Consider the following 288358-nt stretch of genomic DNA (forward strand, 5'->3'; position numbering starts at 1 on the left):
TAGAAGCGATATGATATAAAAGGCTTTTGCACACGTGTCTCGGGGTCCAGACTGCTCTGCACCCGTTTTGCAAAACGTTCAATAAAATAGTGTTGGATCCACTGCTGCCTGCCTGGCATTCTTTTCTTCTAAACCGAAAGCAAGGACTTTTTATCTAACACTAAGATTCTCTGAACTCTATTTCGAAGCTGGGTTCTCCTTGCTCCCATTGTCATTTGCAACATGTTTTTCTCTTTGTTCAAATGGGGAAAAGTGTGTATTGCCATGCACATTTTTCAAACGTGTGAACTACCATGTGCATTTCTCAAAAGTGTGCACTTTGAGCCCATTGAGTAAATGTGAAAATGTGTATTATTTGAAAAATACACATTTTAAAGTGTGCATTTTTCAAAAAGTATGCAGTTTTTTTTAATGCGATTGCAAGTGCTTTTTCTTTTCTTTCTTTTCTTTTTTAAGAGTGTTCCTGTTTGCATTTGAGGTTTTGAACAGGAAAGTTCTGATGATCTGGAAACTGAAACGAAATTTCTGCATATCCCTATTGTTTTCCCTGTACAGTTTTTTAATAATGAAGTAACTTTCAATAGAATGTTTTACCAAGACACACACACAGATTTTGAAGTAATCCATTTCCTCAAAGTTCAGGGGTGTCTCGTTGGAATGTACAGTATCCCCAACATCTGATACAAATATTACCACTGTATGTTTAGAAACAAAGCCCAATCATTTTGTTGCAGCAGAATGTGGACACTACCTTTCTCCCCTTGTTGTACCTGCTTAGGGCATGGGGTTCCAACTCTTAAGGAATAGAAGGAATCTGTCTATTTCTGATCCATGTGTAAGGGAAAAAACTGGAGGCTAAAATTTCCCAGTTTATCCAGTTTCTTCAAAAGGAAGAGACAGCTGATAACCTTCCAACTGACAAGACATCTCTTATCAAATATAGATATAGATATAGATATAGATAATCTAGCAAACTTCTAATTGGACAAGCCCACCCCCACCTGGTCTTAGCGGGCCCTGCTGAAGCACTGCCCTTGTTTGAGTGCCCACCAGACCTGCACTCAAGCCCCCACAAGCTCCCCGAGCAACCTGCACTCACCCTGGATCTCATCTATAAATGCCCACCATTTTGCAGATCTTATTTGTACAGAAAAAAATGAGGTAATTAAGAATGCATGTATTTAAATATGTGCAAATTCGGGCTGGAAAAGGCTGATCTACACAATATTAGTGGCATAAATGGTCCATTTACACCTCTAATATTGCATATATAAAACTTTCCCAGCTTGAATTTGCACATATTTAATTATGTGCATTTTAATGACCTCCTTTTCCCCCATAAAAATAAGCTTGGCAAAATGGTGGGCACTTGCGGACGGGTCCAGGTGAGTGTGGGGAATGTCCAAGCAGGGGCAAACAGGGGTGAGCAAGGCCAGAGGCTCGGCAGGCATGGTCTCTCTGTGTGTGTGAGTGTGTGTGTGGGGAGCCCAACGGACTCCTGGACCCAGTCAGGTATTCGTACCACCCCTACTTTTAATACAGTAGATTTTGCTCTCCTACTTGCCCTGTTACCCACTAGCTTTAACCCTACTATAAGCACCATCTCTAACCCCTTAAACTCTAAACCCCCCATACCCCATATTGTACCCAAATGTAAATTGCAAGGCCCAAGAAAATCCTTACACATGTCTATACTCTATGCAGATAAATATACTGCAATTATTACTGGAAAGATACTCTGCTTTCTAGGTGCTTGCCTTGTGAGATGGGATGCCATCTCACTTATTCTTGGGTGGGCCTTGAAAAAATCCCACTGTATTTTAACAGATCTAACTAAGTCTGGCTTAATTTGAAATTAAGCCATCCTATGTCCATTAGGGACATACGAAATTATTTACCTGTTTCATTTTGTGACATCCACGGTGGGGGGGAGGCGCTCCATCCCTCCCCCCGAAATCCTCACCAGACGGCTCCTTTCTGTGGCGACACTGCAGAGCTGCCGGCCAGGGCCGCCTGCAGCAACATCCGGCCGCTGCTGGGCTGCGCAGGGACGCAAATGGCGGCCGCTGTAGCCACCGCCGTTTGCATCCCTTTTTTTCGCCATGATAGGCTACGTAAATATTTACGTAGGCTATAATGGTGAAAAAAAGGGAATGCAAATGGCGGCAGCTACGGCGGCCACCATTTGTGTTCCCTTTTTTTCCCTGTGATAGGCTATGTAAATATTTATGTAGCCTATCACGGCCTCCGCAGGGATGCAAATGGCATCCTTGCGTTAGCCTTGATAGGCTATGTAAGTATTTACGTAGCCTATCATGGCAAAAAATCATGAAGCGAATGGCCGCAGATGCAGCCGACATTCCCAAAGCAGTGTGAACGGCACCAGGTAGGTGCTGCATTTCACGCACCTTTAGCGGGGTGGTGGGGCGGGGGGGCTTCATTCCACCACGGATTTTGGGGGGGCGAATGCACTGGCATTTGGCCTCACTGAGATCCATGGCGGAATTCTCTGCCATCTCTAATTTCCATCCTCTCCCACCACCACCACTTTGACTACTAGAAAAGATAAATTAAGGCCCCATGCCAGACAGGTATTTGATTGACCTTCAGTTGGCTGAGTGACAATTCTATTAAAAAAAGACAATGACATTCTGTAGTTGTGCAAAACATTCTTAATGGGCCATTTCTGATGAACTTAACAGGCACTTGTGGTGGGGAGAACAGGACTGTGCCCATCCCATTCAGTATGATAAACTGTCCCACCTCTGACTCTGAGCCTTCCAGATGCCCTGCAGTAAATCTGGAAAGCAGCTAAGCAGTACAGGTCATACTTGTTGGATCTTCCATGTTTAGATGCCATACAAATGAAACAATGGGGCTGTTGAACAGGACAACTGACCACCACCAGTGATCACTGTAAGAACCAACCCAATAACTTGACCTTGTGTGTGCATTTTGGAGCAGATGATAGTTTTGTCTCAGAAGTCAGTGTTAATGTTTTTGAAACTAATGCCTTTTTAAAAAGGATATTTTGGGGTGGAGGGAACAAAGGTGAATGAGCAACTTTATCTTTCTTTTCATTAAATTTGGAGGTCTTTTGACACACTGGTTGCGCAGGGCAATCCTGCCTTATAGAGCAATCCTGAGTTTCCAGTTGGCATTGAATTACAATGAAAGGGGACCAGGCAGGATAATAATAATAATAAAAAAATGATGTCCATCTGATTTACAGGCTGCAGACATGAATGCTTCTCGGGGCGGGGAGAGGAGGAGGGCTGAACAGATTAAATGGGACTTGGTGAGTGAGACTTCAAGCAGAGAGCTACTTTTGAGTATAAGTGTCCTTGTCAAAGCTCTCCTCTCTGTGCCCTCCTCCTTCATTCACTTGCAAATCACTGTGTGTGCTGGGAACAGCCAAAGCTGCCACCCACCCCACACCAACACTCACATTTCTCTCTCCACACTTTCCCCCCTCATTCCTCAAACCTCCTCACATTGAGCGACTGACTGCAGCTTCATCAGCAGCTGCTGCGATAGCTCTTCATCGGTGAGGGACGCTTGCTTCTTACAAATCAGGGGTTCTGAATGGAAACCAATCAGATAGAGGGTACCTTTTTGCTTTGGCTTCGGTTTCCCAGTTGCCGAAGTCAAAAGTGATGCAGAGGGAGAGAGAAAGAGAGAGCGAGCAGGAGAGGAAGCTCTGAGTACAGGCAGCACTGGAGCGAACTGTAACAGGCAGAGGAGAGGAAGAAGGCTGAAGGCACCACCAGACAGAGCAGCCGTGGACAACAGAGCACTAAGCAAAGCCACAGCAGTCACTTTCCCTGGGGAAGGAGAAGGTGAGTGATTTTCTTCTGTTAGCCTTGGATTCGCAAACAGACTTCAAGGAATTTTAGAGGCTGTATTTCTGGCTATCATGTTTTTTATCCTCATCTCTCTGTTTTCTGCATGGGGTCGGGGAGAGAAATCAAGGTGTAAGGGTGAGAAATGTGAAGTAGACGGAAAACAGACGATTGCAATACATTTCTGAAAAGTTGAACTCAGACTTGAAAGGTGTGTTCCCATCCCCCCTCCCTCCTGAAGAAATATGCATGGGGTCCATTTGCTAATAAGTTAGCAAACAGGAAAGGTGCTGTGTTATTCATCCTTGCTCTAGAGTAGTTTTTCAGCACAGCAGGTTATTTGACTTCACCTTAATTCCCACACTTTATTTCAGCTTAATTCACACACTTTATTTCAATAGTTCTGCATGGAGAACATTTGCTCTCCTCCCCAGGGAACAAGCTTGAAATCCCTGCTCAGTGCAAGCCTGTACTATTTTGATTTTCTAAAAAATAAAATAAAATAAAGATGTTTTGGTCAGGATCTATGTAGAGCTGAAGAAACAGGGTAAACAAGGAGTGGATTGGAATTATTAATGTGTATGGCAGATGGATGCATTTCAAAGGGCAAAAAAGGAAAATCTGTGTTTCATGCACTGTTGGAGCCAAGGGAGAACACTGAAATACAGCTGATCTGGCTTGAAGTGTCTGTTATGTTGGTCTCAGAGAATATAAAAGCCCCCCCACACACACACACACACGTTTTATCAGTGCAGCTTGCATTGCTGGCCATGGTTCAGGCTTTCAAGCAACACAGAGCTCTTCTGCAGGTTTTCTGCTTGTAAGATGAGGATGTCTACATTAAGTACAAAGTCAGCAAATGTGATGGTGGTGGAAGAATACTTACCCATGCGCCAGACCACAATCTCGTCCTAGGTTACCTTGCAATTTCTGAGCAGAAAAACAGTTGAAAAGAGGCAGGGAGGCATGAAGATATCCTAGTCAGAATAGATGCTTTTAAGAGCCTGACGATTCTCCTGTCACCACTCCCCCCCTTCTTTTTTTTCAATTACACATTCAAGAAACTACATGGTGGCAATACTCCAATTTCACAGAACATCCAGGTTTTGGACTAGGAATGATGAATGCGAACTGTAAAGGAAATCAATATCCTCTGCAATTGTATGGGCAGTCTGTGTACTGTAGTCATTCATCCTCTGGCAGGCAGTTTTAAATAACGGCTCAGGACAGAAATGGACAAGGAGCTTGGTTGGAGTAATTCTCATTCACACTAGTTTGAACAATAACCTGACTACTGATAAAGTTGAGGGTTGGGGTGGGGCAGGATCCTGCCCCAAAGCTATTCCACACATAATATCATCATTCCAGTTCTTCATTCCATAGCTTGGGAGAGGGAGGAGCAGCATAATTTATGCTGAATTGTTGAATACCTTTCTTCAACTCTGCACAATTGTTAAGCTATCATGATTTTAATGATATTTGCTCATTATTACTCCTTGGCAAGTGTGGTGAATTTTGGAAGGCATTTCAAGACTGTTAAGTATTCGTGTACATGTAAATCTAGTGTATCCACTCCCCCGGCCAAAACAGGCTTCCACACTTGTACTAAGGACCACCAGTGTAAATTAGATGTGCATCCAAATGCAAATGTTTTAGATACACACTATGTTACTTGTGGGATGCGCATTTGAATGCACATCCCTATCCACATGTAGATGACAATGCACATGAGTGAACATCCCATTGAATATACTAGACTACTTCCTCATTATTATGAGCATCTGATTTATACTGGGGGTTCCTGATGCATGGGCAGTTTCCTGCTTCCATGTGTAGATCACCTTCTCAGGATCAGGGTGATATCCTATTGAGTTACATCAGGGGTGATGGGGGTGGTATGCTCTTACTCCCATAAAGGAGCAATTTTATAATGATTCTGGGAAATAACCACATTCAGATATGCACTAGTACGTGTATGTGACATGGGTACAGTCAACTGACTTGATTCAAGGATGGGACTGAACAAGTTATTGCCAAGAAATATTGTCAAGTTTTATTACCAATATTATGAAATTTTACACAGAAGCAGGCAGGCAGGCATACCCTATAGTCAGTTGAGCATAAAAGCAGCATCAAGTCCATCAAAGGTAGAATAAGCAGTCTTATCTTTACCCAAGGCAGAACACAGTAGTGCGATGCAGCAATGTTGTATAAAAATAGGGTGATGCAGGGCTTATTTCTTTTTCTCCCTTCTTCAGTTACATTTTTTGAAATGAGGTGGCAAATCTGGACTTGCACAGTAGAAGTGTCAGCAGAATAATCTGTAGTGCTGTATTACGTGTGCAAGAGATGCTGGATTGCACAAATTTAAGGAGAATTTGGGTGACAAAATAAAGGCAAAAGAAGTCCTACATAGTTGTGTTTTAGCCTCCCCCCCCCCGCCCAAGGCAGAAAGTTTATTTCTTACCACCTTCATTGATCATTATGAGTAAGCAATGAAATGCCAGTGATTTCAGGATAACATAACAGCTAGTTTTCAGGGGTGTGGACACCCTTGTCAACCTGACGAAGTTTCCAAAAGGAATGTAACAAACTTAATTGGGTACTCAGGGAGGGGAGAAGGCAAACATAAATTAGATCAGAGAGAGAGAGAGAGAGAGAGAGAGAGGAAGGAAGGAAGGAAGGAAGGAAGGAAGGAAGGAAGGAAGGAATTATAGCAAAATCTAGTAGAGATTTTGAGTACTGGTCACTCAACCACCTAGAAGCAGTGACCTGGCAGGTACTCAGTAGGATCATGTCTTCCCATCTCTTGCAAGATCCAATATCCCTTTTAGCCTATTCTAAGCCATATTTGAAAGCATCTTATTTATAAAATGTACTATTATTATGTAAAATATTGTACATTATGTGAGGTAGTGTACTGAAACAGGTAAGAGTGATACCTTGGGTGGCCTATCCAGTTCACATAATGCTAGTTTTATAGCCACAAATGGTAATAGCACCAAAACTGATGCTGAGCATAGGAAAATGAAATTTACAAACATTGTCCAAAGGGATTTTGATCAGATAGTCCTGCCTTTTGATGCTCAGGTTTTACCAGTTAAGAACAGTAATTTGATCATAAATATTGTTTTTTCCCTAACTTTACCAGCATTTTAGTGGTGTATTTATTTGTTGGGCTTCCTCTCCCATGGAATTGTCTGTTGCATCCTCTACTCCTCTGATGAAGTTTAGGTCGTGCTTGATGGTAGAGATAAAAATTGCTTCTTAAATGCTAGTACTGTTGGTCATGTAATAGTGTTTAGTCTGCTCCCCTTCTGAATTATATTTTCTGAAAATAAATTAATATATAGTGCATTAAATCCCTTCGCATAAATTGTAAGTAATTCTTAGATAAGGATGTACTGCAATATTCTATTCCCATGTAGGTGGGAAACTTAGGCTGAGAATAGAGTGGCTTGCCTAAGACAATCTAGTGAGATTATGGCAGAGGTGAGATTTGAACCTGGAATTTGGTGGCCCACATTTCATATTGTTCCTATCATCTACTGCACTACAATAAATCAAACCATGTACTTAATGCCATATCCTCAAATAACCTGACAAATCTTTGAAATGTGAATGGTTCCTCAAGGTTACCAAGCAATGGCATTTTAGCTCCTGAAGCTGTTGGTTATGGATACAACAGTAAATACTACAGTATAAAATTTCCACTGAAGATCAGTTTGTCCAGGATATGAAAGACTGGTGGTGATTAATTAATAGTGCAGTCCTAAACACACTTATAAGGGAGTAAGTGTTACTGAGCACAGATCTACTTATTTCTGCCTAAACGTGAATAGCATTACACTGTTAAATTTTCTTTAAAATGTTGTATCAGCAACCTGGTATGACATGACCCTTGAAAGGTCTTCTACAATATATTGAAAGACATGGCATCTGTTTTCAGAGATGCCTGGCTAGACCATGATCTTTCCCCACCCGTGCCCTCCCCCCAAGTGTTCTTGTGAACTGGCAACATCTCATTGGAAATGAAACTTGGTTAGACGTGCACTAAAAGAAGGGTGTTAGAATTATCTAGAGATGTGCGAAACTCACTTACCTTTTCGCGGAATTTTTCGCGGTGGGGGAAGGCACTCCATCCCTCCCCCCAGAATCCTTGACGGGGGGGGGAGGCGATCCGGTCCTCCCCTCCGGAATCCTGCTCGGCTGGCTCCACTCCGCGGCACCTCCGTGGAGCAGCCAGCCAGGGCCGTCCGCAGCTGGATTTCCAGCCGTGGACAGGCTGCTGTGGACGCAAACGGTGGCCACCGTAGCGGCTGCCATTTGCCTTCACCCAGGCTGTCATGATAGGCTACGTAAGTATTTACGTAGCCTATCACGGCAAGCCAATTAAAAAAAAAAACACAAATGGCCTACGGAAATGGCAGCGGCTATGGCAGCCGCCATTTGCGTTCCCTATTTTTCACCGTTTTAGTCTACGTAAACATTTACGTAGGCTATTACGGCAAAAAAGAAGGGGAACGCAAATAGTGTAGTGGGCACTATTTGCGTTCCTTTTTTTCCTGCCGTAATAGCTTATGTAAATATTTACGTAGGCTGAAATGGCAGGAAAAAAAAGGAACACAAATAGCGCCCACTACGCTATTTGCATTCCCCTTCTTTTTCGCCGTAATAGCCCACGTAAATGTTTATGTAGACTAAAACGGCGAAAAATAGGGAACGCAAATGGCGGCCGCCATAGCCGCCATCATTTGCATACGCCGTTTTTTAAATTATTATTATTATTGGCTTGCCGTGATAGGCTACGTAAATACTTACATAGCCTATCACGGCAAAGATCAGGATGCAAATGGTGGCTGCGGCAGCCGGTCGAAAGACCAGCCACCACCGCTGGAGCCACCGCTGTCCGGAACATCTGCCGCAGGTAAACCTCGTTCCGGGGGGAATCCGCGGGGGGGGGCGGGGGCAGCAGGCCATTCCACCATGGATTTCAGTGGGCCGAATGCCAGTGCATTCACTGAAAACCGTGGCGGAATTCTTCGCCATCCCTAGAATTATCCCAGAGCATGGGGACAGTGCAGGGAATTGGAGCGAACATAAAATCAGGATCTAATAAGTAGGGATGGCAGAGAATTCCACCACGGATCTCGGGGAGGCTGAATGCCAGTGAATTCGGCCCCCCAAAATCTATGGCAGAACGGCCTGCCATCCCCCCGCGGATCCTCCTGGGACGAGACTTACCTGGGGCGGATCTTCCAGGTGGTGGCGGCTGCAGCGGCTGGTCTTCTGACCAGCTGCCGCTGCCACCATTTGCAGGTTTGTTTGGGTTTTTTTACACCCACGATAGGCTACGTAAGTTTTTACGTAGCCTAAAACGTCTGGGTAAAAAAAAAAAAAAAATAGGCATACACAAAGGGCGGCGGCTATGGCCGCCGCCGTTTGCGTACGCCTTTTTTTTTTTTTAACCCAGACGTTTTGGGCTATGTAAAAACTTACGTAGCCTAAAACGACTGGGTAAAAGAAAAAAAGAAAAAAAGAAGGCGTACGCAATTGGCGGTGGCTACGGCCACCGCCATTTGCGTTCCTTATTTTGGGCCATCTTAGTCTACGTAAATAATTATGTAGACTAAGACGGCGAAAATAAGGGGAACGCAAATAGCGTAGCATCTACGCTATTTGCGTTCCCCTTATTTTCGACATCTTAGTCTACATAAATATTTACGTAGATTAAGACGTTAAAAATATAGGGATGGCGGAGAATTTCTCCCCGAAAGTTCGGGGGGCCGAGCGCCAACGTGTTCGGCCCCCCAAACAAGTTTCGGGGAGAAATTCTCCGCCCCCCCGCCCCCCGCACCCCTCCCCCCGGGACGGGACTTACCTTTGCCGAATGTCCCTTCCAGCGGCGGGTCTGGCTGGCGGTTTGGCGGGTGTTTGTGCGGGGAGGGGGCGGCAGCCGGTCTTTTGACCGGCTGCCGCCACCGCCACCGCCATTGCAATAAAAAAAAAAAAAAAAAAACGCCCCCGTGATAGGCTACGTGACGATTAACGTAGCCTATCATGGCTAGATCTGCAAAGTCAGCCATGATAGGCTACGTAAATCGTCACGTAGCCTATCACGGGCGACTTAAAAAAAATAAATGCGCGTACGGATAATGACAGCCCCCATAGAGAGCCGCCATTCCCATTCCTTATTTGGTCACTGTAGTCTACGTAAATGTTTACGTAGACTACGGCGAACAAATAAGGAACGCGGGAAGCCTCCCCCCCGGCCTGAACTTTGCGGGGGGAGCAACGAAGTGCCTCCCCCCCACCGCGAACAAGCTTCGACGACAGGTGACTTTTGTCCACCCCTACAAAAATAAGGAATGCAAATGGCGGCGGCCGTAGCCGCCGCCATTTGCGCACACATTGTTTTTTTTTCCCCAGAGCCCTCCACGGCCGGGAATCCGGCTGTGGACGGCTCTAGCCTGGCTGGGCCTGGCCGGCTCCTCTGCGGAGCCGCCGCGGAGCACAGCTGGCCAAGGAGGATTCCGTGGGGGAGGAACGGAGCGCCTCCCCCCGATCCAGGATTCCGGGGGGAGGGACAGAACGCCTCCCCCCCCCCACCATAAACATAATCCGTGAACAGAGAAGTGATTTTCGTACATCCCTACTAATAAGCAGAAGGGAGATGCAGTAATACCAACCTGACATTTATAAAAATGTGCACAACGGAAGAAACACAGAAAGAAGAACTGTAGTGATGGAGTACAGAAACCCACATAGAGACAATTTATCTACCAATCCAAGAGTTTCTTTTGAAGTTGTGTGACTTACAGCAGGTGCTCTGTGCAAATGTTGTCTAGAGACACACAAATATTTGATCATGAATAATGATATCTGAGTGGAGCCGGAGTACATTTTATGTTCACAAGACAGCTTTATGGAGAAGTCATTTTTAAAAAAGAAACTAAAGCCCAGATTTCTGCAAAAGGGGAATAGAAAAGAAAGCAAAGGGATATGACTCAGAAATCTGTGCATATAGAACTCTGGTATAACCAGTATTTTAGCAACATCTGGGCTTATGTCACCATTTTTTAAACAAATACCAAGTTGTGAGCAAAATTTTGCTGCAGTGTTGGCTGTTTAATGTCCCATTCACCCTGTTCCCCAAGAAGTGGGACGTTCTGGGTAGCACTGGAGACACAGCGCATATCTGCACCACAGATTTAAATAGGCTTCATAGACATTTCCTCTCCCAAGGGAATTGTAGTTCTGTGAATGAGCTAGGGATCTTTAACAGAATGCACTGCTACGTGATCAAACCACATGTCAGTTAATTGGTATAACACCAATATAGGCTTGCCATGTAGATAGGCCCTTAGGGGGAACTCTTATAATAACCAGTGTCTTTACAAATGGACATGTTTAGTAAGTACTGCAGGGTTGCAGAAGCAAGCATACAACATACAACATGCAATATACATAGAACAACCCCCTCCCTCAACCACTCCTCTCCTCTCAGTTTTGCCCTTTCTTGAAACAGCTTACCAGATATTTATTTTTAAAGGAGGCATTAAGGTACAGAGATATACACGTTTGCATGTAATATTTAGTTTGGCCCAAGGAGCAGCCTGTAGAGTACACCTGGCAAATTGGTAACAGTGGATATGCTACCTTTAGGGAGATTTGCCTGCCATTACTGATCTTCTCATTAAGAAACTCTTAATATGCTTCTCATAGATCCCAGAATTAACCTGGAACAGAGTTTGAAAACTGGCATCTTAGAGAAAAGGCTGAAGCCAGGGACCATTCTGATCTGATTCTCTGATTCTAGGAAGAACTGCTAAGGTTTTCCTTCTCCCCCTAGGAAGTCTAGGATTGCAAGTAGATGGTGGTGAACTGGGAATATAAGTACTGTATATGCTTTCCCAAATCCTTCTCCCCACCCCACAGAAAACATGGGCTGGCTACATGGCACCAGCATGGCCTTGCACCCCTTTCCCAAGGAGCTTAAAGTGTACCATGGACAGAACAAAGGCGAAGAGAGTAGGCCTGTCTTTAAAAGGATGCCAAGGTAGTACAGATTAGCAGGTGGCATGGAATAATCAGAGCTGTAGCAAGTGGCATGGAGTAAGTAGAAGAGGCTTTGTAGCTGAAGTGATTTTTAAAAAGAGTTGGACTAATGGATACAAAGAAGCGGGCTGTACTTCCAGGCAGACAAAGCAGCCTGGTGGATGGAACAAAGGGCTGCGTTAAACTTTATGCTTTTCCTACATGGAAATCACTTCAAGTAGAAAGAGATGTGAATAAAACCATAAGAATCTCCACATCAAAGGTTCCTGTCTTCAGTATTTTGTTTCTAAGTTCCAACAGCAGCCAGCCAAATGCTTCTGGCAAGCTCACCGTCAGGGCATGAAGGCAACAGCCCTTTACCAAGCATCTGGTATTCAGTGGTATATGCTGGCTCTGAACATGGAGGTTTGATTGAGCTATCGAGGCTCATGGCTCTTCCTACTCAAAATTACTTCCAATGAATGTGAGAGTGTTTGGCATTGCCAAAAGGAAGAGGAGAAAGAAATCAAAAGAGCAAGTCTTCAAGAAATAGATTCCAAACTGCAACCATTTGCTAAAGAAAGGAAAAAGGCAATACCTGAATCAAGGTATTGATTCATTTACATGCTCAGGTTCACTTACAGGCTCAGAGGATATATCTATGAACTATCTTCTATTGACTCAGATTATTGGTCTGTCAAGCCCAGTAGTACTATCTACTCTGACTAACTGAAACTCTTCAAAGTCTCAGGAAAAGGTCTTCTTCCAGCCCTGCTCCCTGAGTTTTAACTAGACTCTGGAGAGATTCCAGGATTTGAATATATGCTCTACCACTGGGCTGCTGACCCAATGTTTCAGACACTCACAAGAGTTTCATAAATGATGCAAAATGGGTGCATTTTGTAGTGCTGTGCCACAATTGTGGGGTTCAGTTTTAATATGAAACATGCTTTCTTGAAGAGGCCCCATGGAACCAATCTTTCCATCTGTATCGATATCTATATATCCCTGTTTATAGCCATTTCCCCCATGAACTGCTCTTGCTCTAGCAAGTCAAAAATAAATAAATGAAAGTGGCTGTTTACTGTGTGATCCCAACCAATTAGGGATCATGTGGTGAAAAAGATGATATCACAGCATTACATAGGTCACCAGATTTGGTTACCTACATGATGACATCATAGAGGGCAAACTTAGTCCTCCCATTGCCCTCACTTTGAGGGAGGGAGGGAGGGAGGGAGGGAGGGAGGGAGGGAGGGAGGGAGAAGGAATATTTCTCCATTGCCCTGGCTTGCTGCACTGGCAGTTTCATTGCCCAACAGAGCTGCATAGTAAGATTTTTACCCTGATTTAGCTGTAATCATCACACATACTTATACATGCCTAGTTGGGTTAGAATGAGCGCTGTCATCTACATTCTGCCCCAATTAATCAATTACACATGACTGCATTGGATTCTTATTATTCTCATCCCATATTTGAACGAAAGCATTTGCTCTGATAATCAGACTTGTAAATATGAAATCAGTTTTTCTGTTGCATAGACAGTTATATGGATTGCTGACTCAGGGTGTGGAATAGGGGCTTGAGACAGTAATGTGCAAAAGGAGCAATAGCCACCCTAAAAACTTAAAACCCAGCCCATATTACTTCCTTTGGTGTCTGGCATGAGGGGGGGTCTACTGTTAACAGTAGAAGCTGGAAGGATTTCTACAGAATGATATAAAACCAGTGACAAAAGAAAATAAGTGAGACTGGGGGACCAGGCCCTGGGAGAATGACCTGGGAGAGAAGTGTGAGCCAATGGACTCACAGAAAATGAACATCAGTGACCATTGGGTCACACAAGCTGAAGAAGGCAAGAAGCTGGATGGAAATGCTTCCATTACAAAGGGGACTAGGATGCTTACACTCTCTCCCCCAAACCTTCAGCTATTTGTGAGTAAGGAAAGCAGGAGGCAGGGGAGAGAAGTAGACATGACAAAGGAATTACAAATAGAAGGGGAGAGACCAAAATGGAGGCTACTGAAGCTCTCTCCTGAGCTGGAGAGACTGGGAGGAGGATGACAACAAATGGTGTTTGCCAACCCTCTTCCCTCTGTTTGAGACCACAAGAAACTAGAGAGTAAGACATTAACTGCCAGTCCATTTGCTGACTCCTTCCCAGGTCATAATGAAAGCCAACCTACATGATATATTAAACATGTAGCAGTCAGTTTAGCCTTTCGTTATATTTTTACTTACAAGTAAGTGCACAGGAACCAAATCCAGACTGGGACTACCACATGTGAGTAGGAAAGATTTAAACTTTCTCCTCCCGGTCACTTGTGTTTGATACATTTGAAACAAAGAAAAAAAACCACACAGGCTAAAACAAGGAAAAAAAGAAATACAGCTTCAATTTCTTTCGAAGCACAAGAGCAAAATGAACAGGAGCACAATGCAGATAACCTAGGACAAAGGTAGTCTACCCCATGTCCTCTAGGTATTTTTGGACTTCAGCTCCCATAATCCTTGACTATTGGCAATGCTGACGGGCTAATGGAAGTTGCAATACCAAACATCTGGAGGGCACTCAGTTGCCAAACCCTGACTTAGAGCCTTTGCTCTAGATAGTGGAGTAACCCCCTAAGGTCCCTGGAAAGGGAAAGCTGAGCTGACTTAACCCAGAAAGCAGTAAGATACAAAATCAGTCATGTTACAGAAGGCTATCTGGGAAGGGGGAAGAAGGGAAGAGAAGCAGAGCAAAGAAGCTACCAAGAGTCCATAGCAGATGTGCAGGTGTGTCTAGATGAGAGAGAGAGAGAGAGAGAGAAGGCAGGCAGAGGGGAGGGCTAGTGGAGCACAGTGGACTGAAAGATCAGGAATGATGTGAGAGAGGGAAGGGACCATTGCCTATTTTTAGTCTGCTAAAATGAAGAGAGAAAGGGAGACAAAATCCTCAGAATAAAACTGAAAGGAAGGGAGATCAAGCATTTCTCGGCCATGGTAAGGCATCCACAGAGAGGGAACATAGAGGCTCCAGGGAATATAGCATTCCTGAGCCACAATATAGGGATGCTGGAGAAATTTGAGACAGACTAAAATGAGCTCAGATTTCTAAGAATCTGACCGGTGGAATCTGCTGCGGAGCAACCCCCATAGGCTGCATGGAGTCTGTGGACTTTCAGATGAATTTTTACTTTCCCAAAATTTACACCTATAAATTCATAGGTAAATACGTAAGTTTCTGCTGAGGAAACATTGAATGGAATGTGGGACAATACGCTAAACGTTACATACTAAGGTAAATTATGTAATTTACTTATATACTTATAAATACATAATTACATAAAATACTTACGTAATTATTTATGTATTTTTCCACATGACAAAAAAAGAAAAAAATCATATCCGTCTGTTGGTGGAAGATAGAACAAAAGGCACCTGACAATCCGTGAAACACAGACGGAGTGGATTTTACACATTCCGTACATCCCTACCACAATATGGGGTTCTACTGGGCAGAAACATGGCAGTGAGCACAAAGATCTAACTCTTTTCTCCTTAAAGTTTATAATTAATTTTCTACCAAAAGGTCTACCCATTTTGGACAAGCAAGTGATGAAACATTGCCTCCATGACATTGCCTCCAGCAGAACAAGGTCCAGATCCAGGATGAGGAATGGCAAAATCCGTCAGTTTTGCTTTTTCCCATATTCATTTAAAAAACAAACAAACACCTCAGGTTCTTTCCAACCTGTGTATGAAAAAAATGTGAATTTTTTAAATAAAATTTTATATTTTTTTAATAAAATATGAACCAAAACAAAATTCTCATCATCTGCACAAGTCACATTCAATTGGTACAGCATGAAGAGGGCCATGATATAACTGCCTACTATATAGCTGTTAGCCAATAGAGATGAGAGAGCCAGTGATTTTTGAGCTTGCCAAAATTCTCTGTAATCCACGTTGAAGCTCATTCTAGCTTGCTCCTGTTTTTGTTTTCAACCTGTTTTTTGGCTCATTTGAATGGGGAAAGTGCACATTTTGAACAGAAAAGTGTGCACTTCCTCCCCATTGAGTGAAGTGTGAAATTATGCATTTTCCAAACACAATTGCAAATTTGAGTAATTGCAGACATTTCTTTTTTTAAAAAAAGGACACCTGTTTGCATTCAGGGTTACAAATTGAACATGTCTCCATGATTTGTGAACAGAAATGAAATTCTCATACATTCCTACTTTTAAGAGCTAAGCACTCAAAGCCCTCTGCCTGGATGGACAAATCTGTCAGTTTTGGTTTCTCCCACATTCAAATATTTTAAAACTCAAGTTATTTCTACTATGTTCATGAATACATTTGTGGATGTTGGTAAGTTCTTATCCAAATATGAACCAAACAAAATTCTCACCCATCCTTATCCAGGACTCCTTTTCCAAAGCTACCCCTACCTCCTATTACCCAAATCAAGCACAGCCCCCAGATCCCGAGGAGGAGGTAAGGAATATCCCTTCCCCAACACAGGAAATGCATTCTGGTTGAGAAAAGGGAGAAAAGCCCATACTTGACTTTACTTTCTTTTCTTTCCTCTCCTTGTAAACATACCATCTAGTTTGTGGTGGTGAGGAACAACTGCCAGACTGGCTCCATCACCATCCCAACCCTGGAGGAGCTTCAGGACAGGGAAAAACATGCTAACCCTCCATGGGGTCTCAAGTCAAGTCACAGAGGTGGCTGGGCACCACATTGGCCTTAAGCACATTGCAATGAATTAAAACCTTTTGATTATTTGGATGACAGCAAAAGGGGCAGCCATGGACATCACTAAGATAGGAGGTATACCTGCCTTTCCCCCTTGGTCACCTATTCATTTGAATATTCATTGAGAGTCAAGTCTGCTCTTTGATTGTCCCCATCCTGAATTGTATTCCTTGGTCACACTACACTATTGCTGAAACATTGGGAGGGAGAATAAGACATAATAATGTTGGGAGCTATCTATATTTAAATTGTTAAAGATACAGATGTATAGATATATGCATCTGTATAATTAACAGACACACTTGAATGAGAAAGAAATATAAGTAACATATTTATGTTGAAAGGGAAAAGCATTCCTCATTAAGTATGCCACCAGACTTTCTGGCATTTCTATCAGTGATAAACAACAAATATGCATTTCTGTTCGTTTTGAGAATTGAAATCAATTGCACAGGTTAACAAACAGCCAACAAGCTTACATTTCCTACTCATGAATAATGCATCCTGTCATTCTGTGTCAATCAATGAAACGCAAATGTGCCTGATTGCTTTATTAGTGTTCACAAATGAAAATAAAAGTGACATTCATGTTGCCCTGTGCTCTAAAACCCTGGAAGTATGGCTAATTTATTTTATTTGTTCTTGCTTTACTCTCCATGTGGCAAGTGGCATATGATTCAGAAGATGAGGACAGGATAAAAATTAATGTAACAACAATAAATCCTATATACACAGATATGACTATAAACTGCTAATGTGGGTGGATGGATAAAACTTCTTCTTGAACAAAAGGCTGTCATTGAGTGCATTAATTGAAAGAACACTGTAGTGAAAAACATGAACTGATGTTTATGCTTTCTCTAAAGCTTTTGTAGGGTAGTCCTTCACTCTCCCCACCTCACACACATGCACAGAGGTGGAATTGATAGCTAGCCACCCCCAATGTAGTATGCAAGGCTATTTGTCAACGTTTACCTTAGATGCAGTCCACTGCATTTCCCTTCATGTTTTTTCTGTCTCAGAATTGTCTTATCCATGTGCTGTTAACTGACTTTTCTTCCCTTCTATGGCAGGAAGAGGCAAAAACATTCCACAACACAGACAAGGAAATTTCTCTTAATCTGCCTGTCTTTCACTACTTGCACCCCACTGGTCCTAAGAAACAGAACCATGAATGGAGTGCTGGAAATGCAGGGTAAATGTAAACTCTTTCCCTTTATCCAGTGCAGTGAAAAGTGTCCCACCACACATTGCTGCTCTAGACAGCCACCTACTGAGATGGCTCATGGCTGTGTCTGCCAGGCACAGGAAGGGAATAGTTTGACCTCAGTCATATCAATACATAGGCCAATTTGTATGGGGCACCACCACAACTTGCTCATTACATGATTTCTGATAGGTTTACAATCACAAGAAACCTTAAAAATGGAGTGGGAGCAGCAGCATATCAGTGCTGCGAACAGGCATGCTTAATTTTTCTTTTCAGAACCTCTAAAGTAGGAGGTTAGTTTCAAGCATGTGCTCGCACTCCTCAAAATCCTACTTTTTGCATAGAATATCAAACTTCATGAAAATTTGGCACAGCCATCCGTGGCCTAGCAAAATGTGTGCGTTCTTTCTTTCTTTCTTTCTTTCTTTCTTTCTTTCTTTCTTTCTTAGTGTTACATAGCAGTAGTACTTCCTTCATTAGAAGGATAGTATAAGATTGAAGATAGAGCTTATATCTAGGAATGACAAAAGAGAACAAGTAAAGAAAGGGAGTTCAGCGCTTATAAGTAGGGATGTCAGAGAATTGCGCCACGGATCTCAGTGAGGCCAAATGCCAGTGCATTCAGCCCCCCAAAATCCATGGCAGAACCAAGCCCCCTGGTCCCCCCGTGAAAGGTGTGTGAAACGGGACACTTACCCGGTGCCGTTCACGCTGCTTTGTGAATGGCAGCTGCGTCTGTGGCCGCCATTCGCTTCTTCATTATAGCCGTGCTAGGCTACATAAATAATTACGTAGCCTATCATGGCTAATGCAGGGACACCATTTGCATCCCTGCAGAGGCTGTGATAGGCTATGTAAGTATTTATGTAGCCTATCACGGCAAGCTAAAAACAAACAAACAGCGTACGCAAATGGCAGCGGCTACGGCGGCTGCCCCACTTCATGGATCACTGCCTTGTTGTGGCGAAGGGGTTTGCATAACTCAGTGAAGCCATAAGCTATGCCGTGCAGGGCCACCCAAGATGGACAGGTCATGGCAGAGAGTTCTGACAAAATGTGGTCCACTGGAGAAGGAAATGGCAACCCACTCCAGAATTCTCGCGAAGAAAACCCCATGGAACGTATCACAAGGCTAAAAGATATGATGCCGGAAGATGAGCCCCTCAGGTCGGAAGGTGTCCAATATACCACTGGGGAAGAGCAGAGGGTATTGACAAGTAGTGCCAGAAAGAGTGAAGCGGCTGGGCCAAAGCTGAAAGGACACTCAGCTGTGGATGGGTCTGGTGGTGAAAAGAAAATCCGATGCTGTAAAGAACAATATTGTTGAGGAACCTGGAATATCAGATCAATGAATCAAGGTAAGCTGAAGGTGGTCAAACATGAGATGGCAAGATTGAATATCGACATCTTGGGAATCAGCAAACTAAAATGGACAAGCATGGGTAAATTTAATTCAGGTGACCATTATATCTTCTACTGTGGGCAAGAATCCCTTAGAAGAAATGGAGTAGCACTCATAGTCAATGAAAGTGTGGGGAAAGCAGTACTGGCATACAAAAAAACGATAGAATGATCTCAATACGAATCCAAGGCAAACCATTCAACATCACAGTAATTCAAGTCTATGCCCCAACCACTGAGGCCAAAGAAGCTGAGGTTGATCGGTTCTATGAAGACCTACAACACCTTCTAGAACTAACACCAAAAAAAGATGTCCTCTTCATCATAGGGGATTGGAATGCTAAAGTAGGAAGTCCAGAAATCACCGGGATAACAGGCAAGCATGGCCTTGGCGTACAAAATGAAGCAGGACAAAGGCTAATAGAGTTTTGCCAAGAGAACACGCTGATCATAGCAAACACTCTTTTCCAACAGCACAAGAGACGACTCTACACATGGACATCACCAGATGGTCAATATCGAAATCAGATTGATTATGTCCTTTGCAGCCAAAGACGGAGAAGCTATATAGAGTCAGTAAAAACAAGACCTGGAGCTGACTGTATCTCAGATCATGAGCTCCTTGTTGCAAAATTTCAGCTTAAATCGAAGAACATAGGGAAAACCACTAAACATTTCAGGTATGACCTAAATCATATCCCTGATGAATATACAGTGGAGGTGAGGAATAGATTTCAGGGATTAGACCTGATAGACAGAGTGCCTGAGGAACTATGGACGGAGGTCTGTCACATTGTTCAGGAGGCAGCAACTCAATCTATCCCAAAGAAAAAGAAATGCAAGAAAGCAAAGTGGCTGTCTGATGAGGCTTTACAAGTAGCTGAGGAAAGAAGGGAAGTGAAAAGCAAGGGAGAAAGGGGAAGATATATCTAACTGAATGCAGAGTTCCAGAGAACAGCAAGGAGAGACAAGAAGGCCTTTTTAAATGAACAATGAAAAGAAATGGAAGAAAACAACAGAATGGGAAAGACTAGAGATCTCTTCAAGAAAATTGGAGATCTCAAGGGAACGTTTTGTGCAAAGACGAGCATGATAAAGGACAAAGAAGGCAGGGACCTAACAGAAGCAGATGAGATTAAGAAGAGGTGGCAAGAATGCACAGAAGAACTATACAGGAAAGATCTGAATGTCCCTGATAGCCATGATAGTGAGGTCACAGAACTTGAGCTGGACATCCTAGAGAGTGAAGTCAAGTGGGCCTTAGGAAGCATGACTAACAACAAAGCTAGCAGAGATGACAGTATTCCAGCTGAGGTATTTAAAATCCTAAAAGATGATGCTGTTAATGTGCTGCATTCAATATGCCAACAAATTTGGAACCCTCAACAATGGCCGCAAGACTGGAAAAGGTCAGTTTACATTCCAATTCCAAAGAAGGGCAATGCCAAAGAGTGTTCAAACTACTGTACAATTGTGCTCATTTCACATGCCAGCAAGGTTATCCTCAAAATCCTACAAGCTAGGCTTCAGCAGTTGGGATGTCAGAGAATTTCTCCACGAATCTCCAGGAGGCCGAATGCCAACGCATTCGCCCCCCCGAAATTGGTGGGGGAATTCTCCGACACTCCCCCGCCCCCCCGGATGGGACTTACCTCATGCAAATGTCCCTCTCGGCGGCGGGTCCCGGTGGCGGTTCAACGGCATTGCTGTGGCGGCGGCCGGTCTTCCAACCGGCTGCTGCCACTGCCATTACAAAGTAAAAACAAAAACAAAAACGTGATAGGCTACGTACAGATTTACATAGCCTATCATGGCTAGATTTTCAAAGTCAGCCATGATAGACTACGTAAATCTTTACGTAGCCTAGCACGGCTGACTTAAAAAAAAAAGAAGAAGAAGCGCGTACGCAAATGGCGGCGCCCATGGGCGTCGCTATTTGCGCTCCTTATTTGGGCACAGGTAGCTTACGTAAAGATTTACGTAGACTACGGCAAAAATAAGGGCAACGCTATTTGAAAATCTAGCCTTGATAGGCTACGTAAATCTTTACGTAGCTGATCACGTTTTTTGGGGGGTTTTTACTTTAGTTTTTTCTTTCACAGCTGGAGAGGCAGGGTGCTCCCCTCTGGCCAGAATTTCGGCGGGGAAGGATGGGGCGCCTCCCCCCCAGCCAGAATTTCGCTGGGGAGGGATGGGGCGCCTCCCCACCCACCAAGTATTTCGGGGGGAGAAACGGAGCGCCTCCCCCCCACCAAAAAAAGCTGCAGGACCAGGTAAGGGACTTTCGTCCATCCCTATCAGCAGTATGTGAACCAAGAACTACTGGAAGTACAAGCTGGGTTTCGAAGAGGCAGAGGAACTAGCGATCAAATCGCCAACTTTCGCTGGATCATGGAGAAAGCAAGAGAATTCCAGAAAAAGGTCTATTTCTGTTTCATTGACTATGCTAAAGCCTTTGATTTTGTGGATCACAACAAACTGTGGCAAATTGTGAAAGAGATGGGGGTACCAGACCACCTTACCTGTCTTCTGAGAAACCTGTACGAGGGTCAAGAAGCAACAGTAAGAACCAGACATGGAACAACCGATTGGTTCAAAATTGGGAAAGGAGTACGACAAGGCTGCATATTGTCACCCTGCTTATTTAACATATATGCAGAGTACATCATGAGAAACGCCGGGTTGGATGAATCACAGGTTGGAATTAAGATGGCCGGGAGATGAAGATGATAGCACCCTAATGGCAGAAAGTGAAGAGGATCTCAAGAGCCTCTTGTTGAGGGTGAAAGAGGAGAGTGCAAAAGCTGGTTTGAAACTCAACATTAAAAAAACTAAGATCATGGCATCTGGCCCCATCACTTCCTGGCATATGGAAGGGGAAGAAATGGAGGCAGTGACAGATTTTATTTTCTTGGCCTCCAAGATCACCACAGACGGTGACTGTAGCCATGAAATTAAAAGACGCTTGCTCCTTGGGAGGAAAGCTATGGCAAACCTAGACAGCATAGTAAGAAGCAGAGACATCACCTTGCCGACAAAGGTCCACATAATCAAAGCTATGGTTTTCCCAATAGTAACGTATGGCTGTGAGAGCTGGCCTATAAGGAAGGCCGAGCGCAGAAGAATTGTTGCTTTCGAACTGTGGTGCTGGGGAAGACTCTTACGAGTCCCCTGGACTACAAGGAGGTCAAATCAGTCAATCCTGAAGGAAATCAACCCTGAGTGCTCATTGGAAGGACAGATACTGAAGCTGAAGCTCAAATATTTTGGCCACCTAATACGAAGAGAAAACTCTCTGGAAAAGACCCTGATGCTGGGAAAGACTGAAGGCAAAAGGAGAAGGGGACAGCAGAGGATGAGATGGCTAGATAGCATCACTGATGCAATGAATATGGACTTGAGCATGCTCCGGGAGAGAGCACAGGACAGAAAGGCCTGGCGTGCTATGGTCCATGGGGTCACGAAGAGTTGGACATGACTGAACGACTGAACAACAACAACGGCGGCCGCCATTTGCATTCCCTTTTTTTCACTGTTTTAGCCTACGTAATTATTTACGTAAGCTACTAGGGCAAAAAAAGGGGGAACACAAATAGCATAGTGGGCTATTTGCGTTCCTTTTTTTTTGGCCGTAATAGCTTACTTAAATATTTATGTAGGCTAAAATGGCGGAAAAAAAGGAATGCAAATGGTGCCCACTACGCTATTTGCGTTCCCCTTTTTTTTTTTGCCATAATAGCTTACGTAAATATTTACGTAGGCTAAAACAGCGAAAAAAAGGGAACACAAATGGCGGCCGCCATAGCCGCTGCCATTTGCGTACGCTGTTTTTTTTTGCCTGCAGGCTGCCCAGCGGCCGGATGTCCGGCTGCGGGCAGCCCTGGCCGGCGGCTCCGCAGAATGTCCGCAGAGCAGAGCCGGCCAGGTTAGGATTTCGGGGGGAGGTGCAGAGTGCCTCCCCCCCCCCAGCGCAAATCACCCCGTCAAAAAGGTAAGTGACTTTCTTACATCCCTACTTATAAGTAAGCCGCACAACTAAATAATTTGGAGATTGTGTTATGGATTCCCTGCGCAAACATTAAAACCCCCATGATCCATTCTTCCCTTTTCATGTTATGCTCCCATAACTATGTGGGTTGTTTTAATGCCATAAACTCCTCTCCACTATTCACATCCACACAATATCCATGACGACAAATATAAAATTTGCAGTCATAGTATGTATGTACATATGCATGCATGTATGTATGTATGTTATGTATTACATTTCTATACTGCCCAATAGCTAGAGCTCTCTGAGAGGTTCATGAAAATTAACACCACAATTACAGCATAAAAACAATATAAAACATAAAAGCATTAAAACTACAGTATAAAAGTGCATCCAGCATAAAAACTAGCAGCAATGCAGACATTTAAAATACAGTAACACATTTAAAACAGCAGAGCTAAAGGACTAGAATGCTAAAATTTCTGGGAAAATAAAAATATCTTCATCTGGTGCTGGAAAGAGTACAACGTAGGCACCAGGCAAACCTCTCTAGGGAGCTCATTCCACAACCAGGGTGCCACAGCAGAAAAGGCCCACTTCCTGGTAGCCACCCGCTTAACTTCCTTTGGCAGTGGCTCCCAGAAAATGAATTCAATTCCTTTACTGCAAACACACATTCACACAACCAAAAAAGCAATGGCAAGGTAATAGAGAAAAGCCAATATGGCAAACTTGTTAGGACACTTCTGTTCATGCAATACCTGAACAACATCCTGCTGCATTTTCCCCTTGCAGCTATGGCTGTGGAGCCCCTGCGATGGTAGTAGATGTAGTCAAAATCTAATCAAGGTGTGCATAAGAATGATGAGAAGCTTATTCTTTCTAAACTAGAGGTATGTGCAAATGGCCTCTTGAAATTCTCCACCATATTTGTGGGCAGATCAATTGGGGTGACAATGTCACTAAATGTCTCCAGGGGGAGGAGAAATTCTCCACAGTTTCTCACAGGTAGGGTTTCCAATTGGCAGCACAGCTTCTCTCTTTTTTTTCTAAGGATTTGTTTTGTTGTTGTTTTTGGTGTGCTGCCACAGTAAGTGACGACAGCATCAATTGTGTTGGCAGCCTGGCCCCCATTTTGCATTCACCACAATGCAGGTGCGAGGGAGACAGTGTTGACTCTAGCTCCAGGGAAGAGGTGGAGTTAGTGCTCTGCCAAAAACTGTATTCCAGTGTCCAGAAAGTTTTCTTCCCCCATGAAAGAAGTTTCCATTCTTTTACCTCATTTTCAAGGTGTTTCATAATTTATTTTTGTGGTATTTTTTAGCTCACCTAATCATTGTGAAGCAGAGAAGGATGTTGTTTGCATGTGTTTTCTTTCTATTACACATCCCTCCATGGCTCTCTAACGTCCCTGGCTGTCTGCACTTCCTGATCTGAAAAAAAACCCTATGTTTTTTTTTGCTTCATGATGTTTCCCCCTGTGCTTTAATTGAAGTGTGAGAAGCTGAGGATACTACAGGCTGCTGGAGAGATGATTGTACAACTAAAAACAGGATATTCATGCAGACTCTTTGGCCACATCCAAAGAACCCAGAACCCAGTCTATGATAATTTTCCACAATTTTCATATTCTTTGAATTTATTTTCAGAATCTAGTTCTTTTCTCTCAAATTGAATGAGAATGGCTGAAAAAAATATGGGATAAATTTTTAGCACAGCACTAGTCTAAACCCTACCTGTTGGAGAATGTATCACCTTGGGCAATTGGCTGACCTTCTTTTGACATAGAGAGTCCTGCACAAGTCAAATTCAGCTCACCAACTATACCTTGTGGACTCCCCTCTTTAAAAAAATTACAGCTCCAGGAAGACAGCAAAATCAGGAAATTTATTGAGCCCCTGACAGACTTACATACATTGCTGATGGTCTGCATTTGGCATTGTGGGTCAGAGATTGTGCAACTGTCGGACAGAGGCTCTAAAGCTTTACATGGCTCAGCCTTCATGAAAACAGACCCACAGAGACAGACAAGCAAATGAACTGAGAAGAAGCCTGCTTGTGCAGGTGGCTGCTCATGAATAATCAGATATTATTAGAAGAGCAACAGTATGAACTGCGGAACTGAGGAATGTGAAATGCAGTTTCCAGCTGACCATATTTTTATCCTACTACAAAATAACATGCATCAGAAAGAGGTATGACCTCACAGGTGTTCCTTTCTGTTTCAGCAGCTTATGAGTGTCCCCTCTTCTGTAAGAGGCCCATGTAACACAAAAGTGTGCCCAATTTAAAAAAAATGCATTCACTGTGATTCAGCATTAGGGGAAAGTTTAAATCTCTGAAAAACAACCAAGAGAGCTATTTTCTTCAAAGGATTTCACTGCATCATCTGAGAGCTATTGTTCTTCCAGTTATCTGTCATAATAGATGAGCTGACTTGGGCCTGTTTAAGGTTGTCCCATTCTGAACTCCATAATATTCCCAATGTTGTTAATAGGACAAGAGGCCTGGAAGCCTTCGCATTCCAATTTCACTGTCCCGTTTCATTTCCCCAGAACTCAATATAGTGTATACAGGGTGTACATACACACACACACACACACACACACACATACTGTATATGCATGCAGTTACTGGTTTTGGATCTTGTTTTGGTTTTTCTGTAGCATATAACTAAAGAAATAAAATGTGCTATTACTACTAATATTAGATCCACATATCATGGAAGAAATCTAAAAGAAACAGGTAATCCTAATCCCCAGATCCTCTGGCTGGAAGGGGTTAGGATGCCATGGAGGTCTTCCTGTGTCAGCAGAAAGGAGCTCTGCCAGTAAAAGGGGGGGGGGTGTCCATCCATCCCACAGCCCCAGTTACACCTACAGAAAGCTTTGTGGGTGAAAGACTACCACCAGTAGTGTTCTCACCAGTGGTAGCCCGCAGAAGGCCCCAAATGGAATGCTATGAAGGCATGGTGGTGGTAGCTTTGGATCCATTGGATCCAAAGCCCCTCCATTCCCCAGTGTTGCCCCCAAAGTATGCCAGCCTCAGGCCAGTGGAGGTATTTTCCCTCCCATTTTAATCAATGGGAGGCAGGGGAAAACACATGGAGATCAGTCATAAAAAACAACAACACACACACAGCAAGAATCATCCCCCCACCTCCTGCCCTGGCCATTTGTGTTCAGCCAGGGCTTGGGATACAGTGGTGGTTCCACAACAGATATTTCCATTGGGCCTCAGGAACAACCTCAGGATTGTTCTCCATGTGTAAAAATGAGTAAGACTGAATAGATACTTTCTCGGAAGCAAATACCTTGCTGGCTTTGATTAGGATATGTTGCCTTTTAAGATGGTTAGGGCTGTGCATGTTTCCATGCAATCCAGGGAAACTGAGCTAAAAACATCATCATTACATGGAGGAACTTAGCTAAAGGCATCCACAGCTGATAATTTCCCTGAAAATCTTGGAAAAAGGATTAGTCACCATGGTTGCATCCACCCCCTTCCTCTCATCACATGCTGTGGAGGAAAAAGCAGCAGGTGATCCCAAACCCAGCTGTAAGACAAGCAGGCTAATGTAGAGATGTCAGATACCACTGTGGGGGTGGGGGGACATGATGTGGGCTGCAGCAAGTTAGAGTGGAGACCTAGGTTACAGAGGAGTTTGTGAAAGAGTCAGAGTGAATGTAAGAAACAGGAGGAGGGCAGAAGAAAAGAGATGACAAGGGCCAGAGCTGGTGAAAATTGCATCCTATGGTGAATTATCTCCACCACCCTATGGTACTTACCTAATGGGCATTGCCATTGTACTGCGAATCCCCACTCACCCACTGGAAACTTCAAATGGAGGCAGAGAGTCTTACAATATCATGACTGTGTCCATACAGCAAATATCTCTAAAATGATCAAGGGGCTAGACCATCTACCCTATCAGGAAAGGTTATAATAGCTGGGATTGTTTAGCTTGGAAAAAAGGAGGCTAAGGGGAGACATGATAGACGTCTACAAAATTATGCATGGTGTGGAGAACGTGGACAGGGAGACATTTTTTCACCCTCTCAAAATACTAGAACCCATTGGGGTTATCCCATGAAGCTGATTGTTGGGAGAAGATTCAGTACAGATAAAAGGAAGCACTTCTTCCCACAGCACATAGTTACACTATAGAATTCACTAGCTCAAGATGTAGTGATGGCCACTACATTGGATGGCTTTAAAAGCAGGTTAGACAAATTCCTGGAGGAGACAGCTATCAATGACTACTAGTCCTGATGACAACATGCTACCTCCAGTATCAGAGGCATAAATGGCTATGCACACCAGTTGCTGGGAAACATGGATGGGAGGGTTTTGTTGAACTCTTTGGGTTCATTGTGGGTTTCCCATTGACAGCTGGCTTGCTACTGTGTGAACAGAATGCTGGACTAGATGGACCTTTGGTCTGATCCAGCATGGCTCTACTTATGTCCGTGTGTGTGTGTGTGTGTGTGTGTGTGTGTGAGAGAGAGAGAGAGAGAGAGAGAATATGTGTGTATGATCATGCATATAACTCACCAAGGATAAATAACATGTTCAGCAGCATCCCTTTAGTAATTGTAATATATGCTCTGGACCTTAGACAGAAGGACCAAAGCCATTCCAGGGAACAACAACAACATTAATCAAGCTCAAAGCCCCATAATCCATTAATGTATTACACACAAAACAATGGCAAAGCCCCGAAATACTAATATATTGTCCCCCTGCAGATGCTGATAAGAATTCATCTTAAAACAAAGTTCTACAATTAAAATATATAGAAGTCGAATTGGAGATTTTATTTTGACCTTTATGGCCCTTTGAGAAGTCTACTTCAGCATTCATTCCTACTCTGTTCATTTATGTCTCAACACATGCAGTCGATATATGACCTGAAGTCAGCCTGGAGATCCATCAGAGCTTGGTTGACCTTGTATCATTCCCATTAGCATCTTCTCAACTATTTGTCTTCATCGTTATTCTGCTGTACTTTGATTTCCCATCATGCCATCTTTCTAACTTCATTTGTTTTAAAGTCAGTACACTGCATACCTGCCATCGATGAAGCAGTCATCCCTACTGCCTCAAGACTTCTGATGTCAGCTTCATTTAAACATGGTTTTGATAAGAGAATTGTAAAGGGGGAAGGTGTTGCTTAGTTTCTGGTTTCACTAAATGTAGACATTGGTCACCTTAAATAACCTTCAAATCTGAATAGGGATGTACGAGAATTTCATTAATGTTTGCAAGTCATGTGACCATGCTATATCAGAACCCCGAACACAAGCAAGACAGCAAGAGAGTTCTTTGAAATTACCAGAGACGCACATTCACGCTAAAAAAAGTGCATTTTTACACTTTACTCGGCGGGGGGCACTGCACATTTTTTTGTATGCTCTCTTAAAGAAGCACATTTTTCCTGCTTGAAATGCACACTTTCCCCATTCAACCAAAATGAAAAATATACAAAAATGGGAAGCAAGGTGAGATGAGCTTCAAACTGGTTTTCAGAGAATCTTGGCAATTAAATTGCTTGTTTGCCATCCCTAGAGGCAACCCACAATTAGGGTTGTACAGCTTGTGTAAAATTCACTCCATCTATGTTTCATGGATTATCAGGAGCCTTTTGTTCCATCATCTGCTCAAAGACAGATTGGAATGCTTTTTCATTATGAAGAAAAATACGCAAATAATTCCATAAGAGGGTTTGCAGCAATTTACATAACTTACCTTAGTATGTAAAACTTAGCATATTGTCCCCCATTCCATTCAACTTTTTGCCATATATATTTACCTGTCTCAGCAGAAACGTGCATATTTTCCAACGAATACATATGCGTAAATGTCGGGAAACTAAAAGAACAATCTGAAAGTCCACGGACTCTGCCCTGCCTGAGGGGCTCAGTCCACAGAGGATTCCACAGGTCAGATTCTTAGAAATCCAAGCTCATTTTAGTCTATCTTGAATTTCTCCCACATCCCTACTCATGATATATTAACTGAGGTTGCACTCTTATGCACACTTACAAGGCAGTAAGCTCCACTAAACTCGATGGGACACTTCCAAGTAAGTAAAAGTGCACAGGGTTGCATTCTCTGAGTCTCTTTTTGGGTGGAGTCACACATTACTGCTGTGCATAGAATTACTGGCAGGATGTGTAGAAATGTGAATGTTGCTAAATGTTCAGTTTTTAAAAGCAATAATAATTCTGTTAAATTTCTCTGGGTTACAGTTTGTGCACACAATTTACTCTTTTGTGGTTTGATATGTTATAGATGGGCAGAATTCATGCTTCTTTTTTTACTAGACTCTTGATATTCACCTACCAGACCCTGGGGCAAAAGACACATTAAGATTAAAAAAATAAATAAATCTGAGCCCACAAATTTGTTTTGAGCACCTAACTGAATTTATCTCATACTCCTTCCACCCCCAAATCCACTCCTGATTACTCCAAGCTTTCTTCATTTCAGTAGAATAACCTAGGGTGGGGAGGGTGGGTTGTTTTATGGCTTCAATTGTTAAACAAGTGGGAGTCAGAAATCCTTGTTGATTTAATGGAAATCACCCAAAGGTCCACAAGTAGACCCAGATGTGCCTTCTGCCCATCCACAAAGGAAGTGTGGATATCTATCTAATATAGGGGGGTAATCACCCCATGAATAGGAAAGTGAACTATCAGGATATAGGACAGGAGAGTCAACTGAAATAATAACCCCAAAAGATTATAACTAACTGCTCCACAGTGATCTATTAATGGATATTTGATAGTCAAATAGAACCCCCATGTTCAGAAGCAATGCACCTCTGAATATCAGATGCAGGAGACAAGAAACAAGGGAGGATTCTTGCATTCATCCTCTGCTTGTGAGCATCCCAGTGGTATCTAGATTGCTGCTGTTGGAAACAAAATAGTGGGCTAGAGGAACCTTTGCTCTGATCTAGTAGTGCTCATAGGATGTTTGCAGAACCAGTAGAATCAGACATCCAAAGCAGGTGAGCATGTAGCCTCCCACTCGTAAACCCCGTTGCTTTATTGTGATAAACTGCCCTTCGGATGTGCTGGCAGCTTACTCAGGAAACATTGCACTTTTCTCAAAGCTATCACTGAAAGCGCAACAGCTTCATGGCTTTCCTCTCCACAGTCCTTGTGCAATTAGTGCTTAAATTATGCGTTTGTGAAGTATAAAAGCTTCAATACAAAACATATTCTATTTTATTAAGGGACATAATTAGGGAGAGGTTGCTGTAAAAAATGTAACATAAAATGAGACCCATTAATTTTCTGCTCCCCTCACCTCAAGTTGATTAGCACAAATTAATTTTTATGCTAGTCAGCCTGGGCACTTAGCAAGCAATAACAGGAATCCTGAATTTCAGAAGAGATTGCAGTGAAAACTGCAGTGAAAACACTGCACACATGCACACACAAATGTTCAGTGTGACCGCATGAAAACTGTGTACATATTAACAATTACTGATGACATGAGGATGCCTCCCAATCAATACCATGTAATGGGACCTCTGTATGCTTTTTCTCAGTCAGGGTGAGGTGGCATTGAATTATGAGCACAAGTCATCTTCATTTACGTACATTTCTAAGTGCCTGTGAAAGACAACACCACTTAGATTAAGGAGACTACTTGTCTGAAACCATAAAACGGATTAAAATAGGGATGTCTGGATTGTGTAAAATCCATTCTGTCTGTGTTTCACAGAGTGTCAGGCAGCTTTCGTTCTATTGTCCACCCATCAAAGGAATTAGATTTTTTTTCCAAATCTACGCAAATTCACACATGCAAAAATGCACAAGTTCCCCCAAAATGCGCACCCCACCCCCAAATGTGCACATTCATGCTTTAGCCTATGGGGAAAATGTGCAGTTTTGGCTGGGTTTTAATTTTTTTTTCTGTACTTTTCCACGACAAAATTTGCTCAAAATTCTGGAAAGATCGAAAAATGGTCTGCAAGTTTGTAGAATCTGCCCGACAGGGGAAAAGCCAGTCCACTGCAGAACCCATGGGCCAGATTCATAAAAATCTGAACTCATTTGGTTCCATTGTGGATTTCTCCAACAGCCTTAGATTAAAACACACATACATACAGAAACTTCAGGAAGCAATTTGCAGGCGGTTTGACTACAATCTATACCAAAGCCAATGTTTCCTATACGCTTTTGCATAATAAGCAACACACCTAAAAACATGTTCAAAACCTACATATACTATTTGAATTAAAAGTGATGCCCTTCTGTTTCATTAAGCTCTAGATAAGGTAGATTATCATGTGCAAAAATACGTACAGTGTGGAGGTACAGGGAGAACTTTTAAGAATGCTGTGGTTCTGACACACCTGCAGCAAATTGTTTGGATTTTGGAGACCGGTGTGGTGACCTGCACAGTTCCTATGTCCTTTGGACCATAGTGCCTCATCTGTCAATACAGCAAATTGTTACTTTGGATAGCATAGGCTATGTATCATTGGAGAAAAGAGACTGTGTATTCTTGGAGATAAAGTTGTAGCATTGGGCAGATTTATTTATTTGTTTGCACCCTGCCTTTCTGCCAAAAATGGCACTCAAAGTGGCTAAAAATAAAACTCAGATTAAAAACAAAATTTTAGTTAAAGCAACATAAAAACAAATGAATTAAAAACACAATGATAAAAGAAATAAATAGCACCCAACTAATTAAAAGCCCCTTCAGGAAGAGACCATCTTATATACCAAAAGCCTACCTGAGGGGCGGGGGAGCATCTTTGCCTGCTGGTAGAAGGTCAACAGAGAGGAGGCCAATTTAGTCTCCCTCAACAGGGAGTTCCAGTGTCTTTATGTATGGTCTTTTTATATAGAGTCCCATACAAAGGCTCATTTGTGTATGAAGATGTGTTTTGTTTTGTGAGAATGGATGGTGTCCATCACCCCTCCATTGTGTATTCTCTGCTGCCCCAGAGGACAGGGCTAGATTGGCTTAATTCACAGGATGATCAGTTTGGGTTAAAGCTTCTTGACAGTAAGAACAGTTCAGCAATGAAACCAATTATCTGTGAGATGAGTGGGCTCTTCCTCTCTGGAGGTATTAAGGCATAGGCTAGAGAGACATCTCTTTGGGATGTTCTAGCTCTGGATTTCCTGCACTAAGCAGGGGGTGCACTAGATGCCCTACAAGACCTCCAACTCTATGATTCGATGAAGATTTTGCAGCATGCAATAAAGGGCTCTGGAGCAAAGCCTCACCAACAGATTGCAAGGAACTTGGCAAAATTGTGAGGGTAGATCACAAAATATATTTTAAAATCATTACATTTTAAAACAAAATGGTTTGTTTTGATGTAAGTGATAAACAAACAAAACACCGACAAGTTGGAATTTCGGAGTGGCATATTTCATTGATATATGAATGGAAACAACAATTTTGTTGTTGTTCAGTCATTCAGTCATGTCCGACTCTTCGTGACCCCATGGACCATAGCACGCCAGGCCTTCCTGTCTTGCGCTCTCCCCCACCATATTCATTGCATCGGTGATGCTATCTAGCCATCTCATCCTCTGCCATCCCCTTCTCCTTTTGCCTTCAATCTTTCCCAGCATCAGGGTCTTTTTCAGTGACTTTTCTCTTTGCATTAGGTGGCCAAAATATTTGAGCTTCAGCTTCCATATCTGTCCTTCCAATGAGCACTCAGGGTTGATTTCCTTTAGGATGGACTGATTTGACCTCCTTGCAGTCCAGGGGACTCGTAAGAGTCTTCTCCAGCACCACAGTTCAAAAGAATCGATTCTTCGGCGTTCAGCCTTCCTTATAGTCCAGCTCTCACAGCCATACGTTGCTACTGGGAAAACCATAGCTTTGATTATATGAACCTTTGTTGGCAAGGTGATGTCTCTGCTTCTTACTATGCTGTCAAGGTTTGCCATAGCTTTCCTCCCAAGGAGCAAGCGTCTTTTAATTTCATGGCTACAGTCACCGTCTGCGGTGATCTTGGAGGCCAAGAAAATAAAATCTGTCACTGCTTCCATTTCTTCCCCTTCCATATGCCAGGAAGTGATGGGACCAGATGCCATGATCTTCGTTTTTTTAATGTTGAGTTTCAAACCAGCTTTTGCACTCTCCACTTTCACCCTCAACAAGAAGCTCTTGAGATCCTCTTCGCTTTCTGCCGGTAGGGTGGTATCGTCTGCGTCTCTGAGGTTGTTGATAATTCTCCCGGCAATCTTAATTCCAGCCTGTGATTCATCCAACCCGGCGTTTCTCATGATGTACTCTGCATATAAGTTAAATAAGCAGGGTGACAATATGCAGCCTTGTCGTACTCCTTTCCCAATTTTGAACCAATCAGTTGTTCCATGTCCGGTTCTTACTGTTGCTTCTTGACCCTCATACAGGTTTCTCTGGAGACAGGTAAGGTGGTCTCTTTAAGAATTTGCCAGAGTTTGTTGTGATCCACACAATCATAGGCTTTAGCGTAGTCAATGAAGCAGAAATAGACGTTTTTCTGGAATTCTCTTGCTTTTAGGGATGGCGGAGAATTTCTCCCTGAAACTTCGGGGGGCCGAGCGCCAACGTGTTCGGCCCCCCGAACAAGTTTCGGGGAGAAATCCTCCGCACCCCCCCCTGCACCCCGCACCCCCCCCAGGACGGGACTTACCTTCGCCGAATGTCCCTCCCGGCGGCGGGTCCGGCCAGCGGTGCGGCGGGTGTTCGTTGGAATGGAATGGCTGTCGCCGCCATTCCAATAAAAGAAAAAAAACGCCCCCGTGATAGGCTACGTGACGATTAACGTAGCCTATCATGGCTAGATTTGCAAAGTCAGCCATGATAGGCTACGTAAATCGTCACGTAGCCTATCACGGGTGACTTAAAAAAAAAAAAAGCGCGTACGGATAATGGCGGCCCCCATAGGGAGCCGCCATTCCCATTCCTTATTTAGTCGCTGTAGTCTACGTAAAGATTTACGTAGACTACAGAGACCAAATAAGGAACGCGAATGGCGGCTCCCTATGGGGGCCGCCATTAGTGTATGCGCTTTTTTTTTTTTTAAAGTCACCCGTGATAGGCTACGTGACAATTAACGTAGCGTATCACGGCTGACTTTGCAGATCTAGCCGTGATAGGCTACGTTAATCGTCACGTAGCCTATCACGGGGGCGTTAAAAAAAAAAAAAAAAAACTTTCGAGTTCACGGCCGGGTGAGGCGGGAAGCCTCCTCCCCGGCCTGAACTTCGCAGGGGGAGCAGCAAAGCACCTCTCCCCCACCGCGAACAAGCTTCGACGAAAGGTAAGTGACTTTCGTCCACCCCTACTTGCTTTCTCCATGATCTAGTGAATGTTGGCGATTTGATCTCTAGTTCCTCTGCCTCTTCGGAAACCAGCTTGTATTTCCGGTAGTTCTCAGTTTGCATACTGCTGAAGCCTAGCTTGTAGGATTTTGAGCATCACCTTGCTGGCATGTGAAATGAGCACAATTGTATGATAGTTTGAACACTCTTTGGCATTGCCCTTCTTTGGAATTGGAATGTAAACTGACCTTTTCCAATCTTGTGGCCATTGTTGAGTGTTCCAAATTTGTTGGCATATTGAGTGCAGCACTTTCTTTTAGCCTTGTGATACGTTCAATGGGTTTTTCTTGGCAAGAATACTGGAGTGGGTTGCCATTTCCTTCTCCAGTGGACCACATTTTGTCAGAACTCTCCACCATGACCTGTCCATCTTGGGTGGCCCTGCACGGCATAGCTTATGGCTTCACTGAGTTACGCAAGCCCCTTCGCCACAACAAGGCAGTGATCCATGAAGGGAGGAAACAACAATATACTACACATAAGCAAAAAACCATCTGATCTATCTATCTATCTATCTATCTATCTATCTATCTATCTATCTATCTAATCAATGCTCTTTGGGCTTCATTCAGTCCCATCTGCTGTCAGTAGCAGTCTAGCCATTGGTTTGGCACATCAGGTTTTTGCATTTGACGTTTTTCACATGGAAAGCTCAAGTACTACATTGATATTGCCACTAAACATGAGCAGAAGGGGCTGAACAAATTCTTAGATAATCAAGTGAAAACAGTGCCATTAAACTGAAGAGGCGTGTGTGTGTACATCACTGATGCATAAAGCTAATGTAGATTAGATGGAAGACTTCAACACATTGTGTAGCTGGCATAATAGGAGATAATCAGTGTGGTCCAAGCAACAGTGGAATTGGCTGCTATTATCACAAGAAAACAGAGTTAGGGGTGGAACCAATGGGCCATCCCACATAATATGGGCAATGTCCTCATAGATTAGAAGCTCTGAGTAATACTTGTAGCTGTGTAGTTCTATTCAGGGCCAGTCCAAGACATTTTGTTGCCTGTAGCAAAGGACAAAGTGGGTGCACTCTCCCATTCCATGTAAAAAGCTGACTGGGCTGGCCACTGAATTTTTCTTCAATGCTGGTAATGGGACAGTGTCCTCCGCCACACCTGAAGCCCGGGCAGGGCATGTGGCACACTCAACTATTTCGTCCAAAGTTTTGCTGCTGCCTCCCAGCATCTGCTGTCTGAGCAGCAGGGATATATGATAAATTTATTTCAGTTTGTTTTGTATCAGGATTTACCCAGTTTGCACCTCCCAAACTCAAAATAGAGTTGAATGCAATCTGTGGTCAAAGTCCATACATTGTAATGTTGATTTTTTTTGGACTGAAAAAAAAATGTGTTCAATGAAGAAATGTGCAGAAACATGGGAGAAGAATGTGTTCCTTTCAAAGATGTGCACAATTGATACGTATGTTTGGAAAAATACACACACATTTTCAAGAGAAAAGTGTGGGGGGGAACCCAAGGTCAAAAACTGATAAGGGAGCAAGACAGAGAAAGCTTTGAGGTGAATTTTGGAGAACTTTGATGAATTTGTGTTTTGCTGTATGCACATCCCCACACCTGAGGTGACTACCTCACTTTGTCTAATGGCAGGGCTGATCCTGGTACCATCTATAAATAAGCTGGGCTTTATTGAGACAGATTTTGTTGGTCACTGTGGCAAATAGAATGCTGAAGTAGCTGGACCTTCACTTGATCCAGAAAGGCAAAATCATTAGTGTCATCATCATCATCATCACCACCACCACCACACTTATATACTGCCTATTCTCCAAAGATCTCAGGGCAGCATATATGGCATTATCCCGCTTTATCCACGTACACACCAGCCACAACCACCACTCCAAAGGAAATATATATATATATATATATATATATATATATATCAGGGTCTTACTTGATCTGGATAATTGAGGATATATTGGATCAGTGGGTCTGCTTCTTTTCATTACTGGCTTTTTTTCTTCAAGTGACTGCTGCCCAGTTTTTAATTTGTCTTGGTGAGGTTGTGGCTGCAACTGCAAAATTGCATCACCCAGAATCTGTCCGTAAAGCAAAGGGCTGGATGCACCTGATCTTGTCTGATCTCAGAAGTTAAGCAGGGTCAGCCCTGGTTAGTACTTGGATGGGAGACTGCCTGGGAATCAGGCTTCCTGCACTAAGCAGGGGGTTGGACTCGATTGTCTTGTAGGCCCCTTCCAACCCTATGATTCTATTCTAAATCTGGAATATTTGCCACACTTTGGATCCAGAAAAGCTCATGTAGTTATGTTGAAAAGATCAGTGTGTTACAATGAACCAAAGTTAACCAATGCCCCATAAGTGTTCTGCTCCGAGCTTCCATACTGCCTACAGGACTGTACAGTCCTTATGCAGTATATTAGGTCTTAATGGTATCCAGCACAAAATGCTTTTCTTAAGTAAAAAATTAAATATATGCTGAGACGTTAAAATAAGGCAAAGAAGTCATGGGACTGAAAAAATGACAGATTTCTGTTAGGTTCCCTGAACTCAACAGGAGTCTCTCCTGGTGCTCCATGAATGAAAAAGGACAAGTTTTCAAAGGTCTCATGCTTCCAAGCAGGGACATCTAAATAAAAGCATTGCTCCTATTTACCTAGATGATTCAACTCTCCTGAAAATGTGAGCAAAGGTGATTCAATTAAAACTGCTTACTGCTCAGCACTTTCGAGAGTCTGGCTCTCATTCAGATGTTGAGAACTTGACCATTTACTCCGATTATTCTGTATATGGCATGGGTGGGGAACTGGTGTGGCGTGTGTGCATGGGGGCTGGATGTAGCCCATGATGCCTTCAGTAGCAGCTCACAGCCTCCCTTCCTCATCACCTCCCGCCACTTAGAAAAAATCCCCATTGCTGCCTTATTGTAGTACCTGGGGAGTGATTGTGGGGAAGGAGTCACAGTTGGGGAGGAAAGGGTTAACCATATACTATATAGGAAAATACCAGAAATCAATCTATCTATCTATCTATCTATCTATCTATCTATCTATCTATCTATCTGATGGCACAGATAAAGTAGGGATGTCAGAGAATTCCGCCACGGATCTCGGTGAGGCCGAATGCCAGTGCATTTGGCCCCCCGAACTCCATGGCGGAACGGCCTGCCACCCCCCCGCGGATCCCCCCCGGGACGAGACTTACCTGGGGCGGATGTTCCGGACGGCGGCAGCTTCGGTGGCGGCTGGTCTTCTGACCGGCTGCCGCCGCCCCCGCCACCATTTGCAGTCTGTTCCCCCCCCCCATTCATGATAGGCTACAGAAAGACTTACATAGCCTATCACGTCTGGGTTAAAAAAAAAAAAAAATCGCGTACACAAATGGTGGTGGCCACGGCCGCTGCCATTTGCGTTCCTTATTTTTGGCCATCTTAGTCTATGTAAATATTTACATAGATTAAGACGGTGAAAATAAGGGGGAACACAAATAGCATCTGCTACGCTATTTGCGTTCCCCTTTCTTGTCTTCGACTTAGTCTATGTAAATATTTACACAGAGTAAGATGGCCAAAAATAAGGAATGCAAATGGCGGCGGTTGTAGCCGCTGCCATGTGCGTACACGTTTTGTTTTTGTTTTTTTAACCAGACGTGGTAGGCTACATAAGTCTTTACGTAGCCTATCATGGCTGAATTCAGGGACACAACGGCGGCAGCTACGGCCGCCGCCATTTGCGTCCCTTCTAGCCAGCGGCCAGATGTCTGGCTGCTGGCAGAGCCGGATGGCGGCTCTGCGGAATCCCCGCGGAGTGGAGCCGGCCAGCCAGGATTCCGGGGGGAGGCACGGAGCGCCTCCCCCCCCCAGCAGAACCCGGCAGAGCCAGGTAAGCGGGGTTTTGTACATCCTTAAGATAAAGAGGAAAAAGCCCACAGTAAACCACAGAAAGCCCAAGTCAAGCTCTGAAAGAGCTGTGAGGGCTCATTTAGACATTGCTCAGCCACATACAGACTGCAGGGAAGTCCTCACTTATGGCAATGTTATATTGCTTGGATGGAGAGTAACATTTTAAAGATCCTTAGTGCATACACAGCCCCTGTGTATCATGGTTGCATGTCAAGTCTGTTGCTTTGATGGACCTGCAGTGATAGTGGGCAGATGAGAGAAAGCTGGAGGCTGTGTACGTAACCATTTTCTTAATGTTAGTCTCCTTGTATATGTGGGATTTCTTTTTTTAATTATATATCCCACCATTCTTGTCAAGGCAACCCATGGTGGCTTCCACCATCTCCACAAGAAAAGACTTTCCTGTGATCTTCATGTGAGATCAGTAATAGCTACTAAGCTAGCACTAATGTGCTACAGAACAACCTATCCTATTCAGTTGTCAAAATAAATAAATAATGTTTTCCTTGTTTCTTCAAGATTGAGATGGGGAACGTGTGGCCTTCCATAGGGATGTACAGATTTTGTTTAATGTGTTCCATCTGTACTTCACAGATTGTCAGGTGCCTTTTGTTCTGGCATCCTCTCATTGACAGAATCAGATTCTTCTTCTTCTTCTTCTTCTTCTTCTTCTTCTTCTTCTTCTTCTTCTTCTTCTTCTTCAGAAAAGTCTGCAAAAAGTCTGCCACCATTTATGTAAGTTTTGTTGGCATGTAACATTTTGTTTATTTTGTTAGCTTATCGTACAATCAATGAGCAGAGCACACAAACAAAAACTGCTGCACAGCAGAGGCTGAAGAGAGATCATAGTATAAAACAGTGTGTGTGTTTTTAAAAAAATGCCCCCCCCCTTTTTAGCAACTTTCATATTTTCATATGACTAAATTTGGATACAATTCCAGAAAGTTACAAAATGGTTTGCAAGTCCACAGAACCTGTGTGACTTATAAGATGCCAGTCCACTGAGGATCTGCAGGTCAGATTTATAGAAACCCAAAGTAATTTCAGACTGTTTCGTATTTCTCCAACATCCCCAGCCTCCCAGATGTTGCAACTCCCATCATCCTTCACCATTGGCTATGCTGGGTAGGTCTGATGGAACTTGCAGTACAACAACATCTGGAGATCCCCCCCCCCCATGTAAGGGAAGCCTGAAGAAGAGCTACATAATTTGCTTATTGAATTTGTTGCTGGTTAGTTTCTGGGCTGGTAATTACCTTTAAAGGCTTAAATCAGTAGATAAGCTCCAGCCAAATGTGGACCAGCCAAAAGTAAATGTGGGCCTCTAGGCCTCTAAATCCTTACCTCCAAACTCTCCTCAGGCCATGCCCTCTCACTGGCCAATTCTGTGTTATTCATATAATTTACTCCACCTCACTCTGTCACTCAACTACAAAGCTGATGGAAGGAACCTTGCACAAGTTGGGGAAGGAGAATGCCTGGACAAAAAAAAATTATTCATTTCCTTCAATGTTACACCTGTAATTCTGCCCACTTTTTGCTCTGGACATGTCCACTGCTGGAATGTGGGCCCTGATAGGTTTTTACCAAGGTAATGAGTCCCTCAACAGGCAAAACTTATCCACACCTGTCCTGCATAACTTAGGTAACACCTTCTCCGGTATATTCTCACCCCACCCAAGCAGTTTTCTTTGAAGCAAAATGACTTAAAGAACAGAAAGAAGAAAGAAGAAATAAATAGACTGTTCTCACAATGGATCTGTATTGGGACCAGCGCTTTTTAATTTGTTCATAAATGATCTGGTTTAAGAGTGAGCAGTGACATGGCCAAGCTTCCTGATGACTAAAATATTTAGAGTGGTTAAACAAAAAGGGACAGGGAGGAACTCCAAAAAGATCTCTTCCAAGTGGGGGAAATAGGAATTAAAATGGCAAAGGGAGTTCAATGTAAGCAATTTTACAGTGCATGTTGGGCAAAACATTCTAATTTGACAAATGTGCTGTATTTGTGGCGAATGACCAGGAAAGGGATCTTGGGGTTGAAGGGACCCCAGGGTGTAGCAGATAGCTCAATGAAAACAGAGATCCAGCATGTAGCTGCTTTGAAAAAGGCAAATTCTATGCTGGGGATGTTTAGAAAAGGCAACAAAACTGACAAGATCACAAGGTCCTTATACAAATCTATGGTGCAACCACACATAGAATAGTGTGTACGTTTTTGGTCACCTCACCTAAAAAAGGATACTGTAGAGATGGAAAAAGTGCAGAAAAGGGGAACTAAAATGATCAAGAAACTGGAGCAACTCCCCTGTGAGGAAATGTTACTATGCTTGGAGCTTTTTATCTCACAAAAAAGGCAAGTAATGGAGAACATGATAAAGGTGTATAAAATTAGGCATGGTATGGAGAAAATGGATAGGGAGAAGGGTTTTCCCCCCATCTCTTACTATTAGAACCCAAGGTCATCCTTACTTAAGCTATAGAATACAGTACTACAAGATGTAGTGATGGCTGCCAACATGGACAGCTTTCAAAGGGAATTAGACAGATTCGTAGAGATCAAGTGTATCAATGGCTACTAGTCATGATGGCTAAATGTTGCCTCCACACTCAAAGGCAGAATGGCTTCAATACTAGCTGTTGTGAACAAAAGTATGTGTGTGGGTGTGTGTGTGTGGTGGTGGTGGTATTGCACTTCTGTCCTGCTTTTGGGCTTCCCACAGACATCTGGTTTGCCACTGTGTGAACAGAATACTGGACTAAATAGCCCTTTGCTTTGATCCAGAACAGCTTATTTTATGTTCTTAAGACTGTTGGAATAGGGACTTTTCTGTAGTTGCACCCACTTTCTGGAATTGCCTGCCTACAGAGACTCATCAATCTATTTCCTTGCTTTCTTTTCACCATCAGAAGAAAACATTCCTGTATGTTTTACCTGGTCATTAAATGATCAATGTTGCTGGTGTTTTTAGTTGTTGCAGGTTTCTATCTGTGTTTTAATGGTTTGATAGTATATTTGATAGTATATTTGATCTTTACAATGTAAGTCACTTTGAGAACTTATTTTACTGGGGAAATAACTAATTTCTGATACATTAGTGATTTATCGAATATATTAACATATATTAATAATATGTAATATGTATTGTTACAGAAAACAAGGACTGTAATGAATACTAGCTATATCAAAATGTGGAGCCACAATACATATTCTGCTGATTGCATAAAAACAATTAACATGCACATGTAAATAGCTGTGGGTGGGGAGGGGAGTTAACTCTTTCTTGCCCTTCTGTAGTATCAAAAAAGCTTTTATTAGGCCTGGGGCAAACTAAAGAGATCTTCCCTCCTGATGCAAACAGCAGTTTGGGGGAGGGATTTTTGTCAGGCCTATGGGGAGGAAAAAGGTTAAATATCCTCCTCTCTGCATGCCTGCCACGGTCCCAATCATGCTCAGCTTAGCTCCTTACATTAAAAATGGATGTTTATTGTTTTTTATGCAACTAACATCAAGTCTGTTTTAGCTCTATAACTGGTACATGGCTTGATTGTGCATTGATATCCTCTCCTACCTTTAAAGAGGCTGTAATGCCAAAGTGATAAAATTTCTGTCTCTTTAAGATCTGAGGAAGAGAGAAGCCCAAGGGTGCAGCTTTGTTCATCACAATGTTGCAGCCAGAAGGGGAAAAAAAAGCACTAGATGAAATGTTGCACTGCTTCATAGCCATGGACCTGTTTTTTGAACACACCAGCTACACATGACGTTGGAGCATGACCTTGCCTGGCCCAGCCACTACGACTACACATCCTACCTATAGGTTCACCGACATCCATGAATAGGTGTCTCGTTTGCATAGCACCTACACATGAAAAAAAAAAGCAATGTAAGTAGGCTCAACTTGCATAATTAATATTTCACAGAATAAACTGGAAGGGCCTACTTTCCTTGGATTTTTGTTTGTTTGTTTTAGTGCCTATACAAGAAGCTCGTGGACATCCAGCAGGACATCCAGCAGGTGGGTGAGAGTGGCAGGCAGCCGTGGTTCCATTCCATCTGGCTATTCATGTAGCCAGTGGGTTGCCAGCATGAGCCATATGTTCATTTTGGCATGAGGTCACCCTATTTCTGTATAAGAAAATTATTCAGGCTTGTGTTACATGCTTAGATCCTTCCTTGATACACTTAACCAAGGATCAAAGCCTATGACAGTGCTGTGCCAAAATCTGCCCTCTAATCTCCCAGAAGTTTTCTTGCCTCATGAAAGAAGCTTCTGTTTTTCTACCACATTCTTAGGGTGCTTTAAAGTTTCATTTTGGCAGTCTTTTTCAGCTTCTCTTATTGTTGCAACATCGCCAAGCATGTTCTGCCTTTCCACCCTTTATATTACACACATTCCTCTATTGCTCTTCAGCCTCCCCAGCTGCCCACGCTTCCTGTTCTTAAAATCCCCACGGGAGAAGTTACCTCATGACATCTTTTTCCTTGGTTTTACTTGAAGAGTGGGAAACCAGGGAGGCTGCAGACTGTCAGAGAGGGAATTGTGCAATGAAAGAAAGGACACTCATACACAAGAACCCTGCATCCCTCCTACAAGAATGTTCTTCTCCTTCCACCCCCACCCCCACAAAGCAATTGAATAAGAACAGTTGAAAAAATGTAGATATTTTGGGCAGACCACTATTAAAACTCCAAATGTCCTTTTTCTTTCCTATTCAATGAAGCAAAATTGCTAAAGCTTCATTACCATGAGAACATAAGAATACGTTAGAGCAGAATAAGGTGAATCTAATCTGATCTTCATCTACAGCACTTGCCAGCCAAATGCCCCTGGGAAACTCACAAACAGGGAAACTCACAAACAGGGCATAAAGGTGATGGCCATACACACCTCTCCCCAATTTGTCTCCAGCATCTGGAACTCAGAAGTATACTCTCAGCATCAGGGGTGGGCAAATTGTGTGGCCCTCCAGATGCTCTGGCCTTCAATTGCCATCAGCCCAAACTAGCATAGCCAATGATGAGGTATCATGGGAGTTGTAGGGCAAAACATCTGGAGAGCCACAAGTTACCATGCCTGTTCAACATGGGGGATCATTTCAGTTGTCATGAACAATAGCCATTGACTGAAGTAGTCTTCTTCACCAAAGGTTTTAAAGCAGGATTAGGGAAGCTATGTTCCTTCAGACATTATTGGACTCCCTCCAGGCCCAGCTGGCCCCAGCCAGCCACAACATAACTAATGCTCAGGGATTATGGGAGTTGCAGTCCAACAATTTGGCTTGCAGCGTTTGTAACAGAAGAAAGACTGCAGTTGAAGGGGGTGGCAAAGGCAATAAACAAGACTTGAATTGTTTAATGTAAAAATGTCCTCACTGAATTCAGTGAGACTCAGGCTAGATCTACACATAGAGTAGAATGAGATGCTAAAGGCCTGAGGTAGAAGAATGATCTAGTCTGCAGGTGGGACATATCATATTTTTAATTCATAAAAGAAGGAAGGGTGAGGGGAACTAGCACAGGAAGTAGAGTGACGGGGCTAGTTTCTCTGTCCCTGCTTTGCTAATTTCCTATTGCAGGGTGTTACCTCCAGGAGCATTGAAAATGGCATACCCCACACACCTGTAGTCTAAAGTGGGACAGTCCATTCCATCACCTCAGAAATCTATCATCTCATTCTATTGCATGGATAGGTCTAAGTTATGTCTGCTGTCTGAAGCTGGCTCCAAAGGGTAGCAAGATTGGAGATTTCCCTTTCCCTATGTGTTGTTTCCCCTTGCCTCATGGTGGTGTCTTTTCAGATGACAAACCTGAGAGCAGGGCCTTGTCCTTTTGATGCCATTATTTGCAGCACCTAGTTGTTGAGGTCTGTGACAAAACCCCTCCACTCTTTACCCAGCCTATGGTGCCTCAAGACCGGGGAGGGGGGTCTTCCCCCCATCTTTTCTTCCACATATGCAGATTATTCTCACCCACCTCAGGTTTCAGCCATTTACCACCTTTCTTACTCCCTTTTTTCTCCTAGAGTATAATTATGTGAGATAAGAGTTGTGCCCTTTTTAAACTTCTCTCTAGGTTAAGTATAAGTCATGTGATGAACACTTCAGTACAGATTTTATGTAAAAGAATCAAATAATTTATTTAGGTTATTATACAGATTGAACTATAAAACATTTATCTTAACCTAACCTACACTAAACTAAGGCCTAAAACTACTAACCACCCCTCCCTATCCCCAGGAGATGTTTTATCCAAGAGATCAAATCCCTCTCTCCCTTCTCAACTCCCTTCTGTCATCCAACTGCCTCTTTTTACCCCCTCTAACTCACTCCAGCACCCCCTCCCATCAGCATTCTCACTGAGCTCCAGGCACTCAGCCACTCACACTGTTCCATACATCCACCAAGCAACCACCAACGTATGGAGAAGCTATAAACCCTCAACACTGCATTTAAACAAATAAAACCATGGTGCGGTTCTGCCACAAGATCCTTTATAATATTAGATTGCCAGGGGACCAAAATTGGCAAAGTGTCCACCACCCCAAAATTATCATCATTTTCTCTTTGTCTTGGCACACTAGCATTTCATCTCCTGCTTATGTAGATCCAGCTTTAATTCTTTGTAAGGATGGCAGCTTTAATAACTCAAAAACCCAAGGTCAAAACCATGGCCTCATAAAGCTTGTACATGTCACATTGTCCCAAGTCTATAAATTCAGGGGGAAAAAACCTTGTGGGGTGAGAGAGATACAGCCTTTATTTAAATAGGCTCTGTATTTTTCAAAGGAAGATCAGAGAAAATTTATCATTAAGCTAATAGGAACATATGGATTATAAAATTATTTATCAAAAATAATTCAATACATTCAGTCAAATGTATTGATCAGAGCAGCTTAAAGAACCACTGCCTTTTCAGTGAATGCTACAAAGCCCTGTGGTTTATGTTCTACAAGATTCCATCGGTAAACAATGATTTGTTGCAAATGTTCACATTTGCAACATAGAACATCTAATCAAATGTCTTCAGAATATTGGCTCTTTAGACGAACGTTGACACTTCAGAAATAAATGATTACAAAGAAGAACAGCAAAGCTGTTTGCCTTCTGAATATTAATACTCAAGTGAGAATGTAGCAGACACAGTGGAGAAATATATGAAAGGAAAATCCTCATAAGATCTGATCAAAAAATCAAGGTGCCAAGACATACTAAACAGCCACATCTTTCTTTTATTTTTTAAAGAATTGAGAAATCTCACTTGCCCCCGTCTCCATATTACTAGATTGAAAACTAACAACCTTATATTGCAGGAGATTCTGACTATAATCAATTTGGGTCATATGGACATATGAAGCTACTTAATATTAGACCAAGTCTAAATGGCAGAGGTTCTTCAAGGTCTTAAGCAGAGGTTTATCCAACTTCTGCGAATTGGATATCCCTTGAATTTGAATTGGGAGCTTCTGCATGCAAAAAAATGAGGTACCACTGAACTATGGCAACCAGCAATAACAGCTTTGTGCTGATCTCGTCTGATCTCAGAGACGCTAAGCAGGGTCAGCCCTGGTTAGAACTTGGATAGGAGACCACCTGGGAATCAGGCTTCCTGCACTGAGCAGGGGGTTGGACTCGATGGTCCTGTAGGCCCCTTCCAACCCTATGATTCTATGATTGATCATAGAATTTTTCATTCATTTTTTTTATAAATCCCAAGTTCCTTTTCTTCCAAATATCTTCATGAATTTTGTTAAATTCTCATCAAATGCTAACTGAAAAACAACAACAACAACAACACCTATCTGCACCAGCCAAATTAAATAGCTACACCTATTCCCAGCATGGAAGAAACTACTATATATCTCCCTGCTATTAGAGACTCTGAGGATCTTGTCAGAAAAAAAGAGGTAGCAACCGGAAGTAAACACTAACATGACTGAAAACAAAGGGACTTAAACCCAGACTTTTAAGAGCAAAGCACTCAAAGCCTGGATGGACCTATCTGTCGCTTTGGCATTCTCCACGTTCAATTTTTTAAAGCTTCAGTCTTCTCCCACATTCTTTTTGCTTCACATATGGAGAACTCTATGAATTTTGGTACATTCTTATCAAAACTTAACAGAAATGAATTTTTCACCCATTCCTAAGTTTCCTGTCCAAGGAAAAAGAGCTGGTATATGATGTGTGTTTGGAGTGAGAGGAGGCTTTCAGCTGCCTGGATCTGGACCCTGGCACAATAGAAAGTGTCTGATTGCTGCTATCCTTCTTCCTCAGCCACACCATGGATGGTGAACATACAAAGGTGCAAACGTGGAGGCAAAAATGATGATACACACAACAAACATTATTAACGTTTTAACATCAAAGAGTCTTGTAACACTTTAAAGACAAAGAAATGTATTGTGGCAGGAAATGCTTAGATCACATCAACAGTCAAGCTCCAACATTCTGGTCAGTCAGATGCCCTGGGAGCCCATACACAGGACTTAGCGGGAAAGAGTAATTGTGAGCAGAGATGAGTCAAAGAAGACTCAGACAGCAAAGTTTGTCTTGAAAATTGGGCCACATTTATTGAAAATATCTGCAAAGGGGTACCTAGGACGGGCACCTGACTGTGTCAGCGACTAGCTGGCACTTCTTGGGCGAAAACACACCCAGCCTGAGGGGTGGCGGTGATCTCGCCACCCCTCCGGACTGCCCCTTCTGGGGGGTAGACTTTCCCCTGTCACCCACTCCTGGTTAGGGATGTCAGAGAATTTCGCCACGAATCTCGGGGAGGCCGAATGCCAGCACATTCGGCCCCCCGAAATCGGTGGCGAAACGGTCTGCCCCCCCCGCCCACCAGGGAAGGGACTTACCTTGGGCGAATCTTCGTGGCGGCGGCGGCAGCGGCTCTGGCGGCGGTGCGGCAGTGGCGGTGGCGGCCTGTCTTCCGACCGGCTGCCGCCGCCGCCATTAAAGTAAAAAAAAAAAAAAAAGTGATATCACGGCTGATTTAAAAGAAAAGAAAAAACGTGCGTACGCAAGTGGCGGCGCCCATGCGTTCCTTATTTTGACACGTCTTAGTCTACGTAAACATTTACGTAGACTAAGACGGCGAAAATAAGGGGAATGCAAATAGCGTAGACACTACGCTATTTGCGTTCCCCTCATGTTCGCCGTCTTAGTCAGTGTGAAGTAGGCAAAAAGACTCACAGTAACAGGCCAACTGAACTATGAGCCAAAAAGTCCTACATGGCTCCCAAAAGGGCAACCAGTAATAAACCCACACTGCTTAAGGGAGGGTGGGAGGGAGCCACGTGAGCGAGAGAGCTTTGGTTGGGAGGGGGGTAGAGCTTAAGGCAACTCTGCCTGCCCCTCCCTGCTTGGGGGTGCAACTGGGGGTGCCCCATGGCATGCAGTCATGTCCTCTCTCCCCACCACCCGCAATGGCCTCCCCCTAACGGCCAGACAAACTTGCGCCGGGGTTAGGGCACTTCCTTGTTTTAGATCCCCAGCATTTGATATCAAGTGGTATACTGCCTTTGAACAAGGAGGTTCCATTTAGATTATTTTAATTAATTAATTAATTAATTTCATTTTTATACTACCAAATAGCTGAAGCTCTCTGGGTGGTTCACAAAAATTAAAACCAAAAAGCACGCAGTAAAACAATATAAAATATAAAAACATTTAAAAATAAAAACATTAAAACCACAATATAACAATACAACCAGAATAAAACCTAGCAGCAATAGAGATTTAAAGTACAGATTTAAAACAGCAAAGCTAAAATTCTTGAAAGCGAAAGTGCTAAAATGCCTAGGAAAATAAAAAGGTCTTCACCTGGTGCCAGAAGGAATACAATATAGGTACCAGGCAAACCTCACTAGGGAGCTCATTCCACAGCCAGGGTGCCACTGCAGAAAAGGCCCTCCTCCTAGTAGCCACCCACCTCACTTCCTTTGGCAGGGGCTCATGGAGAATGGCCGCTGAGGATGATCTTAAGGTCTGGGCAGGCACATATGGGAGGAGGCAATCCTTCAGATCTTGATAGATCTATCCTCTATGAACACAGTTGGCTTTAATTCCAGGTATTCATTTCCTCCCACCCTTGCAATATTGTCTGCATTTTCAGAGCTGAAGATAGCCCTCTTCACACATCACTTGCACAAAGGAGCAACACGGATGCAACATGAACCCCCATGAGGATGCATGGCTCCCCTTGGGCTCTCATATGCTGAGGGATAATGTCTGCAGTGCAGAGCTTTGTCTATATATGAAGGCTCCACCACACACAGTTTAGAAACCTGATCTTCCAGCCAGGGTTCTAAATTATGTGGAGAGCAGCCACAGATAGAAAAGGCTCCCTGCTACAGATGTTATCCCTCGAGTCAAAATGTGAGGTGAGAAGTGGCATGACCTCAGGGTAGGGCTAAACATGTGGCCCTGCAGCCCCTTTGTATCTGTGTTGCCCCTTCATTAGTGTGTGAAAAGAACTAATGTTGACCATATGGTCTGTGTAGAAGATCCACTTAGATGGATCCCGTAAAGACCCACGTTTGCAGAAAGTCAAGTCCTCAACCTGGGACCTAATGGGTTGCCAGGCAGGGATTCAGCTTGTGTAGTACCACTGAACTTTGGCCAAAGGAGGGAAATGCCAGCAGGCCAGCAATATCAGCAAGGAAGCTGCTAACAACAGGAGACCAGAGTGTGTCAGGATTTAACCTGTTACCATCACAGAAGCTTTCAGGTTAGGCTGACTGACCTAAGCAGCTAGGCTAGCTTTCTCCAAGCTGGTGCCCTCCAGATGTTTTGGACTAACTCCCATCAGCCCAGCCTGCCTGGCCAATAGTCAGGAATTCTGGGAGTTGTCATCCAAAACATCTGGAGGGAACCAGCTTGGGAAAGACTGAACTAAGTGACGTTTCTCTCTTTATTTCCCATATTTTGTGCGGGCAGAATGTTTTTACCTTTGCATTGCTTCTTTTCTATCTTATCCCAACTTGGCACAAGGCGGTAAATTTTGGGAGCAAATTGTGGCCTGGGGGGCATGGGGGAGAGGAAGCTAAATTATTCCAATGTTTGTGGTGACGGGAGGCTTGCCATCCTGGTGACAGTGGCGGCAGCAGTTTTGGTCCTTTTTTGTTTTATTTTTCTTAATTTCTCATTTAGTTTTAGCTTTGCCACAATACGCAGCAGGGGAAATATTTTCAGCGACCTTTTTTCTTTTTCTTTTTTAGCCAAAGTGACCTGGATGTAGCATCATTCTAGGGCATTCTGGGGGAAAATGCCAGCAAAAAAAATTAAAAACAAAAAAGGGTTGTCACTGCTGTCATTGCCACCATGGAAATCATTTGAATAATTCTGAACCCAACCCATTACAAAAAAATACTCCAGTTTCAGGAAACACTTATTATGACAAACCATTTCATTTCAAACTGAACATCCTGATATGAGAACTCTTGTCTCAGGACCAGCGACATAATATTGGAGCAAAACCCATTTCAAAACAGTGTTTAAATTATACGCTACAACTTTTATTTTCCTTCACAAGCTTCCCGCCTTAATTCTCTAGAATTTTCTGCCACGTTAAAGGGGCACAGAAAGCATAAAGAAATTGCTAAGTAAATATATCATCTCATTATCTATGGATAGCCAAAAATAATGAAGTACTCCAAACTTTAATTTTAAAACAAAATAATTTTGCTTCATCTTGCAACATGACAATATAAAGACATGCACTCAGTTAGAAAAAGGGTGGGGGGATAATGATAATAATAATAGTAATAGTAATAATTTATGTAATCTGAAAGTAACCTAAAATTCAACATCTAGCATGATACTGTGGCTCCCTCTTTTGGATGGCACATACCTTCAATTTAGCAGTATACAAACACACATGCCACACACTGAAAAAGTGACATATCCTTAGCATCACAAAATGAGCTTCTGTTTGTCTAAAGTGAGTGGTAAACAGAGTGAATAAAGCATGTGTTTCCATAACAGTTTCTTGTAAAGTATAATCATTTTGTACATAGAGAAGCTGTATCCTGTATAAAAATAGACATAATTTTGCCACTTAATGGCTGTGACAAGATTTTCCCAGGCAGTCAATGCCTTGGACTAGGGGTGTGTTCCACTAAAATAGCACACAGTATGTGGGAAGAAGGGAGGGGGAAAGAAAGAGATGGCAATGGAATGGATGGTTCCACCTTTTCAGGTAGCTCAGCACCTACTTTTGAAAGCCAAATGAAACTGTATGCACACAGTGCAGAATAAAAGCACTTGAAAGCAAGCTGTTGCTTTTCTCACCTATCCAAAGCAGCACGTTCTGGCACTCCAGGTTTGACCAGAACAACCTCCATTAGAAAAGCAAAAATGGTTAAACAAGTTTCAGAAGAAAGATGGAGTGTTTGTGAAAAGGACTCAGAAGTTTTCAGCGGTCCCATGTTGAAAAGCTATTAATAAATATTCACTGTAGGTACACGGGAAGCTAACTCATTCTAGGTCAATTAATTTATCCATATAGCCCAATATTGTCCACATTGGCTGATGGTGGCTCTCCTGTGTCTCAGTTGGAGAGAGGATTTCCCAAACACCTATTGGATGGTTTTAGCTGGAGATGCCAAGGACTGATCCTCAGAGCTTTGGGCGAAGCCATGGAGGCCTTCAAGACGATGCTGGACAGCCATTTGTCAGGGATGCTCTGACTTGGATTCCTGCATTGAGCAGGGGGTTGGACTCGATGGCCTTGTAGGCCCCTTCCAACCCTACTATTCTATGATTCTATGATTCTATGATTCTATTACCCCTTCCCATAAAGATGCATCCTTTCAGATTTTGGTGGTAGTGGGGAAAGAAGGTCTACAGCAGTGTTCAGTGGTCTGTTCCTTCATATACTCATGCTTAAAGGGCAAAAAGACACAAAGATGCATTTTAACATCATTTGTTTTAGTTACTTTGTATATCTCACTGTTACCATATTCCACCAATAAACAATAAAGTCAAGGTGGGGAACAGCTCTACATGAAATTCAAAAATCTACATTTAAAAGTAATGCAGATGCACCTGAAGAATGAAAGCTCATGCCACAATAAATCTGTTATTTGTTAAGGTGCCATAAGACTCTCTCTCTCTCTCTCCCTCCCTCCCTCCCTCCGTGTGTGTGTGTGTGTAATAGATGTTAGAGAAATAAACTCCAGATAATATCCAATGGGTAAATCTGAAATTTACTCTTTTTTTTTTGTAGGGATGGCGGAGAATTTCTGAGAATTTCTCCATGAATCTCGGTGAGGCCGTATGCCAATGCATTCGGCCCCCTGAAATTGGTGGTGAAATTCTCCGCCCCCCCCCCCGGGATGGGACTTACCTCTTGCGAATGTCCCTCTTGGTGGCGGGTCCCGGCGGCGGTTCGGCGGCAGTTCAGCGGGGGCGGGGGCAGCGGCCAGTCTTCCGATTGGCTGCCGCTGCCGCCGCCATTACAAAATAAAGTAAAAAAAAAACCCAAACCCCATGATAGGCTACGTAATGATTAACGTAGCCTATCATGGCTAGATTTCCAAAGTCAGCCATGATAGGCTACGTTAATCGTCACGTAGCCTATCATGGGTGACTTTGGGGGAAAAAAAAGCGCATACGCCAATGGCAGCGGCCCATGGGCACCGCCATTTGCGTTCCTTATTTTGGCACGTCTAGTCTACGTAAAGATTTACGTAGACTACGGCGAAAATAAGGGAACGCTATTTTTTTTTCACTTTTTGTTTCGGGGCCGGGGAGACGGGGCGCTTCTCCCCGGCCTGAATTTCGGCCGGGCAAGGCAGGACGCCTCCCCCCCCTCGCCTGAACTTCGGGGGGAGAAACAAAGCACCTCCCCCCCACCGCGAAGCCAAGCTGTGAAAAGGTAAGTGACTTTTGTACATCCCTACTGTTAAGTAGGGGTGCACGAAAGTCACTTACCTGGTCTCGCAGCTTGCTTCGCGGTGGGGGGGAGGCGCTTCACTGCTCCCCCCGAAGTTCAGGCTGGGGGGGGAGGCTTCCTGCCTCGCCCAGCCGAAACTCAGGCCGGGGAGAAGCGCCCCGTCTCCCTGGCCGTGAACTTCAAAAGAAAAAAAACAAAACGCCCCTGTGATAGGCTACGTAACGATTAACGTAGCCTATCACGGCTAGATCTGCAAAGTCAGCTGTGATAGGCTACGTTAATTGTCACGTAGCCTATCACGGGTGACTTTGAAAAAAAAAAACGCGTACTCAAATGGCGGCCCCCATAGGGAGCCGCCATTCGCGTTCCTTATTTTGTCCCTGTAGTCTATGTAAAGATTTACGTAGACTACGGCGAAAATAAGGGCAACGCTATTTGCGTTGTCCTTATTTTCGCCATAGTCTACATAAATCTTTACGTAGACTACAGGGACCAAATAAGGAATGCGAATGACGGCTCCCTATGGGGGCCGCCATTAGCCGTACGTGCTTTTTTTTTAAAGTCACCCATGATAGGCTACGTGACGATTAACGTAGCCTATCATGGCTGACTTTGCAAATCTAGCCGTGATAGGCTACGTTAATTGTTACGTAGCCTATCACAGGGGCGTGTTTTTTTTTTTTACTTTGCTTGTAGTGGCGGCGGCAGCAGCTGGTCGAAAGACCGGCTGCCGCCCCCACCCTTGACGAAGACGTGCCGAACCGCCGCTGGGACCTGCCGCCGGTAGGGACATTCGTGAAAGGTAAGTCCCATCCCGGGGGGGGGGGCGGGGGGCGGCGGGGCGGAGAATTTCTCCCCGAACAACCTTCGGAGGACCGAATGCGTTGGCGCTCGGCCCCCCGAAGTTTCGGGGAGAAATTCTCCCCCATCCCTACTTTTAAGCATTTATTCCAGCAGTAGTCTGTTACCATGCAGAGTGGTAGGGGACTGGAGCCAAAGCTATAATTCACTGGCGAACAATGTGCCCACAGAAAATAATAAACATAGCTTTTGCTCAAAAACCAAAAAATCCACCCACAACAGGAAGAAGAGAAGAGTTTGAGATGATTGTCTTCAAATAAATGAGGGTGCATCAGAACTAAAGTTCAAATGTGCTCTGAAAAGTTGATTGAAAATCCACTCCAGTAAACTTATCATACTTCAATAGCTTTTGTGCAGGATTAATTCTTCAAAGGACTATTAGCATACCCCAACATCTTCAAATATAGTTAAAGATCAGCTACGGTGAGTGCTGTAATTGATAGTGCCAGCTTCAAAGTACCAATGATGTCTTAGAACTCTGGAATAATACCAATATGCTATTGTACCCTAGATAAATTAGAGGTCCCTAGATAAATTAGAGGTCCTTTCTGATGTGTTACCATTAGCAGGAACTGGAGCAATGCTGTATTGTGGACACCTTCTAACGTTTGAAGGACATTAGAAGGAGTCCACTGCAGCAGTTTCCACATCACTAGAAGTTATATTGGAAGAGACTCTAAGATGAATTAGGATGGACAGATCTGTTCATTTTGTTCTCACTGAGATTGTTAGATTTTCAAGCTGAAACTCATTCTGTACCATTTCCCCATAGGTTTGGGAGATTGTTTAAAAAGTGTTCATGGAAATTCACACTTTTTGTGCCTATTTTTCCAAATGCACACATTTCTGTGCACATTTCTCAAATATATCCATTTTCCCCAAGTACTTTTCCAATGCTGTAATGCTGTTTTGGGCACACTTTTTTCTATTGTATGTATTTTGCATGCAGTTTTCACTTATATGTGCATTTTTGTGTGCATTTTTTCCCATGACAAACTGCATTGACAAACTAGGGAAAAGTGTGGATTTGGGCATACAACTCTGTTTTGGCTCACTGGTCAGGTCAGAGAGGCAAATTTGGTAAGGTCGCACAGAAATTTCCACAGAACAATTTCCTCACCCATTCCTATGACTGAGGCGATCTATTCCATTCCAATACTTATTTCTGTGAAGTATTATGAGCTTACCAGTAGTTGAAGATGTAAGGAAGTAGAGGAATTATTCACTTCTTTACTGAGAGAAATGAGTTATAATAATGCTGAATTGGATGTAGACCAGAGGTGGGCAACATGCATGCAGTTCCTGGCATTTCCATTGCAGTCCAGTGCCCACTGCGCTGCCAAAAATTGTGGCGGCAACCCCCCCACCAATTTGCCACAAAAAATCAACAACGAACCACTAAAGAACACTACAACTGACAAATTTAGCTCGTTTAAAAGCTAAATGTGTCCATTGTAGCATTCCATAATAGTGTGCTGACAAAATTTGGCAGCAAACTGGTAATTTTTTGGTCACTGCATTCCACAGCATGCTGGAAGCAAAAATGGCACTGGGACCTCCTGATGTTATCCACTCCGCTATTCAGAAGCAAACCTCTACCCAACACTACAATGGCCAAATTTAGCTTCTTCTCAAGCTAAATAAGGCCACTGTAGCATTCCGTAGTGGTTTGCAGATGAAATCAGCAGCAAATGGGTGATTATTTTGTCACACCATTCCGCAGGGTGCTGGTGGTGAAAACGGCCCTGGGACCTCCTGAAGCTGCCCACCCCTACTGTACACACTTACCTGGGAGTAAGCACCATTGAAACTAATGAAGTTTATTTCTGAATAGACATGTATAGGATGGCACTTGCAGTAGTGTCCCTTTCCAGAGCACCTGTGTGAAGAGCTCCTGGCCTAGAGAAGGCCATTTAAGAAGCATCATACTATGATAAAAGCTGTTCTTTGGTTCTTGCTCCTGGGAATTAATCTTAAATTAGAGATAGGTGAGAAAATAGTTTAGCTTGCATTTCAATGTGAACATACCACATTTACACTTCCTGATCCTAAACATGAACCAGAATGCAGTTTGCTGCCAAAATCTGGGCATTTCCGAAGTTTGCAATGCAGTTCATTAAAAAATGCATTCAAAAATGGATACACATTATGCAAGTTGAATAGAGAATGTGCATAAATGCCAGCCATTCTGCATATTGACTGGATACTGCAGGGAATGTGTACAAATGAACAACATAAATAGGGCTTTGGAATATCCTTGTGTTGTTTGGGAAATGTACACAATCTGACAGATGAAAGTATTCGATTCATATGTTGCCAGGCCACCATGTATATCCTGTACCTGGATACCATCCACATTCACTGGGCAATGTGTGAAATACTCTAACAGCATTTGGAAATTATGCATATTGACTAGGCAATATGGAAAATCTTGTTCCACAATACATATTCTCTATTCAGTTTGCATTAACCCCAACTTATATTTATTGTATATTTATGTTTTATATCGGGCAAGGTCCAACCAAACAGAAGTGAGTTCAATGGAAAAGTTAAACACCTGCTTCAATTTCTCCCATTAAAATCAATAGGTCTTGAATATGCTTCAATTTGACTGGATTGTGCCAAAATAACATATGATTTGGCTTGAATGGGGCCTTTCCTTGCCATTCTATTTTAAATAATCTGCCACCCCAATGCTACCTTGCTGTCCTCCCTTTTAAACTTGATCTGTCTCCATCTTTTTCCTTTTTTGCTTTTGCTTCATAATAGTTCAGATATTCAAATTCAGTATGATGTTGCTGCTGCTACTGCAGTTTTTGATACAGAGGCAATCAGCCTGACAGTCTTCAAGAATCTGTGCTTTTGGGGGATTATGCATCCCCGATCATGCTTGCTAACTTTATGAGGACATTTTATTCACTTTGCACAGAATCAGTACATTCTGAAGAGGAAGGTAATCTAGGTGTTGTTTAGATGCATACATAAGAATGTTTTAAATAATATATAGCTATTTGGATTGTGAATAGTGAAGTGCATGAGGTGAAAAAGGTTAGCAGTTTACCTCTGATGGAGGCCTAAAAAGATGCAATGAATATATGGCCAACAGTTGCCAAACTGCCAAGAAATAGCAGAGTTGTTACAGTTACTAAGGAAGTGACAAATATGCCTTAGGAGGTTTACGGTTATGTCCATTGCTTTTATACGGGGCCGTGGAATGAAAAAGGAAGCCAAAGGGCAAGCAGTGATAGGTTAATGAGGGAACATTCGATCTTCTCTCATTGACTCTTAAGTATAGGCCAATGGACTATCAGGTTAAATGTGATTGGCTAGAGAGAAGAGAAGGCCAAGCACCACACTGTGAGAAGCAGTTGGAGTCAGTCTGGACCTGGAGCTAGGCAGGGAAGAGTCCGAGGAAGAAGGTGGCAGCAGAGCGTCGAAGAAGCAGCAGCAGAGCTGAGAGTTGGAAGGTCAGAGTGAACAAGCAGTGGCTGTCCAGAGGAAGAAGGACAACAGGACGGAGCTGAAATCTCTGCTGGGAAAGGATCTCTCCAGGAGCATTGATTGACAGATTGATTGATTTTAAACATTCCTGTAGCACTCTTCATTGCTTGGGATTCCAGGGTGGTGTGCAATATAAATAATAAATTATTTCAAAACATGATACACTACAACAAAACTAAGATCTAAGAGCCATAACAAAAGACAACAACAAAGGTAGACCAAGAAGTTATACAAATGAAGATGATTGAATAATGTGTACTTGGTGCTGAAAAGATTGTTAATTAAGTGCCAGGAATACCTCTTTAGGGAGGGCATTCCAGAGCAGGAATGCCACCATAGAGAAAGCCCTTACCTCTGTTATTACATAGCACATTTCTGATGAGGAAGGCAATTGGACTAAGGCATCAGTGGGAGATCTTACAACACAGGCAGGCTTGTGTGGGAAGAGTAGGGATGGCGGAGAATTCTGCCATGGATTTCAGTGAGGCCAAATGCACTGGCATTCAGCCCCCCAAAACCCATGGCAGAACGGCCACCCACCCCCCGCCACCCTGCAGAATCCCCCAGGGACGAAGCTTACCTGGAGCGGATGCAGCGGCGGCTGGTCTCTCGGCCGGCTGCTGCGGCCGCAAATGGCGGCCGTCGTAGTGACCGCCATTTGCGTCCTGCCAGGCTGTCGTGATAGGCTACATAAGTATTTATGTAGCCTATCACGGTAAAGGCTGCCACACAAATGGCAGCCACTGCGCCGTTTGCGTGGCTGCCTTTACCATGATAGGCTACGTAAATACTTACGTAGCCTATCACGGCAGCCTGGCAGGACACAAATGGTGGCTGCTACGACAGTTGCCATTTGCGGCCACCATTTGTGGCCGTAGCAGCCCTGCCGCAGCTGGAACTCCAGCTGCGGACGGCCCTGGCCGGCGGCTCCGCAGAGTGGAGCTGGCCAGGGAGGATTCCAGGGGGAGGGACGGAGCACCTCCCCCCCACCGCGGATGCCCCTGTGCAGAGCCAGGGAAGGGATTTGTACCTCTCTAGGGAAGAGGCGCTCTTTCAAGTACTTGGGTCCGTAGCCATTTAGAGCTTTAAGGGTGAGTGCCAGGAGTTCTGCCAGTTCTAAAGGAAAACTGAAGATTGTCAGCTGAAGGCAGTTGGTATCCAGACCAGACGCTGTGAGTCTTCAGAGAAAACAACTGAAAGACTTCTATGTGTAGGGATGGAAGAATTGTGTACCTTCTGTGCTGCTTGACTTCCGCAGTTTGCAGCCAGTGCTCCGTTCCGCTGTTCACAAGCCCCCAGAATTCTCCTCTTTTTTTTCCACTCCAAAAATTATGAAGATAAATCCGTACCAACAACCATAATTCTGGTACCCAGCCATCTCCGTGAGTCTGCATAACTTCCGTAAGGATCGCTTTTTTTCGTAAACATTTACGGTGGGTTTTTTTAATTGAAATTCTCCATCTCCGTTTACTTCCTGCCAAAACACTTCCTCTTCCTAGGGGCTTCCCCAAGGAAGGCTTTCTTAGGTGTGCCAGCGTGATAAACTATTTGTTTAAAGCAACACTGTCTTAAAGAAAGAAAAAACCTTTTAAAATGACCATGCTGCTCCAGGACCAGGCATGGTCATTTAAAAAGTTTTTTTCTTTCTTCAAAACATTGAGTAGAGGTGGAGGCAAGAAAGAAGGAAAAGGGAAGTAGAAGTGTTTTTTCTAAGTGTGCAATTTAAGTGTTTTTCCTAATCTTAGGGCACCATCTTATGCATATTTAGACAGAAAAAAATCCTACAACTCCTAGCATGCTGGTTGGGGAATGCTCCGCAGCAAGGCTGTGGAGCCGCTGGCTAGGGCCAGCCACAGTCAGACTTCTGGCCACTGCTGGGCTGCTGCAGCCGCAAACGGCGGCCGTCGTAGCGACCACCATTTTCGTGCCTGCATTAGGTCATGATAGGCTACGTAAGTATTTACGTAGCCTATCATGGCAAAAGGCAGGGGATGCAAATGGCGTAGTGACTGCCATTTGCGTGCCTGCCTTTTGCCATGATAGGCTACGTAAATAATTACATAGCCTATCATGGCCTAATGCAGGCACGCAAATGGCGGCCGCTATGACGGCTGCCATTTGCGGCCGCAGTGGCCGGAAGACGACCTGGAGCTGCCACCATCTGGTAGGTCTGTCCTGGGGGGGATTTTGGGGGGTGGCGGGGGGGGAGTCCATTCTGCCACGGACTCCGGGGGGGTGAATTTTAAAGAATCTGGCCTCACTGGTGTCCATGGCAGATTTCTCCAACATCCCTAGATAAATTACATGCCACGATGCTGCCAGAGGTGACCCTCACCATTCCATGGAGGGACGCTCATAAGATCAGACAATTATGGGAAATTATGACACATACATACATCTCTGGGCCATTCTCTTTAGCATTTGGCAGACAGAAGGTTACAGTGTTTATGAAACACCAAAATGCTTTAAATAATGCTGAGTATCAATATGGGAGTGCAGGCGAGCAGCTTATAAGTGAGAGGGCTTGTCATTTTGAATAAACACAGAATTTCTACAAGGGAAGTAATATTCTGTGACAGGAAAAGTTGCTACCCCTGCCTTTTATGAGCCCATTTGATGCCCCTGCACCCCATCCTCTCTTTGGATATGAGGAATGATATTCCCTTAATACACTGAGCTTGTTGGTTTTGAAAACAGTGGATCAAGAGGTGAAGCTCTCTAATTTTATGATATGGTAAGAGTGAAAATGGTTTCCATAGGACTGGAGCCAAAAGCAAAAGATCAAAGGAGCAAGTTCAGAAGGCTTGACTGCGGAGTTTTTACAAATACTGTTTCTTACTCTCACTCCACTTCTTACCCCACCCTCCTGCCATCCATCTGAAAAAGAAGAAAAGGATGCACTGTAAATAGGGGCAAAGTGCCCTGTCTTTAATGAGATTACACATGGCCTTCCTTGAATTAATAGGGAAGGTTGTCACCTCAGGTCTTCTTCTTAATGACTGGGCTGCAGTCAGATCACAGAACTGCCACAGAATTACTATAGCAAGACCACAACTAGTACCGTCACACTGGTGAACATGTTCTTGCTGCCTGACATGGCATCAGCGCAGGCTGGTGGTTCCTATTTCAATGGGGTGGTGAATTCACCCAGGGTTTCAGTCAGAACTCTAAAGGAGCAATCCAAGGTGCTAAACTCATTTGGGGGATAGGGTTCAGCACTTTATATAGCTCCTTTAGAGTTCTGACTAAAACCCAGAGTGGATTCACTACCCCACCGAAATAGGAGCCACCAGCCTCCACTGCATGGCATCACCACGTTATGAATGTCCTGGTGGCCTCTAGCAGCCCCCACTGATGTGGAGATACTCCCAACGGGATGCTACTGCATCATGTGATACGAGCTTCTACCAGTGTTGCCAGATGTATGAGAATCCATATGCATAGATGAGTAAAGTGCCTCTGTAGGAAGTGCAAACCCTTTGGCATCTTCATATGCAAATATATGAGGATTCAGGATTGTTCACTGTTGCTAACTCAGAAAGCACCGTAGCAGTTCCTAGTATGATCAGCAAGTCTCAAGCAAGAGCATGGGTGGGAAGATGTACCGGACAGCTGGAAAGTGGGCAGCAAAGGAGAACCCTAGTTGTAGATTATCAGCCCCTGTAACAGCAACATGTGTAGCAGTGAATTATAGGGAATATAGGCTGCCTCCTCTCTCTTTTCCTTGGAGTTGTTTGTGTGGGTTTTAGGCTGCTTCCCTCCCCTAGCAGTGCCGCTGGGGAAGCTGAATCAAGTGAAATAAGAATTTTTTAACAGATTAGTAATGGGGAGTGGGGAACAGTCAAAAAGGGAAGCCATCTTCTGGGGCTCTCCATTAACTTAATCTATGCATTTTGTAGTGGTAACATACACCATCAGAGGTGGTGGGAACAGAAGCATAAAGGAGCATAACATTTCTCCTAAGCTTCCCCACCATGCCTCCTTCTGCCTCCTTTTCTCCCTTTGTCCTGCTGCTGGGTGGATGTCAATGCACTGTAGTATCTTTGGGATCGGCTGATGCAGGATTTATAAATTATAAATGATCTTACCAGTGGGTGTAACTTCGGGGTGGGACCACACTGTTTGACAACTAATTGGGCAACCTTATACCAGGAAATGACTGTCCTCAGATGGAATATGGCAAAGCTGGCATTTGGACCACCAAGCAAGATGTCAGATGCACAATAACACGCTTCTGTGTTGGCCGCTGAGTTGCTTGGAAGAAATCCAATACTCATTTTGCTGTCAGAATAAGAGCTTAGCAATAGCAACTGTGGAAGTCTGGATCATTTTAAAATGCAAGGCTAATTAAACCATTTGGGAGTTATTTCTCAGCAATTGGTTTGATCACCATTCCACTGAAGGAATATGTTTCCCATTCGCCAGACATTTGATGTACCAGCAGTTGAACGTATTGTATGTGGGGACAATTTTTATCTTTAAAAGGCCATTGTAAAACCAGTTTTGTCTGAGATGATTTTGGTGCATAGGGCCAATCTGATAGGTAGATGTGTTTTTAATACTTCATCTGTTTTACCCACTTTAATGTATCAGTAGGAGATTACATACTAGTAATATCCATCCCATTTTTAAAGGTTTGATTTTCCTGCAAAAGTTGTGATTTTTCCAATCCTGGTTGTAGCCATTTATCCCCTGATATGCTGCTATGGTGTGTGTCTGTCCAAGCCAACTGAAGCCAACTTTCCTTCCCAGTGGGATCCACATCCTAGTGTGCAGAGTATTAGTGTCAGCCCAAATGCCTCAGCAATGGGGAAATGTCCCCTCTTCCTCCTTATGTTTCCTGTTTGTGAACACTTCCAAATCCTTTCCCAAAGTTAGAACATACCAAAAGGGAGCTTCATTTCACTAGGGAGGCATAAAATGTTCGTGAAATGCACCCCACTCCCTGTTCGTCTCAGCACTATTATGTACTTACTAGATGTCTGAGCCAAAGATTTGCTTTACTTGAATCAGTATAAGAGGACTTCAGTTTATTTCATGTTTACAACTCCTGGACATGTGCACATTTCCTCTCTGCTCATACTCTCTCCCAGCAATCACATCCACTCTCTGACTTCTCCCACTAACCTGCCTCTCTTAGGGTCAAACTACATATTAAGTTAAGTGTGTAGATAGTGATGTCTGTCATTGGGAAATCCGATTCTTTTTTGGCTCAATGGCATGTATGAGACTCGCTTTGCATCTGCAAGCTGAGCCCTGAACTCCAGGATTTTGGGGTGCATTGTTTTAGAAGGTTCTGCAATTTACACAAATTTCTGAGCAAACTACACAAATTACAGCCAAATTTGCATAATTTCCACAAATTGATCAGAAATTTGCATAAATTGCTAAAAATTGTGCAAATTGCAGAACCCCCACCCCCACCCCATGCAAAATTCCTGGAAATCCATGAACTGGCCTGACTCACCACAGTGGGAACTGAAACAAAGTCCATGGGGCCGGGCTTGGGAAAACTTTTTGAACTCCACCCCCATAAAGGATTTCTCCAACATCCCTATGTATAGCTGACCCTGTTCTTTTTCTTTATTCAAGGGAGTAGGGATGTTAGAGAAATCTGCTGCGGATTCAAATGATGCTGGATTCTTTGGAATCTAGCCTCCAGAATCCACAGCGAATTTACCCCACTTACCTCTACTCCAGGAGGATTCCACGCAGAACAGCACTCAGCTGCTTGCTCAACCAGAACCATTCACTTCCGCACAGATCGCCATTTTTTTTTTAAATGGTGATTGGCAGGATGCGCCCATAGACTTATATGCAAAATAGATCCGTGAATCTTGCGTATATGCAAGATTCATGGCTCTATTTTGCGTATAAGGCTATGGGCGCATCCTGCTGATCACCATTGTTTTTTTAAAAGATGGCGATTGGCGCAGAGGCGAACGGGACGGATCCAGGAGGTAAGCAGCCCACAAGCCGGGTGGCTCTGTGGAATCCTCATGGAGCGGAGTCACTCTGGAGGATTCGGGGGGGAGGAACAGATCGCCTCCCCCTGGGCGGATTCCCCACCCTATTCAAGAGTATGTGTGTGTGGCTCTGATTCAGATTGGAACCAGTATGCACCTGTTTGCTTCCCAAAATTCTGCCACCACAGGGATTAAAAGAAGAAAAAAACTATTGATTCCAATGGAGACTTCTTTTTCTTTTGTTTTGTTTTTGAATCCCCCCCCCAGGAAACAAACAGGTGTGGGGATGAGGTTTAATCCTCCCCTTCTTGTGCATGCTGGTCCTAATCCAAAATGAGGCCACACATGCATTTACTCTTGATTAAAAAAAAAAAAACAGGCTCAGCCACACCTATGCAATGTGTAGTTTGACTCTTACACTCTTCCTTCTGTCCCAATGCCTATTCCCAGTCCTCTTTCCTAGCCATACTGCCTGCTTCCCTTGGTCTGATCTTTCTTAGGTCTGCTTAGGCCCTTCTACCTTCCCTACACATCTCTGGAACTTGAGCAAATCAACCAATGGCAAGCAGAAACTCCTATAATGAGAGCTATTTATCTAGTAATGACAGTCCATCCATGGTATCTGTGACAGCCAGACAACTGAGCCAACCACTATCAAATGTTCCCTTGCCATCAAGCTACACACACACACACACACACACACACACACACACACTCTAAGGGGGAAACTGGAGGCTAAAATTTCAAGGTCCTTTGTATTGGATACCTAGGCACACTTACTTTAAACAGCCTCAGCTTGGCCCTGATGTTGTAGGTAAGGTTCCTTCAGGAAATTTCCACATTCACTGAGATTTACTTAAATTTTACAAATGAGGACTAAAGCTAAATGACATAAGCTAAATGTATTTATTGAAGAAAGATAAAGAAAGTTGAACACACATGCAAACCTTCAGCCAAGCAAAGCAAAGATCAGGCATATTCACACATCCTGCAGCTGTATGCCTACTGCTCAAACCTGTACTTTACCAGCAAGGGGTAAAGGGACTTTCTCCTTGTCCAAGCATGACTGGGGAGTCACCTAATAGGCTCAGAGTAACATCTCAGGTATAGGGTGAAAGAAGAAACACCCAGATCCAAGAAATGTTTTAAATAAATAATAATCTCTTCTGTGTACTAAGGGCTGATCTACACTGAGCCCGCCATCGCAATGAATTCGGTGTCCCATCGGGTTAAATGCTCTCGCATTAAAACGTGATTATTCACACTCACTCATTTTTCCTATTGCAGTGCTTCATCAAATGCGCAAGCTCGGTTCACACGCAAGCGCTGTACTGTTTTCCTGTGCACGCTTGTCTGATCTCGGATGCTAAGCCGGGTTGGCCCCGGTCAGTAGTTGGATGGGCTGCGCCCGTGATCGCCTGGGAATCAGGCTTCCTGCATTGAGCAGGGGGGTGTTGTATCCCTTCAAATGAGATTAAGTTTTACCCCCTCCTATCCCCCACTCCGGATGTGTGTGTTTTTAAATTAAGGTGTTATCCTCACAGAATCGGGGCTTCTCCGCAATTTTTTTTTCTAATTGAGGCATGATCTTTGAAGCTTCGAAGTTGTGAAGCTTCACAACTTCAAAGCTTTGAAGATCATGCCTCAATTAGAAAAAAAAAACATTGCGGAGAAGCCCCAATTCTGCGAGGATAATGCCTTAATTGAAAACAACAACAACATCCAGAGCGGGGGATAGGAGGGGGTAAAACTTAATCTCATTTGAAGGGATTCAACACCCCCCTGCTCATTGCAGGAAGCCTGATTCCCAGGCAGTCTCCCATCCAAACACTGACTGGGACCAACCCCGCTTAGCTTCCGAGATCAGACAAGTGCGTGCACATCCAGCCCTTTGCTTGTTGCTGAGGAAACAGGGGCTGCTGAGAAAGCTATGCGATCGGTAGCTGGAAGAAGACATGGGGCCGTCGAGAGCTGTGACTGGACAGAGGGAAATACAAACACCACCACATATGCACAGGTGGGGTAGGTGACTATGACCGGATATGGTAGTGAAGGTGGAAAATCAGAGCACATTTTAAGGGGAAATACCGGGATATTAGGGTATTGAAAGTGGGAGCACGGAAGTGGGAAATTCCGGTTCCAATTCGAGGTGGCTACTGCGCAGTGTGAAAGGCGGGCGGTGAAACCTCATTGGAAGCGAAAAAAGGTGGCAAGTGTAGATCCAGCCTAAGTTAAATACCCTCCCAAATTGGTAAACTCCTTTCTAATACATATTCTAAAATCTTTACATCTATTGGTTCACACAATCTTTTAGGTCATCCTGTTCCCAGAAAGTCCAACCTTTTCCCCAAAAGTTCCTTCCTATACCTGATGTATATTGTTTATTCCTTTCTGAGCTTTAGGTCTCTTCCTATGTGGTCAACAGCTCCTTTTGCTTCCCTTTATTTCCTTGAGGGGAATCTCAAACCACAACATGTTATTTTCTATGACCCCTTACCTATTACCTAGTTCCCTTATAAGGATACAGACAGTTGGAAGGTTATCAAGACACCTGGTATCAGTTTATAGGAGCTAGCAAGCTTCTTATACTGTAGATTTTGCTCCCGTACTTGCCCTGTTACCCCATTAGCATTACCCCCTTCCATAAGCACCATCTAAATTCCCCATATGCCATATTGTACCCAAATGTAAATTACAAGGCCCAAGAAAATCCTTACAACACACACACCACAATATCTTAGTGCAGGACTAGGCATCATGCAGGCCATGCCACTCCCCAGTGCGCCACACCAGCCCTATCTTACACCCCTATTTTATAGAGAAGGAGGAAAAGTCATGATTTGCTGCCAAAATTCTGTGGTAAACTGCTATGGAGGCTAAAAGGGACAAAATCAGCTTGCCCCCCTTTAACCCTGTTTTGCAGTGCGGGGTGGGGAGTGTGGCCTGCAGCAGGCCTGGGGGTGGGAATTGGCCCCCGGACTGCCTGAAGTTGCCCACCTCTGACTTAGCGCGTTATAGACGTTTACTTCCTGCTCAAGATTTAGAGATGAGTAGGCTACTAATGTAAAACAGCCAGGTAACATTAAAAACACACAACAGTACTTAATTTGCTTACATCATCATTTAGACCCTTTTGTTGCTGCCACTGCCAGTAGAAGGTTCGGCTGCCATTTGCAAGGCTTCCCTATTCAATCTGCTTAAGAGTTTAGGTTTTATTTCTAGAAGAGTAACTGCTGCAGCAAAACCCACAGAGAGTCTCTTGTGGCACTGTAAAATTAGTCTTTAAGGCACCACCACACATTGTAAACTTCTTTACGCCTTATATTTCCATACTGGGAATTTTTCCACAGTGGTGCATATTATACTTTCCTCCCTTTTCATTGTAAATAGATGTTGCCTTTTTCAGAATGGCCTGAACAAAATCTGGTTCTTCAAACTAAAGTTCAGCAAGTAGCAGCCATTGAACAAAACCTGGGCCCAAACAGTCCCAACTAGCTCCCAACTAGAGTTGGCAACAGGCCCTGCTGTGTCTTGGCCTTCTCAAAAATGGACAATCAGAAATGAATGCACATCCAGAAAACATTATGGGATGCTCCTTTGCCATTTTTTTTTTTAACCTGACACCAAGAAAACTAGAATGTGAAGGATAAAGGCTGGGCCATCAGAACTCTTCTTTCTGAGAAGTCGTTTTCCCTGTGGATGAATCTTTATTTGTGATGAAGCATTCAACTATGTGAGTCCTCATCTGTAGTCTGAGGTAGTACAGCCCAGACACAGAGCATCTCTACACCAGCCTAAACTCCCGCAATTAAAATGAGGCTTTATGCTTCTGTTTTAAATGCAGGATCACGACTGACTCCCTTTGCACATGCTTCCTTCCCCCCTCCTTCCCCCCCCTCTCTGAGTCTTCAATATGTGTCATTATACAGCACTAGATGGCATTGTGGTCTAGCTCCCCTTCTTGCAGCTTTTCCTTTTTCATGGTGGGAACTCAAGCGGAATTTAAGTGGGGTAATTTGATAGCTCATTTTCTCCAATCTTTAAAAAAAAATGGAATAAAGGTCATTTAGCGTGAGAGATGCCCTGGAGGTTGATGTCATCATCTAAAGGACCTGCAAACTTCTGTGAGTAACTACGGATGTACGAATCCCTTACCTCATTTTGCGTGGGGTCATTCACAGTGGGGGGGCTCTGTTCCTCCCCCCAAAATTCTCCCCAGCCAGCTCCGCTCTGCGGCCACTGGCTGGGGCTGCCTGCAGCCAGACATCCAGCTTCTGGGCTGTGCAGGGATGCAAATGGTGGCCGCCGTAGCCGCTGCCATTTGTGTCCGTGTATTTAGCCATGATAGGCTATGTATATATTTACGTAGCCTATCACGGCAAAAGACAAGTGCGCAAATGGCGGCTGCTACACCATTTGCACGCTTGTGTTTTGCTATGATAGGCTACATAAATATATACATAGCCTATCGCGGCAAAAGACAGGGATGAAAATGGTGGCGGCTATGGCGGCCACCATTTGCATACCTGCCTATTGCCGTGGTAGGCTACTTATATCTTTACGTAGCCTATCACGGCCTCCACAGGGATGCAAATGGCATCCCTGTGTTAGCCATGATAGGCTACGTAAATATATATGTAGCCTATCATGGCCATTCAATGGAATGCGAATGGCGGTCGCAGACGCGGCCACCATTCGCGGAGAACCGGACGGCCGACACAAGGTAGGCTCCATTCCGGGTCCATTTCGTGGGGTGGCAGGGGGGGTTGCTTCGTTCTGCTACAGATTCCAGGGGGGCAAATTCACTGGAATTCAGCCTCCTTGGGATCCGTGGCAGAATTCTCTGACATCCCTATGAGTAACCAGTCTCAATAGCAGAATAAAAACTCCATGTGAAGAAGCCCACAGAGCCCAAGAACACATTATGTTAAATGTTTAGCTTGCAGTGATGTCAAGGTTTGTTTATTTTTTAAATGAATATTAAGTATGTGGGGAGTCATTGGGACTGAAATAAAAGGGGAGGGAAAGATAAGCCTTCCTTTCACCACTGCAATCCCAACAAAAATTGCCCTCTCAGACTGCATATGACAATTGGGGGGGGGGGGATCCATTGGCACCAAAGGATGCCTTTTTTTTCCTATTGCTATTTTTTGTTGTTGGGATCACAGCAGGGGAGGAAAGACTTCAATCTCCTCTCCCCACACACTGCAGTCCTGATATAAAACAGTAAATATATAAATATTTACGTAGGCTAAAACGGTGAATCAAAAAGGGACACAAATAGTGCCCACTACGCTATTTGCGTTCCCCTTTATTTTCGCCATCATAGTCTACGTAAATATTTACGTAGACTAAGACAGCCAAAAATAAGGAACGCAAATGGCGGCAGCCGTAGCCGCCGCCATTTGCAGTACGCAGTGTTTGTTTGTTTGTTTTTACCCAGAGCCCTCTGCGGCCGGAAATCCGGCTGCGGACGGCTCTGGCCTGGGCCTGGTCGGCTGCTCCACAGAGCTGCCACAGAGCACAGCTGGCCGTGGAGGATTCCAGGGGGGAGGAACGGATCGCCTCCCCCCCTGTCAAGGATTCCAGGGGGAAGGATGGAACACCTCTCCCCAACACCATCAACATAATCCGCGGAAAGGTAAGTGACTTTCGTACATCCCTAACCCTTAATGTACCATGTAGTTGATTCCACAGATTTAGTGAGAACTAGGCTTTAAATGGGTTAAGTTTTGGCATACAAGAAAATGGCACAGTGGTTACAAAGCCTGTTGGGTGGCCTTGAATGTCACCATCTCTCAGTCTAAAGTCCTTCACAGGAAGGCCAGTGGCATAAAGTGATATCATGGGATTTTTGTAATCTGCCCTGAGGCCACAGAATGGGATGATGGGAACATCTAAATAAGTGAGTGATTTTGAAGGAATATTGCTGTTCTCTAAAAATGTAAATACTGTTTAGTTTTTGCCACACTCTTTAATCCTCCTGAATTGACAAGGAAATGCATTTCATGGAAAGCAGGAGAACCATTCAGCAGAATATAGTGAAACAGCCCACTATCTTCCCTCAGTGATGAGTTGCTGGGCATGCAAGTATGCTGTGGAATTCTACAGCAGGAAGTAGAATGTGGTTGGTTCTCATAGTCAGCTGACTCCCAGGCTCATAAGGATGAGACCAGAGGTTCCTGCCAGTTGGCCTAAACAGGCTGCAGTTCCATCCTTGGACCAGTTGTTCCTGTTATTTTGAAACCAACATTTGGTTTCCAAGGTCCCTGTGGCCCTCCTGTGGCAATATTGACAATGCTTGCCTCTGCTTTTGGAAACAGATTTTATGTCTTTAAGCACTGTTTTGTATGCTGTGTTTTAAAGTCGCCAGAGATTAGAATAAACTGTGCAGAACTAATTAAAAACATTACCATGGTGATTGCTATAGTAACATTTAAACTGACATAATTGCTAACAAATCCTCACCATTGATCTCAGCGGGGCTCGTTATACCATGGTACCCCTCAAGAATCTAAACAGCACCTTGAATACTCAACACCTTTAAAATATATATCAGGAAAATATATATCAGGAATGTATTGCAGCCATGTCCCTACAAAGGTGATGTTGAACTTGCTCACTGTTAAAGCCCTGTTGTGCTTGTGCTGGCCAGGGTGGAAGGAGAAAGGACTAGATGGAAAGTAAGTACATCCAACTCTAGGGCTAGCATATTTTCCCTCCCTTGTCTGGGGAATTTCTCAAATCCTTTTGTAAAGTCATCTATGCTGGTGGTCATTAGGAATGTATGGATTTTGTAAAATCCATTATGTCTGTGTTTCACAGATTGACAGGTGCCTTTTGTTCCATTGTCTGCTCATTGACAGTGTCAAGGTTCCTCTTATGACCTGGACCCCCTGAGCAACTCATTAAGGATCTCTTGCCTCCTTAAGAGTCCCACCTTCCTTCTTTTACCTTCCCTTTTCCAATAATATGTCATCTAGGCTGCACATGTGGGATGTTTGACATTCTAGACACAGGGTTTAACCACAACAGTTTACTGGTAAATTAAAGCAAGAAAATCCCAACTGTAGCTATTTATACAATACAGCTGACTAATACAAAAGGCATTAAGAGAAAATAAAAGTTGCAAAATGCAATTCTTTTACCTAGCTGTACTTAAATTCCTCTAGGTTGCTTCTTCCTGCTGCCTCTACGGGCCCTGATCTCCTGACTACGCTTTTACTGCTCTCTTGCTCTCTTTAAATACCTTCCTCCCTAAAAAACAAAAATACTGTTTCAAACCTGAAGAAATTAAGCTTAACTGGGGAAATGAAACTGGAACTTGACCAGGGAACTGAAACTACTCCTCTCTGGGATATCCCCCCCAACCCAGGTCTCTAAGCCTGACCTTTTCCCCATTTGCCTCTGTAGGCTTCAAACCTTTACAGATGGAATTGGATTTTTCCCCCGATTTCCTGAATTTGCGCAAATCCACACTTCCAAAAATGCAATTCCCCCCCCAAAAATGTGCAAATCCCCCCAAAATGCAAATTTCCATGCTTTAGTCTATGGGGGAAATGTACATTTTCATCTGGGTTTTTAAACCCGTATGTATTTTTCTACAAGCAAATTTGTGTAAAGTTCTGGAAAGTAAAAAAAAAAAAAGGTCCATATTTCCACAGAATCTGTGCAACTTGGGAAAAATTTGTCTGTTGCAGAATCCATGAGTTGGATTCATAGAAATCTAAACCCATTTGATTCCATTGTGGATTTCTCTGATATCCCTAGTTGTCATCCCTACCCATTGTTGCAGCAAATATCATGTATTGTGTGAAAAAAGTACTTTATTATCTTTCTTCAGTCTCATGCCATTCAATTTCATTGGATCATAGAAGCATAGAAGCGTAGAAGCATAAAATAGTAGGGTTGGAAGGGGCCTACAAGGCCATTGAGTCCAACCCCCCCCTGCTCAATGCAGGAATCCAAGTCAGAGCATCCCTGACAGATGGCTGTCCAGCCTTGTCTTGAACGCCTCCAGTGTGGGAGAGCCCACCACCTCCCTAGGTCATTGGTTCTGTTGTCGTATTGCTCTAACAGTCAGGTAGTTTTTTCCTGATGTTCAGACGGAATCTGGCTTCCTTGAGCCCATTATTCCATGTCCTGCACTCTGGGATGATCGAGAAGAGATCCTGGCCTTCCTCTCTGGGACAACCTTTCAATGACTCTTAGTTCTAAAATTATGAAATAGGGGAAAAAAACTTCTCTAGCCACCTTCTCTAACCATGCATATTGTTATAACCATATCACATTCACCCCATGTCACCTCTCTCTTGCACTCATCTGAATGCAGAAACCCTTCAACTCCCACAAGGAAGAGTAAAGCAGGGAGTAGCTCTAGTTAGCTATGGGAACTAGAGATGGAGTAAGAATATAAATGGGATGAGGGTTTTATAGGGCTGAATACAGGTATGCCACTACCACCACCCCGTAAGTGTTGAGATGAAAGAAGCATTGTCATCCATTGTGTGCTCAGTCATTTCATTGTCTTCTTTGGTAAACAGTTTCTGAAGGGCTGGATAATACTTAGAAAACCTGAATAGTGGGACAAAACCCCATTCCTGCTAATTTGAGTGTCTTCACTGGGAATCAACACATGATGTATGTGTTTGCAAATTGCAGTGGCCCTCATATATGTAGAGGCACTAGGTCATATGAATGGCACGTCCACCAGAACATGGACCAACATTAGCCCACGCCTCATATAATCTCAAGGCCACCAGCAAACATGAACTGGCTCCTTATTGTTATCTCTACAGTGACAAAGAATGGGTGCAGAGATCTATGAAATGGAATGCAGATACATATCACCCACATGCATGCTGACTGGGGAATGCTGGGAGTTGTAGGACATTTTACTATCTAAAAATGCATTGGATTGCACCTTAAACTAGATGAATTTAAGTCTCACTGAGATCAGTAGGAAAAGTTAGTCATGACTTAAGTACCATTAATTTCAGTGGGAATGAAGTGCAATTAATTTAGTTTGGAGCCAGCCCAAGGAGTATTCATTCTTCTTCTTGTAAGTCTTTTCCTCCATCTTCTTCACATCTAAATAAGGCTGAGTGAAATAGTCACAATTTGCTTTTCACCTTGAAATATGAAGCTCTGTTCTCCAGTTACAATAAAAATCACATAAAATCAGTTTATGAGAAGTTTTGTGCCTCTCCACCCCTAAATGTCTTTTCTGCTGCTGTGGTCATAGCTGACATTCTCAGATAAAATCGCATGTATCTACATACCCAATCAGATACACTGCTATCCAAGACAGTGTTTGCCTCTTGTGCAGATTCTCTAGAGAGCTTTTTGAACCACTCAAATGGGTGAGATGTTAAAGAAAGGTAGCTAAAAATCAACAAAGGTGGAAGTATTTTTTAATCTGAGTAATGTTGGCTCAGCCCTGCCAACATCCAAAACATTTCTAGTTTTGAAGCCTACTACAGGAGGCAACAGCCCATATTCTGGAAAAAAAAATAACCACCTCACAGTTCAAGCTGGATAAGAAAACACAATCAGCCTATGTTACACTGTATGGCTTGTGTTACACTGTCCAGTACGGAAACATGACTAAAATTAACCCTCTTCTGTGATCTCTGAGCTTGCTGTCTTTTGCTTTAGCTCTGTGTCTATATCCACGTTTGTGTTTGTTACTGTCACAACCTGAGTTCTGTTAGATTACACTTAACAGGATGCACAGGTTTCTATGTCTCAAATAAACTGGGAAATCCAGTTCTCACATAAACTTATTAAAAGTGTTATTTACCACTCTATAATACACTATGCTTTGATTTGTCAATAGGAAAGCTAACCTAGTACAGTCCTGATGCTAGATAATCAATATGCATATTTATTTTTAAATAGCCCCATAAGGTTGTGGATTCCCTGAGAACACTATCCATTAGACTACACAATCTTCTTTAATAACAAAAGGATTTACAGGTTTAAGCTAACAGCAGAAGCATTCCCTGGTTGAAACAACAACTTGCTGAAGAGAATGGTAGCAGAAAGATGGTTATTGAGAGCTTATTAAATATCAAACCTCTAATAATTTAACCCTATGTTTGCTGCACCATTATTACATTAGGCAAAATTGTGTGGGTGGGGGGACAGGGTTTAAGTTGAAAATGAAATAAAGAATTACAATCACTATATGCATGTATTACAATAAGTATATGCATGTTACTTTCCAAGACAATATTTGACCCAACATTATTAGCCAAATGCTCCTGCTCTAATTTAATTATGTTTAAAATTGTACTAGGTATCAAAAGCTTGTCAAATCTAATACTATTTTTGATGGGCAATTCAGACATTACTTTAAAGACATAGGTAGAAGCTACATTTTTCTTTAATTTTACTCTAGAGTAGGAGCAGGAAGTCTGATCCAGATTGGTACCCTACTGTGGGAGGTAGAGGGTTTAACACACACACACACACACACACACACACACACTGTGGGCCTAACCCAGATTGGGGGCTTAGACCTGCAATTTGTATGGAAAAATAGTGATCCATAAAACAAATGGGATATATATTTTCCCACAGAATTTGCAAGTGTAAGACCCACATTCCAGATTGGGTATATAGTGTGTGTTTGGGGCATGGTGTACTCTAACTCCAAGTTAGAGTCCCAATCTGCATTGGGCTCCCTGCTTCTACTCTAAAGTAAAACTGAAAGAATGACATAGCTGCCAGTTATGTGTCTAAAGTAAAGTCTGTTTTGGCCCTATGTAATTGCATTAAAGAGTGTTACCTATTTGTCATGTACAATAACGCTGATTGTATGTAGATCAGGGGTTGGATCCAGACTTAGTCATGTTTAGAGTAGACAATGAAATCAATGGTACAAGTTAGTTATGACACACCTAAGACCATTGAAATCTACTGTAAACATAACTAAGTTTGGATTGAACCCCAATGGCAGTAAATCAGTTGGTAGTACTCTGATGTATGCTGGGATCCTTTGGATGTTTATCAAAAGTCTCTCAGTGCGAAGATCATTAACTGCAGATGAGCTTCTCTGAAAGATAGCTGGCCCACAAAGACTATTCATCTGCAAGGTGAGCTGCAGCCAGGAAAATGTTGAATGTATCTAGGTTCAGATTGCATTTTCATTCACACTGGGTAAAACACATTGGATTTGCATATGACCCAGAATCCCTGGCAATTCATCAGGTTTCTGAGGCAGATGTTCTTTAGCATATACATCAATATAGGAATGTTCTCTGATGGTAGAAAAGTTTGAAAACCACTCTGGTAAAACATTAAGTTGTACATATATGCAGATTTTTGTTTTAAAAGTTTCTTAAAATTCACCTATACTTTTATCTAATTCACAGATCATTTGAAAGCAGAATACTACATTTGTGGAGGATTCTTCTGGCTAAAGCAACAGACATATTGAGCATAGTCACCTTTTCGCAGAAGGCACAAATGATGAGAACTTGCTACTGCTTGTCATTTCTAATCTGGACTTGTATGTTTCACAAGGTTCCCACTTCACCATCACCAAAAAGGACTAATATGTATTTGCAAGCTGAAAGGATACTGGGGCTGTCTAAAGATCATGGGAAGGCATTGCATCGAACCAAGCGGGGATGGATGTGGAATCAGTTTTTTTTACTGGAGGAGTACACTGGTCCGGATACTCAGTATGTTGGCAAGGTAAGTACTGTGATCAAAAAACTATTTGATGAGATGACAGGATTCTTGAATAAATATGATACATGTTAATTTTCTCAGCAGCAGCACTGAAGCAGGTCAGATTGAATGTAGCTTTCTGCTGGGGACAAATAAGATTTTACCACTAACAGATTGCAGGGATGGGCAGAAAGGAGATAGCCTGATGTTCTGGGTTTGACCTCCCAGCATTCCTCACCATTGGCCATGCTGGCAGGGTCTTCTGGGAGTTGAAGTCCAAAACATATGGGGTTTTGGACTTCCCTTTGCCCATCCCTAGTTTATGGAAAACGGTAACCCCTGCTTTAGTGGAGGGAGAATGGTTCTCAGATACCAGGCTACATATTTGTAGGAGAACATTATTTCTTTAGCCATTTTAATTTATTGATTTATTTACTGTATTTTTAAACGACCCAATAACCAAAGTTATCTGGGCAGTGTACAATACAAATGTATTCCTTTGTGCTTAACAGAGTTAAAAAAAAATGGCAAGGCATTGAAAGTTGCCAGTAAAGTCAATTGGATAGTTTACCTCTAGGAACCAGCATTTATCCACATGAAAAGTGTGTATATAAGGAGCATGTGACAAGAGGATAGGCTCAAATATTCCCAAAATGTCATGGGGCAAGAGCTAATCTAATCTGTATCCAAATCAAGAGACAGAAATGTAAGATACTAATAAAGTTGCCACATAACCATTTTTCCTAAGTCTCAAGGTGGTTAAAAATTAAAATACAACCTTGTAACAGTCTTATAAAGTAGGCCAGGATGAGGGGCTGAAGTGACCTAGTGAGTTTGTGGCTGAAGGAAGATTTTTATTTATTTAGGAAATTGATAGCCCACCTTCCTCCTAAAGTAAGTGGTCACAGTGGTTTACAAAATTTAAATCCTTCCAAAAATACAATGAGGTTTTTTTGTTAATCAGGTATTACCTGACTGATTGATTGATGAAAAAAATATTTTTCTGGGGTTTTTATGGAATATAGCTTAAATTAGGTATATGATATGTTATTTTACTAAAACATTTTTTGCTAGAAGCAATGTTTTACAATTTTTTAGAAGAATTAGATGTATACTGTTAAAAACTAATTAGTTCCTTCTCTTGTAAAACTCTCCTTTTTTGTTTTGCTTGCTTGTTTTTGCAATAAAAATGAATAAAACATTAAAAATTTAAATCAATTATACAAATATAATAACCCTTCTAAAATACATTAAACTTCAGCTAAACTCCAATAAAACAGTTGCAATAGGGCTAGAATCACAGTGTTAATAGGATTTTGCTTGGCACTAAAAGATAGAAATGATAGTGTCAGGAGAATTTGCCTGGTGGGGAGGGATTCTTCAGGTACCTTGGACCCAAACTATTTAGGGCTTTATAAGTTAACATGAGCACATTATATTGTACTCAGAAACAATCTAGAAGATCTTAAGAACTGGTGAAATATGATCATCAGGAATGCCAGAGGGATTTGTTTGCTCTGTAGTTTGGATCAAGTTGAACATTCAAATGTTTTTTCAATCTCAAGTTCTTCCTGTCCCATATATGGAGAAATTTGCAAATTTCTCCTAATCCTGGAGGTCTCCCCATTTCTCTCCCACAAATGGTTGCATGCTCCTCTCACCTCTGCAGTGAGCCATAGTATTTACATCTGCTAGAGTTATTGATCATTGCTCCCAGAATATTCACAGATGGATCTTTCTACATTTCATGCAGGGAGGCAGAGCAAACCTCACCTCCAAGAATCTGCAAAGCACAGGTCCCCCCTCTGCGCCCACCCAGGGCTTTCATGATGACAGACAGTTAGTGAGGGGAGGACATACAGAAACTCTGCCAGCTGTTCTATGTTTGGCTGGTGTGATCACTGTGAATGAGTGGTCAGGACTTGGATAAAAGAATGCCAATGTTTGTGAATGCTGTGGGTGATCCCCTGAACAGGCAATTTACCAGCAGGGGTGGATTCCCAGACAAGTGGTCAGCATGGGTTGTGCAGAGCATGAGAGAGAAAGTGACAGCTGTTTGAATGGAGGCAAAGAGAAATAGAGTGTACAGATAGCCTCTAGCTGAAGTTAGCTGAAACTGGGGGTGCAGCCAGGGTAGGAGAGGATGTACAATTGCTCAATTTGGGGATCTTCTAAAGGAACACCTGGTTATTCTTAATGTGTTCCGCTTACATTTTTGTAAATAAAGCAAAGATTGCACAGAATACCATATGACTCCACTGCTGTCTTGTTGAAAAGGAAACTAAAACCTGTAGCGCTGCCACTGAGGTTTCTCAATGATTGGTGAAGTGGGGAGTGCATAACTAGGAATGGATGAATTTATCAGTTTTACTTTCATATTCAGTTTCTATATCAAATTTATTTCTGTCCTGTTCATGAAGATAATTGTGAATTTTGGTAAGCCCTTATTAAAAAACAAACTGAGCGAAATTTTCACCCATTTGTACTAGCTGAATCCAGTAGGTGCAGCTGTTCCTAGCACAGAGAGGACCGTGATGTACCCGCCTGCCATATAGCTGTTAAAGACAGGGATGTACGAATCCCTTACCTGGCTCCGTGCTGGGGCATCCGCGGTGGGGGGGAGGCGCTCTGTCCCTCCCCCCAGAATCCTCCCCGGCTGGCTCCACGGAGCCGCCGGCCGGTGCCGGCCACAGTGCCGGAGTTCCGGCAGCCGCTACGCCATTTGCACCCCTGCTCTTTGCTGTGATAGGCTACATAAATACTTACGTAGCCTGTCACAGCTGCAAGAACGCAAATGGTGGCCGCAGCAGCCAGGCCGCGGCTGGCCAGGAGACCAGCCGGAGCTGCCGCCGCTGCCGCATCTATCCACCCCAGGTAAGTTCTGTCCTGGGGGGATTCTGCGGGGGGGCGGGAGGCCGTTCCACCACAGATTCCGGGGGCTGGATTCTTTAGAATCCTCACTGGAATCCATAGCGGAATTCTCTGACATCCCTAGTTAAAGATGAAGAAGCTTGCTTGAAACAAAAGAGGTGGAAACCCCTAAACCACCACCGTGAACCATGAAGAAGAGGGATGAAACCCCAGAGTTAAGCAATCAAAACCCTATCAGTTTCACTTTCTTCCACATTTGACTTTTTTTTAAAAAATCTCAACTTCTTTCTATTCCATTTCTGAAGAAATCTGCAAATGAAACAAGTTTTTTTGTAAGTTCTTATCAAAAAATGAAGCAAACAAAATCCTCATCCATACCTATGCATAACAGCATTTATACTGTGAGCCAAGCTAAATGTTTTTCTAAACACACAGCTGCTGAACATGGCAACCTGTGTGTCTTGCTCCGCCCATGCTCTATGTAATGTCTAGCAGAATTTATTAATGCCATGATGCCATGACACTCCATCCTTCCCCACCAACAGTAGCCAAGAATAGGGGCTAAGGGGCAGGTCATAGAACTGAAAGACTAGTGCTGCTTGTTCTCAGCAATACAATGTTTTATCAGTATACCTATCTCTGTGAGTGTTAGGGATGGATAAATCTTTTTATTTCTGGTCTGTGTTGCTCTCAGATGTATTTACCCATTCTATCCCATTTCCACATTTTAAAAATTCTGCAGAAAAACAATCAAAATTTAATTAGATACATATTTTAACATTTTTTCTCTGAAAATACACATTTCTAAATGCATTCACTTTCAAATACATTTGCTTAAACAAAGTTTGATACATATTTTGACCCAAGAACTTCATCAGAACATTTGGGAAGTGTGAAAGCCAGTGGATAACTAAGGTATGATCTAAAGATTCATTCAGAAAGTATTCCTCAGGCATCACTTGTGTGTGTGTTTTGAACTACAACTCCCATCATTCATTGCCCATGTTGGCTGAGGTTGATGTGAGCTAAAGTCCAAAACAGAAGCAGATGAGATTAAGAATAAGGAAAGAATACACAGAAGAACTATACAGGGAAGATCTGAATGTCCCTGATAGCCATGATAGTGCAGTCACTGAACTTGAGCCGGACATCCTCGAGAGTGAAGTCAAGTGGGCCTTAGGAAGCATTAGTAACAACAAAGCTAGCGGAGATGACAGTATTCCAGCTGAGCTATTTAAAATCCTAAAAGATGATGCTGTTAAAGTGCTGCATTCAATATGCCAACAAATTTGGAACACTCAACAATGGCCACAAGACTGGAAAAGGTCAGTTTACATTCCAATTCCAAAGAAGGGCAATGCCAAAGAGTGTTCAAACTACCGCACAATTGCGCTCATTTCACATGCCAGCAAGGTGATGCTCAAAATCCTACAAGCTAGGCTTCAGCAGTATGCGAACCGAGAACTACTGGAAGTACAAGCTGGGTTTCGAAGAGGCAGAGGAACTAGAGATCAAATCACCAACTTTCGCTGGATCATGGAGAAAGCAAGAGAATTCCAGAAAAATGTCTATTTCTGTTTCATTTACTACGCTAAAGCCTTTGATTGTGTGGATCACAACAAACTGTGGCAAATTCTTAAAGTGATGGGAGTACCAGACCACCTTACCTGTCTCCTGAGAAACCTGTACGAGGGTCAAGAAGCAACAGTAAGAACCAGACATGGAACAACCGAGTGGTTCAAAATTGGGAAAGGAGTATGACAAGGCTGCATATTGTCACCCTGCTTATTTAACTTATATGCAGAGTACATCATGAGAAATGCCGGGTTGGATGAATCACAGGTCGGAATTAAGATTGCTGGGAGAATTATCAACAACCTCAGATATGCAGACGATACCACCCTAATGGCAGAAAGCGAAGAGGATCTCAAGAGCCTCTTGTTGAGGGTGAAAGAGGAGAGTGCAAAAGCTGGTTTGAAACTCAACATTAAAAAAAACGAAGATCATGGCATCTGGCCCCATCACTTCCTGGCATATGGAAAGGGAAGAAATGGAAGCAGTGACAGATTTTAAAATTAAAAGACACTTGCTTTTACAAAAACAAGAAATTAAAAGACACTCGCTCTTTGGGAGGAAAGCTATGGCAAACCTAGACAGCATAGTAAGAAGCAGAGACATCACCTTGCCGACAAAGGTCCGTCTAATCTAAGCTATGGTTTTCCCAGTAGTAATGCATGGCTGTGAGAGCTGGACTGTAAGTAAGGCTGAGCGCCAAAGAATTGATGCTTACAAACTGTGGTGCTGGAGAAGACTCTTACGAGTGCACTGGACTGTAAAGAGGTCAAATCAGTCCATCCTAAAGGAAAACAACCCTGAGTGCTCATTGGAAGGACAGATACTGAAGGTGAAGCTCAAATATTTTGGCCACCTAATGCAAAGAGAAAACTCTCTGGACAAGACCCTGATGCTGGGAAAGACTGAAGGCAAAAGGAGAAGGGGATGGCAGAGGATGAGATGGCTAGATAGCATCACCGATGCCATGAATATGGACTTGAGCACACTCCGGGAGAGAGTGCAGGACAGGAAGGCCTGGCGTGCTATGGTCCATGGGGTCACGAAGAGTCGGACACGACTGAACGACTGAACAACAACACCACAGCATCTGGCAACAGACGGAAGAAAACTGAACTCTTACCAGATCTTACAAGCATATTGTTTGACCATCTAAGTGCACTGCCACACAGCTAAATAGAGGGTCAAATCGTGTTCTCAGCTATACTGTTTTAAACCCAAACTATGTATGACATTACTAGAACCATATCCTTAAACATGGGTCTGCCTTCCATTCATATGTAAACTAAGGGATTTTATATATGAATGGCACAAAGAGGCACAGAGGCCAAATGCTGATGAACATGCCTCTTGCCACCCATTCCTCCATATGCTTTTCTTCCAAATGGTTTCCAAAATCAGAAGTTGGTCAGGCTGGGAGAAAGGCACCTGGAAGAGTTATGGAGGGGAAAAACTAGTGCTGTACTGTTCTGAAAATTTCTCCCACATTTTTTTTTACCGTTCTCATTCAATTTCATAGAAAAGAAATTGCTTTCGGAAAGAAATTCTAAGGAGGAGAAATTTTGGAGAAATTCTCATGGGTTGGGTTTGGGGTTCTTGGGCTTACCTTACTTATGAGGTGGCTCAGGAGTGTGCATGAGTGTCCTGTCTGTTATTGTACAATAGTCTTTGCGGCAACCTGTACCCTCCTTGGCTTTCCACACTTCAGTTAAAGCTATAATTAGGGATGGCGGAGAATTTCTCCCCGAAACTTCGGGGGGCCGAGCGCCAACGTGTTCAGCCCCCCAAACAAGTTCCGGGGAGAAATCGTCCGCCCCCCGCCCCCCCCCCGGGACGGGACTTACCTTTGCCGAATATCCCTCCCCGTGGCGGGTCCGGCCGGCGGTTCGGTGGGTGTTTGCCTGGGGCGGGAGCGGCAGCCGGTCTTTTGACCAGCTGCCGCCGCCGCCATTCCAATCAAAGAAAAAAAAACAAAAACGCCCCCGTGATAGGCTACATGATGATTAACGTAGCCTATCACGGCTAGATTTGCAAAGTCAGCCGTGATAGGCTACGTTAATTGTCACGTAGCCTATCACGGGTGACTTTAAAAAAAAAAAGCGCGTACGGATAATGGCGGCCCCCATAGGGAGCCGCCATTCCCATTCCTTATTTGGTCGCCGTAGTCTATGTAAACATTTACGTAGACTACAGCGACTAAATAAGGAATGCGAATGGCGGCTCCCTATGGGGGCCGCCATTAGCGTACGTGCTTTTTTTTTTTTTTAAAGTCACCCGTGATAGGCTACGTGATGATTAACGTAGCCTATCACGGCTGACTTTGCAGATCTAGCCGTGATAGGCTACGTTAATCGTCACGTAGCCTATCACGGGGGCGGGTGTTTTTTTTTTTTAAACAATGGAGTTCGCGGCCGGGCGAGGTGTGAAGCCTCCTCCCGGCCTGAATTTCGGCCGGGCGAGGCGGGAAGCCTCCCCCCCCGGCCTGAATTTCGGCCACGGCAAGGCGGGAAGCCTCCCTCCCCGGCCTGAACTTCGCGGGGGGAGCCGCAAAGCGCCTCCCCCCCACTGCGAACAAGCTTCGACGAAAGGGAAGTGCCTTTCGTCCACCCCTAGCTATCATGAGGAAGACATCATGAGGCAATTCCTTCCATCGAGCTTTTCAGTCCAGGAAGTGCAGGTGGCCTGGGAGGCTGCAGAGCTATATAAAGATGTGTAATAGAGAGAGAAAACACACACAGCACCTTTGGCCACCTCACGGTGATTAGGTAAGCTCAAAAATACCACCAAAAGAAATTCAAAATTCTGCCTCAGAAAGGTGGATCCCTCAACACAGTTGATGCTGTTGCCACCTACAGAAGCAGTGCAAAAAACCAAAAATTATTTGGAAAAAAGAAAGAACCTGTGCTACAAGCCCTGCCTATAGTGAGCCCTTATGTGTGAAACTGTTGGAGAATGTACTCTCCCCTAGGATACATTTGGTGAAATTGTTCCCCCAATTTCTCTGCCCACAAATAGCCTGGATAATTTTCAGAGGCCATTTGTGCACAACTCTAATATTATGGCATAAGCTTTTGTGGATTATAGTGACAGACTAATGCAGCTAGCCCACTGGAAATAACAACAAAAATGAAACGAACAATAGACGTGCATGTATAAAAAGTGCTTTGAGTGTTCAAACAGCTACATCTACCAGTAATCCATTACAAAAAATCCTGTAAATGTCAGCATTATCACCCTACTACAGATGGGGGATTCACATAGAGAGATAGCAGCTTCCCTGAGACCACCCAGTGAGTTGATGGTAGTGGCAAGACTAGAAGTGGAGTCTTCCTGAATTACAATTTTAGGACCAGCTCCAGGATTGAAGAAGCCCTTGCAAAGTTTCTTCTGATGTGGCCCTTCCTATGTTGGGGGGCCCTAGCAGGCTTACCTAGTGGTGGCACAGCTACCAGCAGCACTGTGATCAGTAGAGGGGTGCCTTGGAGCTGCCATTTCAATTTCCCATAATGCCCTGGAGTGATGCTACATCAGGGGCAGCATGGGACATTGCAATGGTAGTGCTAACCCATCTAATGCATGGATTGCAGGGCAGGGCTGACCTTGGTCAGCACAGAAGCTGAACACACTGCAGAGTGCAGGACCATTTCAGATACATCCGGGGGGGGGGGTATATTTTGTATTAATGCTGCAGCTGTCAACATTTTTATTCAACAACCTCAGGAAGCAAGCCTGTCTGACACAGCTTCCAACATGGTTAAATCTGAAAGCCTTATCACTTTAAAGAAATATGTTACCCAACTTCATCAGTGCAACTTGATTAGTATTGGAACCAGCCTACAGTGCTATTAAAGATGTTTTATACACAGGAGTAAGCCATCAAAATGATGCCTTACTGATAACAGCTATTTGATTCCTTTGACAGTTTACAAATGGATGTGGAGTTTTTCCGTTATAAATTAGCATTTGTGATGGATAAACACTGTAGAACACCGGGTGGTAAAGTGTCTTTAAAAGCCCCAATTTCCCCCAGGGAGGAAGCCTACAATCACATGACTGACTTAGCAAGTGAGGGAGAAATGAAATGTAAATGAGTTCATCAAAAGAATTTTTTTATCAATCTTCTGGAAAATTAAAATGCTGGCCCGCAGCTCAACAGAAGCCTTTAGGTAAAGAAAAATAGAACAAGGGATGACAGTGGCATCATGGGTAAGCAGAAGGTAGATCTCCAGATGTTTTGGACTTCAACCCCCAGATGCCCCAGCCAGTATGGCCAGTGGTCAGGAATTCTGGGAGTTGGAGTCCAAAAAAACATCTGGAGATCTACCTTCTGCCCACCCCTGCTCTAGATAATGGCATCCTTCCAACCATGTGGAAACCACTTATCCACAAGCATCTCCCATCTCCCATGCAGCTGGCAGAACATTTAAATGACCCAGCCACATGGGTGGGGACCAGCTGTGTTGGTCTTTGCCACAAATAAGCAATCATATAACCTTCATGTTTGTACTGTAGTCCTTATGCCTTTTCTTAAAAAAAAAAAAATCAGCATGGAAACTCCTTCTAGAAAAACAGATTTCCTGATATTCCCTGTTATTATTTCTGCTGCACTTTTAAGTAGAGCAAATACTTTAAATTGATCTCATCTGTCCACACAGAAAGGACCCTTGGGAGATGTGTTAGAGTTGAACTTTGAGGAGGAGCTACGATTTGATCACCATCCAAACCCAACCTTCAAACCACTGCACCATATCGGCATTCCAGAAACCAGAAGAAAAAGAGATTATTTTTGTTTGAAACAGATATTCTGGCCCTATGGAATTTATACAGGACAGTCCTTAGGATGGGCTAGTCAGGGATAAGAGGGGATACCTAAGTACCATATTTCAAAATGGAATAATCAAGGAGATGCTTTTTATCTATTTGTATCCACCTTACGTCCAATACACTGAGAAATTTCAGAATTAATTATTGGCATCTTTGCTGTCCTGGAGAGCTCCAGATCCCAAGTTTTGAGAGCATCCCTATGTGGACATAGAGCTTTTCTACACAAGGCATTTATTGTATGCTTGTGATTTCATGGTTGTTTATAGTTTCTTTAGAATATGTCAGGATCCTCTAGTTTCACTTCTGTTTTTTCAGAGCACTTCCATGTTTTTTTTAGAATGGAGAGAATGGAGTATTATTTCTGCAAGCACTGTTTCTACTGGTGTATTTGTTCTGTTCTACTATAGCACAGCTCCACCTAGAGGTTAGGTAAAAGCAGGAAAGGAAAAGCTGTTTATGTAGAGTTCAGATCTCAATTCTGTGACAAAACCAAAAGTAGATACAGTGATTAATGACCTTGTGCAGAAAAGCTCATAGCTGGCATGGCAAAAATTGCATTTTTCATTCATGGTAGGGGTTGGTGAACACCTCTGTGCACCATGAAGAAGATCTATATATAAAACTGTAAGAAGACATTGGAGTGAATGGGAAAGCTTCTGCACATGGGTGAATCTCTGACATCTGCAGCCATGCCTCTGGATTGGGGTGATTAACATGGTCCCCTCTATTGTATACTTGAAGCACTGCATTCTGTACCTGGCAGTGTGCTAACACTGTAAAAGTGAATCCAGAAAAGTAGTAGTGCTCAACCCATTGGTTTCCAGAAGAGTCCAACTGACTTGGAAGGTGACTGGAAACTAAGATGGATGCTTTAGCCTTTCCGACACAGATAAAAGACCATGGTGTTTAATGTGCCCTTGAAAGAGAGTTGTTTGGACATTTCATATTTAACTTTCTGAAAGGAAAGGCAAAGGTCTGTTAGCTTTAAATCAATGTCAAATAATATGATAGAAACACAAAGTAGCAACTCTCCTAAACCTCTTGCCCTCACACTCCACATTTCCTCTCAGAAACTATAATTTTACAAAATGGGCCAACACCAGAAACACGCAGCTTCAAGGCCTAGCTTGAAAGGATTGGACTCTACTTATTTGGACTGTGTGTCACCTCTACATTCATGGGCAGTGCTTGACATCACTGCCCTTTCCTTCAGATTTCATGAAACAGTTCAAGACTATTTTATTTCAGTATATTTCACCTTCAAAACAACAAACTATAGGCTGGTAGAAATGCTACTGCTTAATCTGGCAGAAAAAAAATGTAGCTCTTGTAAGGCCAGGTACTCTACTGCTGAAAAAGCCCAAGGGACAGAAAGAAACCTAATCTACCATCAGTTCCATTCTAAGTTGCATGTAGGGAACTTTCTCATGGTGTTTCCACTGCTTCTGATTTTCATTTAAACATACATCACATTTTATATCTGAACCTGTCTCCAGTTAGCTCAAGCTGGTATGCATGGGGTTACTCCCATTTTCTCCTCATAACAGTCCTGTAAGATAGGCTAGACTGAGTAGGTGACAGCAACATCACATTGTCTTTCAAAAAGGGAGAGGGACACCGATTTCCTCCAACACTAGGACTGTATCATACTTTTCTGACCCCTGGAAATTGAAAACTGGAAAGATGAGAAGCTGCACCAGAAACAAAATGTGCCATTATGTTGCATGAGTTCTTGCATATCTTTCCAGCACATTGATTACAATCCAGGATCATCTAATGAAACTGAGTGGTGGGAGGTATAGGACAGACAAAAGTAGGGATGGACGAAGGACTTGCCATCCAGGACTGGGTAGGGATGTCAGAGAATTCTGCCACGGATCTCGGTGAGGCCGAATGCCAGTGCGTTTGGCCTCCTGAAATCCATGGCAGAACGAAGCCCCCTGCCCTCTACCCCGCGAAATGGGCCCGGAATGGAGCACCTACCTGCTGCCGTCAGTGCTGCATTGTGAATAGCGGCCGTGTCTGCGCCGCCATTCACTTCTTCCATATAGCCGTGATAGGCTACGTAAATACTTACGTAGCCTATCACAGCTAACGCAGGGATGCCATTTGCGTCCCTGCGGAAGCCATGATAGGCTGCATAAGTATTTACGTGGACTATCACGGCAAAAAAAAGGAACGCAAATGGCAGCGGCTACGGTGGCCACCATTTGCATTCCCTTTTTTTTTTGCCATGATAGGTTACATAAATATTTACGTAGGCTATTACGGCAAAAAAAAAAAAAGGTACGCAAATGGCGGCCGCCGTAGCCGCTGCCATTTGCATTCACCGTTGTTGTTGTTTTTGCCGTGATAGGCTACGTAAATATTTACATAGCCTATCACAGCAAAATACAGGGACGCAAATGGCGGCGGCTAAGGCAGCCGTCATTTGCGTCCCTGCAGGCTGCCCAGCGGCCAGATGTCCGGCTGCGGGTGGGGCGGCCCAGGCCAGCGGCTCCGCAGAATCTCCGTGGAGCAGAGCCAGCCGGAGAGAATTTTGGGGGGAGGGACGGAGCACGTCCCCCCCACCGCGAATGTCACCCTTTGAAAAGGTAAGTGACTTTCGTACATCCCTAGGGCTGGGGGAGCTCAATGCCCCCCCCACACACCTCGCATGGCCTGGAATTCCTCAGCGAGCCTCCCTGCTCTCCCCACCCACCCACTGAGCTGCATGAGCTGCCCCTCTCCTCCGCACCTCCAATCAAGCCCTTGTGCTTCATGCTGTAGAGGAGGCCAGGGCAAGAGTGCTGGGGTGCTGCTGAGGCCCTTCTTCCTTGCCCTTGCTGTAAGGGCTGGGCATGGGGAAGAAGGATCTCGGTGCAGCCAGGGCTAGTGTAGCTGGGATGGAGGGGGAGAATTGTTCCTGTCCTGCCCTCCCATGCTGAGCCAGCTACGTGGGGACAGCTGCTTGTCAAAAGGGGCTTCCCTCTTGCCTTTCTTCTCCCATTAAGCTCCTGCCTTCACATAGCTGGGATGAGGAGAGGAGAGAGGATCGTTCCTGTCTCCCCCTCCCATCCCGGGTCAGCTACGTGGTGGCAGCACCTTGATGAGAGTAGGGCAGCGAGAGGGGCTTCCCTCTTGTCTCCCTCCTGCTGTCAAGCTGCTGCCTTCATGGGAGCTGGGATGGGATGGGAAGAAAGGACCGCTCTCCCCCACCAGCCCTGCACCCACAGCAACTTTATTTTAATTAAATCTTGTGCGCAATGGCAGACTGGAAATTGCTGGCGATGTGTACAAGATGTAACTTATGAAAAATAGGAAGTCACCACTTGCGACTTGGCTGTTGGCACTTGCGGGCGGGACTGTAAGTAATGGCAGCTTGGCGGGGGGGGGGGCTCACTGAGCTGAGTCCAGGGGCCCAAGCACAGTGGAGTCCATTGGACTCCAGCCCCTGGATGGATGCTCGCAACATCTCTAGACTAGAGGAAATAATCTTACTTTACTTTGGTTGATGTATTTTCTACCTTGGACACAAAAGAAGGGCTTGGTGATTGTATATTTGGTCGAAGTGTTTTTGTGGACAGACGGGCTATTAATAACACAAAATTTTCAAAATGGCATTGGTTTTACAAATATGACCACCAAATAGCTGCCTATTTGATAAAGTTTACATTTCCAAAACTTAGGCAAGATTTTATGGCTCTTCATTTTCAAACTATGCCAACAGCTGTGATTGATGGCAGATATTTCCAAGTTCCTTTGGCTAAGCGTTTATGTATTTGTGGTCCCCCAGAGAGTGAACACCTGCTACATTATTTGTTGACCTGCCCTTTAGATTCTGAACCAAAATCTAAATTGTTGGGTTTTATTTTGTCCTGCCTGTATTGCAATTCTGTTCCAGGGAAGGTTTTCAACCTTCTGTCTGATACAAACACCACTGTAACACACGAGGTCTTTCTTTTTGCTTTGGCAGCCTCGAGAATCCATGCAAAATTTATTTCCAGTAATGCAGTTGACTGTTTTGGGGACACTTTGATTTAATGATCTTTTTTTTTTTTTTTAGCTGTTTTCATTTTTAGATTATAATGATCCAGTTTAACATTGGATGCAGTTCAATTTAAATGTATCTCATATAATGCACTGTTAATGCATTTAACAATGGCAGATTCATGGGTTTTATACTCTTCTTCCCTCGTTGGGGCTCATGAGATCAAAGAGGGGTTCTGTATGTTCTTTTGATAATATATCATGTTCCCAATTCCCAAGACTGACGTTGTTATTGACAGATTGACATTTGTTGTAGACAGCCAGGCACCTCCTTCTGACTCCCCAGCATCTCCATAATCATAAATAGGGGTGTACGAAACCCCACTTATCTGGCTCTGCTGGGGTCCGCAGGTGGGGGGAGGCGATATGTTCCTGCCCCCCAGAATCCTGCCCAGTCAGCTCTGCTCCGTGGTCAGTCCGTGGAGCCACCAGCCAGGCTGATCCACAGTGAGGCCTCCACCCGCCGCCGGGCTGCTGAGGATGCAAATGGCATCCTATGTAGGGGACGCCATTTGCATCCCTACGCTAGTCCATGATAGGCTACGTAAATATATATGTAGCCTATCACAGGCAAGCGTAGGGATGCAAATGGCGGCTGCTACAATGGCCACCATTTGCGGCCGCATCAGCCTGGCAGTGGCCAGAGCCGCTGCCGCTTCAACCCACCAGGTAGGTCCATCCTGGGGGGATTCCGTGGGGTGGGGGAGGCCATTCCACCACAGATTCCAAGGGGCCGGATTCTAAAGAATCTGGCCTCCTTGGAGTTCATGGCGGAATTCTCTGACATCCCTAATCATAAAGTACCGTCCTTGTTACCAGAACATCTGCAGATACCCCTCTTTTATTGGCCCATGTCCATCTTCTGTAACTGATACTGTGGCAATTTTCAGTACATACCAGAGCTTTCTCTCTGGTGCTCCTGCAATAAAACCATTCATTCTCCATCACACCTCCCCTTCCTCATCTGGGCTATTCACATCACATGGACTGGCTTAGAATGTTGACCTTTTCACATTTCATAGTGTTTTAAACTCACACACAGATACAGATTACATCTTGGGATGTTTACAATTCAGGCTTGTGTTCAGGGTCAAACTCTGCATTCTGTTTCTTTTCACACCACATTTTGGCACCTGCAGTCTACAAGATTATCCATTACAAGCAAGGGAGGGAAGTTACAGTAGGAAGCAATTTTTATTGACAAAGGTGAATTTAAAGAATGAGGGAAATTAATAAGAAGTGATAGAAGTAAAGTGTACAAAAATTAACTTGAAGAAAAATAGGAAAAATTAAATCACATTGTCAGTAGGACCAGATGTGCTACATCAGAACCCTTCCCATTTCTAAAAATGTGAGTGTGCCTTTAGTGCCTTTATGCCAACAAGAGATCTGTAAGGACAACAAAGCCTTAAACAGCATGCTCTCATAAAAGCAACTTCCATTACAAAACCCACTAAATAAACTACTTATTATTCCTAATTGGTAATCTAACCCTAATCAACTGCTTCTCTGTTCTTTTTTGAACATTCCACCTACAACCACTTAGCTGCCAGAATCAAATAGCGAATACTTTATGCCTCTGCTGGTGTTATTTCACAGCTAATGTAAACTTCCCATCCATTAATAACTTTAATACTTGGAGTAGATCTGACTGAGGGAGAGAGGGGAACATAAGATTGTCTGATTATTCTGTGACTTATCTGGGATGGTTTCTGCTGCTCTGTTCTCTACCTTCTGCTAGACTTTATATTAGATGCTTGTTTCAGGTGGGTCACAAATGGCATCCTAATCAGTTTAGAGCATGTCTGGAGTGGATGTGACTTCATTGAATTTGTCAGAGGTCTCAAAGTTTAGATATTATACAATTCAACTGACCCTATTTAATACAAATATCCCCATTTCTTGTTGTGTGTGTGTCCCAGGGCAGTAAAACACTGTCCCTATTTTTGCTTTCGGAGAACACTTTACTAAGACGTTTTTGGTGTACAGACACTAGAGATCTTCAGTTTTCAGCCACTCCCCTGGATGTCTATAAAGATGAAAAATAATAACTGAAAGAGACAGGAGAGAAATATGCCCACTGGCATTCAATGAATTCAATGATGAATTCAAAAGGTCAGTGCATGGAAAAGTGTACAATTGGGAAAAGTGTGCACCAAAACGTGTCTATTAGGGAAACTTGTGCATAAAACTACATTATATTAGGGGAAATCACTATATATGTGTATATTTAGAAAAGTGCATACAACATTTCATATATTTGGAAAAGTATGTACATTTAATTAAATGTGCATGAAAATATACATGAATTTTCATGTGGCCTTTCAAAACATAAATTTGCAAATGGATACAGAAATGGTTCAGAACAAACTGAATGTAGGAAAAATGAGAACTTGAACAGAACTGAAGTCAATGAATTTGACAAATCCTGTCCTCAGCTGGTACCCTGGTGGTGACAGTGTTTGCATTGTCTGTCTCACCTGGTTGGTTTCTACGAGCACTTACTGTAACTTACAGCACCATTGAGAAAACTCCTGACTGAGGAAGCAAAGAGAGGGGCAGCAAGGCCTGGCCACACATTCCAGCATGCATCACACATGCTCATATGCACTGCTCTGCTCATGTGACAAATGTTGGTGGTACTCTATTACAGCATTTTGTTTGAGTGGGTGGTAAGCAGGTACCAGACAGAGTAGTGAGCAAGATAACATAAAGTGTTGGAGTGGAGAGCTGTGTATCTCATGCAGCCTACCCTGCCCCCCCCCACCCCCGCCACCACCTTTATCCTCTCATAGATGCTGCCCCATTCCCAGGGCTAATTCAAGTACCAGTCTGGTTAGCTTCTGTCCATGGAATGTAAGAGGGGAGTTGTCCATCTTGTTCTTCATCTTACACAGCAAAATGCCTTGGGCCAGTCCTGACCAGATCCACGAATAAAGCATTTTTCATTTTCATCACCATCAAAAGGACAAACAACCAGAAACCTTTTTGTCTAGTTTGTGCAGCTTGAGGAATCGAGCAAGACAATCTCTAGCAGGGCACATTAATAAAACAGCCAGCAGTCAGAGATGCAGAGATGTCAAGATGTAGGGAAAAGGGAGAAAGGGGGTCACAATATTGTATTATTTATATTCCAAACTGACATTGTGTTTTTCTTTTCTGATATGGAAGTGCTCGAAGTGGCTAACATCAGTTAAAAAGAGAACACAAAGGTTGTGATCCACAGTATGTGAATAGAGGTTACAGACATACATGTATCCCTCTTTCCATCTCTGAAATGTTGGAGGGGATGGTATACAGAAAGGAAGTGGTGTTGGTGATAACACATTTATTTTGCTGTCATTTTTTCCCAGACTTTGGAGGTATTGAATGCCTCTCCCTTTCATTGTACTGTTTATGGTTGGTAAACACCTGTCAGTCCATTGTGTGTCCACTGTTCTGTTAGTTCAGCACTATGTTTTTTGGTAATGAACTAGAAGCAGCATTTGAACTCCTACATGAGGCTGGTTTCTACATGTGGATTTCTTTTGGTGGTATTTTTGAGCATACTTAATCACTGCAAGGTGGCCAGGAGTGCTGTGTGTGTTTTTTCTGTATATCTTGCCATTGCTCTGCAGCCTAGGGATGTACGAAAATTCTGCCATGGATCTCGGGGAGGCCGAATGCCAGCACATTCGGCCCCCCGAAATCAGTGGCGGAACGGCCCGCCACCCCCCCGCCAGCCCCCGGGATGAGACTTACCTTGGGCGGATCTTCCTGGTGGCGGCAGCTCCGGCGGCAGCTTTGGCGGCAGTGCGGCGGCGGCGGGTCTTCTGACCAGCTGCCGCTGCTGCCATTTCCAGTAAAAAAAACAAAACAAAACATGATAGGCTACGTAAAGATTTACATAGCCTATCACGGCTAGGTTTAAAAAAAAAAACGTGATAGGCTACATAAATGTTTACGTAGCCTATCACGGCTGACTTAAAACAAAAAAAATGTGCGTATGCAAATGGCGGCAGCCATGGCCGCCGCCATTTGCGTTCCTTATTTTGGCACGTCTTAGTCTATGTAAACATTTACGTAGACTAAGACGGCAAAAATAAGGGGAATGCAAATAGCGTAGATTTACATACATTTATGTAGCCTATCACGGCTGATTGCAGGGACGCAAACGGCAGCGGCTACGGCTGCCGCCATTTGCATCCGTGCTAGCCAGTGGCTGGATGTCCAGCTGCTGGCGGAGCCGGCCGGCGGCTCCGCAGAATCGCTGCGGAGCACAGCCGGCCAGCCAGGATTCCGGGGGGAGGGACGGAACGCCTCCCCCCCAACCATAAACATAATCCACGAAAGGTAAGTACCTTTCGTACATCCCTACTGCAGCCTCCCAGGCCACCTGCTCTTCCTGAACTGAAAAAGCCTCATGGGACAAATTTACTCATGATGTTTTCCTCATGATGGCTTTAATTGGAGTGTGGGAAGCTGAGGAGGCTACAGGCCGCCACAGAGATTACTGCACAATGACAGACAGGACACTCATGCACACTCCTCAGCCACCTCAAAAGTAAAGTAGGCCCAAGAACTCCAAACCCAACCCATGAGAATTTCTCCAAAATTTCTCCTCTGAATTTCTTTTCAAAAGCAATTTCTTTTCTACTGAATTGAATGAGAGTGGTCAAAAAAAATGTGGGAGAAATTTTCAGCACAGCACTAGTCACAATGTTGTCTAAAGAAAGAACCCATAAACAACTGTGAGTAGCAAATGACTCATGTAGAAAAGCCCTCTATGAGGTTATGAGTGGCATTCTAGTTCTCTCTTCCTCCTTTGCTCCAACGCACCACCATTTGTTTTGAAATCAGTTCAGCTTCATAGAGACATCTCCATAGAACCATATTGTCAAAAGGTCATTTACACACAGATACCTGAATTTCCATTTGCATGGTGGAATGCAGACCAAGAGCTCCATTCTCCATGTGTAAAAAGGTAAAAATCATAATGGTACTGTTTTTTCCCCCACTGCATTTCCTATAGTATATACCAACTTGGCGCTGCTGTGTTTGGTTGTGACAGCTAGAGAAGGTTGTCAGCTGTATGTTTAACATACACACGCATAGTTCAGTCGCTAAACAGTTACATTTTGGGTTGGAATATTCCTTTTTAAAGAACTTCTCACTATCCATATGCCACAACATATACATTCATACTGCAATGTTGCATATTCTGGAGTTGCTCTGTTACAGCCTTACCCCGCCTGGCACTCTGTACCTATTTTGGACTGCAACTCCTAGTATCCCTGACCATTGGCTATGCTGACAGGGGAAAATGTGAGCTCTTGTAATCCAAAAGATCTGGAGGGTACCAGGCTCAGGAAAGCTGCTGTATTAACATCAACTTTCATTCTTGAGACTCTCTGGCTAGACAGCTTACATGAGTTGTTTTAGCCAAGGCCATTGCAAAAACAGAATTACAAGATTTTACAGGCATATACATTAAATCTGAATTACGTATGTGTAAATGGAGACCCAGTGTAGTGAGTGGTTAGAGTGTTGGGCTGGGACTCAGGAGATCCAGGTTCTAGTTTAAAATCTTTACACTGGCTGCCAATTTGTTTCTGAGCAAAATATAAAGTGCTGGTTCTTTCCTTTAAAGGCTTGCATGGTCTAGGTCCATGGTACCTTAGGGAGCACCTTCTCCCCTATGTCCCAGTCCTCCATCTAATGTCCTCTGAGGGCTCTCTGCTGCGGCTGCCTAGACTGGCAGCCCCATGCAAGAGGACCTTTTCTTTTGCCACCCCTCAGTTGTGGAATGCCCTGCCGGCTGAAATGAGGCTGCTGACCTCTCTGAAGGTTTTTAACCAGGCATAAAAGATGCTATTATTCCAGCAGGCCTTCCCTTTTCAGAACTCCTGTTCGTTCTGCTGACTTTTGTATACTGGTTTTAAATAGGGATGTACGAAAGTCACTTACCTTTTCGCCGGTGTGAGTCGCAGTGGGGCGGGGAGGCACCTGCGGCTCCGCAGAGCCGCCGGCCAGGGCCATCTGCAGCTGGAGTTCTGGCTGCGGCCAGGCTGCTGTGGACGCAAATGGCGGCCGCCGTAGCGGCTGCCATTTACGTCCCGCCAGGCTGCTGTGATAGGCTACGTAAGTATTTACGTAGCCTATCATGGCAAAGAGCAGGGACGCAAACAGCGGCCACTACGCCGTTTGTGCTGCTGCTCTTTCCGTGATAGGCTACGTAAGTATTTACGTAGCCTATCACGGTAAGGTACAAGTACATTTGCCAGTTCTCAGTGATAATCAATATCAAGCTCACTAGGTTGATTCTACAGGCAACACGTTAAGGAAAGCCTAAAGGATCGTTTCTATTCCTGTGTGTTCTGAGTCTCCTTTACATTCTTTTTGGATGCTATACAATATATCCAAGGCATTCTATCGAGATATAGATAGAATGTCTATCGAGATAGACATCAGAACCCTATATGGTTCTGACCCAGCCTATCTTAAGGAGCACCTCCAGCAACACCAGACAGGCTGCCTAACAAGATCAGCCTCGAATGGCCTTCCCTCTGTCCCATCAGCCAGGACTGCTAGACTGGTGTGGATGAGGGAGAGGCCCTTCTCTGTGGTGGCCCCCACTCTGTGGAACTCCCTCCCTAGGGAACTCCGCCATGCCCCCTCTTTAATGAGCTTCCGCCATGCATTAAAAACTTTGTTGTTCAGGCAGGCATTTGGGATGGGTTAGGGTATTTTAGAAAATGTTTTTTATTGTAGAATTTTATTGTTTTAAACTGTTTTATTACACGTTGTACATCGCCCAGAGTGGCTGGGTGACCAGCCAGATGGGCAATTAATAAATTAAATAAATAAATAAATGAAAGATTGGCTTGATCTGCCACAGTCAGAAGATCTTGTTGAGGCATGAGGATGTGGACAAGGTAGAGATGTACGAAAGTCACTTACCTTTTTGCAGGGGTGCTTCATGGGGGGGAGGCGCTTCGCTTCTCCCCCTGAAGTTCAGGCGAGGGGGGGAGGTGTCCCGCCTCGCCTGGCCGAAATTCAGGCCGGGGAGAAGCGCCCCGTCTCCCCGGCCGCGAAACAAAAAGTAAACAAAAAACAAAAAACCCGTGATAGGCTACGTAATGATTAACGTAGCCTATCACGGCTAGATTTCCAAAGTCAGCCGTGATAGGCTACGTTAATCATTACGTAGCCTATCACGGGTGACTTTGAAAAAAAAAAAGCGCATACGCAAATGGCGACGCCCTATGGGGGCCACCATTTGCGTTCCTTATTTGGTCCCGGTAGTCTACGTAAAGATTTACATAGACTACGGCGTAGTCTACGTAAATCTTTACGTAGACTACTGGGACCAAATCAGGAACACGCTTTTTTTTTTTCAGAGTCACCCGTGATAGGCTACGTAACGATTTACGTAGCCTATCACAGCTGACTTTGGAAATCTAGCTGTGATAGGCTACGTTAATCGTTACGTAGCCTATCACAGGGTTTTGGGGTTTTTTTACACTTCACTTTGTAATGGTGGTGGCAGCTGGTCGGAAGACCAGCTGCTGCCCCCGCCCCCGACGAAAGGCCGACGAACCGCCGCCAGGACCCGCCGCCGGGAGGGACATTCGCCAAAGGTAAGTCCCATCCCGGGGGGGGTGGGGGGCAGAGAATTTCACCGCCGATTTCGGGGGGCCGAATGCGTTGGCGCTCAGCCCCCCGAAGATTTGGGGAGAAATTCTCTGCCATCCCTAGGACAAAGTGATTGGCCAAGCCTGGTGCACCACCTTTGTGCTTGACTTTTGGCCTTCATGGCTTATTACATTTAATAGGGATATGATGTCCAGCTGGGTCCAGGAGGTGGTCAACTCCATCTTAAGAGAGGGAGTGGTGCCAGCTGCTCTAAAGAAGGGAGTTATTAGGCCACTCTTGAGAAAGGATAATGTGGACCTGGAAGATGTTAACAACCATAGGCTGGTTGTGGATATTTCCTTCCTGCTTGAGTGGGTGGTTATTAGCCAACTCAAGGTACTCATGAATGAAATGGATTATCTAGATCCATTTCAACTGAGCTTCAGGCCTGCTTTTGGAATGGAAACTGCCTTGGTTGCCCTGTGGGAGGACCTTTGCTGAGAGAGAAAAAAGGGGGAAGTATGATCCTATTGATCCTCTTGGACCTTTCAACAGCTTTCGATACCATCAGGTATGGGATCCTTCTGGATAGGCCATCTGGGCTGGAAGTTGGAGGTAGGCACTACAGTGGTCCTGCTCCTACTTTGATTGCTGATTCCAGAAGGTGGTGCTGGCGGATTATTGCTCTGTGCCTTGGCAGTAATGGGATGGTGTGCCACAGGGCTATATTTTATCCCCCATGCTGTTCAGCATCTACATGAAATTTCTGTGGGAAGTTATACAGAGATATGGACTGAGGTATCACCAATATTTTTTTAAAAATCAATTTTTATTGTGAGTTTCAACAAAAAAAAAAAAACCCAAACATAACAAAACCAAAAATTTGAAAATATAACAACATACTCTAAAGTTCTCTGTTTCAGATATTACAATATTCTAGGTTGGGGCAGGGGGAGGAAAAAAAGAATAGATTACACATAAACTTCAGTAAAAGCAGACCAGGTATCCAAATATAAGTCCATTCACAAGTGATGCCTATATACCACTCTTTCAAATGTTGCTAGTGTTGTTAAATCTTCAGTCCATTGAATTATAGGTGTTGAGCTTTTATCCTTCCAGTATTGTAATATCAGTCTTTTAGCAGCCAAGAGGGCGCGAAAAATCATTTATGCTGATCACGTGTTATATTCCAAAAAGCATGTACATATGAATAAAAGAAGCATTAACTGCATTACACCTCCAACAATTAGCTGAGTTTGACAAATCTTTGTTAAAGAGACGTTTTGACATCCAATAGACCTGAAACAAACATTTTTGCTGAATAAGACATAACTGGAGGTCCACAGATATATCAGATAAGATGCCAAAATGGCAGTCCATTCATTAAACAAAGTAGGACATTCCAGATCCCTGTTCCATTCATGCTGTAGACACCATGTATCATATTTATTCACCAATAAGTACGTCTAAACATGAATCATGGGTCAATATACCTGGTCAGGTTCAATAAGTGTTTCCAATAGCAAAGGATTCTAACACGTTTCCTATACTGCCATTCAGCTGTAGCAGGCAAATCAAATTTATCTCACAAAACTGAAAATGGCAAAAACTCATAATCAACACCTAATAATTGTTACAGGGTAAAGATCATTTTATCTGTCCAGGTATGCCACAGAAACATTTTCTCTCCTATTCTTAGATCTGGATTTCCCCATAAAGTCAATTTGGCATGGGAAAATGGGTTAAACTGTAGTTGGTGTGACATTATACGCCTCAGATCTCTAACCGCCAAGATTGTGGGAGAAGCTATATCTGCCTTAATATGCCAAGAACCTAACACCATCCATTTGGAGAGAGGCTCCAGATAGTAAAATTCCAAAACCAATCAAAGTAAAAAATCAAATCTGAGTGGAAAAGACCAAAATTTAATACAGGTCAGCAAATAAGCTCAATAATATGTAGCAAGATCCAGAAAGCCAAACCCACCTTCTTTAATTGAAAGTTGCATCCTTTTGAAAGATATTCTTGGTGTAAAGGAACCTCAAAAGAATTTACGAAACAAAGCATTAAGTTTTTGGAAATATTTGCTAGGTATAAGTAAGTAGATCCCACATATAATGTAAACAATTCGAGGTATAGTATTCCTCTTAAGTGTATTAACCTTACCGCATAAACTCAACTTTAAAGATGCCCAACTATATCTCATGAAATGTCATTGATCAACTTATTTAAATTTAACTTAATAATTTGAGAATGAGATACATCTCTGGGGATAATTATTCCCAAATAAGTAGCACTGTTGAAATTGCCAGTTGGCTAATACACTAGAGTATAACCTACCTCCAACTGGCATTATTTCTGACTTTGACCAATTAATTGAATAGCCAGACAAATCACCGAAAGTATTAATCAATTTCATCAAAGCTGGAACTGACGACTGGAGTTTCGAAATAAATAGCAAAAGAACGTTAGCAAAAAGGCTGAGGTATCACTAGGGTTGTGCGAACTCCCCTGAGTCCACCTCGCAACCCACTCGCCAGGTCCCTGCCCAATGCTGGACCCAGCTCATTCCTGGGATGCAAGTGGGCTGGTGGTTTGCAGGAGCCTGGCAAGCACTGTTGCTGCTGCCTCCGTAAGCAACGGTGTCCCTCTCTGCTGAGCACCAGTTGGTGCACCAGATGGCATCCTGCCATCATCACTTGGGCAAGGAATGGATGCCGCCACGCTTGCCCGACTCGGCATGCGCCCAGTCGGGCAAGAGCAGGAGATTGTGGACTGATGTCCAGGGAGCTGAACTAGTGGGAACCCACCAAGCTCAGGCCCCCAAATGGATGCTTGCAACAGCCCTAGGTATCACCAGTTTACGGATGACACCCAGCTCTAGCTCTCCTTTTCATCAAATCCAGCTGAGGCAATGGGTGTTCTAAACCAGTGGCTGGTGTGGTGATGGACTGAATGAGGCGAGGGCCAATAAACTGAGACTCAAGCAAGATAAGATAGAGGTACTGTTTGTGGGTGGCTCTTCTGCTGGGATGAGCGATATTCAGCCTTTTCTGAAGGATGCTGCCAACTGTATTGACAAGAAGCAATTGACAAGAAGCAAGTTCTTTTTAGGATTCAGAAACCATGAACAACCAGTGGGTGAAGGCTAAAGGTTTTATTAAGGAAGAATAAACCAATAAAGCAGAAAAGCAAAACATGATGACTGCAGCAAGGAACTTCAAAGAAAGATGATAAAGCTTTCATCCCTTCAGTCACCAAGAACCCCCTTAGAATCAGTGATGAACACATTCCAGTGGCCTGGTATGCAGGGTGATCTGTCTGCATTGAGGTTCTGAACTGGGACAAATATATTTACTATGCCCATATTAATCCTTCTTATATTGGCTATACTCCAATGACTTCAAGAATGTTTTCACTCCTGCAAAAGAACTGACTCTGTGACCATCCCAGGCACTCCCACCTATACAAGGAGACAGACCTTGAGATCTAGCCAAGACTTATCAATATAATAGCCTGATGAATCTTGAACAAACAGCTGACTTTGAGAAGAATAAATATAGCTAACCACTAAAAGCAACAAGCCCAACCAGAAGTCAAGGCCAAAGAAGGAGAACTGTTTTTCACCACTAACTCCTTGAAATAACTATTGTCTTCCACATTTCCACTACATGGGGTTCCATTCCTCCTAAAGGATAAGGTTCATAGTTTGGTGGAATTCTTAGATCCAGCACTGTCATTGGAGGCACAGGTGGCCTCGGTGGCATGGAGCACCTTTTATTAGCTTAGGCCGATGTATAAACTACAATCGTATCTGGGCAGAGAAAGCCTAGCTACAATTATCCACGCTCTGGTAACCTCTCTTTTGGATTATACAGTCTGGAAACATCAGGTTGTCCAAAATAGGGCAGCAAGACCATTAATGGGGACTGGCCACTATATCATACTACACCAGTGCTTTATGATCTGCATTGGCTGCCAGTCTATTTCCAGGCCAAATTCAAAGCACCTGTATTAATTTACAAAGATCTAAGTGACATTGGGGACAGGTTATCAGAAGAATAATCTCTTTCCATATATACCTGCCTGGACTCTAAGATCATCCTCAGAAGCCCTTTTCCTGGTGTCCCTGCCAAATGAGGTTAGCTAGGAGAGAGCCTTTTCAGTGGTGGCACCCTGGTTGTGGAATGAGCTCCCTATAGCGGCTCACCTGGCACATTGTGGTTAGGGAGGTCATGGGCATTGGGCTGGGGCTTGAGGCCCAAAAATAAATTGCTGGTTTGCACCTCTGCCCTCCCCCCGAATGCCAGTCCATGGATCACCACACTTGCCCAGCTCTGTGCACCCTGAGCCAGGCAACTGTGGTGATCCCCAGTCCCTTGCTAAGCCGCAAACTGGCTGCTTGGCCTTTTTTGTATATTCGCATTTTGTATATTCTCCATTCTAAAAGTGCAAAACCCTATCCTGGGAGTCTGCAACACTTGTTTGTCTTTGGATCGAACTAGAGATTATGTTAAATGTATAGCTAGTAACTACTTCTGTGGTTAATCACAGACAGGGAAGGGGGCAATTCACAGTGTGTGGGGAGGTGTCATGTGTCTGGAGTCTGAGCCTAGCAGCTGCAGGTTCAAGGGTTCCAAGGTGGGCAGCACGTACAGGGATCAGGCTAATTGCAAAGTCTCAGCAGTCCAGGTCACAGGCAATGAGGTCCCAAGGCAATAGAGTAGACAAGGGGCAGGCAGGAGGGGGGGAGGTCAGAGTATAGTCCATGTAACTGTTATGCCCTGACTGGGAGAATCTTGTCAGAGGAAACACCAGAGCTCCAAGAAACTGAGGGCACCCCAGATCAGTCACTGCCACCAGACCAGGAGGACCCTGGGTCCCTGGGTGAGATGGCTGCAGGTCCATGTCTGTCAGGAGGAGGGGACTCTGTCTCTGAGGCAGAGGCTGAGCAACATTTTACCCCCAGGAGCTTCGTCACCTCAAGCAACAGGCCAGTAGGGATCCCGTGAGGAGCACTTGCTTAAAAAGAAGGACTCCTCAGGAGAAAGTGACTCCTCATGAGTAGGGCTTTGACCGAGCGCTCTAATGTACTGCAGCTAAGTCCTGGGTGGCGTTCAGCAGGTTTTAGTGTTAACAACCTTCAGTGTCTGCCTAGTCAGTACTAGAAACAACGTCTTCACCAGCTCCTATTGCCTTGTATCCTGTTTTTCTGACCTTGCCTTGAGATTGAATCTCTGTGCTACTGACCTTGAACTTCTGCTTGACTTGCACTGTATATGATAGCTGACTGTTTATCTGTGTTTTGACCGAGGCTGCTCTTCAGACCTCTCTTTTGGATGGTTCCTTCCTGCCTGATAAAACTGTGCTGTTGATCACTGCCTGCTGATTGACTTGCTTTTGGATTGCCCCTTAGTTTAACCTGACCCTGATCCAGCCATAGCAGGATAGTAACTGGCAACAGAGCCCCAAGCCAACACAGGCAACAAGAAGCAGGCAGAAGGACAGTCAACATTTGGTTCAGAAGTAATCACACCAGGAATCTGTCAAGGAAGCAGTGGAGTGTCAAGGGAAGCTTGATTCAAGAAGTATGGTATTGTTGTTTCCAGCAACTCTCTCAGCCTTACAGTGCTGATCTTACGCAGAGGCTGTCAGAACCACATCTAAGCCTCAGCTGTGAGCTATTTAGTGGCTGCAACTGAAAAGGTCCTCCTTGTGAGCAAGCCTTCTACATGTGAGTAGACCTTTTCTCATGCAGAGGCCTCTGGCTCAGTCTAGCACTGCTGCTGAGTTTCTGTCTTTTCAGCTGCTTCTCCCGAGGGCTGAGGGTTTCTCCTCCACCAACTCTGAGGCATAGCTCTTGTCCTTCACAGGTGAGGTCCCCATGATAGTCATCCCTGAGGGCCCAGCCTCCTCCTGGTCTACTGGCAGACCCTGTGCATTGCTGGTGGTGGGTGGCTCCTGATCCTACCAGGAACCACTAAGGAAGAGTCTTCCAGCAGGGGTATGGCAGAAGGGGAAGTCTAACCTTTCCCTCCATAGTTGCAATCCCTATGAAAATTAGTGCTGCACTGAAAATTTCTCCCTCACTTTTTTTGGACCATTCTCATTCAATTTGATAGAAGAGAAATTGCTTTAAAAAAGAAATTCAATGGTGAAATTTTTTTGGAGAAATTCTCATGGGTTTGGTTTGGGTTTCTTAGGCTTACCTTACTTGGGAAGTAGCTGAAGAGTGAGCACCAGTGTCCTGTTTTTCATTGTACAATCATCTCTCTGGCCTCCTGTGGTCTCCTCAGCTTCCTGCAGTTCAATTAAAGTCCAGTTTAAGGCACCATGAGGTAATTCCTCCCATAGGGCTTTTTCAGATCAGGGTGTGCAGGCAGCCCGGGAGGCTAGCTGTGATTATGTTTTTGATGTTTTTGAGCTTACCTAAATTATAAAAAATCCTGAATGAAGCAGAAAAGTGGAAGCCTCTTTCATGGGGCAGGGGGAGGAAACTTTCAGGAAACTGGAGGACAGACTTTGACAGAGCACTAACTCCACCTCATCCCTGGAGCTGGGCACAACACTGCCCCCAGCTGCATTGGAGTGGATGTGAACTGGGGGCCAGCCTGCCAAGACAGTTCATGCTCTTGCAGCATGAAAACCCTTAAAACCCTGAGGAAAAAAGAAAGAAGCTGTGCTACAAGCCCTGTCAGTGGGGAGCCCTACCTGGGAGAAACCGTTGAGAATTTCTCCTCCCTCTGGAGAAATTCGGTGAAATTGTCTCCCATATTTATCTGCCCACAAGTAAAGTGGAGAATTTCAAGAGGCCATTTATGCACAGCTCTATTAGTGCTGTGCTGAAAATTTCTCCCACTTTTTTTTTTTTTTAACAATTCTCATTCAATTTGATAGAAAAAAAATAAATTTCTTTCGAAAAGAAATTCAGGGGAGATGCAGTTTTGGAGAAATTCTCATGGGTTGGGTTTGGAGTTCTTGTGCACTTATGAGGTGGCCAGGAAGCTTAACTGATTTATGAAGTGGCCATGGGGTGTACAGTAATCATTGTACAATAATTGTTGTGGCAGCCTATAGCCTCCTCAGCTTCCTGATCATGAGGAAGACATCATAAGATAATTCCTACTATGGGGCTTTTTCAGTTCATGAATGGCAGGTGGCCTGGGAGGCTGCAGAGCAATGGAAAGTTGTATAATAGACAGAGAAAACACAGAACCCTTGGCCACCCCACTGTGATTAGGTAAGCTCAAAAACCAAAAGAAATGCAAAACTGAAGCTGTTGCCAACTACAGAAGCAGTGCAAATGCAAATAAACCAAAAACCCTTAGGAAAAAAGAAAGAACGTGTGCTACAACCCCTGCCAATAGAGAGTCCTATCTGTGAGGAACTGTTGGGGAATTTCTCCTCCCCCGAATTATCTGCCCACAAAGAGGCTGGAGAATTTTGAGAGGGCATTTGCACACCGGTCTAATTCTTTTTCTTTTTTGTTCCAGGGCATGGCAGTGTGTAACACTGCAATTCTAAGAGAGGTTACTCAGGAGACCCCTTGTGTTCAATTGGATTTGCTCCTGAGTAAGCATGCATAGGACAGCTGCCTGAGAGTGCAATCCTATATGCACCTTTAGACAAAAAAAGACCCACAACTCCCAGCATGCTCCATGTAGCTATACTGGCTGGGGAATGCTGGGAGCTGTAGGACTTTTTTCTGTCTAAACATACATAGGATTGCACCTGAAATGTACCGTAAACACCCAAAGAACACCACCCTTCATATGCTGCTGCATACTGGAAAGATGCATGCATTTCAAAATTTATTTCATAAAGCTGAAACCACAGCTGTGGCCTTCATTCCATTTAATACACATTCACTGTCCATTTCTCTATCAATGGGAGGAGAGAAATAGATAGGAAGCTGGGTTTCATCCAGGGCAATGCAGTCTGGTTAGACTTTGCAGGAGAATTGATGAGGCGGCTGGTGCACATTTTGAAGTTTGGTGCATGGTGGTAGACTGCTCCATCGCATCACAGCACATATAACCTGAAGGAACTTGCTGCCACCACCACAAGCAGCCATTTTAAAGCCTAACAAAAAAAAGAAAAACAAATTCTCCTGTTGCTCCCATCTGCCAGCCATTCTTGGTTATTAGCCAGCAATCTGCCTAATGAAGCAAAGGAACTTGGCCAAAATAGAGTAAAATAATACATATCCTTACCAGGAACTCCAGAAAGGGGCCAAAAGCAGCCACATGTGGAAAGGGATGGATGTATTCACCCCAGTTTATGCTTGCTAGTTGCTTGCCAAACCACCACCACTGCCTGACCCCATGGACAGCCTGGCAAGCCCCCAGCAAGCCCCACAAGGCCGCCTGGTCCCCTAGCTAGCTGCCATTTTGAGTAAAAATGGCAGCTCATTATTCTGCATAAAAGGTCTTTTTCACAAATGGTGGCTGTAAAGCCAGCATTTATGCAAGAATAGAGGTGTGAATGGACCTTGACATCCCTACTTGTAGTTAGGTAGATCCGAAGAACAGTTTCCAATGAGAAATGTGGTAGCATCCATAACAAAATCAGGAAGGGAAAGCTTAGCCCCCAGCCCAGCATTGTCCCCAAGTGTGACCCTTTACTCATATGAAAAATAATTAAGCTTGATACTTAGAGCTGATGTTGCATAAAGAGGTACATTGTGCAATGCAGCATTAGGGTTGGTGGAGAATTTCTCCCCGAAACTTCGGGGGGCCGAGCGCCAATGTGTTCGGCCCCCTGAACAAGTTTCGGGGAGAAATCCTCCGAATCCCCCCCGCCCCACGCACCCCCCCCCGGGACGGGACTTACCTTCACCGAATGTCCCTCCCGGTGGCTGGTCCGGCTGGCAGTTCGGCGGGTGTTTGAGCGAGGCGGGAGCGGCAGCCGGTCTTTCGACCGGCTGCTGCCGCCATTGCAATGAAAGAAAAAAAAAACGCCCCCTGATAGGCTACGTGACGATTCACGTAGCCTATCACGGCTAGATTTGCAAAGTCAGCCGTGATAGGCTACGTGAATCGTCACGTAGCCTATCAGGGGGCGTTTTTTTTAAAAAAAAAATTTCACGTTCGCGGCCAGGCAAGGCGGGAAGCCTCCTCCCCGGCCTGAATTTTGGCTGGGCCGAGGCGGGAAGCCTCCCCCCCGGCCTGAATTTCGGCCGGGCCGAGGCGGGAAGCCTCCCCCCCGGCCTGAACTTCGCGGGGGGACCAGCGAAGCGCCTCCCCCCCACCGCGAACGTCCTTCGAGGACAGGTAAGTGACTTTCATCCACCCCTATGCAGCATACAAGTCCTATCCACATAAATTCTACCTGACATAGCAAGTCACTTTGTCTATATTATATTATTTAAGGGAGCAATCCTATGCGCATTGAGGCAGAGGAAAGGCATACAAGGCTGGATGGGGAATGCTGGGAGTTGTAGGCCTTTTCTCTGCCTAAACGTGCATAGGATTGTGCCCTCAGGGAGCAATCCTATGGCCCCTAGATATTGTCTGAAGGGCCACAGGTTACTGGAGATTCCCCCCTTGGAGGTTGGAGACATGCTTCGACCTCGGAAGGGAGAGTTAGAGATCCAACCACCCTCCTCTGCGGCTCTGCCCTTTCACAGCCAGTGTGGAAAAACTGTGCCAGTTGCCCTCTGATGTTGGAAAAATCAACCTCAGAGAGAAGGAAAAGGGGGCACTCTGTGGGCACGAAGGGGAGGAAACTAGAGAGGCCAGCAGTTATCCTCCTGAGCCTCTGCCAGCCTCCTTTGCTCCCCCTCTGAAGCACCGTCGCTAAAAAGCCCAGTTATGCAGGGGGAGAGGATGGGGAGGTGAAGATTGCCTCCACTGCTCCTTCTGCCCAGCATTGGATGATCAGAAGCCTCTGAGTTCAGGGGCAATCATTGAGGGTGCAATCCTATCAACTGCCCATTGGAACTCTGCTCACCCCACCTCCAGGTAGATTTTATGACCTCAGAGGACAGCCGGTGCAGTTCCTAAATCTGATGCAGTTCTGAAATTTAACATATTATAAATTACACAGAGCACTGCATATACATTTGAGTTTATTTGCCATAGAGATTTTCACTTCAGTGTAGCAAGGGAGATCCACAGGTGGAAGCAAGTCCTATGCATAAACCAGATACGGATGTTTATCTGCACAGTCATGCTCATCAAATGTTGATATAGACCCATCCAAGGCCACTACTCAAGCGCTAAAGCTTCATTGCCCATCACATCTATCTATCTAAATTTTAAGTTACAATACTATTTTAAAAACCATAATAAGGCATAAATCATGTTTAGCACCCTGACTGTAACATAACTGTATAAGCATCCTCAGCTGCTCAGTTGTTTGTGAAAATAATAAACCTGTTCAGTTCAGTAAGTAGCTATCAAATGATGCAATTCTATCTGAGTCTACTCAGAAGTAAATCCCATCGAGTTCAATGATGCTTACTCCCAGGTAAGAGGATATAGAATTGCAGCCTAACCCAGTGGAAGCTGGTGGCTCCGATTTAGGTGGGACTGTGAATCCATTCTGGGCTTTAGTCAGAATCAGCTAGAACTCTAAAGGAGCTATCCAAGGTGCTGAACCCTATACCCAAATTAGGTTCACCACCTTGTATAGCTCGTTTCTTTAGAGTTCTGGCTGGTTCTGACTAAAACCCAGAATGGATTTATAGCTCCACCAAAATCGGAGCCACCAGCCTCCACTGGATTAGGCAGACATATTGAGAAAGATTAATTGAGACAAATGAGCAGTGCTATCAATGCAAACTCCTATGACCACTCCATCTACTACTAGGGACTCTTGCCTATTGCTGGCACCTCCTCCCCACCCCACGATTAGTATTAAGCCCGGAGAGTGCCACTATAATTTCCCCTAAAGCAAATTCAAAGTGAACTAGAGGGTCCCTCCTCAACAGAAATATCTAGGGATGGATGGCACAATGGCTCAGCTGAGTCTGGGAGTCTGACAGACTCCCCCCTGCGCATGCCTTTGGGCTGCACCCACCAAGCCGCTGCCCTTGCTCGCACACGCTCACACCCACGCTCTCACCTACCCTGAGCCATTTGCGAGTGCCTGTCGTTCCTGCAGTCACCATTTTGGAAAAAAAAAATGGCACCTTGGGAATTTCCATAAATTTAATATTGCACACATGGCTGCCATAAAGGCCCCATCTGCACAATATTACAAGGGGTGTGACCATCCCTTGAAATATCAGAGGCATTTTGAGAAGAGTCAAGATTTTTGATAAAATAGGTGGCATTTCTCACGAGGGGTGGTATCCAATTAACCCTTCCTGCTTCTGTTAGCAGAATGGAGGGGGGTTGATTTCACATCCTCACTGTGTGAACTTCCATGACACCCTCAAAATCTGCACCAGAGGATTACCCTCCCTGAGCAGCATTGGGAGGCGGGGGAGAAAGGGAGGTCTTGGGAGGTCTTGTTGCAGGAGTAGAAGTCTGATGGTGAAATTCTGGATTTTGCCCCAAGGTTTCACGGCACCTCCACAGAATTGAGCCTTTTGTCCTTCGTTCACCTTTTGTAGTAGAATTATGTGCATGATGAAGATGGCACTGGAAACAGAAATTCTCCTTCATTAGCTGAAGCAGTAGAAATATGGCCCTGTGCAAAATGCAACCCTAGACTGGCCTTGAGAGAAATAAAACACTATTCTCTGGGACTCATTCTAGTTTAATGTAGTTCAGCATTTTACTTTCTTCATATAAGTTCATATACAATGAAATATGTGCATTCTTTACCACCAGAGTCTGAGAAGTGAGCTATTTATTCAGATTTGGTTCACACACTTGAATGGCCCTTTTTTATTATTATTTTGGCTGCTTAGGAGTAGCACATAATTTGTAAGAAAAACTGCTTCTTGTTATAATGAATATTGTACAGAAAGCCCACTTTCTCATAGAAAACCAAGCACTTTATCGTGCCCTATATATTAATAGAACAGTTTACGAAGGCTTGAAATATGAAAACTGTTACCAACACATAGCTCCCTTGGAGCCAACTAAAAGCAGAAACTAGTTAATTTGCAGTCCTCAATCCAGTCAATTATGCTTTAGCAAATTCTGACAACTACAGATCTACTGAAGTTCCTAATTTTCCAGGTAGAATTGAAGTTATTGCTCAACATGCAACAAAACAAAAGACCTCATAGAGTTCAACTTCTGACTCCAACAACCTGTGAGTTTATCTAGTCTGAAAGCTAGATACACAGCCAATTTTGACAAGAGGCTTACAGCCGGAAATTTCAGTAGCTAGCCCAAACACAGAGCCAAAGTAGATGTTATCCAAATTGCATGGCTGAAGCTTGTCTGTTGTTTGACTCTAATGTATGCATGCATGGAGCCAATTTGGATCAGCACCATCATACTTCAGGAGGGGAGGATCAAACCTCTTTCCCTCACTGCTTGCTTCCCCAAATCCCTCGGGGGGGGGGGGCATTAACAGCAACAACAAAAAGTATCTGTTGACATCACTGGAGGATTAATTGGCATTTCCATTCATCCTTCACTCTCAAAGTGGTGTTCCTGATCCTAATCAGGGCCACACATGTTTACACTAGAGTAAAAGAAAAGATAAACTTCAGCCACATGCTACGTGATCAGTGTAACTTGTAGTTTGGCTCATAGACTACTTGTTTACTATATTTGCCTCCCATGTCCCATAGATCAATTTGTATGAATTTTTCCAAGCAGAACAAAATTTCATCATAAATGTAGACATCCAAAAAATATGCAAACAAGAAAATATCTTGGGAAGATATTTGTGTCTGAGGATTTGTTCTTTTTCCTACTAGTGATGGTGTCCCCAGACATTTTGGTCTACAATTTCTATCAGCCCCAGCCAGCATGAGCAATAATTAGAAATTATGGGATGACGGTGGGGTGAAAACATCAGAAGGACACCAAGTTGCTTACCTCTGGTATATGAGATGGCAACATACAGTTTAGTTAGATTTTTCAATCTAATATTTTGGCTTGAGCATCAGAAGGCTACTTTGAGAGTTCATCCAATATCTGTAGTGTGTATTGTATTGTATTGTATTGATTGATTGATTGATTTAAATCTATTAATTGCCCATCTGGCTGGTCACCCAGCCACTCTGGGTGATGTACAACAAAAGAACAGTTTAAAACAATAAAATACTACATTAAAAACATATTTCTAAAAATACCCTAACCCACCACAAATGCCTGCCTGAACAACCATGTTTTTAATGCGTAGCTGAAGCTCATTAAAGAGGGGGCATGGTGGAGTTCCCTAGGGAGGGAGTTCCACAGAGTGGGGGTCACTACAGAAAAGGCCATCTCTCTCGTCCTCACCAGCCTAGCTGTCCTGGCTGATGGGACAGAGAGAAGGCCACCCAAGGCTGGTCTTGTTGAGTGGCCTATCTGGTGTTGCTGAAGGCGCTCCTTGAGGTAGGCTCGGCCGGAACCATATAGGGTTTTAAAGGTCAAAACCAACATCTTGAATTTGGCCCAGAAAACAACTGGTAACCAGTGCAACTCCTTCAGCACTGAAGTGATGTTTATCTCGCCGGTAGGGGTGCACAAAAGTCACTTACCTGGTCTCGCAGCTTGCTTCGCGGTGGGGGGGAGGCGCTTCACTGCTCCCCCCGAAGTTCAGGCTGGGGGGGAGGCTTCCCTCCTTGCCCGGCCGAAATTCAGGCCAGGGGGGAGGCTTCCCGCCTCGCCCGGCCGAAATTCAGGCCGGGGGGGAGGCTTCCCGCCTTGCCCGGCCGAAAGCCAGGCCGGGGAGGAGGCGCCTCGCCTCGCCCGGCTGCGAAATAAAAAGTTAAAAAAAAAAAAACGCCCCCGTGATAGGCTATGTGATGATTTACGTAGCCTATCACGGCTAGATCTGCAAAGTCAGCTGTGATAGGCTACGTTAATCGTCGTGTAGCCTATCACGGGTGACTTTAAAAAAAAAAAAAGCGCTTACGGCTAATGGCGGCCCCCATAGGGAGCCGCCATTCGCGTTCCTTATTTGGTCGCTGTAGTCTACATAAATCTTTACGTAGACTACGGCGAAAATAAGGGCAACGCTATTTGCGTTGCCCTTATTTTCGCCGTAGTCTACGTAATCTTTACGTAGACTACAGCAACCAAATAAGGAACGCAAATGGCGGCTCCCTATGGGGGCCGCCATTAGCCGTAAGCGCTTTTTTTTTTTTAAGTCACCCATGATAGGCTACGTGACGATTTACGTAGCCTATCAAGGCTGACTTTGCAAATCTAGCCGTGATAGGCTACATTAATCGTCATGTAGCCTATCCCAGGGGCATTTTTTTTTTTTTACTTTTCTTGGAATGGCGGCGGTGGCAGCCGGTCGAAAGACCGGCTGCCGCCTCTGCCCCTGTCGAAGCCCTGCCGAACCGCCGCTGCGACCCGCCACCAGGAGCAACATTCGGGAAAGGTAAGTCCCATCCCAGGGGGGGCAGGGGGGCGGAGAATTTCTCCCCGAAACTACTTCGGGGGGCCGAATACGTTGGCACTCAGCCCCCTGAAGTTTCGGAGAGAAATTCTCCCCCATCCCTACTCGCCGGCAGCTGAATTTAATCAGGCGAGCCGCCACATGCTGTACCAGCTGCAGCTTCCGAACCGTCTTCAAGGGTAACCTCACGTAGAGCGTATTACAGTAATCTGAATGAGAGGAGACCAGGGCATGTACTACCTATGGGAGCAGATGATTGTGAAGATGATTGATTGCTGGTGTTGATGTTATGGTCAAGTTGAATATAAAGTTTAAACTTGTACTTGATGTTGTAATGGTGCACTTCACAATCATTACTGTAAACTTCTTTGAGGGCCTTCCTTGGGCCGGTATAACACTACATACATTTTATCTATTTTTAAAAATTGCATGTATCTAAAACACCAATGCATTTGGGTCATATTCCATTGTGACATAAGCCCTATTCTGGTGTTACTAAAAATGAGTTAAACCACTATGTGTAACAATTGGCTGAGAAACTGTTAAATTCTTAAGAGTGAGACCTGATTGGCTAGGATTCCCCACATGACCACTATAGGAGGCATTTCCTTCATTCTAATAGGCTTCATTTGACCATAGTGATGTCAACATATATTTAAATCTTACTGGCCACATAGCAGTGTCTACATCATGCCAAGTATGTGATGTCTGATTGGTTGGGATAATTAGAGATGAAATGGAACAGAGGAAGAAAGTGGCCAAAGCAGCAGTGAGGGGGGGGAGGGGACAGTCACTACTAATAGTTGTGAAGAGCCACCAATATGCCCCCCCCCCCGGTCAAGGACTTTTTCAGGAAAAGTTGGCCTTCTCAGAAACCATTACTTTTGAGGCAAACATAAAAACTTTTCAGCACAACTCGAAACGTCTGGAAATAAAAATAATGGAGTATATTTTGCATTTAGACTGATCCTTCTATCTAAATGACAATAGCACTGATGTGGTGTATTTTGTAAAAGACGTTTTATTTAAAGTAAATAACAACAACACCAACAACAATGACAATGGTAGTGGTGGCCAAAGTTGTAGAGTAGTGCTTTACTTTAAAAAAGAAAAAAAACTTAAACATGCACAAACACAAACATGCTGCATATTTGCCAATATAATCACTTAACATAATGGAGGTACCTGTATTTCTAAAGTGAGAGATGGGTGGGGGGGGACCCTACTATCTGGTAGAAAGTAAAAAGTGTCATCATATCAGTATGATAAATTTAATGTTGAATGATTTTACTGCTACTGAAGGATAGAGATGGCTTTCATGGCTAAGCTCTCAGTTGCAATGAATGTTTGAATCATGGCATATATGATATTTGGAAATTCACACCATAGGTAGCAGGTAAAAGGTAAAGGTGTCCCCAACCAGTCGTGTCCAACTCTAGGGTGTGGTGCTCATCTCCATTTCTAAGCCGAAGAGCCAGCGCTGTCTGAAGACGCTTCCGTGGTCATGTGGCCGGCATGACTGAACACCGAGGTGCACGGAACGCTGTTACCTTTCCCGCTGAAGCGGTACCTATTCATCTACTTGCAATTTCTTGCTTTTGAACTGCTAGGTTGGCAGAAGCTGGGACTGAAGATGGGAGCTCAGTCCGTCACGCAGCCCTCGGGTCTCGAACTGCTGACCTGCCGACCTTCCAGCCTGCAGTTCAGCGTCTTAACCACTAAGCCACTGCGGCCCCACGTAGCAGGTGGTGCATGCTATCTCCATTGGCGGTGTCTCTGTTCCCCTTGATAGATGGTCACTGCCAAACTGAAAGCATCACAATTGCAAACCATCTCTATCTTTGGGCAGACTTTTAAAAGTGAGCTTAGGATGACTGGCTCACAGGTGTTTGTACAAGGAAGAAGTGTTGAGAAGGGAATGAGAAGTGTATATGTGAGGGTGAAACTGTATACCTTCTCGCTGCATGCACAGAGCAGCCCACTCAGGCCCTGCTATGTTTTTATTCTTTCTCATAGTCATAAGGACTAGCAGGTTCCAGGAAGAACTCACTTCAAAGTCATGCTTAGTGCAAAAGGAATATGGAGGGATGCATATCATGAGTACCAGTAGAAATGGTAATAAACCAGGGCAGTTCTTACTTATTATTGCATCATGGCAGTTACCAGTCTAATGAGATGTAAAAATAAATATCTGCAAATACCCTGTGAGACAGACGTGTCATTGTCTTGGGATGTCATGCTATAGGATTGGGTATTTAGTGGACACAGATCAGCAGGTACATCTTATCCATATTCCAGGTACAAAAGTGTCACCTAGGAACTATAAGTTTACAATATGCCTGGTATTAACACAGATAATTTTAAGAAATAGAGGACTCTGAGATCAGGCATGTCTTTTTATCTTTTACTTCAAAATCCCAAGTAGTTTTTACATTTCATGATATAAGGCCATTAAACCCTGAAGGATACATAATCATAACACAGCTTAAGTTTTTAATGGATTGTTTATGAGCATTGCCTTTAAGGATTAAAGCATCTTACCCAATTACATTTTGAAGGGGGAGCAAAATGGAACAGAGAAGTAAGTCAATGAGGACTGGTTCCATTGTTTTTCTGAGGACAGAAATAGCATCCTGTGATGCTGAGTTCTGTGAGGACAGGTAGAATGTCTTCCAGTTCCTGTATTTTGCCTCTCATATTTAAATGATTTCTTATCAGCTGCTGACATACTTTTCTCATGAAAATTTCTCTAATTTCTCTAACAATTACTTATTTTCCCCCAAATTTTCAGCTATGCTTTTGGGAAGTAATATTTTTATTTCATGACTTGTCAGCTTTGCTGGGTCACATTTCCTTAAGTTTCCCAACAGGACGCTTACTTGCTTCTCTTCCATAGGTCCTGTTTCTTTTCTTTTAAATCTTAAGTGTTTCTGAGGTCTGTTCATTTCTCCCAATATTTTATGTTCATTTATTTGCATCATAACTTGAACATGTACATATTTAGCCATTATGCTTCCTTTTCCCAACTTTCTTATCTGAAATACATTTTACTCCTTTCCTGAGTTAAGCTGAGAAAATGTCATCTTCCTATAGCCGGCTCCCATGTCCATAGCTTCAGGATTGACTGAAGTGGTGCACAGCCCTTCTTTCTCTTTCTTTCTTTCTTTCTTTCTTTCTTTCTTTCTTTTTCTTTCTTCTTTTCTTTTTTGCAGTATTTTATTGATGTGAGCACATGCACTGGTAACACAGAGGGGAGACAAAGACACAAATGATCTGAGAGCTGTGGCAGCCTGTGCATCCACAATATTCTGTACAGGGCCCAGGAAACAACAACCAAAAGCATCCCTAGCCACTTTGAGAAGAGATTGAGGGATGGTGGACCAGTGCCTCAACTTTATGCCCCCTAACTTTGCTAGCCAGCAAAGTTCTATAGCACATTATATTTTCAGCCCACCCTTCCTCTAAGGAGTTCAGTGTAGTATACATGGTACCAGACATACTCTTCTCACAAGAGCCCTGTAAATTAGATTAGGTGGAGACAGAGAAAGGGACAGACATACACACAGACATACACACTGACTGACTTTCACAAGGTCATCCAGGCAGCTTCATGATAGTTAGGATCTGAATATGGTCCAAGCAGGACGATTTATCAACTACTCCACATTGGTCAGTATGCCACTTTCTCCACACCTCTTTAACGTCTTAGAGTAATTGAGATAGGGCAAGGCAGGGGAGTGGCACATCTCATAGAGCCAGATTGTAATTCCAGCACCAGCTATTTAGTTATTTATATATTAGGTAACTAATACACACAGGCACACATTTAAGCTTCCCATTTTACATGCGGTTGCAAAAAAACCAAACATGGTGAAAGTTCTAATTCTGATTTATTTAATTATCTATTTACAATATTTACATACAACTCCACATCAAAGATTCTGGCGCAGTGAACAACAAGATAAAAGAATAAAGCCCCATATTAAAACAATTAAAACCTTTTAAAAGAAACAGATTCTGAGATTAATAAACCACAGCTGGTCACTCAAGGAAGGCCTCTCGAAATAACAATGCCTTCAGGACATTGGTAAATCACATCTCCTCATTACTGTTATACAGAAACTGGTCCTACGTAAAAGACACACACACACACACACATACACACACACACATGACTAGTTCATGCCCTGGGGGCAGGGGGTGTTTGAATATGTGGTCCTTAAAAAAAAAAAGTTTTTAATATTTTAGGACAAATGTCTTTCAAAAGCCCTTGGATAAACACCTGAAGTAACTCTTTGGATCGTGGCCTAGATAATATTATCATTATTATTAAATTATTATTATTGCTGTTGTTGTTGTTGTTATTATTACAGAAAGCAAGTTGATAGCTTTCTTCCTGAAGCCTACAGGTTTCTGAAAGTATGTTGCAAAACTAATAGTCATATTGCTTTAATGCTACCATCTTATCTTCTATCTACTTGCATCCTTCATCAATTTGTTTAGAGTTCTTTTGCATGTGTGACAAAAATCTTAGTTTAGTAATTTTTCCTTCAACAATGAGAGAGAAGATAACCACTGCTGACCTCAATTACAAGCAAGATTTGTGGAGACTTATTCATATGTGCTGAAAGATTTGGTCTGTAATAACAATGCATATATTTATAGAGCTCTCTCTCTTCCCCCGCCCCCTCTCTTCCCTGAAGCTACACACTGACCAAGATAAAGGCGATGGAAATTTGAAATACATATTAACAGGAGATGGGGCTGGCAGTCTATTCGTTATAGATGAAAATACAGGAGATATTCATGCAGCGAAAAAGCTGGACAGAGAGGAAAAGTCCCTGTACGTGTTACGTGCCAAAGCTATCGACCGAAAGACTGGAAGGCAAGTGGAGCCAGAATCAGAATTTATCATTAAAATCCATGATATCAATGACAATGAACCTAAATTTACCAAGGACATTTACAAGGCCAGTGTTCCTGAAAAGTCTGGAGTTGGTAAGTATAATTTATTATCATATCAAATACAGAATATATATATATATATATATATATATATATATATATATATATATATATGGTTAAGTCATTTCTCATCAATACTGGAGAGGCTATTCATGGTATTTAAGTAGTAATAAAAGGTTCCATAAATATCAATACACCAGCTCTTGTTTGCCAGCAATATCTGGTTTTTTCCACCCCATTGGTTATCATATGGCTTTCACAAAACTAGTAGCAGTCAAACGGAAACACATCCTATACCGTATGGTCATAACAATTCTTGTCATTGAGTACTAAACCACTGAAAACAATGCTGAATAGGCTCATACTTATGCATAGTCAGTGATGGCAATTTATTTGACTCCTCTGTACTTTTGTATCCAAAGGGCTGTAAAGGTAACATGTTGATTTTTCCCTTTTTAGGAAAAAGCATCTAAAATGTTCTAAACTCATATTTTTCTATACAAATAATCTAGATATATGTACCAATTCCTTGTCCTTCTTGAGGCAGGATTGCAAGATCTGTATCTAGAGTGGTGGGAAAAGTTGTAGCATCTTGTGAGTGTATATGCCAGTCACTGCACATCTATCATTACTGATCCCCAAGCCATCATATGTGCCAAGAGGCCCATGCACTCACTCCCCCTCCATGCTCCATCACCTCTCTGTTTTATGGTTTCCTTTATCCATGGTTTAGTGTGACATCTACACTGATATTAACCTTTGTTAACAGTAAGCAAGATTGCCCTCCTAACCATAATTTGCAACCATTGGGCAGTATCCAAGCCTGCCTGCATGCCAGCCAGACTCAGTGCTAGTGCAACAGGGAGCTAGCGGTTCTAACAGCAACTCCAAACAAGCAGAAATGCTTATTTTTTGGAATGGAGCAGGTCAGAAGAACTTGAAGAAGGAAGCTCCTGCTGACCTGTCCTAATCCAGAAACAAATATATCCACTCATTTCTGCGGTTGCTTTTTGAACTGCTAGCTTTCTGTTGCACAAGCAGTGGGTTCTGCTGGCACAACAGATTGAGCAGAAGCACAGCAGCAGTACTGGATACTGCCCTCTTTTTTTTAACCACAGAAAGACAATCCTGCTTCAGCTATCCATGGCTTGTGCTAATGCATATGTGATAGTACACAACCGTTAAAGCAAACTATGGAAGGGAAAGGTAGGAATTTGCAATGGTAAGGGAAGTATGTAGCACATGGTTATGACATCAGTGATGTCACATTTGCACTGGGCAAAACAGTTGTTTGGACAATTGAAAGTGGCATAATAGAGCTATTCTTGCTCATCATATACACATTTTCCCTCAGTGGACAGTTCTGATCAGGTTTGGGAAGTGCCACAAAACCCTGCAAACTCTAAACTGAACGGATAGTAGGAAAGTGCTATCTAAAGTAACCATGCCTTTCTCATACTACGTTCAGCTCTCTGAGGTGGTGGGGCCCCAAGCAAAGGGACCACCAGTCTTGCTATGAATGGTTCTGGTTATTAAGATCTGCAGGAGAGGCCCTTTTGAGGATACATTTGCATGGTCTTTCTCCTGCATTGCTCCCAAATGGTGGAGTGCTCTCCCTTCAGCACTAATCTTGCCCACACCCACACATACACACTTGGGTTTTTTGGAAAAGAGTTAAGAGATTGTGAATAGTGATCTTAATATTGTTAAATGTTTTAATATGATTTTATTGCTTGTTATGATTTATGTATTATTATTCGTATATGAATGGCTGTGTATCACCTTGGTGACATTTGTGGACAGGGAGTATATAAGTATTATAAATACAATACAATAAAATAAGTTTCCAGGAGAAATACAAAGGGAACAAAGAGAGGAAGGACATCCCCGCAAAACCACCACTACCACAAAGCCAGCCAAAACACAAGCATATGGGTGAGACCTGGCTTAGCTCTCTTCCCAAAGAGGCTGCTTTGTGGCCCCTCTTCTGAACATCTTGCAAAGGGCTGGGAGTGTCACACATGGGTGTGCACTGTGTCACATCTTATCTGGTAATTAGGGAAGGGAAGCCAAGGAGGAGACAGCCTGAAGCCCTGTTCCAACAGATGAATGGCTTAGAGGCGGAGCAGAGTTGGAGGAGATGGGTGCTAATTAAACCTCTCCCCTCTAGATCTCAGCCTTTTGAAACTAGAGGACAGGATAAAAGCCCCTGCAAGCAGATCAAATTTAAATGCACTTGTTCCTGCACAGATGCATCCAGTTTTAGTGTACCAGGGCACGACTGCTGGGGCTGCCTTCTTTGCCATGCTAACACTGCACGAGCACACATGGCAAGTTCTTCTAAACATGACAGGGGCATGTGGCATCCTTTCACGAGCAATTTCTGTTATGTGCTCACTCACACTCTTTCGAAGTACAGCAGCTATACCCACATATTATTTGGAGATAATATATGCTTTGGAGGTATAATCAACAACAGCTATTGTAATGGCAAGAAACATGCACTTTTACGTATGTGTAAAGTCATCGAGGCAGATGCATCTCAGTTTGACATCTTAAATTAGTGTTTATTAGAGAATGCTTATGTACAGACAACACAGAAGGCATTTTCAGCAAATCAGAACTGAAAGGAGGCATGACAGTTCGGGCAGCCTCAGTTGAACTAAACGTTAATGCTGTTATTTTGTTTTTTGTTTTTAATCAAGCTGAGTTCAAACTTTTAGATGGGATGCCCTTTCAAAGTATTTTGGTTTTACCTATACAGAAGACAAATGTGTACTCCAAAATCAGTGTGGTATCTGTTCAACAGTATTTTTATGGCAGAACTGTTGGCATACAACTGCATATAAGGCTGGAGTAATGGCTCAGTTTTGGGGTTCCCATATCCTAACCTGAGAATCTGAATTTCCCCTGTCTTTAGGGGATAGTATAGACATGTTCAGCAGGAGCGAATTCTTCTCTCAAACTCCTCCCCATTGTGCAGCTATTAAAGCCACAAGAGAACCCCAATGCTTAGAAATCAACCGTGAAGAAGTCTGGATTTCCCCAAAAAATGTATTGATTAGAGTAGCCATTTCATGAATTGTTGTTGTTGTTCAGTCATTCAGTCATGTCTGACTCTTCGTGACCCCATGGACCATAGCACGCCAGGCCTTCCTGTCCTCCGCTGTCTCCCGGAGTGTGCTCAAGTTCATATTCATTGCATCGGTGATGCTATCTAGCCATCTCATCCTCTGCCGTCCCCTTCTCCTTTTGCCTTCAGTCTTTCCCAGCATCAGGGTCTTTTCCAGAGAGTTTTCCCTTCGCATTAGGTGGCCAAAATATTTGAGCTTCAGCTTCAGGATCTGTCCTTCCAATGAGCACTCAGGGTTGATTTCCTTTAGGATTGACTGATTTGACCTCCTTGCAGTGCAGGGGACTCGTAAGAGACTTCTCCAGCACCAGAGTTCGAAAGCATCAATTCTTCGGCGCTCAGCCTTCCTTATAGTCCAGCTCTCACAGCCATACATTACTACTGGGAAAACCATAGCATTGATTATGTGGACATTTGTCGGCAAGGTGATGTCTCTGCTTCTTACTATGATGTCTAGGTTTGCCTTGCTCCCAAGGAGCAAGCGTCTTTTAATTTCATGGCTACCATCACTGTCTGCGGTGATCTTGGAGCCCAAGAAAATAAAATCTGTCACAGCCTCCATTTCTTCAATATGTCAGGAAGTGATGGGGCCAGATGCCATGATCTTCTTTTTTTAATGTTGAGTTTCAAACCAGCTTTTGCACTCTCCTCTTTCACCCTCAACAAGAGGCTCTTGAGATCCTCTTCGCTTTCTGCCATTAGGGTGGTATCGTCTGTGTATCTGAGGTTGCTGATAATTCTCCCGGCAATCTTAATTCCGACCTGTGATTCATCCAACCCGGCGTTTCTCATGATGTACTCTGCATATAAGTTAAATAAGCAGGGCGACAATATACAGCCTTGTCATACTCCTTTCCTAATTTTGAACCAATCGGTTGTTCCATGTCTGGTTCTTACTGTTGCTTCTTGACCCTCGTACAGGTTTCTCAGGAGACAGGTAAGGTGTAAGCTTGTACGTCCGGTAGTTCTTGGTTCGCATACTGCTGAAGCCTAGCTTGTAGGATTTTGAGCATAACCTTGCTGGCATGTGAAATGAGCGCAATTGTACGGTAGTTTGAACATTCTTTGGCATTGCCCTTCTTTGGAACTGGAATGTAAACTAACCTTTTCCAGTCTTGTGGCCACTGTTGAGTGTTCCAAATTTGTTGCCATATTGAGTGCAGCACTTTAACAGCATCATCTTTTAGGATTTTAAGTAGCTCAGCTGGAATACTGTCATCTCCGCTAGCTTTGTTGTTATTAATGCTTCCTAAGGCCCACTTGACTTCACTCTCGAGGATGTCCGGCTCAAGTTCAGTGACCGCACTATCATGGCTATCAGGGACATTCAGATCTTCCCTGGATAGTTCTTCTGTGTATTCTTTCCACCTCTTCTTAATCTCATCTGCTTCTGTTAGGTCCCTGCCTTCTTTGTCCTTTATCATGCCCGTCTTTGCACAAAACATTCCCTTGATATCTCCGATTTTCTTGAAGAGATCTCTAGTCTTTCCCATTCTGTGGTTTTCCTCGATTTCTTTGCATTGTTCTTAAGAAGGCCTTCTTGTGTCTCCTTGCTATTCTCTGGAACTCTGCATTCAGTTGGATATATCTTCCCCTTTCTCCCTTGCTTTTCACTTCCCTTCTTTCCTCAGCTACTTGTAAAGCCTCATCAGACAGCCACTTTGCTTTCTTGCGTTTCTTTTTCTTTGGAATGGATTCAGTTGCTGCCTCCTGAACAATGTGACGGACCTCTGTCCATAGTTCCTCAGGCACTCTGTCTATCAGGTCTAATCTCTTAAATCTATTCCTCACCTCCACTGTATATTCATAAGGGATATGATTTAGGTCATACCTGAATGGTTTAGTGGTTTTCCCTACGTTCTTCAATTTAAGCCGAAATTTTGCAAGAAGCAGCTCATGATCTGAGCCACAGTTAGCTCCAGGTCTTGTTTTTACTGACTGTATAGATCTTCTCCATCTTTGGCTGCAAAGTACGTAATCAATCTGATTTCGATATTGACCATCTGGTGACGTCCATGTGTAGAGTCACCCCTTGTGCTGTTGGAAAAGAGTGTTTGCTATGATCAGCATGTTCTCTTGGCAAAACTCTATTAGCCTTTGTCCTGCTTCATTTTGTACACCAAGGCCATGCTTGCCTGTTATCCCGGTGATTTCTGGACTTCCTACTTTAGCATTCCAATCCCCTATGATGAAGAGGACATCTTCTTTTGGTGTTAGTTTTAGGAGGTGTTGTAGGTCTTCATAGAACCAATCAACCTCAGCTTCTTCGGCATCAGTGGTTGGGGCATAGACTTGAATTACTGTGATGTTGAATGGTTTGCCTTGGATTCATACTGAGATGATTCTATCGTTTTTAAGATTGTACCCCAGTACTGCTTTTCCCACCCTTTTGTTGATTATGATTGCTACTTCATGTCTTCTAAGGGATTCTTGCCCACAGTAGTAGATATGATGGTCACCTGAATTAAATTCGCCCATGCTTATCCATTTTAGTTCGCTGATTCCCAAGATGTCGATGTTCAATCTTGCCATCTCATGTTTGACCACCTCCAGCTTACCTTGATTCATTGACCTTACATTCCAGGTTCCTAAACAATATTGTTCTTTACAGCATCGGATTTTCTTTTCACCGCCAGACACATCCACAGCTGAGTGTCCTTTCGGCTTTGGCCCAGCTGCTTCACTCTTTCTGGCGCTACTTGGAAATACCCTCTGCTCTTCCCCAGTAGTATATTGGACACCTTCCGATCTGAGGGGCTCATCTTCCGGCGTCATCTCTTTTAGCCTTGTGATACGTTCCATGGGGTTTTCTTGGCAAGAAAACTGGAGTGGGTTGCCATTTCCTTCTCCAGTGGACCACATTTTGTCAGAACTCTCTGCCATGACCTGTCCATCTTGGGTGGCCCTGCACGGCATAGCTTATGGCTTCACTGAGTTACGCAAGCCCCTTCGCCACAAGGTAGTGATCCATGACAAGGCAGTGATCCATGAAAAGGCATGCATTATGCATTATTTCATGTATTATGCATTATGCATAATTATGTTTATAATTATTATTATTATTATTTCATGCATTATGTGGAAGCAAATGCATGAGTGCCAAGGAACTGTGGGCAATCTCTGTTTTGTTTGAAATACCTACATAGTACAAATTTCAAAACATGCATTTGCTACATTCAAATTTTATATTTGTAGGTATTTCTGTGAAAACACACCATTTAAAACTGATCTACCTTGAGAAGAGTGGCCATAAAACACAGAAAAGCCCACAGGATCAGACTTAAGGATCCATCTACATGAACCATTTGCCCCGATGCCGCTTCAAAGGGAAGATCTCTGCAACAGATGACACAGGCTGAATCTAAACATAGCAGTTACACCGTTATAACTGTTGGTACACATGACACTAATGGGCACCAACAGTTATGATAACGGTATAACTGCTATGTGTAGATTCAGCCACAGTCATTGCTTCGCAGCCCAGCCGTGGTTTACACGGAGAAATCCGGGTTTTCTGAGTCCATTTGCTGTGAAGTTTTCACTTGCTTTGGGTTCACTGCAGGGGCTGAGCTGTCTGTCCCTTCCTCAGATTGAAATCACATCATTGTTATTGATGCCCCTCCTCCTTTGCAGCTCTGCAGTTACAGAGGCATGAAGAAGCGGGCTGGTGGAAGCTGGGCTGATTGGTGGAAGGGAAAGTAGCCTGGGGCAGAAGGAGAGCAGAGAGGCAAACACATCTACCACGAAGTAACTCATTGCCTTCAGTTCCATGTTGCTGCTTCTCTCACTTTAAGTATCGAGAATAGGGATGTCAGAGAATTCTGCCACGGATCTCGGGGAGGCCGAATGCCAGTGCATTCGGCCCCCCGAAATCGGTGGCGGAACGGCCTGCCACCCCCCCCCCCGGGGTGAGACTTACCTGGGGCGGATCTTCCGGGCGGCGGCGGCTCCGGCAGAGGCTCTGGCGGTGGTTCGGCGGCGGTTCGGCGGTGCTTCGGCGGTGGCGGCCGGTCTTCTGACCAGCCGCCGCCGCTATTTCCAGTTTAAAAAAAAAAAAAAAGATGTGATAGGCTATGTAAAGATTTACATAGCCTATCACGGCTAGGTTTAAAAGAAAAATGTGATAGGCTACGTAAATGTTTACGTAGCCTATCACGTCTGACTTAAAACAACAACAACGCGCGTACGCAAATGGCGGCGGCCATAGCCGCCGCCATTTGCGTTCCTTATTTTGGCACGTCTTAGTCTACGTCAAGATTTACGTAGACTAAGATGGCGAAAATAAGGGGAATGCAAACAGTGTAGCGGATGCTACGCTATTTGCGTTCCCCTTATTTTTGCCGTCTTAGTCTACGTAAATCTTGACGTAGACTAAGACGTGCCAAAATAAGGAACGCAAATGGCGGCGGCTGTGGCCGCTGCCATTTGCATACGCGGGTTGTTGTTGTTGTTGTTTTTAAGTCAGATGTGATAGGCTACGTAAACATTTATGTAGCCTATCACGGCTGACTGCAGGGACGCAAACAGCAGCGGCTATGGCCGCCGCCATTTGCATCCCTGCTAGCCAGCAGCCGGATGTCTGGCTGCTGGCGGAGCTGGCCGGCGAGGATTCCGGGGGGAGGGATGGAACGTCTCCCCCCCACCATCAACATAATCCACGGAAAGGTAAGTGACTTTCGTATATCCCTAATCGAGAGTGAGGGTGGAGAAGTTCAGCTACAAAGGAACACAGCTGAGGAACGCTAGATGCCTGTGGATTTCCAGTTGCGAAGGGGTGGGTGCCAGGGCAGATGATTGTCATAAACATGTACTCAGAAGCACTTTGTTGAGCCTGTGTTTGTGAGGGGGGGGGAGCCTGTAGATTGGGAGCAAGTACGTGCTACTTGCTCTCTCCTTCTCCCCAGCTCTGCCCTCTCTGCTCTCAGCATGGGCTCAGTCTCCTGAGGCAGCATCTGCCTGCTTGCCTGCCTGCCTCAGAAATGTGTATGCAGGGTTTGTTATGAACATCTACTCACAAGCAAGTCCTACATGTAAGTCGCATACCCTCCTCCTCAGCTCTGCACAATCTGCTCTTCCCAGCTTGAGAAGCCCGCTTTACCCCTCCCATCTGCTGCCTCAGTTGTTAATTTGCAGCACTAATAATGCGCAGCTCTGACGGAACGAACAATGAAATCGGCGTGATATAGATGCAGCCCAGCACCTTGTTTCCACTGTGGCCAGCCAGGTGCTTCTAGAAAGCCCAACCATAAGCCATGTAGAAGTAGAAAAATATATAATCCCTAACTCTAGGCCTAGACTGGATAATAACACTGCACACATGACAAAAGAAAAAGTTCAGTTAGGTGTCAAAGAAATGTATGACAAATAAATATTGAATAGATTGTTTCAGTGCTTTCCAGGAAGAAAATATAAGGTAATGGTTGATTGCGCACATTTTGTATCAAAACTCAATATGTAACTTCCTCTTCTGAAAATGTTTGAGGCTTAAGTAGCATTGTCTTTCTTAGTGTAACTCTGTGTTGTTTTGTAAGGCCCTTTTGTAAGGAAGTAGAATAGTAACTACAGCTTGCACTATAATTTATCTGCTTGAGGTTAGCTCAGGGAAGACTTCAGAACTGACAGAAATATCTGGCAGACTGTTCTTCTCCCATCATTGCTGAATAAAAGACTTTCCTACTTACTAACCAAAATCCAAAAATGAAAGCGAAGACTGGCTTTCTTCCACAGCCATTAGGGCAACAGGACTTGAAGAATGAGTGAGGTGCCAGAAGACTGGAGATGGGCATATGTGATCGCTGTCTTCAAAGTAGGAATGGCGGAGAATTTCTCCCCGAAACTTCGGGGGGCCGAGCGCCAACGTGTTCGGCCCCCCGAACAAGTTTCGGGGAGAAATTCTCCACCCCCCGCCCCCCGCACCCCCCCCCCCCGGGACGGGACTTAACTTTGCCGAATGTCCCTCCCGGCGGCGGTTCCGGCCGGCGGTTCGGCGGGTGTTCGTCCTGGGTGGGGGCGGCAGCCGATCTTTCGACCGGCTGCTGCCGCCGCCATTGCAATAAAAGAAAAAAAAAACGCCCCCGTGATAGGCTACGTGACGATTAACGTAGCCTATCACGGCTAGATTTGCAAAGTCAGCCGTGATAGGCTACGTCAATCGTCACGTAGCCTATCACAGGTGACTTAAAAAAAAAAAAAAGTGCGTACGGATAATGGCGGCCCCCATAGGGAGCCGCCATTCCCGTTCCTTATTTGGTTGCTGTAGTCTACGTGAAGATTTACGTAGACTACAGCAACCAAATAAGGAACGCGAATGGCGGCTCCCTATGGGGGCCGCCATTAGCGTACGTGCTTTTTTTTTTTTTTAAAGTCATCCGTGATACGCTACGTGGCGATTGACGTAGCCTATCATGGCTGATTTTGCAAATCTAGCCGTGATAGGCTACGTTATTCGTCACGTAGCCTATCACGGGGGTGTTTTTTTTTTTTTTTAAACTTTCGAGTTCGCGGCCGAGCGAGGCGGGAAGCCTCCTCCCCGGCCTGAATTTCGGCCGGGCGAGGTGGGAAGCCTCCCCCCCCGGCCTGAACTTCACGGGGGGAGCAGCGAAGCGCCTCCCCCCCACCGCGAACAAGCTTCGACGACAGGTAAGTCACTTTCGTCCACCCCTACTTCAAAGCAGAAGGGAAGGTGGATCTAGGAAACTATAGTCTGTAGTCAAGCTGATGTTGATTCGACACAAATTCCAGAACAGTTTATTAAGCACTTGTTTTGTGAGCATCTAGAAAAGAATGCATTGTTTATAGAGCAGCCAATATGGATTTATCAAGAATAAGTCATGCCACAGCAATCATACCTCCTATTTTTTGATAAGAGTTACTAGTCTGGTAGATCATGGGAAGCCCACGGGCATAGTATATCTTGATTTCAGCACAACATTTTGACAGGTTTTCCCATGATATCCTTGTTGACAATATGGTGGAATGTTAGCTGGACAATACTACTGATAGGTGGAGCAATAGCTGGTTGAGCAACTGTACACAATGAACGCTCATTAATGACTCTGCATCAGGCCCAAGGGAGATCTTGAGCAGAGTGCAATAGTGTTCTGTCCTTGTGTCGTTCAACATTTTTTTTATAAATGGCTTAGATGAGGGTGAAAAGGGGATGCTTACCAAATGGAGACACAAAGCGGGGAAGCTTAGCTAACACCATAGCAGATTGACTCAAAATTCAAAAGGATCTTGACAGGCTGGAACACGGACCCAAAACTTTAAGATGACATTTAACTGAGATAAAAGTAGAGATGGGTGAGAAACAGGGATGTCCATTGCTGGGAGATCCAACCCTTTCGGGGCTCGCTGGATTTCCGCAGCACTCCTGACTTGGCTTGCATTTGTGAGCCGGCAGCCGGGCCACAGGTTTCCCCCAAAATCCGGGAACATCTTCTGGGTTTTTTATTTGCATAAATAGAAATCTGTGCAAATTGCCCCTGCAATTCATGTAATTTGTGCAAATCACACAAATTGTAGTTGCAATTGGCACAACTTTCTATTTACCCAATTAAAAGACAAAAACAAACCTGGAATAGTCACAAACTGGTCTGACTCGATGCAGAGTGAGTCAGGCCAGCTCACTGGGAAACAAGCTGAAGTCTGGGAGGCCAAGCTGAAGAAAGCTTAGCAAGCTCCACCCCCCCACCCCCCATCAGAGTCCTCTAACATCCCTAGAGGGAAATTTGTTTCAGTTCATTTTGGACCAGAATGTATCAATTTGCCCTTCCCAGACCAAACGTGAACCTGAACACAATCTGTGGTCTGACATCCATACATTTCTGAGCTCATGATACAATTCGTGCAACAAAAAATGTGCATGTTTGCAAAATGCGGACAAACATCCTTCAGTCAATAGGAGAAAAATGTGTACATTTAAAAAATGCATACAACTGATGCATACATTTAGGGGGGGGGGGAATGCACAAAAATATGCATGAATTTGGGGGCATAAAAAGGAACTTGCCGTCCGATATAGTAGGAACAAGCTTTGAGGTGGAAACTGGGGAATCTCGATGCGCTCAATTTTTGCTGAGTCACGTACCCTGTGTGAAAAAGTACAACCCTGCATTTAGGTACAGAAAAATCAAATCAAGTTTAAATACACAAGGGCAAAAGTAGGGAGGCCTGGCAGCAGTACATGTGAAAATAATCTAGGTATCTTAGTGGATCACAAGCTGCATATGCTTCTGCACTGACAGAAGCATAGTGTCCAGATCACAGAAAGTAATAGCTCTGCTCTATTCTGTGCTGGTCAGGCCACTTCTGGAATACCGTGTCCAGTTCTCAGTGCTGCATTTTAAGGAGGACACTGACAACTGAAGGGGTTCCCAGAGAAGGGAGGCTAGGATTGTGATGAGTCTGGAAACAAGTTGTATGAGGAACGGTTGACAGAGCTGGCTATGTTTAGCCTTGAGAAGAGAAGATTAAGGGGAGACATGAGAGGTGTCTTCAAATATGTAAAGGGCTGTCATCCAGAAGATGGAGGACACTAGAACCAATGGGTGGAAATTGAAGGGAAGCAGAGTTCAGCTAAACATTAGGAAAAACTTCCCAACAATAGGAGTTGTTCAACAGTGGAACAGATTGCCTTGGATGGTGGTAGAACCTCCTTTGCTGGAAGCATTTAAGAAGAGATTGGATGGGCATCTCTCAGGAATGCTGTAGTTACACCCTGTGTTGAAGACTCTGAATTGAGCACAGAGGGTTGTATTAGACGAGATGACCTCCAAGATCCATTACAACTTTATGATCCTCCCATTGTTTGCCCATCAGTAACTGGTACTCAGAAGTGTACTTCTTGTGAACATGGAGGCTCAATTTAGCTATGATGGCTAATGGCTTTTGATAGACATATGCTTGATGTGTGTTTTTTTTCTTTAGAGCTATTTAAACTAAGTGGCCATCTCCACAACTTGTGCCAGAAAATTCCATGCATTAATGGTGTGTTGTCATATGAATTGTTTTCTGTTGTGAATCCTGAATCTGCTACAACTCTGTTTCATTGGTTGATCCCAAGTTCTAGTATTATGAGAGGGAGAGGGAAAACATCTCAGTCTTTCTTCTTGCTGCAGTGCATACCATTCATAGTTTTATAAACCTCTATCATATATCAAATGTTTTAGACCTTAAGTTTAGGCTTTCCTTGAATGGAAGGTGCTCCAAACCCTTGATTATTCTGGCTGCCCTTTTTACGCTCTTTTATTCTGTACTGACATTTTAATTTTGTTTTGGCTTATGGCCAACAAGATAAATTTTAGTTCTGTAATATCCTCTTTGAGATGGGGCACCCAGAACTAGAAACAGTATTCTAAATGCAGTTGCACAACAGATTTATAAGGGTATTACAAAACTGGCTGAACATTTTTCAGTTGTTCTCTATTATTTCCTAGTACAGAACTTCCCCTTCTCAGTGCAGCTGCACACTGAGTTGATAGTTTCATTGAGCTATACCACTTAACCCCAAGATTGCTTCCTGAATAATCACAACCAGATGAGATGCCATCAGTGTAGTGTGAAGTTATTTCCCCCTATTATGTTTTGCTTAACATTTAGCTATATTTACTATCATTTGCCAATTTGTCGCCCATTCACCCATGGTGGAGATACTTTTTGAAGCTGTTCCCGGTTTGCCTGAGTTTTCCTTGCCTGCGTGATTTGGCATTGTCTGCAAACTTTCCTACTGGTCTACTGCTTCTGATTCCAGATTACTTGCACAAATACAAATGTGAAATAGCACTGGTCCCAATAGTGTGTGTTATCTGGTACGATATGCCATAGGATAACATTAAGACTAAACATGAAAACACTTCCATCCATTGAAAAGTGGGGAAAGATGAGGACTTATATATAAGTCATTAAATATTAAAGGGCAGAATCCAGCAGGGCGCTTACGCCCTTGCCCCACCAATTCCATTGTGCAAGCACCCACCACCACTTCTGCAATACCAATTTAGTGCTGTGGGGGCACCCCAAACAAGTGGAAAACACTAGTTTCTGGAAGGAGGCAGGTTGGCGAAGCTCTGCCAAACTGCCTCCTTCCAGAAATGTGTGCTCCTGCTCATTTCAGGGCTTCCTCTAGGAAGCACTAAATCTCCCTGGCATAAGCAGTGGGTCCCACTTGCACAACGGAATCAGCAGGGCCCACCGCTTGCGGAAGGGAATTGGCAGAGGTGTAAGTGCCTGGTTGGATTCTGCCCTTGGTGATTGTGAAGTCCCAGGCTTATGCCATTTAATCAGTTAGATTAGTCAAGCCTTGAAGAATGAGGCACCACTGATGAGCCAGGGAACATGTAGCTGTAATGGAAGCAGCCTTAAAGGATATTTTTAAAGTGTAGATTGGTGTAGTGCTGGAAAGAATAGTGACAAGAGAAGAGGCCCCTTCTGGCATTTCATTAAAAAAAAAGGTCACGTCTAAGATTCAGCTTGGTGGGGGATGTGCTTGACCCAATCAAGGGTTAACAAAAGCTATTTCGGGGGAAACACAAAGAATGTAAAACAATATTTATTGTCACACACACCAGAGTCTATCTCTTTCTCTAAAAATCCTCCTAAAAAGAATAATAGAATCATAGGGTTAGAAGGGCCCACAAGACCATCGAGTCCAACCCCCTGCTCAATGCCTGATTCCCAGGCAGTCTCCCATCCAAGTACTAACCAGGGCTGACCCTGCTTAGCTTCCGATATCAGGTGAGATCAGGCACATACAGCCCTGCAAGAGCCATGGGCTCACCAAATTGTACATTAAAAATGCTGGCTTGCACAATTGTGGGTTTCCTCTCTATTTTCTAGGGGTGGACGAAAGTCACTTACCTTTTCTTGCAGCTTGTTCGAGGTGGGGGGGAGTGCTTTGCTGCTCCCCCCACGAAGTTCAGGCCGGGGGGGGAGGCTTCCCGCCTCGCCCGGCCGAAATTCAGGCCGGGGGGGAGGCTTCCCGCCTCGCCCGGCCGAAATTCAGGCCGGGGAGGAGGCGCCTCGCCTCACCCAGCTGCGAACGCGAAAGTAAAAAAAAACAAAACAAAAACGCCCCCTGATAGGCTACGTGACGATTCACGTAGCCTATCACGGCTAGATCTGCAAAGTCAGCCGTGATAGGCTACGTGAATCGTCACGTAGCCTATCACAGGTGACTTCAAAAAAAAAAAAGCGCGTACGCGAATGGCGGCCCCCATAGGGAGCCGCCATTCGCATTCCTTATTTAGTTGCTGTAGTCTACGTAAACATTTACATAGACTACAGCGACCAAATAAGGAATGGGAATGGCGGCTCCCTATGGGGGCCGCCATTATCCGTACACACTTTTTTTTTTTTTTTTAAGTCACCCGTGATAGGCTACGTGATGATTCACGTAGCCTATCACGGCTGACTTTGCAAATCTAGCCATGATAGGCTACGTGAATCGTCACGTAGCCTATCAGGGGGCGTTTTTTTTTTTCCTTTTATTGCAATGGCGGTGGCGGCAGCCGGTCGAAAGACCGGCTGCCGCTCCCGCCCCGCTCGAACACCCGACGAACCGCCAGCCTGACCCGCCGCCGGGAGGGACATTCAGGGAAGGTAAGTCCTGTCCCGGTTGGGGTGTGCGGGGGGCGAGGGGGTGCGGAGGATTTCTCCCCGAAACTTGTTCGGGGGGCCGAACACATTGGCGCTCGGCCCCCCCAAGTTTCGGGGAGAAATTCTCCGCCATCCCTACTATTTTCTGTATGTACTGGATTTATAGGTAGCACTTTCATATTGCTTCCTCTCCCACTCGAATTGCTAATATACCCCTGATTCAAATAAGTATTATTTTGTATATTACATGTATTTTAAAAAAGGGTTAAGTATCATATTATCCAGTTCCCTCCATGTAAACCCCGTCAGTCTCAAAAAGGACTTATAGGCATGTCACTTGTTCCCAGCTCGCAGCCTATCTATTTTCTATACTACAAAAGGAAATTATTTTTGTTTTAAGATAAGACATTAATAGATTAGGCAGGGAAAATACTTTTCTGTTGCAGTCCTATGCATGTCTACTGAACTGAGTTCAATGGGACTCACCCTCAGGTATGTATGTATATGATTGTAGCCTCAAGTTTTGAAGCATGACAAAGTTAATTTCCCTCCTCTCTCCCTTGCTTCTTCCCACCGATTAACAGATTATTATTCACATGATTATTTTCTATGTTTATTTCCCATAACTGTAACATCAAATGGAGAGTTGCCACAGCTGACTAGTTCAAACCAAGAGTGACCTTTAAAGCAAATGTGAGGGTTTAAAAAAATCATACATGTACTCTCAAAATATTCGACAGATCCATTTTCCTATCTACTTTTATTGGCATATCCCCCCACCCCCAGCTACAGCTCTCTAATCTCTAGACAAAAAAACATTACAAGCTCGAAGTCCATACCTCAGCACTTTTCACTCACTCCTAATGCTGACACTGCAATGCAGTATTAAGGGATGTGTTCTACACAGTTAGAGATGTCATCCTTAGATAAGATGTTAAGTCAAGGTCCCTTCATTCAGCCCTGATACGGCAGCACAGGACAAAATTTATTATCTCAGTGGTGTTCTGTGAAAAACACTGAGAACTGGATGAAATGTCATGAGAAGAATTTCCTTTCTTAATTAGGGATGTCAGTGAATTCCTCCACGGACTCCAGTGAGGCCAGATTCTAAAGAAATCTAAATCCCCCGGAATCCGTGGCGGAATGGCCTCCTGCCCCCCCCACCCCACGGAATCCCCCCAGAACGAAACTTACCTGGGGGTCTGGCAGCAGCAGCGGCTGGTCTTTCTGCCAGCTGCTGCAGCCTCCATTGCATCCTGCCAAGCTGCCATGATAGGCTACGTAAGTATTTATGTAGCCTATCACGGCAAAGAGCAGGGACGCAAACAGCGGCCGCTACGCCATCCCTGCTCTTTGGCATGATAGGCTACGTAAATACTTATGTAGCCTATAATGGCAGCCTGGCTGGACGCAAATGGCGGCCACTACGGTGGCCGCCATTTGCATCCACAGCAGCCCAGCCGCGGCCAGAACTCCGGCTGCGGACGGCCCTGGCTGGCGGCTCTGCGGAGCTACCACAGAGCGGAGCCGGCCAGGGAGGATTCTGGGGGGAGGGACGGAGCACCTCCCCCCACACTGCAGAAGCCCCACAATGGAACAAGATAAGGGATTCGTACATCCCTGTTCTTAATGTTACAATCAGAAAGAAATTGTGCAGTTCCCTGGCTAGGGAATAGGCAAGTATTTTCACAGTGCGCCATCCCTTATGATGCACTAGACATTGCGAGAGGAGATGGGTCAAAGAAGAGCCAAACAACAAGGCTTGGGTTGAAAATTGGGTCACATTTATTGAAAATATCTGCAAAGGGGTACCTAGGATGGGCAGCTGACTATGCCAGCAACTAGCTGGCACTTCTTGGGCAAAAACACACCCAGCCTGAAGGGTGGTGGTGATCTCGCCACCCCTCCAGACTGCCCCTTTTGGGGGGGTAGACGACCTTCCTCTGTCACCCCCAACCCGGTGCCGCACAACACCTGGGTGAGTGAGGAGGGTTGGTCTCCCAGGCAACCCTTATCCCCCCGCCAAGCCACACAACCTGTTCGGGGGGCCTCAGGCATCACCTGTCACCATAAGGTGCCTCTGCATGCACACCACCCCTAATCTCTTTCTGCTTCTGCCCATCCTAGCCACCAACAGAAATGTGACCTATGAGAGATTGGACTGTATTCGTCTACTGGACGCACCCTAGCCCCAATAAAAGTGTGAAGTAGGCAAAAAGTCATACAGTAGAAGGCCAATTGAACTGTGAGCCAAACATTCCTACATGGCCCCCAAAAGGGCAACCGGTAAAAACCAACACTGCTTAAGGGAGGGCAGGAGGGAGCCGCGAGAGACTTGGTTTGGGAGGGGGCACAGAGCTTAAGGGGGCTCTGCCGACCCCTCCCCTGCCTGGTGGTGCCATAGGGGGGGGCACCCAATAGGCACCAGCCACCTCTTCTCACCCCACCTTCCCACAATTCCCTCCCTTTTTGCCAGACAAGCTGGCGCCGGGGTTAGGGCATTTCTTATTAGGAAAAATATTGCTATTACACAGTAGTTCTCAGACTTTCCACCCTTGGGGATCTCTTCTACTTCAGCTTGTCTGCCAAGGAATCTGTGGATGTTGCTTAGGAATCTGGGTCATGTTTTGGAGTAGACACACAGTCTATGTAAGGTACTGGGCCAGTTGCCAAGGGATGTGCAAATCAGCAAACCTTGAGCTCGCCGAAGTTCTCTGAATTCCTTCTCAAAGCTTGTTCTGACTCAAGTCTGTATCTGATTGCAAGCTTTTTCTTTCTTTCCACATGACACATGAAAATGTGTATTTCTGTGTATTTTTCCAAACATCAATTGTGCACATTTTTGAAATGTACACATTCCTCTCCCATTGATTAAGGTGTATTTGTGTGTATTTTTCAAAAGTACGCACATTTTCATGCACATTTTTCAAAGGTATTCAATGTTAAGTTCATGGACAGGGGCACTGAAGATGCTGCCACCTGCACATCATTTGGTCTAGAGATATTGTACTTATAGAATCATAGAGTTGGAAGGGGCCTACAAGACCATCGAGTCCAACCCTCTGCTCAGTGCAGGAAGCCTGATTCCCAGGCCGTCTTCCATCCAAGTACTAACCAGGGCTGACCCTGCTTATCTTCTGAGATCAGATGAGATTGGTCGCATCCAGCTCTTTATGCATGTTGTCAAATGCATTGGGTGGGGAGGGGTCTGTGAAACACATTGGAAGCTCACAAATGTGTGGACTTCAACTGCAGATTGAATCTGAGTCAGTGTTTGGTCCCCAAGGTGTGAACTGGGTAAAAATCCTGAACAAAATCAAACTGAAATGAATTTCTCATACAACCCTAAATTGCTGAGCAGGATAATGCAACCTGGAGCACACACAATGTTTTCCTGCTGCTGAACACTACTGGGGAATAACAATAATAGTAAGCAAGTTCTCTTTCTGGGAAGCTTGCCTTCCATTACTGATCTTTTCTAGGGGAGAAATTCATTTGGTTTGCATTTTAATATGAGCTGCCCTAATCTGCATTTCCCCAACTAATATGCAAAATGGAACTGTTTGTTCAGGGTTTTTTGTTGTTTTTTTTAAAACGTCTCCAGATTTCACAATGCAATTCGTGGATCAAAAATGGTGTACAAAGAGATGCAGATTAGGCAAAATTTAATATAAAAATGCATACATTCTGGAAAACTGCATGCAAACAAAGCCATTTATTGTGGAATAATAAATACAAAAAAGCATATGAATTTTCATGTGTATGAAAAATGTGCACAAAAATATGTACAAATATGTGTACACATTAAAAAAAAATTACAACCTGATGTGGACTCAGGACACAACTAACTTGTGCTAGAAAACAATGAGAACATTATAGAAAGCAAATTAGACAGATTTGTCCATCCCTAATCTTCACACTGAAGTAGCTGAAAGCCTGAAACTAGCTTCTAGGAAAGGTTAGGGTTCCCTGGAAAACAGTTTGAAAGCCACTGCCTCTACCTACCTTTCTTCCCCTCCTTGCTGCGGATTGAAGGCAGGGAACTGTCCTAGTGGATATACATTTATTTCACCCCACTCTAAAAAATGCTTTCATTTAATTATGAAATATATATACCACTTCCCACCAAAATGATCAAAGCCGTGAAAGTAATAACAAGTGCATCACTAAATATATATATCAATAAAATATAACAATGAAATAATCATTCTACTGATCAAGAATAAAAGCATAATTGGCTGCACAAAGAGATAGGTCAAAAGTGAGGATGCCTATTTGATTCCAATTGGGAACACATTCCAGAGGGCAGGTGCTGCAACACTAAATGCTGTATTACTAGTACTCATAAGGCAAACCACAGGATCATGTGGTGCTATCCAAAGTGCTCCTTCTGAGGATTGTAAAGACTAGGCAGGGACATAAGGGGTGAAGCGATCCCTAAGATAACCTGGGGTGGATCTACACGTGGGATTTACTCTGGTGTTACTGTGCCTCTAGGGATGTATGAGAATTCTGCCACAGACTCAAATGAGGCTGGATTCTTTGGAATCTGGCCTCCGGATTCCATGGCAGAACGGCATCACTTACCTCCAGCTCTGGAGGATTTCCCACAGAGCGGCACTCCGGCTCCCTAGCACAGGTGATACAGTAATGGCAGCTGCCATTACCATACTGCTGGGAGAAACACAGACGCAAATGGTGTATTGAACGCCACTTGCGGCCATAAAACCCTGTGTTTAAGCTAATTGCAGCTGTTTCTGGCTCTATTTTTGAAGGCAAAAGGAGAAGGGGATGGCAGAGGATGAGATGGCTAGATAGCATCACTGATGCAATGAATACGGACTTGAGCACGCTCTGGGAGAGAGCGCAGGACAGGAAGGCCTGGCGTGCTATGGTCCATGGGGTCATGAAGAGTTGGACACGACTGAACGACTGAACAACAACAGCAACAACAATGGCTCTATTTAGCTAAAAAAACAGCGCTTTGCAGCTGCAAGTGGCATCCAATATGCCATTTGTTGCTGTATTTCTCCCAGCAATATGGTAATGGCAGCTGCCATTACCATATCACCTGCCCTAGGGAGCGGGAGTGCCTCTCTGTGAAATCCTCTGGATTCGGAGCCAGTCTGGAGGATTTCAAGGGGCAGGAGCGGCATGACTGGCCCCTCTGTGGATCCCCCCCAGACCAGAAAATTGGGTGTTCATACAACCCTATGTGCCCCACACATGGATGTGACACATGATCTTACCCCCAATCTGCATCAATCCCAGATTTTCATGCTCGAAAAACCACACCTTTGCAAACTCGTTTGTGACAGATTTTCCCATTTCTGTGGCTTCAGTGCAGTTTGGGAGTCTGTGCGACCTCACCTTGTGGTAGTGGCTTCAGCAGCAGCTGGGGGAAAGAGTGCTGTGAGGAGGAGAGAGAAGTTGCATCAGCAAAGGGTGGACCTGAGGAGAGGAGTTGGCACTCCTCCACTGAGCATGTTTTGTTTTTGTTTTTCCCCAATGAGCCTTACTCCTAAGAAAGTCAGCACATTGCTTTTGCAATGACATGTCATTTTTAAAAATCTCCACTTCTGTGCAGGTACACATATTCACATAAGGTGCATGGCCTCAAGGAACAACTAGCTGAAAATAGCCTGGATAAACATGTCTGTTGTTGTTCAGTCGTGTCCGACTCTTCGTGACCCCATGGACCATAGCACGCCAGGCCTTCCTGTCCTGCGCGCTCTCCTGGAGTGTGCTCAAGTCCAAAAACATGTCTTGTTGTTGTTGCTGTTCAGTCGGTCAGTCATGTCCGACTCTTCGTGATCCCATGGACCATAGCACGCCAGGCCTTCCTGTCCTGCGCTCTCTCCCTGAGTGTGCTCAAGTTCATATTCATTGCATCGGTGATGCTATCTAGCCATCTTATCCTCTGCCGTCCCCTTCACCTTTTGCCTTCAATCTTTTCCAGCATCAGGGTCTTTTCCAGGGAGATTTCTCTTCGCATTAGGTGGCCAAAATATTTGAGCTTCAGCTTCAATATCTGTCCTTCCAATGAGCACTCAGGGTTGATTTCCTTTAGGATTGACTGATTTGACCTCCTTGCAGTGCAGGGGACTCGTAAGAGTCTTCTCCAGCACCACAGTTCGAAGGCATCAATTCTTCAGCGCTCAGCCTTCCTTATAGTCCAGCTCTCACAGCCATACATTACTACTGGGAAAACCATAGATTTGATTAGACGGAACTTTGTCGGCAAGGTGATGTCTCTGCTTCTTACTATGCTGTCAAGGTTTGCCATAGCTTTCCTCCCAAGGAGCAAGCGTCTTTTAATTTCATGGCTACAGTCACCGTCTGCGGTGATCTTGGAGCCCAAGAAAGTAAAATCTGTCACTGCTTCCATTTCTTCCCCTTCTATATGCCAGGAAGTGATGGGGCCAGATGCCATGATCTTCATTTTTTTAATGTTGAGTTTCAAACCAGCTTTTGTACTCTCCTCTTTCACCCTCAACAAGAGGCTCTTGAGATCCTCTTCGCTTTCTGCCATTAGGGTGGTATCGTCTGCATATCGGAGGTTGTTGATAATTCTCCCGGCAATCTTAATTCTGACCTGTGATTCATCCAACCCGGCGTATCTCATGATGTACTCTGCATATAAGTTAAATAAGCAGGGTGACAATATGCAGCCTTGTCGTACTCCTTTCCCAATTTTGAACCAATCGGTTGTTCCATGTCTGGTTCTTACTGTTGCTTCTTGACCCTTGTACAGGTTTCTGAGGAGACAGGTAAGGTGGTCTGGTACTCCCATCACTTTAAGAATTTGCCACCGTTTGTTGTGATCCACACAATCAAAGGCTTTAGCGTAGTCAATGAAGCAGAAATAGGCATTTTTCTGGAATTCTCTTGCTTTCTCCATGATCCAGCGAACGTTGGCGATTTGATCTCTAGTTCCTCTGCCTCTTCGAAACCCAGCTTGTACTTCCGGTAGTTCTCAGTTCGCATACTGCTGAAGCCTAGCTTGTAGGATTTTGAGCATCACCTTGCTGGCATGTGAAATGAGCGCAATTGTATGGTAGTTTGAACATTCTTTGGCATTGCCCTTCTTTGGAACTGGAATGTAAACTGACCTTTTCCAGTCTTGTGGCCACTGTTGAGTGTTCCAAATTTGTTGGCATATTGAGTGCAGCACTTTAACAGCATCATCTTTTAGGATTTTAAGTAGCTCAGCTGGAATACTGTCATCTCCGCTAGCTTTGTTGTTACTAATGCTTCCTAAGGCCCACTTGACTTCACTCTCGAGGATGTCTAGCTCAAGTTCTGTGACCGCACTATCATGGCTATCAGGGACATTCAGATCTTTTCTGCATAGTTCTTCTGTGTATTCTTTCCACCTCTTCTTAATCTCATTCGCTTCTGTTAGGTCCCTGCCTTCTTTGTCCTTTATCATGCCCGTCTTTGCACAAAACGTTCCCTTGAGATCTCCAATTTTCTTGAAGAGATCTCTAGTCTTTCCCATTCTGTTGTTTTCCTCGATTTCTTTACATTGTTCATTTAAAAAGGCCTTCTTGTCTCTCCTTGCTATTCTCTGGAACTCTGCATTCAGTTGGATATATCTTCCCCTTTCTCCCTTGCTTTTCGCTTCCCTTCTTTCTTCAGCTACTTGTAAAGCCTCATCAGACAGCCACTTGGCTTTCTTGCATTTCTTTTTCTTTGGGATGGATTGAGTTGCTGCCTCCTGAACAATGTTACGGACCTCCGTCCATAGTTCCTCAGGCACTCTGTCTATCAGGTCTAATCCCTGAAATCTATTCCTCACCTCCACTGTATATTCATAAGGGATATGATTTAGGTCATACCTGAATGGTTTAGTGGTTTTCCCTACGTTCTTCAATTTAAGCTGAAATTTTGCAACAAGAAGCTCATGATCTGAGCCACAGTCAGCCCCGGGTCTTGTTTTTACTGACTGTATAGATCTTCTCCATCTTTGACTGCAAAGGACATAATCAATCTGATTTCGATATTGACCATCTGGTGATGTCCATGTGTAGAGTCATCTCTTGTGCTGTTGGAAAAGAGTGTTTGCTATGATCAGCATGTTCTCTTGGCAAAACTCTATTAGCTTTTGTCCTGCTTCATTTTGTACACCCAGGCCATGCTTGCCTGTTATCCCAGTGATTTCTTGATTTCCTACTTTAGCATTCCAATCCCCTATGATGAAGAGGACATCTTTTTTTGGTGTTAGTTCTAGAAGGTGTTGTAGGTCTTCATAGAACCAATCAACCTCAGCTTCTTCGGCATCAGTGGTTGGGGCATAGACTTGAATTACTGTGATGTTAAATGGTTTGCCTTGGATTCGTACTGAGATCATTCTATCATTTTTAAGATTGTACCCCAGTACTGCTTTTCCCACCCTTTTGTTGACTATGAGTGCTACTCCATTTCTTCTAAGGGATTCTTGCCCACAGTAGTAGATATGATGGTCGCCTGAATTAAATTCGCCCATGCCTGTCCATTTTAGTTCGCTGATTCCCAAGATGTCGATGTTCAATCTTGCCATCTCATGTTTGACCACCTCCAGCTTACCTTGATTCATTGATCTGACATTCCAGGTTCCTAAACAATATTGTTCTTTACAGCATCGGATTTTCTTTTCACCACCAGACACATCCACAGCTGAGTGTCCTTTCGGCTTTGGCCCAGCCGCTTCACTCTTTCTGGCGCTACTTGGAAATACCCTCTGCTCTTCCCCAGTAGTATATTGGACACCTTCCGACCTGAGGGTCTCATCTTCCGGCGTCATATCTTTTAGCCTTGTGATACATTCCATGGGGTTTTCTCGGCAAGAATACTGGAGTGGGTTGCCATTTCCTTCTCCAGTGGACCACATTTTGTCAGAACTCTCTGCCATGACCTGTCCGTCTTGGGTGGCCCTGCACGGCATAGCTTATGGCTTCACTGAGTTACGCAAGCCCCTTCACCACAACAAGACAGTGATCCATGAAGGGGAAACATGTCTACTCAGAAGTAAATCACATTGTCTTCAATTGCACTCTTACTCAGCACAGAAGGGGGGAGAGGGGTGGGGGATTGGGAATTGCTTTGCCTGTTGTTTTAAATATCCACTTATCTGCTGTAGCAGACCTGTGCATAGGTTTAATTACTTTTTAAAAAGACAGAGGCTTTTTGATGCTGTGAGACTCCACCCACATATGTCCAAACTAATAAAGTTTCTTATGCAGTTTGCCACATGAAAGCATTTTCCCCCCCTCATGTATAAACTACTTTAATTGGCTCTGTTCACCATGGGAGGAGCACATCCGAATGGATGGAAACACATTTTTAAACTGAATCGCATTGGAAAGCATCTCCATGTAGATTGCCCCCCTGGTCCCAAGTTGTCTAGGATTTTATATGTTGACAACAAAACCTTAAACTTGGCTCAGTGGCTTATTGGCAGCTAGAAGTGAAGCTCATGCTGGCTGGAAAGAATCTGTAGGAACTGACCAGCTTCCTTTCCATTGATCATGACAGACTGAGGGTCAATTCACATAGTAGTTGTTCTGTTTGTATATTTCTTCAATGCACTCATGATGAGTTTGCAATCATTTTTTGGAGGGGACCAGGTTGAGAAAGGCTGCATCAGCCCCTTCATGGACTGATAAACCCAACATTAAGACAAGCAACAATTAGTGATGAGTGAACCATCCCAGGTGAATTCATTATTTCCTTGGAAAACAATAAATTCACCTATGTTAGCTTGGACGAGTGTTCTCCTTTAATACAAACTCTTGTTTGGTGTATATGAGTTTTCCTGGATGCACAATATCAAAGTGCATCTTGGGAGCTGTAGTTTGGGAACACATAGTGCATCATGATGTCTTGCATCACCACATTATGTGTACCCCTTCCTGATTGTCTTTGGAGTTAATCTAGCCCACTCAGTGCATGAGCAGAAATGGCTTAGTTCAGATGCAGAATACACAAGGTCTGAAGCTCACGATCAATTCTGAAATTAAAAGTGGATCCCTGAAACACTGTTCCAGGCTCATTGCAAAGGTGAGCATATGAACAGATAAGGTTCAACCAGCGAGCTGAATAATTACGAAATTCAGGAGCATCACTAACAACAATAACTATAAAAGAGTTTTCCAGAGCTTATTTGGTAGCTGCTTCTTGTGCTGGGATGAAAAAGCTGCGCTATCCTATCATCCTTCATCCAATATGCTCGCAAGTACTCTCTTATATTATCAGTTGGAGGGAAGAAGCTGAACACGTGCAGCTATGCTGGGATGTCAAGAGGAGTGTCTTTGATCTGAACTGGGACAGTGGGAGTGACTATTTGAGAGCTGGAGGGCTGAGAGGGAGTAAGTGACCACCATTGTGTGGAGAAAGAGACATAAGTGGGGCAGGGAATCAGAGAGGCTCACACATATCCATTGCAGCTTCTCCCAACCCAGTGGGCTTCCCACCCAAGGTTTTCCTGATTTCTCAGTATTTTAAGTAAAAATATTGCTCAGCTAGTATACTCAGCGCAGTGACACCCTACAAAGTTTTTATCTCTGTCATTTTTCAGTATTCAAAATGAAATTAATAGTGCCACCAACTCTGGAACAAATTCCAATTATACACACAGTATTTTTTAGGGATGGCGGAGAATTTCTCCTCGAAACTTCGGGGGGCTGAGCGCCAACGTGTTCGGCCCCCCGAACAAGTTTCGGGGAGAAATTCTCCGCACCCCCCCGCCCCCCGCGCCCCCCCCGGGACGGGACGTACCTTTGCCGAATGTCCCTCCCGGCAGCAGGTCTGGCTGGCGGTTCGGCGGATGTTCGTCCGGGGTGGGAGCGGCAGCCGGTCTTTCGACTGGCTGCTGCCGCCGCCATTCCAATCAAAGAAGAAAAAAAAACGCCCCCGTGATAGGCTACGTGATGATTAACGTAGCCTATCACGGCTAGATTTGCAAAGTCAGCCGTTATAGGCTACGTAAATCGTCACGTAGCCTATCACGGGTGACTTAAAAAAAAAAAAAGCGCGTATGGATAATGGCGGCCCCCATAGGGAGCCGCCATTCCCGTTCCTTATTTGGTCGCTGTAGTCTACGTAAATCTTTACGTAGACTACGGCGAAAATAAGGGCAACACTATTTTCGTTGCCCTTATTTTCGCCGTAGTCTACGTAAAGATTTACGTAGACTACAGCGACCAAATAAGGAACGCGAATGGCGGCTCCCTATGCGGGCCGCCATTTGCGTACGCGTTTTTTTTTTTTTAAGTCACCTGTGATAGGCCACGTGATGATTAACGTAGCCTATCACGGCTGACTTTGCAGATCTAGCCGTGATAGGCTATGTTAATCGTCACGTAGCCTATGACGGGGGCGTTTAAAAAAAAAAAAAACTTTTGAGTTCGCGGCCGGGCGAGGCGAGGCGCCTCCTCCCTGGCCTGAATTTCGGCCGGGCGAGGGGGGAAGCCTCCCCCCCGGCCTGAATTTCAGCCGGGCGAGGCGGGGAGCCCCCCCCGGCCTGAACTTCGCGGGGGGAGCAGCGAAGCGCCTCCCCCCCACTGCGAACAAGCTTCGAGGACAGGTAAGTGACTTTCGTCCACACCAAGTATTTTTGAGGGAGTAGCTCTGGATAGTACATTTCAACTTAGAAGCTGCAATGGGCTCTGTTCTATTTGCCATTTACAACTAAGTCTTAGGGGACCCCAGAGCTTTGGTAGAAGAACAGATCACACATGCCTGAAGTTTATTAATTTGGGGATGCAGAGGGTAGAGTCTCAAAAATGGGGAGAAAAAGACATACATGAAGAAGATATACACACATCATTTCACTGCATGTGTTCAAAGACAAGAAATTCTGTAAGAGATGCCCCCTGCTCCCAAAATTTATATTCAGCATTCTTTCTCTTACACTTCAGCAGTTTAAAGGAACTGCGGGAAATATTGTACCATTCTTTGTTTTTTTTGGGGGGGGGATGTTGAACACATAGACATCTTACCATTTTACAATATTGTTTAGGAACCTGGAATGTAAGATCAATGAATCAAGGTAAGCTGGGGGTCGTCAAACATGAGATGGCAAGACTGAACATCAACATCTTGGTAATCAGCAAACTATAATGGACAAACATGGGTGAATGTAATTCAGGTGACCATCATATCTACTACTGTGGGCAAGAATCCCTTAGAAGAAATGGAGTAGCACTCATAGTCAACAAAAGGGTGGGAAAAGCAGTACTGGCTGGGGTACAATCTTAAAAATGATAGAATGATCTCAATATGAATCCAAGGCAAACCATTCAACATCACAGTAATTCAAGTCTATGCCCCAACCACTGATGCCAAAGAAGCTGAGGTTGATCGGTTCTATGAAGACATACAACACCTTCTAGAACTCACACCAAAAAAAGATGTCATCTTCATCACAGGGGATTGGAATGCTAAAGTAGGAAGTCATGTAATACCCGGGAGAACAGGCAAGCATGGCCTTGATGTACAAAATGAAGCAAGACAAAGGCTAATAGAGTTTTGCCAAGAGAACATGCTGATCATAGCAAACGCGCTTTTCCAACAGCACAAGAGGCGGCTCTACACATGGACATCACCAGATGGTCAATATCGAAATCAGATTGATTATGTCCTTTGCAGCCAAAGATGGGAAAGCTCTATACAGTCAGTAAAAACAAGACCTGGAGCTGACTGTGGCTCAGATCATGAGCTTCTTGTTGCAAAATTTCAGCTTAAATTGAAGAATGTAGGGAAAACCACTAAACAATTCAGTAGGGGTGCACGAAAGTCACTTATCTGTCCTCAAAGCTTTTCGCGGTGGGGGGGAGGCGCTTCGCTGCTCCCCCCGCAAAGTTCAGGCCAGGGGGGAGGCTTCCCGCCTCGCCCGGCCGAAATTCAGGCCGGGGAGGAGGCGCCTCGCCCAGCTGCGAACTCAAACGTTTTTTAGGGTTTTTTTAAACGCCCCCGTGATAGGCTACGTGACGATTAACTTAGCCTATCACAGCTAGATCTGCAAAGTCAGCCATGATAGGCTACGTAAAGCATCACGTAGCCTATCACGGGTGACTTTAAAAAAAAAAAGCGCGTACGCAAATGGTGGCCCCCATAGGGAGCTGCCATTCGCGTTCCTTATTTGGTCGCTGTAGTCTACATAAATCTTTACGTAGACTACGGTGAAAATAAGGGCAACGCAAATAGTGTTGCCCTTATTTTCGCCGTAGTCTACGTAAAGATTTACGTCGACTACAGCGACCAAATAAGGAACGGGAATGGCGGCTCCCTATGGGGGCCGCCATTATCCGTACGCGCTTTTTTTTTTTTTTTTAAGTAACCCGTGATAGGCTACGTGACAATTTACGTAGCCTATCATGGCTGAGTTTGCAAATCTAGCCGTGGTAGGCTACGTTAATTGTCACGTAGCCTATAAGGGGGGCATTTTTTTTTCTTTTATTGGAATGGCGGCAGTGGCAGCCGGTCGAAAGATCGGCTGCCGCCCCCTCCCCTGACAAAGACCCGACGAACCGCCGGCCGGACCCACCGCTGGGAGGGACATTCGCCAAAGGTAAGTCCCATCCCGGGGGGGGGGTGCGGGGTACGGAGAATTTCTCCCTGAAACTTGTTCGGGGGGCCGAACACGTTGGCGCTCGGCCCCCCGAAGTTTCGGGGAGAAATTCTCTGCCAACCCTGCAATTCAGGTATGACCTAACTATCATATCCCTTATGAATATACAGTGGAGGTGAGGAATAGATTTCAGGGATTAGACCTGATAAACAGAGTGCCTGAGGAACTATGGACGGAGGTCCGTAACATTGTTCAGGAGGCAGCAACTCAATCCATCCCAATGAAAAAGAAATGCAAGAAAGCCAAGTGGCTGTCTGCTGAGGCTTTACAAGTAGCTGAAGAAAGAAGGGAAGCGAAAAGCAAGGGAGAAAGGGGAAGATATATCCAACTGAATGCAGAGTTCCAGAGAATAGCAAGGAGAGACAAGAAGGCGTTTTTAAATGAACAATGCAAAGAAATCGAAGAAAGCAACAGAATGGGAAAGACTAGAGATCTCTTAAAAAAAATTGGAGCTATCAAGGGAACGTTTTGTGCAAAGACGGGCATGATAAAGGACTAAGAAGGCAGGGACTAAACAGAAGCAAATGAGATTAAGAAGGTGGAAAGAATACACAGAAGAACTATACAGGCAAGATCTGAATGTCCCTGATAGCCATGATAGTGCGGTCACTGAACTTGAGCCGGACATCCTCGAGAGTGAACTCAAGTGGGCCTTAGGAAGCATTACTAACAAAGCTAGTGGAGATGACAGTATTCCAGCTGAGCTATTTAAAATCCTAAAAGATGATGCTGTTAAAGTGCTGCACTCAGTATGCCAACACATTTGGAACACTCAACAGTGGCCACAACACTGGAAAAGGTCAGTTTACATTCCAATTCCAAAGAAGGGCAATGCCAAAGAGTGTTCAAACTACCGTACATTTGCGCTCATTTCACATGCCAGCAAGGTGATACTCAAGATCCTACAAGCTACGCTTCAGCAGTGTGCAAACCGAGAACTACCAGAACTACAAGCTGGGTTTCGAAGAGGCAGAGGAACTAGAGATCAAATCACCAACATTTGCTGGATCATGGAGAAAGCGAGAGAATTCCAGAAAAATGTCTATTTCTGCTTCATTGACTATGCTAAAGCCTTTGATTGTGTGGATCACAACAAACTGTGGCAAACTGTGAAAGAGATGGGGGTACCAGACCACCTTACCTCTCTCCTGAGAAACCTGTACGAGGGTCAAGAAGCAAGAGTTAGAACCAGACATGGAACAACCGAGTGGTTCAAAATTGGGAAAGGAGTACGACAAGGCTGCATATTGTCACCCTGCTTATTTAACTTATATGCAGAGTACATCATGAGAAATGCCGGGTTGGATGAATCACAGGTCGGAATTAAGATTGCCAGCGGAATTATCAACAACCTCAGATATGCAGACGATACCACCCTAATGGCAGAAAGTGAAGAGGATCTCAGGAGCCTCTTGTTGAGGGTGAAAGAGGAGAGTGCAAAAGCTGGTTTGAAACTCAACATTAAAAAAAGAAGATCATGGCATCTGGCCCCATCACTTCCTGGCATATGGAAGGGGAAGAAATGGAAGCAGTGACAGATTTTACTTTCTTGGGCTCCAAGATCACCACAGACGGTGACTGTAGCCATGAAATTAAAAGATGCTTGCTCCTTCGGAGGAAAGCTATGGCAAACCTAGACATCATAGTAAGAAGCAGAGACATCACCTTGCCGACAAAGGTCCGTCTAATCAAAGCTATGGTTTTCCCAGTAGTAACGTATGGCTGTGAGAGCTGGACTGTATGGAAGGCTGAGCGCTGAAGAATTGATACTTTCGAACTGTGGTGCTGGAGAAGACTCTTACGAGTGCCCTGGACTGCAAGGAGGTCAAATCAGTCCATCCTAAAGGAAATCAACCCTGAGTTTTGGAAGGACAGATACTGAAGCTGAAGCCCAAATATTTTGGCCACCTAATGCAAAGAGAAAACTCTCTGGAAAAGACCCTGATGCTGGGAAAGACTGAAGGCAAAAGGAGAAGGGGACGGCAGAGGATGAGATGGCTAGATAGCATCACTGATGCAATGAATATGGACTTGAGCTGCACGCTCTGGGAGAGAGCGCAGGACAGGATGGCCTGGCATGCTATGGTCCATGGGGTCACGAAGAGTCGGACATGACTGAATGACTGAACAACAACAACAACATACTTACATTGACTTAGATTAAATATTGATATCAATAAAAATAGTGTTTTTCATGAAGTCTGTGAAAGAGGACCAAACATGTTTTAAAGTCTCTAGTTGTTCATTCCATCCTTTAACTGAATATCTGTGTTGCAATTTTCACTATTGTCCATGAGTTACAGTCTTACAGAATCAATGTTTCAACTAGGGATGTTTGAGGATTTTGTTCGATTCGTGTCTGGAAGCCAACTGATGTGATTCATACCCAATGTGTGGATGAGAATATAATTATCCTTTCAATTTTGCACTTCTTCAAATTGTGTGTTGCAGTTTTCGGCTTTAAAAATAAAGCCAAAAAAATAAATTCATGTATAAATATGCATATTTTATGATAAAATGCATATAAAATGTGTACAATAAAATGCAAGAAATACGCACACGCACACACACGCATGCATATATATATATATATATATATATTTCATATATATATGAAAAATGGGGAAATAGGATGTGCTGAATGTAAGAATAAACACATGCAAAATATAAGGACCAAAATAGATTGATCCATCCATCCCTAGTTTCAACAAAGGCAAGTTGTTACTTGTATGATCCCTGGCAATTAATATTTTAGATGTTGTCAAATTGTGGTATATTCCAGATAATTTTGTAATGCTAAACACAAATACTTCCCTCCACATATGGCAACAATACAAAAAAAAAATAAAAAAATTCAATAGCGATGGGTGAATCTGCCAAGCCCAATTTTTCTTGTTTTTCTACTGCTATGTTTGTCCTGACTATTCCCACATTGGATTGTGATTTTTTTTTTTTAAGGAATCAGCATGGACATCCATGCATATTTCTGTGCACATTTTCCCCAATATATACATTTCTGTGCATTATTTCTTCAAATGATCAAACAAAAAATGCATCATTTCAAGTGTACACCTGTACATGTTTTTTTGCAAACTGTATTGCAAACTTCAGAAAGAAAAGAAAAGATCGATGTCTAACTGCATTCTGGTTCATGTTTAGGGTCAGGACATGCGAATTTGGTAAGTTTGCACTGAAATGTGAACCACACACATTTCTCAGCCATCCCTATGATTTAAGAAATGATTTAATAAACAACCATTAATCCAATTGCATAAATAACTTCTCCCTTCCCAAAAAATATTTCACTGATCTTGTTTCGAGAGAATACTGTCTGTATTGAAGGGAAGGGAAGCTTTTGAAAGATCTGAGGAGAAACTCCCCCCCCCCCAAACTCTGGCTTTTTTATTTTTAAGTTTTATGTATTCTGGTAGCTAACTTTACCCACTTAGCATAGAAAGTGTCAGGCCTTTTCTCAAATCGTGAAAAATACAAGCTTAACAAATGGGAGTTGTTTTGAAAACAGCATGCAAAGACAATCTACTTTATACAGACTCTTCAGAACCACAGAGTACTTCCAAAGAATGCAAATGTGACTTCAGCATAGACTGAGACAATGTACTTTAGTTTTTCTAAAGCAACCTAAACTAGTGCAGTCTCTTTCACACGTGGCACATGCAGGCAAGGACTCTTTGAAAAGTATTTCCAAAATCCGAAGAGGATAAAGAACACATCAAATAAACAAATTAGGGCATAGCAACGAAATACCAGATTCAGACATTCACGGAAAAGGAGAACACCACTTGCACTATGAACCATCTCACTCTTTATTGTTTGGGCAATCTGGATTTGCTCAGTACTATACAAAAATGAAATGAGGCAATTTGGTATAAAGAAATAAGTGTTGCTGCTGTTCAATATTTTAGACATGGGGCAGGAAGGCAGCAGTCTCCTCAACATCATGCTTGCTGCGACAAGTGCTACTACTATTGTTCCTATATATATTGCTGCAACTGTATGGGCTTGAGCTGTACACAGCACAGGAACAACAATTCCCTTACAAGGTCATAAACAGAGTATTACATTTGGACTGGAGAGACCAGAGCTCGAATTCCCACTCAGCCATCAAGTTCACTGGACAGGCTTGGCCAAGTCACTCTCTCAGCTAGGGATGGACGAAAGTCCCTTACCTGGTCCTGCAGCTTGCTTCGCGGTAGGGGGGAGGCGCTTCGGTTCTCCCCCCGAAGTTCAGGCTGGGGGGGAAGGCGTCCTGCCTCGCCCGGCCGAAATTCAGGCCGGGGAGAAGCACCCCGTCTTCCGGGCCATGAAATAAAAAAGTAAATGTAAAAAACACACACACGTGATAGGCTACGTAACGATTTGTGTAGCCTATCACAGCTAGATTTCCAAAGTCAGCCGTGATAGGCTACGTAAATCGTTACGTAGCCTATCACGGGTGACTTTGAAAAAAAAACCCGCGTACACAAATGGCGGTGCCCATGGGCGCCGCCATTTGCGTTCCTTATTTGGGCCCAGGTAGTCTACGTAAAGATTTACGTATCTACGTAAAAATCTACGTAAAGATTTACGTAGACTACGGCAAAAATAAGCTATTTGCGTTGCCCTTATTTTCGCCATAGTCTGTGTAAATCTTTACGTAGACTACCCGGGCCCAAATAAGGAACGCAAATGGCGGCACCCATGGGCGCCGCCATTTGCGTACGCGCCTTTTTTTTTTCAAAGTCATCCGTGATAGGCTACGTAACGATTTACGTAGCCTATCACGGCTGACTTTGGAAATCTAGCCATGATAGGCTACGTAAATTGTTACGTAGCCTATCACGTGTGTGTGTGTTCTTACATTTACTTTGTAATGGTGGCGGCGGCAGCCGGTCAGAAGACCGGCCGCCGCCCCCGCCGAAACGCCGCCGGGACCCACCGCCGAGAGGGACATTCGAGCGAGGTAAGTCCCATCCCGGGGGGGGGAGTGGGGGGGCAGAGAATTTCACCGCCAATTTCAGGGGGCCAAATGTGTTGGCATTCGGCCTCCCCGAGATTCGTGGAGAAATTCTCCGCCATCCCTATTCTCAGCCTAACCAACTTCACAGGATGGTTGCTGTGAGACTATGGTGGGATGACCCCACACTTTACGCCACCCTGAGCATTTCAGCGAAAAGGCAGCAATACAAATCTCAGAAATTAAATACCACACCTGCTCTAACATTACAAGTAGACAAGAACTTTTCATAACAAAAACAACAAAGTCTTCTACAGCCCTAACTGCAACCACTAATGGGTATTACAGAGAAAGATCTGCACCGGAAAATGGCTTCTGAGGCAGGCAGCACTCATATCCTCTAGAAGAGCGAAGGGGTCGCATGCCCTCCAACAGTTCACAGACAGAAATAGAGATGCACTAGCAACATCTTGAAAAGGCATTTCTAACATCTGCCCAACGGCAAAATAGGGGGGTTATTTACCAGGGTCAAGGCCCAGAAAATCTGGACAGTCCCTCAGTCCCTGATAAATAGGGACAATTGGAACAGATGAGCTTTGTGACTCAGAGAATATTTGGCATTTTATAGCAGTGGCCAACTGTGAGCTACTGTTTACTGTCATATCAAAGTCTCTCAGACTGACTTCCAGCTGTCCATCCCTGTCAACATCCTATATAAAGAAATCTTGTTCCTTCTAAATATTTTTAGACAAGTTTAATTGCATATCTCAACACATTTAATGGCTTCCACATATTTCAAGCCAGTGCTTTTTCCATGATAACACTCACTCTGGCTACCTCTTGCATTCGACAGGAATGTATTGTGTTCCCAGTGACTATATTATTCATAACAAATTTCATCTGATGGAAGCAGGCAAACTTTTTACAATAGATGAACAAATAGTCCAAAGTAAGACAGTAGAGAGAAGAAAGGCAGATGTAACATGTTTATTGCCATGAGGCTGATTTGGAAATGCTGTATTTAATCTAGACACACCTTTCTTCTCTAGGGTTACACTCTGAAAAGTCTAGTTCTTCAAGCTTGCAGCAGAAACACTAATTGGACAGCACTGATTGGCTGGTGCCTGTGATACAACCAAAATGTCCCTTCTTCCCTGGAGCAGTATTTGCACTTTGAAAACAATACCTGTTTTGGACCATTGGTCCATGTAGCTCAGCACTGTTTTCACTGATTGGCGTCTGAAGCCCATCAAAGTTTCCCAGCCCTACCTGAATATGTCAGAGATCAAAGCTGGGACCTTCTGCATGCAAAACATATGCTCTAGTACTGAGCGATGGCCCCTGGATGTCATCAGTAAGGCACATGATAGTCTTATAAATGGATGTAGCACGTCAAATACATAGAAACCAGACAATCTGCCTTAAGAATGAGGGTAGGGAAAGACTAGTAGTGAAAACAGTGTTTGATTTGCTGGAATGTACATCTGTCATTCTGTTCAAACTGCAAAGCTGAGTACAGACTGAAGCAGAGGGAACTTGCTGAGAGCTCTCTTTCTTACTATTTCCATTTTAGTCACCTCTATGGAGGTGACTAATAGAAGTCACCTCTATGGAGTTTGTTGACAAATAGATTTTGGAATGTTAAGTGAGCTTCATGGCCAGGTGGGGACTAGAACTTGGGTATGCCGAGTCCTGGTCCAACAGTCTAACTACCATACCATACTGGCTGTCATTGGTTTTAGGAAATGATCATGCATTCCTCCGTTTCATGGTTATGGCTCATCAGTTCAGGAAAACTTTGAAAATGTGGGTCAAAACCACATGGTAGCAGTCATGGTCCAAACATGATGTATCTGGGAAACACATATGAGTAGCCCTACAACTGGCTATCATACTAGAGGTTGAAAAGATCACCACATAGTAGTTCTACTCCTCAGTCAGAAACTTTCCCCTTCCCCTTGGTCCCTCAAGTTGATGAGGGAACACTCTCCCTCAATGTTTTACAATTGCAAAACTTCCTAATAATAACTCCCCCCAACTCTCCCCCCCCCCTCCACACACACACACATATTAGCCATGATCCTCATGGCCACAAATCTCCAGTGTAGCTCAGCTCACTGAATTGAAAAACCATATTCTGATAGTTAACTTTGATGGGGGGTGGGAGAAGAGAAGCCTTAGAATCAGACTATGAATTCTCAAGATGTACAGTGAGGATAAGCCTGAAATCTGCTGCACTTCAGACTACTGGATTTTTCTTTGAACTTACAGTCTTTTGTTCTGCTTTCCACAAACAGAGGACCATAACACATCTAAGAACAACAGCAGCCAGATCTTCCCTCCATGACTTGCATGTTAAGTTAATAAAACTTTTCTTTCTATCTGGAAATAATACCTTGACTTGACTGCAGTCATGCAACAGTCACAGCAATGCTTTATCAACAGGAGTGACTAAACACACCTTTCAGTGACTAAACACACCTCTAAATCAAATGCATTCCACAACAAGGGCATTCCATAGTAATAATAGCAGCATGTTCTACTCACATCACCATGTCAGATCCAATTTAAAAAATTAGACTCTGGTATACGGAGTAGACAAAGCCCTGGAAGACTGCATATATATATATATATATATATATATATATATATACACACACACACACACACACACACACATAGTATCGGGCTGCCTGCTTTACAATCACAGCACCAACCATTATTGGCTCTTCATGGGCAAAAGTGAAAGGAGACTCAGAGGTGAAATTACTTCCTCAAAACTAGCAGCAGGCAGGCAGGTTTGCAGTGGAGAGTTAGAAGGAAGAGGGGGGGGGTCTAAAAACTCACAGTAGGGTGTGCTCTCTTTTGTGTCACACTATGTTCAGGAAAGTTCTGGTCCCCATGTCACAAACAGAAGATTGCAGGGCTGGAAAAAGTACAGAAAAAGACAAAACCATAATATGACTGGAACACCTTTCTTATGCAAAAAAGGTTAAATTTGGAGCATTTTATTAGGAAAAAAATGAAGGTGACCAGAAGGGGCATGATAGAGGTTAATACAATGTTATGAACTGTGTAGATCTCTCTCTCTCTCTCTCTCTCTCTCTCTCACACACACACACACACACACATAATATCCTACAGAGATTGATGTTGCTCTTCACTCTGACAATATATCGAATTAGTTAACAGAGACTTTGTTCTCCATCTTGAGGTGAAACCACAGAGGAAAGAAAACAGTAGAGTAGCCCGTCTCATTTTCTGGATACAGAATTTTAGATTGGATAACATTTTTCCCCCTCTCTCTCCAGGTGGAAGTGAAAGTTGCCCTGCCGATGCCAGTATCTCACATTCCTGTAGTTGTGAGATAATAGCTTACAAGAGCTCTGTAGGACTGAGATTGGCTTGGATTCCATTCCAGAAATGCCCCATATGAAGTACCCTGCAGATCGTGACAAACATCAGTCTACTTAAATTTCTCCTTCCCCTCCCAGTCCATATCCATTGGTTAATGACATGTGGATATGTTGCATTAAATGTTTAAAAAGCAAAGAAACACATTTCCCCCACACAAAATAAGAATCAAGTTGGAAAGAGTATGACCAAATGTGTTTGCTGCTACCTTTCATTTTGAGGAGGAATTCTGCTGTCAATTCATGGATATCCATGTGTGTGTGTGTGTGTGTAGTCACTTCTACCATGGGGTAGGAAAAAAAGCAACAAGAGTATTTACTAACTCTGGGAGTGAAGTTTATCCTTGTGGGAGAGTCTTAACCATTAGGTCTATTGGTGGAACCACCACTGAACTTTATCTTTCTGCTCAGTCAAGTCTCCCTATGCAGTAGTACCCCCTAATGGACTTTGTGTTGTGTGCCTGCAAAATCATAGATACTGTAATTTTATTGTGATGTTATTGTTATTTTGATGCCATCTGTTATATTGTGTTTTCTTTGAGAAAGAAAGGTAGGATATAACTTGAATGAAAATTAATAATTATAACAATAACAACAATAGTACTTGGGTTAAGGTTCATTGACAGCAGGTAGAAATGCCAGGTCAAGCTCTAGCTCCAAGATGGGCACAGCTGGGAACAGAAAAGGATCAGAATGGCTATAGGCATGGTCACAGATGGGCTGGAGTTAGACACTGGATTTGGCAGGCAAGAAGCAGAGGGAAACCAGAGGGTGCCTTCCTTCCCTGCCTGCCCAGTGTGCCTTTCCCACCACAGGCCTTTCCCATAACATTCAAACTGGGTATATTTATTAAGATTTAACCCATGTATGTCCAAATGACATTGTCAATTCTTGGATTTTAACTAGGATATCAACAAGGTGGCAACAAGGGAGAGGGCCTTCTCAGCATTGGCCCCCCAACTGGACTGAGGTCCACCTGGAGCCAACACTGTCATCTTCTCAGTGCGAGGTTAAGACTGCCCTCTGCTCCCAAGCATTTAATGGTATATTATGGGGCACTTATGTCAGCCATCTTGAACACATCTATTATTAAAATTGTTTATTTATTTTTTTTGTGAATTGTTGTATACTGCCCAGAGAGCTTTGGCTAATGGGTAGTATAGAAATGAAATTATTATTATTACTATTACTATTATTATTATTATTACAGAGGCAGAGGCAGGCAAAGGGTAAAATTCAAAGGGCAAGGCAGAAATAGAAAATGGAAGGTAAAAGAAGCAGATGAAAGATCAAAGGCAGGCAGGGGGTCACAATCCAAGGAGGCAATGTGAAGGTTTGAGGTCTACAGAGGCAAAAAGGAAAAAAGGATAGGCCTAGAAGCCTGGAGTTTTCTGTTGGGATGACTTAACCCTTATAGTAGTTTCATTTCTCCAGATTAGTGTCAGTTTCATTTCTCTACTTGAGTTTCATTTCTTCAGGTCTGTAATTTTTTGGGGGGTGGGTGTATATAAAGAAAGGGAGAGAGCCAGTAAGAAAAGAAAGACCAGGCTGTAGCCAGAGTTAGAGTGAGTCAGGAAGAGCAGCAGGAAAAAGCAGCCTAGAAAATCTAAGGACAAGGTAAAGAAACTTGCATTTTGCAACTTTTATTTTCATTTAATGCTTTTTGTATCCTTCAGCTCTATTGTGTAAACACCTTTAATTGTAATTTGTTTGCTTTAAAACAACTAGTGAACTGTTGTAGTTAGACCCTGTGTCTAGAGTGTTAGTCACCCTATGTCTACAGCATAAACGCCTATTTATTTATTTATTTATTGCATTTATATCCCACCTTTTTTCCTCTTGCAAGGAACCCAAGGAGGCTTACATTATCCTCCTGTCCGTTTTATCCTCACATCAACAACCCTGTGAGATAGGTTGGGCTGAGAGTCTGTGACTGGCCCAAAGTCACCTAGTGAGCTTCCATGGCCAAGTGGGGACTAGAACCCAGATCTCCCGGCTCCCAGTCCGTCACTCTCACCACTGCACTACACTGGCTACACGTTACTGGAAATGGGAAGGTTAATTAAGGAAGGTGGAACTCTTAAGGAGACAAGAGATCCTTAAGGAGTTGCTCAAGGGGTCCAGGTCATAAGGGGAACCCTGACAGGCAATCAGGAGAAGGAAGCCACATCTTTATACTCAAGATGAGTTCCTCAGACAGATAAGTGGGTTTGGCTGCAAGGGCTTTATAGGGCCTAGTGTGTGCCAATTGGCTTGGAGAATCAACTGACAGTTCTTAGGCTGGGATAGCAGTTGACTCTTTTTCAGTTTGGAATTGCAGCCTAGAAGGCACTACTTTCCCTATGGCCTAGTCTCCTGAGGATCCAGAGTAGTGGTGGTACAGGAGGTGAGGTGTTAGAAACTGGTCCTGATTTGAGACTCCATTGGCATCTTATGCTTATGAAATTCAGCAGCACATGATGAAGTGTTGGCTATTCGTTTAGATGATGGCTTTAAAAATGAAAAAAGACAAATTAATGGAAGGCAAATTAAAGAGGCATGCTAACTCAGAGAGCCATCCTATGGTCCCAGACAGAGTCTATGGATTCTTGGATCCGAGGTTGGAGACAGCGCTCCACTTCACAGCCAGGAATCCACACTTCATGCCACCTTCCCATCCCCCTCGTAACCAGCATGGAGAGAAACATGCTGGCTGCCTCTCTTGAGGTCACAAGAGCAACCTTAGAGAGAGGGGTTAAAGGAGGTGTTCCTGTTGGTGGGGTGGGGAGGGGACTGGAGAGGCCAGATTATGCTATAGCCCCAGGCCTCTCCAGCCTCCTTCCCACCCCCTCTGATGCATCCCTACTAGAGGGGTGAAAATACCCTTCTAGAGAAAATACAGAGCAGGAGGAGCAAGGAGGCCGAGATCACCCCTGCCATTCCTCCTGCTCTGCATTGGATGGCCTTAAGCCTCCAAGTTTGGGGGCATACAGCCAACCCAGTAGGATTGCACCCTAAATTGAATAAATAATCCTAGCATGCTTCCAAAAATGAATCCCAGGCTATTTGGGGAGTTGGGCGATAGTACTCTCTAATCCTTCCATCCTAAAACTGGCTTTAAAAACAAAAACAAATGGAAGATACCATTCTCCCTAGGCCTTAGGGAATGCTAACAGACCCTATGAATTCTCCTCAATGGCAATAAATTACTTTACAGAGTCTTTTGAAATTCACTGCCACAAGATGTTTCAATGGCAAGCAGCTTAGTGTAAAGTCAGTATTCTGTACATGAACCAGAATGAGGTGGGAGAATGTTCTAAATGTTCCTCTATTTTAAACATTCCTTGCAAGCAGAATGTTGAAAATTTCTCTCATACACACACACACACACACCTGGTCTTTGCCCCTTCCATGGCTCTGCCATGGAAGTTTGCGGGCTCTTTAGATGACACCATTATTGCCCAGGGTGTCTCCTGCCATTTCCCCCAGCCTATCCCATGTTTTGCCCTAAAGCAAAAAATGTGTTATTTTTTCCAGCCCACCGAACAAGGGCACCATGACCTCCCCGTGAAATTCTCCAATAGCGGAAGAAACCAGCTGTGGACATTTGTTTTCAGTTGTTGGGGGTGCTGTCAGGATGACAAGGCATTGAGAATGGGCTGCGGGGCTGTGGGCAGATTTGACAGGTGTGAGGGCTTGTGCTCTCTCCCTTCCTTACAAGGAGGGGAGGATAGATGGTTTGACGGCAACTCCTGCCTCCTGTCCCGTCTTGCTGAGGAAGGAAAGATCTGCACCTGACCCTCCTCCCTGCCCATGTTTCCCCCTTTGCTTCAAAGCGATCCCCTTGCCAAATTACCCAAATCTAGGGATGTACAAAAGTCACTTACCTTTTCGCAGGGGTGATTTACGGTGGCAGGGAGGCGCTCCGCACCTCCCCCCGAAATCCTAACCTGGCCGGCTCTGCAGGTGTCTGGAGCCTGCGAACACAAATGGCGGTGGCTATGGCGACCGCCATTTGCGTTCCTGTTTTTGGCCATTATAGGCTACATAAATATTTATGTAGCCTATCATGGTGAAAGACAGGGGTGCAAATGGCGGCCGCTGTGCCACTTGTGTTCCTGTTTTTTTACTGTGATAGGCTACAGCGGTCGCCATTTGCGTTCCCTTTTTTTGCCATGATAGGCTACATAAATACTTACGTAGCCTATCATGGCCTCAGCAGTGATGCAAATGGCATCCCTGTATTAGCCGTGATAGGCTACATAAGTATTTACGTAGCCTATCACGGCCTAAATGGAGAAGCGAATGGCAGCTAGGGGTGAACGAAAGTCACTTACCTTTTCTCGCAGCTTTTTCGCGGTGGGGGGGAGCGCTTCGCTGCTCCCCCCGCGAACTTCAGGCCAGGGGGGGAGGCTTCCCGCCTCGCCCGGCCGAAATTCAGGCCGGGGGGGGAGGCTTCCCGCCTCGCCCGGCCGAAATTCAGGCCGGGGAGGAGGCTTCCCGCCTCGCCCGGCCGCGAACACGAAAGTAAAAAAAAAAAAAAAAAAAGTCCCCTGATAGGCTACGTGACGATTCACGTAGCCTATCACGGCTAGATCTGCAAAGTCAGCCGTGATAGGCTACGTGAATCGTCACGTAGCCTATCACGGGTGACTTAAAAAAAAAAAAGCGCGTACGCGAATGGCGGCCCCCATAGGGAGCCGCCATTCGCGTTCCTTATTTAGTTGCTGTAGTCTACGTCAATGTTTATGTAGACTACGGCGAAAATAAGGGCAACGCTATTATTTTCGCCGTAGTCTACGTAAACATTGATGTAGACTACAGCGACCAAATAAGGAACGGGAATGGCGGCTCCCTATGGGGGCCGCCATTCGCGTACGCGCTTTTTTTTTTTTTTTAAAGTCACCCGTGATAGGCTACGTGACGATTCACGTAGCCTATCACGGCTGACATTGCAGATCTAGCCGTGCTAGGCTACGTGAATCGTCACGTAGCCTATCAGGGGACAGTTTTTTTTTTTCTTTGATTGCAATGGCGGGGGCGGCAGCCGGTCGAAAGACTGGCTGCCGCTCCCGCCCCGCTCGAACACCGGACGAACCGCCAGCCGGACCCGCCGCCGGGAGGGACATTCAGGGAAGGTAAGTCCCGTCCCGGGGGGGGCGGGGGGCAGGGGGGGCGGAGGATTTCTCCCCGAAACTTGTTCGGGGGGCCGAACACGTTGGCGCTCGGCCCCCCGAAGTTTCGGGGAGAAATTCTCCGCCATCCCTAATGGCAGCCACAAACGCGGCTGCCATTCGCAAAGCAGCGCAAACGGCACCAAGTAAGTGCTCCGTTTCGCACACGTTTCACGGGGTGGTGGGGCAGGGGGGCTTCATTCCACCACAGATTTCGGGGGGCCGAATGCACTGGCATTTGGCTTCACTGAGATCCATGGCGGAATTCTCTGACATCCCTACCCAAATCCTGGCCACAGCGCAGCATGCCGCCTGCTAGTACATTGCTCTCAAACCAGGTGTCTGTAGGGTTGGCGGAGAATTTCTCCCCGAAACTTCGGGGGGCCAAGCACCAACGTGTTCGGCCCCCCGAAGAAGTTTCGGGGAGAAATTCTCTGCACCCCCCACCCCCCGCCCCCGCCCCGGGACGGGACTTAACTTTCCCGAATGTCCCTCCCGGCAGCAGTTCATCGGGTCTTCGTCAGGGGCGGGGGCGGCAGCCGATCTTTCGACCAGCTGCTGCCATTCCAATAAAACTAAAAAAAAACCCCACACCCCCGTGATAGGCTACGTGACGATTAACGTAGCCTATCACGGCTAGATTTGCAAAGTCAGCCGTGACAGGCTACGTAAATCGTCACGTATCCTATCACGGGTGACTTAAAAAAAAAAAAAAAAGCGATTACGGCTAATGGCAGCCCCCATAGGGAGCCGCCATTCACGTTCCTTATTTGGTCGCTGTAGTCTACATAAAGATTACGTAGACTACGGCGAAAATAAGGGCAACACTATTTGTGTTGCCCTTATTTTCGCCGTAGTCTACGTAAAGATTTACGTAGACTACAGCGACCAAATAAGGAACGCGAATGGCGGCTCCCTATGGGGGCCGCCATTTGCGTACGCGCTTTTTTTTTTTTAAAGTCACCCGTGATAGGCTACGTGAGAATTTATGTAGCCTATCATGGCTGACTTTGCAGATCTAGCCGTGATAGGCTATGTTAATCGTCACGTAGCCTATCATGGGGGCGTTTTTGTTTTTTTTTTAACTTTTTATTTTGCGGCCGGGCGAGGCGAGGCGCCTCCTCCCCGGCCTGAATTTCGGCTGGGCGAGGCGGGAAGCCTCCCCCCTGGCCTGAATTTCAGCCGGCCGAGGCGGGAAGCCTCCCCCCCCCGGCCTGAACTTCGGGGGGAGAGCAGTGAAGCGCCTCCCCCCCACCGCGAAAAGCTGCGAGACCAGGTAAGTGACTTTCATGCACCCCTAGGTGTCTGCCATGTAAATGCTTGACCACATTCCTTGTTTGGATGGAGAAGAGGGTAAATGCCTCCCTGCAATGGAGACAGATCTGATCCCCCACCAAGTTCAGAAGCAACATCCTCTGTTGATTCAGAGCACCCCATTAGGTTCAATGGGGCTCACTCCCAAGTAAGTGTGCTGAGGATTGCAGACTTACAATGTGTCAGTCCCCATCCACAGTAACATGCAAGGGGAGGGAAAGGGGCAGGAACCAGGGAGGAATTATGGCTACACCCTGAGCAGCATCACCACCCCGTGAGAAGGAAAGAAATGAAACATGACACAAAGGAGATAGCCATCTAAAGAGAGGGACCCAGTCCTGCAATGATACTGGATGGGGAAAGAACCAGCATTGATGTGGAATTCTCTTCTCCGCCCCTGTGATGGAGCGCTCAGTGTTGATGGGGCAGGTGCAAACTGTTATAGTGTACTTGACAGATGCAGGAAGTTATAGAGAGATGTTCAGCATAAAGAAGTGTGACACAAAATGAAATGAATTGGCAGGAGCACCAGAACGTTTCATGAATGGCTGACCTAGGTTAAACTGTGGATACAAATGAGCAACAGATGGTGGTGGTGATAAAATCCAGAAAGAATCACTGCATTGCTAACGTATTACAACTACAGTTGTAAAATTGTGTGGGTGTGAGCTTGTGTATGCGTGAGTGTACGTACGGATGCTGAGACTTGTACATTGGATCGGGAATGTATAATGAGAATAGGGTAGCCCTTACCTTTGCAGGAAAAAAAATTCAAAATGACCTCCCTCTCTCCCCAAACTGCTGTAGTCCAAGTGTTGGTTTTGCAAACTTCATGCAGATCATGCAGGGGCTCTGCTAGCTGTACATATCACAAAGTTCCTAGAGCAGCTGCACTTCTGGGCGTAATTGTGTTGGCTGAGGAGAAGCTTCCTGTTTAAACCAACATAAATGGCCACTTATCACAGGCTATGACTACTATATTCCACACCTGCCCTCCCCAGCGGAGGAGACAGTGGCAAGGTTAGTGAACTGGTGGATGGGGAGGCAGGCAAAGGTGGTGAGGAGGAGGAAAGGAAGGAAGGAAGATGAACCGGAGAGGTTGGGTGATTGGACGAATTGGTTGGGATAGGTGGGAGAGCAGGAAACATCCAGGGATGGAAGAGGAGAGATGCACTTCCTATCTTTGTCCCTCCCCTTCCCCCACCTCGTCATTCTTTGCAGGCCTCCACTTGTTAAATAATTGCAAAACGTAGACCCTGGATTATAGGACCATACATCATTTTGATTTCAAAGCATTACAACTTCCATCAGTGAACTATCTATCTCTTCTTCTAGAGGCATAAGCCTTTTCATTTATCCACCTATACTGGCTGTATGGCCCTCTGACCACAGTAATACATACTACTGAATAGACATGTACAGGTTTCGACTACCAGGCATCAATGCTATACAGAATTACATGGGAGTAAATCTTGTTTCCAGAGGACTTTTGTTGGCTCCTTTGCCCCCTTCCCTTTAGCTCCTGCCATTTATATCCTCATCCTTTGGCCTCCCACCTGGTCTTACCCCAGGTTCCCCTCCCTTGGAACCTGGTTTCTCAGTATTTCCTCTCCTAGGCTGCCTGCTTTGTAGAATACCAGGTTTTCTACTCATGATATTATTAATAATATAAATTGTGTGTTTATATCCTCTTCCTAATGTTTCTGGACAGTGTTTCCCTTCCAACTAACTTTAGACTAAATTGCAGTGGGATGATTGCTCACTTGGTCAACTTTTGAATCTCCTAGCATCATTTTGGTATCTATCTATACAAATAAGAGCAGAGGACAGGGATGGATCAGTTGGTGTCTCATATCACAAATGTATCCTAAGGAGACATGAAACAGCTTGGTTCTGGTTGATTTGGATTTCATTCACAATTTGAACTTTACAGTCAGCCAAAATTGAACCATGTCTATATTGATACGTAGCAAAGACTGAGAACTAAATTCTGCCAACTTACCTCACTCTGGATGAGCAATATATAAATATATTTTGATTACCAATCTTTAATTTTTCTAGCTTTCCTACAAAGGGGCTTGAGGCAGCATACACAGGATTTCTCTCTATTTTGTCCTCGTGAGTCGCAACAAGCCTGAGAAGTTGGTTAGTTGAGCAACAGTGGCTGAACTAAGACACTCAATGAACTTTGTTGGCTGAGCAGGGATTTATACTTGGTTCTTCCTAGTCCATGTCCAATGATCTGTTCAATACACTAGGCTATTAAATTGTGAGTGATGAAAGGGCATTTTTATTTCCATTTACTGTTGCAGAAAGGTGACAACAAATGAGCTTCTTTTCTTTTTTTTTGCTACTGTTAGTTAGCACTGGAGGTTCATGCTGTGCATTGTATTTCAGATAGTTATTGTAACTGCACATGAGACGGGTTCACTATATGCTCATGGTAAACAGATCACCACTGAATATTATTCTACTAGTATGATTTCATTTCATTTCATATTGTGGATTTTTGCTTTTGTTGTTGCTATTTTGCTCCTACCAGGCACTTCTGTTATCCAAGTGACAGCTACAGATGCTGATGATGCTAACTATGGCAACAGTGCCAAAATCGTATATAGTATCCTCCAGGGCCAGCCATACTTCTCCGTGGATCCAGAAACAGGTTAGAATGTCTATTGACTTTGCTTTGTTTTGATTATGTATAGGAATTGATAACTTTTCAAATAAATATTTCTCAAATATTTTCACCCTCTTTTGTTTTATATGATTTTCATTGACTTATTCAAATATTGTTATACATGTTTTTCGGGATGCAAGACTCATTGATGGCTCCATGATGTGGTGGGGGGATATCCTTGGGCAAGCCACCCTCTGCTGCCCCACTTATCTTGGCGGGGTGAGCAAACTAACCATTTTCTCATGGTGTTTCTTCCTGGGTGCTCTGGGGGTGGGGGCAGGCATGGTTTGCTGATCTTGAGATGCCAACCTCAACACCCTGTTGAGCCAGCTCAACAGACTAAAAACTTTCCATAAATTAAAGGAGGGCAGCTGATTTGTAAACCCGGTCATCTGGCTTTGTTTGCATATCGTTTACATGAGCATGGCAAATACTGAGCCATAGCTGCTGTAGAGACTGAGTTGTATAGATTATGTGATACCTTGGAATGGCAAATGCGAAGTGAGAGGAGGAGGAACTTCTGAGCCAGATTCATAAAAATCATGACATGGTTTTAAAAATTATGCAATTGGGGGAGGGGAATCTTACCTTGTGGTTTCTGAATTGCACATAACACAGTCAGCATACAAATAATGAAATGGATAGTGGGTGGAAAGGATGCAGTTATGTAAGGAAACCTACTTGCTGTTTCCTTACCACCTCAAGCCCCACATTGGATTCCACCCCAGATGTTACAAGAACTGCCAAGGGTAGGCAGTCCATTTGAGAGGGGACTGTCTTCTTTGAATAGGTATATGCATGCAGCAAAAACAGGAAAGTATCTTGTGGTACCTAAAAGCTAGCTAACACATTCATTCTGGCATAAACTTTCATGGATACTGTCCGCTTCATCGGATGCATGAAGTGTTAACTTCATGCTTCATGCATCTGATGAGGTGGACAGCATCCATGACAGCTAATGCCAGAATAAACAGGGTTGTATGAGAATTTCGCTTTGGTTTGCCAATCACTCGAAAATGCCCCGTTTGCAATACTGAATGCAAACACGAATGGCAGGGCATGTGCTCTGAAAATGTTCGCAAATTCCTAAGCTTGAATTCACATTTGTAGAATATGCAAATTTTGAAAAATGTGCACTTTTTTTTTTTTCAAAATTGCCTGATTTGAAAAATCCAGAACTTTCTCAAAATACACAACTTTCCCCGTTCAAACAAACCAGTAAACACATCACAAATGAGAATGGGAGCAAGCCAAACTGAGCTTTGAAGTAACGTTTGGAGAATTTCATTGAGCTCAAGCATCCCTGCTTCTCCCATCCCTAAGAATAAATTTGTTTCCCTTTAAGGTCCCACAAGACTCTTTGTTGTTTTTACTGCAACAGAATAAGATGGCTACCCCTCTACAAATTGAAACATGCAGCAAAATGACAACAGTATAGTTCCAAGGTGGTAGAGTAGATTGTACCACTTCAGACTATAGGTGGTGGATGCTGGTTTTAATTGACCCCCTGACTCCAGTAAAAACCCTCCTTCTGTGTAGTAAACTAAAGCATCGAAGAAAAAAGACTCTTTATATGCAGTCTGAAATGGTGCAATCTATTCTACCACCTCATTCTGATGCATTTGTAGATCCAGGCACTACCATGATTTTGGAGAGGGCTGTAAAATTTTGTTCATTACATCTTTTGATACTAGCTTAAAAATATCTCCAGTCAAAGTTTTTTAAAAAGCTTTCATTATGACAGATGTAGTCTTTTGTTTTTTTGTTTTTCCAGAAGGATAATTACATTGATATAGTGCCAATTTTAAAACACTGAGAAATAGGAGCTCCTTGTTTCCCCTCTTTTCTTGCTGTGACATTAAACTGGTCATGGACTGAAAGCATACATCTTCAGTTTTGTTTATTTGCTGTGGATTAACTGGTACAGCATATCCGACACAAATCCATTTTAATACTCTCTTTCATCTTTCCCCACCCCCCACCCTCAATCTCTTATTTGTTTTTTGTTTTTCCTCTACTTTTTTCTACAAGGCATCATCAAGACTGCTTTGCCAGATATGAGCAGAGAAAACAGAGAGCATTACCAAGTGGTCATCCAGGCAAAAGACATGGGAGGCCAGATGGGCGGATTATCAGGAACCACCACGGTGAACATCACGCTGACTGACGTCAATGACAATCCACCTCGATTCCCCCAGAGTATGAAGCAATAATAGTTCAGATGTGTTCCTAAAGCCTCTTTAAACTTAGTACTTCAGCATTCGCCATCTGGAATAAAAAATACAGATGCAGTTCTGGGTCTGTTGAAGTTGTAGCTATATAAGGTCATATAGGGTCATATGTGTGTGTGCGTGCACATGCACGCACACACACACATTCTAATAAAATAGCCATTTTAAGTTAAAACTTGCAATGTTAACTCAGTTAGTAGTGTCAGGCCTACCAGTCTGAAATACTAAAACTGCAGAATGCTTTTCTTCTTGTTCTAGTTAGTTAAGCTAGTCACCCCCACGGAATAGTCATAGAAATGGGCTCTAAGCTGTGTTGGGTCATGTTTGCTTGGACTTTTCCTCCACCATCGCTCTCATAATCTTCCCACCTATTTCAGTGCTCCCAGGTCCCCAGTAAGCCAGGGAGTTCTGTAAACTCCATTGCGGGAATGAATGCTTAGGAATGATTGTGTTGAGCACCCAGGTCATCTCCACATTTCAGAGCCATACCAGATCCATCAGTCTCCATAAACAATCATAAAAAGTCCCTTCACCCCTGCAGAGTTGCATAACGGCTATTAATCTAAACCTAAACAGGCAATGTTCTCTCCATGACAAAGGAAGTCATTTAACCTTCCCTACCCCAAGATGATTCTCTGTGTGCCCAGAACAAAACACCAGGTCAAGAGTATGCCCTGCAGTATGCATGGAGCCAAATGAACATGACAGCAACTGAAGAGGCCCATGGCAGTCGTATATCTTGACTTGATCCTGACAAGGCAGCCTTAGCAAGTATGTTGAAGTCACCCAAGACAATAAGGCAGGGATTCCAAGACCGTGCTACAGAACCCCTTCATCGTCTTAGGTAGGGAAACTGTTAGGCAGGGTGGAATTAGTGGTACACCAACAGAACTGCTATCCTAGTTGGGCCTCCCAACACTAAATGCAGGCATTCAAACTTGATGGATTGTCAGACAGCATGCCTGGAGAGGGTAACGGAATCACAGTAGACAAAGGAAAACCCACCTCCCTGCCCCTTGGGCCTGTACTATTTCCCCAGTGAGTAGCCCGGCAGACATAATTTGAAAGATAGACCCCATCACGCTCACCCGCCCAAGTTTCAGTGATGCAAACCAGGACACCATATCAAAGATTAGATCCTGGATAACAGATGATTTTCCCTTCAGTGCCTGACATTAAAACAAGTGGCTAATGGGGACCTCATATGGCAAATGTGGGGACCCTGGTTGGTTGGGATGAAGGAATAGCCGTTGGATATCATCTTCCCCTTACCCCAGCTTGGCAAACACTCACTGCCATTTCTTCTTCTCACCTAAATGCTCCAAATTGTGGCCCCTATATCACCCCTCCCCTAGTACTTCAAACCCCCAAAATGTATCATATTCCCAAACCATATAACACTCCCCAGGGGCACACCATACCACTGTGAACGTCCGGTATAGCAAAGCCACACACATCTACCAAAAGGCTCAAAATAAAACAGGGTACCTACATCAGAGGAGGACAAACATTTTACCCACGAGGACTTCATGTAGTGATAGGTGGGAACTCAGGTCACAGGCCACATCCCTCACATACATATATTCGCATGCACACGTACACTTACATGCACGCTAAAGATGTATGCACTGTGGAAAATCCACTCCGTCTGTGTTAGGGATGGCGGAGAATTTCTGAGAATTTCTCCACGAATCTCGGTGAGGCCGAATGCCAACGCATTTGGCCCCCCCAAAATTGGCGGTGAAATTCTCCGCCCCCCCGCTCCCCCCCCCGGGATGGGACTTACCTCCTGCGAATGTCCCTCCCGGCGGCGGGTCCCGGCGGTGGGTGCCGGCGGCGGTTCAGCGGCAGTTCGGCGGGGGCGGGGGCAGCGGCCGGTCTTCCGACCGGCTGTTGCTGCCGCCATTACAAAATAAAGTAAAAAAACCCCACAAACCCCGTGATGGGCTATGTAATGATTAACGTAGCCTATCATGGCTAGATTTCCAAAGTCAGCCATGATAGGCTACGTTAATCGTCACGTAGCCTATCACGGGTGATTTTGGAAAAAAAAAAGCACGTATGCAAATGGCGGCGGCACATGGGCGCTGCCATTTGCGTTCCTTATTTTGCCACGTCTAGTCTACGTAAAGATTTACGTAGACTATGGCAAAAAGAAGGGCAACGCTATTTGTGTTGCCCTTATTTTCGCCGTAGTCTACGTAAATCTTTACGTAGACTACCCGGGCCCAAATAAGGAATGCAAATGGCGGCGCCCATGGGCCACCACCATTTGCGTACGCACTTTTTTTTTTCCAAAGTCACCCGTGATAGGCTACGTGACGATTAATGTAGCCTATCACGGCTGACTTTCGAAATCTAACCGTGATAGGCTACGTTAATCGTTACGTAGCCTATCACGGGTTTTTTTTTTCACTTTTTGTTTCGCGGCCGGGGAGACAGGGTGCTTCTCCCCAGCCTGAATTTCGGCCAGGTGAGGTGGGACGCCTCCCCCCCCTTGCCTGAACTTCAGGGGGAGAAGCGAAGCGCCTCCCCCCCACCGCGAAAAAAGCTGCGGGACAAGGTAAGTCCCTTTCGTACATCCCTAGTCTGTATTTTGTGGATAGTTGGGCACCTTTGTTCTGTTGCCCCCTCACAGACATATTTGATTATTTTTTCATTGTGCGGAAAAAATATGCAAATAATTCTGTAAGAGGGTTCACAGCAATTTACATAATCTACCTTAGTACGTAACAGTTAGCATATTGTCTCCCATTCCTTTTGACTTTTCCCAGCGTATATTTACCAGTCTCAGCTAGGGATGGCCGTGAATTTCTCCACGAATCTTGGGGAGGCAGAATGCCAATGCATTCGGCCCCCCGAAATTGTTGGTGAAATTCGCCACCACACCCCGCACACACCCCCGGGCTTACCTCCCTCGAATGTCCCTCTCGGAGGCGGGTCCCAGCGGCGTTTCGGCAGCATTTCCACGGGGGTGGCGGCCGGTCTTCCGACCGGCTGCCGCCGCCGCCGCCATTACAAGGTGAATGAAAAAAACACACACCCGTGATAGGCTACATAATGATTAGGGGTGCACGAAAGTCACTTACCTGGTCTCGCAGCTTTTCGCGGTGGGGGGGAGGCGCTTCGCTGCTCTCCCCCCGAAGTTCAGGCCGGGGGTGGGAGGCTTTCCACCTCGCCCGGCTGAAATTCAGGCTGGGGGGGAGGCTTCCCGCCTCGTCCGGCCAAAATTCAGGCCAGGGAGGAGGCGCCTCACCCGGCCGCGAAATAAAAAGTTAAAAAAAAAAACACCCCTGTGACTTACTTTTCCCGAATGTCCCTCCCAGCGGTGGGTCCCGGCGGCGGTTCGTCGGGTCTTCATCAGGGGCGGGGGCGCGTACGGCTAATGGCGGCCCCCGTAGGGAGCTGCCATTCACGTTCCTTATTTGGTCGCTGTAGTCTACGTAATCTTTACTTAGACTACAGCGACCAAATAAGGAACGTGAATGGCAGCTCCCTATGGGGGCCGCCATTAGCCGTACGCGTTTTTTTTTTTTTTTAAAGTCACCCGTGATAGGCTACGTGACAATTTACGTAGCCTGTCATGGCTGACTTTGCAAATCTAGCCATGATAGGCTACGTTAATCGTCACGTAGCCTATCACGGGGGCATTTTTTTTTTTTTAGTTTTATTGGAATTGCGGCGGCGGCAGCCGGTCGAAAGATCGGCTGCTGCCCCCGCCCCTGACGAAGACCCGATGAACCGCCGCCGGGACCCGCCGCCGGGAGGGACATTCAGGAAAAGTAAGTCCCGTCCCGGCGGGGGGGGTGAGGGGGGCGGGGGGTGCAGAGAATTTCTCCCCGAAACTTGTTCGGGGGGCCGAACACGTTGGCGCTCAGCCCCCTGAAGTTTTGGGGAGAAATTCTCCGCCAAACCAATGATTAACGTAGCCTATCACGGCTAGATTTCCAAAGTCAGTCGTGATAGGCTACGTTAATCGTTACGTAGCCTATCACGGGTGACTTTGGAAAAAAAAAAGTGCGTACACAAATGGCGGTGCCCATGGGTGCCGCCATTTGCGTTCCTTATTTGGGCCCGGGTAGTCTACGTAAAGATTTACATAGACTATGGCGAAAATAAGGGCAATGCTATTTGTGTACGCACTTTTTTTTTTCAAAGTCACCCGTGATAGGCTATGTAACGATTAACATAGCCTATCACGGCTGACTTTGGAAATCTAGCCGTGATAGGCTACGTTAATCGTTACGTAGCCTATCACGGGTGTGTGGTGTTTTTTTTTAATTCACTTTTTTATTTCGTGGCTGGGGAGACAGGGCACTTCTCCCTGGCCTGAATTTCGGCCGGTTGAGGCGGGCGTCCCCCCCCCCCGGCCTGAACTTCAGGGGGAGAACTGAAGCACCTCCCCCCCACCGCGAAGCAAGCTGCGGGACCAGGTAAGTGACTTTCGTACATCACTAGTCTCAGCAGAAACGTGCATATTTCTTTTTGAATAAATATGTCTAAATTTCGGGAAAGTTTTAAAAAATAAATAAATCCAGAAGTCTATGGACTCCATGCAGCCTGAGGAAGTTGATCCGCAGAAGATTCCACATGTCAGGTTCTTAGAAATTTTTGAGCTCATTTTAGACCATCTTGAATTTCTCCAGCATCCCTAATGCACACACATAGAAACACTGTCAGGCACACAGACACACACACCCACACACTTGCATGCACACAAAGAGACAACCCCCACCCTAGTGATCTTCATCAGGATTGCTGCGGGATAGAGAGAGGCTTTAATCTCACCCCCCTTCAGCTGTCCTAATCAAGATCAGTCTCTCTCTGCTGCTATTAGAAGCAAGGAAAACAACAATCTTGATCAGGACCACTGGGAGGAGGGGAGAGGCTCTAACCTTGCTCACCAGTGATCTTCATAATATCCATGGATAGGATATGATGATAAGGATGTGTGAACCTACCCCTGTCTGGGTTCTCCAGGCACCCATCCAGCCCAGTCCCTGCTCACTGGTCCCCGGACTGCACTTGAGCCCCTCCCATGCTCAGCAACCAGCACACACTCATCCCAGTGGCCTTGTCAACCTCCACAGTCACCATTTTTTGAAAAATAAAATGGTGATCGCAAAATGCACATATTTGCGCATGTGCGAAAATGCACATTTTTGTGAATGCGCATATTTGTTAGGGATGTACGAATCCCTTCCCTGGCTCTGCGCAGGGGCATCCGCGGTGGGGGGGAGGTGCTCAGTCCCTCCCCCCAGAATCCTTGATGGGGGGGAAGCGCTCTGTCCCTCCCCCCCGGAATCCTGCCCGGCCGGCTGCGCTCCATGGCCAAGCCACGGAGTCTCCGGCTACCCGCAGCTGGACATCCGGCTGCTGGGCAGCCCTACAGGGATGCAAATGGTGGCTGTCATAGCCGCCGCCATTTATGTCCCTGTATTGAGCCATGATAGGCGACACAAGTATTTAGGTAGCCTATCGCGGCAGGGGGGAAAACCCCAGCATATGCAAATGGCGGTAGCTGCCTCCATTTGCATGCGCTGGGGTTCCCCCCCTGCAAATAGCGTCCCTGCGTTAGCCATGATAGGCTACGTAAGTATTTACGTAGCCTATCACAGCTAGGAAGAGGAGGAAGCGAATGGCGGCCACAACGGCCGCCATTCGCAAAGCATTGCAGATGGGAACAGATAAGTGCTCCATTTCGCGTGCCTTTTGTGGGTTGGGGGGGCAGGGGCTTCATTCCGCGACGGATTTCGTGGGGCTGAATGCACTGGCATTCGGCCTCACCGAGATCCGTCGCAGAATTCTCTGACATCCCTAATATTTGTGTATGTGCAAAAATGTGCATTTTTGCAAAAGAGTGCATTTTCACACATACACAAATATGCACATTTGCAAAATGTGCATTTTCGCAAACACAAATATATGCATTTGCAAAATGTGCATTTTCGCGCATACACAAATATGCACATTTCACAATCACCATTTTATTTCTCAAAAAATGGCAATCACAAAGCTTGACAAGGCTGCCGGGGTGAGTGCAGTCCATTCACCAAGCATGGGCAGGGGGCAAGCAGGGGCAGGGGCTCAACAAGTGGGGCTCAGGGGTGCAGGCAGGGGTAGTTCCGCTGAATTCCCGGAAGGGATCAGGCACCTGCACCATCCCTATCTGTGGAGAAACAGTGATCTTGTTCAGGATCACTGGGAGGTTGGAGAAGCTCTAACAGGAGCTTCTCCCCCATCCTTCAGTGATTCTGATCAAGATGTTCATTACTTCGCTTTTGGAAGCAGTGTGGAAAAAGTGATTTGTTCCCCACCAAGCAACAGATGGCTGATCAGATGGGCAGTGGGGAAAAGTGAGTGGGACACTCTGGGCATTCCATGTGTCTAGGGATGTACAAAACACTTACTTTGTTCTGTGCCGGGTAATCCGCAGTGGGGGGGAGGTGCTCCGTCCCTCCTCCTGGAATCCTCCCCAGCAGGCTCCGCTCCGCAGCAGCTCCATGGAGCCACCGGCCGGGGCCAGCCATAGCTGGAGTTCCGGCTGTGGCCAGGCTGCTGTGGCCATAAATGGCGGCCGTTATAGCGGCCGCCATTTGCGTGCTTGCAGTCAGCCGTGATAGGCTACGTAAGTATTTGCATAGCCTTTCACGGCTGACTGCAAGCACACAAATGGCGACCGCTACGACAGCCGCCATTTGCGGCTGCAGCAGCCCAGCAGCGGCCGGCCGGGAGACCAGCCAGAGCTGCCGCCGCTGGAGCCACTGCTGCTGCCACATCTGCCACCAGGTAAGCTCCATCCCAGGGGGATTCTGTGGGGTGGGGGGGGAGGCTGTTCCGCCACGGATTCCGGGGGGGGGGCAGATTCTTTAGACTCACCGGAGTCCATGGCGGAATTCTCTTACATCCCTACATGTGTCACATAAACAGTGGCCCAGAGCCACCTATGGCCCATGGGTTACCCACATGTGGCCTACATGAAATTCTGCTGAAGACATTATCTTCCATCATGGGTTCTGTGAAGTTAAATAAACATAGTGTGTAGCCCTTGTCACAACCCCCAAAGGCAATCCCCTTTGGGTGTGGCCTGCCAATAGCCACTCTCCAAAGGTCACAGTTCAGGGGGGCATCATGGCCTTTCTCCTTCTTAAGTTCACTGGCCTCAGGCTTGCAGTAGCAATATAGAAGCCTGGAAAGGTGTTTTTATAGTTCTCTGTTAGCCCTTGATGTTTCTGTGCTGATGCTGCAGCCCTCAGTGCTGTTCCCACTCTGCTAACAGAGCCGCACACAGCATGATAGGGTCTAAATATCTACTCCCAAGAGATCACCGTTCAAGAAGGGGTGGGGGGCTGACCCAGCTTCAACTTGTATTCTGGTCAATAGACCCTTCTACGCCACCTTTCCTTGCTCTTACCTTGGCCTTTTGCATGGTTGCATCATAATATCAGTGAAGAAGGCGGATCTTCAGGATTCAGTATGGGGATATTTCTATAATCTCTGGATGGGGCTGCAATGTAGGAGCAGCAACAACTTCCATGTCTATTGCTTAGTTTTGGGTCCAGGTCAAGTGAGTCGGGAGTGTGCTGGGAGCACTATAATGTTTGTGGCCTAACAGGATTCACACAACGGCAGTGTTCCGAAAACCAGCACCTCCATGTGGAGGTTGTTTGCACAACCATAATGATGAGCATGATCGTTGTGTACCCCTGCCCCTGAGCACTACAATTATGCAAATCACAGCAGGGGTATGCACAGCTCTCATGTGCTTGTTGTGACAAATGGAACCCAGTCAATCAGTGCTGCTGGCCTGCAAGCACATCTGTGTCTTTCCAAGGTGCTCTTCAAAATAATGCCACAAAACCAAACTAAACTAAAATTGTGTAACCTATTTTGTTGCAGGCTGCTCTCTACCATTTCTAGACCATGTACACTTCTTGTCCTGCTTGCATAATATACGCATATTGACTTTTCCTACTCATGACGTAGTGGGAGGCCTACTTAAAATGCATGGGGGTGATAGGATAATTAATCAAGCTGACGTTGCTGAATCCAAGGTAGGCTAGAATAGTACATATATTGTAATGTACTATATCTCACTCAGTGACAGTCTCATAATGAGGGTGAATGCTACATAGTGGAAAGTACCCATAAAGAATCTTTGATATCAAGATGGTTTTTCAGCCCTTATTCTTCCCTGTGGCCCCTGTGTGGATACAAAAAAATTGACAGTCTATGGGGATTGGGGATGGGTCTTTGAAACTCTTAGGTTATTTTGGTTATAGTCTAAAAAATTTAAAAAGTGTGCCCATAATTCACCAAACTATCAAGCAACCAAGTTCAAGTCACACTTTAACACCAACAAATATACAGTACGTGACTTATGATTTCATGCATCTGACGAAACAGAGTCTTTGACCTGCAAAAGCTTATGCCATCATACATTTCTTAGGGCCAGCTAGAAATTATATGCAAATTCTACTTTTAAATCCTAGCATCCACTTTCTCTCTGGAACAGGGATGGATTTATTTAGAGTACAGAATGGGAATATATGTAGAGAATGGAAATAATAGGAATACATATATTCCCATTCTCTACTCTAAATAAATCCACATTCCCTGTCTGTTGGTTTTTTGTTTTTTTTTAAGAACATGAGAGCCATGCTGGATCAGCCAAGGATCCATCTTGTTCAGGATTCTGTTCCCACAGTGGCCAACCATCTGTCCTTGGGACATTCTAAGTAGAACATGAGCACAATAGCACCCTCCCAGTTATATCCTCCAGCAACTGGTGTACATAGGCATACTGTCTCTGATACTGGGGGTGGCATATAGCCATCAGGACTAGTGGCCATTGATACATTTTTTTCTGCTTCAAATTACTCCCAACTGCTTTCCCCACCAATGGATTCCAGACATATGTTGAGCTTCATGCACAGAGAGAGTGAGAGAGACCAGGAACCCTGCAGGAAGAAAAGTGATTTGTGGGAGATTTTCAAGCAGAAATACTGCAAGTGGGGAAAGAATTAAACACACCCTCCCTCTACAACATTTTTGCTCTAAATTCCCCCTCTCAAAGTTCCTTTTCCATAAACAGAGTGGCTGCTCAGATTTAAAAAAACGCCCACACACATTTTAGAGTATACTAGTTTGTACCTTAATCTGTATTATACCACAAGACATTTTGATCATATTCTTATGTTATACTAGCTCTGTAGGAGCTGAAAATATTTGAACATGAACAACTGTTCATGAAAATATTTGAACATGAACAACCGTTTCAGACCATTGGTAAATTTAGCAGCACTATCGCTACCATAGCTTTTATAAAGCTGAAGTAATATGTGTACTGGGCCTTTGTTGTTTATGCTAAAACAACAGACTAATATGACCACTCACCCTGAATCTAACAATTAAAATTTGTCCTTGCTGATTAAAATTTGCCCTTACCTATTAATCAACTAAAATTGCAGTCCTAACAACTATACACTGGTGCATATATAAGAGTTGCAGGGGGACCGTTAACAAACACATCAACATCTGACAGACCCTTTTCTTTCCTAGTTCAAATCTTGGCTGACTGCTGACTGATAGCCCTCAGGGATAATAAGGGCTGCCTGCTCCAATTTGGATTTGAAACAATTCTAAAAGAATTTCATCTTCCTCAGTAGGGATGTACGAATCCCTTACCTGGCTCTGCGCAGGGGCATCTGCGGTTGGGAGGAGGCGCCCCGTCCCTCCCCCCGGAATCCTGCCAAGACGCGGAGCTGCCGGCCAGCTCCGGCCACCTGCACCTGGACATCCGGCCGCTGAGCAGCCCTGCAGGGATGCAAATGGCGGCTGTATTTGCGTCCCTGTATTGAGCCGTGATAGGCTACATAAATATTTACGTAGCCTATCACAGCAGGGGGAAAAAACCCAGCGTATGCAAATGGCGTCCCTGCGTTAGCCATGATAGGCTACGTAAGTATTTATGTAGCCTATCACGGCTAGGAAGAGGTGGAAGTGAATGGTGGCCAGGACGGCCGCCATTCGCAAAGCAGCGCAGATGGGAGCAGGTAAGTGCTCCGTTTTGCGCGCCTTTCGTGGGGGGGGCGGGGGCTTTGTTCTGCGACGGATTACGAGGGGCCGAATGCACTGGCATTTGGACTCACCGAGATCCGTCGCGGAATCCTCTGACATCCCTATTCCTCAGTGAGCCTATTTCCAGAGGTGTCATTTCTTTTCAAAACTTGGCAGGCAAGCTAGACTTCTTCCAAGTCCTCTTCTCCAGCAGAATGAGCAATACAGATTATTGTAATTATGAGAGATTGAATGTTAGAGTCAGTTGGGGATCATTAAACTGGAATAACAGTCAGGTTGCTAGTGACAGAGGAGGCTTTCAGGTGAGATAGCTTCCCCACACATTCTAGATGTGTTTGTACTAGGGCTGTGCACCGCTTCGGTCTGAGTCCTGAACCCCGAGTTGAAGCGGGCCGCTTCAGGTCACTTTGTGCCCCTTCTGAGGTGAAGCAGAGGGGGCACGAAGCAACCCGGAGTGGGTCAGGGGCTCACCGAAGTACATGGTGCGCTTGGAAGCTTTGGCCCCTGGCCCAGCCCCCCGACTAGGAATGTTGGAGAAATCCACTGTGGATTCAAATGAGGCCAGATTCAAAAGAATCCGGCCTCAGGAATCCGCAGCGGATTGGCACCACTTACCTCCATTGGAGGCGAAACGGTACTCGGCTGCTTCTTGCCGGCCAGAGCCGTTAGCCTCCTCCCTGCTGACTTGATCACCATTTCTTTTTTTTCCCTTTTTTTAAATGCGAGCGGCAGGATGTGCCCATAGACTTATACGCAGAGTAGAGCCATGAATCTTGCGTATAAGCCTATGGACACTTTTTTTTTTTAAAGAAATGGTGATCAGCAGGGAGGAGGTGAACGGCTCTGGCCAGCAGGCAGCAAGGTAAGTGGCCCCCAAGCCGCCCCCCCCCGCCGGAATCCTCATGGAGCAGAGCCACCCCGGAGGATTCCAGGAGGGAGGAACGGATCACCTCCCCCCCATGGATTCCCCACTGGGACGGATGGTGGGGAATCCGTACATCCCTACCCCCAACCAAACCTCATTCTAGATGTGTTTGTGTTTGTACTCGTCCCAGAACCTCATGACACACTTCATTGCACCATTATATGCCTTTACTCTCTCAAGGCAGATAAAAAATGGTGGCATTTAGGTTTGCTTTGGGAACTTCAGGTGACCATTCCCATTCCTTCCACCATATTTTTAACACATCTCCCTACTCGCAAATTTTAAGAAGGAAGTGAGGGAAAATAACCATATGGCCCATATGTTCATATATTTTCTTCAGTAATTTTTCCTCCACTTACATTAGAATTTAATTTTCTGGAACAAAATTGCCTTCTGCATTTATTTTAAGGGTATTGGAACAAGTCTGATCAATAACAGGCAGAAAACGTGACCAACACAACTCTCATTCACTCACATCAAAAACTAAGCACACCTGCTCACCCTTCCTGTAGAAATATCTCTCCTCCGTGTGTCTGAGGGAAAAAGCACCCAAGCTATCTATTGTCTGTCTGTCTGTCTGTCTGTCCACACACAGAGAGAGACGGAGACAACAGAATATATAATGCATTGTGACTGGAGAGTAGCTTCATGTAGAACACATATTGGAGGCACCAAGTAGATACAGGAACAAGAAGTACAGTGATTTAAAACTGGAAAAACTAGAGAGACAGTGTGCAATACAGCTTACGTACATCTTTGGTTATCTTTCAAATGGTCATGATCAGACTTTGCCTCTCAGCCATTGCTGGTATGCTGGGAGCAGGTAAAGTGTAACTTGTGTGCTGAATTAAGTGTAGGCACAGCTCCACAGCTAAAGGGCCCTTTCCCCATACGCTATATCTTGCTCCAATGCTTTTACAGAACTGGCATACTACAATTTACATCAAATAGCTTATTTTAATTCTTTTCTTAAAAACAAGAACACTCCCCTTAAAAAAATCAAAATGTGTCCCTTCTTACATTAACATTTTATCCGTGTTCTTTTGTGCCAGCATATATTTGCCAACATTGATTTAAAGCTGTTTCAGCTTTGTCTCTTGCCAATTGAAATTCAAGCTCAATTGCCGAGTTGTGATTACATGGTATTGCTTTTGTTTATTGACTATGTGAGCACAAGTTTAATTAGGTTCTTGGTGGAAATGCAGGTAGAAAAAAAGACACATTTGAAATTCCCCATCTCCCCCCCCCTCCCCCCGTACTCATGAAATTCCTTTGCTGCACCTGAAATGAGACTAAGGCTGCAATCCTGGACCTGTACACACATACCTGTGGGAGTAAGCCCCATTGAACTCAGTGGGGCTTACCTCTGAGTAGAGATTTATAGAATTACACTGTAAGGAGTTGGACATTAAACAGAATGTGGTGGCAGATTGAGGTGGTAGAGTTCTGATATCTACTAGGGAATACAAGTCTACTAGGGAAGGGAATACAAGAATTTCGTTTCAGATCACATCAGAATTTATCCTGTCTGCACCTGCAAGCACATTTGGGGGGCAAAGCTTTCAATTGTGTTCACAATACTCTTTTGTTAGAACAGGGGTGAGGAATTGGAATGCTCTATACAGTCTAACCAGTGGAAGGTATGTATATATGTACTTCCATATGTACTATTTCTGTAGATTTAAAACTGAGGCAGATTCAACAAAAAATGTTTCACATATATTGGACACCACGGAGGCTTGTTAAGAAGAAGCTGGCTAGCTCAACTAGATGCTGACGATGCAATGAAGACAATGCCTTTTTGAGGCATATGAAGTGGGCATGTCCTGTAGTGGCTCCTTTTGGATGGAGGTCATTGCTCATATAAATTTTGTTCTTGAAATATCTGTGATAATAGTGGATGTACATCCTTGTGATGTGGGGATTGACAGATGGACAACAAAAGTGGGTACTAAGAGCCCTTACAGTTGCAAAGAGACTGACACTTCAAGCTTGGAAGGAAAAACACCCACGACCTATCACCCAGTGGACTGAAGATCTCACTGCTCTTGCTACACTTGGGTGTGTCTCCTACAACCATCAAAGTTGTATGGACCTTTATGTAGATATAGGGACTGCTTATATTAACTAATATATTTGAAGTGGAAGTGTTAAATACTTTCCCCCTTCTTTGAGTTCTTTTTTCCCTATATCAAGGGAGACGTTAATGATTACTGTGTATTGATATGCTTTATGATATGAATCCCCCTTTTTTTGCTTCATGCTTCTTATTGTTGTTGTGTTGCGTGTGTGTGTGTGTGTGTGTGTGTGTGTATATATATATATATATATATATATATATATGAGTGGGCAACTTGTGCCCCTTCCTGCCCACCGGTATGGCAGGTTGGCAACCCCCCCGCCGCTTCTCACACTCTAAAAAAAGTGGGGTTTTTTTTGTTTTTTGTTTTTAATGGGGGGGGAGGTCATCTGGAGAACTAGGGACTGCCAAATTGTTGCTCTGTAGTGTTCTGAATGCCATTATTTTTCTTTAATTTTTAAAAAAACTTTTTCAGATTGACTGGCAGAGTGTGGCCTTTGGGAGGTGGCTATCTGGGGAGCAAAAACGCCCTCCACGCCTCCCAACGTTGCCAACTCCTATAAGTTTTTAACTTCATTAAAAACAAGTATGCTTTTAAAAGGTGCATTTTGAAAAATAATAATAATCATGCTTCAGTCACTGGGGGAAAATAATGCATTTGGATGTGCACTTTTTTTTTTTTTTAAAGTGCACCTAAATGTCCACTTTTCTATATCAAGCAACTACAAGGACAATGAAGGCTCACATTGAGGAATGGGGAAAAGGCAGACCGAGTACTGAACTGGAATCAGTTTCACTTATTTATTTTCCCATACCTAGTCTGTACTTCTTCTTCCTGCAAATGGAAGCTGACATGTTCTTTAATATTCATTTAAAAAAAACCCTCCCTGCATGAAGGGACTTCAGCCAGAAAGAAAAGTTCAGCTAGAACTTCAGCCAGAAAAAAAAACACTACCCTCGCCTGCTTCCTGATATGCTAGTTTAATGCATGGAAGGCAGTTTTGTTTTGTTTCTTTGCATGGGATTAGGGAGAACTAAAGAAATAGGACCTCATGTATGCAGTATACAGTGTATACGGCATAACTTTAAGACTCCAGACTATCATTTCATTCAGCATAATGTGTAGAGCAGCTCCAAGTCTGACTTCATCAACACCATTTGCTCCCAAAAGAAAAGGCAAAGTAAAGACAAGGCAAGTGCCAAGAAACAGCATACAAGATTACAGAGGTGCCAGTTAATTTTGCGTTAACTTGCCTGGTGGTCCTGTGTGATCTTGTATCACTTGCGTTTTTCAACCCAAAAGAAAAGAACCAATCATTCTTTGGTGAACTTCAAATGTCTCCCTTCATGTCCCTCTCTTGCTCAAGACTGTGGCCCAAAGACAGATCTTGTAACATGGATTGGTTGCTTCCGTTGCATAAGAGCTTCATTTACATAGATGCCATGTGTCTATTCCAGTAAACAGACAACAGACACATCTGGGACTTAGGTCTGCCACTCTGCCACTGAGAGCCATCCAGCAGCACCTAGGTAGTAGGGAAGATGGAATTAGCCATTGGATACCACACCTGAGTTGTAGCCTAGATGATTTCTTTATTCATTTACCTCACCTTTTAATCCAGAAGAATCCCCAAGACAGTCTCCATAAAGTGCACTTGTGCTTTTCAAACCATTACATTAAAACATACAATTAAAAACATCCAATTACTATATGCGGTTAAAATCACCAACCACAAAAACAGTAAACAAGGGCACCCTTATTTGCAACTAGCTTAACCCTTCAAAGGCTTTAAGAAACACACTTGCAAGGAGAGGTAAAACGGCAGGCTTCCTTAGGAAGGGAGTTCTGCAGGGAAGGGGCAACCGTAGAAAAGTCCTGCTTCTCATAATTTGTAGGGCTCTGAAATTTGGGCCCCATCTGATGACCTAAGCCAGGGATGGGCAACGTGTAGCCCTCCAGATGTTTTGGACTACAACTCCCGTCAGCCATAGTCAGCATAGCCAATGGTCAGCATAGTCAGCGTAGCCATTAGAATAGTGGGAGTTGTAGCCAAAACATCTGGGGAGTCACAAGTTGCCACTTTTTGTAAACTACCCAGAGACTTTGTTAACTGCCCATTAACTTTGATTATTGGGCAGTACAGAAATGTAATAAATGAAATCAGTGGAGGCTGGTGGCTCCAGTGTCATGGGTAATGGATCCGCTCTGGGCTTCAGTCCGAACTAGTCAGAGCTCTAAAGGAGCTATCCAAGATCCTTTAGAGTTCTGACTGAAACCCAGATTCACAGCCCCACTGACATCATAACCACCAGCCTCCACTAAATGAAATGACCTAAACATACAGGGAAGTTCATATAGGAACAGGCATTCCCTTGAGAAATACACTGCGCAACCCTACATGTTTACTCTGCTATAACTCTCATAGTATTAATCCTAGGTACATATGCATAAGATTGCAGCCTAATCCTAGGTACGTTGCAGCCTTAAACATGATTTGTGCACTGTGACCTACTATGTATATTTCACTTTGAATGTGTGGAGCTGCCTTTTCTACTATAATACAGGAGAAGGGACACTGAGCTACATTTTGGGGCTTAACAAAATAATTGCTTGATTGAGACAATTGTTTTCAGATTTCTCAGTTTTGTCTTCAGCTGAAAAGGCTACAGACACAGGAAAAATGGTGTGTGTAAGTGTCTAATTAGACTAGAGCCCACCGACTGAATACAAATGTCCCACTGCTTGCTCAGAAGTGGGCTCTTGCCTTGAACTATATAAGTACCACACACTAACTCAGTGTCAAAAAGGGCAGATCAGCTAGCTGACAGTTCGTCAACCTTTTCCCCAAGCAGAGAGGGGATAAGCCTTACTGAGAAATTCATCTGATCTTATTGAAATTCTTTTAAACTTCCTCTGATCATTCCGACAGATGTGCTACCTGACCAGAGCCCTCCAAAGTCACCTCAAATTTTGCTTCAAGCAAAATTTCAGTGTCAATTCTGTCCCCAAGGTCCACCCATTTCCATGGCTGTGTAAACAAAAGAAAAACAGATCTTGCTTTTAGCTATAATTTTCAAAATATGCAACAAAACATTAATGCCACTGGACTGTTAGAGTCATAACCACTGCAGAATCACGATTGTTTACATTTGAGATGCTATATAAGAACTGCTCTTCTAAGAGGCGTTTGAAATATCAAAATTGTGTATATATTTTTCAACTTTTCTTTGACAGGTACTCCCCACTTCTGTTTTTCATATGTACTGGAGACTCAGGGTGCTTTTCTTTAAATGGTTCAACTCACGAAGCAACTGAGGAGCCATTTCTGATGTTTCTCCTGGATTTAGATAGATAGGTCACACACACACACACAGATGAAACACCAATGAACACACATAGACATTCACACACATTCTTGTGGTGTTGTTTTATTTCCCAGGCACATATCAATTCAGCTCTCTGGAATCTGCACCACTCGGGACTTCACTCGGCAGAATAAAAGCCAACGACCCCGATGTGGGTGAAAATGCTGAGATTGAGTACAGTGTTGCTGCCGGCGATGGATCGGACATGTTTGATATCACCACTGACAAGGACACACAGGAAGGGATTATAACTGTCAAAAAGGTTTATTTCTCCTCCTTCTCTTTTATTGGACTTAACACTCCAGGTCTTAGGTTTCTTTTTTGAGGCAGGAGGGAGGAGAAGGTATCGTATGGGTTCAACTGCAGAGAAGCTAGCATATTAGGCCTGCTCTTCTCCTTCTTCACCAGGTAACTGTTAAACTTCAGTCCTTGTGGGGGATTTTTTTGGAGTACATTAATTCACCTAAAGGGATACTCTCAGCAGCTCTGGCCTGTCAGATATGTTTAAATGTGCCTGCGTTATAACTTTTGAAGGATGGATGTGAAAAACCTGCTGCAGATGTAAGGGAGGCGGGATCACTCCACAATGCGGCCCACCAGCTGAAATATACCATTTGGTTGGCAGACTGGAAACAGCCACACTGTTATACGTTGTCCTGAATGTAGGGGTGTGAGGAACTCCTTCCTCTAATGAGCACTTTATATGGACACAACCCTGGGTCTACTAATGAGACTCTCACTCCTACCAGGACTCTGTCAAACAGCTGTGGAGGAAAACAACAGTAAACACACTTACACAATTTCAAATTGGTCTTACAGCTACCACTTCAGTGAGTTAAAAAAAGAAAGAGAGAGAGGAAAGGGAATCAGGCAAAAATCAAACTCATTCTATCAATACTTAAGTTCTAAAGCTGCTTCACCATTTATTATTTTGATGGGATCTAGATAAAATAACCATGATCTTGGGGGGGGGGTGTGCCTCATTCCTGTGTCTTTTATACAGGTATGTCAGCTGCCCTCTCTGCCAAAGTAATTTGGGAAACACCTGCTGGCCAAGACATTTGGTGGACAAATTAAAGTTCCTGCAAGGAATTGCTAGCTCAGGGCATCTGATTTCAGGTCTCTCTTGGTGGCAGGTCAGCTAGCAAGCAGATGGCTTGTACTCAGAGATTATCTTTAAAAAGAGAGAAACCCAATTAGTGAGCTAGTCAGCAAATCTGTACCAAGTCTCTCCACAGTAAAAGGAGGCTGAGGGAAAGGCACGTTAGGCACCTTCAGCGATGTGGTGAAGTGAAATTTTATGCCTATTTTCACCAGGAGTGAAAATTCATGAATGTTGTAAGGCAACCTTCCCCAGCCTGATGCCCTCCAGACTTTTTGGACTACAGCTTCCATCATCCACAGGTAACATGGCCAATAAATTCCAATGGGCATTCTAGCTGGGTGTCCAGTGTGTCTGGAGAGCACCAGGCTGGGGAAGGCTGTTGTAAGGTTTGGAGGGTGAGATATTAGAGCCCAGATTAGAGTTTTGATACTGGTCCAGGAACTGGTCCTCCTATCGTGAGAGGGGAATCCAGATTAGAGTCTTGGAAGTGGTCGAGAAACCCTATATTGGCACCTCTACCAATAGAGGTAGAGTAGTATGGAAACCATGAAATTACCACAAATTAGTAACAGTGAACTAGAGTTCAACAACACTCTAGGGTTGACATAACCCCCTTCCCCATCTCTCCTCCTACTACAACTATGAGCCCTGATTCGTATACTGAGCCAGACCACACTGCAATAGCATGGTGGAGGAATAATATGAATGTATGTTAGCTCCCTCTCTTCACCATACTTTGAAATTTCAGTCTGAAGCACAACCTTCACAAAAAGCAAAAACAAAAAACCTGGGAGAAGGTCATATGAGTGGGCCTTCCTCTATGCAGTTAGGTGCTAACTGAGCCCCAGTTCATACTGGAGGCTGTCCGTCCAGTAGAGGAGCTTGCAGTGTTCCTGCACCCCTGGAATTTCAGCACTATCCCCAAATGAAAATAGGAAACGTGACTAGAGTCACCCAATGAAATTTACAGGTTTACGGGACACGGTAAAAAGCAAAGTATGAATGGTTTGTTAAAGTAATTATTACTAGGGCCTTGGCATTTCTGGGCCCATTAATAGGTGTTTAGGATGGGACCTACCAACTGCTGTGCCAGTAAAATACCACAAGCCATGGCTGTCTACACAGTAGTTAAAAAGATATTACTATGTGAGTCCAAGAAACTAATCTGTCAGTACTAGACATAAGGACCAAATAAAATGTTACATAAATAGTCTATTCTCAACTATATATTTTCTTTGTAACACTATTACAACGGCAGATATAGGGATGAGGAAGAAATTTGTTTGGTTCACTTTTATTCCAGATTTATGTAATTTGTAGTTCTTGAACCAATATGTGAATCAAAACACAGTTATCCTCGAATATTCAAATTTCTCAGAATTGTCACCGATGCAGTTTTTCTAGTATATGCGTACAAAGACACATATACTAGGGAGCAATGCACACAAAAATGTGTATATTGGTGAAAATAATGTATTAAAACACATTATATTAGGGGAAATTGTTTGCCAAAAAAGTGTATATTAGGCCCCCCAAAAATCCATAGAAAAATTCATGTATTAAGAGAAATTTGCATGAGAATGCATACAAATGTTCATGGAGACTTAAAAAATAAATAAATTGCAAACTGATACAGGATGGAACAGACTTAAGATTGAAAAAAATGTGAAACTGAAATTTACAGATGTGCCCATTTGTCGGCAGGCAGTAGCACTTTCAAGGTAAAATGGGAAGCTAGCAGGGGTTCACTTCTGAAGCCTCCTGCCTGCTGATGAGCCAATGCAAATTCCCTCTCTAGCAGTTTTTAACTCCCCCCCTCTGGTTGGGTTCCAAATCCAAAAGTGAGCCCAGTTGGGGTGGCATGGCCATGGGGGACATTTGGACAAAAGAATCAATAGGACTGACAAGAGTTAACCATCCCTCCATTTTACTTGCTGTTCTTTTTCTACTAGTCCCCCCTGAAGCCCCTTTATTCCCATCATCACCTCCTTTGCTGAGGGAACTGCACTGGCTGCTTATTAGCTATCAAGCCAGGTTTAAGGTTGTGGTACTAGTATACAAAGCCCTAAACAAGTTGGGACCAGGGTACCTGAGATAACACCTTCTCCCTTACCAACCTGCCCGGTCACTGAGGTCATGAGGGGGAATGCACCTGGTGGATCCACATAGACCAATGGCCCTACTGGAATCCACCATGAGAACAGCCTTCAGTGTGGTGGCTCCTGTCCTATGGGACTCTCTGTCTCAGGAGGTCAGGCCTACTGCCAACACTGGGTTGTTTTTGGCACCTCCTGAAAACAGCTCTTTTCCAGGAAGCCTTTCTTGGTTAACCAGCCTCAGTTTTATTGGCACTCTGTTGTTGTTGTTGTTGTTTTAAATTAATAACATGTTTCATTCTTTTTATCTTTTGTTCATTTTATGTCTTGTTGTTCACCACTCTGGAATCTGTTTAGATGTGGAGCGGTATACAAATGTTTTAAATAAATTGTATCCATCATCTTGGCAAATAAATGTTTGGAGAACAATGCGTTTGCTGAGATAATGGCCATTTTTGAACTTAACATTAAACCATAGTTTAATGCTACGTGAATGAACCTTGGGCATGTGCACTCTTCCTTCCCTCTCCTCCTCTGGTGAGGCTGAGAGGAGGAGATTGGAGGTATCCACAGAGTTTGCCACTTTGTCCCAACTAGGACCTGCAGTTAGTTTAAACTATGGTTTATCCAAACAAGGCCAGATCAGAAAGCATGGTTTCATTTTAGTTTGTTTGAACAAAGACTTTGTGCTAACTAGAGTTTGTCTCATCTGGAATGACAAACTGCAGTTAGCTGGAAATGTTAGCAAATGCTTACGAACTCCTGTTCATGGCCCACCAAAGGGCAGGGGAGCACATGAGCCCAAGGATCATTCACACCCACAGTTTAGTGTCACATCTGAACATGGTTAATGTCTAGAACTTCCACCCTCAAGTTAGGTGTAAAAATTACTTTCAATTTTTGGTCAAAGATCAATCAAACTCATTTCTTTACATTGATCTGGATCCACTGACTCCCTGCAAATGCAGAAGCTGAGCACACAGAATTTGTGAATGCACATGCTTTCCCATGTATGTCAATGGAAGTCATAGCTACATGCAAGCAACTTTTTGTGAGTACAATGGCTGCTGCCATTGAAGGGAAGCCTCTGAAGCCTACAGCTTTGAACCAGTGTGTTTATGTGTTTTGCATGTCTCCCTACAGAACTTTGAATTGGAGCCCTTATTTGTTAAATGTACACACCTTTGTAAAAATCTAATTTTTTATTTGAGTAATAGCTATTTATTTTATTTTAATTTATTATATTTATATGCTGGGCGGTAGTCAAAACTCTGGGTGGTTCACAAAAGTTAAAATCCAAAAATACAATATGATAAATATAAAACTTGTAAAAGTTTAAAATTGAATAAAGCCAAAGGAAAAAAAACAGAGTAAAAGCCAGCAGCTGTGTAAAGATATGAAAACACAATAACACATTTAAAAATAAAAAATAAGGCCTAAAAATCATGGGAAAATAAAGATATATTTTTCATATTTTAAATACTATTCAGGATTAGGATATTTGCATTGTTTTTTATTTGAACTTGCAAAAAAAGGAGATGATAGATAGATAGATAGATAGATAGATAGATAGATAGATGACAGACAGGCAGGCAGGCAGGCAGGCAGGCAGGCTGGCTTATATTGTATACTTCTTTTAAACTGCTGAGTTCAGATTTATTTAAATTGATTATCCTGAAGGTGGGATCATTTATCCTAAATGAGAACAATTTCTGTCTGACCTATATTTAGTGCTCATTGTTGCAGGACTATTCCGTTTAGAATGGGTGTAATTCTGAATCACTCAAATCAACAGCAATTTAGGCATTGATTTCAGTGGGTTGTGGATTGCACTTAATGGTGCATGCAAAATGTAGCTTGTTTCAGCAATTCCCAGTGAGATGAAAGTGAAACAGTGATTTGTATTGACTGATGGACAACAACCAACCCCCCAACCAGCCCAATGACATTATAGCAGACAAAGGTAAAAAGATGAAGGGCCTGTTTCAGAACTTTTATTCTTTCAGAGTTCCTTACTGCAGCAATTAAGGCTGCAATGCTAAGCCCACTCACTTGGAAATAACTAGCATTGATTTCATTGGAACTTTGAAGAAAATATAGAAATTTTATAGGAGCTTGGTACGTATATGCAGGAGTTCAGTATAATGGCTGTATAAAGATACGATACTTGGTTCTCACTGATTCACATGGATGGCTGAATCAAAATTGTGGGTGTAGTTGCCCAAGAGATAGATTCACACACAGTCCAACACTTCCTGGCTGAAAATGGGACATTACTCGCCTCTCTGTTTTGAAACCTGGGACATGAAGCCTTCCTCATATCAGCCAGCAACTATAGACAAACCCCAGGCCAAACCAAGATGGAACGTTAGCCTGTGAGAGTTCCCTTTTGTAAACATGAAACCAGTGAATTAGCATCATATTTAGGGATGTCACGAGGGCCTGACTTAGTCCAGGAGGCCAGCAAAGTCCCCCACGCCCAGCCCCCTGGCCCTCACTCACCAAACAAACTCCAGGGCACTGACAAGCCCAGGTGACGAGTGCCGTGGAGCTCAGCGAGTGGCTGGGCACAGCTTGGACTTGGACTTGGCCAGCCCCCCAGCCGCTAGCCATCTCCTGCTCATGACCAAGAGATGACTAGTGGCTGGGGCATGCACCATGCCTCCTCCTCTTCCTGCCCGGTCAGAGGTCTGCATTTTTAAAGCTCCCTTTCTTTTGTAAAAAAAAAAAAAGGCGGCAAAATGGCGGGTGCACTCTGGGCCTGGGGTGAATGCAGGTGACTTGCTTAGTTCCTGGGGGCTCGAATACAGGTTGGGGGGGCAAGCAGGTGCGGTGCTTCAGAGGGCACCAGGAGAACCCAGGCGGGGGTGGGTTCACACATCCCTACTCATATTAGGAAAGGATGCATTTACTGTGGCAACCAGGGACTTAAATGGGAAGAACCCATTTAAATGGGAAGAACCCATTCTGAGCACCACACTTTAAGAAGGATGCAGACAAACTGGAGAGGATTCAGAGGAGGGCAACAAAGATGATCAGGGGACTGGAAATAAAGCCCTATGAAGAGAGACTGAAAGAACTGGGCATGTTTAGCCTTGTTGCCCTATGCTGCACCCAGCCATTCTTTCCATTGCAAGTTGCATTCTCCCCCAGGGTGTTCTAAATGCCTGTTTGCTAGCGAAGAGAAGACTGAGGGGAGATATGATAGCGCTCTTCAAGTACTTGAAAGGTTGTCACAGAGAGGAAGGCCAGGAACTCTTCTCGATCATCCCAGAGTGCAGGACACAGAATAATGGGCTCAAGTTACAGGAAGCCAGATTCCAGCTGAACATCAGGAAAAACTTCCTGACTGTTAGAGCAATATGACAATGGAACCAATTCCCTAGGGAGGCGGTGGGCTCTCCCACACTGGAGGCGTTCAAGACGAGGCTGGACAGCCATCTGTCAGGGATGCTCTGACTTGGATTCCTGCATTGAGCAGGGGGTTGGACTCGATGGCCTTGTAGGCCCCTTCCAACCCTACTATTCTATGATTCGATTCTGTGAACCAAATGAGCTAGGACAGGAGTGGGAAACTTCAGGCCCAGGGGCCAAATTCGGCTGTCCTAGGGTGCCAGTCCAGCACTGTGGGTTTCCCCAGATGGTGATGGCTCTTTCTCCCAACCACTGATCATTTAGTGATTTCCTGGGCTTTTGTGCAGTGTTTTCCCCATTCTAAACTGTTGAAATGCAGGCTTGGTTACTGGCAGTAAGCGCTTCAAGCGAAAATACGCTGGCATTCTTGTATGTGGCTCGATCCCTTTTTTACTATGGCCCCTTTACTATGTCTGTATATATTCTTAATAATAAATTTGTAATAAATTCATAATAATAAATGCTTAATAAATAATGAAGTATTAAGTATTCTTAATAAGGAATTAAGAATTCTTGAAGAGTTAATAATTAATTCTTAAAGAATTAAGAAAATTTAATTTAATTCTTAAAGAATTCTTAATTCCTAATAAAGAATTCTTAATAAAGAATTCTTAATTCTTAATACGTTCTTAATAATAAATTCTTAATAAATTCTTAATAATAAATTCATAACAAAGTCTTAATAATAAAGTCTTAATAATAAAGTCTTAATAAATCTGTATTTTAAATCTCTGCATTGCTGCTAGGTTTTATTCTGGTTTTATTCTGGTTGTATTGTTATATTGTGGTTTTAATGCTTTTACATTTTATATTGTTTTACCCTGCGCATTTTGGTTTGAATGTTTGTGAACCACGCAGAGAGCTTTGGTTATTGGGTGGTATAGAAATTAAATAAATAAAAATACATGAATAAATAAATTAATAATAAATTCTAAATAAATTCTTAATAGTAGTAGTAGTAGTAGTAGTAGTACTAATATATGTATGTATATTATTGTATGTTGGCCCCTTACTAGTCTTTTTACTATGGCTCCTTTACCCGTCTTTACTTTGGCCCCACCCACCACTGGAAGAGTTTTTGCAAAACTGAATTCAGCCCTCGGGATGAAAAAGGTTCCCCACCCCTAGCTAGGACATGAAAGTGGGGACATGTCTCACTTAGTGATTTGATCAAAACTGAGGGAGGGGAGTTTGCAGTGGCATCTAGGAGCATATTTAGTATTGGACATGGAATGAAGGGACCTAGGTTCAGATCCATGCTCAGCCATGAAGCTCACTGGATGACCCTGGGCCAGTCACTATCTCTCAGCCTAACCTACTTCACAGGGTTGTTGTGAGCATAAAAAAGTGGGTGGGGGAGAGAGAACCATGTATGCTGCCTTGGAGGAAAGATGGATATAAATGTAAGGAAAGAAATACACACAGAATGCATGTTATATAGCTTTATGCATACTTTGTTGTTCAAGGCAATTAAAAACAACTTTAAAAGAAAAACATCCAAGCACAATTAATACTGAGGTCTCCAGTGTAGTGCTCCTGTGTACCAATGTGCCTGCAGACACCTTTTGGCACCTTCCAGGCCACCTTCCCATCCTGATATTTAAAAAAAAAAAAACTCTCAAGGTTATTAAAAAAAAAAAATCTGACTTGCTCTTAGGCAAGTTGCTGTTCTTTTAGTTCACCAGTTTGCCTTTGGGGAAATGAGTGTTTTCTGATTGGCCATGGCTACCATGGCAGCCATTTTGTGAGAGTGCCCATAACATGCTCTCAAATTTCCAAATGTGCCCACTGATCAAAAATGGCTAGAGAACCCTGAAATAATATGATAAAATATAGTAAGAATAAAAGTGTTGCAAATTGTCATATGCTTATCCTGTACCACCAAATACCTGCCCAAACTGAAACAATCTCCATTTTCTTCAGAAAACACTATAGGTCATTTGAGAGGAAGTCACCAAGTTCATACCATGTTGTTTATCTTTTCACCATTCAAAAGGCTGATCTTAGTGGATGATAGATAGTATGACAGTGAATATGACAGATAACCACTAAGAATTAGCAAAGAGGATTAATAGTGTAATCCTATACATGTCTACTTGGAAATAAGCCCCATTGAGTTCAATTGGACAGGTAAGTGTGTATAGGATTGCAGCCTAAGTCTATAGCTATTGGTTTCCAACCATACTAGTTCTGTTTCTTTAACCTTATGAAATGTGTTTGTTTTTCTATGTAACATTCTTTCTCTTTCTTCTTTCCCACCCCACATTTGGATGCAAGCAATTAGATTTTGAAAAGAAGAATCTATATACCCTAAAAGTAGAAGCAACCAACACTCATCCTGACCCGCGATTTTTCTACCTGGGACCATTTAAGGATTCGGCTTTGGTCAAAGTATATGTAGAAGACATAGATGAGCCACCAGTGTTTAACATACCCTCTAATTTAATAGAAGTAGATGAAGATGCCAGGGAAGGAAGTATAATTGGGCAAGTGATAGCTCAAGATCCAGATGCAGCAAGGAACATAATAAAGTAAGTTGCCTTTGAAGAACAGCACAAAAATGCATTAAAAGTACATGGTCCTTGCACATTTCTAACAAAAGAAAAATGGCATTTCATAAAATAGTAGGGTTGGAAGTGGCCTATAAGACCATCGAGTCCAACCCCCAATATAAACGTATGTATTGGTAAAAAGCCATTGTTGAAATCCTACCATTTGAAGAGTTCAGTGGTTACCAATGTCGATAAGGATAGGTTCACATTCCTACTATTATTAGCATTATTAGCATTTTATTATTAGGTATTATTACATTAAGGAGGTTGGAGTAGCTTATATCTGGTTCCCATGTGCCTCCCATCCTGGCAACTTATAAGGCCAGGCTTGCTTATCTTCAGCAGTACTGTAAAACTGGCATAAGACTTCAGACCATTCCTCCAGACTTCAGTCCATATACCATTTACTCTGGAATAGCTACTGACTTCAGTGGACGTTCAGTGAGTGTGAGTCTGTTTTGATATGACAAGGTTGTGAACGCCATTTTTCAATACCAACCTAACTCTGTAAGAACCAGTTAACTTGATTCACACATTTTGCTTACAGGGCATATCTACTCATGTCACTGACATAATTTGAGAGTTAGTTACCTTGCAGATCTCAGAAACAAGTTAACATTTGATATCTCCAAGTCCAGTGTACATCAGAGTCACAGAAGTTGTTGTGGCTGAGAACCAGATGCTTCCAGCTCAAAACGTATATTTATTCACTCAAAAGATGTCCTCTGTTCCTATGGACAGAAAAAAAGCAGTTTCATTCAGCACTGATGTCACACAACCTTCCCCAGCCTGATGTCCTCCAGGTGTTTTGGACTACAACTCCCATCAGGCCCAACAGCACTGTCAATAGTAAGGGATTATGGAATTGTAGTCCAAAATATCTGGTGGTCACCAGGTTGGGGAATGTTGATGTAACCCATAAATTAATTTAATCTTTTAAGATTATTATTTAAACTATTTTAAAACCTGAATTTCAGGGTACACTGCCCCCATAAGGCAGTTTGTAAGATTACAAAATACAGGAAAATAAAATTAAAATATAAAACACACACAGCAGCAGCAAAAAATCATGTTTACGTACCATATGCAGACTGGAATAAGTGTTTCTTCATCATCTTTTTTAAAAAGCTAGCAGTGATGAGTCACCACTGAGAATGTACCTGGGATTCTAAGATCTGATGCTGATCTTAATGATTGGACAGGCTCACGCAGGTGTAAGTAGCCCTTCAGGTAACATGGTACCCAACCATTTAGTAGAGATGTACGAAATCCCTACTTCGCTCCATGAGGTTCAACCCACGGTGTAGGGGGGAGGCACTCCGTCCCTCCCCCCAGAATCCTCCCCAGCCAGCTCCGCTCCATGGCGGCTCCATGGAGCTACCAGCCAGGGCCAGCCACAGCTGGGGTTCTGGCTACTGCCAGGCTGCTGCGGCTGCAAATGGCCATTGTAGCGGCCACCATTTGTGTCCTTGTAGTAAGCCTTGTAGTAAGCCTATCATGTAGCCTGTCACGGCAAAGAGCAGGGGCGCAAATGGCATTTGAGTCCTTGCAGTAAGCCGTGATAGGCTACGTAAATATTTAATTTATGTAGTATTTACGTAGCCTACGTAAATACTTACGTAGCCTATCATGGCAAAGAGCAGGGGCGCAAATGGTGGCTGCTATGCCTTTGCATCCTTGCAGTAAGCCGTGATAGGCTACATAAGTATTATGTAGCCTATCACGGCAAAAGGCAGCCACGCAAATGGCCATTTGTGTGGCTGCCTTTTGCTGTGATAGGCTACGTAAATACTTACATAGCCTATCATGGCTTACTGCAAGGACGCAAATGGTGGCTGCTATAACGGCCGCCATTTGCGGCCACAGCAGCCCAGCAGCACCCGGGAGACCAGCCGGAGCCGCTGCCACATCCACCGCCGCATCCGGTGCCAGAGTCGCAGGATCTGCCGCCAGGTACGTTCCATCCTGGGGGGATTCTACGGGGTGGCGGGATGGGGGAGGCTGTCCCGCCACGTATTCTGAGGAGTCACTGGAGTCTGTGGCAGAATTCTCTGACATCCCTACCATTTAGGGCTTTAAAGGCCAAAACCAGCACCTTGAACTGGGCCCAGAAACAAATATGAGCCAATGTAACTAATACAGAATAGTTGGAATATATTCCAAACATCTAGTTCCTACAATAATTATAGCTGCCACATTATGTGCCAGTCGCAGTTTCTGAACCATCTTCAAATGCATCCCCATGTAGAGGACATGGCAGTAGTCTAATCTGGATGTAACCAAGGCATGTATTACTATGACTAGGTCAGCTTTCTGTAAATAGAATGATGGCTGCCAAACCAGAAGTGTTCCTGGTGTGAGGTCCAGGAACACTCCCAGACTGAATTGGTTCTTCTGAAGTTCACAGCATTCAAGGAAAAATAAGTCATTCCAGGTTTTTGCTGCTCACAAGGGACATATGTGTCTCTATGAAATCAAACATCAAATATAGGAACATGGAAAGCTGCCTTATACTGAAGCAGACCATTGGTCCACCTAGCCCAAGTATTGTCAGCACTGACTGGCAGCGACTCTCCTGGTTTTCAGGCAAGAGACTTCCCTTATCCTACCTGGAGATACTGGTATTAAACCTGGACCTTCTACATGCAAAGCGGGTGCTCTACCACTGAGCCACAGAACTGCATGCGTATGTGCGATTACACAAGCGAATCCAATATATCTTTCAGACCTGTCACTCCAGCCCAAAAGGCATGCACATGTTGTATTTTGAAAACGTATCCGAGACAGTGCACAGATTCAGGAATGCTGGGCTCGCCTGCGAGGAATTAAAATGCATTTTCATGCAATGTGACAATACTGAGAGCAGAAAAGAGAATAATTCACAAATGGTACCTTTGACAGCATGAGCTAGGCTAGAGGGCCATAGGATTTCTCAGTTCCTAGAAACCGTGCTCCCCTCCCCCTTCACCCACCCCCTCGTAGCCGGTGTGGTTCTCTCCACACTGGTGGCTTTTCCATGCTCGCAAAAAGAGTGCAGAGAGGGCAAAAAGGGGGCAGTCTTGGGGGCAGCAGGGGAGAAGAGACTGCAGAAGCCTCTTTACGAGGCTTTCCATGTGCCCCAGAGCCTCCCCCCACTCCCGCTCCAGCGTCCCCAGCTAGACGCATGAAATTGCGTGTCTAGCTGAAAATGCAGGGCGGCGGGAGCATGGAGGAGAGGATCCCCTCTGTACTCCAGCCGCCCTGCATAGGATAATCAAATCAGAGGCTTGCAACTATCTTTATAGGATTGAGCCCTTAGGCTACAATCCTATAGCCACTCACCTGGGAGTAAGACCCATTCAACTCTGCAGCACTTACTTCTGAGAAGATGTGTATAGGATTGCACTGTTACTGCCTAAATGTTGACTCTAGAGATACCAGTGCAGGTCACTGGGTTCAGGCCTGGATACAAGCTGTTATGGCTCATAATGCTGTCTCAGAAAAGTGGTGAGTTCTCTTCTCTGAATTCTTCTCCAAAAAAAAAAGTTCTTCTTGGATTATTCTCTGGCTCACATTCAAATTCTCAGAGACGAATTCCCAGGTTACACACACATACATGCACATGCACGTATGCACACGTGCACACACACACACACACACACACACACCGTGCCACCCTTTCCAAGCCAGGAGAGATCCTGCCAGAGACTCTTCTAGCTGCAGGAAGCATTTGCAACCAGGGATCATGTGGTTTTCAAAGCCTCTCTGATACCCTCACTGTTCCCTACAGTGAGACGACTATGTGGACCTCTCCTGCCTTCACAAAGAAGTCAAAAGCATCCAGGGATCAGGCAAGGCTTACAAGCCTCCCAGTAACCCTGGCTGCCTTTGACAGCTGTCCCCCTGAAAACCACTGGTGGGGGCGGGGGAATGCCTGGCCCTACAGATAACTCTTTGGGCAAGAGTCCTCAGTAACTCCCGTAATTCCTCACCATTGGCTATGCTGGCTAGGGCTGATGGGAGTTGCAGTCCACCAACATCTTGGGGGGCCAGATGTTCCCCACTCCTGCAGTCCTGGTAATAAAAAAAAGTGCTGATACTGTGTCCCTGAGAACCCTGGTTCCACTACACCACTGACACAACAGGTAGTACTTTCTGTGACAGTCTTCTGACATCTAATGGCAACACCAACAGTCTTGCCATTAACAGCTGTGCACATGCATATGGTACATTCACGTGGCTATGTGAGAGTACAAAAACAGCCAAAGGGACTGAAAATGCTGCTGTAAAACATATGCAGGCAAAACAAGAACAGCTGTGTAGGAAAAGACAGCATCTTTGTATTCTTAATATGTTTTGAGTTGAGATCTTTTTTAACGGGAAGTGTTCTTAACAATTCTGACACTGACAAATAAAACGAACACATCAACATCTGTATTCTTGCACAAGATCGTTGCTATCAAGACAATATTTCTAGCCACTTAAATCATTAGGATTATCCAAAGAAGGAAATGTACAAATCCCCCCTGTTATTGACATCTGAGACAAGACCCTGAAAAAAGGGAGCTGTTGTATGATGACAATACAGGTGACATTACACTTTTCTAAACACTTGCTCTTAATATCAAAAGGGTTTTCCACAAAATCATTTTTAAAAGCAAATTTTAAAAAGGAATGCAAAATCCCTTCCATATCATCCAGATATTGTTTGTTTGCTTGCTTTTCCTCTTAAAATATGTTTCATCTCTATAGGGGTAACTGTCACTACAGTCAGTTTTAAAGCAAACTCGTAGGTTATGCAGAGCATGTCTTGAGCTTTTTCTTCTCCTTCAAATGTACCTTTAAAGTGTGTGTGTGTGTGTGTGTGTGTAAGTGTAAGACTTGCATTGGATATGTTATCTTAAAATCCTTTGATATTAAGAGCAAGCTTTTAGAAAACTATAAAATTGATTATTGCTGTCAAAACAATGCCTTTTTCCTGAAAGTCTTGGTTATTAATAAATTAAGATATTTGTAAGTTTGTTGTTTTGATTGTTCTAATTTTTTAAGGTACTGGCATGGATGGCTCTTTTGTGCACACGCACACATCTTAAATAACAAGTGATTGACAAAACAAAAAGAAGCTTACAATTAGTTAAAAGCTCTTCTGTGTTTGTCATTTACACATGTATTTCAAAGCAGTGCTGGAAAGAAACCATTCTTACGATGCTGAAGAGGCAGATAATTTTCAGGAAGTTTACAGCTGCAATTTCACGTTCACAAGAGATGCATAAAAGAATTAATGCCAGACGGCACAATCCTAAGCATGCGTAGGCAGAGAAAAGTTCTACACCTCCTGGTATGCCCCCCAGCCAACATGGCTGACTGGGGGATGCTGGGAGTTGTAGGATTTTTCTCTGTCTAAACATGCTTAGGATTGTGCCCATAGACAGAAATTTAAGTATTATTGTCTTAACAGCACAACCTTATGTGTGTTTACCGAGAAGTACATCCCATTGATTTCGATGGGCTTACTCCCAAGTAAGTGTGTTTACAATTGTTGCCTGCACTAAGGCTATGGAGTTTTAAAGCACTTACCAAATAAAAGTTCTAATGTCTCTGAGTTTGTATTTTTATTTATTTATTTTGCTGTTGGACATACTTCCAAGAGTGAAAGATTGTGGCCATTTAAATAAAAATGTCTAGAAGCAGGTTGTTCAAGCCATTTCGTTGTGATTCTGACTTGTGATTTATGAAACTGGGACAAAGATTTGTAGTTGTTTACCCAACAAATGATATATGGCATCTAGAGCATTTGCATTTGGTCATAGATTACATTGCCCAACTTGCAAGTCATATTCTGCTTAATGTAACAGGTCTAAAGGCAGTCATTTAGCATTTGAAGGTGACAATTTCCCTAAGATGAGCACAGATGGCATCGCAATTGGATTCCCAATGATGCAATCCACTATTAACTGATGGCTGGTAGTTTTGGCTCGGCTCTCAGAAGCTAATTTCTACAGGTCTGCAGGCTGGTGGAAGCAATGAAAGGGGTCCTGCTGACAACTTCTTCAAGGTGCTATGATAGTTAGGAGGTGTTGGGAGAATGTCTACCACAAAAAGACATGCAGTGTTCTTCTTAGTGTCTTTTTCACCTTCATGAAATAAGTAGGCATGGACAGACTCACCCATGCCCACTGAGCATGGGTGCTTGCTGAGTCATTGCTGCTGCTTGCACCCTGGAGGCCCAGCAAGCGGTCCGGGAGCACCCTGCAGCTACCCGCTCCTTGCTGCAAGCTGTCATTTTGACACAAGTTGGGGACTCCATAATTTCCGTATATTTAATGTTGCACAGCCCCTTCATGGATCACTGCCTTGTTGTGGCGAAGGGGCTTGCGTAACTCAGTGAAGCCATAAGCTATGCCGTGCAGGGCCACCCAAGACGGACAGGTCATGGCAGAGAGTTCTGACAAAATGTGGTCCACTGGAGAAGGAAATGGCAACCCACTCCAGTATTCTTGCCAAGAAAACCCCATGGAACGTATCACAAGGCTAAAAGATATGACGCCGGAAGATGAGCCCCTCAGGTCGGAAGGTGTCCAATATGCTACTGGGGAAGAGCAGAGGGTATTTCCAAGTAGCGCCAGAAAGAGTAAAGCGGCTGGGCCAAAGCCAAAAGGACACTCAGCTGTGGATGTGTCTGGTGGTGAAAAGAAAATCCGATGCTGTAAAGAACAATATTGTTTAGGAACCTGGAATGTAAGATCAATGAATCAAGGTAAGCTGGAGGTGGTCAAACATGAGATGGCAAGATTGAACATCGACATTTTGGGAATCAGCTGACTAAAATGGACAGGCATGGGTGAATTTAATTCAGGTGACCATCATATCTACTATTGTGGGCAAGAATCCCTTAGAAGAAATGGAGTAGCACTCATAGTCAACAAAAGGGTGGGAAAAGCAGTACTGGGGTACAATCTTAAAAATGATAGAATGATCTCAGTACGAATCCAAGGCAAACCATTCAACATCACAGTAATTCAAGTCTATGCCCCAACCACTGAGGCCAAAGAAGCTGAGGTTGATCGGTTCTATGAAGACCTACAACACCTTCTAGAACTAACACCAAAAAAAGATATCCTCTTCATCATAGGGGATTGGAATGCTAAAGTAGGAAGTCAAGAAATCACCGGGATAACTGGCAGGCATGGCCTTGGTGTACAAAATGAAGCAGGACAAAAGCTAATAGAATTTTGCCAAGAGAACATGCTGATCATAGCAAACACTCTTTTCCAACAGCACAAGAGGCGACTCTACACATGGACGTCACCAGATGGTCAATATCGAAATCAGATTGATTATGTCCTTTGCAGCCAAAGATGGAGAAGCTCCATACAGTCAGTAAAAACAAGACCTGGAGCTGACTGTGGCTCAGATCATGAGCTTCTTGTTGCAAAATTTCGGCTTAAATTGAAGAACGTAGGGAAAACCACTAAACCTTTCAGGCATGACCTAAATCATATCCCTTATGAATATACAGTGGAGGTGAGGAATAGATTTCAGGGATTAGACCTGATAGACAGAGTGCCTGAGGAACTATGGACGGAGGTCCGTAACATTGTTCAGGAGGCAGCAACGAAATCCGTCCCAAAGAAAAAGAAATGCAAGAAAGCCAAGTGGCTGTCTGATGAGGCTTTACAAGTAGCTGAGGAAAGAAGGGAAGCGAAAAGCAAAGGAGAAAGGGGAAGATATATCCAACTGAATGCAGAGTTCCAGAGAATAGCAAGGAGAGACAAGAAGGCCTTCTTAAATGAACAATGCAAAGAAATCGAGGAAAACAACAGAATGGGAAAGACTAGAGATCTCTTCAAGAAAATCGGAGATCTCAAGGGAATGTTTTGTGCAAAGATGGGCATGATAAAGGACAAAGAAGGCAGGGACCTAACAGAAGCTGATGAGATTAAGAAGAGGTGGCAAGAATACACAGAAGAACTATATAGGAAAGATCTGAATGTCCCTGATAGCCATGATAGTGCGGTCACTGAACTTGAGCCAGACATCCTAGAGAGTGAAGTCAAGTGGGCCTTAGGAAGCATTAGTAACAACAAAGCTAGCGGAGATGACAGTCTTCCAGCTGAGCTATTTAAAATCCTAAAAGATGATGCTGTTAAAGTGCTGCATTCAATATGCCAACAAATCTGGAACACTCAACAGTGGCCACAAGACTGGAAAAGGTCAGTTTACATTCCAATTCCAAAGAAGGGCAACGCCAAAGAGTGTTCAAACTACCGCACAATTGCGCTCATTTCACATGCCAGCAAGGTGATGCTCAAAATCCTACAAGCTAGGCTTCAGCAGTATGCGAACCGAGAACTACCGGAACTACAAGCTGGGTTTCGAAGAGGCAGAGGAACTAGAGATCAAATCGCCAACATTCGCTGCATCATGGAGAAAGCAAGAGAATTCCAGAAAAACGTCTATTTCTCCTTCATTGACTACGCTAAAGCCTTTGATTGTGTGGATCACAACAAACTGTGGCAAATTCTTAAAGTGATGGGAGTACCAGACCACCTTACCTGTCTCCTGAGAAACCTGTACGAGGGTCAAGAAGCAACAGTAAGAACCAGAGATGGAACAACCGATTGGTTCCAAATTGGGAAAGGAGTACGACAAGGCTGCATATTGTCACCCTGCTTATTTAACTTATATGCAGAGTACATCATGAGAAATGCCGGGTTGGATGAATCAGAGGTCGGAATTAAGATTGCTGGGAGAATTATCAACAACCTCCGATATGCAGACGATACCACCCTAATGGCAGAAAGCGAAGAGGATCTCAAGAGCCTCTTGTTGAGGGTGAAAGAGGAGAGTGCAAAAGCTGGTTTGAAACTCAACATTAAAAAAACTAAGATCATGTCATCTGGCCCTATCACTTCCTGGCATATAGAAGGGGAAGAAATGGAAGCAGTGACAGATTTTACTTTCTTGGGCTCCAAGATCACCGCAGACGGTGACTGTAGCCATGAAATTAAAAGACGCTTGCTCCTTGGGAGGAAAGCTATGGCAAACCTAGACAGCATAGTAAGAAGCAGAGAGATCACCTTGCCGACAAAGGTCCGTCTAATCAAAGCTATGGTTTTCCAGTAGTAATGTATGGCTGTGAGAGCTGGACTATAAGGAAGGCTGAGCGCCGAAGAATTGATGCTTTCAAACTGTGGTGCTGGAGAAGACTCTTATGAGTCCCCTGGACTGCAAGGAGGTCAAATCAGTCCATCCTAAAGGAAATCAACCCTGACTGCTCATTGGAAGGACAGATAATGAAGCTGAAGCTCCAATATTTTGGCCACCTAATGCGAAGAGAAAACTCCCTGGAAAAGACCCTGATGCTGGAAAAGACTGAAGGCAAAAGGAGAAGGGGACGGCAGAGGATGAGATGGCTAGATAGCATCACGGATGCAATGAATATGAACTTGAGCACGCTCCGGGAGAGAGCGCAGGACAGGAAGGCCTGGCGTGCTATGGTCCATGGGGTCACGAAGAGTCGGACACGACTGAACGACTGAACAACAACAACAACAATGTTGCACAGAATGGTGGCCATACAGGGTCATTTCCACACATTCAATATACGAAAATTATATTGCATAAAAATGGCAGCTTGCAGTGAGAAGTGGGTGGCTGTGGAGCACTCCCGGACTGCGGGGCTCTCAATGGGTATGCACAAGAGTGCCCCATGGCTCAGCAAGTCCACTGGACTCCCCGACATGTCTCTCCGGTGGACGTTACAGCCAGAGACATGAGGAGGAATTTCAGTCTGGTAATCATGTTCTCCCACTCCAGCTCTCAAGAGCAGGGCCAGTATCAAAGGTAGGCATGGTCAGGCACTTGTCAAACCCTTAACCCCAGCAAGAGCCCAATGATCAGAGCCCCCAGGACCCGCTCCTCCTCTTCAGCATTGCAACCTGGCCTACTGGTTCATCTACCTCTCTCTCTGGCTGGGCAACAGCAGCGGTGAGAAGGAGGAGTCATTGGTGCTGCTTCCTACTTGCTTACTAGCCCTCTGCCTGTCAAGCAAAGACATGGCAGCAATGTTGAGAAAAAGGATGAGAAGCAATAGCTGTTGCTGACTGTGACAGTGAAAAGGTACACTCATGGAGAGAGAGAGAGAGAGAGAGAGAGAGAGAGAGCCCACTGAGGATGTCTTGCCCAAGAGCCCTCAAAAACCTGAAGCCAGCACTGCTCAAGAGCTCCCTGCTGGTGCTTCAATCACTCCCATGGACCTGTTCCCACAGGCTGCTGTCTTCTCAGTCTCTTTCTTGGTTTTCCTCCTTTTTAGCCCCTTGGCCCCCTTCTTTGCAAGTTAGAGTCCCAGAGTAATGTAGTCCCTAGACTCAGCAGTGTCATGACTCTTCCTGGTCTATTCTATTTCTTGCTGCAGGCCTGGGGGGATTCCATATTTAATTGTACCCCTGTGACAACAAAACAAAACATCTCACACACATGTAGACCCTTCACATGAGATTTTTAACATTTTTAGAATGTATGCTCTCTCCCGCTCTGTGGAAATGTGGAATGATTTAAAGGTAACTAGTCAATGAAAAACAAAATCAAAATATGCATTTATGTCATGTTCCCCCATTTCATATATTCTCCTCTTTCTTCCATCTGTATTATTCCATTTTTACTTCTTATTTTTATTTTAGGTAATGGAGGTGGTAATCATTTCAGTCACTGGTTGGATAAATTAAAATGCTTATGTTGCCAATCTGAATGAACTTCTGTAGTTGTACGTTATTTAAAATATCTGTCAAGCAGAAATCAAACCACAATATAACAGGAGATCATGAGGTATGTGTTCTCATTTGACAGATATTCTTTGGATCGGCACACTGATTTGGACAGAATATTCAACATCCACTCAGGAAATGGGTCCATATTTGTCTCAAAGACACTTGACCGAGAAGCAGCCCCTTGGCACAACCTCACTGTTATAGCAACTGAAATCAGTAAGTTGAAGGTGCCTCATAAAATGATTTGGAGGGAAAGGAAGGGGTGTTGCATGTTGAAAACTGTGATCCTATGCACACCTACCTAGAAGTAAGTCCCATTGAACTCAATGGGGTTTACATCTGAGTAGACTAACAGTGCCGAGAGGAGAAAGGGGCTGTGTCTTGTTGCGGAGACGGTAGGAGGGGCAGAGTTACTAGATTTTCATTACATGCTCCCCCTCCTGCCTTTTCCTGTTCTGCAGGAAAGTGTACACATGCACAGTCTATCATTGCCATGCCCCGGCTGGAGGACTCCTCCAAGGAGCTAGAGCTCCCAGAGACAGATGATGCCATGGAGCCATCTATATCAGGAGACTAGGGGAAGCCTGGGCCCTCAGGGGAGAGGACCACGGGTCCACCCACATTGGAAGAGGGGAGCTCTGCTTCAGAAACAAAGGCGAGTGACCTCCCAGTCCCAGAGAGCACTGTTGCCTAAAGGGGCTAATCAGCACAGCTCCTGTAAGAAGAAGTGCCCGACTGCAAGGAAGGACTTCTCAGGAGAAAGTGACTCCTCATGAGTGGGGCTCTATCCAGAGAGCTCTAAAGTACTGCAGCTGAGCTCTGGGTGGGGCTCAGCAGGCTTTGGTGTTAAAAGCCTTCAGTGTTTGCCTAGTCAGTGCTAGAAGTAATGTTGTTCTTGCAGCTCCTGTGTCTTTCACCACTGCCTGCTATCTCACCTGCTCCTGCCTTAGCCTGACGCCCTGACCCATGTATCTGACTGCTTGCCTGAGCTTTGCCCTTTGCCTGTTTCATTACCATGCTTTTTGGTTAGCCCCCTTCACTCAGAGTCTGTTACAGCCAACAAAGGACAGTCCGCCCACCACTCCTTTTAAGGCTTTTTTGGCCCCTTTTTATTAGGGCTGCGCACTGACTCACCACTTCAGATGCTGATTTGGACCTTATGAATTGGCCCAGCTTTGCTTTGGGCCAATTTGGACCCAATCGGCTTCACTTCAGATTTGCATATCTGAATTATTCAGATTTGACATTTTCCCATTGACTTGCATTGGAAAACAAACAGCCATAACATTTTCAGTTTTCATGATAAATACATGAAATCTGGGGACCTGGCATCCCCCAGGAAGCTGATTTCACCTGCCAAATTCCAGACAGTTTGGCCTCGTAGTTTTTGTGCTACATGCAGGTAAAACTGATTTTTTTCAGCACAAGCTTTCAAAGCAAAGAGTTATATAGGGGTGTACAAAACCCACTTATCTGTCCGCTGAAGGGGTCCACGGGGGGGGCAAGGAGGCGATCCGTCCATCCCCCTGGAATCCTCCCGGCCAGCTTCGCTTCATGGCGAGTCCACAGATAGGCTAGGTAAATATTTACGTAGCCTATCATGGCCAAGGGCAGGGACGCAAATGGCATCTGCTATGCCAGATGCTATTATGTTCCGCAGCCCAGCAGCGGATAGCTGCGGAACGAAGATGACGGACCTGGATCGGCCGCTGCCAAGTAGGGTCCATCCCAACCGGCCTTTGCAGGGATGTGGGGGGGGGAGCAGTCTGTTCTGCCGTGGACTCTGGGGGGCCATATTCTAAAGAAACTGGCCTCATTGGAGTCCGTGGCGGATCTCTCCGCCATCCCTAGAGCTATAACTTTTCACTGGCTTCACAGAAGTGCATGAAATCTGGACACCTGCCAGCCCCAATGCAGATGACTGAACCTGCCGAATGTCAGGCAGTTTGTCCCAGTAGTTTTTTTGTGTGTGCTAGGTACAAGTACAAAGTGCTGTTCTCAGAAACTCAAACCAAAGGTCATAAAGGGACAATCAGAGAAGTTAAGTGTTTAAGTGTTGATTAGGAAGAGGTTACTCTTCCTCTGCCAAGACCCCCCAAATGCCTTATATTGAGCTTGCTTTGCCACACAGTACAGTATTAAATTTAAATAATATATGGTATTGCATGTAATGCTTTGCCCACTATATTTTGAAATGTGGACTTCTGTGTAGTGCTTTGTCACACACTGCTTGTCCACAACACAAGTGCGCACACACAAGCAAAAGAAAAGCAAATACAGAACTACCTAAAAACAAAGGGGCTGGAGTACAGTACACTATAGTCCTAAAAGAAGAGAAAAGGGTTTTTTTAATGTATTTGTTTGTTTTTTAGGGGACAGATAGATAGTTCAAAAATGGGAAGGGATACAGGAATTGAGAAAGGGCGGGCGAGCCAAGAGCAAGGAAAGTTCTTAGTGTGTGTGTGTGTGTGTGTGTGTGTTGAAAGAAAGAAAGAAAGAAAGAAAGAAAGAAAGAAAGAAAGAAAACTAGTAAGAATGGTTGAATTGAGAAGGCAGGGCAAAGAACAAGGAAAGAAAAGGAAACTAAGGTACTTAAATGTTTTTGGAAAGGGTTGGTTTTTTAAATAAAGAATCTAGAAAAGAAAAAAGGGACTAGTTGAAGTGAGAGGGGCTGAGTGGGAAGGAAGAAGAACGACAAAGCTGCAGTACAGCACGCATGCACACACACCATACAGATCTAGCCAACTCTCTCTCTAACCAACTCTAACCAGCTCCCTCTGAAACAGTGAAACAAAGAAGGCTGATCTCCAATATATACAGTATCCCCCTCCACCATCACTGTCACTGACTGGAGACTGCTGGGTTAAGCTCAGCCCTAATTTGGCAACTAGAGTTGCCATTCGTCAACGCTCACCATTTTCCCTCCCTCCTCGTCTTCTCCCCTTCCCCCCTCCCGCCTCCTCCTCCTCACCGCTTCCACCTCCCTGATCTTTTGCAAGCTGATACATTTTAGAGACAGGCTGTCTGGGATTCAGATAGCTTCAGAATAGCTCTGAATCACCAAGGCAGACCGAGGCACTTTGATGGTGACCTGCTTCACTTCGGATCACCTTGGTGCTGTTCTGATCTGCTTCAGATCTCAACAAGGCACCCCCGAGGCAGCCCAATTCTCTTTGGTATTCAGATTTGACTCTGAAGCAGTGCACAGCCCTACTGTTTAATTTCCTTTAAAAAACAAAACAAAAGCATACTTCTGCAAACCTTACCCCCACCCCCGCTCGTGCCTGGATATCAGAAATAGAAGTAATGATACATTTATTGTATATTTTTATTTCAGGCAACCCCAAACAAAGCACCCAGGCACCCATCTTCATCCGGATTTTAGATATAAATGATCATGCACCTGAATTTGCCAAATACTATGAAACCTTTGTTTGTGAAAATGCAAAAGCAGGACAGGTAAATGTATATTTACTATACCAACAAACTCGTATCTGATTTATAGCATTTTTTGCACTGCCTTAATATATGCATCAAATTGTAGTAGCAATCTGAGACTTCCTTGATCAACAGAGATGGAGAAAAAAACAACCTGAAAAGTAAGGTGTGTTCTAATCTCAATTATTTACTTTCACCAAAAGTTCAGAATCAGAAAAGTCAGACGTTGTCCCTGTATAAGCATATCCTCAAAAAAGATTAGCTGTTGCAAGCTCCATTACATTCAGTAGCATTATTTATTTTACTTACTTACTTACTTACTTACTTACTTACTTACTTACTTAAAATATTTCTTGGCTGCGTTTCAGGATAGAAGCCCTCCCAAGGCGGCTTACAACAATAAAATACTTAAAAATAGTTAAACTATTAAAAGTGATAAAAACATAAAAACAATAAAAACAACAATAAAAGCCAACAATAAAACCAGCAACAATGTTCACAGCAGTATCAGCAAAAACAGCAGTCATATCAAGACAAGGCCAAGAAGTCCATTAGCATGGACAAATGCAATGTACAAAATAGGCAATTGTGGATATAGGCTAGGATGTGCAAATGAGCCAAGTTCGAGCTTGTCAAGGTTCTCTGAATTCCACCTTGAAGCTTGTTCTGACTCTGTATCAGAGTGTGACCTTTGATTGTTTTTTTGTTTTCTATTTGCTTGAAAATTTGGGCATACTTCCATGTGCAATGCATTTCCTCAAACTGTGGAAATTCCATCAATGGTCAACAGTTTTGGAATGTACACATTTTCTCCCACTGATTAAAGAGACTCTGGATGCATTTTTTTAAAGCATGCATTTTTTTTTCTTGCACAGTTTTTATATATACACTTTTTAACACATTCATTTCCCCCTGGAAACTGCATCATATGGTCAGAAATGTACAGAATGCTGTCCACAAATTGCATGTGGATTTGTGTCCAGTTCTGGGCTTATGAAGTGGGTAATGTTTGGTCAAAAACAAACTGAAATGAATTTCTTATACATCCATAATACAGGCCACAATTCACATCCCATTGAAGGGGCTTGCAGAGGGAGGACTCATGTCTTAACACTGTCTAGCAGAAGGCATCATGCAGCAATTCCATCTTTTTTTTTCCTTAATGCATTTTTTTTCAGTAAGAAAAAAGATGGAAGAAATAGTGGGGGAAATGGGAAGGTTATGAAGGGAAGATGTCACCTGGATCCCTTGTAAAGTTGTGTGAATGGGGCATAGTGTTGGCCCTGTAAAAGCACCCGGAATCTGGATTCACAGCCACTGTCAGCAGCAATTTCTGAGATCACGGCAACACTTTTTTTTCCACTGCCAAAGATAATTGTTGGGAAATATATTGGTATTTGCTGAATTCACACATGTTGCTTGCCTGTGTATTTTGTTTTTAATGGGGCTTACTCTAATGTCAGGATTGCAGCCTCAGAGCGTACATAGGATTGCAGCCTAAATTTGCATCTAAGTGTGCATAGCACACTGTATCACATTCTCTTACTCTTGCTTATGAGATAAATGGGCGTAGAGATAAGCACACCTGAAGGGGAAATTTTGCAAGGAGAAAAATATCTGGGTTTTCTTGTGCACCCAGTGAGACTATTCATATGAGGCAGACAATCAATATCTGGCCCAGGATAGACAGGAAGAATTATATGCTTTGGCTGAAATTACTTTGATATTTTTCTTTGGATTAGGTTGTCAAGTGACTAAAGATTTTTTAGTTGATTAATTATCTAGCTTTCCATTGATTAATTAATGGATTACATGCAAATAAAATTTATGATTTGCAGAACCTCAGTGGAGGTGCCCCTTTAAAGAATTCTGAAGAAAAGGGGCAGGTGTCAAAGTTCCTCAAGTGGATTTTGGACATCTCCAATCCATACGTTGTCACTGGAGTCCCTCTCCATCATCTTAACTCACCTAAGATCAAATTGGCTGAGGGGACTGTTACTGCAGCTTCCCTGTTACCAAAGCTGAGGAGCTTCCCAGAGCTTGGCTCTTATACACCAGCTCAGGGAATGCAGCAAGGCTCAAACTACCAAGTGTGTGTGGGTGAAGGGAACCCTCCCCCTTAACTTTTGTCATGCCCCCCTTATTATTTCAGTAAGATCCCCCTTACTTTTTCCACCATAATTCAGGTCATGGAATGCAGAGTTTTCCGGACCCCCCCCCCCTTGGGGACTTTGAGCAGTTCTTTGTATCAATGACTGATGAAAAACAGCAACATTTCATGAGCTGCCAACAATACAACAAAAATGGAAATTTCTTTTTTCTCCCTCTGATAAAACTGCATAATAGTGGCTCAGTCCTAGTAAGATAACATACCAAAATACAGATAGATATAGATATAGATATAGATATAGATATAGATATAGATATAGATATAGGGCTCATTCACACCGGGCTTTTATCCTGAGACTGAGATTGCCCCTTCATGGAAGTTTGCAGGCTCTTTACATGATGCCGTGACCCTCCTGCACTAAATGCCCTTTGTCCCATTTTTAAACAGATTGCAGATAATGAGCTATCAAATTACCCCATTGTGTTCCACTTCAGTTTCCTCTGTCAAAAGAGTTAAGGTGGGAAGAAGAGGAGTGAGATCAATGAAAGTTAATGAAAGACTCAGATATGGGGAGAAGCGGGGGGGGGGGAGGAGAATGGGGAAAAGGAGCATGTGTAAGGGGAGTCAATTGTGATCCTGCATTTAAAAAGGAAGCAGAAAGCCCAGTTTTAAATGCAGGATTTTAGGCTGGTGTAGAAATGCCCATAGATGGAGAATAATGTCCCAAAACTGCCATCTGAGGTAACCACTCTACTGCATGTTATGGACAGCCCAGGTTGTCCTTTTAGTTTCTCATGATACAACGCTCCAATAAGGCTACCATACTGTGCTTTTTGACATTTACTTTGGCTGAATCTACACATAGCAGTTATACCATTATCATACCGTTATTATTACAACTATTGGTGCCCATTGGTGTCACGTGTACCAATAGTTATGAAAATGGTATCATAACAGTATAACTGGTATGTGTAGATTCAGGCTTTGTCCTAAACAAATGCCTTAACTGTCTCATGCTGCTCCAGGAATTCAGAACTATAAAAACCACACAGGAGGGGTGGAGTCCAAGGCTGGATCAGGGGACTACATGTGTGTGGGTTTTCCCACATTATCCTCTCTTTTCCACCTGGTTTATAAATTCTTGTACTATCAGAGCACCATGCAATAGAAGCAAGGGGAAGCAGCAATCACATCTGTCTCATAAGACTGGGGTCTTTAACAGTTCAAGCAGTACACATGCCTGGTACATTCCCTGTTTTTTTAAAAAGTGTTGATTACAGTCAACAGATGCACTTTATATGTGTGGCTTTGTCTTTCCGTTAAGTATAAATTTACACTGCCATTGCTTCATTTCTTACAAAAATGAGTGTTTATTCTTAAAATCTCTAACACAGAAATGATGCAGATATTGAGACATCTCACTCGGAATGTGTGAATCAGCAAAACTTGAGCTTGCTGAAGTTCTCTGAATTCCATCTTGAATCATGTTCAAACTCAAGTCGGTGGCAGATTGCAAATTTTGTGAAAATCCACGTGAAAATCCATGGCTATTTTTATGTGCATTTTTTCCAAATATATTCATCAGCTGTGGGCATCTTTGAAATGTACACATTCTTCTTTGATTGATTAAATTGTATTTGTATGCATTTTTCAAAAGTACGTATTTTTTCCTGTGCATTTTTCAAAAGTACACATACTGCTGAATGCATTTTGGGGGGTCCACATATTTTTGGTCCACTCATTGCAATCTCAGAACTGTATGGACTTCAACTGCAGATTGTGTCTGAGTCCGTGTTCAGTCCAAAAGTGTGAACTGGATAAATCCTGATCAAAAATGAACTGAAATAAATATCTCATTCTGTCTAAATAGGCATAGGATTGTGCCCTTAACAGACATCTAAGTATAAAGGTACATAAAACACTACTTTGGGTCAGTTTGGACATCAAGATAAACTATGGTATCTCCTGACAGAAATGAGCTGCAGCTTGCACCCCCCCCCTTTTTTTTTTTTCCTACGAGGAGAGGATTGGAAGCTTTCACTTCTATTCTTGATTAACCCCAGTTTAGGATTATTTCTGAGCCCTAAACTGTGATTAATCTTAACTATGGTTTACTGAAACAAGCCAGCTTCATAATCATAACCCATATTTTGAAGTTGGCTTGTTTCAAACAAATCGTAGTTAAGATTAATCACAGTTTGCTGGGTTTAGACAAAATGACAAGTTTAGCTTAATGAAAATGCAAACAAAATCTTTCACTCTCCTCCTTGTGTCTGTGAAGGAGGCAGCTCATTCATGGCAGCTCCTTCCGATCACAATAAACTATGGTTTATACAGCCAAACCAGTTCTCTCTGTTTTCATCATTGCCCTTCTTAAAAAAAAAAAAAAAAAGTTAGCCAGTGCTAATGAAATCATAGTAGCTCTGTATGATTAAAAAAAAAAAAAAATCAAGGGCACAATCCTTTGCACTCTGCCTGCTCTGCATTCTTGGCTAGATGCACGATTTTGTGCGTCTAGCTGGGGCTTTGGAGAGGTGGCAGGAACAGGCCTGGAGACCCCATAGGAAGCAGCATAAAGGAGTTTCTGTGGTCTCTTCCCCTCCCCGCCCCGCCCCTGGAAATGCCCTCCTTTTGCCCTCTCCACTCTCCATTTTATGAGCACAGAGAGGCAGCCACTGTGGTTCTCCCCATGCAGACTATGATGATAGTCTCCCCATGATACTGGTATGTATCATGTATATGCTATTGATTCCCAGCATGTTCTAGATCCTGCTATTTAGAACCTTGCTGATTTTAGTAAAATCATGGGCCATGATCATTTGCTATACACATATTTATTCTGTCACATTTATAAAAAAATACTAGTGATCCAGGTGTTTTTTTTAAAAATCCAAATTTGGGAAATGAGAAGTTATGTAAGGAACATGCTCCCCATTGTTGACGTAGTATCATGAGGCAGGGATGGGGACGGCTTCCATTTTACACAGGCCCAATTCCTTTGTATCACATATTACAAGAGGTACTTAGTGTAGGGCTGTCAGGGTTCCACCCTTATGACCTGGACCCGCTGAACAACTCCTTAAGGATCTCTTGCCTCTTTAAGAGTCCCACCTTCCTTCTTTTAAATGTCCCCTTCCCAATAACTGCAGAAATGAAACTACTCCTCTCAGGGATACCTCCTCCCAACAAAAACTCAGGCCTCCAGAACTGACCTTTTCCCTTGCCTCTGTAGGCCTCAAACCTTCACAAGGGCAAAGGAATGTGCTCAGTCCAATACTACAGGAAGAGACTCTTTGGCCTGGTAATTTAGGAACTGGGTGGGCCTAACAGCCATAGGATAAATTGCTAGAATTTGTCTTGCGAGCGGAGATGGGTCAAAGAAGACACAGACAACATGTTTGGATTGAAAATTGGGCCACATTTTATTGAAATATTTGCAAAGGGGTAACTAGGACGGGCATCTACCTGTGTCAGCGGCTAGCTGACACTTCATGGGCGAAAACACACCCAGCCTGAGGGGTGGCGGTGATCTCGCCATCCCTCCGGACTGCCCCTTGTGGGGGAGGTAGACCTTCCGGTGTCACCCCCAACCCGGTGCCGCACAACACCTGGGTGAGTGAGTAGGGTTGGTCTCCCAGGCAACCCTTATCCCCCTGCTGAGCCGCACAACCCGTTCAGGGGGCCTCAGGTGTCACCTGTCACCATAAGGTGCCTCTGCGTGCACACCATCCCTACTCCCTTTCCAGTTTTGCCCGTCCTAGGCGCCAAGTGGAATGTGACCAATGATATAGACTAGGGATGTACGAAAGTCACTTACATTTTCGCAGCTTGGCTTCGCGGTGGGGGGGAGGCGCTTCACTTTTCCCCCCGAAGTTCAGGCGAGGGGGGGGAGGCGTCCCACCTTGCCCGGCCGAAATTCAGGCTGGGGGGGAGGCGCCCCGCCTCGCCCGGCCGAAATTCAGGCCGGGGAGAAGCTCCCCGTCTCCCCAGCCACAAAACAAAAAGTAAAAAAGAAAAAGACCCCGTGATAGGCTACGTGACGATTTATGTAGCCTATCATGGCTAGATTTCCAAAGTCAGCCATGATAGGCTGTGTAAATCATCACGTAGCCTATCACGGGTGACTTTAGGGGGAAAAAAAAGCGCGTACGTAAATGGCGGCGCCCATGGGCGCCGCCATTTGCGTTCCTTATTTTGGCACATCTAGTCTATGTAAAGATTTACGTAGACTACGGTGAAAATAAGGGCAACGCAAATAGCGTCCCCTTATTTTCGCCGTAGTCTACGTAAATCGTCACGTAGACTAGACGTGCCAAACTAAGGCCCCATGGGCGCCACCATTTGCGTACGCACTTTTTTTTTTTTTCCAAAGTCACCCGTGATAGGCTATGTGACGATTTACGTAGCCTATCACGGCTGACTTTGGAAATCTAGCCGTGATAGGCTACGTAAATCGTTACGTAGCCTATCACGGGTGGTGTTTTTTTTTACTTTAGGTTTTTTTTTTTTTTTGCAATGGTGGCGGCGGCAGCCAGTCGGGAGACCGGCCACTTCCCCCGCCCGCGATGAAACACCGCCGAACCGGCCTCTGCACCAATCAGAGGCCCATACGTCTTATCACCCCACCCGGCTGCAATGCCCCCCCCTTTCAGCCAGACAAGCTGGCACTGGGTAGGGCATTTGCGAGCGGAGATGGGTCAAAGAAGACACAGACAACAAGCTTGGATTGAAAATTGGGCCACATTTTATTGAAATATTTGCAAAGGGGTAACTAGGATGGGCATCTAACTGTGTCAGCGGCTAGCTGACACTTCATGGGTGAAAACACACCCAGCCTGAGGGGTGGCGGTGATCTCGCCATCCCTCCGGACTGCCCCTTCTGGGGGAGGTAGACCTTCCGGTGTCACCCCCAACCCGGTGCCGCACAACACCTGGTTGAGTGAGTAGGGTTGGTCTCCCAGGCAACACTTATCCCCCCGCCGAGCCGCATAACCCGTTTGGGGGGCCTCAGGCGTCACCTGTCACCATAAGGTGCCTCTGCGTGCACACCATCCCTACTCCCTTTCCAGTTTTGCTCGTCCTAGCCGCCACAGGAGTCACAGGCCTATTGCCTGTGAAACTCCCCCCACCTGCACAGAAGAACTTCCCGCAGGCCCCTTTGCAGATCGGCCAAAAATAAGTCATTGCCTATGTCTGACAGGTGGACACCATCCTGCCTGTAAAGCTCCCTCCTAGTCCAATGAATTCCTTGGTGGTTGATGCAACTGTCACCATGCTCTGACAACCCACGTGCCAGTTCTCTATTCACCTTGCGCCAGGCCCTTTCCATGGCCGCATTGCTCTGCGCCCTCCACATGATTCTCGGGAGCATTGAGGACCATAATATGGTCACCCCCGGCCAGCGATGTCGGATCGTCCGCAGATCGGCCAACACCTGCTCGATCAAGCCCTTTCCAGGCTTGCAGCCCAGGTCGTTCCCTCCAAGGTGTAACACCAGGACCTGTGGAGGGAAACTGACCAAACCTCGATGAAAGAGTGTGGGGAGAAGACGGTCCCATCACATACCCCGTTGGCCCAGCCATTGTATCGCCACCTGTTGGGGAAACTGCAGCCATGATCCAAAGGCCGACGTAGAAGCTCTGCGGGCAGCCCAAAAAACCATACTGTGCCCACAAATGAGCACCCGTACCGGCGTCGGTCGAATCCCATCTAAATAAAACATTGGGGAAGGCGAAGAGAATCATCAAGAAGCATCAGGCAACTTGCAAATGTAAGAGCGGAAGGCCCTGGAGCACCATCTCCCTACCGCTTTCACTTGCTTGGATGAAAAACCTATGGCAGCTGCCGTAGAGGCCGCCCCAATACGAAATGAGTGAGTCCTGAAACGATAATGCCCCAGACCCAGTGTTGTCAAGGCTAACTTAGTGACTGCCCCAAATTGGAACTTTGTCAGTGGTGAACCATCCGCATGGCAAAATAGGGGACCCTCACTTGCCCCGCGGTGCTCAGTGAAAGCCCGCAAGGCCCTGACCGGGCATAACTCGTCGGCCTGGGACTGGTTAAGGGTAACCAATGCTCCCTTGCCTGCCTGATCGGTTTTTGAACATCGAATATGGAGGTGAATCAGGCTAAGCTGGATCTGGATATCTGAATACTTTAAGGCCCTCCCGGTGGTGTTGGATTTGGAGGCCCAGACCAGTTCTGAAATCCTGAGGGCCCCAAAAAAGGCTGTTAAAGCTGCAACGTGAAAGAGGGAGGCTTCGTATGGAGAAGAGCAAATGGAGGGCCACAATGCCCGAAGGCCTGTGAGAATAACTGGTGACAAAGGGTGCCTGGAGTCTGGCGGGGCAGGAAATATCCGTGCCCAGCCTTGCACAGCCCTCCTAATTCGGAAATCTGAGGTGGAGTCCTCTACCCCTCGCACTTTGGCCCAGAAGGCCAAAGAGGCGAGCTTCCCCAAAATGGTCCTAGCAGATAGTCCCTTGTTATGCAGATGTACGCAAAATTGTAACAAGTGGTCCACAGGTAAGGGCCACACATCCTGCAACTGAAGCCCGCACCCGAAGGCGCCAAACGCCCTACCTGCTCTCTCGTAGGCAGCTCTAGTGCTGGGGGCTATAGAGTTCAGGATAGCGTGTTCGACTTGAGAGCGCCAATCTCCCACAGTTCTTCTGGTATGGGGTCTGGCAGCAGACGTGCCCACGGAGCCAACGCACGGAACCTGTCGATCTGGTTTCATGACAAAGCATCGGCTACAGGGTTCCCCAGACCCGGCACATGGCGGGCGCGGAACCAGATGTTGTGGCGTAGGCATTGGAGGGTAAATGCTCTAACTAACTCCATGACCCTTTGGTTTCTAGAGGATAATGTATTAATGACATGCACTACAGCCAAGCTGTCGCACCAAAAAAGGGCGACAGAGTTGGCCATCAAGTCTGCCCAAATATGTACAGCCATGTAAATGGGGAAGAATTCCAGAAAGGTGAGGTCCTGACAGATACATCTGGCAGCCCAGGTCTCTGGCCACTGGCCCAGGCACCACCGGTCTCGCCAAATTAGCCCAAAACCAAAGGTGCCAGCCGCGTCCAAATGGATCTGCATGTTGGCTCGTAGAAGTAATTCGCGTCTCCAAAAGGAGATGCCATTAAAGTCCATCAGGAATTTAAGCCATACCCGCAGGTCCATGTGCATAGTAGAGGTGACTCTGGTGTGATGATGCGGGAGTTGAAGACCCCGCATTGCCCAGCAGAGCCGTTGCAGGAATGCACGGCCGGGGGCAACCACCCTACAAGCGAAGTTCAGATGGCCAATGACTTCCTGTAGTGCTCTAAGGGAGACTTTATGAAGGTGCAAGATGGACTGGAGCTTATTTTTAAGTACCAGCAATTTATCGTGAGGGAGACGAGAACACTGTGCGCGGGTATCGAGCTCGATCCCCAAGAACATCAAAGTAACAGCTGGGCCCTCTGACTTCTCATGTGCCAAAGGGACACCCAAGTCTGAGGAAAGGGATATGAATGCCCTAATCAGGTCAGAGCATTGACTGCCGTCCCCGGGTCCAGCAAACAGGAAGTCATCCAAATAATGGACCACATTGCCGCAGCCCGCTTCGTCCCATATGGCCCATTCCAGAAAGGTGCTAAATGTTTCAAACATGGTGCAAGTGATGGAGCATCCCATAGGGAGGGCACGGTCGATGTAAAATTTGTTCTGGAAGGAAAATCCCAGCAAATCAAAATCCAGAGGATTGATAGGCAAAATGCGAAAAGCGGATTTGATATCACACTTGCCCATCAATGCCCTGTGGCCCAGAGCTCTTATCACGGCTACCGCAGCGTCAAAGGATGTATAATGCACGGAACATAGGTAATCTGGAATTTCATCATTAACCGACTGGCCCTTGGGGAAAGAGAGGTCATGAATTAACCTGAATTCACCGGGCAATTTCTTGGGTATAATTCCCAAAGGGGAAATCCTCAGGTTTGGTAGCGGGGGCGAGGAAAAGGGGCCGATGACCCAACCTGACTGAACTTCTTTGTTAATCTTATCTTGCACCTAGCGCCGCATGCTAAGAACAGACCGGTGGTTACCGGTCAAATACGGCCTGCACAGGCCCGTAAAGGGGATCCTGAAACCCAATGTAAAGCCGCGTTCCAAGTAGATCGCTGCCTGCCGATTTGGGTAACGACCTAGAAGTTGAAGGAGTGGAACAATCTTAACTGGGCTGGGGCCCTTTGGGAGGGGGAGGATGCCCACCGCCCTGTTTTCTGCCACCCCGGCCATCCTTTGGGGGACCTCTCCAACCTCTGCCTTTTGGGCAAGAGGAGCAGGAGTGTTGACCACCACAAAGGGAGCACTCATGCTGGAAGCATGGAAGGGAGCACTCCCATGGGTTATGGGAGCAGGAACCTTTGGAGTTGAACTCCCAGCACAGCCAGCAGTGTTGAACCCCTGGACCCGCAATAGTCTTGGCGGCTATTGCGGGCGACAGCTTGGCCAGGATGTGGCCGCTGTTGGACCTGTCGCCGAAGCCTGGCCTAGAAGGGGTCATGAATTGGAGCCAAAGGTCCTGGTCCTTCAGATCCCAGCACATGGAGGTGTCGATGGCGGCCCTCCTTCGGAAGGCCTCGTCGTAAGCCAGCCATGTGCTCCCCTCATATTCGGAGTAAGCCCTGTATATTATGTCGAGGTACTTGGTGGGAACCCAAGCCCTCTCAGGGAACCTCTGTTGGAGGATGCCAGCGTAAATTAAAAAGCCTGGCAACCAGTTCGCCCAGGTGCAAGGCACCTTGCGAGCTTTGCTCCGCTCAGGATCCAGGTCACGGATCCTATCTTTGTCGCTGGGTTCGGGCTCACGAAAGAGCAGGGCAAAGACATCGATAAATTCACCCCGCAATATCTTTTCTCTAGTGGCAATGGTTAAGTGAAAACCAATAGGGGAGGACGTAGCACCAGTGGGCATAGATCCACGACTCAGGTTGGCACATGGGTCAATCGAGGACAACTGTGGGGCTAGCAGGGAAGGAGGTAGGGAAGCTAGGGGGTCACTAACCGAACTGGCAGGCCCCTGCCAAACACTGGCGGAGGCGACGTTAAGCAGATGAGGCTGGACTAATGGCGGGGCAGGCGCATCTCCTGCCGGTAGTAGTAAGGGGAATGAAGCCCCAGGCCCCAAAGAACTGGGAGGGCTGGCCAATGGAGCAGCTGAACTAGGAGTTGAGGCTGAGGCAACGGGCTGAGGAGGACTAACTGCGGGGGCTGAAATAACTGAAGGAAGTGGACGAGGGGGGACTGGGCTGCCTTGAAAGGTAACCCACGGCACCCAACCCCAGGGGTTGATTTGCCCCATACCTGGCCAGGCGAATTGAGGTGCCAAAGCAGTCTCACCTGTACCAATCGTGGGCATGCTCTCATCCCCAGCTGGAAAAACCGAGGTTGTTGCTTGTGCACCCAGGGAAGATGAGGCCGCAGAAGGGAGGAGCTCCGCTGAAGGCGGTAAGCCTTCTGGAAGAGCCAAGGAAGAGGAGGTGGATGCCTCAATAGCGTCCAGGCGATCTGAAATAGAAAGGAGCAACGAGCGTTGGGTCTGCTGTCGCGTTCGCTTGTGCTGGACCACTGAGGATTTTTTGTGCCTGGCCCGGGGAGGAGGAGGGATCCCCGAGGAACGCTCAGCAGCTTCCAAACGAGAAAGAATTGATGCCAGTACCGGGTCTGCGTCCTCATCAGAGTCAGAATCGGGCCTTGGCAGTGGTCTTTTGGGGAGGGGGGAGGGGCCCTCCCCTTCTCTTTCTTACCACCCTGGCCTTTCTTGGGAGGCATGATGCAGGAGGTGAATTAAGCTAGCTGCTATCAAAGAGTTAAGAAAGCCGCTGTGCACCCCGGACAATAGGCAGCCACCCCACAGTCTTAAGATCTGTGGGTACGAGTTCCAGACCAAGACAGAGAGGCCTGGGGATGAAGATGGGAGCGCTGCACTACCGTTTAGATAGAAAATCAGATTTCAAGAGGCGCAGCCAGGGGCCAGAGGTGATGGAGCTGCGTTTGAGCGCGGGCGCCCTCAGCCGAGGGCACCCTGTCTTGGGAGGCACCAAACAGGCAGCCGCCGCTGTTACACAATTTTATTAATTAAATATTTAATTAATAATCATGATTTAATTTTTTAATTTTGGGGGGGTGGGGGGGGAGACGTCCCAAGCCCCTGGGAGGCGACCAATCGGGGCTGTGATATACACGCCCCGACTCTGGCTCAGCAGCCAAGCGCCCCTCCCAACAGGCAGACTCGGCTGACGAGTGGGCGGGGCAGGCAGACCGCCGCTTGGAGTGCTGCCGCCGGCAAACACGGGCGCCACACTCACCCGCCCGCCGACGCTCCTCGCCAGGAGCAAAACCTCAGGGGCCGAGGCGGCACCGGCGGGAGGCCAGCAAGGCGAGGAGGATGAGGCCGGCGAGGCCGGCGGCCAGATAGACAGGCCGGCCGGTAGGCGGGCTGTGAGCCGGCCCGGCGGCTGGCGGGCCGGTCAGGTGAGTGGGCGGGCGGGCAGGCGATTGAGCAAGCGGGCGGGAGGGCAGGCGGGCGGGTTGAGCGAGCGAGCGGGAGAGCGGGCGGGAGAGCAAGTGAGTAAACTGGAGAACGAACGGGAGGGCGGGCGGGGGGGAAAGGAGCCGGCGAGGGAGGGAGGGAGGAGGAATGATATCACCAATAACTCCGGAGCCCCGGAGGCAGCAACGTTGGCTCTCCCAACGGCCAGAAGGTGCTGTCCAAGAGGGAGCCGCTCCAGAGCACGCAAGGCCCGCCGCGAGTGTCGGCAACTCGATAGCTGTGTGAAGCGAAGATTTTGGCGCGCAGAAGCACGCTGGGTCCAGGCGGCTGGAACAAGGACGAAGCCGTTCTCCAGCAGGCCAAAGTCCCTCGTCGTGTCTTTAGCTGCGTCGCACCAAAGAGCTGAGATAAGGAGGGGGGTCGAGTTTAAGACAACTCGGCCTGCTCCTCCCCGACTGTTGGTGCGACTGGGGTGCACCAATCAGAGGCCCATACGTCTTATCACCCCACCCGCCCGCAATGCCCCCCCCTTTCAGCCAGACAAGCTGGCGCCGGGTAGGGCATTTCTAGTTGGACACTTACTCCATGCATTCTTCAAGGCAGTAATTGCAGGGATCTAATTACATGGCTTTTTAATTAACCTGCTTATCTTAGCCTTTTGTTGTTTTGGAGGCCTCTACAAAGTTTTATCTAGTTGATCTGATGCTTATACAAAAGGACTTCTCTCGTATAATACTTCAAGAAAAGTTGCAGGATTTGATTGTGATACATGGGTTGAAATTGTTGACAGCTCTTTCTAGGCTGCTGTACCTGCAAATGTTACTGCAGGAGGAATGAAAAAGGCAGCAGAAAGTCTGAAAAAACAAAATCAACATTTGAAATCCAGGATCAGCTTTGACAATAAGGTTGCTTTATGATGCATGGAGGATTGTTAAGGCATATTAAAAATGTATGTTGCCTAGTGCGATTTATTTTTTCATGGTCCTGTCATAGCTCCATTATGTGGGAGGATGACTCAGAGAAATTTTTTTCACGCAGTGCTACAAGAAAGACTTATCCACAGAATAGTGTTATAATGTGAGCAGGAAGGGACAGTTTCTGGTAGCTTTATATGATGATTTATGATTGTGTGAAAAGCAAAAAGAAACATAAAATGACCTATTTATGAGAGAACAACCATTTTGGTTATCTCTTTTTCATCTCTCCAGTATAGTAGGAAGCAAAACTTGGAGGTGAGAAGTAGTAGGCAGGGGTTCCCCAGGCAAACAGATGAGCAAAGTATGAATATGTGGCTGGACACCATTCTAGGAGATTTGTGAGGACTCTCATTCCTTGGCAAGAGATGTCACAAAAATGCATTAACATCCCACTTCACCTGTTCTGTGGCTGGCTGTCATAGCCTGCACAACTGCTGGGACTAAAGCCACATAGATCCGAATGCAAAATTAGGATCTGTTTATCTAAAATTAAGATCTAGGTTATTCCAAATTCAGGACCAAGTAAAGTTTGTTGCCCATACATACCAGAATGAAGACAGGAGACAGATATAGGGTGAATAAAAGCCACATCTTTATTAATTACAGGGCAGCAACTTGCACACCATAAACTCAAACTCAATTAAGGTCCCTACAACTTAAAGTGAGGGCTAGGAAGCCACACCTCCTACTGTCTTCCTTACATGGGCAAGCCCATCCCAGCTCAGACTGCCCAATCACAGTTGGCTGGCAATGACCTGATCCATACTTCTCATTGCCAGCCAAAATTAAGGCTTGCTGAGGGGCCCCATGCCATTGCCAACCTCCACTGCCCATCCATTACTGGTCAGCTTTGGATGGGATGATGCCTCCAGGGCCCAACAGTCCCCTTCAACACATGCACCCTGAGCCAGTCAACAATGAGAGCTTGGTGGGGAAGCAACTATTCACCCTTAAGATGCCTCAGGATGGCCTGGAAGTATATAAATCAGACCATATTGTAAAGCCTCACCTCCCTGCCAAGCCAGCAGTGTTGAGTAGGTAAAAAAGGGGAATTATCTCAGACCCAATATGACCCCCCCCCAAACCCCGAACAAGAACACCTTACTCAGTCTGAAAGGTGACTGGCTACTCCTCTACTGCTTACCCTTGAAGTGTGGGCTGCCATGTTGCACTGCTGATGCAGAGGATGCAACTCCAACATATTTTCATGTCCTCTGGTTCTGAGGGTCCACATCACCCCAAGAAGGGCTCTGATTCCTACAGGTAGTTTGACATCCTACTTCAGAGGGAGCCCTCAGCACTCCCTTCTCTACCTTCCCAGCCTGAGGACATAGTTCTCCCATCAACATCTGACTAGGATGATTTCCCTGCAGCTTCTCCTATCCCTCAGCCATTCTCAGGACTGCAGGAACAGACACTGGTCCTTTAAGAAGAACTACAGTCAACATCCAGAAAAGGTGGAGCTATTAGACCAGACTCTGCCAGCCTATTTAAGTTCTCAGTTGACTGCAGTCCTCTGCTGGGACATCAGCTCTCTTGGTGGGAGAATACTCTAGCCTGCAGTGTGTTATTTGAATACTTCCTGCCGTGTGCTATTTTTATTATTATTATTAATGTTGTTTCTATACCACCCAATAGCCAAAGCTGTCTGGGTGGTTCACAAAAATTAAAACCACGAAGTACAACATTAAAAACAATATAAAATATGAAAGCTTAAAACTACAATATAAAAGTACAACCAGAATAAAACCTAGCAGCAATGCAGAAATTTAAATACAGATTTAAAAGAGTGGAGCTAAAAGACTAGCATGCTAAAATGCTGGGAGTATTTTTTTTGTAAAGGTCTTCACCTGGTGCTGAAAGGAGTACAATGTAGGTGCCAGGTGAACCTCCCTAGGGAGCTCATTCCACAGCCTGGGTGCCACATCTGATCTGAACAGGTAGCCTGGTAGCCACCTGCCTCACTTCCTTTGGCAAGGACTCCCAGAGACGGACTTTGAGCTCCTGCCAGTTCTGACCTGCCTTGCCTGATCGGCTTTGAGTCTGCTTTATCAATTGTGTCGTGACTAGGGATGTACGAAAGGGACTTACCTTGTCCCGCAGCTTTTTTCACGGTGGGGGGGAGGCGCTTCGCTTCTCCCCTCGAAGTTCATGCGAGTGGGGGGTGTCTTCCCGCCTCACCCGGCTGAAATTCAGGCCGGGGGGGAGGCTTCCCGCCTCGCCCCCGGCCGAAATTCAGGCCGGGGAGAAGTACCCCGTCTCCCCGGCCGCGAACTTCAACAGAAAAGTTAAAAAAAAAAAATGCCCCGTGATAGGCTACGTAACGATTTACGTAGCCTATCACGACTAGATCTGCAAAGTCAGCCGTGATAGGCTGCGTTAATCATCACGTAGCCTATCACAGGGGAGGTTTTTTTTTTTTTTTTTACTTTTCTTGGAATGGCGGCGGTGGCAGAATCCCACATTCTGCAGGTTGTCTTTGTCCCCACTGAATTGTGGCCTACACATAGCCCTATCTATAGCCTCTTAAGCAGATTCTCCTCTTCCCCCTTGGTTGCTCTTTTGCCACTAATGAGAAGCACTGTCTTGGAACAGCTTTCAGTTGAAGCAGCTGGCAAAAGGCCCATCATTACGATAAGTGGGTGTTGAGGGAGGTCTGAAATATTTGCAAGGGCCCCTGCGCACAGACATGTTGCATATGCTTGTCAGTGTGGGTGGGGTCATTCCATCTCGGTGACTGAGGGCAGGTTTGGTCTTTGCTGCATCAATGCTTTGAACATGTTATTCTTTCCCATGGAAATGAATGGCAACCATTAAATGGTGCTGAAGAGATGAGAAACAGTGGTGGGCTTGCGTGGTGGTGATTCACTGTATTGTATAGGATTATACATTTCAGAACTAACTTCTTAATGAATTGCTTTATTTGTTCATTCAACAATAACAGAGTAACACACTAGACATACAGCTTCAACTTGTCCATTGAACAACAATACTGTAGAGCTCGGAACCAAATTAAAAACCCCTATGGCTGAGCTTCACACTTCACAGAAATCTGTGTAGGCTATGGTGAATGCCAGATATAAGGTCTGAAACCAGTTAGACTTGTTTTGTTAATACTTGTCTGTCCATAACATAAAATATAATGCAAGGTGGATCTTTCTTTAAACAAAAACTGGAGTCTTTGAGGATCTTGGCCAAAACAGTTAATAAGTTCTTTTATAAATTTCTCCTGGGGATAGGACTTTTCTCTATGGACACTCAACAAACACAAGCCAGACAGTCGATCTTTACTAGGGATGGAAGAACTCACCTCATCCTGCCTTACGCACTGCTCGATGGACCCCGGCCAGCCACCCAACCCTGCTCACCACGAGGCTTGTGGGGGCCTGGAGAGTGGAGCATGGCCTCCCACTCTGTCACCGAGCCACTACCTTGTGTAAAAATAGTGGTTTGGCTTGTTATGGAAAGGTAGATTTTGCACAAATGGCAGCCATTAAGAGGCTCATTTACGCAAAATTACAGGTGTAAATGGCCTAAATAGAAAATGGGCTCTTTACAGCCACCATTTGCATAAAATCAGTACTTTTGTAAAAGGCTGAGCCACCATTTTTACGCAAACAGAACGCCACACTTACCCAACTGTAAGGATGGCCTATTTGATAGCAGGGAACAGTTTGATATGGTCCAGTAGTTCAGTGAGGGTCATGTTGCATATGTCACACAATGTTGGGTGTATTCTTTGGCATGTCTTTTTGCCCACAGCTCATACCAAGTAACAGATTCATCCCAAAATCGTCAGATTTTTAAAGTTCCTGAATGAAATTGACATGGGCTTGAAAGTCTTTTTCTTCAGTGTGGTACATCTGAGATGGATGTAGTTTCAGCAAACTGTAAGCGGGTTGACTTTCATGACTGAAATGAGTTCTCAGTGAGGTAATAAGTGAATCCAGTTAGGGAATGTAGATGGACCACCTGTAGAACTCTTCTGTGGATTGCTTGGGATGATTGGCATGGTTTTTCTGTTATATAGCTTGTCTAGGTGTTTTAAATTCTACATCCACTTCATCAAGTCAGTTCCTTGCACTTCTCTATTATTGTGCTAAAGGTCTCCTCACTAGCTTTCCTGTGTTGTTCCATTATTCACAGCAACTCTTGTATACGTGCTTTCATTTCCATTAAATCTAACTTCACAGACTACAGAGCTTGGGTGACTGGCTCTAGCATTGAAGAATATGTGGTTATAATCACAACAAAAACAATAAAAAAATGATGTCCGTGATGCATACAACAACTGGTATGAAGTTAACTTGTCTTGGTGTTGCTTGATCCTGCTAATTGCTTGAGTTGCAGGACAATACTTGTGTAATTTTCTGCAAACACATGGATACTCTCATATTTTTGAGTCCACCATATTTCACATGGCATTGGTATGTTGGGTATTAGATATCATCTTTGGATACTCTCACATACGTAATTTTTTTAAAATGTTGTCTTCAATTTTGCCAACTGCATTATGCGCATCACTTATGCCGTTCAGATCATTTAGTGAGATTAAGTCTATGGGATGAGCAAGGACCAAAGGTTGCCTGAGGATACATTGCCCTGATTTGTGCTTCAAGCCCACTTTCTTTTCCTGCCATGGTTGAACAGCCATCATATCCTTGTCCAACTAATTTACTGAGATCTAGTCCAAAATCAGAACAGCAGGTGAGATTGTGTTGGCTATGTCTACTGCAATTTGGTCTGAGATGGAAATGAACCCAAGGAATTCCTCATGTACAGATGCATTCCCATCACTTTCTCCCACAGATGTTACACCCAGAGACAGTGGTTCTGTGCCAGAAATATTGGCTGTTTCATCTGCTAAAACTGAGAATCTCATGGAAGTGTTAGCCTTCACAACAATATCTTCCCTCCAAATTTTGCCACACAGTTTATTAACTCATTCTGCATTCTTGGAGAGCTGTACTTAGCATTGTCTGCCTCAGTTCCCATATTTTAAATTTTAATATTTTATCCCCTGCCTCAACATGAAAATGTAAAAGGTCTATCATGCTACCTGTGGCATTGGCCTTACCACAAAGAGCAAGGTCATGTGATGCATGATGCATGACTGTCCACAGGTCCATTGGATATCATACATCAAATCCTCCTTGTTCCATTACTTTCATAGATCACATGACCACAAACTCTTGCTGACACTTAAATTCATTACTCAAAAGGTGTTGAGTTACATCACTGGTAGCCAGCTAGGGATGTACGAATCCCTTACCTGATTCCGTGCAGGGGCATCCGTGGTGGTGGGGAGGCGCTCCATCCCTCCCCCTGGAATCCTCGATGGGGGGAGGCGCTCTGTCCCTCCCCCTGGAATCCTGCTGGCCAGCTCCGCTCCACGGCCAAGCCGTGGAGCCGCCGGCCGGCTCCGGCTGCCCGCAGCCAGACATCCGGCCACTGGGCAGCCCTGCAGGGATGCAAATGGTGGCTGTTGTAGCCACCGCCATTTGTGTCCCTGTATTGAGCCGTGATAGGCTACGTAAATATTTACGTAGCCTATCATGGCAGGGGGAAAACCCCCAGTGTATGCAAATGGCAGCAGCCGCTGCCATTTGCGTACGCTGGGTTTCCCCCCCCCCCGCCATGATAGGCTACGTAAATAGTTATGTAGCCTATCATGGCAGGGGGGGAAAAAACCCAGCGTACGCAAATGGCAGTAGCCGCTGCCATTTGCATATGCTGGGGTTCCCCCCCCATGATAGGCTACGTAAATACGTAGCCTATCATGGCCTCCACAGGGACGCAAATGGTGTCCCTGCGTTAGCCGTGATAGGCTACATAAGTATTTATATAACCTATCACGGCTATGAAGAGGAGGAAGCAAATGGCAGCCGCAGGACGGCCGCCATGTGCAAAGCAGCGTGGACGGGAGCAGGTAAGTGCTCTGTTTCGTGCGCCTTTCATTGGTTGGGGGGGCGGGGGCTTCGTTCTGCGATGGATTTCGGGCAGCCGAATGCACTGGCATTCAGCCTCACCAAGATCCGTCATGGAATTCTCTGACATCCCTATAGCCAACACAACGTGAACTATAAAACTCCCATGCCCAGAAAACACTATGGAAAAGTTCCTCCCAGCAACATCTCTTTAAAGCTGGGTGTCTTGGCTTGCAGGACAATAAGCTTCTCTGTTCTGTCTTCCAAGACTGTTGGGGAAAATAGCTCTGAGGACAGGAGTTCAGTTGCCTTGCCCTCCTCCTGGAGTTGTTCCTCAAGGCAGGATCTTCCAACAACACTCTCGCCCCTCCACTGAGGAGGCAAGGGATGCCTGTGCCTTTCACCCAATAGTACACCCAGTCTGCAGCTGGGGCAGCTCTTCAGCTAAGTATCCTTTCAGCTGCCCCCTTAGGCTCTGTTTCTTCCTGCCAGGTCAGGCTCAGTTTCTCCACCCCTTTTACTCTATCATCTTTACAGCCACTGCTGACTCTTATTCCTCTTCCAAACGCACCAACAACCCCAGGCATTAGGCTAGAGATTAAAACCCCTCTTTCATCTGGGCTTTGTCCCCTCCCTCTGCTTGCCTATGCTCTTTTTCTTCCAAGCCATTTTGCTTTTTCTCCCTCCTCTGAATCCTTGGCATTCAGCCAGCCTTCAGTCACCCTTGATCTCTTACTCGCTTTCTCCATCCTCTTTCTGACCCTCAGCGCTTGCCTAGTTGTTGCCCCATTAAGAATGCTCTCCTGTTGCAGCCACACCCCAGAGCTCTGGCCAGCTGAGCAACGTCTCCCTGCTACTTCAGGGATGTGCTGCATAGTAGCAACAACTGCTTGCCTGACCTCCCCCCCCCCGCCCCACATCACTGCTGCTCCCAAGCAGTCTGCCAGCCCTTCCCCTCCCTGTGTTGGCTGAGAGGTGAGTGGCTGTAAGAGTAAAACAGCTGCATACCAGGGCAGGGTATGCCACAGCAATCCCTGATAGTGCTATGCTGAAAATTTCTCCCACATTTTTTTCCACCATTCTCATTCAATTTGATAGAAAAGAAATTGCTTTCGAAAAGAAATTCAAAGGCAGAGAATTTTTGGAGAAATTCTCATGGGTTTGGGGGTTTGGGGCTTACCTTATTTATGAGGTGGCTGAGGAGTGTGCATGAGTGTCCTGTTTGTCATCATACAATAATCTCTGTGGCAGCCGGTAGCCTCCTTGGCTTCCTGCACTTCAATTAAAGCCATCATGAGGAGGACATCATGAAGTAATCTATCCCATGGGACTTTTTCAGTTCAAAAAGTGCAGCTGGCCTGGGAGGCTACAGAGCAATGGAAGGATGTGTAACACAGAGAGAAAACACACACAGCACCCTCAGCCACCTCACAGTGATTAGGTAAGCTCAAAAATACCACCCAAAGAAATTCAAAATTCTGCCTCAGAAAAGTGGACGCTTCAGCACAGTTGCTGTTGCCACCTACAGAAACAGTGCAATGAACCAAAAACCCTGGGGTGGGGGGACCAGAAGCTATGCTACAATCCCTGCCAATAGTGAGTGCTGTCTGTGAAAAACTGTTGGAGAATTTCTCCTTCCCTAGGAGAAATTCAGTAAAATCGTCTCTCCAATTTCTCTGCCCACAAATAGGCTGGAGAAATTTGAAAGGCCGTTTGTGTACAGCTCTAATCCCCGATGATTTGTCACAATGATATTATAGAGTGTAGCTTCTCTTTATTTTCCTCTATAGCTCTTCCATATGTCTTATTAAGTTGCTGTTCCATCGACACCTTTTCTATTGTTCATGACAGAAAGGAAGCTAGAAGCATCTTCATGTGAACCACTATGCCATCCACTTTTTGAGTGCTCTCTTGAAGTTTCATGGAAGTCCTTATACTTGGTACAAACACTGGTAATGAATGTGCCCTGTAAACCCCTCCCCCCTGGTACTACTGGCTGGGAAGATAATATGCAATAACAACATACAGGTCCTTTCAAAACAGCAGAGTATGCTAACAAAGGACAGTATTTAGAAAGCCATGCATGGCGAAATGCTCTTGGACCTGTACTACCATGGCTGAAGTCGTAACTTTCTGTAGGGGCCCAGCACTGCATAAACAGCTCAAATTTTAACTCACCTGCTAGAAGGTTTTCTTTGTAGTGCCCTGTATTCAGCTTTTCCTGTAATTCAAGTTGTACAGTACTGGTCATGCCTCAGTATTTTCAGTTGGGATGTTCTCATGCCCTGCCCCTGCCTGTACTTGGATATTTTCTGTTTTTGAGGCAGAGACATTGGGTGCTACTTGCATGCTGTCTGATGAAGTCGTATCTTCAGTATGCATCTGGGGCTCACTAGCTGTCTTCTGCTTTTTGAAGTAGTTGCAGATGTCCACAGCTAGAAACAGCTCTGCTTCTTTGCTTTCTCTTTCTAGCAACCTTATATAGAAAATCTTGTCCCTTTCCTTCAACCTTCAACCAGTCAAACCAGTAGCACTAAGTTTCTCTTTCTCAAGACAAGGATTTTTGCTACCCATTTTTCTGAGAAACTTATTATCAGCCCTTTTGGTTTCTGTTCTTGGCCACTGCCCCCACCTGCCCCTCCAGAAGCAAAGCTGGGTCCAGAAGCACCCCCCAAGTTCCTCATCTGATCACAAAAAGGCACCACAACTCCTGTGTTGATATTGTCATTGTATTTTTAGGGTTTCCAAAATTTGTGACATTTGCAGAAGAAGCATCATTGATTCAGAACAAGCAGCATTCATCAGAGCTGCCTGCTGGGCCAGGAACGCGCTCCTCAAGAAGAGTGCAAAGACTCTGGGTTTGGCAGCCACTCTCAGTTAGGGATGTACAGATTCTGCAAAATCCTCTCTGCCTGTGTTTGTCAGGTGCCTTTCGTTCCATCGTCCATCCATCGACGGAATTGGATTTCTTTTGTTTCCAAATTCGTGCAAATGCACAGTTGTGCAAATGTGCAATTGCACCCATATTCCCCCAAATGCACATTTTTATGCTTTAGCCTTTGGGGGAAATGCACATTTTGGGGCAGTTTTTTTTAATGCATATTTTTCTATGCCAAAAAATGCACAAAATTCAGGAAAATTAGAAAATCAGTCTGCAAGTCTGCAGAATCCACCCAAAGGGTGAAAGCTGGTCTGCTGTGGAATCCATGGGTTGCATTCGTGAAAATCCCAACTCATCATCTGGGTCTGTTGCAGATTTCTCCAGTGTCCCTACTCTCAATAGGACTGGTCACAAGAGATCAGTCTAAACCTCTTGTTGACTAGCTGGATGTGCGTGAGTCTGTGTACGTTAAAATAAATACATTTAGTATTGGGGGGGGCAAGTGCTCCTGTCCCTCCCCCTACATGGATACCCATGATCCAATGTCTGCTCAGTGAAGGGGGGGGGGGAGAAGCCACACATGATTGGATGTAAGAGATTTTCCATGATAGTCTACTACTTTAAAAAAAACAAACACTTTTTATTCTATGTTTTAACTTTATGAATGAAATACACAATACCAACAACCTAATCAATAACTACAATCTCAAAACAATACAGTATTCTTAAGGGGACACAGCAATAATGGAAAAGAAAAAGAAAACAGAAGAAGGAGAGGGAAGAAAAGAAAAACATGAAAAAGAAAAAAAACAAAGAATTATTTTAAAAATTAATTTAAACTCCATTATATAGAAACTTCAAATCCTATTCTGCTTAAAAATCATATCTATAACATTGGCAATATTACAATTCAATACAGCATAAATAATCAACCTAACATTTCAATATCATATCATCAGTCTTATAGCAAGGAAGCAGGCCTACCATTCATTTCCAATAACCATATATTGCCCTTCAGCTAACATATAGTAATAAAGCTTAACAATTTAACCAACCAAAAATCTTACTAGCCAGTAATAATATTAATAATAATAGAGATTTAAAAGTATAAATAATAATAATAATAACAAATCACTAATACCTTTTATAGTATTATATAATAAGCTTAAAATCAACCTCACAACCATCACTAATGTATTTTGTAGTAGATATATAAATGCGTGTACACACTGTACAGTATATCATATCCATTTTAAAAAGAAAGAGTTTTAAAAAAAGAGAAAAGGAGAGAAAAAAAGAAGAAAAAAAATCTCTGACCTAGCCTGTATCTTCCAGACTAAACATAAGCAGTTAGCAAAACATGATAAGCTACTTCTCCATGCTAAATACTCTGACAAAGGCAGAGTATTTCAGTTCTCAGCAGGGAAATATTGCTGACTGGAGATACTTTTCCCTGCTTGGGGGCGGGGGGGCTGGGGAAGAAGCCGGAGGTGGATGATCTGGGCTGCAGGAAATGGTGGGGGAGTGCCACTGGCTTCAGGGTGCTCCTAGGAGCTCCAGTATGTACTCGAAGAAGGTCCCCATCACAGGCAGCAGAGGAGAATTGGGTGAAGGGAGGACTTTTCCTTTTCTCTCGGGAATGGTTGAGATTTTCTTGTGAAGGAAAAAAGTAAAAGGGTTTTCTTGGGGTGGGGCATAAATCTGCTCTCTGCTTCTGCTTAGGGATGGATGAATATGTCATTTTTGCTTCCTCAGCATTTGAATTATTTAAGTCGCAAGTTCTGTCTCTCCCAAATATGAACTTCATGAATCCTGGTAAATTTGGATAAAAAATGAACTGAAACAAAATTCTCACCTACCATTTGGCACCAGCCAAATCGAATAGATACAGCTATTCCCAGCATGGCAAGGACCATGTTGTACCTGCCTGCTATATAGTGGTTAGAGATGAGATTAGCCTCAGGAAAGAAAGAAAAGAAAAGCAGACACTGTAATTGAGTACCGCAAACGTGGTTGAATACAAATGGATTCAAACCCAGCCTTTTAGGAGCTAAGCATCCAATCCCTGGGTCTGGTTGGATGAATCTGTTACCTCTGGATTCTCCCTCATTTGTGTGTTTTTGTTTTTGTTTTCAATCTCATGTTCTTTTTTCTCAAACCTGGAGAAGTTTGTCAACGTTGGTAAATTCTTATCAAAACTGAACTGAACTGAAATTCTCAACCATCCCTATTTCTGGTGACTCTAGTGTTTAGAAATCAAGCCTGCTCTGATCCTGCACTCTGAGTCACTCTGACTTGAAGATTGTAAACTGGCAGATAGATAGATAGATAGATAGATAGATAGATAGATAGATGGATGGATGGATGGATGGATGGATGGATGGATGGACAGATGAACATTTAACCACCTACCTATTTCAGTGCATGTTTGACTTGGAGAATTTTCCTGCCACTTTCCTATACTCACTCTTTGTGGTGCATGTCAACATCTTTTCAGAAAAAAAGATGAAACAGGCTAGCTTGTCTTTTTGAGTTTGCCAGCCATCACCCTTCAGCTAGTGCCACATAGCATTCTCCTGGGTTCCCCACCCCCCTTGCAGGTCCAGCTGAACATACTGCAACTTGAGAAGGGACTTGAAATCTACTTGACAGTGGGTAGTGCACGTGGAGTAGCTGTAATTGTAATGTGAGGCACTAGAAGTGGCTGGAGATTTCAGAAGGTCACTCCTGAGCTTGCTGAACAGAGCACCCAGAATTATTCAGAGCACTGAGTGCTGCCTGCAGAAGCTGGGAACAAGCCATTGTTTATGCACTTCTAAGGAGGATGCAAAGTTAGAAACCCCGAAGCAATGTCTTGATTTCACTTAGAAATGGATCTCTTCTTCCTCTTCCTCTTCCTCTTCTTCTTTCAGAGGAAAGTTAAGTGTGAGTGGGAAGGGGAAGGCAGGGACTGGCAGTGGCAAGGCATAGAAAACTAAGTGGGAGGTGCAAAGATAAACAGATTCCCCAAGTAGGAACCAGAGGTGTCATTTAGGCATTGTCGGATAGGGAGGTGTTGCCTTCCCACACCCAGTGTTTCAGACTGCATGGGATTATTCCTTAGGCTTACCTGTTTCTCTGTTTTTTATGAACTATTTAAAAGTGACCACCATTAAGGTTCATAAAACAGAGACCTCTGTCTCTCCTTTTCATCTAATACTGGCAAGGCAGTTGCTGTTTTGAAGCAGTGTTTGAGCAGAATAATAGAGTGGACAAGGGCCAAGAAACTGAGACCCAATCCATTCAGGAGGACAGATATATTGTTTGTGAGTTGTTCATCCATTTAAGTGGTGTTCACCTTGTTCTGGATGGCATTGCACTCTCCATAAAGCAGGGGTGGGCAACACAGAGACCATGGGCTGCATGCACCCCTTGCTGCCCCCTGTTGCCCCTGCCTTGTGTATTTAAACAAAAATGGGGAAAAGGAAGTAAGTTGTTGTTTGCCACCAACACTTTAAGTGCTATAGAGCCTTAGAATGGAAAAATTTAATTTGTTTTCAAGTCGATTTGTCCATTTCAAGCTAAAGTTGTCCATTTTAAGCATCCATATCAGCTTAGAATGGTGGCATGGCAACGGTGCTAGTCTGAAGTGCTGTTGGATGGATCCCTCTTAGAGGCACAAGTGTCAGCTTAGTGGCACCTTTTGTCAGCTTAGGGTTGTTATACCAGCTATGGCTTTTCCCAGAGACAGGGACCCTTGCGGCAGTTATTCATTCTCCGGTAACTTGCTCTTCGGGCTATTGCAATGTGCTGTATGGGGGGCTGCCTTTGAAAATGGTCCAGAAACTTCCATTAATCCAAAAACATAGCAGCTAGACTGTTGACTGGGATTGGCAGATACTATCATATTATACCAGTACTTTGCTATCTGCACTGGCTGCCAGTCTATTTCTGGGTTTTACCTATAAAGCCATAAATTGCTTTGGATCAGTTTACCCAAAGGAGTATCTCCTTCCATACCCTGCCAGACCTACCTCCTCCTCCCATACCATTGCCTGAGGCCTTCCTCCAAGTGTCTCCTGAAGGTGGCTATGAGAGAGAAGGCTTTTTCATTGGAGACACCCCATCCATAGAATGGCCTCCCTAGAGAAGCTCACCTGGCATCTTCATTAAAGTCTTTGAGGTTGCAGGTGAAGGCCTTTTGAAAATTCTCCCAGACATTTTATGGGTGGCATGCTGGCTGGGGGATAGTGGGAGTTGTAGTCCAATACATCCGGAAGTCAAAAGATTGGGGAAGGCTAAATTAATCAATATTGGCAAATCAATCTCCACCTAGTGTTCCCATTTATAAAGTGGGGATTATTTTTGTCCAATGCAAGGATGAAGGACAAGAATTGTACTGTTCTTTCCTATGTCAGATGCTAGAATAATAATAAAAAATACTGGGCAGTATCCAGTGGAGTGCTTATGCTCCCACCAATTCTGCTGCACCCCACTGATTCTCTTCTGCAGGCAGCACCCACCGCTTGCAGCATGGCGATCTAATGCTTCCAGAGGCAATGAACTAAAATGCTTGTTTCTAGAATGGGCAGGTCAGCGGGGTATTTCCACTTGTTTTGGGGCTTCCTCTAGGAAGTGCTACATCTCCATTGCACAAACAGCGAGGTCCACTTGCCCAATGAAATTGGCAGGACCCACCACTTGTACAACAGAATCAGCAAGGTGCAACAGAATTGGCAGGGGGTGTAAGTGTCCTGTTGGATACTTCTGCCAACCTAGCAGTTCGAAAGCAAGAAATTGCAAGTAGATAAATAGGTACTGCTTTGGCGGGAAAGGTAACAGCGTTCTGTGCACCTGGGTGTTCAGTCATGCTGGCCACATGACCACGGAAGAGTCTTTGGACAGTGCTGGCTCTTCGGCTTAGAAATGGAGATGAGCACCACACCCTAGAGTCAGACACGACTGGTTGGGGACACCTTTACCTTTTTACTGCCTATGTAGAAAGCACCCAGATGTTTCAAAAGCAAGGGACCTTACTTATTGCTGCCACCACTGTAACCATAGATCTTGGGCAAGCAGAACTCCAAGATCTGTGAGTTTCTATCTGGGAGGGAAGCAACTACCAGCTAACTCATAGTCACCCCTGAGTGACATCAGCCTGTTTCTCCCTTGTCTCCCCTTGGTTAAGGCAAGTAGTATGAAAGAGTTAAGGTGACTGGTATGAAAAGCTCACAGGGGGGGAATCCTTGGTCTGTCAAAATACACTGTCCAACCCCATGTTACAAATTATGAAGCTTGATTAAGATTAGCTATACAGGAGAAATCAGATAGGTAGCACAAAAAGGGAACAGCTTACCCTTGGAGGGAGCAATCCTATGGCCGCCAAAGTCAGGGTTGCCTCTGAGCACAGGGAGTGGCAGAGTAGTTCAGAGAACCACAAGATGTGGGGCCCTCTCCATCCAGCTGTGCCTTTGAAGCCTGAGAAGTCTGCCTATCCATCTCTGTACAAGACTGGGAAACTTCCTCCCCCATGTCTTGTGGTTCTTCTTCAGAATCTGAACTACTCTGCCACTCCCTGTGCTCAGAGGCAACCCTGACAGCCATAGGGTTTTTCAGTTTCTGGGAACCGAGGTCAAAGCCAGGGTTCCCAGAAATCGTGCCCCCTGCTCCCTCTCCCTCTTACTCTCCCTGGTAGCCTACATGGTTCCCTCTGTGCTGGCTATATCTCCATGCTTGGAAACGGAGTGCGGAGACAGTGAAAAGGGGGTGGTCCCAGGGGTGGGGAAGGGGAAGGGGGAAACCATGGAAGCTGCTTCACACATCTTCCTATGCATTGCGCAGCCTCCTTCCTTCCCCCTTCCCAAAGCTGTGAGGATCATCTCTGTGCTGTGGCTACCCTGCATTGGTTCCTCAGCAACCTCCAACTTCAGAGGCTGCCAACTATCACAATAGGATTGCACCCAAATAGCCTATACTAGATAGTCTTAAAGAGAGATTCTAAAGCATCTTTGAAAGGATCACCCATGACATTTCATGATGATGAAAGGATGACAGTATTCAGAGGAAATAATCCCTGGTTTCAACCATGCACACGTAGGGGAAGGAAGTTCTCTCCTTGCTCTAAAGAAGTGGTTTTCAAGCATTCAGTCTTGAGAGAACCCTTTCTGCATTTATTTGTCCACTGAGGAATCCCTGAGCACTGCAAAGGATCCTGGGCAGTTTTCTAGGACAGTTGTAGTGTATATATGAAATTGAATAAGATATTTGAAAATGTTTTGTTTATAAATGTAAACTAATGTGTTGAGTTGTCTGAGCCTCTGAAGCAGGCCCAGAAATATATGGTACAGGGCCGAAATGTGTTGGGCTTCTCTGTGGAATAAACCTTTACTTTTTTTACATCCTAGGCCTTTGTCTCTCTCCTTTTCACCAAGTGTTCTAGGTCACACACAGTTCTCACAGGATCTAGGCAGCCATGTTGGTCCTCATCATTGTCCCACATGAACTGAGAAATTGTCCTAGAAGACACCAGCACGTTGCCATGGTTATGTATTGTTGGGGAAGACAGAAGATGGCAGACAAGCAGACTTTCAGGGGCAATTGTCCATCCTTACAGAGGAAGTCCTCATAAGCTTCCAGTCAACCCCTAGGTTTTCTGGAACACAGTTGGAAAGCCACTAGCCAAAAGCAATAGATGGTCACAGTTCCTCTCAGCTGTTGGGGGTTGTGCTTTCATTCCCTTACTCACAAACCCATCTCTTGTATTAAGTCCATATGACCATAGCACAAGGCTGTTGGCCTGGTTCTTCTTCTTGAGCCATTTTGGATATTTCTCAGAATAGATGTATTACAGGGTAAAAAGGTTATTTTATTTTGCTGACAATATGTACCCCTATTTCCTGGCAGCTTATACAAACCATTAGTGCAGTGGACAAAGATGAGCCACCTCGCGGACATAAATTTTTTTTTGAGCTGGTGCCAGAATACTCAATCCATCCAAACTTCTCTGTTGTAGACAACAAAGGTAGGCTTTAACTATTGGTTCCAGATGTTCCTTTTTCTTCGTCTCTTTACCTAAAGCTTCTGAACGTAATTTTCCATTTCTCTTGTTCTTCTGGTTCAGATAACACAGCAGGAGTTATAACGAGAAGGAATGGATACAACCGCAATAAAATGAACACCTATCTCCTGCCAGTGGTAATATTTGACAATGACTACCCCATCCAGAGTAGCACCGGCACACTAACTATCAGGGTGTGTGCCTGTGACAGCCGGGGGAACATGCAGTCCTGTAACGCCGAAGCTTTGCTCCTTCCAGCAGGTCTCAGCACAGGAGCACTCGTTGCTATTCTCCTCTGCATCATTATTTTGCTGGGTAAGTAACTCTTTCCCCCTTTCCTGCTTTACAACTGAAAATGATTTAATTGTCAAAAAAGAGGGATTTTGAACCAGGATCCATCTTCTCAACATTCCTTAGTCCAGTTGGTCAAGCAGACCAGCCATAATCTAAAAATCTGATATATTTAGAGATTGTTGTGATACTAGCAATTGCACATCCAAAGCAATGTAATGCACATTTCAAGCCACTGTCTCGGAAAAGCACCACAGTCTATACATGTATGCAACCATAATTTGGGACAGCCTACAAGAGCTTTGCATGTCTTTCCAGGTCTCTGATCTGTAGCCCCCAAAGTAGGGAGAGCACTGGGCCCTGATTCGGTCCAGGAGTCCAGTGGACTTTCCCCCGCCTGCACTCTCATGCCATTCCCACCAAGCTTCTGCCCCCTCTCGACCCCCCCCACACACACACACACACACTCACCAAGCTCTCCGCACTTACCCAGGCCCTGTCCTCTGGGTCGTGATTGCCATTTTGCAAAAAAAAATGTGGTGATTGTGAATAAGCACACATAGAGCTATAGGCAAAATGGCACCGTGAATTGCCCATATACACAAGATTACAGGTGTATATAGCCAATTTACACCTATAATCTTGCTATATGGGTGATTCACGGCACCATTTTGCCTGCTTCTCTTCAGCCTCTCTCTGTCTGTCACAACCATGTGGGAGAATGGAAGAGCTGTAGGGATGTGCAAGGATTTCATTTCAGTTCACAAATAATCAGAACGCATCTCGTTCACAACCCCAAACATGAACGGAAGCATATTTTTTTGGCAAAAGCTTGCACAGTTCTGAGTTTTCTATCACATTAAAGAAGTGTATTAAAAAAAACCCCATGCACTCTTTAAACTGCACATTTTCCAAAACATATGCATTTTAGTCAATGGGGGTGAAAGTGCAGTTTTGAAAAATGTGTACGGAAATGTGCATTTTCCCTGTTCAAATGAAAAGAAAACAGGTTGCAAATGCAAATGGGAGTGAGCCAAGCTGAACCTCAAAATGGAGTTTGGAGAATCTTGGTGAGCTCAGGCATCCCTGGCTCTCCCATCCTCATCTGTAGTATCCCTTTTGATGTCACAGACAAAGCTGGTCCACATGATCTGCTTGTGTGTGGCACCAGACCTCACCTAAATGAAGTGTGTGGCCAGGACTGCTGACCTCACAGGGGTTGCAGGAGCTCAAAGGGTCATATCCAATGCTAGTACTAATTATGTTGTGCTAGCTTATGCCAACACAATATCATCAGCACTATCATTGAACAACCATTGGATAGAACCCAGGTCTGTACATTTCATGGGAATGGATTTACCTGGCATCTGTGCCAAAATGTCACTATTCCACCAGGTTAATTGTATCATTGAGAGGATGACAGTACTTGTATTGCTAAAATTATTGCATTATTGTGAACAAAAGCCAAGTGCTGCTTAGGGCATAGTACTTATGCAGTCCTTGCAATCCAACATCCTACTAATTTGGAAAGCTTAAACAGCAGCGGATTATTAAGTTCCAATCACATATTATTCTGGAATGATCAAGTCAGTTCATATCAGAATCCACAGAGACTGAATTCCTGAGGCATCCCTGGTGGAAGTTGGTGGCTCCTATTTTGGTGGGGCTGTGAATCCATTTTGGGTTTCAGTCAGAACCAACCAGAACTCTAAAGGAGCTATCCAGGGTGCTGAATCTATTTTGGGGATAGGGTTCAGCACCTTGGTTAGCTCCTTTAGAGTTCCAGAATGGATTCACAGCCCCACCAAAATAGGAGCCACCAGCCTCCACTGGGTATCCCTACATCAAATTTGGGTAGATAAGAAAATATACCAGACAGCAGAGAGAACCACGGAATCCATGGTCCTGAAAGGCTTTGGTGAAGCGCATCTCAATTCTGAACCTGAACGTTCATAACTGAGTGTTTCAGTTCTGGATCTGAATGTTAGGGATGGCACGGGCAGGCACCGGACTCAGTCCGGGAACCTGACAAATCCCCCCATGCCCCAAACCCAGCTAAGTGAACCCCTACCCCATGCACAAGGCCGGGACTCACCACAGCCTCTTGGTGTCCATGTGAGCAGCCATTTTTGCGCAAGATGGAACTCTGAATTTTCATAGATCTACTGTTTGCTCAGTAGATCTAAACAACAGTGGCTGTAAAGGTTCTTTTGAGCCATAGAAATGAACCTTTATGGCCACTGTTGTGTAGTTCTACTGTGCAAACAGTAGTTCTATGAAAAAGCAGAGCCTAATCTTGCAACAAAATACTCATCGAAAAAATGAGAGCACCCCGGACAGCCTAGCAGCTTGCCCCACACTGCTTAGTAGGGATGTACGAAACACCTACCTGGCTCCGCGCCGGGCAATCCACGGTGGGGGGGGAGGCACTCCGTCCCTCCCCCCGGAATCCTCAACAGGGGGGAGGCGCTCCATCCCTCCCCCCGGAATCCTTCCTGGCCGGCTTCGCTCCGCAGCCAAGCCACGGAGCCGCCGGCCGGCTCCGCCCGCCCGCAGCCAGACATCCGACCGCTGGGCAGCCCTGCAGGGACGCAAATGGCGGCTGTCGCAGCCGCCGCCAGTTGCGTCCCTGTATTGAGCTGAGATAGGCTATGTAAATATTTATGTAGCCTATCACGGCAGGGGGAAAAACCCCAGCGTACGCAAATGGCGGTAGCCACCGCCATTTGCGTATGTTGGGTTCCCCCCCACCGCCGTGATAGGCTACACAAATGCGTCCCTGCATTAGCCATGATAGGCTACGTAAGTATTTATGTAGCCTATCACAGCTATGAAGAGGAGGAAGCGAATGGCGGCCGCAGGACGGCTGCCATTTGCAAAGCAGTGCAGACGGGAGCAGGTAAGTGCTCCGTCCCGCGCGCCTTTCATGGGTTGGGGGGTGGGGGCTTCGTTCCGCGACGGATTTCGGGGGGGCGAATGCACTGGCATTCAGCTTCACTGAGATCCGTCGCAGAATTCTCTGACATCCCTACTGCTTAGGTCAGATAAGTAGCAGGGATTCAGCGAGTAGCATGTGGGCCAGGTCGGGGAGGTTTCATCCATCCCTTCTGAGAGTGGCAACAGTTAAATGACAAATAAAAAAAAAAAGTTATTAGAAAAAAAAGATAGCTAGGTCAAAAATGCCATGAGAAGTTGTGGAATAGAATAATATTGTGATGATTTAACTATAGTAAAACAGCTATAGCTATAATGTTGATCATTTGGCAGGAGGGAGGGGACACTAACAGCAACCTACCAAGGATACATAAGTAGTACTTGAAGCAGAGGTACAAAAAACCCCACTGACATATTATATCACCTCCTGCAGCTTAATGTGGTGATTAAATTTATGGTGAGATTTTGCAAGTTCATAAGCTGTCCAAATACTGAAATCAGCAGAAGCTACATCTCGTAAGAAGATGGGACGTTCTTTAAAGATCCGACTGTTAAGCATCAGTCATTAACTATGTCACTTGACGCATTGCTGCTTACAATAAGGATAAAGAATGCTAAAGGGAGCTACAGGTTGAAAAGCGAGTGAAAGTATCCTTCATAGATAAGGCAAAAAGAAAGCCAGCTTTTATCCCACTCAGGCAATGTGAGAAATGTATTCTCTAGAAACTGTTTCTGCTGCATGAAAACGATGTAAACAGAACAGATAAGCTAGCTGTGTATATTAGTCTCATTGCTTCAGCAACATTCTTTTTTATGACTCTCAGTTAGGTCATAAAATCCGCTCCATCTGTGAAATATCCGCTCTGTCCCTGTTTCATGGATTGTCAGGAGCCTTTTGTTCCGTCGTCCGTCAACAGATGAATGCATTTTTTTTTAATAATGTGGAAAAATTAGGGATGTACAAAATGTACTTACCATTCCGATCTGGGGCATCCTCAGTGGGGGGGGATGTGCTCCGTCCCTCCCCCTGGAATCCTCCCCGGCTGGCTCCACTCCACAGTGACTCTGTGTAGTTGCTGGCCAGGGCCACCTGCAGCCAGATTCTGGCCGCTGCTGGGCTGCTGCGGCCACAAATTGCGGCTGCTATACCGGCCGCCATTTGCGTCCCTGCCAAGCTGTGATAGGCTACATAAGTATTACGTCGCGGCTGCCATTTGTGCCCCTGCTCTTTGCCGTGATAGGGTACGTAAGTATTTACATAGCCTATCATGGCAAAAGGCAGCCACACAAATGGCAGCCGCAACCAGAAGACAAGCCAGAGCCGCCGCCACATTCACCGCCACATCCACTGCCAGGTAGGTCTGTCTGGGGGGGGGATTTCGGGGGGTGGCGGGGGGGAGGCTGTTCCGCCACGGACTCTGGGGGGGGGCACATTCCAAAGAATCCAGCCTCACTGGAGTCCGTGGCGGATTTCTCCAACATCCCTAGGAAAAATATGCAAATATTTGCACAACAGGTTTTGTAACAAGTTTATATAACTTTGTTTATTTACCTTTGTACGTAACATTTAGTGTATTGGCCCCCATTCCATTCTCCTCAGACACTGAATTTTGGAACAGTGGCCCTGGTAACTGGCAGGTAGGGATGTACAGACTGTGAAAAATCTGCTCCGTCTGTGTTTTACGGATTGTCAGGTGCCTTTTGTTCCATCGTGTGCCAGCAGACAGATGTGAATTGGGGGTTTTCTCCTCATAAGGAAAATTACCCAAATAATTATGTAAGAGGTTTTGTAACCATTTATATAATTTACCTTAGTTTGTAACATTTAGCATATTGTCCGCCGTTCCATTCTACTTTTCCTCAGAAGAATTGTGCACATTTTTCTACAAATAAATATGCGAAAAATTTTGGGAAAGTACAAAACAAAACCGAAGTCTACAGACTCTGTACGGCCTGAGGGGGTTGGTCCACAGTGGATTCCACAGGTCGGATTCTTAGAAATCCAAGCTCATTTTAATCCATCTTGAATTTCTCCAGCATCCCTACTCTCAGTGCAATATAGGCCCTCTTCAGCTATTTGTGGTTTCCACCATTCTAAAAGGTTGAAATGCCTCTCCTGAGGTTTCGTTATTGGCAGTGAGAGCTTTAAGCTAGTATAGGCTGCTATTTTGGCTCTGCCCCCTTTTGCCTTTGGCCCTGCCCACCATTGGAATGCAGCCCACTGAAAGCTTCTTGGAAATGGGATTTGGCCCTTGGGCTGAAAAAGGTTCTGCACCCCTGCCATAGAGTCATGGATAGGGATGGATGGACGGACCTCCGTCCACGCCTGGCAGGCACTTGCTCAACTGCTGCCCACCCCTGCGAGCTCCACCATGCAAGCCCTGGATGGCCCAATGAGTGCCCAGTGAGTACCGTGGGGCTGCCTGCCCCTTAGTGAGCTGCCAACGAGAGTCAGCAACAGCAACGAGAGATGGCGGTACAAGTCCAGGGCCTGTCATTGTGCGCAAGTCTCCCTTCTTCCCACTGGGGCACCAGCAAGGAAGAAGGGAGACTTGTGCACAAAGACAGCTGCTGTACTTGCCCATGCCTCTCCTTGTGAGCAGATCTCCCTTCTCCCCGCTGGGGCACCAGCAAGGAAGAAGGGAGATTTGTGCGCACATATAGACTTAAAAAGCGCTGTGAATTGCCCATATATGAACATTCATGGTGCTTTCTGCATATAAAGTCTATGGACACAGACTTCTGTCTGCCATGTTTTTAAAAAACATGGTGACCACGACAGAGGCGGATGAGCCCAGGTAAGTTGCGGCCCCTCGCCGAACTCAGGAGGGGCTCGAGCAGGGGGGATGGCTCGGCGGGCATGGGTGCTAGCGGTTCGATGGATTTGCAGACCGAAATGAGTGCCCATGCCATCCCTAGTCATAGACTTTAGCAACCAGGTCCTATGGGTGGATACTCAGGAGTAATTTTCATTGAGTTAAATTAGAATATTTTTTAATAAGTACGCATAGATTTGCAGCCTCAGGTGCCATTCATTTCAATGGGAGAGTCAAGGATGTTCTTTAATCTTTCCAATCATTATCAGGGAGGCTTGGAAGTGCAAACTATCTGGAACTTGCCTTATGTTTTTAATGAACTTTTCAATGTTTCTGTATTTGTGTCACCTGCTCACCACCATTGTTTGCTTGTTTGCTTCCAGTTTTAGTTGTCCTGTTTGCAGCAATGAAGCGGCAGAGGAAGAAAGAGCCCCTGATCATTTCAAAGGATGATGTACGAGACAATATTGTGACCTACAATGACGAAGGAGGCGGGGAGGAAGATACACAAGCCTTTGACATTGGCACGCTAAGAAATCCGGAAGCCAGAGAAGAAAGCAAAATGAGGAGGGATGTGATGCCGGAAGCTATCTTCCAGATAAGAAGAACTGCACCTCTGTGGGAAAATATTGATGTCCAAGATTTTATCCATCGGAGGCTAAAGGAAAATGATTTGGATCCAACTGCACCTCCTTATGATTCTTTAGCAACGTATGCATATGAAGGGAATGATTCTATAGCAAATTCACTTAGCTCTTTGGAATCGCTTACTACAGATGGTGGCAACCAAGATTATGATTACCTCAGTGACTGGGGACCTCGATTTAAAAAGTTAGCAGATATGTATGGTGGAGATGAGAGTGACCAAGATTGATAGCCCTATCCCAGTGGTTCCACTGCAGATAAAAGAGTTCCACATGAACAGGAGCTGCCCCATTCTTTCAGTGACAATGGCTCTGTGCATACAATCCCAATACATATGCCAAGAATTTCTTTAAATTGTAGACAGTGAGTGGGGGCATAGAAGGAGCTCCATGCTTACTTGGAGACCATCATGGCCTGAGAAAGCTTTTTGTGACTTGGTCAATGTTGGTGGGATTAATGCCTCTGTAACTACTAGATTAAAGTGGCCTATATTCTCTTACTTGGAAAAATACAAAAATAGGTGTTTGTCTTAGTAAGGGTTTTCTTAATAAGTCAACGTGAATAAAAAAAGGTTAGGATTTTTTTAAAAAAAGACAAAAAGGAAACTATACTTCACCCTCTCTGCCTAAGATGATGGAAAGAAGATATTCAGCACTTACAAAAAAGATACCTAAAAAGGCTTTTTGTGCCTTTAATAATGAGTTGGAAAGTTTAACTTTTCTAAGGAACGCTTTGCTTCACTTTTCCTACTACTATTTGGGACGATCTTATAACGTACCCATCTTATAATGTAATATCTGAGTACACCTTAAAAAATAAGAATGAATATTACTGCCATATTTATTGAGTAAAAGAATGTCTCTGTGTTGATTCATGATATTTTTATATATGTATATTTATATTTTTGTATTTTTATTAAATAAATTAGTATTTATAAAGAGATTACTGTTCATTGACTCAGCACACATAGCCCTTTAGTCAACATGAGAACTATGTTTTGGATCGGAACCAGACTTACAATGCAATCCTATGTATCTCTACTCAGAAATAAGCCTGCTTGAGTTCAGTGGGGCTTCCTCCCACTTAAATGTGTACAGGATTAAAGCCTTAGTCATGCTTAGAGTAGGCCAACTGAAATCAACGGGACAAGTGAGTCATAGGTCCAACCCATTGTAACCTTTTTTGAGGGGGGAGGACACACTACCTAGATTTTCCATTAATCTCCAAGAGGACTGGAGCTACACTTTGGGGGAAGGGGGAATCAACTTAAAATACTATGTTAGGGAATATAGGAAGCTGTCTTATATCATGCCAGACTATTAGTCTTTCTAGTCCTGTGCTATCTACTTTGACTGGCAGTGGTTCGCCAAACTGTCATACAGCAGTCTCATTACCTTCTGCATGATACTTCTTAAACAGGAGATGCTGGGGCCTTCTGCAGGCAGAATATGTGATCTGTGACTGAATTTTAGCTGCCCCCTCCCCCTATGTTAGTGACAGTACCAGTTCCAAGTATTTGAGGACCCTTGGGCAAGGCACCCTCAATGGGTTCCCTCCATCAGTGAGTCTATCTTCTCACTGCCATTGTCGCCAGCTGCTATTGCTCCTCCTCTTTTTCTTTTCTTTTTTCATAGTTGCTATGACTTGCTTACTTGACAGGCCGAGAGCCAGTGAGCAAGCAGGCCGTGGCATCTACTGCTCCTCCTTCTCACCACCACCTTTGTCTGAGCCGGAGAGAAGGGCAAGTGGGCATGCAGGTTGCAATGATGAAGTGGAAGAACAAGTCCAGGGGGCTCTTGTCAGTGGCCTCTGCTGGGGTCTGGGCCTTCAGCAGATGCCCAAATGTGCCTATCCTTGACACTCCCCCACCTTAGGCTTTTATTGGTCCTGCACATATGTCTTTACCAGCACAATGGCATGAAGAAATTTAAAAGGTGGCACTTGTTTGGCATGGTGGTGAAATGAGCTGGGAAACTACATGGTTTATCTGTGTCTCAGTGCTGTCCAAAGGAAAAGAGGAAGGCCAGTGAAAAAAAAGTTGATGGTCCTAATCATAACTGAAATAAATATAACTAACAAAAACCACTGTCTTTTATGTGCTGGGTTGCTTGTGTGTGCGTGCCCGTGTGCGCGTCTCCCCTTCATTCTGAAGCAATAAGTAAATGTCAGCAATCCAAAAATGTCTACAGCAGTCCAATGTAAATGTAATATACTTTAAAGACAATTAGGCAATTAAAGATTTGTCACTAATGGGTTTTAAAATGAAGGGGATGTTAACAGGGAAACAAAAGGAGCCTGATACTCTAAAAATAGATTACACAGTATATTCCTTCAAATAAAATATATTTTTAAGTTACACAGGAAACATTTGTTTTCGTGCTTTCAATGATTTAGTGCTAATGAGGGATGCATTTATTTATTCATTCATTTAAAAGAAAACATTTAAAGGTATGTATTAAAATGTGTGCTGTGTTTATAAGATTTTTAACCATTCATCAACCAGTTCAGATAGAAGTTCCAGGATTATGGGAGCAGTGACACTTTCCTCTTGGGTGTAGGGGTGTACAGAACCCCCTTATCTGGGCTCCGCAGGGGTCTACTGGGGGGGGGAGGTGATCCATCCCTCCCCCCCAGAATCCTCGCTGGCTGGCTCCACTCTGCGGTGAGTCCATGGAGCCACCAGCCAGCTCCGAAGTGCCAGCGATATGGCCGCCATGCCATATCGCTTGTTGAAGGGAGGGAAGTGACTGTGGATGCAAATGGCGTCCAGCCAGGATGCCATTTGTACCCATAAAGGCCCTAGTTTAAGGTAAATGCAGCTGTAAATGGCTGCATTTACCTTAAAAAAGGCCTTTATGGCTGCAAATGGCATCCTGAACGCCATTTGCGTCCGTGCTTTTAGTTAACGCGATAGGCTATGCAAATATCTGTGTAGCCTATCATATAAAAGCAGGGACATCCATTTATGGCTCCATTACCTTAAACTAAGGCCTTCACATCCGCAAATGGCATCCCAGATGCCATTTGCGACTGCAGTTAATCCGCCCAGCCAGCGATACGGCAATGGCGGCCGTATCGCTGGCACGCCGGAGCCGGCTGGCAGGGAGGATCCGGCCGGCAAGGAATTTCTTCAGGAGGCGGAGGTAAGTCTTCCGATCCTCCATGGACTCTGAGGGGGGGGGATTCTTTTGAATCCGGCCTCACTGGGGCCCGTGGAGGATTTCTCCCCCATCCTTGTTGGGTGTGTGTTTGAGGATGGCAAAGGAAATTAAGCTGACCATTTGCAACTGTTGGGATTTGACTGTTTGCCTCCGGCTAAGCAGTCAGTGCAGAATCAGTGATGCACTGATGGTTCATAAACTTAGAGCTTTTTATGGAAGCTATCTAGCTCTATTCCTCCCATGTGACCCAGTTCCAGTAGCAGTAGTTCTTGTACCCTCTCTGTTCATAAGCAGCAGGGCAACTTGTGGCCCTCCAGGTATTTTGGCCTACAACTCCCAGAAGCCTTAGCCAGCAGAGCCAATAAGGAATGATGGGAGTTCTAGGCCAAAAACCTGGATGGCTACAAGTTGCTCACCTCTGCTGGGATAAGAACAGTGTTTCCGGAGTTCAGATAATACCTGGGCACACTTCTATATTAATTAAAATTGGAGGTACTTGTTATTCTTACCACCACCCTGTTCCCAGATTTACATTTAGAGCATCTAAGTCTTAAGACTTCACCCATCCCCACAGGTTCCTGTACTGTGTGTTTGTGCCCACATGCAGTGGGCACAGTTTGTGCCAGACAGTTTGGGAACCCTGGGCAAATGTATTGGGGAAAGACCATAGCTCAGTGGTAGAGCACATGTTTTGCATGCAAACAAGGGTTTAATCCCTAGTTTGCCCAGGTAGAGCTAAGAAAGGCTCCTCTCTGAAACCCCAGAGAGCTGGTGCTACACTCAGCATGTACAATACAGAGCTAGATGGACCCATCTTCTGACCTGGTATAAGACAATGTCCTATGCTCCTAAATGAAGAAGAACTTCTGTTGTATGAGGTTCAGTCTCCGTGGTCACAGAGATGCATGGGCCAGTCCATACAGGTAGGGATGTAAGAAACTCACTTACCTTTGCTCTGTCCCTCCCCGTGGAATCCTCGATGGCCGGCTCCGCTCTGCGGCCAGGCCACGGAGCAGCCGGCCAGGGCTGTCTGCAGCTGGATTTCCAGCCGCGGATGGCCTGGTGTGGATGCAAATGGTGCGGCCGCCATAGCAACCGCCGTTTGCGTCCAGCCAGACAACTGTGATAGGCTACATAAGAATTTACGTAGCCTATCATGACTAACCTAAAAAAAAAACAACCCCGCAGCATATGCAAATGGCGGCGGCTATGGCGGCTGCCATTTGCATTCCCTATTTTTCGCTGATTTGTCTTATGTAAATATTTACATAAGATAAAACAGGGAAAAAAAGGGGAACGTAAATAGTGTCTGCTACGCTATTTGCGTTCCCCTTATTTTTCGCCGTTCTAGCCTACGTCAATATTTACGTAAGATAAATCGGCGAAAAATAGGGAACGCAAATGGCGGCTGCCATAGCCGCCGCCATTTACATACGCTGCGTTTTTTGTTTGTTTTTTAGGTTAGCCGTGATAGGCTACATAAATTCTTACGTAGCCTATCACGGTCCAAGGACAGCAATGGCGGCAGCAGCAGCCCTGCTGCGGCCGGCCAGGAGACCAGCCACCGCTGCTGAATCCACCCCAGGTAAGTGCCGCCTGGGGGGATTCCACGGGGGTGGGGGGCAGGAGGCTTCACTGGAATCCGTGGCAGAATTCTCCACCATCCCTACCTACAGGCTTCTTCTTGCCCCATCTCTATATTTGTATCATCAGGTTGTAGGAGAGGAGAGGACATGTTTTACTAGATCTATTAGGCAGCATCTTCTCTTTTTTTCCTGTTTGATTTCGGCTTGGAAAGAAAAAAATCATTTCTGCCTTTGTAACTTCAAGGCCTGGTTAGTGTAATTCATTCTGAGTAGTACTGCCTTTGAAGACAGTTCGGAGGCTGCAACTGCTGTAGAATACACTGGCTCAGCTGCAGTACTGTGATGGGGGAATAATGGGGAGGGGAGGTTAAAAAAAAATACAAGATTCCACCTGGGGTTTGTATACAGTGACTTTTAGAAGCAAAGGAGGACAGGGCTCCTATCCTTCAAATAGTTGCATAGACTGAGAATTTTGGCAGCTGCAACTCATCCATGCAAAGTTAGCTGTTCTGCACAAGTAGGAAAAGCACAGTTTCAAAGTTTTCTTCCTTTGCATCTTGTCACTGGAGCATCCAAGAATATTCTGGACATAATTGGAGGTGCTGAACTTAACCTATAAAGCAGCACCACCAATGTGTGTAGAGTGAGCCAATGGTGGTGCTAGTTCTCCACTCAATTATTTGGGCGCCTCCAGGATGGGCAGGAGGAAAAGGCCCCAAAGTAGTAACCAAAGGTCAGAACGGCCAGAGGCAGGTGGTTCCCCAAGGCAATGGTACAGGAGAAGGTAGCTTTAATCCTCTGGTAGATAGGTGAAGTTGGTCAGACTGAGCAACCAATCTGGAGGCTCTCTTGGACATGGATTGGACACTATGTAGCCACTTGCCAGGTGACATGACTGGTACTGCAGCCAAAGTGGCAGCCTTCAAGAACACAGTTCTGTGCTCAAAGATGGCAAAGGGTGCTGGTGATGCATAAGGCAAGACACTGGAACCTGGCTGCTAGAAGGCCAGGTTTGAACCACAAATACACACACATGCACAAGCATCTCACACTGTGTTGTCTATAGTATGTGCCTTGGAGGCCCTCTGGACCTCAAACCTTTATGATTGCTCTTTCATTTGAGCTGCACTTGGGCCATTTCACATGTTACGCAGAGGCAAACTCTGGTTTGCCATGGAGTGTGCACTCAACAGGGTGCTGCAGCCAACAATAACTCCATGATGGGTGTACCCTTCCTGAGCCTTGCAAAGACAGGGTTGTCACATCTACACTTTCCAGGGCCGGCTCTACTGTTAGGCAGAATGGCAGCTGATTTGGGGTCTCATGAAAGGGGAAGTAATTCATTCATTATTTATTTATTTAAAACATTTGTATCCTACCCTATATCATTAAGATCTCAGGGCGGCATACAGATATAATCAATTTAAACAGTATAAAAGAATAAATAATTTAAACACCTAAAAACATGTTAAACATGTCCCGGACGGACACCATTTGCGTCCGTAGTCAGTAGTCCCCTTCAGCCAGCGATATGGCATGGCGGCTGTATCACTGGCACTTCAGAGCCGGCCAGCGGCTCTGTGGAATTGCCATGGAGCCAGCCGAAGAGGATTCGGGGGGAGGAACAGATCGCCTCCCCCCACTGCGCCCCCCCCGACTACAGGTAAGGGATTTGTACATCCCTACATGTGGTGGGCCAGACTGATTCAAGCGTCTTGTCTACATCATCAGGTTGCAACAACTGAAACTGATCCCAGGAAACACAACCAGGCGGAACACTGGACACCAGTGTAATAGGTAACGTAATTTGTTAGTGTTGCATTTTTACTCCCAGGGAGAGCCATTTGTGGTACTTACTGGGTCAGGTGCTAGCTGTGGGTACTATGTACCTTGATTTGGGTGAATAGTACTGAGGTGTAAAAGCCATTTGCTGTTTGCACCTCAGGCAGCAAAATGTCTCGGGCCAGCCCTGTAGGTGAACAATTAAAACATCTTGGGAATATACCAAACTGTCCTGCTCTAGACCAAATCCTGCTCTTTGCAAGCAAATACAGGGAGCGATGCAAAAAAAAAAAAAAGAGTTAAGTTTGCAAGCACACAGTTTTCAGTCCAAGGAGGAGTCAAAATTAAGGCACAAGTCAGAACGCAGTAGGGATGTAGAATCCAGTGAGGCCAGATTCTTTGGAATCCAGCCCCCTGGAGTCCATGGTGGAATGGAGCTATCCCCCCCGCCACCCTGCAAAATCGTCCCAGGACAGACCCTACCTGGTGTCGGCCGTCCGGTCTGTCTGCTGCCCCTGCTCTGTGGCCACGAATGGCAGCCCCGGTCTGCAGCCGCCATTTGCATCCCTACATTAGCCGTGATAGGCTATGTAAGTATTTACGTAGCCTATCATGGCAAAGAGTGATAGGCTGCGTAAATATATATGGAGCCTAACACGGCCAATGCAGGGGCGCAAATGGAAGCCGCTATGGCGGCAGTGGATGTAAGTCCGGCTGCAGGCGCGCCTGGCCAGCGGCTCCGTAGACTCGCAGTGGAGCAGAACCAGCCGTGGAGGATTCTGGGGGAAGGGACGGATCACCTCCCCCACCCCGCAGATGCCCCGGACTGGAACGGGGTAAGTAATTCGTACACCCCTAGAACACAGTCAGGCAGTCAATGAGGATCAGGCAGCAGCAGGAGTAGTCAAGGTAACAAGCAAGAGTTCAAACACAGTCCAGAAGCAGGGTTGTTAGGCAGTCCAAAAGGTCAGTAAACAGGGCATCAATCACAGGGCATGATTCAGGACCCGAGGTACAAGGCAGAGGCTGGATGGGGCAAGTTGTTTCAACACTAGCTGGGGTTCTAGTGAAGGTTTTCAAGCCCAAAGCCTCCTGGACCACACCCAGAGTTCAGCTGCAGTAATCAGAGCTCCTTTTCCACAGCCCTACTCTTGAAGAGTTGCTTTCTCCTGAGGACACCTTTTCTGGAGGTGAGTGTCAGGGTGGACACTGAGCCCATAGAATCCCAGAGTAGTTCTGATTCTGAGGAAGAGCAGTCGGTCCTGGGAGAGGAGCGCGCTCCTCTTTCCCAGGACCAACAGCTGACAGAGATTCCTCCCACCAGCATTCCTAGTTTAGTTAGCAGTCCAGGGAGTGACCAAGCACAGATAGCAGACTTGGTGGATGCGCGATGCAGACGCAGAGAGCGGCGCCAGATGGAGGGCATGGAAACGAGGCGTAATGCCAGGTTGGCGCACAAACAACGGGTGCGCCCAGAGGATCCAAGGGAAAAGGGGAGGGACTCTCCCTAGTCCTTAAGTTCAGGGGTCCGCCAGTAATTCCCTTTCAAATGGGGACCAACTGTTCCAACTTAGGGCATAGGTACTGTGCTGCTCAGATCTAGTTGCAATCGGTATAGTTGTTAAGTTGTAAAAGAAGAATAAAGCTTTGAAAGGAATTCCTTTGTCTGTGTCTGGACTTGGCTACTGGATTAGACTGAGAGAGGCCTCCAAGGAGCCCTTGACAGTGAGCACTCCTTCACACAGGAGCCCTGCTAGCCTGTTGCTTGAGGCGATGACACTACCAGGGATCAGGGGTTGGCTCAGCCTCTACCTTGGAGGCAAAGTCCTCCTGACAGGGATGGCCCTGCAACCACCTCCCCCAAGGGCTCAGACTCCTGTGGGTCTGGTGGCAGTCCCTGGTCTGGGATGCCCTGGGCTTCTGGGGCCTAGAGCTCATCCTCTGAGGAGGTCTCCTCTATTAGGGGCATGACACTAAAAAAAAAGATTTCCTGATCCAGCTCAGGTCACTACACATACAGAACAGACTTCCATATGTACATGCCATCTGGATTTTGCACATGAAGTCCCACTCACCATTGGATGGGCTGGGGGCTGTGCACATGGAGCCTTATCAAAACAGTTTAACTTCAACTACAGTTTGGGAGGGTGGGAGTGGTGGTGAATTCCACCCCTGTCCTCACTTGCCCATCACCACCCAGAGCTGGTTCCCTGGACATGTAGCTGCTTTGGATGAATGCATGGATGTGTGAAGAGGCCCCCCGTTGTCACAGCTGAATCCCATTTCATTTCTCCCATGAGTTATATGGTGTGCTGATGAAACTTCATGTCTTCTCTACCAGAAGAAAAAATACAAGAAAACTCTAGAGCTTACATAGTCGAGTCACAACAAAAGCTGATCCACTGGAAGATATCAGTGTATCATATGGACTGGACTAAGAGATAGGGACTGAATCAAGGTCATCCAGTGAGGTTCATGGCTGAGGGGGAATTTGATTCTGAGACTCTCTGGTAGGAATGGGCTATTTGCTTTTGCTCAGCTTGTCAGGTTTCCACAGTTATGTCAGTTCTTCTGCAATTTGCATATGTTGCCTTTAAAAGTCAGCGTGAAAAGGTGCCCATTTTTTCATGCAAATTTCTCTTAATATACACATTTCTCTTAGTATACACATTTTGGTGCACGCTTTTTCAAATGAATGTATCCCTCCCCCACCCCCCACCACACACACACCATGGTATATAGTGATTTTGTATGCATTTCCCCCTAATTTGCACATGTTGTGTGCACTTTTCCTAATGTACTTGTAGTTATACACATTTTTAAAAATGGAAGAACTTGCTCACAAAAAGTGCACTTTTCACGGAAAAGTGCAGATTTCAGAGAATGATTATGTTTGGATTTTTGTAATGCAAAGAAGGTAAGTTCACATTAGGGATGTACGAAAGTCACTTACCTTTTCACGGATTGTGTTCGTAGTGGTGGGGGAGGCGCTCCGTCCCTCCCCCCAGAATCCTTGACAGGGGGGGAGGTGATCCGGTCCTCCCCCCCAGAATCCTCGACAGCCGGCTCTGCTCTGCAGCAGCTCCGCGGAGCAGCCGGCCAGGCCAGGGCCATCCACAGCCAGATTTCCGGCCGCGGACTGGCTGGTGCGGACACAAATGGCGGTCGCCATAGCGGCCGCCATTTGCATCCAGCCAGGGAGATGTGATAGGCTACGTAAGTCTTTACGTAGCCTATCATGTCTAGGTAAAAAAAAAAAAAAAGTAACTGCATATGCAAATGGCAGCGGCTCCAGCAGCCGCCATTTGCGTTCCTTCTTTTTCGCCGTTTTAGTCTACGTAAATATTTACATAGACTAAAACGGCAAAAAAAAAGGAACTCAAATGGCAGCTGACATAGCCGCCACCATTTCCATATGCCGTTTTTTCTTTCTTTTTTGATTGGCTTGCCGTGATAGGCTACGTAAAGACTTATGTATCCTATCATGGCAAAGGCCAGAATGCAAATGGCGGCTGCGGCAGCTGGTCGAAAGACCAGCTGCCACCGCTGCGCTGCTGCCATCGAAGCCGCGGCTGGAGCCGCCGCCGTCCAGAACATCCGCCCCAGGTAAGTCTCGTCCCAGGGGAGATCCGCAGGGGGGGAGGGGGGTGGCAGGCCATTCCGCCACAGATTTTGGGAGGCCAAATGCCAGTGCATTCGGCCTCACTGAAATCCATGGCGGAATTCTCTGCCATCCCTAGTTCACATCAAATTGCACATCAAATGAAATTCTCATCATCCCTACTCCCCAGCCCTAGACTGACAGTAACCACTACACAATACTGACTCTATGTATGTTAGAGATGGCAGAGAATTCCGCCACGGATTTCAGTGAGGCTGAATGCACTGGCATTTGGCCCCCCGAAATCCGTGTCGGAATGGCCTGCCCCCCTGCCTCACACACAGATTCCGCCCGGGATGAGGCTTACCTGGGGTGGATGTTCCGGATGGTGGCAGCTCCAGTGGCGGCTGGTCTTTTGACCGGCTGCCACAGCCGCCACTTGCATTCTGGTCTTTGCTGTGATAAATACTTACGTAGCCTATAACTGCAAGCCAAGCAAAAAAACACACCAAAACGGCGTACACAAATGGCAGCGGCTATGGCGGCCACCATTTGCATTCCCTATTTTTCGCCATTTTAGTCTACGTAAATATTTACATAAGCTATTATGGCAAAAAAAAAGGGGAATGCAAATAGTGTAGTGGGTGCTATTTGCATTCCTTTTTTTCGCCATTCTAGCCTACGTAAATATTTACATAAGCTATTACGGCGAAAAAAACGAATGCAAATAGCACCCACTACGCTATTGGCATTCCTCTTTTTTTCGCCATAATGGCCTACGTGAATATTTACGTAGGCTAGAACAGCGAAAAATAGGGAATGCAAATGGCGGCCGCCGTATCGCCGCCATTTGCTTACGTCAATATTTTTTTTTGCCCAGCCGTGATAGGCTACGTAAATACTTATGTAGCCTATCACAGCTGCCTGGCTGGATGCAAATGGCGGCTCCCATTTGCATCCGCAGCAGCCTGTCCGCGGCTGGAAGTCCGCCTGCGGACGGACCTGGCCAGCTGCTCCGCGGAGCCGCCGCAGAGCGGAGCCGGCTGGGCAGGATTCTGGGGGGGAGGACCAGATCTCCTCCCCCCCGTCGAGGATTCTGGGGGGAGGGACGGAGCACATCCCCCCCCACTGCGAACACAATCCGCAAAAAGGTAAGTGACTTTCATGCATCCCTAATGTATGTGCCTTTTCATCTCTTATGCTGCTTTTCCGAGCAAGAGGGAGCTCCAGTCCCATCCAGAAGAGCAGCAAAGTGCATTTCACTGTAAGCTATGGCTGCCTGCTGTCCTGTTCTTCCTTGCCCTGTGTTGCCAGTATATTTTGTGTCACTGATGTACAGCCAGCTCTGCAAGGCTTTTCACAGCTAACACAATATAGGTGGCAGGATTTCACCAACAGTATTTCATTTCCAAGTACACTGACTCATTGCCAGAGCCTTCGGTGCCAGCAGAGAGCATTTGCTGTGATTTTGTCATAATACTCTGCCATGTAATTTGCTGGAAGAAACAATGACCCCATGCTGACACTGTCCTTTTTCACAGCTTGTGTATCCCTGCTTTGGAGGGAGCTTTCAGGTTCGCTGTAAATATGAACTCAAGCTTGAAAACATGTTGGTCAGAGGCTGAGCACACAAAAGTTATCCCTTCTCCTCCAATATCCCACAGATTTCAAGGGTCGTGGCTCAGTGGAAAAGCACCTGCTTTACATGCAGAAGCTTCGAAGTTCAATCCCTGGCATCTCCAGACAGGGTTGGAAGAAAAACTCCTGCCTCACACCCTTGAGAGCAGCTTCCAGTCAGTGTCGACAGTTCTGGGCTAAATGGACCAATGATCTGACTCAGTTATAAGGCAGCTTCCTTTGTTCCTATGTTCCTAATTTGCACATGGAATGCCCCTCTCTTATACAGAATCCTAGACAGTCCATGGGAAGTTGCTGTTGTTGTTTTAAATAGAGTGCTACTTTCTAGGAACTTAGAGTTTAACAGAAAACAGCAGACCTTCTTTTCATATCAAAAATGGTTATACAAACACCAAATAGACTATTTCAGATATAGAAAGGTTGATAAGAGACGTCTTTATCAAATACCTCCCGCTCAAATTCAGTTCTAAAAACAGTTCACCCATTCACAAGAATTACTTTCTGTCTTCCATGGGTGTGTTTCCGCACTATCGGCTTCACTTTGTTTGCAACTTTGTTGTGACATTTCCCCAATTGCATCTTCACCTTTTCCTGTTTCTGCAGTCCTTAAAGGCCTGGCTTATCATTGCTGTAGCCTGGGGCTCTGTGCTGTTTCCAATGAACTCTAATCGAATTATGTTCTTGATGGCTGGCAGCAGGCTGGGTGGCATCTGGGTTGGGTCTGATTACCTCATCAGCGTTCTCGCCTCTTTCTCTTGCCGATTCCCCCTCCCTCGTCCCCTTCTGTTCCGCTCCAATTAGTGGCTGCCTCCCCCCCCCCCGCTGTTATTGCTCTTCCCCCTTATTCTGGCTTCCCAAAGACCCTGCAAGTTGGGCTAGGAGAAGAGATAGTGGCTGGCTTTCTCCCCCCGCCCCATTGTTGCTCTTCCCCCTTATTCTGGCTTCCCAGTGACGCTACAAGGTGGGCTAGAGCTAGAAGAAGAAGTAGTGGCTGGCTGGCTTCCCAATCCAAGGCACTTTTAATACCCATTGAAATCCTAACTGTCAAGCCTTTCTCCTGGGTGGCTAAGAAGGGAGACCCCAAGTAAATGCATTGAAGGGGATGCACTCCTATGCATGCCTACTCAGAAGCAAGCCACACAGATTTCAATGGCACTTACTCCCAGGAAAAGAAAGCTAATGAGTTTACTCAGAGGTAACACCCCAGCACATGTCCACACAAAGTGGGACAAAGCACTAAAGGGGAAATACACAGGGAGGAAATGGTGAACAGAGCCAGTGGATGATATACTAGTTGTGCATCTCTTCATCTCTGCCTCCCCCGGGGTGGGGGTGGGACACTGCACTTGTATGCCAGGGGTGCATATGAGTGCATCTCTTCATCTCTGCCCACCTGCTCCCTCCAGTATCATCTCCCCCTCTCCTTCACACGCAGCTACTTCTGGTGAGGACAGGGGCAGGTGGGCGACACACCCACAAGGGCTGGGCTACATGCCTCAGTGGCAGGACCATGATACTGAACCCAGTGCGGTTGTGGTGGAAACAGCTCAGTAATGGAGCCGAAGTAAGCAGGAAAAGTCGGACTATACCCAGTCTCAGAAGCAGTGTTTCTGTGATAAAATGTAGGTAGGTCAGAGAATTCTGCCACGGACTGAAATGGGATCGAATTCCCTTCAGTCTGTGCCACGGAATCCTCTGTGGAACGGCACCACGAGGTCCTGCGGAGCCAGCAGTCATGTGGCTGTTTTTTTGTCATCTGCACAGAGTCGCGAAATTTTCATAAATAAAAACGCAATGTAGCATATTTCGATAATAAATACATAAGTTTTTTTAAAAAATGAATTGTGCTCACTGCCTTGCTTGTGGGTGTTCTTTTTCAATTTAAATCCTCCGTCTCCATTTACTTTCAGCCAAAACACTTTCTCCTCCCAGGGGCTTCCCAAAACAAGGCTGTCCTAGGTGTGCTTGAGCAATGCACTCTTGGTTTAAAGCAATGCTGTTTGAAAGAAAGAAAGAAAAAACCTTTTAAAATGACCATGCCGGTCTGGAGCCCTGCACGAGTATCATTCCCCCTGCTAGGCTTTCTGTTTCCACATCCAGCCTTGTTGGTGACATGGTGAGGCTAAAATGGAGAGGAGAACCAACTCTGTGCATGTCTACTCAGAAGTAAGTCTTACTGAGTTCAATGCGACTTACTCCTACACATGTCAGCACCCCGCTTGCCCCCAGCTCAGCTTTGTATTTCCATATCCAGCTCATTGCATTCCTTAGTTTGGCACGTCTAGTCTACGTAAAGATTTACGTAGACTACTGCGAAAATAAGGGCAATGCAAATAGCGTTCCCTTATTTTCGCCGTAGTCTACATAAATCTTTACGCAGACTAGACGTGCCAAAATAAGGAACGCAAATGGCGGCGCCCCATGGGCGCCACCATTTGCGTACGCGCTTTTTTTTTTCCCAAAGTCACCCTTGATAGGCTACGTGATGATTTACATAGCCTATCATGGCTGACTTTGGAAATCTAGCCGTGATAGGCTATGTAAATCGTTACGTAGCCTATCATGGGTGTGTGTGTGTGTATTTTTACTTTACTTTTTTTTCGTGGCCGGGTAGACGGGGCGCTCCTCCCCAGCCTGAATTTCGGCGGCGAGGGATGGGGCGCCTCCCCCCCAGCCTGAACTTCGGCCAGGTGAGGAGGGGCACCTCCCCCCCCCTGAACTTCAGGAGGAGAACCGAAGCGCCTCCCCCTCACCCCGAAGCAAGCTGCGGGACAAGGTAAGTCCCTTTCATCCATCCCTAAGCGGTACCTATTTATCTACTTGCAATTTCTTGCTTTCGAACTGCTAGGTTGGCAGGAGCTGGAACTGAAGACGGGAGCTCACTCCATCACACGGCACTCGGGTCTTGAACTGCTGTCCTGCCGACCTTCCGGTCTGCAGTTCAGCGTCTTAACCACTAAGCCACCGTGGTGGCCCCTTTACAATTCGTACATCCCTAAAAAATGCGGGGCTGGGACTGAATGTCCACGACATCATGGAAACACAGAGACCGCACTGTGCAGCCAGGTTGGAGTAAATCGCTGGTGGAAACACAGCCCATGTCTCAAAAGGCATGCACATTTTATGGGTGCACACAGGGTCAGGTGACAGAAGGGGACATACCACAACTTCATTATTTGTGTTATCTGAAAAATTAAGGAATGAATAATTTAATTTGAATATCTTTTCACTCATCTGATTGATTCAATTACATAATTTGTATATCTGAAATTCCATCCCACACAATTATGGAAGTTTAGGATGGATAACATCACAGGGAAGGGAGTCTGGCTCACTAGTAGACCACTTGCTTTGGATGCGGAAGGTCCCAGGTTCAATCCCTGGCATCTCCAGGTAGGTGTTGAAGAATTTCTCCTCCCCTAGGAGAAATTTGGTGAAATTGTCCCCCCTCCCCAATTTATTTGCCCACAAATAGGCTGGCTGGATAATTTTGAGAAGCCTTTTGTGCGCGGTTCTATACAGGATTGGGGAGGAGCAAGCCATTGGAGTTGGAGTACCTCTGTTTATTATTTACAAATGTACAGGTACTGCAACTATTATGAGGGCACAGAACCAAATGCACAAGGAGGCTGTATTAGGCCCACAGCACCATCAGTTCCAAAGCAATGTTCCTGACACAGAATGTTTCTCTTCAAACCCCTGCACTTCTGAAACCTGAAGGCCAAAACAGACATTACTTTAAATGTATGTCTAGCAGCTATGTCCTTTCCCCATTTTTACTCTAATGTAAGCACAGGATCCCTCATCTGGGTTGTAACCCTACCATGTTCAGGGTAAGGGCACTTATAAAATCTGGATCAGGGCTTCTGCACCTACTCTAGAGTAAAAAGACATAGCATAGAGTGAAAAGAAGACATAGCTGCTAGACATACATTTCAAGTAATGTCGGTTTTGGCCCTGGGACCTGGCAAACCGGTTTCACAGTTTTCACCCATCCTGCCTGCACTTAAATGTTCATCCAAGGTGATCATCTGCATTGAGTACCCAATGATTGGCACCTATTGTTAGTGACCAATTCACAGTTAAAAGAGGACTTTGAATAATAGGTTCCTTGATTTATAATAACAATAGATTTCAAAGTTAACATTGCAATTCATTCAGAAACCATAACACATTGTATTGGGCTAATCAGAATGCTCTTCTTTATTTTAATGATTCATGGCAAAAATGTCAGATGTGGATTTCTAAATATATCAGCCCATGAGTTTTAGAGCATTTCTACACCAGTGTAAAATCCTGCAGCTTTCCTGGGGCTTTCTGCTTCCATTTTCTTTGCAGGATTGCCATAGGCTGCTTTAGACAGTGAGCCTGTGATGTGGAATTGAAAATTTCCTTTCTCGGTGAAGAAGGCAGTGCTGTATAAGTTCAATGAAACAGCGCGATCTAGTGGCCGAATTATGGTGCTACACGGCCATTACACACTGCCAATATTGCGCCATTAAGGTTTAGTACTGCTTATCTCCAATCTTTTTGAAAGTGGGGTGACTAGGGAAAAGCATGGGAGATGTCCTGGAGGTTGATGACATCATGTCGCACAAGCTTCCATGACTTGCCAATCACAAGCGTGCAATAAATTGCTTGTGTAGATAAGCCCTTAGTATATTGTATACTATAAAATTATTCATTTTTGATTCTGCTTTCTACTCTACTTTCTCTTTTTAGCCTTTTCCCTTTCTGACTGAAGATTAGCTTCAGGTATACAAAAGTTTCTCCATATTGTAGCCTGACACTGCAGTTCTATGCACACTTACCAGGGAGTAAATCCCACTGAATTTATTGGGACTTAATTCTGAGTACACATGCAGAGGATAGCACTGTTAATTACTTCCCAGGCAGCCAGAATCTTACTATCAGTACAAGGAATCTTATCAGCCGTGATGATGCTAATGAGACTTGTGCATTTGTGCCTCATGCTAACTCAGATCTCTCGAATGACATTGCATCAATATCTGCAGTTGAGCCAAGAAGTCTGTCTTTGTGCCAGTGGCTTCAAAACATCTGTCACTGATCTCCCTAGCATAAAGAACAGAGGAGAAGGCAGAAGAGGGAAAGTGTTTTGCCTCATTTTATGTTACAATGCAAGTTATTCCAGAAGTTTTAATGGCTATGGAGTACCAAAAGATCATTATAGTTTAGAATTGTAGTACCGTCCTATTTAGCATTTTGTTGTTGTTATTGTTGTTCAGTCGTTCAGTCGTGTCCGACTCTTCATGACCCCATGGACCATAGCAGGCCTTCCTGTCCTCTGCTCTCTCCTGGAGTGTGCTCAAGTCCATATTCATTGCATTGGTGATGCTATCTAGCCATCTCATCCTCTGCCGTCCCCTTCTCCTTTTGCCTTCAGTCTTTCCCAGCATCAGGGTCTTTCCCAGTGACTTTTCTCTTTGCATTAGGTGGCCAAAATATTTGAGCTTCAGCTTCAGTATCTGTCCTTCCAATGAGCACTCAGGGATGATTTCCTTTAGGATTGACTGATTTGACCTCCTTGCAGTCCAGGGGACTCATAAGAGTCTTCTCCAGCACCACAGTTCGAAGGCATCAATTCTTCGGCACTCAGCCTTCCTTATAGTCCAGCTCTCACAGCCATACGTTGCTACTGGGAACATTTAGCATTTTACAGCAATGCAAATTCCTAGAAAGTTAACAGTGTAAAATGGGATTAGGAACACTATCTTCCTCTTTGGAAACCCTGCACTGGCAACTTTTATGGAGTGAGCTGATCGTTACTCTATATCCTGAAAACCCTTCCAAATTCCTCATGCTTCTGGCAATTACTATGTATCACTGTAATTGCCAGTTTTGCAGTTTAGGAGCCCATTCTATGCATTGCTACCATCCTGGAGACCATGGAGAACAATTAACCATAAAAGCCTACAAACTTGATTTGAAGCCGCCTTTTCTATAAGTCACATGGGCAACATAGTGCCAAAGAACTATAGCATGTGGCAGTTACTCTGCTAGTACCTGAATGGGAATAATGAATTTCAGGAAATACTAAATGAAAAGACAGTACTATCAAACTATGGCCTTTATATTAGAACTTGGCAATATGCTACCAATACCAAGTTTCCTGCATATTTGGGTGATACTTTGTTCTTCAAAGCCTCCTGCAGTTCTTTTAAGCTCCTTGGGTAAGTCTTGTGAAGTCATTGAGCATGATCGTAGGAAGCAGACAGTCAGTGGACAATGCTAGATAACAAGGTGAAGGCTGCTTGGCTGACCAAGCTTTTTTCATGAATGGACAGGGCAGGTTCTGCTGCCGCATGGCAATGTTGCCATCATAAAGGCATGTGCATGAGAGCCAAATTACCCCTTAAATTAATCACCTAGTATGTAGCTGAGACTTGTCTTTTGTTTTACTCTACGGTAAGCATACATGACCCTGATTCAGATCATGACCACTATGCTCCATGTTGGGAGGGTTAAACCTTCCCCCCACAATTCCCCCCCCAATCCCCCCATGGGGTTATTTATTTATTGCATTTATATCCCACCCTTTTTCCTCTTGCAAGGAAGCCAAGGCAGCTTACATTATCCTCCTCCTGTCCGTTTTATCCTCACAACAACAACCCTGTGAGGTAGGTCGGGCTGAGAGTCTGTGACTGGCCCAAAGTCACCCAGTGAGCTTCCATGGCCAAGTGGGGACTAGAACCCAGATCTCCCGGCTCCCAGTCCAGCACTCCCACCACTACACTGTAGCAGCCATATCGGGGGTCAGACTAAGTGGTCTCATGTTCTTGCTGAACTACCATAGTTTAGCAAGAACAGCAATGTGGAAAATTCCTTACTTATCAGCAGGCTGAGGTTAAGTCAAATTGCATATCATGTTCCTGTTCTTTGCTTATTGCATACTGTGTTTCTGTTCTCTGCTTATCATAGCTACCCTATGACCCATTTCTTGTATTATAAACAATGGTGCTAGGAGAATAAATGTTGAGAACTGCAACCCCACACGGGAGGGAAAGGAGGAGCCGTTTCCTATGTGTCACAATATCTATAAAAGCAATGTGTTGATGTGCCTTGGGGCTTCTGGCTCTTTGGAAATGATTCCAGCCTTAAACCCGCACGTTAAATAAAAAAATCTTTTTCCTTCATTCCGTGGTCTCTCTGAGTTCTGCAACATAAATGGTGCCGTGACTCGGATGTGGCAGGCTCCGAGACAGAGAGGTGGCAGTTGCCTGCTCTTAATCACTGCACCGGGAGGGAGAGCTCGGCGCACACTTCCCCTTCTTGGCGCCACCAACCTTTTTGTCGGGTAAACGGGAGAAAGCCTGCGCCGGGATCGCCCAAACGGCAGTGAGCAGCAAGAGAACCGGAAGTGAAGGAAGGAACTTGAGCCCTGCCTATACTGCAGCTGCAGTTGAGTTGAAACCCACATTGAAAGCCTTCAGGAGAAAGGCAAATATATGGAGTAAAAAGAGGGCCCCGCCTTTGGGAGTAAGGCCACTGGGCAGAAAAAAAGAGGGCCCCGCCTTCGGAAGTAAGTTCAGTGTTACTATACGTATACAAAAGGTGACCCACCCGATTGGGGGTGGAAGGGGGGACTTGATCACTCCCCCGAGCAGGCACTAGTACTCAGCAAGGCGCTGAGGAAGCTGCTTCGCTCCAGTGGAAATGTGGGAAAAGTGGGCGGCAGGGACATATGAATGAAGTAGTGAAAAATTGATGATTGTGTGAGTGGCTACTACGGTTTCTGTTGCATACCGTTGACCGTCGGGGTGCCCAGGCCAGTAGCAAAGTGCATGGTGTAAAATTCCTTTTGTGTCGGTCAGTGAGACCCCTTACTCGGTGACCAATCCTCTTCCCTCTTTGTGTCCATCTTCATCTTAAGAGGGAGGCTATGGGAGGTGGGGGAAGCAAGACTTGCACCCCCTTGAGATGTATGTCAAAAAAAAAAGGAAAAAGATTTTTTTTAAAGGATTCAGAATAGAGAGAGGAAACAGCAAAAAGCTCAAGGTCGAGCTGAGAGGAAAAAAAAGAACAAGATCTAAGGCTGTTAATTAGAGAAATGTTGCAGGACAGCCTGGCTTTTAACGAAGCGTGGGAGTGTGAGGCCGAAGAAGTAGCTGTTAGCCTAGCGCGCCAAGAGGGGAGGCAGGAAAATTGCCCACAATGTTCTGAGTTGTGCAACATCATCACCTCGCCTGGCTGGGATGAAATCCCTAAGAAATAGAAACTGAAAATGAAGACCCAGAAGATGAAGGCGCAAAATGGAGAATAAAGGTGAAGAATGAGCCCCCAGGGCACAGGCTAGACCCCTCTTTGAGTGAAAAGTGTGCCATAAGACTGTCCCAAGGCAGAATGAAGCGGAAAGACCATGATGAAGATCTCTGTCAAGGTAGCCGTGTTTAGCCTTGAACTGTCCTAGAATTTCATAGAGCCTGTAGACCATCAGCTATATGATTTCTGAAGAGCGTAACCGTTAAGCTTTTGCCATGGGATTCCCTGCAATGAAGAAATCTCACTAATTTGAGTGTTAGACTGCCTGAGTGTGTGTGCTGAAGAGACCGAGAAACCAGACAGCATGTTCCTGGCCAAGCCAAAATCACGCTACTACCATGCTCCTGGAAGCTGCAATAAACTGTGTGAGCTGAGAGACCCAACCTGATTGAGAAGAAAAGAAGATATTGGAGTAACTGTCTTAAAAAACAGTGAGATTCGTGTAGCTGGCTAGCTGACGCTGTCAGTGATGTTACAACTTTAAATTAAGACTGTTTTCCTGTTTGAGACCCCAGCAAAGAAAGCTGACCCGAGTTATTAGTTGCCCGTGCCAAAGCAAAGATTTAGCTGCCCTGTACCTCATCGTGTCCTGTTTTGAGCTTGGGATTTAAAAATACAAACTAACTGAGAAGCTTGCCTTTGAAGTCCTGCAAATCACCCCACCGCCTCCCCAAAGAAGATTAATGGCTGCCTGAAAAATGCAAGTATAAAGCGATACCTATCACCCCCCAGCATCCTGAGTTTCGGCACTTTGCTTTCGTGTACCAGGTTAAAAAAAAAAAAAAGAGTAAGTTTTTAAAATGTCTGTGAGAACCTGACAGAAGTAGAATAAAATTTACAGAGGAGTTGCCCAGGTTGAAGCGTCACGGCTAGAGAGCTGAGCTATGCCGCTCTGTTTAGACAGAGGCCTTGCTAAAAAGTTAAAGGCCCTTGTCTGTCAGAAGGGGTGTAGGGCCACACTTCCCCTTTTTAAACTGATGCAGAAGTGGGGAGCCTTTGCTGGAAACATCTCATCTTCATTGCCTAGAGCCTTCTCTGTTTGCCTCCATCATCATCTGGGCTTTTTAGAGACACTCTGCACATGGACTAAAATTTTAAATTGTCAAAGACTTGCCACGGACAGTGCTGTGAAGCTTTTCATAAACCTGAACTCTCATTGCTGTAGACTGTGTGTCTGTGTTTGTAGTCAGCTCAGTGTACAACAGGCTGAGTTTGATCTATGACTTTTAGATTTCCTTCTGCCAGAACTCATGCAGCATAGAGTTGCCGATGCAAAAATGGTGACCTAGAACTCTTTGCGTGTGTGAGTATGCCCATCCCTTAATTTTAGTGGGCCCTGAGCTTTCAGCCAGAAGAGCAGTATGATTGCTGGATCTGCTCCATCATGCCTTACCATGCAAAAAGTGTTTTCCATTCATTGTGTTAAATTGCAGAAAAAGTTTGTTGTGTATATTTTATGATTTCTTAGATATCATAAAATATATGTGATATTTGCAGATTAGTGTTAGTTGCAACTCCAAATGATACTGAGTGTAATTCCCAATGGATGACAAGGAGAAAAGAGAAAGAACATTTGTAGAGAAAAAGTGTGGCCATAGTTGCCCCCAGGGTAAATTAGAAGCAGCTGATTATGCCTGGAGCTTATTACCTGGGATAAAGTAGCCACAATAATGTAATAGTTCTTTAAGATAAAGAAAATGTAACTAGAAAGAAAAGAAGAGCCTATCCCAAATGTGTGTCATTGGGACTAGTGTAAAGCAGAAAGGTTTAAGTAAGTAAGTTTAACTTAAAAACGACAAGGCTGGTACATGAAGCGGAAAGTTTTATATAAAAAGTTTGAAACATGATCTGCAATACAGGCAGATCAGCAAGAAAAAGAAAGCAAAAAAAAGAGAGACATTTCTCTTCCCATACTAATAAATGTGTTATCAAGCACTTTGAGAAGCGAAGTCTGTTTACAGAAAGCTGTGCCTGAGAACCAAACACTTGTAGCCTATGCTGAAAATGCTTGCTAGTGTTGTGCTGCCTCATGGGTAACATGTATGGTATAAAACCCATTTAGCCCAATAGCTCGTGGTTCAAAGAAGCTGTCTGATCCAACCATTAGGTGTGTCTGTGTGCTGTAAGTTACCCAATAAAGTCTCCTTGTAAGTAACCCCCCCCCCACTAAAATCCCAAAACACAAGCGGGGCTAAAGCACCTCACCCAGTATCAAACCCTGCTGTTAGAAACCATGAAGGCAGGTATAAAGAAGTCAGTTAATATGACCAAAGTGTCTAAAGTGCTGTAAGGTGCCACCGAGGCCCCAGAGTGTACTTGGAGCGTCTTTTAGATGCCTATCGCCAGTATACCCCCCTCGACCCAGAGGCCCAAGAAGACGTGGACGAAAAAATAGAAGAAGACCCAGTAGAGGCAGAGGATTCTTAAAAAAGAACCAGTATGCCCAGTGTAGACAAGATGGACATTGGTGGCATGAATGCCCAAATAAAATGAATCAAATACACAAAGGAAAAAACCAAAGGAGCCAAAACAGGCGAGAGAAAAGACAGCTTAAGAGGGGCCGTGACATTGACTTCATGACTGACACTGCAGCGGCATCAAGAGCAAGCAAACGTTAGCCTTAAACAAGAAGTCCAAACACTGAGCAAAGTTCTTCAAGCCCAGCGTCGCTTTGTCTTAGAAAATAAGCCCCCACTTCCCATCACAGAAGTTCATCCTTTCCAACCAAGTGATGAAGTATGAGTTAAAGAGGGAAAAAATAACCCTTTAACTCCCAAGTGGAGAAGACCGAAAACTGTCATACTTTCCACCCCCACAGCTATAAAAGTAGCTGGAGTTAAACCCTGGATACATTGGACATGAGTCAAGAGAGCGAGAGGGGGGGGAGTAGACTGTAAACAAAAATCCTTTGAAAGGATTTCTTTCCTTTTCAAAATTTTTTTAAAAATAATTCTAAAAAAACAGTAAGAAGACTCAGACTAGACCTTACTGTGGGCACACCAGGAGATTGTCCTGCAACTGGAGAATTGAAGAAGGGGACTAGACCCTACTGCAGCTTGCCAGGTAAATAGCTGCCCAGCGTACGGTCAGATCCCAAAGAAGATCAAGCATGCATGTTGTAGTGTTAGTAGTGTTGCATTGTGTTTCCTTAATGAGGTGCAAAAAAGGGGGGTCTGCCCCTAGAAAGGGAAATCTGTCCCAGCGATTCGCTGATAATTACTGGCTTCACCTGGATAACATCACGAGAGTAAAACATTTTTGTTTACCAAAAGATATACCTGCAAACAGGCTTATTGTTGTTGTTGTTCAGTCGTTCAGTCGTGTCCAACTCTTCGTGACCCCATGGACCATAGCACGCCAGGCCTTCCTGTCCTGCGCACTCTCCCGGAGTGTGCTCAGGTTCATATTCAAAACAGGCTTATTAGCTCTTGTCTAATACCTGTCTGTAAACATCCTAGGAAAATTCGAAAAGATACCATGTTACGCAATTATGGTATAAGCTTGACTTATTCCCCAAATGCTGATTGGGGCGTAGTTGCAAAAATCCTACCCCCTACAGAATTTACTTTACGCATCCCCATCGTTGCTGGAACAAATGCTACGTGTGCACGAATGCTTAATTGTCAAAAATTTTCTGAAAAATATAACGCTATCCCTGGCCCCCCCTTCCACTGTAATAAAATTCAAAACATATCTTTTAATAATGCCCACATACTTTTGCCTCATAGATAGTTTTGAAGATGTAGTTCTCGCACTTGGTCATTCATTCCTGCCAACTTGTCTGATAACCACCCATGTGGCCTCAGCCGCCTAGTGCCAATTCTTCCCCCGTGGCCAGAGAAAATCCATCAACAGCAGCCTAGAGCACTCCAACTAACTAAAAAATTGTAATAGCCACCTACAGCTATACTCTAACTCTGAAAAATTAGCACTGGCAGTATCGTTAGTTGGAGTTCCAGGTCTAGCCTTGGCTGATAGTCTAGAAATCAACCCGTTAGCTTGCAGCTTAGCCAAAAGCATAAATGCCACCTCACGAGCATTGTCATTGTTAAATAAAGAGTTGCGTGATCTAAGAGGTGAGGTTCTAGAAAATAGAGCTGGTATAGATTACCTCTTCCTTCTTCATCATTTAAGTTATGAAACACACCAAAAGCTCTGTTGTTTTAACTTAACTGATAATGGCAATGCTGGAAATAAACAGATCAACAAGCTGCACCATATAGTAGCTGACATCAAAATGAGACAACATAATTGGCTCGATTGGTTAACCCCTTGGCTTCCAGATCTTAGCTGGCTTAAAGCATTGTTCATCCTAATTCTACCAGTGTTGTTCATGGAGATACTGTTATGCCTTTGCATTCCTTGTCTTATGCGCTGTTTAACCAATCTGTTTTATGTCTTGGCTAGTAAAACTGCCGCCCACTACGCTCTAATAGCTCAACAAAATATTAAGTAACAGGGTTGCTATAAGAGTCCTGTGTTATGCTTCGAAAAACAGAATGTCTATTTGCGTAATGAAATGCTATAATTGTAATGAAATTATGCATTTAAGGGGGGAATGTAGCAGCCATATCGGGGGTCAGACTAAGTGGTCTCATGTTCTTGCTGAACTACCATAGTTTAGCAAGAACAGCAATGTGGAAACTTCCTTACTTATCAGCAGGCTGAGGTTAAGTCAAATTGCATATCATGTTCCTGTTCTTTGCTTATTGCATACTGTGTTTCTGATCTCTGCTTATCATGGCTACCCTATGACCCATTTCTTGTATTATAAACAATGGTGCTAGGAGAAGAAATGTTGAGGACTGCAACCCCACACGGGAGGGAAAGGAGGAGCCATTTCCTATGTGTCACAATATCTATAAAAGCAATGTGTTGATGTGCCTCGGGGCTTCTGGCTCTTTGGAAATGATTCCAGCCTTAAGTCCGCGCGTTAAATAAAAAAATCTTTTTCCTTCACTCCGTGGTCTCTCTGACTCTGAGTTCTGCAACAACACCACACTGACTCACCACTACACCATTCTGGGTTAGCAAAAGATAAAAGCCTTCATTGATGTCAATTCCTGCAAGGGGGTGGGAGAAGATTTTAACTTAACATGTAGTTTGCCTCTTACACTGAACCATATGAATTTGCCTTGTGACTACTTGAAGCAGGACTTCTTAGTGTAGCAGGATAGAATCCTACACTATGGATATAAGGTATGTCTCAACAATAATATTGAGACTTTGACACACGTTAAAAACATTCCTATTCATGCAAGCATTCCTGACCCCAAGGTATGATTTTAGCTAGGCATATTAGCAGCCAGTGTATTGCATTGAGGTTATATTTTATTGCTTTGTTGTATCTTAAGTGATGTTTACTTCATACTCCACTGAGGTATTTTGGAATATTAACCCCTTTATAAATATTTTAAATAAAATAAAACAAAGCAAAATAAATATGAAGTTGCAGGCAGAACCACACCAAAGGCTGAAAGTACGCAGAGATTTTATATATATATATATATATATATATATATATATATAATCATAGAATCATAGAATAGTAGGGTTGGAAGGGGCCTACAAGGCCATCGAGTCCAACCCCCTGCTCAATGCAGGAATCCAAGTCAGAGCATCGCTGACAGATGGCTGTCCAACCTCGCCTTGAACGCCTCCAGTGTGGGAGAGCCCACCACCTCCCTAGGGAATTGGTTCCATTGTCATATTGCTCTAAAAGTCAGGAAGTTTTTCCTGATGTTCAGCTGGAATCTGGCTTCCTACAACTTGAGCCCATTATTCCGTGTCCTGCACTCTGGGATGATCAAGAAGAGATCCTGGCCTTCTTCTCTGTGACAACCTTTCAAGTACTTGAAGGGTGCTATCATATCTCCCCTCAGTCTTCTCTTCTCAAGGCTAAACATGCCCAGTTCTTTCAGTCTCTCTTCATAGGGCTTTGTTTCCAGTCCTCTGATCATCTTTGTTGCCCTCCTCTGAACCCTCTCCAGTTTGTCTGCATCCTTCTTAAAGTGTGGTGCCTAGAACTGGACACAGTACTCCAGATGAGGCCTAACCAGTGCTGAGTAGAGGGGAACTAGGACTTCCCGGGATTTGGAAGCTATGCTTCTATTAATGCAGCCCAAAATAGCATTTGCCTTTTTTGCAGCCACATCACATTGTTGGCTCATATTCAGCTTGTGATCGACAACAATTCCAAGATCTTTCTCGCTTGTAGTGTTGTTGAGCCACGTATCCCCCATCTTGTAACTGTGCATTTGGTTTCTTTTTCCTAGGTGCAGAACTTGGCATTTGTCCCTATTAAATGCCATTCTGTTGTTTTCTGCCCAGCGCTCCAGTCTATCCAGGTCACTTTGAATTTTGTTTCTGTCTTCCAAAGTATTAGCTATCCCACCCAATTTGGTGTCATCTGCAAATTTGATCTCATTCCCTGCACCTCCTCCTCCAAGTCATTAATAAAAATGTTGAAGAGCACTGGGCCCAGGACTGAGCCCTGCGGTACCCCACTCGTTACCTCTCCCCAGTTTGAGAAGGTCCCATTGATAAGCACTCTTTGAGTCCGATTCTGTAGCCAACTGTGGATCCACCGGATCATTGTTTCATCTAGCCCACTTTGAGCTAGTTTGCTCATCAGGATATCATGGGGCACTTTGTCGAAAGCTTTGCTGAAGTCGAGGTATATGATGTCTACAGCATTCCCATGGTCTACAAGGGAGGTTATTTGATCAAAAAATAAGATCAGATTTGTCTGGCAGGACTTGTTTTTGACAAATCCATGTTGGCTTCAAGTAATCACGGCATTGTTTTCAAGATGCTTACAAATGGATTGCTTTAACATCTGCTCCAGAATTTTCCCAGGGATTGATGTCAGACTGACTGGTCTGTAGTTCCCAGCTTCCTCCTTTTTACCCTTTTTGAAGATAGGGACAACATTAGCCCTCCTCCAGGCATCTGGCACTTCCCCCATCCTCCATGATTTCTCAAAGAGAATAGACAGCAGTTCTGACAGTTCTTCTGCCAGTTCCTTTATTACTCTAGGATGCAGTTCAGCTGGCCCTGGAGATTTGAACTCATTCAAAGTAATTAGGTGTTCCTTGACCGTATGACTATCCATCTCAAGCTGCAATCCTGCCCCTTCAGCCTGCACTTCGCCTTTGCCAGCGGGGTCATAGACCCTCTTTTGGGAGAAGACTGAGCCAAAGTAGGAATTGAGCACCTCTGCCTTTTCTTTGTCATCTGTTATCATTTTGCCATCCTTATTTAATAGCTGAACCACCATTTCTTTCCTCTGCCTTTTACTATGCATGTAGCTGAAGAAAGCCTTTTTGTTGTTCTTAGCATCCCTCGCTAGCCTCAGCTCGTTCTCAGCTTTAGCCTTCCTGATGCCATCCCTGCAATTCTGTGCTACCTGCCTGTACTCTTCCTTTGTTACTTGGCCTTCTTTCCACTTCCTATATGTGTCCTTTTTTTTTGTTTTCAGGTCATCTCTAAGCTTTTTGTGAAGCCACATTGGCTTCTTCTGTTGTCTTCCACCTTTTCTTCTTGTTGGAATTATTTGTGATTGTGCCTTGAGAATTTCCCTTTTTAAAAGCTCCCACCCATCTTGGACTCCTTTTCCCGTTAGCGTCACTTGCCATGGGATCTTACTGATCATTGTTCTGAGTTTATTAAAATCAGCTTTCCTAAAATCCAGGGTACGCGTTTGACTACACTCAGCTTTTGTTTCCCTTAGAACCAAGAACTCAAGTGCAACATGGTCGCTTTCCCCCAGAGTTCCTGTAACTGCTACTTTATCCACTAAGTCATCTCTGTTGGTTAAGATCAAGTCAAGGATAGCCGATCCTCTAGTTCCTTCCTCTACTTTCTGTAGGAGGAAGTTATCCGCCACACAAGTCAGGAATTTCCTGGAGAGGTCATGTTTTGCAGAATTTGTCTCCCAACAAATATCGGGGTAATTGAAGTCCCCCATTACTAGGGATGTACGAAAGGTACTTACCTTTCAGGATTATGCTGATGGTGTGGTGAGAGGTGTTCCGTCCCTCCCCCCGGAATCCTCGCTGTGGGGGAGGTGCTCTGTTCCTCCCCGCCCCCCCGAATCCTGGACGGCCGGCTGTGCTCCGCAGCAATTCTGTGGAGCCGCCGGCCGGCTCCGCCAGCAGCCGGACATCCGGATGCTGGCTAGCAGGGACGCAAATGGCGGCGGCCGTAGCCACCGCCGTTTGCATCCCTGCAGTCAGCCGTGATAGGCTATGTAAATGTTTACGTAGCCTATCACGGCTGATTTAAAAACAAAACGTGCAAACGCAAATGGTGGCGGCCATGGCCGCCGCCATTTGTGTCCCTTATTTTGGCATGTCTTAGTCTACGTAAACATTTATGTAGACTAAGACAGCGAAAATCAGGGGACCGCAAATAGCGTAGCGTCTATGCTATTTGCGTTCCCCTTATTTTTGCCATCTTAGTCTACGTAAATGTTTACGTAGACTAAGACGTGCCAAAATAAGGGACGCAAATGGTGGCGGCCATGGCCGCCGCCATTTGCGTATGCATGTTTTTTTTGTTTTTGTTTTTAAGTCAGCCGTGATAGGGTATGTAAACATTTATGTAGCCTATCACGGTGTTTTTTTAAAATCTAGCCATGATAGGCTACATAAATCTTTACATAGCCTATCTTTTTTTTAAAAAAAACTGGAAATGGCGGCGGTGGCAGCCGGTCGGAAGACCGGCCGCTGCCGCCGGAGCCGCCGCCACCGCCACCACCACCCCCGCCAAGAAGATCCGCCCCGGGTAAGTCCCATCCTGGGGGGGTGGCGGGCCGTTCCACCACCCATTTCAGGGGGCCGAATGCGCTGGCATTTGGCCTCCCCGAGATCCGTGGTGGAACTTTTGTACATCCCTACCCATTACTACTGTATCATGCTTCCTTAAAACATTGGCTATTTGCTTTTCAAAAGTTTCATCCTCATCTTCTCCTTGGTTGGGTGGCCAGTAGTAGACTCTGACTACCAGGTTCCTTTTATTCTTTGCTCCATTTATTTTGATCCAGATGCTCTCGATGGGGCTACCAAGCTCATCCTCCTGTATTTCTGTGCAGAGATATGTATTTTTCACATACAGTGCAACCCCACCTCCCTTTCTGTTCCTCCTGTTCATTTTGAACAAGTTATATCCTTCAATTGCTGTATTCCAGTCATGAGAGTCATCCCACCAAGTCTCAGTTATACCTATCAAGTCATAATTTCCCTCCTGTATTAAGAGTTCAAGTTCGTTCTGTTTGTTTCCCATACTCTGGGCATTAGTATATAGACATTGAAGACCATGTGCTTCATACTCTGGCTTTCTTCCTACATGTGTCTGAAGACTATTATTGGGCGCTATCAGAGCTGTTCTCTCTGTTGCAGTGCATGTGCCTATGTCCATTGTTACCCCCAACATTACATCTCCCTTCCCCATAGGATTCAGTTTAAAGCCCTCCTGATGAAGTTCTTCATGCTGTGGCCAAACACATTCTTCCCATCCTTTGTGAGGTGCAACCCGTCCCTTGCCAACAGCCCAACTTCCAGGAAGTATAGCCCGTGGTCCCAGAATCCAAATCTCTCTCGTCGGCACCACCTTCTTAGCCAGTCATTCACCCGGAGTATTTTTTGTTCCCTTTCTATCCCTCTCCTAACTACTGGAAGGATGGATGAGAAAACTATCTGGGCCCCAAAGTTCTTGAGTTTCCTTCCCAGAGCTTCAAAGTCTGACGTGATTTCTTCGTAGCTCCGCTTGGCGGTATCATTTGTTCCCACATGGATGAGAAGAAAGGGATACCTGTCAGTGGGCTTTATGAGTGCAGGCAACCTTTCAGTCACGTCTCTAATTTGTCCTCCCGGGAGACAACATACCTGGCGAGTCCATGGGTCTTCGTGACATACTTGTTTTATAACAAGTTATCATTTTGCCATCCTTATTTAATAGCTGAACCACCATTTCTTTCCTCTGCCTTTTACTATGCATGTAGCTGAAGAAAGCCTTTTTGTTGTTCTTAGCATCCCTCGCTAGCCTCAGCTCGTTCTCAGCTTTAGCCTTCCTGATGCCATCCCTGCAATTCTGTGCTACCTGCCTGTACTCTTCCTTTGTTACTTGGCCTTCTTTCCACTTCCTATATGTGTCCTTTTTTTTTGTTTTCAGGTCATCTCTAAGCTTTTTGTGAAGCCACATTGGCTTCTTCTGTTGTCTTCCACCTTTTCTTCTTGTTGGAATTATTTGTGATTGTGCCTTGAGAATTTCCCTTTTTAAAAGCTCCCACCCATCTTGGACTCCTTTTCCCGTTAGCGTCACTTGCCATGGGATCTTACTGATCATTGTTCTGAGTTTATTAAAATCAGCTTTCCTAAAATCCAGGGTACGCGTTTGACTACACTCAGCTTTTGTTTCCCTTAGAACCAAGAACTCAAGTGCAACATGGTCGCTTTCCCCCAGAGTTCCTGTAACTGCTACTTTATCCACTAAGTCATCTCTGTTGGTTAAGATCAAGTCAAGGATAGCCGATCCTCTAGTTCCTTCCTCTACTTTCTGTAGGAGGAAGTTATCCGCCACACAAGTCAGGAATTTCCTGGAGAGGTCATGTTTTGCAGAATTTGTCTCCCAACAAATATCGGGGTAATTGAAGTCCCCCATTACTAGGGATGTACGAAAGGTACTTACCTTTCAGGATTATGCTGATGGTGTGGTGAGAGGTGTTCCGTCCCTCCCCCCGGAATCCTCGCTGTGGGGGAGGTGCTCTGTTCCTCCCCGCCCCCCCGAATCCTGGACGGCCGGCTGTGCTCCGCAGCAATTCTGTGGAGCCGCCGGCCGGCTCCGCCAGCAGCCGGACATCCGGATGCTGGCTAGCAGGGACGCAAATGGCGGCGGCCGTAGCCACCGCCGTTTGCATCCCTGCAGTCAGCCGTGATAGGCTATGTAAATGTTTACGTAGCCTATCACGGCTGATTTAAAAACAAAACGTGCAAACGCAAATGGTGGCGGCCATGGCCGCCGCCATTTGTGTCCCTTATTTTGGCATGTCTTAGTCTACGTAAACATTTATGTAGACTAAGACAGCGAAAATCAGGGGACCGCAAATAGCGTAGCGTCTATGCTATTTGCGTTCCCCTTATTTTTGCCATCTTAGTCTACGTAAATGTTTACGTAGACTAAGACGTGCCAAAATAAGGGACGCAAATGGTGGCGGCCATGGCCGCCGCCATTTGCGTATGCATGTTTTTTTTGTTTTTGTTTTTAAGTCAGCCGTGATAGGGTATGTAAACATTTATGTAGCCTATCACGGTGTTTTTTTAAAATCTAGCCATGATAGGCTACATAAATCTTTACATAGCCTATCTTTTTTTTAAAAAAAACTGGAAATGGCGGCGGTGGCAGCCGGTCGGAAGACCGGCCGCTGCCGCCGGAGCCGCCGCCACCGCCACCACCACCCCCGCCAAGAAGATCCGCCCCGGGTAAGTCCCATCCTGGGGGGGTGGCGGGCCGTTCCACCACCCATTTCAGGGGGCCGAATGCGCTGGCATTTGGCCTCCCCGAGATCCGTGGTGGAACTTTTGTACATCCCTACCCATTACTACTGTATCATGCTTCCTTAAAACATTGGCTATTTGCTTTTCAAAAGTTTCATCCTCATCTTCTCCTTGGTTGGGTGGCCAGTAGTAGACTCTGACTACCAGGTTCCTTTTATTCTTTGCTCCATTTATTTTGATCCAGATGCTCTCGATGGGGCTACCAAGCTCATCCTCCTGTATTTCTGTGCAGAGATATGTATTTTTCACATACAGTGCAACCCCACCTCCCTTTCTGTTCCTCCTGTTCATTTTGAACAAGTTATATCCTTCAATTGCTGTATTCCAGTCATGAGAGTCATCCCACCAAGTCTCAGTTATACCTATCAAGTCATAATTTCCCTCCTGTATTAAGAGTTCAAGTTCGTTCTGTTTGTTTCCCATACTCTGGGCATTAGTATATAGACATTGAAGACCATGTGCTTCATACTCTGGCTTTCTTCCTACATGTGTCTGAAGACTATTATTGGGCGCTATCAGAGCTGTTCTCTCTGTTGCAGTGCATGTGCCTATGTCCATTGTTACCCCCAACATTACATCTCCCTTCCCCATAGGATTCAGTTTAAAGCCCTCCTGATGAAGTTCTTCATGCTGTGGCCAAACACATTCTTCCCATCCTTTGTGAGGTGCAACCCGTCCCTTGCCAACAGCCCAACTTCCAGGAAGTATAGCCCGTGGTCCCAGAATCCAAATCTCTCTCGTCGGCACCACCTTCTTAGCCAGTCATTCACCCGGAGTATTTTTTGTTCCCTTTCTATCCCTCTCCTAACTACTGGAAGGATGGATGAGAAAACTATCTGGGCCCCAAAGTTCTTGAGTTTCCTTCCCAGAGCTTCAAAGTCTGACGTGATTTCTTCGTAGCTCCGCTTGGCGGTATCATTTGTTCCCACATGGATGAGAAGAAAGGGATACCTGTCAGTGGGCTTTATGAGTGCAGGCAACCTTTCAGTCACGTCTCTAATTTGTCCTCCCGGGAGACAACATACCTGGCGAGTCCATGGGTCTTCGTGACATACTTGTTTTATAACAAGTTATCATTTTGCCATCCTTATTTAATAGCTGAACCACCATTTCTTTCCTCTGCCTTTTACTATGCATGTAGCTGAAGAAAGCCTTTTTGTTGTTCTTAGCATCCCTCGCTAGCCTCAGCTCGTTCTCAGCTTTAGCCTTCCTGATGCCATCCCTGCAATTCTGTGCTACCTGCCTGTACTCTTCCTTTGTTACTTGGCCTTCTTTCCACTTCCTATATGTGTCCTTTTTTTTTGTTTTCAGGTCATCTCTAAGCTTTTTGTGAAGCCACATTGGCTTCTTCTGTTGTCTTCCACCTTTTCTTCTTGTTGGAATTATTTGTGATTGTGCCTTGAGAATTTCCCTTTTTAAAAGCTCCCACCCATCTTGGACTCCTTTTCCCGTTAGCGTCACTTGCCATGGGATCTTACTGATCATTGTTCTGAGTTTATTAAAATCAGCTTTCCTAAAATCCAGGGTACGCGTTTGACTACACTCAGCTTTTGTTTCCCTTAGAACCAAGAACTCAAGTGCAACATGGTCGCTTTCCCCCAGAGTTCCTGTAACTGCTACTTTATCCACTAAGTCATCTCTGTTGGTTAAGATCAAGTCAAGGATAGCCGATCCTCTAGTTCCTTCCTCTACTTTCTGTAGGAGGAAGTTATCCGCCACACAAGTCAGGAATTTCCTGGAGAGGTCATGTTTTGCAGAATTTGTCTCCCAACAAATATCGGGGTAATTGAAGTCCCCCATTACTAGGGATGTACGAAAGGTACTTACCTTTCAGGATTATGCTGATGGTGTGGTGAGAGGTGTTCCGTCCCTCCCCCCGGAATCCTCGCTGTGGGGGAGGTGCTCTGTTCCTCCCCGCCCCCCCGAATCCTGGACGGCCGGCTGTGCTCCGCAGCAATTCTGTGGAGCCGCCGGCCGGCTCCGCCAGCAGCCGGACATCCGGATGCTGGCTAGCAGGGACGCAAATGGCGGCGGCCGTAGCCACCGCCGTTTGCATCCCTGCAGTCAGCCGTGATAGGCTATGTAAATGTTTACGTAGCCTATCACGGCTGATTTAAAAACAAAACGTGCAAACGCAAATGGTGGCGGCCATGGCCGCCGCCATTTGTGTCCCTTATTTTGGCATGTCTTAGTCTACGTAAACATTTATGTAGACTAAGACAGCGAAAATCAGGGGACCGCAAATAGCGTAGCGTCTATGCTATTTGCGTTCCCCTTATTTTTGCCATCTTAGTCTACGTAAATGTTTACGTAGACTAAGACGTGCCAAAATAAGGGACGCAAATGGTGGCGGCCATGGCCGCCGCCATTTGCGTATGCATGTTTTTTTTGTTTTTGTTTTTAAGTCAGCCGTGATAGGGTATGTAAACATTTATGTAGCCTATCACGGTGTTTTTTTAAAATCTAGCCATGATAGGCTACATAAATCTTTACATAGCCTATCTTTTTTTTAAAAAAAACTGGAAATGGCGGCGGTGGCAGCCGGTCGGAAGACCGGCCGCTGCCGCCGGAGCCGCCGCCACCGCCACCACCACCCCCGCCAAGAAGATCCGCCCCGGGTAAGTCCCATCCTGGGGGGGTGGCGGGCCGTTCCACCACCCATTTCAGGGGGCCGAATGCGCTGGCATTTGGCCTCCCCGAGATCCGTGGTGGAACTTTTGTACATCCCTACCCATTACTACTGTATCATGCTTCCTTAAAACATTGGCTATTTGCTTTTCAAAAGTTTCATCCTCATCTTCTCCTTGGTTGGGTGGCCAGTAGTAGACTCTGACTACCAGGTTCCTTTTATTCTTTGCTCCATTTATTTTGATCCAGATGCTCTCGATGGGGCTACCAAGCTCATCCTCCTGTATTTCTGTGCAGAGATATGTATTTTTCACATACAGTGCAACCCCACCTCCCTTTCTGTTCCTCCTGTTCATTTTGAACAAGTTATATCCTTCAATTGCTGTATTCCAGTCATGAGAGTCATCCCACCAAGTCTCAGTTATACCTATCAAGTCATAATTTCCCTCCTGTATTAAGAGTTCAAGTTCGTTCTGTTTGTTTCCCATACTCTGGGCATTAGTATATAGACATTGAAGACCATGTGCTTCATACTCTGGCTTTCTTCCTACATGTGTCTGAAGACTATTATTGGGCGCTATCAGAGCTGTTCTCTCTGTTGCAGTGCATGTGCCTATGTCCATTGTTACCCCCAACATTACATCTCCCTTCCCCATAGGATTCAGTTTAAAGCCCTCCTGATGAAGTTCTTCATGCTGTGGCCAAACACATTCTTCCCATCCTTTGTGAGGTGCAACCCGTCCCTTGCCAACAGCCCAACTTCCAGGAAGTATAGCCCGTGGTCCCAGAATCCAAATCTCTCTCGTCGGCACCACCTTCTTAGCCAGTCATTCACCCGGAGTATTTTTTGTTCCCTTTCTATCCCTCTCCTAACTACTGGAAGGATGGATGAGAAAACTATCTGGGCCCCAAAGTTCTTGAGTTTCCTTCCCAGAGCTTCAAAGTCTGACGTGATTTCTTCGTAGCTCCGCTTGGCGGTATCATTTGTTCCCACATGGATGAGAAGAAAGGGATACCTGTCAGTGGGCTTTATGAGTGCAGGCAACCTTTCAGTCACGTCTCTAATTTGTCCTCCCGGGAGACAACATACCTGGCGAGTCCATGGGTCTTCGTGACATACTTGGGTCTCGATCCCACGCAGCAAGGAGTCTCCCACTACTACCACTCTTCTCTTCTTTTTGTTGTAGGCCTGGGTTTCATCGCATCTGTTTGACTGACCTTCAGCCTCTTGCTCACTCTCATGTAGGTTCCCCTGTGATTCTTCCTCTGCAGGCTGTCCTCCATTCTCATCCGCAAGTACCTGGAATCGGTTCCACAGCTCCACTGCTTCCACTGGTGCAGAGTGGCGTCTAGTTCTTCTTCTCCTAACTGTCACCCTTTTTCCAAGGAGTATCCTCTACTCCATTTTTCTTCACCTCAACATTTCCCACTGACTCATCTTGCTGTTGCTCTTCAAGCTTCTGGTCTTCCCTTTGCTGCTGTAGTTCCCCCATTCTGTCCAAGAACTCTTCGTGTTCTCTTATTCCCTGGAGGGTTGACAGTCGCTGCTCCAGTCCACTTACTTTTTCTTCCAGCAGCGTGATCAACTTGCACTTGTTGCAGGTGTAGGCCATGTTGTTCTCAGGCAAGAAAACAAACATTGCACACACCTTGCAGGTCACCACGACTGGAGAGTCTTGTCCTTCCATAGCCTCTTTTCCCTTTTTGTGTCTAGCTTTGTGATTGTTCTAGACTAGCCTGTGCCTTTTCCTGTACACAGTAGAGGTTAAAAGCAGAGAGGTAAAAGCAAAAGGATATATATCTCCTTTTAAAGATTTTGCATCTAAATTTGCTCTGGTGCTCAGGTGTGAAACATTATGATAATGCAGGGGTGTCACAGGTAAGGCCAGGTCAGGAAGCCAATGTTCTTAGTATTTTATTTATTTGTTTATTCATTTCATTTCTATACTGCTCAACAGCTGAAGCTGTCTGGGCAGTTCACAAAAATTAAAACCACAGAGTGCAACATAAAACAATATAAAATATAAAAGCTTAAAACCACAACATAACACTACAACCAGAATAAAACCTAGCAGCAATGCAGAGATTTAAAATGCAGGTTTAAAACACCAGAGCTAAAAGATTAAGAAGCTAAAATGCTAAAATACTGTTAGAATAAAAAGGTCTTTACCTGATGCCCCATGGAAGTAGAGCAAAGGGGCTGATTTAATAGTTTCCACTACCACATATAACCCAGCATTACGGGTTTGGGCAAGGGAGTGCCTTCCTCAGGAGCACTATATACAACACGTATAAAGAATGGTGTTCTAATATTTTGCCTCACAGATTTGGCAGTTTTAAGTCCTTTTCACCAAAAGAGTTGGAACTATTTTGTCTCCATAGTGCTTCGTAAGAGATAATATTTTATTCAATTATGTTTCATTTTCATTTTCTAATCTCATTCTTATATGTGTCATATATAGTGCCTCTGTGGAGGTATCTTCCAAAACACATTGGGTCTACATAAAATCCAAGCCCCCTCAGCATCTGGAGTTTCCTCCCCCCCTTTTTTAAATTGTTTGCCATGCCATGCCATTTCTGCTGTTGGTTTTTAGCACTGAAGGCACACAAGATGAATTCTTTGTCCACAGTTTATATCCGATGCAGCTTTGAGATTCACCTCTCTTTTGGGGGCATTTTTTGTTGCTGCCCTCCATTCTCTTCTGGAATGTGATCCATCTGTTTTAGATTATTATTAGAAGAGATGTGTTATAGAATGGTTGACAATGAGCTGGGTACTACAAAATGGCTGTCATGTTGCAAGTAACTATTCATAAAAGTCATCTATTCACTTTTAGTGGTCTATTCACATAATCAGCATACTTTTAGTGGTCTATTCATGTAATAGTTGTCTGTTCACATAACCAGCATACAGTGTGAGCAACCCTTCCCTGGTGGTCTGAAAAAGTACATGTTGTATTTTTTCAGTTTATGGAGCAGGGGAGGGATAAACAATCTCACAGGAGATGGTTGGTTCTCATGGGTCGTAGGGCCAGCCCAAGATATTTTGCTGCCTGAGGCAGAGCAGTAAATGGCTTCCATCACCCATCCAAATCAAGGTGCATAACCAAAGCCAGCCAAATCTTTTTGGCAGAAAATCCCACAAGCACCTCTCCCCAGACCTAGCAACAGGAATACAATAATAAGAAGTAAATAACAATTTGCTGCCCTTTTATGACACCTCAAATCTGCTGCCTGAGGTGACCAGCTCACTCTGCCTCATGGTAGGGCCAGCCCTGATGGGTAGAGCAGTCATTGGAGCAGTTACTGGTAGAACCAGCAGCCATGTTGTATACTCTGAGTCAACTCTATTGTATGGTAACAAGCTGAAGCCACACATGACATGATGTTGCATATATGGTTGCTACATTGTTTAAAAACAAACAAAACAAAAGCAGGCACAGGAAGCTACAGAGCAAAGGATCAGGAGGAACAAGCTACTTAAGCCTTTCATCTTAATTCAAGACTGCCCCTCCTAGCTACTTTTCCATTGGGGGGGGGTAGCTTCAATGTAGTCTCTCCTGCATCTGTCCTAAAAGTAAAATGTCAAAATAATCCCTTTTATTTGAAGCTGAAACTAGGTATGACAAGTCTTCTGATGTACATTTCCTCTGCTTTGTTAAAACCAAAATCAGTCAGGAGTAGATAACCAGCAGGGGTCATTTTGAGCAGAAAAATGGCATGAGCAGAAATGGTTAAGTGGCCCTATTGGTGCACTGGTCTCCTGTTCAAGATTGCAGCTTGAGGAATTCAGGCTTTGCAGATTCTGAAACAAACTGACCTGATTCTGGACTACACTGTGTACTGGAATCTAATTACCCCCACCAGCTTTTGGCATTGACCCAAAATAAAGTGATTCATCTGCTGGGCCAGCCCTACTATTAGGTAGAGTGAGACAGTCATCAGTTGCTGAGGTGGGGTGTGGAGTAGCAGTGAGGTGATGAAAGACGGAGCAATATGTTTAACGCAGCCTGCCCCACACCCCCTAAACTAGATTGCTGCCCTAAGGTGTAGTGGAGGATGCTGTCCTCTTACCGGTGTTGAAGTAAGTTTTAACTGGCAGTCCATTCAGTTTTGTTACATGGAATGGGAGGCTAGGGAACCATCTTGACCTTTTCCCACCCACCTAAGCACAATGTCTTAGGTTGTCCTATTCATCCATGCCTAATTACAGCCTCCTGCAGCTGCTCTTGGTTTTTGTTTTTTAAATGAGGAAAACATACATGCAAACACATGGCACGGATAGCTTCAGCACCAAATAAGGGGTTATTTTGAAATTTTAAATTTGTCACATAGCTGCTGTAGGAGGGACTACAGTTCATACATTAGCAAAAGGCCTGCTTTCTTTCTTTCTTTCTTTCTTTCTTTCTTTCTTTCTTTCTTTCACTAATTGCTCCTCAAACTCAACATGGAAGGAAAAGTCATGCTGGGTAGCATTTTTGCCTGTGAATCACCACAAATATTTCTGCCATTACAATTTATGTTACAATGCTATTACACTTTAAAGCTTTAAACATTTCTAAAGTCCTTTGAATGTGCGTAATTGACAGAAGGGTATGGCTTTAGCATAGCACAGTTCAGTTTTCTGAGAAGTGTCTCCTATATAAAGCCACTGAAAATAAAAATGGATTTAAATAGCAGAACTAAATTAACCTAACCTTCACGGAACAAGCATCTGACTCACCTTAATCACCAATTTGTGTCCTCCTTTGGGGAGGCTTTGCGGCCTCCTTGTGTGGTTAGTACTGCCAAGCAGAATCTTCTTCATAGTGGTGAATGTTACGAACGGATTTCATTAATTCTCAGTCAATAGCAAAAGCATCATTAGCTGAAAAGCAGTAGCTGCCTAATTATTGGAGGCCCAAACCATTTGCCCCTTCCTAAAGAAAGCTGCACAGCTCAGGTGTGTGTGACCATCAATGCTCCATTAGAATACATCTTGAAGTTGGGAGCTAATGGGCTCCTTCACACTGAGCTTTTATCCTGCGATTGAGATTGCTCCTTCACGGAAGTTTGTGGGATCTTTACATGATGCCGTGACCCTCCAGGAAATCTCCTGCACTAAATGCCCTTTGTTCCGTTTTTAAATAGATAGCAGATGAGCCATTAATTTACCTCATTGTGTTCCGCTTCAGTTTCCTCCTTGAAAAGAGTTAAAGCGGCAAGAAGAGGTGTGAGATCAATGAAAAATAATGGAAGACTCAGATATGGGGAGAAGGAGGGGGGAAGGAGGGGGGAAGGGGGGGGGGAAGGAAGCATGTGTAAAGGGAGTCTGTTGTGATTTGTCCTGCATTTAAAACAAGCAGAAAGCCCTGTTTTAAATGCAGGATTTTAAGCTAATGTAGAGATGCTTAAGGTCTGTCAAAGCAATCTCTTGGCTAAGATAGCAGTTGTATGGTCCCTGGAGAGTATTCCAGGGACCATAGGATTTTTCAGAGTCCCTCCCTCCCAACAAGCCATAGACATTGCCAAAGTGGAAGAGGACTCCAAAATCTGATCCTTTCCCCTTCCCTTTCCCCTCACAGTCCATGCAGAAAAAAATTGTGGTGCCTGCTTTCTACGGTCACAAAAGCAGCATCAGAGGACTTTGTCGAGGACTGAAAGGAGGCGTTCTGGCTGGTGGGGAGGGGAAAGGAGAGGCCAGGTTAGAAGGAATCTTTTGGCCTCTCCAGCTGCAGCCCCACACATACCAACAAGCTTCAGGCTCAGAGGCCTATCTAGAGGAAAAAGTAACAACAGGAGGACGGAGAGGTGAAAATCAGCTCCATCTCTTCTCCCACCCTGTCAGCAGCAGCCCAGAAGACACTGGATACTCAGAAGCCTCTGAATTCAGAGGCTTATATCTAACAGGGGTGCAAACCTTAGGACTGCACCCTAAGAACATCAGCTTCTTAGATATCCCCCACCAGGGACTTTCAGTTAAGTTGCCCACAATATACATATTCCAATATTTGCTTCATTTTGGGGAAAGGAAAGGCCATCATAGTATGTGCCCTCATGTGATTTAGAGTCTTTGGAAGAGAATCTGTTTAAAGTACCCCCTGTCAGTTAGGTGAATGTCCGTGACTGCCCAAAGACATTTTGCTTCCTGAAGCAGAGCAGCAAATGGCACCTCCCACCAACCCAAGTCAGGGGCACAGTACCCAAAGCTGAGCAAGTTATTTTGGCTCATAAGGCAGAGAATCCCACAAACACATCTTCCCATCCTTGAATGTAGAAATCTGATAACAACAAATTAAATGATGGACAATTTGCTGCCCTTTCATGACACTCTAAATCTTTTTTAGACTTCTTTAGAACTTTGGACAGTCCCTCCCCATTCGCAAAAACTGCAGGAGCTTTAGGCCCCAAACCTATGCACATGTTCCTGGAGTGCATCCCATCAAATTCTAGGGATGTACGAAAGTCACTTACCTTTTTGTGAATGTGATTCACGGGGGGGGGGGAGGTGCTCCGTCCCTCCCCCCAGAATCCTCGACGGGGGGAGGCGATCCGGTCCTCCCCCCCAGAATCCTGGCCGGCCGGCTCCGCTCCACGGCAGCTCCGTGGAGCAGCCGGCCAGGGCCGTCCGCAGCCAGAGTTCCGGCTGTGGATGGGCTTCTGCGGACTCAAATGGTGGTCGCTGTAGCGGCCGCCATTTCTGTCCAGCCAGGCTGCCATGAAAGGCTACGGAAGTATTTACGTAGCCTATCACGGCAGGCCAAAAAAAAAAAAAAACAGCGTACGCAAATGGCAGTGGCTACGGTGGCTGCCATTTGCGTTCCCTATTTGTAGCCGTTTTAGCCCACGTAAATATTTACGTAGGCTATTACGGCGAAAAAAAGGGGAACACAAATAGCGTAGTGGGCGCTATTTGCGTTCCTTTTTTTTTTCACCGTAATAGCTTATGTAAATATTTATGTAGGCTAAAACAGTGGGGGGAAAAGGAATGCAAATGGCGCCCACTACGCTATTTGTGTTCCCCTTTTTTTCATTGTAATAGCCTACATAAATATTTACGTAGGATAAAATGGCGAAAAATAGGGAATGCAAATGCCGGCCGCTGTGGCCGCCGCCATTTGCGTACGCTGTTTTTTTTTTTGGCTTGCCGTGATAGGCTACGTAAATACTTATGTAGCCTATCACAGCTGCAAGGACGCAAATGGTGGCCACAGCAGCCCAGCCGCGGCCAGCCTGGAGACCAGCCGCCACCACCGGAGCTGTTGCCGGAGCCGCCGCCGCTGCCTCCGCCCCAGGTAAGTTCCATCCCAGGGAGATTCCACAGGGGGGCGGGGGGCAGGAGGCCGTTCCGCCACAGATTCCGGGGGGCCGGATTCTTTAGAATCTGGCCTCACTGGAATCCATGGCGGAATTCTCTGCCATCCCTACATTTGTGCAACTTTTGAATACCTTATGGTTTTATTAGATTTGTGTCCCATTTCATGATTGTAATGCTCAATTCGCATGTGTGATATATCCCTGTCACATAAAGGACAAGCTGCATGTGATGCTAAATGAATCACCACAAATTCTGGGAAACTTTTAAAAATCTCAGTAGCAGGAATTGGGGGGCAGGGAGAGAGTCAAAATGAGGTCCATGATGTGTGGTAGAAGGAATTATCAACAGCTGGAATTGTTTAGCTTGGAAAAACGGTAAGGGGAGATATGATAGAGGTGTACAAATTTATGCATCGTGTGAAGAATGTGTTGCACAAATTATGCTTAAGTTCGTTCCCTCTAGGAGGGGTATGCCAATATCCCCTTAGAGACACACAGAACTCTGAGATTCAGTCCAACACAGTTTTATTTGGCAGGAGACAAACAGTGCTGTTTGGGTGGATTCTCGTGGCTAACGCCACAAAGGAGAACCACACCCTAGATGTTTTTGGTACAACTTATATACATTCAGTATAATGACCTCATCAGCTATGTGGGGTGGGCCACATAATATTCATGAACTTCATTAAGCATGCATAGTTGACATGTTTCTACAGCTGACCTGTCCTTGCAAGCTGGGCAGGATAGGGATTTACGGAAGTCACTTACCTTTTCTTAGGGGTGCTTCACGGTGGGGGGGAGGCGCTTCGCTTCTCCCCCCGAAGTTCAGGCGAGGCTGGGGAGCCGACATGCCTCACCTGGCCGAAATTCAAGCCAGCGGGGGAGGCTTCCCGCCTCGCCCGCCCGAAATTCAGGCCGGGGAGAAGCGCCCCGTCTCCCCGGCTGCGAAACAAAGTGTAAAAAAAAACACAAAAACCCGTGATAGGCTACGTAACGATTAACGTAGCCTATCACGGCTAGATTTCCAAAGTCAGCCATGATAGGCTACGTTAATCATTACGTAGCCTATCACGGGTGACTTTGAAAAAAAAAAAGCGCGTACGCAAATGGTGGCGCCCATAGGCCACCGCCATTTGCGTACGCCCTTTTTTTTTTTCCAAAGTCACCCGTGATAGGCTACGTAACAATTTACGTAGCATATCACGGCTGACTTTGGAAGACCAGCTGCCGCCCCCGCCCCCGACAAAAGGCCGACAAACCGCCGCCGGGACCCGCCACCGGGAGGGACATTCGCCAAAGGTAAGTCCCATCCCGGGGGGGGCGGAGAATTTCACCGCCGATTTCGAGGGGCCGAATGCATTGGTGCTCGGCCCCCCGAAGATTCGGGGAGAAATTCTCCGCCATCCCTAGGGCAGGATGCGATCTAGCTGGAACTAGTTCTAACCAGCTGCAGGAGTGGTGGCTACTCGAGGGTGGGGGCTCCTCTGGCTGTACCTGATATGAAACAGACCGTTACTGTTGGTGTGTCAACAAGGCAGTTGATAAGACTATCTTCCTCTGGGACTTTCCACTGTAGGAGGCTGCCTCAGATGGCTGCCAATACTTTAAGATGGTGCCTCCTTGGTTCTATCAAATGTGGATAGGGAGACTTTTTTTTCTCCCTCTCTCAAAATACTAGAACCGAGGGTCATCCCAGGAATCTGACTGGTGGGAGATTCAGGACAGATAAGAGGAAGTACTTCTTCACACAGCACATAGTTAAACTACGGAATTTGCTACCACAGGATGTAATGATGACCCCCAATTTGAATGGCTTTAAAAGGCGGTTGGACAAATTTCTAGTGGATAAGGCTATCAGTGGCTACTAGTGATGGCTATGTGCTACCTCCAGTACCAGAGGCAGTGAGCCTATGTATGCTAGGGATATCAGAGAATTCCACCACGGATCTTGGTGAGGCTGAATGCCAGTGCATTAACCCCCCCAAAATCCATGGCGAAACGAAGCCCCCCGCCCTCCCCCCCACAAAAAGCATGCGAAATGGGACACTTACCCGGTGCCATTCGCTTCTTCATTATCGCTGTGATAGGCTACGTAAATAATTACGTACCCTATCACGGCTAATGCAGGGACGCCATTTGCATCCCTGCGGAGGCCATGATAGGCTACATAATTATTTATATAGCCTATCACAGCAAAAAAAAGGGAACACAAATGGCGGCTGCCGTAGCCGCCACCATTTGTATTCCCTTTTTTTGCTGTGATAGGCTACGTAAATATATACATAGCCTATCACGGCAAAATACAGGGACGCAAATGGTGGCGGCTGCCATTTGCGTCCCTGTGCAGCCCAGCGGCCGGATGTCCGGCTGTGGGTGGCCCTGGCCGGTGGCTCCGCAGAGTCACTGCTGAGCGGAGCCGGCTGGGGAGAATTTCAGGGGGAGGGGCAGAGTGCCTCCCCCCCACCGCGAATGTCACCCTTCAAAAAGGTAAGTGACTTTTGTACATCCCTAATGTATGCTAGTTGCTGGGGAACATGGGTGGGAGGGTGCTGTTGTGCTCATGCCCTGCTTGGGGGTTCCTGGTCAACAGCTGGTTGGCCACTGTGCGAACAGCCTGCTGGATTAGATGGACCTTTGGTCTGATCCACCATGGCTCTTCTTATGTTCTAATGTTCTTAATCCTTTCCCTTCCATACTGTAACCTCAATAGCTCTTCCTAATTTGTTGCTATTAGCCCTGGAAAGCAAACTCCCAAAGGAAACCATGGGATTTTCTCTCCTGGGATTAATAGCTACTTCTGGGATGGGTGGGTGGAAGGAAGGGTTAATGGTCCTTCTCCAATGCTGTGGTCCAAATCCTGATTGTTGGGGGCGGGGGGACACCGGCTATAATAGGTTCACAGAAGTTGCAATGACAAACATAATGTCATGTGCAGTTTAGATAATCCATTTGCATGCTAGGAACTGTAAATCTGTCTTCATCCAGGCCCTATCAACTGTTTGTGCCATTTGTTTCAGCTGTGGAGTAGCTAGCTAACTACACAGTCCATGACAAGCTCTTCAGAGCCCAGCACCAACCAACCCAGCACCCCAGACTGATTCTCCCAAGCCCAGGCCCCAGTTGCCTGCCCCTCATTCAGCCTTGTGTATATATCAAACGCTATGATATCTTTGAATGATGGCAGACACAAAGCCAGGAAAATAAGCTTCCAAGAAAAATGGAAGAAATGCTCATATTTGGACAAAAACCTTGTAAAGCATTCCAGGAAATCAGCTTGATACCTTACTAACAAGAACTGGGGATCATAAACAGATGAGACCTTGTGTTTCTAAAAAAGAAAAAGAAATGGCAATTATATATAAATTGAATTAACATACATATAAATCCCCATATGGAGTTGCTATCTATGTGGGCAAACCCATCCCAAAGTTCTTTGGAGAATTGTGGTCTCAATTTGTCAAATATCTATTGCCCTGGAAAAAAGGATATCCATGCCCCCCCCTCAACCTTGGCACTTGAATGCCAAATTTACAATCCTGCTGTGCTTTTTATGCATTTGTTTTCAAAATGAACTCTTTATGCTAATGTAGGGAAAATGCTTGAATCAGCCCAGTATGTGGCATTTATGTGTTCTGCTGCACTTCCGAGCAACATCAAAATATGATGTTTTGTAGGCCTTAATTTCAGTATTATACAGGGAACACCACACTGAAATACGAAACAATTTGATTATCTCAGGACATTATTAAACATGGCATTCAATGAATCTTCTCTTAACGGTGTACATTTAATGTGCCATTCCTCAGGATATAATCAAAGTAAAACAAATCAGTTATGTGTCAGATATGGAAATTTTTTAAATCTCAGTAGTGTACACACAGTTTGCATTACTTATACACACACACACATATATAAATATTAGCACTTTCCCAATAGACTTTCTCCCTCTCTATTCTTTCTGAATATATTAGTGTAATCTGTGTCTGAAGCATATTTGTTGTATCACTATTATTGCGCCAGGAAGTTTACAGAATAATGTAAACAGTGTAAACATATAATAATTGTTCAGGATGAGGGGACTGGCTATGTGCTACACCCTTCTTCTTCTTCTTCTCCTCCTCCTCCTCCTCCTCCTCCTTCTCCTTCTCTTTCTCCTCCTCCTTCTATTTCTCCTCCTCCTTCTCTTTCTCCTCCTCCACATTGTCATAATGCTAGACTTCTCAGGGCTGTTTGTGTGTGTGTGTATGTGCGCGCGTGCGTGCGCACGCATGCACGTGCACGTGTGTTTAACTCACCAACAGTTTTCAGAGTCATCATAACCCCCATACCCACGTCAAGTCCCTATTTTGAGTTGTGATAAATCAGGCAAATCTAAGGATTTGACTAGACCTATAATGTTTACAGTAGGATCCTATTCTCAACTGAACTGGGGCAGAACCACTACCAAATTCACTTATACCAACAGAATATAAAGTTATGCTGGCACAGCCAGGCCTGACAGAAGCCTTATACTGGTGGGAAAACAACACCCCTGCAAGAGGGAGTTGGGAACATGATGGGAGAGGATCATAGGACTGGTCAATACAGGCAAAAAGCCTGTGCTCCCTCAGAAGTCAGTCCTTCTTTTCTGCCAGCACAAAGTTAGGTACACAAAACTAGCTGTTGTGACCGGATCACGGTGGAGGCTGGTGGCTCCAATTTTGGTAGGGCTGTGATTTCATTCTGGGTTTCAGTCAGAACCAGCCAGAGCTCTAAAGGAGTGATCCAAAGCACTGAACCCTATCCCCAAAATGGGTGCAGCACCTTGGATCGTCCTTTGGAGTTCTGGCTGGTTCTGACTGAAACCCAGAATGGATTCACAGCCCGATTGAACTTGGAACCACCAGCCTCCACTGCTGTATCATACCCATTAGAGACAATGGAAGGCCACAACCTCCATCTCCCCACCCTGCTCCAGCCACTCTGGAGAATAAGATTCCAACTAACCAAGGATTCCCCCAGCAAGGGAAAATAACTCACCTATGAATATATTAGGGATGGCGGAGAATTCCGCCATGGATTTCAGTGAGGCCGAATGCACTGGCATTCAGCCCCCCGAAACCCATGGTGGAACAACCTCCCCCCTGCCCCCCCGCAGAATCCCTCCTGGGACAAAGCTTACCTGGGATGGATGTTCCGGTGGCTCCGCTGGCGATGGCAGCAGCAGCTGGTCTCTCGGCTGGCTGCTGTGGATTCAAATGGCGGCCACCACACCATTTGTGTAGCTGGCTAAATACTTATGTAGCCTATCACAGCAAGCAAAAAAAAACCCAAACCATGTACACAAATGGTGGCTACAGCGGCCGCCATTTGCGTTCCCTTTTTTTCGCTGTTTTAGCCTACGTAAATATTTATGTAAGCTATTACGGCGAAAAGAAGAGGAATGCAAATAGTGCCCACTATGCTATTTGCGTTCCCCTTTTTTCTGCCATAATAGCTTATGTAAATATTTACGTAGACTAAAACAGCGAAAGAAAGGGAACACAAATGGTGGCTGCCGTAGCCGCTGCCATTTGCATACGCGGGATTTTTTTGTTCCGGAAGGCTGCCCAGCGGCCGGATGTCCGGCTGCGGGCTGCCCTGGCCAGCAGCTCTGCAGAATCTCCACGGAGCAGAGCCGGCCGGATTAGGATTTCGGGGGGTGGTGCAGAGTTCCTCCCCCCACACCGCGAATCACCTCGTCGAAAAGGTAAGTAACTTTCGTACATCCCTAGAATGTATACAGCATGCGGCTAGGACCACATCACTCTACATCACCCCATGGCTATAGAGTTACAAAAACATAAAAGTTAGGTAAAAGGGCACCCAACACAATAAGAGCACTTTGTGCAGACAAGCAACACCTAGGGATGGCGGAGAATTCCGCCACAGACTCCAATGAGTCCGGATTCTAAAGAATCCGCCCCCCCCCCAGAGTCCGTGGTGGAATGGAGCACTCACCTCTGCCTCCCTGAGGAATCTGCCAGGGTCGGATCGGATCCCTCTTGACGTCAATCCTGTGGAGCCGGCCTCCTCCTCTGCATCACTGGCGAATGTCGATATGGCTGGCAGCCATTGCCATGCCATATCACTGTATAAGTAAGTCTCTGGATGCAAATGGCTTAGTGGGCACTTTACGTCCACAAATGGCATCCACTATGCCATTTGTGTCCCTGTTTTTTGACATGATAGGCTATGGAAATATTTGTGTAGCCTATTATGTGAACAGGGACACATTAAAACATGCTTATTTATAATGTTGTTAAGCTACCAACACTCTTTGGTAAGCTCTTGCTTTTAAAGGATCATATTTTGAATACCCTAGCAATCAATTGTATTCCAAAAACAGTCTGGTATAACAGAACTATACAATATTACACAATCAAATGGACAGTGTAGAGTTGAAGAATATAAAACCATGGACCTGAAATCATTAATACTGTAGAAATATCTCCAAAGTTTGAGTAATAAATATTAACATGGAAAAATATAGTTATCTCAAGAAAGAGAAGAGAGGAAACATTGTAGGGGTCCAGAACAGATGAATGAGAGACAAAGAGAAGCCACCATATTTGAATACTGGAAAGGCATTGTTAGATAAACCTTATATAGAGGTATTCAGTACAACTGAGTGAGCAGTTCAGTTGGAGACTGGACTGAGGTCAACATGTCTTCATTAAAAGAAAGAAAATGGCCACAATGACATTGGGGAAAATGGTTGTCATGGTAGCCAAAGCAAAATCCAAACCAAAATAGGTCAAGGATACTATAGTAATATAGATAAGTGGACAAGTAGCTACCAGCTCTCTCAGTGATAAAGGAAAGGACAACAATGTTCAGTATCAAAAGCTGACATTTAACTATGTGATGTCTAACTTTATGGAGTCAAGGTAAATTACAGAAGATGAGCACTCATGGGAAACGGTGTCATTGAAGGAATGAATAATTGGGATCCAGGGCAGCATTTGCTGCCCAGCCTGACACCCCCCCCCCAAAAAAAAGGCGTTGTTGATGTTGATGCGGCTGTTTAACTTAAAAGCAAAGAGGGTGCTTGCCATAACTGTCCAGGAAAAAGATCTTGGGGTCACGGTGGACAGCACATCAAAAATGTCAACTCCATCAGTGGCAGTGAAAAATGCTGTTGTTTTGTTTGTTTGTTTGTTTGTTTGTTTGTTTTAGGAAAGGGATTGGAAATCAAGCAACCAGAATAATAATTCCTTCATAATTCCCACCTACACTGTGGCTGCATTTGGAATACATCTTGTGCAGTTATGGTTACAATGGATATCATAGCGTTGAATTAGCAACATTAGGGGATCACACCTCAAAAAAGGGGTCTGAGTGTGCAAGGTAAAGGTTAATCTGTTCTTGGACTTTTAAAAGCAGTTATTAGGTGCAATAGCAAGGGTTGCTCAGGGTGCTGAATACCAGTCACTATAGGATAATAAACACAGGCAATTAGTTGCCCACCGTGGGAAATAGGATGCTGGACCTAGCCAGCAGGGGGCTTTTATGTCCTTATGCACTGCTTTATATCCATGAGTACTTCATTCTAATCCCCAGGCCCTCTGAACTCCTGGTAATATACAGAGAAGAGACTATAGTTAAGCCTGTCTTGTTCTGCTGTTAGTTGCACTTCTCTTGCAACTGTTAATGTGCTTTGCTGTGGGACCTCTAATTCCTCCAATGTTGCTGATTCTGTAGTGTGAGTGCCAAATAAACTATTCATGAGAGACCTATGCGTGATTGGCTTACTTACTTTAGTGAAAGTGCACATGGGCTTGATTTGGATTAGGACCATGGCAATTCAGAAGGGGAGATTTAAACTTGCCTCTCCCATTTTTGGCCTGAAATCCCGCCCCCATGGGGTGGGGTTAAAAAAAAGGAATATCATCTCTATTGGATTCCAATGGAGTGGAGGAAGCTTAAATCCTCCCTCCCAAAATGGCCATGGTCCCAATCCAAATTGGGCCCATGTGCTAAAAAAAAGTAAAATAATCATAATCATAATCATAATAGTAATAGTAGTAGTAGTAATAATAATAATAATATGTCAGTT

General features: G+C 44.8%; 2 protein-coding genes across 2 annotated transcripts; both read left to right on the forward strand.

Annotated features, from left to right (window-relative positions):
• The first annotated feature begins 3658 nt into the window (after window positions 1-3658).
• On the forward strand, window positions 3659-207574 carry LOC146347379 (cadherin-9-like). Its single transcript, XM_084850555.1, has 10 exons — window positions 3659-3839; window positions 74073-74397; window positions 114450-114744; window positions 160428-160547; window positions 162594-162761; window positions 179319-179506; window positions 188137-188390; window positions 199239-199375; window positions 202497-202618; window positions 206102-207574. Exons 2-10 carry the CDS (start codon window positions 74167-74169, stop codon window positions 206105-206107), a joined length of 1521 nt encoding a protein of 506 aa, XP_084706681.1. The 5' UTR covers window positions 3659-3839; window positions 74073-74166; the 3' UTR covers window positions 206108-207574.
• A 21168-nt stretch (window positions 207575-228742) lies between these two features.
• On the forward strand, window positions 228743-239557 carry LOC146347380 (cadherin-9-like). Its single transcript, XM_084851501.1, has 5 exons — window positions 228743-228791; window positions 230707-230777; window positions 231915-232032; window positions 232132-232383; window positions 238493-239557. Exons 1-5 carry the CDS (start codon window positions 228743-228745, stop codon window positions 238981-238983), a joined length of 981 nt encoding a protein of 326 aa, XP_084707627.1. The 3' UTR covers window positions 238984-239557.
• Window positions 239558-288358: the final 48801 nt, after the last annotated feature.

This window comes from Heloderma suspectum, chromosome 4 (genome assembly GCF_057233095.1).
Source record: "Heloderma suspectum isolate Gila_16-S chromosome 4, 16-S_ref, whole genome shotgun sequence".
In the NCBI taxonomy this organism is placed as follows: Eukaryota; Metazoa; Chordata; class Lepidosauria; order Squamata; family Helodermatidae; genus Heloderma; species Heloderma suspectum.

What these genes read in the sequence shown, in the direction of transcription:
- LOC146347379 (XM_084850555.1), top strand. Translation starts at nt 74,167, where the DNA reads ATGATGAGAACTTGCTACTGCTTGTCATTTCTAATCTGGACTTGTATG. An exon ending in CTCCGTGGATCCAGAAACAG is followed by an intron (nt 160,548 to 162,593) that starts GTTAGAATGTCT and finishes TTTTTCTACAAG; the next exon opens with GCATCATCAAGACTGCTTTG. An exon ending in GCAGCAAGGAACATAATAAA is followed by an intron (nt 188,391 to 199,238) that starts GTAAGTTGCCTT and finishes CTCATTTGACAG; the next exon opens with ATATTCTTTGGATCGGCACA.
- LOC146347380 (XM_084851501.1), top strand. Translation starts at nt 228,743, where the DNA reads ATGGCTTTTCCCAGAGACAGGGACCCTTGCGGCAGTTATTCATTCTCC. An exon ending in CTCTGTTGTAGACAACAAAG is followed by an intron (nt 232,033 to 232,131) that starts GTAGGCTTTAAC and finishes CTTCTGGTTCAG; the next exon opens with ATAACACAGCAGGAGTTATA. An exon ending in CTGCATCATTATTTTGCTGG is followed by an intron (nt 232,384 to 238,492) that starts GTAAGTAACTCT and finishes GTTTGCTTCCAG; the next exon opens with TTTTAGTTGTCCTGTTTGCA.